Consider the following 240,123-nt stretch of genomic DNA (forward strand, 5'->3'; position numbering starts at 1 on the left):
TTCTTTCTCTGGTTCCTTTAGGTGTAAGGTTAGATTGTTTATTTGAGATTTTTCTTGTTTCTTGAGGTAGGACTGTATGGCTATAAACTTCCCTCTTAGAACTCCTTTTGCTGCGTCCCATAGGTTTTGGATCGTCGTGTTTTCATTGTCATTTGTCTCTAGGTATTTTTTGATTTCCTCTTTGATTTCTTCAGTGATCTCTTGGTTATTTAGTAATGTATTGTTTAACCTCCATGTGTTTGTGTTTGTTGTGTTTTTTCCCCTGTAATTGATTTCTAATCTCGTAACGTGTGGTCAGAAAAGATGGTTGATATGATTTCAATTTTCTTAAATTTACTGAGGCTTGATTTGTGACCCAAGATGTGATCTATCCTGGAGAATGTTCCATGTGTACTTGAGAAGAAAGTGTAATCTACTGTTTTGGGATGGAATGTCCTATAAATATCAATTAAATCTGTCTGGTCTATTGTGTCATTTAAAGCTTGTGTTTCCTTATTTATTTTCTGTCTGGATCATCTGTCCATTGGTGTAAGTGAGGTGTTAAAGTCCCCCACTATTATTGTGTTACTGTCGATTTCCTCCTCTAGAGCTGTTAGCAGTTGCCTTATGTATTGAGGTGCTCCCATGTTGGGTGCATATATGTTTATAATTGTTATATCTTCCTTTTGGATTGATCCCTTGATCATTATGTAGTGTCCTTCCTTGTCTCTTGTAACATTCTTTATTTTAAAGTCTATTTTATCTGATATGAGTATTGCTACTCCAGCTTTCTTTTGATTTCCATTTGCATGGAACATCTTTTTCCTTCCCCTCACTTTTAGTCTGTATGCGTCCCTAGGTCTGAAGTGCGTCTTCTGTAGACAGCATATATACGGGTCTTGTTTTCGTATCCATTCAGCCAGTCTGTGTCTTCTGGTTGGAGCATTTAATCCATTCTCGTTTAAGGTAATTATAGATATGTATGTTCCTATTACCATTTTCTTAATTGTTTTTGGTTTGTTTTTGTAGGTCCTTTTCTTCTCTTGTGTTTCCCACTTAGAGAAGTTCCTTTAGCATATGTTGTAGAGCTGGTTTGGTGGTGCTGAATTATCTTAGCTTTTGCTTCTCTGTAAAGCTTTTGATTTCTCCGTCAAATCTGAATTGCATCCTTGCCGGGTAGAGTAATCTTGGTTGTAGGCTCTTCCCTTTCATCACTTTAAATATATCATGCCACTCCCTTCTGGCTTGTAGAGTTTCTGCTGAGAAATCAGCTTTTAACCTTATGGGAGTTCCCTTGTATGTTATTTGTCATTTTCCCCTCGTTGCTTTCAATGACTTCTTTGTCTTTGATTTTTGTCAATATGATTACTTTGTGTCTCAGCGTGTTTCTCCTTCGGTTTATCGTTCCTGGGACTCTCTGTGCTTCCTGGACTTGGGTGGCTATTTCCTTTCCCATGTTAGGGAAGTTTTTGACTATAATCTCTTCTGATATTTTCTCGAGTCCTTTCTCTCTCTTCTCCTTCTGGGACCCCTATCATGCGAATGTTGTTGTGTTTAATATTGTCCCAGAGGTCTCTTAGGCTGTCTTCATTTCTTTTCATTCTTTTTTCTTTATTCTGTTCGGCAGCAGTGAATTCCACCATTCTGTCTTCCAGGTCACTTATCCGTTCTTCTGCCTCAGTTATTCTGCTATTGATTCCTTCTAGTGGATTTTTCATTTCAGTTATTTTACTGTTCATCTCTATTTGTTCTTTAATTCTTCTAGGTCTTTGTTAAACATTTCTTGCATCTTCTCCATCTTTGCCTCCATTCTTTTTCTGAGGTCCTGGATCATCTTCACTATCATTATTCTGAATTCTTTTTCTGGAAGGTTGCCTATCTCCACTTCATTTAGTTGTTTTTCTGGGGTTTTATCTTGTTCCTTCATCTGGTACATAGCCCTCTGCCTTTTCATCTTGTCTATCTTTCTGTGAAGGTGGTTTTTGTTCCACAGGCTGCAGGATTGTAGTTCTTCTTGCTTCTGCTGTCTGCCCTCTGGTGGATGAGGCTATCTAAGAGGCTTGTACACGTTTCCTGATGGGAGGGACTGGTGGTGCGTAGAGCTGTTTGTTGCTCTGGTGGGCAGAGCTCAGTATAACTTTAATCCACTTGTCTGGTGATAGGTGGGATGGGGTTCCCTCCTTGTAAGTTGTTTGGCCTGAGGCAACCCAACACTGGATCCTACCTGGCTCTTTGGTGGGGCTAATGGCGGACTCTGGGAGGGCTCAAGCCAAGGGGCATTTCTCAGAACTTCTGCTGCCAGTGTCCTTGTCCCCACGGTGAGCCACAGCCACCCCCCGCCTCTGCAGAAGACCCTCCAACACTAGCAGATAGGTCTGGTTCAGTCTCCTGTAGGGTGACTGCTTCTTCCCCTGGGTCCCGATGTGCATATTACTTTGTGTGTGCTCTCGAAGAGTGGAGTGTCTGTTTCCCCCAGTCCTGTCAAAGTCCTGCAATCAAATCCCACTAGCCTTCAGCGTCTGGTTCTCTAGGAATTCCTCCTTCCATTGGCAGACCCCCAGGTTGGGAAGCCTGACGTGGGGCTCAGAACCTTCACTCCAGTGGGTGGACTTATGTATACATAAGTGTTCTCCAGTTTGTGAGTCACCCACTCAGCAGTTATGGGATTTGAGTGTATTGTGATTGCGCCCCTCTTACTGTCTCATTGTGGCTTCTCCTTTGTCTTTGGATGTGGGGTATCTTTTTTGGTGAGTTCCAGCGTCTTGCTGTCGATGATTGTTGAGCAGTTAGTTGTGATTCGAGTGCTCTCGCAAGAGGGAGTGAGCGCACGTCCTTCTACTCTGCCATCTTCCCTCCTGCCCTCTGTCTGGGGCAGTGATTCTTGTGCTTTTCTCTGATTCTCAACCCACAATACCTACAATTTTGTATGTGAGGGTGCTGGTAGGCCCTAGAGAGGGACGTGTAAAAAGGGCCTCTGGAGTCTAAGACCTGCCTTACAAAACTGGCTCACCACCAACTCTCTGATCTGGCCATTCCCCTTTCTGTATCCTAGTTTCCTCATCTGTAAAATAAGTGTAATAATATTACCTGCTTTGACATAGGTTGTTGAGAGGATCAAATTCATGTACAGTGCTGAGCATCACCCTAGCTTTGTCCCTTGCATAACCGTCCTCCCAGAGTTGTTTTAACAACAGGCCCTGAGCTTTCATCAAAGCTTGTGATAAGAAATCACCATGTGAAACTCAGTCTCCTTTTGCTGCCAAATTTATGGAGAATCTTATCAACATATGACTCTAGTTGAGAAATTTCTCCAGCATGACAAATTACTAGAATTTTTGTCCTGAAAACTGGGAGATGCCCTTTACTCTGATATCAAATGTTCTGAGACTGATTCATCATATTTCCTTTCCATTTTTCGCCTTAGCTTCCAGGAAGCTCAAAGCTAAATCTAATGCTTAATGACAGCAACTCCATTAAATCAGATGGGCTTAACTTTATATTTGTGTTTTATGAAACTTATGAGACACACCCTCAGTTATAAGTTTTCTCAAGTTCTTTTGAAAAAGAAAGAGGAGAAGAAGGGAAGAGAAGGAAACAGGTATAGTTTGAAAAGAGGGCTTGGCATGCCAGCTACTCACTGTATCAACTAGAATATAGGTTTGGTTTCTCTAAGAGACACCCAAAATAATTGTGACTTAAATAAAATAGAAGTATATAACCATCTGGCCACAGCAGTCTCAGGCTGGTACGATTACTACGAGGGAACCTAGCTTCTTATCTTGTTGCTCAGCTGTTCCTATGGTGTCTTTGACCACATGTTTCAAGATGGGTGGCCACCATGCCTCATCCCAGCCAGGGGAAGCGGGGGACATGGAGGGCACACGCACTGGCACTCAAGACCTCATAGTGGGGCTTCCTTGGTGGCGCAGTGGTTGGGAGTCCACCTGCTGATGCAGGGGACATGGGTTCGTGCCCCGGTCCGGGAAGATCCCACATGCCGCGGAGCGGCTGGGCCCGTGAGCCATGGCCGCTGAGCCTGCGTGTCCGGAGCCTGTGCTCCACAATGGGAGAGGCCACAGCAGTGAGATGCCCACGTACCGCAAAAAAAAAAAAGACCTCATAGTGACACACATCTCTTCCACTCACATCCTGTCAGCCAAAACTCGGTTACGTGATCACACCTAACTGCACAGGAGGCTGGGATATTTAGTCTTTCAGAGAAACATGTCCAGCTAAAAATCAGGAGTTCTGTTACTATAGAAGAAAGGGAGAACAGATTTGGAAGGACATCTACCAGTTTCTGCCACATCCGCCATCTCAGATGTATTTCTTTCTTTTATTTATTTATTTACTAACTTACTTATTTATGGCTGTGTTGGGTCTTTGTAGCTGTGCAGTCTTTCTCTAGCTGCGGCGAGTAGGGGCTACTCTTCATTGCAGTGCGCGGTCTTATTGCGGTGGCTTCTCTTGTTGCAGAGCATGCGCTCTAGGCACATGGGCTTCAGCAGTTGTGGCACGCAGGCTCAGTAGTTGTGGCTCATGGGCTCTAGAGCGCAGGCTCAGTAGTTGTGCTGGGTGGGCTTAGTTGCTCCGTGACATGTGGGATCTTCCCGGACCAGGGCTTGAACCCGTGTCCCCTGCATTGGCAGGCGGATTCTTAACCACTGCGCCACCAGGGAAGCCCTATCTCAGATGTATTTCTTTCTTCTTTTGTTTTTTAAAGACACTTTTTAAAAACTATTTATTTATTTACTTATCAGCTGTGTTGGGCCTTGGTTGCTGCACGTGGGCTTTTCTCTAGTTGCAGTTAGCGGGGGCTACTCTTCGTTGCGGTGCGCGGGCTTCTCATTGCAGTGGCTTCTCTTGTTGTGGAGCACAGGCTCTAGGCGCGCGGGCTTCAGTAGTTGTGGCACACGGGCTTAGTTGCTCCGAGGCATGTGGGATCTTCCTGGACCAGGGCTCGGACCTGTGTCCCCTGCATTGGCAGGTGGATTCTTAACCACTGTGCCACCAGGGAAGTCCCTGAGATGTATTACTTTGCACATGATTGCACTCTCGTCTGCCCCAATTGCAGCCTCACCCCCTCTATTCAGTATAGCTTCCATGCTGCTATCAGAGTACTTTCCACTTCAGAGTGTTATTATGGCACTGCCCTGGTCACAAACCAACCCTGGCTCTATACTACCTAGGAAAGTGATGCCCAAACTGTACAATGCGTTAGGAATCAGCCGGAGGGCGTGCTAAAACAGAGCCAGCTGGGCCCCGCCTGCAGCCCTACTGACTGGGTAGGTCTGGGCCCTGAGAATTTGCATCTTTATTAAGTTCTCAGGTGATGCTGATGTTGCTGGTTCAGGAACCACACTTTGAGAACCCTTGACCTCAAGAATAAAACCAGTGCTCCTTAACCTGCCATCCAAAGGCTATTCCAGCCTGGTCTCAACCTACTTTCCGCCTCATCTCTCATCTTTCCCTCCCCCTCCACACACCCAGGGCTCCAGTCACACTGAAGTTCTCACGTCTCTCTAAGCAGGCAAGCTGTTCGCACCTTTGTGCCTTGCTGTTCCTTTTGTCTGGAGTATCTTCTGATCGGCAACCTCCTTTCCACATCCTCCCCGAAGGCTTTCCTGACCCTCTAAGCTGTTGTTAAACCATTCTCTGTCCCAGGTCCCTACACATTTTGTACATTCTTCTATTATTGCTTTTATTGCCTTGTGTGTTGGTTTTCTGCCCAGCTGCCTTCCCTTCTCTGAAGCCTTAGTCACCTACATAGCTCTTAGCCACGGTAACAGGGTCACTGAGTAAGGAAACAAAAGTATGAATGAGGAAAAGGAGGCAGGTAGATGGAGTGAATAAATCAATGAGGTGAGTGAAGAGAAGAAATGATGAGTGAGTTAATACACGAACAAGTGAGTTATGATCCATTTGTGCTTAGTTCTCTCCTTTGAGTCCTCAGTCACAGATCAGGAAAGGAATTTACCCTCTGACCATTTTTCCACAAAGTTCCAGCCATTCCTTTTTTTTTTTTTTTTTTTTCGGCTGTGCCCTGTGGCCTTTAGGATCTCAGTTCACCCACCAGGGATTGAACCCAGGCCACGGCAGTGAAAGCCCAGAATCCTAACCACTAGGCCACCAGGTTCTCATTGCGGTGACTTCTCTTGTTGAGGAGTGTGGGCTCTAGGCACGTGGGCTTCAGTAGTTGTGGCATATGAGCTCAGTAGTTGTGGCTCGTGGGCTTAGTTGCTCCACGGCATGTGGGATCTTCCTGGACCAGGGCTTGAACCCGTGTCCCCTGCATTGGCAGGCAGATTCTTAACCACTGTGCCACCAGGGAAGTCTCCCATTGCTTCCTTCTTACCAGAAGTCACCTGGGACCCAGCATTTAACAGTCAGTTCCCCAGAACTGGCCTGGGGACCCATGCTGCGTCATGTTCCCTATGCCAGGGCTTAATCTCTACCCAATCCTGTTCTCACTCTCCCTGGTGTTTCTGAAAGTCAGTTGTAAGGCATTTGGGACTCTGGTAAACAATGCTGGTGGATGATTTTCAGGGCCAAGACACAAAAGACTTTTTCACCAAACTGGTGATAAAGTGTCAATATTGTTTCAAATTAAAATTGGAGCCTAGGGAATTCCCTGGAGGTCCAGTCGTTAGGACTCCACACTTCCACTGCTGGGGCCAGTTTCAATCCCTGGTCAGGGAACTAAGATCCTGCAAGCCGTGGAGTCGGCCAAAAAATAAAATAATAAACAAATAAAATTGGAACCTTGAGGTGCTGGAACTAATCTCCCCCTCATCACAGGGAACCCAGCTTTCTCCAAACCCCATAAAGGAAGCCTTCTTTGGCTCCAGCGGACATGGGTATGGCCATAAGAAGGGACTCCCTGTCCTGCTGCGGTTGTCAACTCTGCCAGGGATGGTGCTATCACGGTGGTAACTGTTCCTGCACCAAGGCTGTGTAGCCTCAGAAGGCAGTGAACCTTTTTTAGCCTTGATGTCCTCCTCTGCAGGGTAGGGATGTTACTACTCACCTTGCAGATGTGTGGTGAGCATCAAATAAGACGTGGGAGTAAAGGGCCCAGCACAGTAGTAGGCAGATAGTAGGTGTACAATAGAGAATAACTAGAATAACTAGAATTCTCACAACTGATAAGAAAGTTAAGTTTTTCCCCTAATGAATCAGGCCCAGTCACTCTTCTAGGGTTTTTCCTTCTATTTATGATATCTACCTTCCTCTCTCACAATTCTACCTAATTTTGGGACCTAAGCTGCCATCCTACCTCCTCCACAAATCTGTCTCTGTTCCTGGAACACTCTATTAACAACGCCTACCATACTTATGGTCTGGTCTAATGGACATGGAAATGAGTAGTGAATTAAGAACAGGGGGTCTGTAGGCAGGGCTGCCATGTATGGTTGCACAGGTTGTGCACTGCCTGAGCCTGGAAGTACCATTCACAGACTATAAGGAAGTGGGGCCCTGATGCACTGTGTAATAAAGAGGCTCTGTGCGCAAGTCAGATGAACTGAGCTTGAAACCTGGCTCGACCACTAATCAATTGTTTGAGCAAGCAACACATGTAAACTCCTGACTTAGCTTCCTTATCTGTGAATGGGATGTTATTAGTTCCTACCATGAGGGATAGTTGAGAAGATTCAGTAGCTTAACGAGTTGAACAGTGCCTTGTAAAGGACTGAATTTACTGAGCACTTAATTTCAGAAATTAAGTGTGGGTGTTTTTTCTGAGAAGACTGTACACAAGCTAGGGTCAGTGGGTCACTGAAAATCTGCAGCCGTGCCCCCCGACCCTCACCCCTCCCCCACCGCCACGTAGCAGGAGGCAGATCCTCACGCTGTCATTTCTTGAAGGACCCTACTCCACCCTTCTTTTTGCCAAAATCCGCTTTTATTAGGTCTTCTTCAGTTGACAGATAACACCTCCAAAGTAAACTAGCTTAAGCCAAAAGAAGCATTTGTGGGTGGATATAGCTGAACTCTAATGGAGGATCCAGGGCTCCAGGTACATCATGAGTGCTCTGTCTTCTCCATCTCCTGGCTCTGCTCCTCTGTATTGGCTTTATTCTCAGGCAGACTCTTCCATGTGGCAGGAAAATGGGTTACTGGGTGGTTCAAGCTTGTATTTTATAGTTTTTCATATAAAGGAAGAGAAATCCTCCTTTCTTTCCACATCCATAGAGCAATCTTATGGAAGGCCTCTGATTGGCCCAGCTTGGGTCACATGCCCACTCTTTGGGTCAATCACTGTGGCTAGAGGGATGGTGGACTGAGATTGGCCAAGCTAGGGCCATGTATCCACGAGTTTGACAGCCCCACAGAGCTACATGGAGTGGGGAGGGGACAGTTCTCCAATAGGAGAGGTGCTGGGCACACAAGAATGTTGGCCGTCCTGGCCATCCTTCTCTACGGTTCAGTTCATAGGTCAGTTCCTCAGGGAAGCTTCCCCTCCCCTCCTCCACGTGGACCTCAACCTTCCCACAGTAAATTGCAAATTATTCTCCGACTCTCTGACACCATAGTTTGGGAACAACTGGAGGCAGGGACGAGAGTGTATTTATTCATCTGTGACTCCCAGGCCTAGCTTCCTAACCGGGGCTGTGGAAGGCACGCTCTTGGTGGCCTATCCAGCATCCATTTCCCCTTCCTCTTCAGATCTTTGTCGGGTTCCACCTTGTCTCCCCACTGCCTTAGGCTTAGTGGGGAAGCTGATTCCATTTTCACGGAGAGTCGTTTAAACCCATTAGAGTCATCCCTTGCCAGTGACTGGTTCAAAAATGGGTACGTAGGACCTAGTTTGGGCTGGTGAGACACAAGGGTGTCTGCAAAAGGCTTCTTGCTCTTTTGGGTGGGCATGGAAGCCAGCTGGCGCCTTCCTGCCCTCTCTCGTGCTGGACAGAAATGAGGAAGCATTTGGCGTCCATCAACTGCTACTGGCTGCCACTGCACAGTTGGAAGGGAACCTACTTTAGGCAAAAGCTGACACCGTGGGAGTGTGGAGACACCTGGACCCTTGATGGCCTTGTTGAGTTGCTGGAGATTGGCTAACCCTGGGTGCCACGCTGCCCCAGGACCACCAAACCCCTAGCTAACACACTTCCTTGTTAAACCACCTTGAGCTGGGGTGTTCTGTTACCTGTGGCCACAAGTATCTTCAGAACGTTCTCCCTGAACGAATGACCTAGGCGAGTGGCCACAGGCTGAGAGCCCTCAAGCATGCCCTCCTAAACTATGCCACCCACACAAGTTCCTTTCTACCCCACAATAACAGACAAAGATTCTGGATGCTTTTTAAAAAAAACCACACCAGTCACTTTATTCTTAAGTTGGTACTTTACAAAACCACAAGGGAGAAGTCCTTGAGGGTGAAAGGGGTAGGGGAGTGGGAGATGGTGAAGAGGGGGACGAGGACAACCCAGAAATGAAGCCCCCCCATCTTGGGGGACCAAGCAGAGACTGGGCCCCAGGCCAGCCCAGCAGGGCCTCTCGTGTCCTGGCTGTACAGAGCTGGGCCAAAAGACCTCAGAGAAGGGTCACAGCTTCTAGAGACTGTCGCCATTAGACAGGCAGCCACAGGCTGAGGCTTCTGGCAGCCCAAAGAAGGAAGTGGGCCTCCCCCTCCCAAGCCAGGGGGAGGCAGCCTGAGGCAGGGGTGAGAGCTACCCGTCCAGCAGCTTTAGGATGCTCTCACGCTCCTTCAGAGTCTTCCAGGCCTGGTCCTTCTCCTTCTTGGTGGGCGTCCGCTTCTTCTGCCGGGCAGCCATGATCTTGCGGAATGCGTCCATGACCTCATTGTCTGCCATGCGGACCCGCTGCCTCAGCTCCTGCCGACTCACCTCCTCCTTTGCCAGCCTGTGGGGACCAGCCGGCCAGGTGCCATGGGAAGCCCACCAGAATAGGGCTCCTCCCTGTTCCAGACTGAGCCCACCCCACTACCCAGGGCTGCCACTCCTGTGGACCATTTCATACCAAATAGCAAAGTTATTGAGCCACGCTTACATGGTGCCCTGTGCCAGGTACTACCTCTTCAAAAATATCAGCTCAGTTAATCCTAACAACCTTGTGAGGTAGGTACTATTATTCCTATGTTACCAGTGAGGAAACTGAGGCTCAAGGAGGATAAGAAATGCCCCAAGATCCCACAACTAGTGAGGAGGAGATCTGAATCAAGGCAGGCTTCCTCCAAACAATATTCTTTAAAAGGTGTTCTGGGGGCTTCCCTGGTGGCGCAGTGGTTAAGAATCCACCTGCCAATGCAGGGGACACGGGTTCGAGCCCTGGTCCGCGAAGATCCCACATGCTGTGGAGCAACTAAGCCCGTGCACCACAACTACTGAGCCTGAGCTCTAGAGCCCGTGCTCTGCAACAAGAGAAGCCACCGCAATGAAGAGTAGCCCCAGCTCTCTGCAACTAGAGAAAGCCCGTGCACAGCAACGAAGACCCAATGCAGCCAAAAATAAATAAATGAAATAAATTAATTTAAAAAAAAAAGTGTTCTGGTGCCAGCAGAAGACCTGCTTTTACTTCAGCAACCAAATTCCAGAGCAACCTAAGGGTCTAGACAGCCTGAGGTCTACAGGAGGTGAGTGAGATACCAAACTGACCCCTCCGAATGGAACCTGACCTATAAATTCAATTCATGGTGGAGCTGGAAGGTCACTTAGAGATCTATCTAGTCCAACCTGTTTTCAGAAGGGGAAGCTGCTGCTCAGGGCAGGAGATGCCTTGCTTAAGGCCCTGCAGCTACCCATGCAGGGCTGAGGGCTGCACGCTGGCCTTCTGATAGCCAAGCTAGTTCCTTCACTGCCCATTACTTCTGTAGCTGCACATCCCCACCTCTCTCTCTCTCCCGTCCCCCTCCCTTCCTCAGTACTCCTTCATCTGTATTTTCCTCTTCTAGCCCTTGAAAGGGAACTAGAAAGAGGCTCTGGATTCAGTCTTGGGCTTCAGTCACAGCTTAGCTGTTTATTGGCTGTGTGACCTTCAGCAGAGCACTCATTTCACTGGGCCTTTATTTCCTTATTTGGTAAACAGGGAACACTACCACCTACTCCCTGGGCTATAGCAGAGATTAAGTAAGAGGGTGTACATAAAGCCCCTGGTACACGGTAGGCACTCAGTATACCCTCATCCTTAAATACCCTAGCAGCTTGCCAGCAACTTCTCCTTCTAATGATGCACGTCTTTACCAGCCACTCACGTGGTGACTGCAAGCCCTTTGCCCTGCCTCTCTTCCTAACCCAGCACAACGTCTAAGAGACAGGCAGAGGTGGCCAAGTGAACGAGCGTGCTCTGGTCTGCTGGGGCTCTGTGAGGCGGAGACACAGCACCTGCCTACGAGGAGCAAGGGGACTTAGTTGGGCTGCTTCTCTATCTTCCCAAGAAAAGGGTAGCCACTACCATGATCTCCCCACAGATACCACCTGCACCCTTGTTGTGAGGAGTGCAGGGCAAGATGGATGGGAATGAATAGAAAATGAATGACATCGCACGAAAACACTGGTCAGTTCCTGGTAAGGGGCTGGTAGTAATCACAGATGCTCAAGAAAATGTTAACAGTTGATAAACTGAGGTGGAGAGTATACTGGTGTTTACTGTACTACTCTGTCAGAGTTTCTGTGTGTATGAAATTTTTCACAATAAAACTCTGGGGGAGAAAGAAAGTTAAGCATGGAAAGACTTAAAAGTAAACCACACAACAATGCGAATACAGTTAACACCACTGAACCGTACACTTGAAAATGGTTTAGAGGGTAAATTTTGTGTTATTTGTTGTTACCACAATTAGAAGTGAATAAACAAGTCACAGATGCCTGAGCTGTAGTCTGTGGAATAAGAATCTGTTTGAGACAAAACCAGTGGGGTGGTGCCCGGCACTGACATTTTTTTCAAAGCCCTCCGGGTGATTTAGAGGCCCTGCTGGGTTTGGAAAGCCTGTCGTAAAGCTCCCGGAAGGCCACCAGCATGGCCAAGGCCTCGCTGGCCACGCCCTGGCCCGGGCATCCTGTCCACACTCACCTCAGCAGGTCGTGCTTCTTGGTGCGGTTGTGGGCACTGAGCGCTTTCAGCTCGGCCTGCCGTTTGCGCAGCTCCGCCAGAACTTCGTCCTCAGAGTCCTCTGCAGGGCGGTCCTCAGATTCCAGCAGGCCCTGGGCGATCAGCTCCTCCTTGATGCGGCTCTCCAGGGACTTGGTATGCGGCACACTGCAGGCAAAGGCAGTGCTCAGCTCAAGGGCCAGCCTGCAAGGGGGACCGCTCTGAGGTGCCCAAGGTTAGTGAACACCTTCCTTTCTCTTTGAGCACTGTCTCTCTATCTATCTACACATAAAAATATAGAGACAGACACATCTGGTCTTGTTGTAAACATACGCAACATATATCGATACGCTATGTAATATAAAATACAGAAAAACCTACAATGCTAACGACCCAAAGAGAATCACTATTTTGTTACCTGTTACTATTATATATGTTACCATCTTCTTACCACATTACGTTATATACATAAAAATATGTATTTTATGTTCTTATATAAATACTATACATATTCCAGATTGTGTTACATATTATTCCCACTTTTTTAATGTATTATTTTAGCTTTTCCCCGCCATGTACCAACATTTAAATATATCTTAAGTAAAAATAGGATCATATTGTCTGTATTGTGCTACAACTGACAGTTTCCACTTATCACTCTATTGTTTACATCTTTGCGTGTCAGTTATATTTCTCTAGTGTGATTAATAGTTGCAAGTTATTTCATCAGATGGAGTTACGACAATTTAGCCAACCAGTCTCCTCCAGGTGGACATTTAGGTTGTTTACAGTAAGAACAGGGCCATGATGAAAACCCTGTACTAAGCCTGTGCATGTGGAAATCCTGGCCCAGCACGCACATCTGACTTCTATTGGTCTTTATCAAAATGTCCTCAGTCTCTCTATTAATGAAGACCACCCATGCTGGGATGGACAAAAGTCAACAGAAGCAGAGGCCAGACTGTGAGGCATGGACAGGATGTCACTCACCTGAAGGGTTTATTCTGATTGCGGGGAGAGGTGCTTGCCCCATCAGCCCCTGATTCTTTTCCAGACATGTCCGGAATAGGAGAGTCCTCCATGGGGGAAATAATATTTTCCTAGAAGAGCACAGAAATGCATGCAGGGAGAAAGAGCTACAGTATTACCATTTTCCTGCCCCCCTCTGTCCTACACGGACAGTCTTCACATACCAGAAATATCTTTTTATTTTTCTCATCCCACCCGCTGTGGGAAGTCTTCCCAAACCGACTCTAAAAAACTTTGATCATTTTAAAAATTCTTTATTTTGTACTGATACCAAAAGAAGGGAGCACAGAAGAGTGACGGTAACACTCAACAATGGTAATGAGAGAGCTAAGGTATATTAACCGTTTGCAATGCACCAGGCGCTGCGCTAAGCATGCTGCAGCAGAGGCTGCCAGCTGTCCAAAAGCCATTCTTGCCTTTCTTCCACAGTAGCTGGGCTTATGGCTGCCCAGATACACCACACTTCCCAGCCTCCTCTGCAGTCAGGGGTGGTCATCTGACAAACTCTCTCCAGTGGAAAGTGATTAGAAGAGATAAGAGCCACAGCTGGCCATGGCCTTCACACACTCCTCTTTGCTCTTTTTCTGTGGGCTTGGAGTGGCAATCACACTTGGAGTGACCTTGTGCAGAGTGCATGTTTAAGACAGCAAAGCCAGCATACGTGGGGTCCCCGTCTGATGGTGTGGAACGGAGATGTCCCCCTGCCCCCACCTCAGCCAACCTGGAACGTGTGCCCAGAAAGACGCTATCGTGTTTGAGACAGCCAGGAAACTGAGGCTCAAGAGATGAAGAGATATGCCTAAGGGCAGCCAGCAGGCATAAAGAAAGGGACCCTGAACCTGGGGTTTGAGTCCTGCTTCTGTGTATTAGCTGTATGACCTCAAGCAAACAGTTCCCTTTTTTGAGCCTCGACCTTGTTGGGTGTAACATGGGGTTAACCACTGTCTTTGCCTCTAACGAGAGGATGTGTAGAAAGCCCCTTGCACGGGGCCTTCAGCCAACGCTCAGCAAAAGTAACTGTGGAGTAGCAGCTACCTTGGGGGCAGGTTAAAAACTGGGAGGGGCATGAGAGGGCCTTCAAGAATACTGATGATGTTTTCTTTTGTGGTCCTGGGGCTGTAAGTGTGCTCATTTGTGAAAACTGATCAAGCTGTACATTTATGACCTATGTACCTTTCTAAATGTATCATGTACTTCAATAAACAATAAAAAATTAAACATTGAAACAGAGTGAATACAGTTCTTGTTTTGGGTTGGGGTGCTCACCTCCACCAAGGCCTGCAGGAGTCGCTGCGTCAGGGCACCAAAGGGGCACCCGTCTTCTGGCTGCTCGTGCTGGGCCTCAGACTTCTTCAGCAGGGCATCCACATCTGAATCGGGTAGAGAAGGGATGGACATGTGTGCTGAAGTGCTAGGAACTCAAGTCCTGGCCTGGGGTGGGCAGGGAGGTGAGGGGCCTACCTTTCGTGTCCAGTTCAGTCAGTGGCCCCATGAGGCCTTTCTTCTTGTCAGCCACGGCTGCTGCCCGGGCCCCGTCCTTCTGCTCCTCCAGCAGGTCCTCCTGTGCCCAGCGCTGGGAGTAGTGCTTCCCCAGGGGCGGGATCTGTGGGAGACATCCCATCCGGTCCCAAAGCAGTAAATACAGGCCAGTCGTGCCTGGGGTGTCAGGGGCTCTCTGCGCGCTTGGGACTGCCAACAGGCTCTTCGTTCATCCCTCATTGCTCCATTTACCTGTCTTCCCAAGTACCTAGCCCAGGGCCAAGGCCTGAGCCTGGTACAGGTGAGAAGAGATAAAGGAGATAAAATCTCTACACTCACAGTCTAGTAAGGAAGCCAGGTACGTACGGAACTGAAACACACAGACGGCAATACAGAACAATTTCCAAGATGTAAGGTGCAGAATGGTGCGTGTACATGGACCTTTTCCGTTGACAGCTGTTATCTCTAGAGAGAACTATAGATCCTAGGGTCAGAAGTGAGAGGAAAATATCTTTCGCATTGCTTGAACTTGTTACTGCCTGTATGGATTACCTTTTCAGATAAATTTTTAAAAAATTCAGACAAGTGAAGTGACAGAGGTAGGTCAAGGTGCTGTGGCGCACACAAGACCGACCAACCTTCTGCTGGGGAATCTGTAAAGCCATTTTGGTGGCGGTAACATGCGATCAGGGGCTCGAAGGGTGTTAGTTTGCCAAGGGGAGAAGGGCATGTGCAGAGGCCCAGAGACCAGCAAGGACCCTGGAGTGAGGGCAAGGTGCTTGTGGGGGCTGATAAATACAGCAGTGGAGAGGGAGTGTGGCCAAGGAAACTGGAGAGGGGCACTGGGGCTGTGCCACCAAGGGCTGAGATGCTTGGACTCGATTCTGTAGGTAACGGGAGCCAGGGGAGGCCATGTCATGAGCACATCCGAACATGACAGCTGAGCTATGGGAGAATTTCCCACCAACACTTTTCTGTATTTTCTACATTTTCTTTAATGGAACCTTTTTTATTTTCATCATAAAAAAATAAATTTTCATATACTAAAAAAAAGAGAATCCCCCTAGAGCAGCAGTCCCCAAGCTTTTTGGCACCAGGACCGGTTTCGTGGAAGACAGTTTTTCCATGGATCAGGGTGGGGGGCTGGGGGGGTGGCTCAGGCGGTGACGTCAGCAATGGGGGAGCGGCAGATGAAGCTTCGCTCGCCCGCTGCTCACCTCCTGCTGTGCGGCCCAGTTCCTAACTGGCTGCGGCCCGCTACCGGTCCACGGCCCCGGGGTTGGGGACCCCTGCTCTGGAGGGAAGAAAGTGTTAAGAGGCTGTTAAGGTAAAAGCTGGTGAAGGCTTGAGCCAAAGCAGAGGGGATGGCGATGAGAGAAAAAGGGAGGATCTCACTGAAGAAGGTGTCTTAGGACGTGGTGACCATTTGGATGGGGCAGAAGGGAGGAAGCTGAGAGTTAGAACTTGGGTGTCTGGGTGGGTTAATGGAACAGATGGGAGGCTAGGCAGGGCAGGGAAAGAAGATGATGTACAGCACTGCGATCTCTGATTCTGAGGCACCTCTGAGCCTTCTTGTTCTCCATCACGTCTATCTAGGCCTGGGGTTTCTACCTTGTAATGTTCAGCCTCATCTTCTGGGGGTTTCAGTAGCTCCTCTAGCGTGCGCACCTCCTCACTGGTGATGTCGGCACAGTAGGGCTCCACCGAAGCCCAGAATCTGCAGAGAGAAGCAAAGCCTGACGGGGTGCTCCCTGCCCCACCAGCCTAACCCCCGGACCCTTCCACAGCCTCCAGTACCCAAATCCCAAGGCCCATTTATGTCCCCTGGCCCAGAACCTGTTGGGGGCGTCATTCTTGGGGATACGTGGCACGTCAATTGGGTCATCAGTGAATTCATATTCCTGGATCTTGGGCTGAAGGTTTTTGGATTTGGGTCGCCCAGGGCCAGGGCCCGGCCCATGTCCCGCCTTCCCTTCCAGTTTCTGCTTCTTGGGCTTCCCATGTTTGGGGGGAGCACCAAGCTCATGGTCTCGACCCAGCTTCAGGAATCGTCGGTCACCTTTCTTATCTTGCCAGTCGGTGAGGATCTGAAATTCACAGAGACTGTCACTGAGGGGGAGAAGGGAAGACACAGGACAACTCTGTCTCCCGGTGAAAAATAAGGATCTAGAACTCAAGAAGGCGCCGTCTCTCCCCCTCCCCTTTTTATCCAGCAAATGCCTACTCATACTGCAAAACTCAGCTCCTTTTCTGTGCCCATCTCACAGGATTTTATTCATATATTTCTCATCATTCCATTCACTTGTTTGTCTGTATCGATTCACCTCTGTAGCACCCAAGCTGGTCACACAGCATTCAGCAGTTCAAACAAGTAGATCACATCTCAGTGCACATTAGCCCTAGGAAAATACGCTGGTGGTAACTTTCTGGTGGAAGCAAGCATGCCTCCCAGCAAACCTTTACTTCAAATGTCACCACAACTGGGAAGCCTTTTCTGAATCAGTTATCCAGCTTCTTAGATGCTAAAATACAACTGATTGTGCCACAGCCCTGCTCAAAAAGCTTCAGTGGATTCCCAGGGACCACAAGTTAATTTTATTCATCTTCTGAAGTCCAGTTAAAATGGCATCTTCTTCCTCTATGAGTATCTGGTACTTCGTACCTCCACTGTAGGCCCAATCATGTTGTTTGGTCATAACTAGAATAAACAGAATACTTTGTCTCTTCAAGAAGATTATAAGCTATTGGAGACCAGGAAGTTCATCTTAACCATCTCTGGTCCCCAGGATCTGGCATAGCACCTGGCACCCAGGGCTCAGAGAATATTTATGCCATAAATAGAAATAATGAGAGTCATACGAGTAAATAATGTTTGACATGCTTATTTAGTGTGAGACGTTAGGCTGAGCCTTTGCAAAAAGTCTTTTTAATTCTCACAAAAGCTCTGAGGTAGCTCCTATTATCCAGCCCACTTGGCAGATGGAGAACTGATCCTCAGAGGCAGGAGGTAACTTTTGCAAGCGTTGGAATTTAGCATTGGCAATAGCAACGCTAGCAAGCGCTTAGGTCAGGATTCAAATCCAGGCCTCCCCATTACAGTTCCCCCAGTACTCCTAACCACAACAGCACTTCTCCTGGTACTTGTCTGACCTCCCCTTCCCTTTAGTTGGCAAACTCCCCAAAGACCAGAACTGTCCTAATTACCTCCCTCTAGTGACTAGCACAGGACCCAGAACATTGTGGGGAGCGAGGGTCACTAGTTGCTTAGTGAATCAGAAATCTCGCAGTGTATGAGGATCATGCACATTCTTGCACATTTTCCATGTCACGCAAGCCCAGTTTGGGTCTCTCTCTTCCCCACTAAGCTCCTGTAACCCAGGCCTCAGCAGATGAGGCTAACCCATAACTTGTCACAGTCCATCCCTGGTGATGTACCCTCTGTGGGGTATCACCTGGGTTTCGGCCTCAAGCACCCGCAAGCGTCGGCTGGCAGAAGAAAGCAGGGTCTCAAGCTCCAGCTGCAGAGTGTCCAGCTCCTCGATACCGATGCCATCATCCTCAGAGCGGGCCAACACTGCTGTGTAGCGGGGACAGACCTTCAGGTGGTCCACAGACTTGAAGTCGTGGAACTGCAAGGGGCAGTCCTTCAGCTCACTCATGGCCCAGGATAGGGGACGCTGTGGAGCTGGAGAGGAAAGGACCACTGATGGGGGGTGGGGGGAAGTGGCACAAGAAAAGCCCAAGGGCTCCTTCCACCCAGGAGAAAGTCAGGCTTCAGTAACCTATTGACAAGGTTGATGGCACAGCTCTTACTCGTAGAGCACCTACTGTGTGCCAAGTGAGGTGCAGACACATTACTGGCTTCTCATTGAATTCCTCACCCAACCCCATGAGCAGGGACCATGCTTATCTCCATTTTACAGATGAGGAAACTGAGACTCTGTGTGTGTTCATGTCCAAGCTTACCAACATGCAATTTGAATCCAGATAGTTTTGAGTCTGTGCCCCTAACCGCCATGGTATACTACGCTTGTCTTCCTGATGCGCTTCCCTGCAGTTCCACTCTTCCTGAATTCTGCAAAGCCCCAGAGTTCCAAGCATCGCATACTTATTATCTTAATGTTCTTTGTGCCTCCCAGCCTCTCCTTGTCTCACCCCTCCCCACCTCTGCCCCTTCTCTTTGTCCTGATAGTAAAATATGTGGGCTGGTAAGCCAGATATATCTGGATTCAAGCCCAGGCTTGACCAATTTCTATTTATGTAGCCCTGAACATGTTGATGAACTCTCCTGAGTCTCGGTTTTTCCATCCGTAAAATAGGGCAAAAGAAGCCTGAGTCTGTTTCCCCATAATTAGTCTGAATCTGTAAAATGGGGTAACAATAGTACCTACCTCCCAGGGATGTTCTGAGGATTAAGAGATGATGCCCGTCAAGAGCTCAGTTCAGTGCCTGGCACAGAAAAAGTGGGGCTGGTTAATGGCTGGCCCCACCCATGGATCGCCCCAATGTCCCGCCTTTAGGGTCCCAGTCCTCTAAGAACACCCTACCGCGGCCTCCGCCCCCTCTACCTCCTCCTTGCTGCCTCCCACGGCCCCGCGGCCACGGGAGGGGGCGGGGAGTTCCGGTCGGTGCGAGCAACCGCCCCGGAACTGGCTATGTGCGGTGCCCCAGCAGTTGACGCGGGGGCGGAAAGACGCGAGGGCCAGACCCTGTGTCTTTCGGAGGATGGAGGTTTGCGGGCAGCAAGCGAGCCCGCTGCAGGTGGGGTGGAGAGGGTATGCCTCGCGCGGACCCTAGGGAACAGCCCGGCGCCAGGGGGCGGGGCTCGGCGGCCGGGTTCTCTGCCGGGCTGTTAGTCCCGTCGAGCCCCAAAGGCTGCAGGTAGGAGGGGCCCGGAGAAAGGATGGGGGCGCAGAACCGGAAGGATCGAAGGGCTCCTCCGCCTCGCCGTGTCCTAATATGGTGCCCAACCTGAGGCCGGGCTGCACCATTGCATGGCTATGAGGGAAGAAGGCGGCAAAGACGACAAGACGGCCAGAGTCGCAAGCAAGAGCTCCATGGGTAACGGGAGAAACTTGAGTAGTGACTTTACACTTCAGGAGCCTAAAACTACCAAGACAGTCCTAGGGGGAAAACTTCCGAGGGGCCAAATGTTCTTAGCCTCCTCCTCCCCCGCTCGGAGCGTTGATGGTACAGTCCAGACGTCCGGGCGGAGACTGCGGCTGCGCTTCTCGCGAAAGAGAAGGCGGCGCGGGACTGGCCACTTCCGCACTTCCGCTTTCCGGCCCAGCCAGCGCCCGCGATGGTGAGAGACGGGCCCCGGGTCCGGGGCCCCCGCTGTTCTGTCTCAGGGATCTGGGTCTGGGGGAGATGCGGCTTTGCAGCGGAGAGGCCCTGGGCCGAGGGATGCAGGGGGTGTGGGGGCACCCTGAGGCTGGGAGAAAGAGGGCGGGGCGGGGCCGAGGTGAGGAAGGGGCGAGCGGGGGACGCCCTTGTAAGAAGCAGGCCTTGCGGCTGCATAGTCTGGTCCTTGAAGCAGGTGGGGGATACTGAGGCATGGAGGAAGCCGGAAGTGGGCTCTTCTAGGTTCGTGGTAGCGCCTCGAAGGCACGTAGTAAGCCGCAGCCCGTAGTAGGGCCACCTCCCCACCCAGAGTAGACTTTCACTAAATACACTCCCCTGTTCTCTCTTACCCGCTTAACCCCACAGTTCTCTCAGGGAAACTTCCACACTTGCTTATCCCACTCTTCATGTTGCCCCAGCCTTGCTTCTTTCTCACTGAAGGATCTCTTTTATGCTTCCTCTACGTAGACCTCTTCCTGGTCAGAACTCAACCGTATCAGCCTTACTGTAGAATATAAGCTCTCATACTGCTGACCCCTCCCTTGCAGGAAATTCTGTTGATAACTGTGGGTGTTCCTGGCAACTGAGACTTGGCTCACTACCTTCCCCTCTTTGCACTCTCTCTGGTGATACCTATTTAATGTACAGGTTTTCGTGACCATGTGATTTATGGTGACTCCTAAATCTACCTTCCTAGGTTCACCTGGGAAGGTTCTCGTTCAAGGTTCACCTGGATATCTTGAAGACACCTTGAAATTAGACCTCTGGATCAAAACTCATCTTCTCTCCCTAAACTTGCTCACCCTCTTGTGTTACTTATTCCGCCTTTGTGTCCTCTTATGTCAGCTAGAAAGCTGGGATATTCTTTTTTTTGTTTTAATTTAGGCCATGCCTCTTGATTTTTTAAACATCAAACTTGTTGAGATATTACACGAGAATGTGTCTGTTCTATTTTTGAAAGGGCAGGCACCACAGGGCTGGCCACCTAAAATGCACCTTTTTCAGATTTGCTGTCTGAATTTTGACAGAGATAATCTTGCTTGTCCTGCATTGCTCCAGGCCAAGCCCTCATTACCCTCCTTAAATAATCTTCTCTGCCTGCTCTCTCACTTCCCTCTCCTCCAGTCCATTCTCCACAGAGTTGCCATGCAACTGTAGTCATGTAACTTCCTCCTCAGAAAGCCCCAGCAGTTCCTTGCCACCTTAAAAGAAGAGCTACACTCAGTAGCCTGGCATTTGAGATTCCCCATGAATCTCTAGGCTACTACTGCAGCCTCATCCATAGAATCTAAAATGCTTCCTGGCAACACTGTACTCATTACTACTTCTGGAACTCTTACTGCCCTTTTTTGTTATTCTGATCTTGCTTAAGTTATTTTTTCATTCGTTCACTTATTCTACAGAAACTGAGTAAGACAGAGTATATGTAAGGTGCTGACTGACCTAGGTGCAGGGTATGTAAATTTGAATAAAATAGACATGGTCTGTTGACCATGGAGCTTACAGTTTAGTGAAGGAGAAAATTACTTTATGAACGATATATAAAGGGTGTGTCACTGTAAATTATAGTAAGTGCAATGAAGAGCGAAGTCAGGAAAGGCCTCTCTGAGGAAGGAGGAGGCCTTCCCAGAATAAACCAAGATCTAAAGGATGACTTAGGCAAAGAAGGGGGAGAAAAGCCTGCAGATAGATGGTTTGGCATGTGTGAAGGCCTGAGGTGAGAAAAAACTTGGCTAATACAAGGAACTGAAGACAGGCCAGTGTAGCTAGACACCGTTGCCTCTATTGGGAATGTCATTCTACTTTTTATCATTGTAAAGTCTTCCTAATCTTATTTCCATCTTCAAATCAAAACCAATTTTTTTTGCAAATAAAAATTGTAAATTTCTTTTACATTTTACCCATTATGTCATAGTTACTTTCTCTGTTTTCCTGACCTAGTCGAGCTGTTTTAAGGGTAGAGAAGGTCTTAATCATCTTTGAATTCCCAGGCTGGCACACTGTAGATCTATACATTTGTTGGCTCAAAAGGTAGATTGAAGACAATCATTCACCTGTATGCTTCTAGACCAGAGTTTCTCAACTTCAGCAGTATTTGGGGCTGAATAATTCTTTGTTGTGCATTGTAGGATATTTAGCAGTATGCCTGACTTCTGTCTACTCAACACCAGTAACCCCTACCCCACCCCACGTTGTAAAAATGAAAAATGTCTTGACATTGCCAAATGTCCCCTGGCAGGCAAAATGGTCCCCTGTTGAGAACCACTGTTCTAAACCTAGAATGAAAGGCACCTTGAAGGCCTAGTCTATTGTGTTCACTGTAGTATCTGAGAGTCAGGGACCCTGAGTACTGCCTGGCTCCTGTGTAGCTGGACTAGGGGACCAGTGGGTTTGGTGAGACAGATTCTGATCCTCTGTTGGCCTTTTTCCTACAGACTGCCACTCTCCGTCCCTACCTGAGTGCCGTGCGGGCCACACTGCAGGCTGCCCTCTGCCTGGAGAATTTCTCCTCCCAGGTGGTAGAACGACACAACAAGCCCGAAGTGGAAGTCAGGTAGGGAAGGAAAAGGGGTGGGGTTGATGGGTGCAACACCCAGAGATGACTGTGTGCCATGAGTAACTTCCATCCTGGAGTTGTCAGTACAACTACAGTTCACATTTTTTGTCTTGCTGCCAGATGAACAATGGTTCCCAATTTGAAGTTCAGAAAATAGGGTCAGTGGGTTGGCAGGACAAAACTCAGGGGAGAAGCTGCTCTGGAGCCAAGATTGCTTGACACAAGGTGTGACTTCTCAGCGTAGGGCCATTTGGGAATTACCTCCCATGGAGTTAGTGAGCCCTCTGGCAGTTTAAGGAGTAGACTAAGAATTTAGTTACCTGAGATGCCATCTCTATTCTTTTCTAATTTAAAGATCAAGGATTCCGCCCCCACCACCACCACCCCCCCCCCAAAAAAAAAATGGACTCATCCGTCGTCTACTCCAAATATTCCGTACTTGGGATTATTTTCTCTTATGTAATTTATGTTTTGTAAATAATTATTCTTTTTCCCCTTTAAAATTTAATCTGGGACATATACAACTGAGATAAGCAGTGTTACCACACTAAGTTGATATGATTTGAATTTAAGAAAACTGACAAGATGTTAGGATGTGCCCTTTTATGCTACTTAACATATATGGTTTCCAATAGGTATTTTTAAAGGATAATAGCTCCCAGATAGCACCACCATAGTTAACTACCAACTATCATCACAGGGATTCAGGGACATCAAAATGGGAACTGAGCTGAGAGGGATCTTAATGTTGAACAAGTGAATCCTTCTGGATTGATCATTAAAGGAGGCCAGACTGTTCGATTTTAGCTTGTCCTTCTCTCTAAGGCAGGTTCTCTCCTCATTCCCTAAACAGTGTATGGGTTTGCCTATAGTTATGAAAATAAGAGCTGTCATTTGTAAAGCTCCTACAGTGTGCCAGGCACACTGTTAGACACTTGACCCTTTTTGATCTCTCTCAGTCCTCAGCAGTGAAATAGGAATCAGAGTCATTTTACAAATGAGGAAGTTGAGATTCCAACAGGGTAACTTGCCCAAGGAAAGTAACAGAGGAGGCTGGATTTCAAAACGTTTTCGCCCTGACTCCAGAGCCTGTGCTCTTTCTGCTGGAGAACATGCTTGCTGCCCCCATCTTGGAGCACCCCTGCTTGTGAGTCTCCTATTCCTTGGACTCTGTGGTCCCAGATAGTGATTCTAGGATCTGCTGTGGGGTCTCCTTGACCATTCTGTTCTTTTATAGTACAGAGGCCTCTGTGATTTTGTGTTTTCAGGAGTAGCAAAGAGCTCCTGCTACAGCCTGTGACCATCAGCAGGAATGAGAAGGAAAAGGTTCTGATTGAAGGCTCCATCAACTCTGTCCGGGTCAGCATTGCTGTGAAACAGGTGAGCTCACCACAGATCCCCTGCCTCACTGGGAGGCCAGGGGCCCCCATGTGAGAGATCAGCATGCCAGATTCAGGGTGCAAAGAAACCCAGGTTTTATTACCAGGAAATGATTTGCCAAACTCATCAGCTCGGTAGATAAAGAGAGATCAGCCCCATCTTCTAGGCCTTGCTCTGCATTAGAAGGCAGGAAATGTAGCAGCCAAGGCTACAGGCCAGTTTGGTGTCAGGTCACAAAACTTTTCCTAAGGAATGAAGGATAAGTCCAGTTCAGAAAAATAAGCAGTAACAGTATCAATTTGATAGCCATAAACTCCGAAAGGGAGATTTAGGGTAAAAATATGAAGTGTCATTTTTTTTTTTTAATAAATTTAGTTTATTTATTTTTCACTGCTGGGTCTTCGTTGCCATGCACAGGCTGTCTCTAGTTGCGGCGAGCAGGGGCTACTCTTCCTTGCAGTGTGCGGGCTTCTCATTGTGGTTCCTCTTGTTGCGGAGCACAGGCTCTAGGCACACAGGCTTCAGTAGTTGTGGCGTGTGGGCCCAGTAGTTGTGGCGCATGAACGTAGTAGCTCTGCGGCATGATCTTCCCGGACTAGGGCTCGAACCCATGTCCCCTGCGTTTGCAGGCGGATTCTTAACCACTGCGCCACCAGGGGAGTCTCAGGAAGTGTAATTTCTTATCTTTCCTCTGTGTTTCACAAATGTCTGACACTCCCACTACCACCATAATTTCTGCCATATTTATCGACTACTTGGACACTTCTTTACTTAATAGATTTCTTTCAATTAACTTATTGACTTATTATTTATTTATTTATTTCTTCTTGGCTATGTTGGGTCTTCGCTGCTGCACGTGGGCCTTGTTTAGTTGCCACAAGTGGGGGCTACTCTTCATTGCAGTATTTGGGCTCTAGGCACGTGGGCTTCAGTAGTTGTGGCGCGTGGGCTTCAGTAGTTGTGGCACGTGGGCTTAGTAGTTGTGGCTCATGGGCTCTAGAGTGCAGGCTCAGTAGTTGTGGCACACGGGCTTAGTTCCTCCGTGGCATGTGGGATCTTCCCGGACCAGGGCTCGAACCCGTGTCCCCTGCATTGACAGGCAGATTATTAACCAGTGCGCCACCAGGGAAGCCCAACTTATTTTCTCCTACTTAAATTTGTTTGAAAAAGAAACTTTGTGCCACAAATGGAAAAACAATACCACTTGCCAAATTGAGGACAAGTCTAAAAAACAAGCACGTTGAAAACAACAAGGTTATTAAGTTCAGACTAGACACTTCTGCCTATAGAAAGCTCTAAGCCAAGGGCCTGCTCTGTTTGTTGAAAGGGGAGATTAACAAGTGTTGGGGGCTGTTAAGGGTGTGTCTGCCCTGTGCAGCAAAATTCTTCCTTCAGAAATGTTGAGAGTTCATCAGGGAGAAACTTTGGGGTTTGTTTGATGTTCATTGCTACTAACGTGGAGACCACCTAAGGTTATCTCTGATATTCTTCACAGTATGTATCACAGACTGGAAAATGTAGCACTAGTGAAATAAGAAAGGAAAGGGTAGTTTTGAATATAGATGTGGACTCTGGAAGGAACAGATAAAAGGTTTATCTGTTCCTCTTGTTGCGGAGCACAGGCTCTAGGCACACAGGCTTCAGTAGTTGTGGCGTGTGGGCCCAGTAGTTGTGGCGCATGGACGTAGTAGCTCTGCGGCATGATCTTCCCGGACTAGGGCTCGAACCCATGTCCCCTGCGTTTGCAGGCGGATTCTTAACCACTGCACCACCAGGGGAGTCTCAGGAAGTCTGCAGAAGGAACAGATAAAAGGTTTGAGTTTGCCAGGACTTCCCTTCCAGTGGTTAAGACTCTGCACTTCTACTGCAGGGGGCACAGGTTCTATCCCTGGTCGGGGAACTCTGCATGCCATGCGGCGTGGCCAAAAAATTAAAATTAAAAAAAGATGTGGGCTTGCCAGAATTACTTTTCTAGAATGGGTGAAGGCAAGATCATGATAACGTCCCATTAAGTTGGAGGGCCCTAATGTAGTAGACCCTCTTTTCAGTTGGCAACCAGTTACCCCACGATTCAGAGTTCAGGTGGTGGTGTTCCAATACCCAACCCCACTACCTCCAGCGAACCTGGGAGAAATTGCAGTCAGAAGACCAGGCTCCAGATTTCTGTTGGCCTAGAGTGTCAGCTTTAGGGAAACACGTTTCTCCTTTGCTCTCGCCAGGCTGATGAGATCGAGAAGATTTTATGTCACAAGTTCATGCGCTTCATGATGATGAGAGCAGAGAACTTCTTTATCCTCCGAAGGAAACCAGTGGAGGTGAGACTGTGTGATCCATATGTTTGTAATACCCAGAATTCCACTACCGCATCAACTGTTACTGGCCTGGGATTGTTTCTAGAACTGGGATTGCTGCTCCCCCAGCTGTAGGGCACCCACGGCCTTCGTGGGTGAGAATTGGCCTTCGTTTCGGCTGTTGTGGGAATAAGGGGAATCAGCTTCGGAGGCTGGGTCTGCCTCAACCATGGAAAAGGCAAAAAAGATGAGATGCACTGTGCACCTTCCCAGAGCCTATAGTCTAGCGGCAGAAAGGGCATGATGAATCAGAAATCTAAACTCTGCCACCAACTGAATCAGAGTCTCAAGGCCACAGTTGACATTGGGTCACTTGTTGTCTGACTTTGTACTTGAGTCCTCTCTACAGACTCCCTGCCAGATCAACTCTCTGCCAGTGACTAAGCAACTACCACACAGAGCAGCAAACACCATCGTCAAACACATTAGACATGTTGGCCAAGCTCGTCCTCATCCTGAGCTAAAATTTCTGGTCCTAGATCTAACCTCCAGGGCCACCCAGAATAAATAAAATTGCTCTTCTACACACAGCCCATCTGATAGTTAAAGACCTCAGTCCCATCCTTCTCCCACAGCATCTTCGCTTCTCTCTGGACTAGATGTTCCTTTTGTTTGAAGAGATTCTTCTTTGACAAGATTTCCAGTCCCTTCACTCTCCGTTGACTCATTCTGAATGCAACTGTCTGTGCCACAGATAGTCTGCCAGAGATGTCTGATAGACACAAAATTCTCAACTGGGGTTAGTTGATCCAACTGTTGGTTCCTTGGATCCAACATACACACCCCACCAGAGCAGGTGGGCTGCTGCCTGAAGGGCATGTAGCTTGGGATAGGGTCACAAGCAACTGGAAGCATGTGGCTAAGTGGACGTAGAGGGCACGGCCAGCTCAGCGCCCCCAGGATGCTGATTCTCTCCTGTTTCTTCTCTCCCTGCTCCCCACTGTCTTCCTTCCCTAGGGGTATGACATCAGTTTTCTGATCACCAACTTCCACACAGAGCAGATGTATAAACACAAGTTGGTGGACTTTGTGATCCACTTCATGGAAGAAATCGACAAGGAGATCAGTGAGATGAAGCTGTCGGTCAATGCCCGTGCGCGCATTGTGGCCGAGGAGTTCCTCAAGAATGTAAGTGTAGGGGCCTTCCTGGTTTGTTTCCAGAAGTAGAAAGACCTATGGGTCGTGCTGAGAATTTAGCATCTGGTGGGAAAGTGGTGCCAACAGTGCGTGAATATTTCCTGAGGCCTCTAGGAGCTCTGGTGGGCTGCAGGTCAGCCTGATTCCTTGGGGCGGGAGGGCCCGTGCTTCATGTTGGAGAGCTGCAGGGCATTTTCCATCTCCGGGGGCCTGGGTGATGCCTCTCTTAGTCGCTCATTTCTACATCTCAAAGTGTACACAGTCCTTCCCTGTATCTAGTTCAATCCCCGAGTGAGGCAAGTTAAATCCACATGTGAATTTTCTAGGAGTATAGGGCAGTTAATCAGAGTATAATTCCAGTTTTCAAACAGACTGGAATAGTTTCCTTTGGCATCTGCTTCTCAGGCTTAAAGTCATGATTTCTGCAGCCTGTTTTCCATCGTTTTCACGGCTTAAGTCCTACAGATCCCTCTTTAGTTGTTTGTGGCTTCGTGACGGAAAGGACTACAGCCCTTTGAGGAGGACGAATTGTTTACACTGATGAAGTGATGACACAGTTGTTCTTTTTTAGTCATTCACGACGTGCCTTCTTTTTTTTTTCTTTTTCCAAACAGTCCTTGGTTTGTTGTTATGTTCCCCTCAGAGTCAACTATGATCCCTGGATGGTAGAATTAGTGTTTACTCCTACCAGTGCGTACAGATCCAGCCCCGGAGGAGCTCAGATTCCTGAAAATGGATATTACACCCGCTTCCCCTGGGCTTTAATTATACTGAGGACAGCCAGTGTACAAAGTAGCTGTACTGTGCAACCAGGGGAATACGCTTGTTCAGGTCACACAGGCCGTGGAGTCAGGCCACCTATGTGTGAGTCCGGCTCCACTGCTTCCTCGGGCATGTTACAGAACCTCTCGACTAAGCCTCAGTTTCCTCGGCTGTGAAGTGAGACTGTTAATTAATACGTACCATTCAGTGTGGTTGAGCATTAATGAAGAAATGTGTATAAAGCATATCACCTGGTGCCTAGTAAGCTTTCCCTGTATTGTAGCACAAGGTTATATGGCCAGGGCACTGCGAGGCCTCTGAACTCAACTGAAGAAAAATAGTTCTTGTCCCAATTTAGTATTTGGGTCATTCATTCGACAGTCATTTAGTTGTTACAGTAAGTACATTTCTGTGGTAATACAGCTAAAAATGTACGTTCAAGTATCTCATTTAATACCTAAAACAATCTTTGAATCAGGTGGCATCCCCATTTCATAGATGAGTTATCTGGGCTCTGGAAGTTAAGTCATATGTCCAAGGTGCCTCAGCCAGTAAGTGAAGGAACCAGGAATTGGAGTTTTCAGACTCAAGATCTAAGATAGTATAATGGCATCAGGTGCATGTAAGGGTGGGGCCGGTAATGTACATGAGTGAGGCGGGCCGTGTGGGGATCTGGTGAGCACATGCCTCACCTGAAGAGGATCACCACCGCACAGCTCTGGCCCTCCGTGGCTTCATCAAAAGAATCTCAAAATCTGGATCTTTGTGCAGTGTGCTATATTTTCAAGGTTGGCTAATTCATATTCATATCGACTGATTCATATTCTTTTAACCCGTGGGCCAAACACTGCTCATCTTTGGGCTGAGTTCAGCTCGTGGGCCATTGGTCCACAACCTCTGGTCTATAAAATGTCCAGGGCTGTTCTAGGCACCATGGGAGATATTTGAGGTTAGAAAGCATTTCAAGGGCCTGTCTTACTTGGAGGACCACCCAGAGCTTGACACAGAGTACCAGATCCTGGCTCCCTCTCTGAATCCCCAAGCATTTGCATGTGAGCCCCCATTTCTAAAGAAGGCAGCCTCAGTTCAGTAAGCAAGGCACAGTGACAGGGCTTTCTGGCAGCCCTTGTGGCACGACCAAGGGGAGCTGTGGAAAAACCCACGTCACCCTTAATTTTTCTGCCTTGTCCAGTGCTAGGTTTTAGGGCCAGTGCCCCAAAGGTCACACTGCTGAATGCTGGCTAAATTAGAGTGTGCCCACAGGGTGTCCTGAGACCGAACCCTGCCCTGCAGAGATCTGAGTACAGCTGCAGCTCTCAAATCAGCCCACCTCCCCAGAGCAGGCCTGCGAGGATACAGTAATAACATCATTCACCGCCTCTTGGTTCTCTTGACAGTTCTAAAGCATCTGGCTGGATCTCGTGGCCTTCCCCCTCAGACTCCCCCGTGTCTCTGCGAAGGCGTCCTGGAGTTACTCCCCAGAGCAGCGGTGGCGACGGCGGCAGCAGCAGCGGAGGGGAGCTGGGTGTCGGGGTGGGCATTAGATGTGGGGGGGGGGGTGTGCTTGCTAGCTGGGCAGCAAAGCAGCAGTGGACCTGCCCCAAGGCCACATGTGCCTGGTCAGGCTGGCTTCTGATGTTCAGTCCCCTGGGCCGGGACAGATTTTTTTTTAACGTCTTGAAACTTAAAACTCTGTGCTTGTAGGAGACTGTAACCTTTTTGTCTTTTTTTTTTTTTTTAAACAAACAACCTCCACCTCCAGTGGCTGTGACTGGTCCCAGTGATTGTACCTTATTGGTCGCTGTGGGTCTGGGCGGGCCTGGAGCCAGAAGGCGACTACTGTTCCTCCCTGGAGCCACCACAGGTGGGGAGGGAGGGAGGTTTCAGACTCCAGTTCCTCTCCCTCATTCTCTTATTTCCTTGAGCCAGTAGAAGCGGTGGAGACCCTCTGCCAGCTTCCTGAGCTCTGCCTGAAGATGGCCACCCAGCACTGGTTGGGGACAAGGGCTGAACTGGTGGCCACCAGCCACACCTAGGAGCTGGGGCCTGAAAGCTAGGCAACCTCTGGCCGCAGGGGCCTCTTCGTGCCCTCCCAGCTGAGAGGGGCCGCTGTTTCGCCTTGTCTGTCAGTGCAGTGCCTGTGCTAGAGGTGGAGAGGTGAGTCCTCCAGAGCTTCCCGGCTGGGGCCTCCTGCCTGCTCTGGCTCCTCTGCTCCCACGCTCGCTGTACCTTTTCTTATTCTGGTGGATCCTCCCTCCCCTAATTAAAGTCTCTTTTTGCCCCTCTGGGGGTGCATGAGGTCTGTGCTCTCTGTGTATACCTGAAAAGCTGGGAGGTGAGGCTTTTTCTTCCCTAAGACCATCTGGCTGGCACTTGGGCCTGGGGGTCCCCACCAGAGACAGTTTCGTGATTGGCCCCTGGCGTTAGTCCTGCCGAGGGCCCTAACCCAAGAGACCTCTATTGCAGTCCAGGCTCCACCCATTTCTGAAACTGCTCTCTCTGCCTATATAGAGCTTTGGTTCTTTTCATGTAATGAGCTCATTTGGGCTAGAAGGTAACCTCAGAGAAATAATGATCCCATTTCATGGCTAAGGAAACTGAGGTTCCATGAGATGCAGCAGTCTGCCCCGAATCTCCCAGCTAGTGAGCAAGAGGGTAGAGTTCAAATCCAAGCTTTCTGCCTTTACCTGTGCTGACAGTAATCACTAGCCACGTGTGTCTAATTGTTACAGTTAAAAAAAGTTTAAAATCTACTGTCTCAGTCCTACCAGTGCTCAATAGCTACAAGTTGCTGATGCCTGCCGGGTCACAGGGTATGTAAATAGAACATTTCCATCATTGCAGAAAGTTCTCTTGGACAGCACTAAGCCTTAGTGATACCTTGAAGTTAAAAAAAAAATGTCTTGAGTCCTGATTCTTACTGATGAATTTGAGCGAGTTATTTATAGTCTGTGCTTCAGTTTCTTAAAGTGGAGATAATGTAAATCTGACACAGTACCTGCCGTACAGGTACTGAATAAATAGTAACTGATCCTTCCACCAGCCCAGCATCCAAGCTGTTTGGTAACTTCCATTGTGCTGGATGTGGGGGATGACATCATCCCTGTCTCAGGGAGACTTGGGGGGCCAGTAAAATGCCTGGGTGTGTGAATAGGTGCGTTGAAGCATTTCAGATTCACTACTGGAAGTCTGGGGGCGCCCACAGGGGGTGTTTTTATGGAAGAGGATGTCAGGAAAAGTTTCAGAAGGGTTGGCCTTTGAGCTGAGTTTTCAAGAGTTTCTTCCATGTGGCCAAAAGGGGGTCTCTTGAAACAGGACAAGGTACTGTTAAAGGATGGAGGGGCTGGGGGTGGGGGCAGCTTGGACAGCTGTCATCCCCTTTATGACATTACCTCTGTGACTCTCCCCCTCCTGCCTTGCAGAATTAGGTGTGCCCTTCTCTGGGGCATATGGCTGTATCCTAGCTTTGCAGTGAATGTTGCTTTCAAGAAGGTGCTCACGGTGAAGGTGGATGTCCAATAGAGTATGGTAGCTGCTCACTCAGCCCTCACAAGACAGCATTGCCTGGGTGAGCCAACTAGAACTCTCATTTGTCACAGATCCATCTCTCAGGGTTCAGAGCCCCTAGAACCAAATTTGCTGCTGGTGAGTACAGACCGGACGGTTGCCAATCAGCCGGTCCTCTCCTGACGGCATGCCTTTTGGGAAGCCCAGTCACCAGCCACAGGGTTGGGAAGAGTGATTTCAGTGGTTAGGGTTGGCTGGACAGCTCTGTGGAGGACCCACCGTCACTGTATGAGCAGATCTACCAGTGAATAAAAAAGCTGCGTTCGTGGACTTTGCTTGAGTGGGCATTGCTACAGTTTGCCTCGCAGACTGTCCATTTGGTACTTGCATTACTGGTAGGCAACCCTCTGAGTGATGACATGGACTTGTGTTTAATAGCATTTCTGTGTGTGTGTGGGGGGGGGGGGGTACGCGGGCCTCTCACTGTTGTGGCCTCTCTTGTTGCGGAGCACGGGCTCCGGACGCGCAGGCACAGCGGCCATGGCTCACAGGCCCAGCCACTCCGTGGCATGTGGGATCTTCCCGGACCGGGGCACGAACCCGTGTCCCCTGCATCGGCAGGCGGACTCTCAACCACTGCGCCACCAGGGAAGCCCTAATAGCAATTCTGTTTCAGAGTGGGGCTCTAGAGTCAGATCTGGGTTCCAATGCTGCCTCTGCTGTGCGATTTAAGGCAAATTATTTAACGTCTTGGAGCCTTATTTATCTCACCTGTGACATTTGAGGTTAACACTTTCCTACTACTTCCAAAAAGGTTGCTTACAGTCTTGTCTTGAGGGCTGTTGCATAACTTGTTTTTTTCCCCCGCAGTCGACTCAAACAATGATACTTTATTTCCGAGGGGTTTTTTTTGGGGGGGGGGGCGGGGTGTGTTCTGCACTTCATTATTTTCCCCATAATACTGCCCTGGCTTTCAAATCTACCCCCAAGGACCTTACCCTAGCTCCATCTGCCAGGTCCTGCAGATCTGATCAGGTCTCACCAGGACACTGGCTTCCTTTTAGTTCCCCAGGAAGGTTCTTACTCTCTCAGGGCTGTTGCTGAGAATTTCCTCTCCCTGGAATGCTATCCCTCCCCTGGCAAACTCCTCAACACCTTTGCCTTCTGTAGGCTTCAGCTTAAATGTCATCTCTTAAGAGAGGACATCCTTGATTACCTTATATAAAGTGTGCCCCCTTCCTAGTTTCAGTTCATTGCTTGTTCATTGCCCTTATCATACCTACACCTGTTTTATTCCTGTGTTGCTTGCTTTTTGTTTGTTTCCCCTTCACTTGGCTGTAAGCTCCGTGAAATCAGGGACCATCCCTAGGTGGTTCTTCCGGTCCCCAGCACCTAGCTCACCATGTAGCATGTGGTCCCCTATGAATACTGCGGAATAACTGAAGCCCCAGGAAGCGCTGGATAAAGAATCAGGACTCTGTTAGAAACTGGCGGACCAGTGAGTGCTCTGCGCTTCCAACTCCAGCTCCCTGTTCATTAAGGGTCTGGGGCAGGTGAGGCTCGGAGTTTGGCCTGCTGGAAGTAGTCCCACCGAACCAGCCCCCCGAGGCCTGATTGTGCCGGGTGAATGGTTTCTAAGGCGACAAAAGACAGAGGGCGGGGCCTCAGAACGGAGGGCCCAGCTCGGGCACCGCAGGGCCCTCCTGCAAGACGCGGCTGCGCGCGGACGGGAGGCGGGCTCTGGGGCCCTGGGAACGCGCGCGCGCGGCGAGGGGTGCACGCACGGCCCCGACGCGGCGCTGCTCCTGAGGGCGGAGGAGCTGGGGGCTGTACCTCGCGGCTCCACCGCCTGGTACCGCCAGGACGCGGGTCCCGTGTGCAGCTGGCCGCGAAAGCCGCTGCCGCCCGAGCCCCGCACCAGTCCCCCCGCCCCATGGCCCTGGGCGCGCCACTCCGAGTTCCAGCTTCCAGAGGAGGCTCCGGCAGGCGGCCAACGCTGGGCAGGCAGCCCAGCCTCGGCGCTCCGCCTAGGCTGCGACCTCGAGTCCTCGGCCCACGGCAGCCACGCCCAGGGAGCCGCGGATCCCTGCCCCCCCTGGGCCCTCGCCCACCCCGGCCCAGGAGGACGACCCGCCGCAGGACGGTGAGGCCCTTTGCGGCCCGCCCCTCCTGGCCCGAGGCAGTTGGGGCCAGGACCAGAAGACTGGGGGCGGACGTGGGGATCCGGAGAAGAGCTGTAGAGGATGAGCATCCGGATGAAGAGTGGAGAGAGAGGAGGGGTGCCAACCTCAGCCCCACTGCGCATCTTTCTGCAGGTTCTCTTGTCCTTTGGCGAGGATTCTCCAAGGCGTCTCAACACATGGGCCGGCTCAGAAACGCCAAGATCCACGTGGAGAGAGCTATCAAGGTCGGAGGGAGCTTGGGGGTCTAGAAAGGGCCTGGAGAGTGGCTCATCCTGCCTCCCTGCACTATTTTCTCCCATCCTTAGAAAACATACAAGAAAAAAATCCTTGATCCCTTGATCCACACCCATCTTCAAATACTTCCCCATTTTTCAATACCCCCTTCACAGCCAGACTTCTTGGCAGAATTGTCTACTTCACCTGGGATTCACTCCTCAGCTCCCACCACTCTGGTTCCCTGCCCTTCCCCACTCCCATCGGGAACCACTCTAGTCAAGGTCACTGGTGACCTCCAAGGAGCCAGATCCAGCAGTCAGTCCCTCTTCTGTCCTGACCTTGGTTTGGCACCTTAGGCACCGACCCCCCACACATACCTTCCCTTTTGGCTGTCTGCACACTCCTAGTTCTCCTTTCTCCCTCCCTGGCAGCTACTTTTCAGTTGCCTTTGAAGACTTCTTGGGACACTCCTGGTTCCCTGGATCCCTCTCCACACCTGTCTCCTTGGCCATGAGTCCAGTCAGTGTGCTGTGCCCCCTCCATGCCCTTTCCAGCCCAGCCTGTCCTCTAACTGCACGCTCCAGAGATCCAGCCCCCCACTTGACATCGCCCAGGGAACATCAAAGCATTTCAGACCCATGTCCCAAACCATACTCTTGATTTTCCTGCCCAAACCTGTTCTCCTCCCTACTCTCTGATCTCCTCCATCTCCCAGTTGTTCAAGCCAGAAATCTGATCTTTCTGTTCCCTCACCCACACATCTAATCCCATCAGCAAAACTAGTCTCTATTTCCAAAACGAATCTCACCTCTATTGCCTTGTTCCCATCCATCTCCACTGTAAGAACCTGCAGAAACAACAGCCTTCTGCCTCGTCTCCCTGCTTCCATCCTTGTCCCCTCCATCTGTTTTCCGTACGACAGCAAGCCAGCAAGCCACACTTACAGCCTCCAACTATGTCACTCCCTCCCTTCACTTTATTGCTTCATGCTACTCTTAATATAAAATTCAAGTTCGTTCCAAGGCCTGCAGGACCTTCCACAGTCTACTTCTACTTCTCAGGAGGTCTCCCCCTCATTTTCCACACTCCATTCACCCTGGCTTCCTTCCAGTTCCTCCCAACCTCTCCAGCCTCAAGACCTTTGCACATGCTTTTCCCTCTGCCTGAACTGCCATTTGCCCAGCTCTGCACATTCCTGGCTCCTTCTCAGCCTCCCCTGACTGTTTCTCTGGGTCCCCATTAAGATCCAGTTTCTCGAGCTCGCCAGCCTGGATGTAAATTCTTGCTCTTTCACTTAACCACTGTGTGGCCAAGCTACTCAATCTCTCTATGTCTCTGTTTCATAACCAGTTAAGTGGTGATAATAGTATCTATTAAAAATACATATCATTGTTAGTAATGTATATAAGTGATTAACACATAGAAGGTGCTCAGTAAATATTAGCAAATAAATATAGTTACTCTTGTGATGATTATTATGCAGATTATTTTTCTATTTATTTATAGCCTGTCTCTTCTACTGGAATATAAAAATTTCCTGAAGGCAGAGGCCATAGCTGTCCGGTTCACCGTTATATCCCCTGTGACAGGCACTTAGGCTATACTTGCCGAACAAGCATTCTTCTGTTACCTTGCAGCAGAAGAAGATTTTCATGATCCAAGGCTGCTACCCTGTGATCCGGTGGCTTTTGCGCCAGAGGGGCTGGGTGGAGAAGAAGATGGTCCATCACTTGGGTACCACGCTGCCACCACCACACAAGGATCTGGGTGACAGTGACACCACTGAGGATGGTGAGCAATCCCTCCCTTTCCCCAAACTTCCTGAGTCCCATCCCTTTGGTTCCCGCTGTCCCAGGGTTGAGGCTGTGATATGGGCCTGTGGGGTGGGGACAGGGGCCTTACCAGGCCTGGTCTCTGCATCCACAGAGGACGAAGATGAGGATGAAGCATTCCGGCTACCACAGCTGTTCGATGATTTACTGGAATTTGATGACCTGCATGGGACGCATGCTCTGATGGTGAGGGCCCAGGGGGCTGGACAGGGGTCTGCTTCGTTTGAGGGAGAGCACTAGAGTCCAGCTGGGTGACCCCAGACAAGTCCTTTCCTTCTCTGGGCCTCAGTTTCCCTATCTGTGATAAAAACGGATTGGTTCTCTAAAGCCTAGGTAGGCCAGCGGAGTGGTGAGGGACACAGACAAGGCTGGCCTGGGTTCAGAACTGTTTGTTGCTAGGTTGTTATCAGAAGCTGGCACAACCTGCACGCCTGGTAATTTCCCCCTTCCAAATAAAAACCCCATAGTTCATCTTCCCCCATCCCCAGCAAGGGAAGGCTAGCAGGAAGGGCTTAAAACGTTTTGAAAGAGGCTGGTATGATGTTGTGGAGGGTGTGTGTGCTGAGATGGGGACACTTGGCTTTCAATCTCGGCACCACCACTTACTGAGCTGAACTAGACCAAACTGCCGTTTTCGTCTGTCGGGCGAGGTTGAGGACTGCCACTTCCATATGGCCCAACCTTGTGAGCCCTTGGACAAGTCCCTGTGCCTCAGTTCCCTCATCTGTGAAATGGGGATAATGGTAGCACCTACCTCATAGGGTCGTAGTGAGGATTAAAGGAGTTGACATGGCAAGCTTAGAACAGGGCCTGGCACATGGTGTTACAGGTTATCAATAGTCCTACCTCCCAGAGTTGCAGGAAGGACGGAGAGAGGTGGAGCCCACGAGAGAGCCTTTGTCACATGCAGTGTGCCCACCAGCTTGGAGGCACAGTCATGCCACTGAGCAAGTCACTCATGGCCAAGAGCCAGAACAAGGTGTGGCGTTCAGGTGTGGGGCTTAGTCACTGCCTGGGGGCACCTGGCCAAAGGAGCTGCGAGCTCACCTGCTCTCTGCTCACGCAGTGTGTGCCCCGGAGGAAGAGATGTCTTTTCTTAATGTACACAAAGATGGCATGTGGGCTAGAGGCCCCCTTGATAGCAACCTTTCCTTCCATTCTCCCACCTTGCTCAGCAGGGCGGGGAGAAGCCTCCTCGGGCCTTGTGCTGCCCACATTAGCCTCCCCTGTCTCCTCCCCTCCCCACAGTCGCGCATGGTTCGGAACGAGATCCCCTACTTCATCTGGACCACTCGGCGGAACATGCTGGACTGTCGCTTCCTCTCCAAGGATCAAATGATAAACCACTATGCCCAGGCGGGCTCCTTTACCACAAAGGTGGGTTCTCCAGGGCGCGGGCATGGCAGCTTCTAACCCCCCCACCCTTGGGCCGGCAACCTCACTCCCTGTTCTCCTCGTCAGTAAGAGTTTTCAGGAGATGGGGAGGTATATGACTCAGTGGGATTCGGACACGCCTGGGTTCAAATCTAACCCCTGCAGCATGTCTGCCACATGTAGACATGATGCCTAACATAGATTCCAGGATCCAAATGGGATCTGGAGACAGAACAAACACCAAGTCCGGTGATAGTGAACAGGAGGACCCTTCTCTCCAAGCAGAGCATATCTGGCTGATGGATCTATTATATCTTAGCTGGGTTTATTAACAAGTGACTTTACCTCTCTGAGCCTCAGGTCCCTCATCTTTTTTTCTTTTAATTTATTTATTTTTGGCTGCTTTGGGTCTTCGTTGCTGTGCGGAGGCTTTCTCTAGTTGGGGCGAGTGGGTCCTACTCTTTGTTGTGGTGCGCGGGCTTCTCATTGCGATGGCTTCTCTCATTGCGGAGCACAGGCTCTAGGGGCGCTGGCTTCAGTAGTTGTGGCTCGCGGGCTTAGTTGCTCCACGGCATGTGGGATCTTCCCGGACCAGAGATTGAACCCGTGTCCCCTGCATTGGCAGGCGGATTCTTAAGCACTGCGCCACCAGGGAAGCCCAGGTTCCTCATCTTTAAATGAGAATACCAGTAAGACCTATCATCTAGGGTTATGGCAAGAATGATAGGCTTTATAACTGAGACCTGCTAGTATATTATTAGTGTGGACTGGGAGGATTCCTAGAGAAGGCAGGTATTTAAGGGTGTGAAAGAGTGGATGGGAAGGATGTGGGGCATACTCGGCGGAGGAACCACATGGGCAACACGGGGAGGTGGACATGAGTGGGTCAAGCCTAGCAAGTGGGGCAGAGGCCCTGAGCACGTCCAAGCAGGGTCCCCTTGAGCTGTCTGGGTGTGTGCCAAGTGTGGGGGCCCTTGGAGGCCCTCTGGGCCAGTGCCACCCTGCCCCCTCAGCGGCTAACTCCATAGGTGGGTCTGTGTCTCAATCTCCGGAATTTGCCGTGGTTTGACGAGGCCGATGCCGACTCCTTCTTCCCGCGCTGCTACCGCCTGGGGGCTGAGGATGACAAGAAGGCCTTCATAGGTAAGGAGATGCCAGCCCCATGCCTGGACCCTCAAGCCGAGGGATGAGCGCTAAAGCCCTGGCTGGTGTTGGAGAGCAAAGGGCCCCTCTCCTCATGCCCTCATCTACCCCAGCAGATATCCTTCTCCCTCCCCAATCCTTATCTTTCCCTAATGTACCTCCCTTAATGAGCCTCCTGCCTTGGTCAACCCAGACCTCCAGAAGAGCTGATGTAGCTTAGTTTACTTTCTAGAGCAGGTTCTAAAAGTTGGTCTCTTGGTTGAGTTTGGAATCCAGAATAAGTTCCAACCTTGTGTCAGATTCCACTGGCTAGACTGGGTTCCAAACCTAGAAAAGGCTCTAGACTTCGGGATTCTCAGGCAGAGTAGGGTCCAACTCCAGCACATGCCCTAAAGTCAGGTCAGAATTTGGATCCAGATTAGATGCTAGGTTTAAATTAGTCTCCAAATCTGATATAGATTCTGGGCCAAGGTCTGGTTCTCAGGCTAGATAAGTATCAAAAGTGGATCAGGACATTGTAAATCAACTATACATCAATTAAAAAATAAAATTTAAAAAAAATCACCAAAAGAAAAAAAAAAAGTGGATCAGGAACAGAAGAGAGAAAGCAGACAGCAGATCCAGGCATGATTCTGAAGGTAGAGTATGAGCCAAGTCAGGTGAGGTTCTGGGTCTGGTTCTACGGTTGAAACAGAAGCCAGGTTCTAGTCCAGGTTCTAGAATCAGAAACAGTAGTCAGGTTCCGGATCCAAAATGGGGCAGGTCATGCTCAGGTTCCGGAACCAGAATAGGCCTGGAGCCTAGAGGCTGAGCAGGGTATCCCCTGCCCCGGGAGCAGAGGACTTCTGGCTGACAGCTGCCCGCAACGTTCTCAAGCTGGTGGTAAAGTCAGAATGGAAGTCATACTCTATCCAAGCAGAAGAGGCAGCGGCCCCAGGTAAGCACTGTGGTTACCTCCACCCCCCAGTCGCTTATCCTCCCACCCAGCCACACACCCATCCACCTGTTCATCCACGCATCTGTCTTTGTATTTTTCTCATCCATCTGCCCATCCACCACCCCTTCCTACCAGCCCATCCGTACATTTATCCACCCATCTGTCCACCCTTTGTCCATCCATCTGCCTACCTTCTCACCCACCCGACTCATGCACCTACCCATTCATCCATCCATTCATCTTCCCCCCCACTGTCGTTCTGTTCATTCACCTACTTCTCTCAGCTCCTCTCTCCCTATCCATCTAGCCACTCCACCTTCCTACCTACCTACCTATCTGTCCTTGTCTCCCCATCCATTTACCTCTTTTCCATCCAGCCATCCACCACCTATGTGTCCTCCGGCCCATCCACTCATCATTTTTCTGTCCCAAACACCTACCCAAGTGTCTTCCTATACATTTGTTAATTGACCCACTGCCTCATTCAGCCCTCCTATGGGCCTGGCATGTGGCCAAGCACTCGAGAGAGGACAGACTAAGAGGATGTGGTCCATCCCTGCCCTGTGGGGAGCTCAGGTCTGTGAGGAGAGGAAGCTGTGCAACCATGTAGTTTCACTTGGTCTGAGGACTCCTTGTGCCTTGTGAAGGGGGACACAGAGAGTCCCTCGCTGCCTGCTGGCTCAACCCATTGCTTGCCTTTTCCCTCTCTGGACTTAGCTCCTACCTCACAGCCTCCACCCTGTAACCCAGGGTCTAATCAGTCAGGGATTCGAAGAAGTGAGGGGCAGCTCTACTGGGAGGAGGAAAATCCCTGGCTCTTCCAGTGGCCGACTGCCCAATTGCTGTCTCTTGGGTGTGTCAGGTGCAAAGAAGACGGTCATGTGTCGGGATCAGGGGCACAAAGGCCCCAGGCGTGTCAGAACTCCCAAGCACGGAGAGGCTGCAGGTGTGTGCTGGGGTTATAGGTGCTGAGATGCTTCGGGGACATTTAGGGAGGAGCCTCAAACGAGTGATAGGTCCTGGGACACTGAGGGCCAAGGGTGAGCACTGGGGCCGCAGGTGAATTTAGAACAAAAGCCCCAGGTGAGTGATAGGTCCCAGGGCAGTAGGGTATGCAGGTGTGTGCTGGGCCTCAGGTGTATTTAGGGTGAAGTCTCAGGTAAGTGACAGGCCTTGGGGCAGTGGGGGCCATGGCATATGGGATAGTGACAGCCCCCTCCCTGTCTCTACAGGAGACAAGCAGCCCAAGAAACAAGAGAAAAAGCCGGTGACGGTGTCCCCAGAGTTTGTGGATGAGGCTCTGTGTGCCTGCGAGGAGCACCTTAACAACGTGGCCCACGTGGACATTGACAAGGACATGGAGGCCCCGCTCTACCTGAGCCCTGAGGGCTGGTCCCACTTCCTCCAGCGCTACTATCAAGTGGTCCAGTGAGTACCTCTGCAGCCCTGGCCATGGGGCATGGCAGATGCTCCTTGCTCTCGGGCAGCTTCCGTGTTCTGAGCTGATGCTCAGGGACAGACCCTCTCTGTCGAGTGCTGCCCCCATCTCTCTCCAAACCTCCCCGTTTTGTTCACCCCACTATTCTCCTTCTTCAGAACCCCCAAGAGCTCCCACTGCCTTCATAATAGGGTCCAAACTACTCTTCCCAGACCTTGACATAGCATAGTGACCAAGATCATGGCTGTGCTGTCGGATAGACCTGAGTCTGCCTTTGCCGCTTCCAAGCTCTGTGACCTTGGGAACATCACTAATCCTTATGAGCTTTGCTTTTCTCAAATGTAAAATTGGTTTAAAAATAATGTCTGCCTGAAAGGTAGGATTAGACAGGATAATCTGTATGATGTTCTCAGCACTGACTCTTAGTTTTCACTCACAAAGTAAGACTCTATTAAGTCATTTAGATTTTATCCTGCAGGCCAACGTTTCCCAAAGTGTACTACACAGGAGGCTAGTACTACAGGCTGTAAATAGAGTTTATGAAAAAGGGGCTTTTGTGGTCCATCACATTTGGAAAACATTGGGTTAAACAAAGTTAGTTAAAATAGGTTTCCTTGACGCAGGACTTTTCAGAACCTATGGGTGGTGTAAACCTCCAAGAGAGACAGCGTGTGCAGTATATCCTGTACTTAGGTGACCCCAGTCCCCCGCCCCAAGCATCCTGAGCGGTTGCGTTTGCAGAACACACTCCGGGAAAAGGTTCTTGAGCAGAGCAAAGGAGTATTGAGATGGACCTGGAGCTGTTGTAGAGAGACTCCGTTCAGCAGAGTGTGTGGGAGAGCCTGGACGGAGGAGGACCCTGAAGGCAGGAGCACACTCAGCATTTACCAAGCCCCTCCTGTGTGCCAGGAGTTGTGCCAGGCTCCAGAAATGAAACGAAGTCCCTGCCCTCAGGGGCACACAGCAGTAAGCTTGGCGGGGGGAGTGCCAGGGCCCTCAGCTGGCATGGTGTTAGAATAGAAAGGAACAGACAGATTTAATGATTGATGGAGACTGAAGAACTAATAAATGAACTTTGGACGAATGAATTACCAAGCAAACCCACATCACTGATGAATAATTCATTTGTATCTTTTTTTAAACATTGGGAAACAAAAACTAGGTGACCCCATACTTTCCCCTCACCTGTCAGAAAACATGGAGCCACCCTTCTTAAATTAAGAATGATCAGGACTGAGTTAGAACAGTAGGTGGAAAGAATGTCAGTCCTCTGCATTTCCGGATGTGGGGCAAGTTGGGGGCTGGAGGAACCTCTCAAAAGTCAGGATTACATAAAATATTACATCATATAACATTGCCTTGAATTGTTCAGTACAGATCATTAGCTTTTATTAATTTATTCAGTATTTATCGCTGCTTCTCAACTTTTTAAAAAACAAATCCATGACGCACCAGCCAGGCTTTTTTTTTTTCCCCGCTCCCCCCACCAACCAGGCTCTTATCAAGGTTCACTTTCCACAGAAACACTGTTTATTTTTTTGCTAAATATAAAATCATATTGTCATGTTGAATACACTTTTTCAAGTTGCACGTGCCCCTGCCACCACCACGTGACACTTTCCTGGGCCAAATCACGGATTTGCTCAGCAGATTCTTTATGCCATGGCCACAGAAAAGTTTCCAGCAAACCTTGTGGAAATAGAAGAGCCAGGACTTACGTGTGAGTAAGAGGCCTTGCCAAGCCCCCTCCATCTGACTGTCCCCGTTCCTGGCACTGCCCAGCTGCTGCTGCTGCTCCTGCCTTAGCAACAGAGAGACAAGTTCTCCGTGGCTGGAGACATTCAAGAGGCTAAGATGTTAAACAGACGTTACCATCTAGTGGAGGCTTCCTTCGTATTCATTCAGAAGAAAACAAATGGGAGAGTTTGGATGAGGCTACCATCTGGGGTATTTTGTGACTTGGTTTAGCTGAGGACATTCTGCGTCCTGTAGGGAACAGGTCCCTCTTTGTCCATGAACTCTTATCAGTACAGCCCAGTTGCTGAGGCCAGCTCCCGCCAGAGGACTTACTTATCCAACCAGTCATTCATTCAGTTAACAAACTTTCAGGGAGCGCCTAATAAGTGCTGGGTACTGCTTGGGGTTGGGACTACAGCAGAGAATAACAACTACAAAAAATATTCCTGCCCTCATAAAGCTTACGTTCCAGTGAGCAGAGACAGGCAATAACCAAATGGGTCTGGGTGTCAGGTGGTAAGTGATGGGAAGAGAAATAAATCAAGGAGATGTGTCATACAGATGTGCTAGAAAAGAATTAGACTAAGGGGCTTCCCTGGTGGCACAGTGGTTGAGAGTCCGCCTGCCGATGCAGGGGACACGGGTTCGTGCCCCGCCCCGGTCTGGGAAGATCCCACATGCCGCGGAGCGGCTAGGCCCGTGAGCCATGGCTGCTGAGCCTGCGCGTCCGGAGCCTGTGCTCCACAATGAGAGAGGCCACAACAGTGAGAGGCCTGCGTACCGCAAAAAAAAAAAAAAAAAAAAAAAAAGAATTAGACTAGAAAGGGGCCACCTATCAACCAGTGTTAGGTTCTGATTAGGAGGGGAATGAACCCCCCCAAAGCACCTGTGGATGAAGAATCAGGAAGAGTGGAGTTTGCATCCTGCCACTTAACTCAGTGTGTGGCCTTGGGCAAATCCCTCAACTCTCCAACCTTCAGTTTATACTTCTCTAAAATGGGACCAGTAACATCTCCCTGGAGATGGATTAGTGATAATATAGATAAAGCCCTTGGCACAGCGCCTGGCACATAGTGGTGCCTCATCATTTGATGCTGGTATGATTAAATTCTATCAAAGGCAGTTTTAATGTAATAGAAAGGGAGGTGGCAGAAGGTGGAGTGTTGGAGTGAGGGGGGTGCAGTAGGTAGAATGTCCCCATCCTCTCCCATTCCAGCAGTCTGGGACGGTGCCCTGGGCAGGGTGGATTTGGGGGACAACCTGAGCGTGGGGCTGGAGGTTTGGGAGAGACCTATCTGGATCTCTAGGGGAAGGGCGTGACCAAAGCTGGTTGGACCATGGCCAGGGAGCTTTTGTCTCCCCTTGCCTTGTTCACCAGGATGCCCCCAGGCCCAGCCCTGCCCAAGTCCCATCATCTCCCCACAGCGAGGGGGCAGAACTCAGGTACCTCGACACTCAGGTCCAGCGCTGTGAGGACATCCTGCAGCAGCTGCGGGCCGTGGTGCCCCAGATGGACATGGAAGGAGATCGCAACATCTGGATCGTGAAGCCGGGAGCCAAGTCCCGTGGACGAGGTGGGGGTCAGCCCCTGCTTCCTGTACCAGCACCCTACACCCTCCCCAGCTAGAGGCCAGGGAAGTTAAATAGTACAGGTTCTGTTGGAGCCAAACTACCTAGGTTCGAATCCCAGCTCTGCTACTTACATGCTGTGTGACCTTGAGCAAGTTATATCACTTCTCTGAACCTCAGTTCCCTTATCTGTTGAGGATTAAACAAGGTAGTACATCTACCACTCAGCATGGTGCCTGGCACAGTAGCCACCCCATCAGTGTTGGCTGCTGTGATGATGATGCCAGCACCTCCTCTCCTGCCCTGAGGGTTTAGGTTAATGCTTTAGGCAGGTCTGGTGATACTCACATGCAGTTGCTTGTCATCTAAGGGCTCTCATATTTGACCAGTGCATCCTTGTGAGGGTATAGTACAGGGGTCAAGGGTATGGATGCTGGGAGCGAGACTTCCTGGATTCAAACCCCAGCTCTGCCTCCTAATAGCCATAAGACCTCGGGCAGGTTAGTTAACCTCTTCCGTGCCTCATTTTCATCATTGTTAAAATGAAGCCAATAATGCCTACCTGAGAGGATTACATGAGAATCATATATGGAAAGTGCTTAGATCCTGCACTTTTACAGAGTACCTGCTATGTAATAACAGCTGTTATTATTCTGACTGCTTAGCATGAATGGAATTTGAACAGGGCAGCCAGCAAGCTGGGGTGGTGCATTAGCCCAGCCTTTAAAAGATGGTTAAGGACTTCCAAAATGTAAAAAACAGACTTCTGGCAGCAGATCGCTCCATGTACTGCCTGCCCTTGAGTGAATTTGTTCATGTCCAAGTGAAGCTGTCACAGCTCCACACACTATGGGACACTCCTGTTGGGACGTCTTTTCAAAACCAGCATCATAGTCTTTTCTTTTTCTACCTTGGAAATAGTTTTGTTGGTTTTTTCCAAGTATGAAAATACGTATTTGTTATTTTTTTAAAAAAGATCAGACAGTACAGAAAAGTGGAAGGAAGCAAAGGCACCCTTGATTTCCCTGAGAGAACTACAATTCACCTTGTGATGTGTTTCTTTCTATACTTTCTTCTATGCATCTGGAGAGAGTGTGCATGTTTTATTTTATTTTAAATAAGAGCATACTATTTGGTAGCTTCCTTTTTTCATTTATTATATCTTTCCATATCAGTGAGTATTACTCATTTATTTTTTGCACCTTTCTTTTTTCTTAACAGTAGATCTTGGAGATCACTCCATTTTAGTACATCTAGATCTGCTTTTCTTCCCCGCCTGTTTTTAGCTTATTATTATAGACACTTTTCAAACATACACAAAAGCAGAGAGAATAATACAGTGAATCCCAAAGTATTTCAACATTTTCTCTCCATTTTTAGAAAAACTTAATTGAAATATGTATACAATATACTTCACTGAAAAGGGTATACACTGTGAATATACAACTCAGTGAATTGTCACATAGTGAACACACTCGTGGAAACAGCACCCACATCATGAAATACAGCACCCTAGAGGGCCCCTCCCATGCCATCTCCAGGTCTCTACCTCCCTGCAGTGGGAACCCCTATGCTGACTTACAACACCATAGATTAGTGTTGCCTGTTTTTGAATTTTATATAAAAGTACAGTAGGTGCTTTCTTACCTCATTCTGTTTTACAGCTGCATAGTCTAATCTTGTTTAGATGTACTCTCGTGGTCTTACCTAGTCCTTTTCTGATGGATATTTAGATGGCCACCATTTTTTTTTCCTGTTTATTTGATTATTGATTGATGAATTGCTATTACAAGCAACACTGTGATGAATATCCTGTGCAGATATCTTAGTAGCCTTTCCATTTATTTCCTTAGGATAAATTCCTAAAAGTGAAATTGCTGGGTCCGAGGTCATGAACAGCCTCAATCTTTGGCTATACAAGGCGTCATGTTATTGGGAATCTCAGTGATCATTCTGGCCATTTGAGAAAGGATCTGGCTTGGGAACCTGGCACAAGTTATTCTGTGCCATAGGCGGGCAATCAGACTGTTTGAGGGGCCAAACAATGAAGAAATGAGATTGATTTGTGTGTTTGTTTGCCTTGTGATTCTTACTGTAGACCCTTGAACAACGTGGGTTTGAACTGCATGGGTCCACATATATGCGGATTTCTTTCGCTGTATACATACTTCAGTACTACATGATCTGTTGCTGGTTGAATCCGTGGATGCGGAACCACGGATACAGGGGGCCTACTGTAAAGTTATTTGATAATTTTTGACTGCTCGGAGGGTTGGCGCTCCTAATCCCCGTGTTGTTCAAGGGTCAGCTGTATATATCAGCATTAAAATAACGCCTTTTTAGCATAAGATACTTAACTTCACTCGTTATAAAACATAAAATTAAAATATCATTCTAGCTAACAGAATGGCAAAAATAAATCATCAACAGTGTTGATAGAATGTGGGCAAACACACAATCTCATACACTCTTACTGGGAGTGCAGATTGGTAGAACATCTTTGTTCTATAAAGTGAAAAAATGCACATACCCTTTGAGCCAGCAAATCTATAGCTAGAGATGTTTTCCACAGGTAACTAGTAATAATGATACGAGTTAACATTTACTGAATGCTCACCAAGTGCCAAGCGGTGTTGCAATTCCTTAGCATGTTTAAGTGCATAGAATCCTATGAAACTGAGGCACACACAACTCTTCCATAACCTGGGAGCCTATCCATAGGACCTGGAAGCAGCACTTGGCTGCCTCTGGGGAAGGAGATGTATTTTTTTTCATTGTATACCCTTTTGTACTGCCTACTTTTCACTTCTGTTGTTTTATATTCCATTAGTTATTATGAAAAACTAATCAGAGTCATTTATGCACATGGTTTTTAAAAAAGCCCAGTACTGTTTGAATTGTTATCCGTGCATATATTCCTTTTCATCAAATAAAACTGGTTAATTTTTTTTTAAACTTTAAATCCTTAGCAGATTCTCAGCTTTCCCAAAGGGAACAGGGAGAAGGGGGCAGGCTCACCCATTTGGGCCTATCAGTCCTTTGGGGATGAGAGCTTATGATGAGCTGTCCATCTCCCAGCCCAAGCCTGGCCTGATCCCTGACCACCGTTTCCCCCGAAGGCATCATGTGCATGGACCACCTGGAGGAGATGCTGAAGCTGGTGGATGGCAATCCTATGATGATGAAGGACGGCAAGTGGGTGGTGCAGAAGTATATTGAGCAGCCCCTGCTCATCTTTGGCACCAAGTTTGATCTGAGACAGTGGTTCCTGGTGACCGACTGGAACCCGCTTACTGTGTGGTTCTACCGCGACAGCTACATCCGCTTCTCTACACAGCCCTTCTCCTTGAAGAACCTGGACAAGTGAGCCTCCCCCAGAACCTCACTCCCATGAGCTCCCAGTCTAGCTGGGGAGCTGGCAGGAAGCAGCGATTCCAAGGCAATGCAGGGCTCCAAACACACTCTGCAGGCAGGCAGGCCTCTATCCATCCAACACCTGTGTGTACCCTGTGCCGTTCAGTGTTCTAGGCACGTGGGACACAGCAGTGAACAAAACGAGCCCAGCCCTCAAGAGTTCATATTCCAACAGGGAGAAACAGACAAGCCATGAACATAATCAGTAAAATCATCTAATGGGTTAAAAGTGATATGTGTTATGGAAGAAAGGATGTAGAGCGGGGTAAAGGGGGATCAGGAGAAATGCGAGAGGAGAGAGGCAGGTTGCAGCGTTCATTTCGGGGGAGAGGAAGCCTGTTGAGCCCTCGGTTCAAATTCCGTCTCTGAAGCTTCCAAGCTCTGTGACTTGGGTCAGGTGAAAACCTATCAGTATTTAAGCTTCTGTTGCCACATCTGAAGAATGGAGGCAGTAATATGGAGCTCATAGCTGTCGGCTACTGAGTGCTCTGTATGTGACGATTGCTAAGCACTTCATGTATGTTATCTCAGTCCTCCGTGAAAACCCGGTGAAGTGGTACTGTTACTTACCCCCATTTTACAGATGTTGAAAGGAGCCCATGGGTTAAATGACTTATGTAAGGTCTTACCAGTCAGCGATGAAGATAGAACTTGAACACGTGTCTTAGTGACCATGGGGCCCATACTCTTAACCACCTTCTTATCTTCCAGGCACTGGGAGGGTTAACTGACACTGTCACAAAGCACTTAACACTGTGGCCCCTGTGCCCTCAGAGAGGTCCTGAGTGAAGACTGGTAGTGGCCCTAGAAGAATGTGATGAGGCCTTTGTCACCTCAAGCTGAATGGTCCAGAGTGTGCCGGGCTGGTTCCGGGGTTTGCCTGCCCTCCCCACGTTTGGGTGGGAGGGGCACAGGGAGCCAGCCCTCAGCTTTCTGCTCTCTGTCCCAGCTCCGTGCACCTGTGCAACAACTCCATCCAGAAGCACCTGGAGAATTCGTGCCACCGACACCCACTGCTGCCCTCAGATAACATGTGGTCAAGCCAGAAGTTCCAGGCCCACCTGCAGGAGATGGGGGCCCCGAACGCCTGGTCCACCATCATCGTGCCTGGCATGAAGGCTGCAGTGATCCACGCCCTGCAGACCTCCCAGGACACCGTGCAGTGTCGGAAGGCCAGCTTCGAGCTCTATGGCGCTGACTTTGTGTTCGGTGAGGACTTCCAGCCCTGGCTGATCGAGATCAACGCCAGCCCCACCATGGCACCCTCCACAGCTGTCACCGCCCGGCTCTGTGCCGGCGTACAGGCCGACACCCTGCGCGTGGTCATCGACCAGCGGCTGGACCGCAGCTGTGACACGGGGGCCTTCGAGCTCATCTACAAACAGGTGAGGTGGCCAGGCCCAGGCAGCACCCAGGGAGGCCTTCCCATAGTGGAGCTCAGGGCTTTGCAGTCATATAAACCTGGCTCAAGTCCTGGTCCTGCCACAGTGACTGGGTACAGCCACTTCACCGCCTTGAGCCTCCATTTCCCCATCTGTAAGATGGACATACTATAACCATCTTTCTCCTGGGGTTTGGGAGATGAAATGAGTTAACGTGTGGATAATATTTCTAGAGAGGCCAGTAGCATAGTGTTAAAAGCATAGACTCTGAAACCCCCCTGGGTTCAAATCCTGGCTCAAATTCCTAACCTCTAGGGGTCTCAGTTTCCTTATTTGTAGAGCGGGAATGAAAATGGTACCTACGTCATAAGATTGTGAAAATTAAATGAGCTGATACAGGTAAAGCATTTTAGAGGTGCCTGGCACATAGTAAATGCTACAGAGGTTTTAGCTATTGTTAGTACCTAGTAAGGTTGTTAGGAGTTTTATGATAAATGCCATCACTGTAAAGTGCCTCACATATAGTAAGAGCCAATTTGAGGAGGCTGCTATTATTATTGTTATGTTATTATTGTTGTTGTTATTATTTATTTTACCTCGTTCCAAAAAGAGGTTTGAATCCACTTATTGGAATAAGATTTTTAAAAGTCAGAAAACTGACTTCAAGTGTTTCTGAACGCTGCAAGTAATTTCCTGTGGTTATTAAATTAAGTATCCTAAACCTTCTGATTGGGATTAGGCTTCCATCAAAGTTTGGCCACAGGGAGAGAATGTGCTGATCGTATAACCCAAGTGTCCTGGTCTTTGTCAGTTACTGATTGTATCTTAAATTAATATATTGACATTTTGGCTTCAAAAAATGTAAATGAGGAAACATAAGGGCAGGAAAATAAGATGAAGCAAAGGGGAAGGGAAAGTTTTAACTTAGTGGTTCCCAAATGCTGATCACAGGCCAGAATCTCCTGGAAAGTTTTCCAAAGGTACTGTTGTCAGGAAGCCCCACCCCCAGAGGTTGACCCGAAATGACTGGTTTAGGGACTATGCATCTGTACTTTTCAAATATCCTAGTTATTCCCAAAATCTCTTATAGCCAAGTCTTTTTGTTTTGGTTTTGTAAACCAACATGTAATCAAGATTCACGCTTTGCATTGGTTGTTTTGTCTCTTTCATTTCCTTTTTTTGCTTTTTTTTTTTTTTTTTTTTTAAATAGGTACTCCCACTCAGAAAGGAGAGGCAGGGTGGGAAGTACATAGGAATCATTAGTCCATAGCAATTGTGAAACCCACCCTGGCACTTAATTCTCCTTTTGCTCTTAGGATCCATTATTACTTTCTAGGAGTTCCCTGTGTCTCTTGCTTCCATCCATTGGGAAGTCAGTTCAGCCTTGAGTCATCCTCCCTCTTCTGTGATCATGCTCGGTAGTTCTTAGTCTGTTACCTGCTCAAAGAATTTTGGGGGTACAGAAGCCTCTTCCATTTCATATTGCATCTGTCCCTTTCAGTCCAAGTTGATATTTTTAAAAGCCTTGTGGGTTTCTTGTATATCAATTTATAACCCATTTTATTACACAAAGGCCATGTCCACAGATCTTAGAGATAAACTCTTCTCTCTTCTATGAGGCTGATGTAGGACAACAGCCCTCAAAATTATAGAAGCCCTACTGTTAACAGAGAGGGCCTGCTACCCTGTCTTTTAACTCAAAATGTGTTAAAGACTTAATCATAAGACCTACAGGTATACGCTTGGGATGCTGAAAAGACCTGCAGCTGCTTTAAAGGACCTATTAGGCATGGCTTAGATTTCTCTGAAGTTTTTTTTGTTTTGTTTTGTTTTTAGACATCATTGACGTACAACATGGTTAGCTTCAGATGTACAACATAATATTTGTATATATTGTGAAATGATCACCAGTAAGTCTAGTTAACATCTATCAGCACAGTTACAAATTTTTTTTCCTTGCATTTACTTTCTCAGCAACTTTCAAGTATGCAATACAGCATTATTAACTACAGTCACCATTCTGTACCTTACATGACTTATTTATTTTGTAACTGAAAGTTTGTAACTTTTTATCCCCTTCACCCACTTTGCCCACCCACCAACTATCTTTCTCTGTATCAGTGAGTTCAGTTTGTTTTTGATTTTAGATTCCACATATAATTGAAATTATATGGTGTTTGTCTTTCTCTGTCTGACTTATTTCACTTAGCATAATGCCCTCAAGGTCTATCCACATTGCCACAAATGGCAAGATTTTCTTCTTTTTATTTATTTATTTTTTGGGGCCACGCCATGCTGCATGTGGGATCTTAGTTCCCTGACCAGGGATAGAACCCATGCCCCCTTGCAGTGGTAGCACAGAGCCTTAAACCACTGGACCACCAGGGAACTCCTGAGATTTTCTTCTTTTTAATGGCTGAGTAATAGTCCATTGTATATTTATATATACCACATTTTCGTTGTCTACTCATCCATGAGTGGACGCTTACGTTGCTTCCATGTGTTGGTTATTGTAAATAATGCTGCCATGAACATGGGCTTGCAGATATCTTTTCGAGTTAGTGTTTTCATTTCCTTCAGGTAAACACCCAGAAGTGGAATTGCTGGATCATATGGTAGTTTTATGTTTAACTTTTCAAGAAATCTCCATACTGTTTTCCATAGTGCCTGTAGCGATTTACATTCCCACCAACCATGCACAAGGGTTCCCTTTTCCTTACATCCTCGCCAACACTTGTAATTTTTTGTCTTTCGGATGATAGCCATTCTAATAGGTGTAGGATGATATCTCACTGTGGCTTTGATTTGCATTTCCCTGATGATTAGTGATGTTGAGCACATATTCATGTACCTGTTGGCCATCTGTATGTCTTCTAAAAAATGTCTATATTCAGATCCTCTGCCCATTTTCTAATCAGATTGTCTTCATATATTTTGGGGACTTCCCTTGTGGTCCAGTGGATAAGACTCCGTGCTTCCACTGCAGGGGGCGTGGGTTAGGTGCCTGGTCGGGGAACTAAGAACCCGCATGCCACATAGTGCAGCCCAAAAAAAAAAAAAAAAAAGATTGTGTTTGTATGTTTGGATATAAACCTCTTAAAAATGATTTACAAACATTTTCTCCCATTTGGTAGGTTGTCTTTTTTTTTAATTTTATTTATTTTTTTATACAGCAGATTCTTATTAGTTATCCATTTTATACATATTAGTGTATACATGTCAATCCCAATCTCCCAGTTCATCCCACCACCACCTCCCCCCTGCCACCGCTTCCCCCTCTTGGTGTCCATACGTTTGTTCTCTACATCTCCATCTCAATTTCTGCCCTGCAAACCAGTTCATCTGTACCATTTTTCTAGGTTCCACATGTATGCGTTAATATACGATATTTGTTTTTCTCTTTCTGATTTATCTCACTCTGTATGACAGTCTCTAGATCCATCCACGTCTCTACAAATGACCCAATTTCATTCCTTTTTATGGCTGAGTACTATTCCATTGTATATGTGTACCACATCTTCGACAGACCATTCGTCTGTCGATGGGCATTTAGGTTGCTTCCATGACCTGGCTGTTGTAAATAGTGCTGCAATGAACATTGGGGTGCATGTGTCTTTTTGAATTATGGTTTTCTCTGGGTATATGCACAGTAGTGGGATTGCTGGGTCATATGGTAATTCTATTTTTAGTTTTTTAAGGAACCTCAATACTGTTCTCCATAGGGGCTGTATCAATTTACATTCCCACCAACAGTGCAGGAAGGTTCCCTTTTCTCCACACCCTCTCCAGCGTTTGTTGTTTGTAGATTTTCTGATGATGCCCATTCTAACTGGTGTGAGGTGATAACCTCATTGTAGTTTTGATTTGCATTGCTCTAATAATTAGTGATGTTGAGCACGTTTTCACGTGCTTCTTGGCCATCTGTATGTCTTCCTTAGAGAAATGTCTATTTAGGTCTAATGCCCATTTTTGGATTGGGGTTTTCGTTTTTTGAATATTGAGCTGCAGGAGTTGTTTATATATTTTGGAGATTAATCCTTTGTCCGTTGATTTGTTTGCAAATATTTTCTCCCGTTCTGAGGGTTGTCTTTTCGTCTTGTTTGTAGTTTCCTTTGCTGTGCAAAAGCTTTCAAGTTTCAGTTGGTCCCATTTGTTTAATTGTGCTTTTATTTCCATTACTCTAGGAGGTGGATCAAAAAAGATCTTGCTGTGATTTATGTCAAAGAGTGTTCTTCCTATGTTTTCCTCTAAGAGTTTTATAGTGTCCAGTCTTACACTTAGGTCTCTAATCCATTTTGAGTTTATTTTTGTGTATGGTGTCAGGGAATGTTCTAATTTCATTCTTTTGCATGTAGCTGTCCAGTTTTCTCAGCACCACGTATTGAAGAGAACTGTCTTTTCTCCATTGTATATCCTTGCCTCCTTTGTCATAGATTAGTTGACCATAGGTGCGTGGGTTTATCTCTGGGCTTTCTATCCTGTTCCATTGATCTGTATTTCTGTTTTTGTGCCAGTACCATATTGTCTTGGTTACTGTAGCTATGTAGTACAGTCTGAAGTCAGGGAGTCTGATTCCTCCAGCTCTGTATTTTTCCCTCAAGACTGCTTTGGCTATTTGGGGTCTTTTGTGTCTCCATACAAATTTTAAGAGTTTTTGTTCTAGTTCTGTAAAAAATGCCATTGGTAATTTGATAGAGATTGCATTGAATCTGTAGATTGCTTTGGGTAGCATAGTCATTTTCACAATATTGATTCTTCCAGTCCAAGAACATGGTATATCTCTCCATCTGTTTGTATCATTTTGAATTTCTTTCATCAGTGTCTTATAGTTTTCTGCATACAGGTCTTTTGTCTCCCTAGGTAGGTTTATTCCTAGGTATTTTATTCTTTTTGTTGCAGTGGTAAATGGGAGTGTTTCCTTAATTTCTCTTTCAGATTTTTCATCATTAGTGTATAGGAATGCAAGAGATTTCTGTGCATTAATTTTGTATCCTACAACTTTACCAAATTCATTGATTAGCTCTAGTAGTTTTCTGGTGGCATCTTTAGGATTCTCTATGTATAGTATCATGTTATCTGCAAACAGTGACAGTTTTACTTCTTCTTTTCCAATTTGTATTCCTTTTATTTCTTTTTCTTCTCTGATTGCTGTGTCTAGGACTTCCAAAAGTATGTTGAATAATAGTGGTGAGAGTGGACATCCTTGTCTTGTTTCTGATCTTAGAGGAAATGTTTTCAGTTTTTCACCATTGAGAATGATGTGTGCTGTGGGTTTGTCATATATGACCTTTATTATGTTGATGAAGGTTCCCTCTTTGCCCACTTTCTGGAGAGTTTTTATTATAAATGAGTGTTGAATTTTGTCAAAAGCTTTTTCTGCATCTATTGAGATGACCATATGGTTTTTCTTCTTCAATTTGTTAATATGGTGTATCACACTGATTGATCTGTGTATATTGAAGAATCCTTGCATCCCTGAGATAAATCACACTTGATCATGGTGTATGATCTGCTTAATGTGTTGTTGGATTCTGTTTGCTAGTATTTTGTTGAGGATTTTTGCATCTATATTCATCAGTGATATTGGTCTGTAATTTTCTTTTTTTGTAATATTTTTCTCTAGTTTTGGTATCAGGGTGATGGTGGCCTCATAGAATGAGTTTGGGAGTGTTCCTTCCTCTGCAATTTTTTGGAAGAGTTTGAGCAGGATGGGTGTTAGCTCTTCTCTAAATGTTTGATACAATTCACCTGTAAAGCCATCTGTTCCTGGACTTCTGTTTGTTGGAAGATTTTTTTTTTGCGATACGCGGGCCTCTCACTGTTGTGGCCTCTCCCATTGCGGAGCACAGGCTCCGGACTCGCAGGCTCAGCGGCCATGGCTCATGGGCCCAGCCGCTCCGCGGCATGTGGGATCCCCCCCCGGTCCGGGACACGAACCCGTGTCCCCTGCATCGGCAGGCAGACTCTCAACCACTGCGCCACCAGGGAAGCCCTTGGAAGATTTTTAATCACAGTTTCAATGTACTTACTGTGATTGGTCTGTTCATATTTTCTGTTTCTTCCTGGTTCAGTGTTGGAAGGTTATACCCTTCTAAGAATTTGTCCATTTCTTCCAGGTTGTCCATTTTATTGGCATAGAGTTGCTTGTAGTAGTCTCTTAGGATGCTTTGTATTTCTGTGGTGTCTTTTATAACGTCTCCTTTTTCATTTCTAATTTTATTGATTTGAGTCCTCTCCCTCTTTTTCTTGAAGAGTCTGGCTAATGGTTTATCAATTTTATCTTCTCAAAGAACCAGCTTTTAGTTTTATTGATCTTTGCTATTGTTTTCTTTGTTTCTGCTCTGATCTTTATGATTTCTTTCCTTCTACTAACTTTGGGTTTTGTTTGTTGTTCTTTCTCTAGTTACTTTAAGTGTGAGGTTAGATTGTTTGAGATTTTTCTTGTTAATTGAGGTAGGCTTGTATTGCTATAAACTTCCCTCTTAGAACTGCATTTGCTGCATCCCATAGGTTTTGGATCGTCGTGTTTTCATTGTCATTTGTCTCTAGGTATTGTTTGATTTCCTCTTTGATTTCTTCAATGAACTCTTGGTTATTTAGTAACGTATTGTTTAGCCTCCATGTGTTTGTATTTTTTATGTTTTTTTCCCCTGTAATTGATTTCTAATCTCATAGCGTTGTGGTTGGAAAAGATGCTTGATATGATTTCAATTTTCTTAAATTCACCGAGGCTTGATTTGTGACCCAAGATGTGGTCTATCCTGGAGGATGTTTTGTGTGCACTTGAGAAGAAAGTGTAATCTGCTGTTTTCGGATGGAATGTCCTATAAATATCAATTAAATCTGTCTCGTCTATTGTGTCATTTAAAGCTTGTGTTTCCTTATTAATTTTCTGTTTGGATGATCTGTCCATTGGTGTAAGTGAGGTGTTAAAGTCCCCCACTATTATTGTGTTACTGTCGATTACCTCTTTTATAGCTATTAGCATTTGCCTTATGTATGGAGGTGTTCCTGTGTTGGGTGCATATATATTTAGAATTTTTATATCTTCTTCGTCGATTGATCCCTTGAATATGTAGTGTTCTTCGTTGTCTCTTGTAACATTCTTTATTTTAAACTCTATTTTATCTGATAGGAGTATTGTTACTCCAGCTTTCTTTTGATTTCCATTTGCATGGAATATCTTTTTCCATCCCCTCATTTTCGGTCTGTATATATCCCTAGGTCTGAAGTGGGTCTCTTGTAGACAGCATATATATGGGTCTTGTTTTTGTATCCATTCAGCGAGCCTGTGTCTTTTGGTTGGAGCATTTAATCCATTCTCGTTTAAGGTAATTATAGATATGTATGTTCCTGTGAGCATTTTCTTAATTGTAATGGGTTTGTTTTTGTAGGTCCTTTTCTTCTCTTGTGTTTCCCAGTTAGAGAAGTGCCTTTAGCATTTGCTGTAGAGCTGGTTTGGTGGTGCTGAATTCTCTTAGCTTTTGCTTGTCTGTAAAGCTTTTGGTTTCTCCATCGAATGTGAATGAGATCCTTGCCAGGTAGAGTAATCTTGGTTGTAGGTTCTTCCCTTTCATCACTTTAAATATATCATGCCACTCCCTTCTGGCTTGTAGAGTTTCTGCTGAGAAATCAGCTGTTAACCTTATGGGAGTTCCCTTGTATGTTATTTGTCATTTTCCCCTTGTTGCTTTCAGTGACTTTTCTTTGTCTTTGATTTTTGTCAGTTTGATTACTATGTGTCTCAGCGTGTTTCTCCTTGGGTTTATCCTGCCTGGGACTCTCTGTGCTTCCTGGACTTGGGTGGCTGTTTCTTTTACCATGTTAGGGAAATTTTCAACTATAATCTCTTCAAATAGTTCCTTGGGTCCTTTCTCTCTTTCTCTTCTCCTTCTGGGACCCCTATCATGCGAATGTTGTTGTGTTTAATGTTGTCCCAGAGGTCTCTTAGGCTGTCTTCATTTCTTTTCATTCTTTTTTCTTTATTCTGTTCGGCAGCAGTGAATTCCACCATTCTGTCTTCCAGGTCACTTATCCGTTCTTCTGCCTCAGTTATTCTGCTATTGATTCCTTCTAGTGGATTTTTCATTTCAGTTATTTTACTGTTCATCTCTGTTTTTTTGTTCTTTAATTCTTCTAGGTCTTTGTTAAACATTTCTTGCATCTTCTCCATCTTTGCCTCCATTCTTTTTCTGAGGTCCTGGATCATCTTCACTATCATTATTCTGCAGTCTTTTTCTAGAAGGCTGCCTATCTCCACTTCATTTAGTTGTTTTTCTGGGGTTTTATCTTGTTCCTTCATCTGGGACATAGTCCTCTGCCTTTTCATCTTGTCTGTCTTTCTGTGAATGTGGTTTTTGTTCCACAGGCTGCAGGATTCTTCTTACTTCTGCTGTCTGCCCTCTGGTGGATGAGGCTATCTAAGAGGCTTGTGCAAGTTTCCTGATGGGAGGGAAGAGCTATGGGTAGAGCTGTTTGTTGCTCTGGTGGGCAGAGCTCAGTAAAACTTTAATCTACTTGTCTGCTGATGGGTGGGTTGGGTTCCCTCCCTGTTTGTTGTTTGGCCTGACGCCACCCAGCACTGGATCCTACCTGGCTCTTTGGTGGGGCTAATGGCAGACTCTGGGAGGGCTCACGCCAAGGAGTACTTCCCAGAACTTTTGCTGCCAGTGTCCTTGTCCTCACGGTGAGCCACACCCTCCTGCCCGCCTCTGCAGGAAACCCTTCAGCACTAGCAGGTAGCTCTGGTTCAGTCTCCTGTGGGGTCACTGCTCCTTCCCCTGGGTCCCGATGTGCATGTTACTTTGTGTGTGCCATCCATATTGGAGTCTCTGTTTCCCCCAGTCCTGTCGAAGTCCTGCAGTCAAATCCCACTAGGCTTCAAAGCCTGATTCTCTAGGAATTCCTCCTCTCGTTGCCGGACCCCCAGGTTGGGAAGCCTGACATGGGGCTCAGAACCTTCACTCCAGTCAGTGGACTTTTGTGGTATAAGTGTTCTTCAGTCTGTGAGCCACCCACCCAGCAGTTATGGGATTTGGTTTTATTGTGATTGTGCCCTCCTGCCATCTCATTATGGCTTCTCCTTTGTCTTTGGATGTGGGGTATCTTTTTTGATGAGTTCCAGTGTCTTCCTGTCAATGATTGTTCAGCAGTTAGTTATGATTCCGGTGCTCTCGCAAGAGGGAGTGATCGCATGTCCTTCTACTCCACCATGTTGAACCAATCTGGTAGGTTGTCTTTTGATTTTGTTGATGATTTCCTTCACTGTGCAGAAGCTTTATAGTTTGTTTATTTTTGCTTTTGTTGCCTTTGCTTTTGGTGTCAAATCCAAAAAACTTTGCGAAGACTGATGTGAAGGAACTTCCTGCCTGTTTTCTTCTAGGAGTTTTATGGTTTAAGGTCTTATGTTCAAGTCTTTAATCCATTTGAGTTGATTTTTCTATATGGTGTAAGATAGTGGTCCAGTTTTATTCTTTTGCATGTGGCTGTCCAGTTTTCCTGACACTATTTATTAAAGAGACTGTATATTCTTGTCTCCTTTGTCATGAATTAATTGACCACATAAGTGTGGTTTTACTTCTGGGCTTTTAATTCTGTTCCACTGATCTGCATGTCTGTTTTTATGCCAGTATCATACTATTTTGATCACTATAGCTTTGTAATATGGTTTGAAGTCAGGAAGTGTGTTGCCTCCAGCTTTGTTCTTTCTCAAGATTTCTTTGACTATTTGCGGTCTTATGTGGTTCCATACATATTTGGGGATTGATTTTTCTCTTTTTGTGAAAAATATCATTGGCATTTTGATAGGGATTGCATTGAACCTATAGATTCCTTTGGTGGTATACACATTTTAATAATATTAATTCTTCCAATTCATGAGTGCACAGTATCTTTCCATTTATTTGTGTCATCTTCAGTTTCTTTCTTCAGTGTCTTACAGTTTTCAGTGTACAGGTCTTTCACCTCCTTGGTTAAATTTATTCCTAGGTATTTTATTCTCTTTGATGTTCTTTAATCTCTTATAATCTAGAACAGCCCCACTGCTTTTTCTTCCCATATTTGGATCTTTTGAAGACACCAGGCTGGTTGTTTTACGGAACTGTCCCACATTCTGGATTTATCTGATTGTTTCCTCATGGTGGTATTTAACTTGTTCATCTGTTATCTGAATGTCCTATAAAGTAGAAGTTAGGTCACACAGCTTGATGAAGTTCAGATTACACATTTTTGGCAAGTATACTTGAGAGGTGATGCTGGGTACCTCATACAGCATCACACATTGTCGGAGTATCTCATGATTAGGGGTGCTAAGTCTGACCATGGCTTTAAGGTCTTGGCTCCCAGATCTCTCCATTGAAAGTTGCATCCTCCCCTTGGCAATGATCAGTTTCTTTGTAGGGTGATTCTTTGGCAGTGTGCAGATGACACATTTTCCTGTCATCCTTTTCACCTACTTGTTTTGATATCTAATTTTGATTCTTACCTATGGTATTAGAGTTGCAAAATGGTAAATTGCCAATTCTATCATTCCTTCTACGTTTATTAGCTGAGATTTTTCCATAAGGTTGAGCTTTGCCTCATCGACTGGGCTTTCCTTGAGCTCTGATATCTGTATTTCTTTTTTATTGAAGTATAGTTGATTTACAATGTTGTGTTAACTTCTGCTCTACAGCAAAGTGATTCAGTTATACATATACATACATTCTTTTTCATATTCTTTTCCTTTATGGTTTATTCCAGGTTATTGAATGTAGTTCCCTGTGCTATACAGTAGGACCTTGATATCTGTATTTTTAAGAAGCTCCAAGTGACTGTTTAGATAGATTCTAATCGGGATCTTTTGATGACGCAGAAAACACCTCATACTAGCTCCAGATTAAAAGGAGGGTTCCTAGGAACTTCCCTGGCAGTCCAGCGGTTAAGACTCCGTGCTTCCATGGCAAGGAGCATGGGTTCGCTCCCTGGCCAGGGAACTAAGATCCCACATGCCATGTGGTGTGGCCAAAAAATAATAATAATAAATAAAAAATAAAAGGAGATTCCTGGCAAGACACAGGGGGCTCTCCTGTGTCCAGCTGCATGAAGTACAGCTTGGCTTAATGGGAATTGAAAGTGGTACAGGAGCTCCTTTCTTGGGCTGTTTTCTCTGCCTCCGTCTGCATATTTGCTACTTCATGCCCTCCACAGAATGCCTTCTTTGAGGCTCTGCTTCCCCATGTCTTGGGTTCAGACAAGGATTTAGGCAGGCTCCAGGCCTCTTATCTGTCTGGGTGTCGTAACTCACATGCTCTCAGCAGAGAATCTCGCTCATCTCAGGAAGCTGTCCATCGGCAGCGGCCTGTGGAGGAGAACACACATTCCAGCGGCGGCTGGGCAGTTTAGGAGAGCAAGGGGTTGGAGGGGTGCAGGTGGGGGCATGGCTAAGACTTCCCCGTTCCTCTGGGTCACTCATCTCAGGGGCTCTGTGACCCTCTAGGTACTGATTCAGGCCTCCAGGCCCAGACCCCTTAAGAGACAGAGATGGGCTTTGCATTTCTCAGCCCAGAAATGTCTCCTGACCAGGTGCCCCAGAAGTTAATTCTGTCTACCTGTGCTCCGAGTCCTTCCAGGCCTAGGATTCCAGCAGCACTGTCTGAGCAGGCCTCGTCTCCTCTTCTTCCCCACAGCCTGCCGTGGAGGTGCCCCAGTATGTGGGTATCCGGCTCCTAGTAGAGGGCTCCACCATCAAGAAGCCCCTGGCGATGTGTCACCGGCAAATAGAAGCCCGCCCAGCCCTCCCTCACCTGCTGACCCAGCGAGGCTCTGGGGAAGGCAAGGACTCGGGAACCCTTACCCACAGGTCAGCTTCTAGGAAAGTTGCTGGGGCCAGGAGCCTGGGGCACACTGAGAAGCCAGACTCCGCTGCCACCACCTCGGCCCCTGGAAAGGGGAAGAAAGGCAAGGCGAAAAGTGCCACAGCCCTGGTCCGCCCCAGTCTCCGGAAGTGGGACCCCCCCGCAGCACGATGATGGGCTGCATTTTCACCATGACCTTTGCTAGTGGGGACAGGCATCCCCACCCCTTGAACAGATTGCCATTGAGTCTGAAGAACCCCCGGGCCCTGGGTAAGACCATTCCCCAAAACACCCCAGGGTCTCAAGGCAATTTCTTCCTGCTCTCCAAGCCCCTCCTAACCACCTGGATCTGTCCCCACCCAAGAGCCACCGGTAGTAAGTAAAAGCCACCATTTACAAAGTATTTTTAAAAAACACACAGCCAAATGAGTATTGTCCCCTCCAAAGCAGTCACTCAGCCAGGCAGTTGTGCTCATTTCAAAGATGCCAGGTCTCAGTCCCAGGTTGAGCTCTCTCCAGACCCCAAGCTTTTCCTGCTGCAGTATTCTGTCTTTGCCTCCATGCAAAGTCACCTTGTGGAAAGGAACTAATATTTGTACAGCACTTAACAGTTTACACCGTGTTGATACCTGACCAGCTCTTTTAGTCCTCACAACCTAGCGAGGTAGGTGCTATTATCCCCATTTTCCAGCTGAGGTATCAGGAAGTTTAAGGAAGTTGCCCGAGGTTGCACAGCTCAGAAGGGGCAGAGCTGGGATGCAGACCCCAGGTCTGTTGGACTCCAAACCCTGTGTTCTTCCCACAGCCTCTGGAGAAGGAACCGGGTGGGCCCCATCTGCCCTCACACACCCCAGCCGTCAGCTCCCCCTGCCTCCCCGCCCTCCATGCACACCTGGAGGGGCAGCTGGTCAGCTTGGGGCTCCCCAGGCCCTCGCAGCCCATCACCACTTCCCCACCCTCCACAGCACGGCCCAGCTGCCTTCTCCCCGTGTGCTCCGACCCCAGGGGCGGGGCCTCAGACTACAGCACAGCAGGCTGGTGGGCTCTGAGGCCCTGTCGACCACAGGCAAGGCCTTGATGACTCTACCTACTGCCAAGGTTTTGATTTCCCTCCCACCTAACCCTGAGCTCAAGCTGGCACCCAACGCCCTGAAACCAAGAAAGGTGGGCCTCGAACGGTGACCCATACCCTGGTGGGCAATGCTGAGAACTGGGGTTAGGGCTGGAAGGGCAGAGGTAGAGGGTAGCTCCCAGGCTGGCCTGAGCCCCAAGGGAAGGGCTTGTATCCCTCAGAACCCCCTTCCTGAACAGATTCCTGATCTTCTCTCCTCCTTTCACACCGAGGCTCTTGCTCCCCAGTGCTTTCATGGTCCCCCACTTGGAAGTAACTTGTGGTCTCAACGCTTTGAAGTTGGAAATCTTCCTAGCACCCGTAGGAAGATCAAGGCCAAAGGCAACTTCAAGGCCAGACTCTGCGACAAACCCAAGGCTGAGACACGCCTCATGGCGACACTGAGCCTTCCGGGACCCCTGCCCCTTATCAGTGCACACCAGGGTCTGGGGGGCGTGAGGGACGTGTGGCTACAGAAGTCCTTGCTTCGATCGTCACTGCCCTCATCCTGGACGCAGCACCAAGTAAAAAAGCAAATGAAGTATTTGAGGCTTGGCTCCTTTTCTCTTAGAGGGTGAAGAGAGAGTAGGGTGCGGCTCTGTACCCCAAGGTCCAGAACAAGAGCTAGAGGCCAATCAGCAACTCCTCCACAAAGCAAGGCCCAGAATTCCCATCCAGTGACAGACATGAGGCATCCTGTCCAGGGACTCCCCTGGCATCTCTGATCTCGGGGTGGGAGGATAAGTCTCATGTTACAGATGAGGAAACTGAGTCTGAACGAGGAGACATGGCTTGCCCAAGATCATGTGGCAGTGAGCAGAAGGCTGGGACACATTACCACGACTGCTGAGCCCTGCGGGTCTCCCCAGTCCCCAGGCCCAGAGGAGCTGGGCTGGCAGCAGAATGACATCTAATGGGCACAAGATTTACAGCAGGAGACACAGCAGAAGAGTGGACCCAGCCCTTCTCCAGATGAAGTGGGTCTCTCCCTTCCTCTGCAAGGGGCCAAGGTCACCTAAGAAGGAAATATCCAATAAGCCACACCCATCTGAAAAAGTTTGGTATTTCTTAATTGTAATGGGTTGAACATTGGTATGTCTTCCTGGAACCTGTGAATATGACTTTATTTGGAAAAAAGGGTCTTTGTAGATGTAAGTACATTAAAGATTTTTAGATGAGATCATCCTGGATTATCCAGATGGGGCCTAAATCCAATGACAAGTGTCCTTACAAGAGACAAGAGAAGACAAACGAGGAGAAGGCCATGTGGAGACAGAGGCAGAGGCTGGTGTGATGCAGCCACAAGCCAGGAAGAGGCAAGGAAGGATTCTCACCTAGAACCTTCAGGGAGAGCACAGCCCTGCTGACACCTTGATTTTGGACTTATGGCCTCCAGAACTGGGAGAGAATCCATTTCTGTTGCTTTAGGCCACTCAGGTTGTGGTAATTTGTTGCAGCAGCAGCCCTAGGAAACTAACACACTAGTCAAATGAAGATACATAAATTCTGTATATTTATGAATCCATTCTTGCACAGCTGAACCAGGAGATGCGTACAAGCGGGCTCACAGCAGCACTGTGGTAACAGCTGACGACCTAAGTGTCCATTAACAGTCAGATGGGTAGACTGCAAGCTCTGACATTCCAACTCCGCGCCACACAACGGATGCATTTCACAGGGTAGAGCGAGAACAAGTCTCAAAAGGATATATGCAGCACAATTCCATTCCAACAGAAACTTCAGAAACAGGGCAAAAGGAAATATATTGTTTAAGGATGCATGTGTATGTGGTAAAACTCTAAAAAACAAACAAAGAATTCTCCCAAGTCTGGGCAGTGGTTTCCAACCTTGACTGAGCAACAGTACCCATTCCAGAGCTTTTAAAAAAGATCTGATGCCAGGGTCTCCATTCCAGACTGGTGAAACCAGCATCTTGGGGGTGCAGTCATGGGAGGCATGGGTTTTTTTTTTTAAGCTTTCTGAGTGGGCAGGGTAGGGGGTTCTCATTGTCGGGCCAGGGTTGAGAGCTGCTGTTGTCTAGGATAGGAGAAGGGATGCTTCTGTTTTGTGCCGAGTGGTGGTTATGTGGGTGTCACGTTAGAGTTATTCTTTAAATCACAGAGATGTTTTATGCACTCTGTATGTTTCATATATTTCTCGGTTTTTTAAAGTGAAAGATCTAACATCTTCACTTAAATGAGTAGTCAAATACATAGAGACAGATGACAGAATGGTGGCAACTGGGGCTGGGAGGGGTTGGGGAGGGGGAGTTGGTGTTTAATGGAGAGAGTTTCAGTTTGGGAAGATGAGAAAGTTCTGGAGATGGATGGTAGTGATGGCTGCACGACAGTGTGAATGTCCTTAATGCCACTGAACTGTACACTTAAAAATGGTTAAGATGGTAGATTTTATTAGGTGTATTTTACCACAATTTTTTTTTAAAACCTAACGTTTTCTCTCGGCTAGAATTGGGCCAGAAACAGCCAAATATAAAGACCACATACTGAACTCAGCAGAAACCACGGTCCATGATAAACATTTTCTTTCTCAGCAAATCCTGAAAACGATACTATGAGGGTAGGTACTTTTATTATCTCAGGTCCAGAGAGGTGAAGTCATTTGCCCAACACCACACAGCAAGTGGCCTTAGGATGTGATCTTAAGTTTGTCCAACTACAGAGGATCTTACACTGTGGCCTTTTGCGTGTTGAGCACTGACCTCACTGTCCTCGGGCCTGACTGCAGCCTATCCGCCCTCCAACCCCCACTGCTTTCCAGCGGGAACAGAAGGACTATTGGTAGTGGAGCCCCAGGCAATGCAGGGTCCTGGAGAAATAAGAGGGCAAAGGTGCCAGAAGCTTGATAGGTGGGTCCCTGGGCCTGGCACCTGGGAGGTAGAGACAATGCAGGTGGAGGTGCAGGGGCAGCTGGGCAGCCTGGGAGGGGGTCAGGTGGAGGCGGCGGAGGAGGGCTTCATCCAGGACCTGGGGTGGGAGAGACATGTCAGCATTCAGCCAGGTGAGCTCTAAGCAAAATGGGAGTGAGGCAAGTACTTCCTCCTCCCTCTGCGTCCGTGTTCTGCATGCCTCTCTACACGTACACACGTACACACTCAAACACGCACACTAAGGGCAGAGACCAGCTAGGGGGTCACCGAATCAGTTTCCTGGGCATTCAGCGAAACTACATTCCCCAGCCCCTCCTGCAGGTTGGTGAGGCCGTGTGATTGAGCCCCACTGAATGCCACAGGAGTGTGAGCATGTATCCCGCTTCCAGATCTGGCCCAAGAAAACCTCCCCCGTGAACCTGCCCTGTCTCCTCCTCCGCTGGCTGGATAGCAACAGCCTGGGTCCCTGAGTGACCCATGCTTGGAGCAAGCCCATCTCTACCCTACCGCCATTAATTGGACTTAACATGGAAGGAAGTTATTGTGTTAAGGCCCTGGTACTTGAGGTTATTCTGTTAGAGCAGACAGAGTTACCCAAATAGACACACACAACCTCTTTTACCCCTTATACCAAAAAGAATGGCAGACTTAGAAGGGCCTTTAGAAATCAGCCAGTTCGACTTCCTTATTGAACAGATGGGCAGAAAGAGACCCAAGAGAGGGGGTTTCATTTGCTCAGGGCCATAGAGCAAGACAGGGCTACAGGGAGCTATGGAAGCCCAAGCTGCATAGCTAATGTCTGGAGATGCTCTCCACCCCCACCCCCAGCCCACCCCAAAAGGTAGCCGGCAGGTGGGCTTGGGTACCTGTCTTTGGGGCCTGGTGCTCTCAGCAGGCAGCAGAAAGCGCTGGCCCAGAACAGTGGCCACACGGGCAGAGTACATGTGGTCCCCGAGCAGAGGGCAGAGCTGTAGTGCCATGTGCACCTGTAGCTGGCTGGGAAACGCTAGAAGACAAGAGAGACAGGACAGATGGCAGGCAGCGGCTCTTTCTGTCCACCCGGTATTGCCCCTCCCCTTTCCTCTGGGGAGATGCCACCCCCATTTTCAGATGGTGTGGTTTCAGAGAGGTGAATGCTACCACCCCTGCCAGTGGAGAGGGGCGCATGACCAGGTCGGGACAGTCAGAGCTGTCAGTCCACCGGCCCTGCGGGATTCGTCCATGAAGAGGGGCAACGCTGAATTTACTGGGAAGCTACTGGGAATAAAGAACACTCTTTCCCGCTGGGGGGTGAGCCTGGGGCTGCTGAAGCGCCTGCCATCTCTGCCCCCACGGGGAGAGCCTGTGGGAGGTAGAAGCCAGCGGGCAGGAGGTGAAAAGAAAGTGAGAAACAGCTTCTTGATGATGTCCTCCGAGCCTCCGGATGCAGCCAGGCCTGAACTTTGAGTTACTTGAGCCAATAACTTCCCCTTTTAGATTACACCAATTTGAACTGGTTTTGGGGAAACTTAAATGGTACAAAATTGTTCACATAAGTAAACTTATTAATCCTCCTGACAACCCTATAAGGTGGGTTCTATCATCATTCCCACCTTATAGACAGGAAAACCGAAGCTCAAAAAGAAGTGACTGGCCCACCGTAAGCTGGGATTCAAACCCAGGAGCTGTCCTCTGCTTTCACGTCTGGCAATATGCTGGACTGGATAATCTAAAAATCCACTTCTTATAAACCACTTAGAAACACTGGAAAACTTTAATGATCATCCTTCTAAATACACAGCTGGGCACAGAGGAAAGTAAGGTCCCCCAGACGAAGATGCAAAAGGAAAACAAATCCAGAGCACAGGGAAGCCAACGTTTCACCTATTCCAGGGTACTGCCAATCTTGGGATGCAGGGGGCTTGGGTTTAAGTAGCTACAAGGGGCCAGGGGTGAGGTCTTGGTGCCCAAATGAAATCAGAGAGGCTACATCTTCATTTACAGGATGGACCAGGAGAAAAAGCCAGCCGCCAAGGGAGGGAGACGAGAACCTTAGGTCTGGATGAGGGGAAGAAAAAAGAATTCACAACCATGAACTGCTGCTATGAATTGAGCTGCTCTCACACAGGTTTGGGGCTCTAATACCACGTGCATGAACTGTGAACTTCCAACTGAGACATTAATATTTAGGTCCTGAAGCAGTAACATGGGGCGCTCAGCAGAAGCAAAGGCAGAACCTCTCCTGAAGTCACCACCTCCAATGAGGCAATAAAGGATTTCCACTGATAAAAGCCCAGCTCAACCTGAATTCACAATCCTGAATCACAGAAGAAGAAGGAAACAATCCACCAAGGGGAGAGAGTCTGCAGGAAACACAACAGGGTTAGACCCTCAGAATCTCAGACAATGGAATTATAGAAACACAACATAAATATGTTTTAAATGACTAAAGACAAAAAAGAACAAGTAATATGAGAAAAAACCAGATACCTTATTTTTTGGAAGGCCATTTGTATTTGTAAAAGAACCAACTAAAAAAAAAAACCAACTAGAACTTCTAGAAGTGAAAAATACAATCAATGGGTAGGTTAAACTGGCAGGTTAGATCCAGCGGAAGAGAAAATTACTCAACTGGAAGGTAAATCTAAAGATTACCCAGAAAGCAGCAGAGATAAAGACATGAAAAATGTGAAAGAAAAGTTGAGACACAGCAGTAGAATGAGAAAGTCAAACGTCTATCAGGCATTCAAAAGGAAGGATGCAAGAGGCACATTTGAAAAGGGAACTTTCCAGGATGGATGAAAGAGATTAATCTTCAGACTCAGGAAACACAGTGAATCCCAAGCAAGATAAATAAAACTAAACCCACACACCTGGAATCACCATAGTGAAACTACAGAACATCAAAGGTAAAGAGAAGACGTTGAGATCGATAACTAAGAGAAAAAACAGGTGAGCTGCAGAGGGGTGACCATCAGACTGATAGGAGAAGCACTGCCCCTCCAGGTGGAGCTGGTCACATACATCCTTACAGTCCATCAGATGCTCCCCAGGCTGCCACTAAAACTACCACCACCCTCCCACCTCCTGCCTCCTCCAGCCAAATACCATTTGTCAAGTCTGGCTGGCGCTCCAGACCCACCTGTCAGTGGCTGCAGCTGGACCAGGGCACAGCCAGAGCCCATGGCCACCACACGGAAGTAGCTGAGGGTCCTCTTGACACCTTCCAAGATGTCCTTTCGGGATGGGGACTTCACTGGAACTACCTGTGGTGGCAGCCCCCAAGAATGAACAAGCTTCACACACACCTGGGAACTACCCGCAGACTCTCCTTGCTCCCAACAGACTCAGGACAGGGCCACAGTATAGGCAGTCGTCACTCGCCTGTATTAGGGGTCTGGAGGGCCAGTCACCCCACGTCTATATGCTGTAGGGGTAATATGTCTGGAAGGACCCCTCCTCCTCCCCACCTAGACCCCAACTCACAAGATTGACCCCATCAATGTGTTCCAGCTTCAGAGCTGCTTGGATCTTCCCCTCAGAAGTAGCTGGGATCCCATCAGTGACAGCACTGAGAAAGAGGCAAGAGGAAGTCACGCAGTGGCTTTTGCTGGGACCTGTCCATTGCCCTGGGAGTCTCCCAGCCCCTCTCACCAGTAGGTGACTGTGGGTCTCCTGGCTCTCTGCGAGTGAGTGAAGAACTTCTGGAGGTGGCTTGCTGTCTGGGGACAACTGGAGAGGAGTACAAGCCCAGAGGTTTCCCTAGAGGAAGGAGACAAATCACAAAAGTTAAAATCCCCTGGGCTCACCCACACAAAAAGGAGACCCCGGACTTTCCTGGCGTTCCAGTGGTTAAGACTCTGCACTTCCAGTGCTGGAGGTGCGGGTTCAATACCTGGTTGGGGAACTAAGATCCTGTATGCCGCTTGGCACAGCCAAAAAAAAAAAGAGACCCCTAGAAAGGAACACCTGACCTGCCTAAGACCAAACAGTAACATCAGGACTATGATGCAGACCTCCTCGTGAGAAACAAGTAAGTCTTCCCCGTGTTTGATAAGAGTACATTGCTTAAATGTGTTCCTCATTTTGCTCTGGCTCCCAGGGAGCTCAGAGCCAAACATCATAACAATTACCACCAACTGTTGAGTGTCTACCATGTGCTAGGCACTGTACTAGGAACTTTATATATATTAGCTATTAAATAATTAAATTCCCCACAAGCAAGCCCATGAGTTTGTGGAACTGCAGAAACATTTCATCTCAAGCACCATCTCTAATAGATGGCAATTAGAGGAAAGAATATCACAGATCAGTTGACAATACCTGCCATGAATACGGAATTAGAGAAGTGACTGCACACTGAGCATAGATATTATTCCCTCTATTTTATGATTAAAGAAACTGAGGCTCAGTGATAGCTAAGACCACAGTTTATGCATAAGGATTTGAACCCAGATCTATCCACTTCCTCCTCCCTTTCCTTGTATCCTACCTCTGTGATCCCAAACCAGCCCAAGGAAAATGTCTCAGTTTATTCCCAAGTAGTTATGCCCCCACCGCAGATGGATGCCTGTCCTTCTACCTTCCTCTCACCCCCACCACTTACTTCCCAGATGCTCGGACAACCTGGAGCTCCCGCTCCCCGAGCCCCAGGGACTGGCTCAGCTCCGGGAGCACTGAGAGCAACGTCAGCTCTCCTGGTTTTCCTGGGGGAAATAAAAGGAAGAGTACAAGTTGCTCCCAGAGGCAACTTTATCCCACCTTTCCTTTCTCTTCACTATTTTGTCCCCTCAGAGACATCAAAACCCCTTTCACTGCATCTCTTTCCCCTGCACATACCTGTCACTGGCAGGCCCAGTGGCTTGTTCAATGTCACCAGAGGTCCTGAAACGTATAATACATAAACATCATCAACAGCAAATGCAGTTTACAAAGCACTTTCTCAATTCGTATTATCGTGTGGTCCCAGTACAACTCTCATACATGAGTTATCAGGCTGAACTCTCTGAACCTTGCAGATGCTAAGCTGGCTGCCTGCCACGTCAGGGCCCTTGCGCTTGCTGTTTCCTCTCTCTCAGATTTTCACGTGGCTGCTTCCTTCATATCATCGTGGCTCAAATGTCACCATCACAAAGAGGCCCGAGTCTCCCATCTAATGTCTGCTCCCTTCCTGCAGTTCCTCATCATCGCTGTTTTATTCATAGCACTGATCACTAGTAAGTACCTTTTTCATTTATTTTCTGGTTAATCAATTTCTCCCGCTGAAATGTTGGCTCCCTGAAGGCAGAAACCACATTTATTTTGTTCAGCACTATATAGCCATGTCTAGAACAGTGCCTGGAACATAACCTATGCTCAATAAATAGCTGAGAAAATTTAAAAATCACCGGAGACTGAGGCTCAGAGAAATTATTCTCCTAAAGCCACACAGCAAGCTGATTACAGAGCCTACATATGGCTCCGAAGCCTGTGTTTTGCCCCTCAATAAACCTTTTATTACAGCAATTTCCTTTACAGAGAGCCTACTACTGCAAAGCTCTCTAGTTATTTACACTTTCCCACCCCACAGCCCTATCCCCATGATGCTGAGGCACAGAGAGGTTATGTGTCTGGTCCCACCTCCTATGGCTAGTGGGAGGCAGAACCAGGATTTGATCCCACAGGCTTTAGTAGGGAACCCAGCCAGATGCTCGGAAGGCTCAGGTTAAGACTCCTCCCCTTCTGGGTCTCCCTGCAGCTGTCCCTCCCACCCCTCACCTTTCTGATCCACCACAGCTGCCCTCAGCACATCAACCAGCTCCTCCCTACTGACGTTCTCTGGCCGCAGCAGCCCCGAGAAAGGCTGGTCATCCCGGGGCCCCGACCGTTTGCTGGAGCCTCGACGTTGCTGCTGATGCCTGGAAAAGGTTAGGTAAGCAACAGGAGAATCATTGCCGCCCATTCTTATCTCCACACACCTCTTCCTAAATGCTGCGGCTTCCTACTAATGCTTCAGAAAGCCTAGGTTGAGTTTCCCGAAATGTTAGGTTCGACTGGCCCCACTGTACAGAAGAGAGAACTGAGGCTCAGAGAGGTCTACTGACCAGTTTAGGATCACACAGCAGAGGTGGATTAGAACCCATATCTGCCTAACTCCAGATCCCGCACACACCCTCCCCCGGCCCCAACCTCCCTCCTACACAAAGGAGGGCGGGGGTTTCTAATCACCGGGCCTCGGTGCCAAAGCTTGAGGCTGTGCGCGCTGCGGGGACCCCCGGACCCCGCCGCCAGCCACCCCAGACCTGACCCAAAACACGGCAGCCGCCCATCTCCGGAGCGAGGACAGTGCGCATGTGTCCGGAAGGGGCTCCCCCGGAGATGCCCCACAGCGCGCCGATTGGTCAGATTGACTGTCAATCGGAATAGCGAGGCTCAGATCTGTGTGAAGGCGGAGTTTTGCCTTTGCCCAGGAACGAGGTGAAGAAATTCTCGTCTGTGCTTTTGGGGAAAGCGAGTCACGGAGCAGAGGAGGAATTTACTGGGGGTCAGAGGACCTGTCTTAGGACAAAGCCAGGTTTTCTGATCATCATTGCAATTCTTAGGAGCCTTCTGACTTCAAAAAAAAAAAACCCGCCAGGGCGCAGTGGTTGAGAGTACGCCTGCCGATGCAGGGGACACGGGTTCGTGCCCTGGTTCGGGAAGATCCCACATACCGCGGAGCGGCTGGGCCCCTGAGCCATGACCGCTGAGCCTGCGCGTCCGGAGCCTGTGCTCCGCAACGGGAGAGGCCACAACAGTGAGAGGCCCGCGTACCGCAAAAAACAAAACAAAACAAAACAAAAAAACCGCCATTGCGCACAATTTTGTAAGGCAAATTGGAAAAGAAAAAAAAAAAAATCCACACTCGTTGGCACAGTGAACTTGCTTTGAAGAACACAGACTGGTGCAAAATCCAAAAGGAAAAAAAGGCCAGAGGCAGAAAGACGTTCACTGCACCACTATTTATAACAGCAAACCCAAAACAAATCTCAAAACCGGAAACAAATTGTCCTTTGATTAGATCTATAAAGGAAATAAATCTTATTAATCACCCATTCATCATTTTTTGAATGCTAACTCTACGCAAGGCCTTGGCATCTGTGAACTGCAAACAGATTAACAAGACTCGGCCCCAATCACAAGAAGTTCACCTTTAAGATCACAGCAGCACAACCCACCTCGGCGAAAAGCTGTGGAGATGCTGAGAGAGCGAAGAGTGAGGAGCCCAGGAGCCGGCTGAAATCTGAGAAGGCTCCCCAGCAGGGGTTGTGATTGACAGACTGTGAAGAACTCAGAAATTCACCAGGAGGGAAAGGTGTGGGTGGGAGGAGAGGGCGCGGGCAACAGGAAAAAGAACGTAAGTGCAGAAAAAGCAAAAAGCAAAATGGGCTCTATCTTGTAATTACAACTATGGAAAAGTTACATGCGACCTGTGTATTATTTTGTTTACTAAGAGCACTATAACTTTTAATTCATTGTTTGCATTAGTGAAAGACTGCAGGTAAACCAACATCTGTCAACAGAGGAATGGCTAAATTAATTGTAGCACATACCTATGCAGCCGTTAATTGAAGAATGTGCGGGGGTCTACATGTGGTAATGTGAATCGATCTCCAGAATATATTAAATCGAAAAACAACAAAGTGAAGAACAGTGTGACTAGAATATGCATATACGTGCATGCGTGTGGTTTACATATATTTATTATATTTAAATATTTCTGCATTTCTGAAAGGACATACACAAATGAGATGCTGATTGCTTCCAGAAAAGGAATCAGAAGTGAGAACGTGAATAATTATTTTTACCCTTTAGAACTGCTTAAATTTTTAACCTCATTGATATATCTCTTCTTCAGACACACATGGAGCCCTAGTTTAAAAATATAAGCCAGACCCCCCCCCCCAAAAAAAAGGGACTTCCCTGGTGGTCCAGTGGTTAACTCGTGCTTCTCGGTGGTTTGTGACCGCCTGGAGGGGTGGGATAGGAAGGGTGGGAGGGAGGGAGACGCAAGAGGGAAGAGATATGGGAACATATGGGTATGTATAACTGATTCACTTTGTTATAAAGCAGAAACAAAAAATAAAATAAAATAAATTACTCATCAAAAAAAAAAAAAAAAAGACTTGTGCTTCTACTGCCGGGGGTGTGGGTTCGATCCCTGGTTGGGGAACTAAGATCCTGCATGCTGCATGGTGCGGCCAAAAAAAAAAAACTAAGCCAGATATAAAAGACTATGGTTCATAAAAATTTTTTTAAATAATGAAAATAAGTAGAAATAAAATTTTTAAAAGACTGTGTGATTTTAGTTACATGACATTTTAGAAAAGTCGGTGGTTGACAAGGGCTGGAGTGGTTGAGGGAATGAGAATCGACTAGAAAGGGGAAGAAGGGAAATTTTTGGTGTACTGGAACTAGTGGTTACATATCTGTATAAATTTGCCAAACCTTATTGAGCTATATACCTTAAAAGGGTAGATTTTATTGTATGTAAATTATACCTCAGTAAACTTAATTGGTTTTAATTCAAAGGTTTAAATAGTCAATTTAAAAAGATATATATATATATTTACTTATTTGGTCTTGCTGGGTCTTAGTTGCAGCATGCAGGATTTTTAGTTGCAGCATGTGGGATCCAGTTCCCTGACCAGGGATCTAACCCGGGCCCCCTGCATTGGGAACGTGGAGTCTTAACCTCTGGACCAACCAGGGAAGTCCCAAAAGTCAATTTTTAAATGTGCACACATTCAGACAGGACTGGCAAGAAATTTAGCAAGAATGCAAGTAATTTTATCTTGTTTTGGGCTTGGACATTACTGTGCTGTGTCCTAAGGCCCCACGGTATTTTGGAACCTCTCTTCTGAAAGGTGCGTTCATAATTTGCAGCTTGAGCAAAGATGGAGAGGCGGAGGCCGAGGGGCAGGACACAGCCTACCTTACCGACAGCAGACTTCACCGCTGGCCACGCTTGGCCCCAGGAAGGGCCATTCCCCCACTTGGACTGGCCCCTGGCCCTGCCAAGGCTTGAGCTCCCTTGCTCTTTGGAATTTTCCCTCCACACGCCCCAGCCTCAGCAAAGCCTGCCCTCTCCTGTTCACTGCCCACAGCTGGTGTGACTCCATTAATCTCCAAGCTTCCAGAAGAAAAGGAAGAAACCTAATTATCCCTAGGCTGGGAGGGCTCAGTGCCAAGAGACAGTGATCAGCCACTCAAGACTCACATGTGAAACTCAGACTATCAGGAGGAAGGCAAGTTGGGACAGATTCCAAGTTTCAATCACCCCAGCCCGACTCAGTGTATGACTAACTTCACTAGAAGAGCAGGTAGGCCACAGCCTCAGCAAGAGTTGAATGGGAATAGCTTCTGTGCTGACGTAAACATCATGCCTTCATACCAGAAGGCCTACCCCATGGACCCAGGACAGCACTGAGCCAGGCCTCCAACCATAGCTGCAAGAGCAGGAAAGCCCAGAATGGAAATGTTCCTTGCTAGCTCTGGCAGCTCCTTCCACACATGGCTGTAGGGTATGGGTCAGCTGCCAGAAATAACCCTCCGGACTTTAACTTTGGTAACATAGGCCTTTGTCTTAGTATTTAATAAACCCAAGTAGCCTTTATAATTAGTCAGAAATGACACATATTTGAATCTGAGAGGCACAGACCAAAGTACAGTCTCCTACAAACCTAGCCTTTCATGCTTGTCTTGTTTGAGTTGCTTGATGTTGAAAAACGCCAGCTCACACTGATGAACTAATACTTTGTGGCTACCTAACGGCTCATTTCGAAATCCTAAGATTAAGAGTTCTGAACACGAAAGGAGGGCTGTCTAGCAAGCTAGGGAGGGCTTCGGAGGAGAGTTGCATTACAGCTTGACTAGTACTTTCCCACCTACACACTTAAAAGGTTGTACTAAAATGTGACATTGAGAAACTGGAAGAGTGCCTTAATCCCATAATCCCTATTAAAGCCCTTCTTTTTTTTTTTTTAAATTGAGGTATAGTTGATTTACAGTGTTGTGTTAGTTTCTGGTGTACAGCAAAGTGATTCAGTTATACATATATATATATTCTTTTTCAGATTCTTTTCCATTGTAGGTTATTACAAGATATTGAATATAGTTCCCTGCGCTATACAGTAGGACCTTGTTTACTTTTTTTTTTTTTTTTTTTTACGGTACGCGGGCCTCTCACTGCTGTGGCCTCTCCCGTTGCGGAGCACAGTCTCCGGACGTGCAGGCCCAGCGACCATGGCTCACGGGCCCAGCCGCTCCGCGGCATGTGGGATCCTCCCGTACCGGGGCACGAACCCGTGTCCCCTGCATCGGCAGGCAGACTCTCAACCACTGCGCCACCAGGGAAGCCCCCCCCCCCTATTTTATATATAGTATTGTGTATCTGTTAATCCCAAGCTCCTAATTTGTCCCCCTCTCCGCCTTCCCCTTCAGTAACCATAAGTTTGTTTTCTATGTCTGTGGGTCTGTTTCTGTTTTCTAAATAAGTTCATTTATATCATGTTTTTAGATTCCACATAGAAGTGATATCATATGATATTTGTCTTTCTCTGTCTGACTTGCTTCACTTTTTATGATCATCTCTAGGTCCATCCATGTTGCTGCAAATGGCATTATTTCATTCTTTTTTATGGCTGAGTACTAGTCCATTGTATATATGTACCACATCTTCTTCGCCCATTCATCTGTTGATGGACACTTAAGTTGCTTCCATATCTTGGCTATTGTAAGTAGTGCTGCTATGAGCATTGGGGGGCACATTTCTTTTTGAATTAGAGTTTTTGTCTTTTCCAGATATATGGCCAGAAGTGGGATTGCTGGATCATATAGCAGCTTTATTTTTAGTTTTTTAGGGACCCCCATACTGTTCTCCATAGTGACTGCACAATTTCCATTCCCACCAACAATGTAGGAGGGTTCCTTTTTCTCCACACCCTCTCTAGCATTTATTATTTGTAGACTTTTTGATGCTGGCCATTCTGACTGGTGTGACGTGATACCTCATTGTAGTTTTGATTTGCACTTCTCTAATAATTAGCAATGTTGAGCATCTTTTCATGTGCCTACTGGCCATCTATATGTCTTCTTTGGAGAGATGTCTATTTAGGTCTTCTGCCCATTTTTTGATTGGGTTGTTTGCTTTTTTTGATATTGAGCTATATAAGCTGTTTTTATATTTTGGAAATTAAGCCCTTGTCAGTTGCATCTTTTGCAAATATTTTCTCCCACTCTGGAGGTTGTCTTTTCATTTTGCTTATGGTTTCCTTTGCTGTGCAAAAGCTTTTGAGTTTATTTAGGTTGCATTTGTTTATTTTTGCTTTTATTTCCATTATTCTAGGAGACAGATCCAAAATAAATATTGCTGTGATTTATGTCAAAGAATGTTCTGCCTCTGTTCTCCTCTAGGAGTTTTATAGTATCCAGTCTTACATTTAGGTCTTTAATTCATTTTGAGTTTACTTTCGTATATGGTAGTAGAGAATGTTCTAATTTCATTCTTTTACATGGAGCTGTCCAGTTTTCCCAGCACCACTTATTGAAGAGACTGTCTTTTCTCCATTGTATATTCTTACCCGCTTTGTCGAAGATTAATTGACTGTAGGTATGGGTTTATTTCTGGGCTCTCTATTTCCTTCCATTGATCCATATGTCTATTTCTGTGCCAATACCATGCTGTTTTGATTACTGTAGCTTTGTAGTATTGTCTGAAGTCTGGGAGGGTTATGCCTCCAGCTTTGTTCTTTTTCCTCAGGATTGCTTTGGCAATTCTGGGTCTTTTGTGTTCCCAAAGTCCTTCTGGTAGGCAAACTTATTTTGGAAATTGTCATTTATCATATTCATTACATGATCTGCTCAAGCCTCAGATTAAGCAGACATTAGTTTCAGAATTAATTGTAATTTTTTTTGTTGTTTGTTTTTTTGGTAGAAAAAGTGCTGTTTCCTATAACCCCACATTATGGAGAATGGTTTGACAACAGAGTTCTCTCTTCCCTTAGACCTTACCAACTTTCCAGATAGAACCCCACCCTCACCTCGCAAAGAACAGAAGCAAAGAAAATGTATCAGCATAAATAATTTATTGCGAACTCTCTAGTATCACACACGAGTGGGTTGACAATTCACTCAGAAGCATTTGGGACAGGAGACCAGGAGGTAGGCAGTGTAATGAAAGTGTAGCACGTGAAGACAGGTTGCTGAGGGGCAGCCTTCCTGCCATAGCCTGCTGGTGACCAGTCTTGGCCCGCGAAGCTACCTGGGGCAGGAAGGAGCCGGGCCAGGCCAAGAGCCCTCAGTTCTCCTTTGGCCAGCCCAGCCCAGGTTTCCGGCCCTTCCCCCTGCTTCATCATTCACCTTCCTGTGGGGCTGAGGGAGGTGTTGGGAAGGTAAGAAGCTCTCTAGCTGCCAGGCTTGTGGGTGCTACCAGCTGAGCATGGGGTCCCCGGTCTAGTCCTTGGCTGGGCTTTCATTGCAGTATCTTCAGAAAGGTCGGGATGAGGGATGGGGCTTTGCTCTTGGAGGGCTGCCCTCCCTCTGTGGCATCCAGGAGCTGCTGCAGGTAACAGGAGGTGCTGAGCAGCACGTGGCCTGTGGCCTGCGTGCTGAAGAGGGCCCAGCGGAGAGCTTCTCTGGGTGGGATGAGAAGGCGCTAGGGTCAAAACACAAAGAAAGCCCCTTCCTCCTCCCCCTAAATGCCTGCTCCCCCACGCTGCGTTCATAACTTCATAAACTGTAGAGTGACGTGCAAACAGAACAGATGCTGCTCTCCCTCAGCAAATGGGACAGGGTCTACAGTGTTACCTGCAATCGTACCTTAACTGAGACGTCCACAACCTCCCTCTTCTCGTGCAAAATTCAAGCTCATTTAACAAGGCCTTTTATTTTTCTAATGCTACTTTGGGCCAGCCAGACTGATCTCTGTCACATGACTCTGCCCTTCACAACCTCTGTTCTAAACAGAAGTGTTTCCAAGTCATTTGTAGTCTAGCTAATTTTCAGAGTGCTGGACGTGAAGATCTCCATGTCTGGTGTTGCAGTGTACTGAGGACAGAACTCCAGTCAGACAGGCCTGAGTTCTAATTCAGTTTCATTAGCTGTGGCAACCTTGGCAAACTTCTATAGCTCTGAGCTTCGGCACCCTCATCTGTAAAGTGAGATCATACCATTTTGATCCCACACAGGGTTAGGAGGATGAAATAACATAAATCACTTAACACAGGACCTGATATGTAGAAGAGAAGGGGAAACGTAGGGTCAAGACTAGCTGGTTGAATGCTTGACTACTTTAACCAAATTCTTATCCAGATCTGTTTGAAAGAGATAGGTGAGGGTCACTAGGGGTGTCTAGTCCTAGGAGGGATCAGGGAGAAGAAAACAAAAGGAAAATAAATTCTTTCTGGCTGATATTAAAACTTGTCTTCTATTAACCTTCATTCAGTAAATGAACTTATGTTATGGCTGAGGTGGAGGGGGACAGGAAGACAATTAGAATCATAAACATCTGTATATGAAAATACTTAAAAAATTTAAAGGTGAAACCTGAGAAGTATACCCATTTCTCAAATTAGAGAACTGAGGCTTCAAACCAGCTGTCTGGACATGAATAGGAATGAAATTCTGACACATGCTACAATATGGATGAACTTTGAAAACATTATGCTAAGTAAAATAAACCAGACACAAAAAGGCAAGTATTGTATGATTACGCTTACATGAGTTGCCTAGAATAGGAAAATTAATGGAGACAGGAAGTAGGACAGAGGTTAGCAGGGCTGGGGGAAGGGGGTGTGGAGAGTTAGTGTTTAATGGGTACAGAGTTACAGTTTGGGATGACGAAAAAGTTCTGGAAATAGATTTACAAGTAACTGTTGCACAACACTGTGAATGTACTTAACGTCACTGAATTTTATACTTAAAAAAAAGTGGTTAAAATGGTAAATTTTATGGTATGTGTATTTTACCACCATTAAAGAAAAAACACTTGCTGATGCCACTAAGTCATTCCACTGATTCCAGCTTGCTGTTGTTTTTTGTTTTTCTTTTGGGACCAATATGCCTACTGTGTTTAGGTCTGAGGGTCCCATTTCCCCTAGACGGACTGAGTTTAAAGGCTGAAACTTCTTGCTCTAGATTTTGCAATCTGCAAACTGCTGGCAGCAAGCCCAGATCAAGATGGGTATATGATCTGGTATAAGAGGAAAAGGGAACTTCTTGCCATAGAACGAGGCTCAAGCCTGCCGCTGAGTGTTATCTGTGGTAGGCAGAACCACGCGGCCTCAGGTCCCTCATCTGCAGACTGGGAATGCAGAGAATAAACTCGGAAAGCCAAGAAGGTCTGGTGTGCTCTAGCTACGTACGTTCTGGCAGAACTCTGGAAGGAGTAGAATTTCTCAGAAACCCCTGAGAATGAGGATCATATGTATCTTCATTCCTTGTACAATTATTTGAATTATTGCTACGTACCAGCATTCACCAAGGTATTGGAGGCAACAGCAATTCTTGCCCTCATGGAGCTTGTTCTGACATCTTATTTATCTCTGTGTCTCTAGCTCATAGCGTTGGGCCAGGACACAGAGAGTGCTCAGTAAACACTAAATGAAGCAACTGGGGAGGAGTAGCGTCTGTCAGAAGTAACTGGCAAGAGGCCAGCTCTGTGGTTTTCGACTACTTGGATGTCTCTGCCTCAGTGGCTACATCTGCCTAATGAGGTAAGAGTTCTCTAGAGCACCACTGGAATAGCTGAATTTGGAAACCACTACCATAACAGTACTTGTCTTATGATTAAACATATTCCCATGCTTCCTGTGATAGTTGATTGGACTTTCAAAAGTAAAGTAAAAAGTTTCTTTGAAAGTTCATTAGATGATACAAATGACTATTGTCCACAGACATACAAATTAATTCCGTTCTATGGAAGGACAGTTATTTCATCCCTCCCACCCCCATGGAAAAATCCAATTTTGTATTTATAAATAGCTCAGCATTCTTGTTGGATCTATATATGGGTGGGATTTATGAACTGATTGTAACTTCTTGCTGGTTCTCTTACTAGTTGAGTTCAATAAAATCTTGGACACATGTTCATTTTTCAAAAGATTAGAAGACTACTTAGGAAAACTTACTACTTTAGGTGAAAAATAATTAGTTGTTATAGTGGAAGGTAATTAGAAAAGCTAAATGTATCCAGGTTCCACCAGCAGGAGTATATGTATCCCTTTGGCATATACTACAATAAACTAAAACATGAATTCAGCCATAAAGTCCTAGACAAATGCTAATTGTCATACTTTGTCAGCATCAACACCAGGCCCAGGCTCCGAGAAGCCTGAGGTGCATGGGAGAAGATAGCGCCTCTCCCATTGCAGTGTACCCAGCCTGTCCCCAGCTAACCCCAATTCACTCACTTCATGACGCGCCTGGCGCCGTAGCAGCGCAGATCATAGGAAAGGGAGTATGTGCCATAGAGAGTCGCCTTCACGTTCAGGCAACCAATGAAGTCCTGTGGGTTCACCTTGTACAGGTCGAAGGTTACTTGGGCCACATCAATCTTCTTGGCAGGCTTACGGGAGAGGGAGAGTTGGTACCTAGTGCCCTGCATCAAGACAAGCATGTGGTTGGCACCCCTCAAGGATTTCTTCTAAGCTCCCAGTACTCTCCCTGACAGGTGGGACGTCACCTGCTCTGATGGGGGCTGCCATTTCTGCCCCTTATGGAGGACCATGAGCACGGTGTCATCTGTCAGGGATTGGAAATACTCTTCTGTCTCTACAATTGTGCCATCTTCCTCCAGCACCAGGAAGAAAGGCTTGTCTGCCAGCATCAGGGTATCCTGGACCTGGAGAATAAGGTGAGTGATGCTTCTGCCATCACATGTAGCCACAGAGCTGGTATGGGGAAGACCCACATCACACACCTCAGCTGGCACACCTCAGACACACACGAGTGGGCCGGGACTTACGGGATGGGACTGGAACCCGGGGCCCTTGCTGTGGGATCACCATCCAAAGAACCTATATTATGGTATCCCTTGGTACCTGACTTCATGGTTAATATTCTAGAATAGTGCTGTCCAATAAAAATATAATGGGAGGGACTTCCCTGGTGGTCCAGTGGTAAAGAATCTGTCTTGCAATGCAGGGGAAGCAGGTTCGATCCCTGGTCAGGGAACTAAGATCCCACATGCCGCGGGGCAACTAAGCCGGCATGCCACAACTACTGAGCTTGTGCACCTCAACTAGAGCCCGCGTGCTGCATACTGTAGAGCCCACACACCCTGGAGCCCGCACGCCACAACTAGATAAGAGAAAACCCGCATGCCACAACCAGAGAGAAGCCCACGCGCCATGACGAAAGATCCCTTATGCCTCAACGAAGATCCCATGGGCCACAACTAAGACCCGACACAGCCAAAATAAATAAATAAATAAAAATAAAAAATAAATAAATCTTAAAAAATTATAACAGGAGTCACACATGTAACTTTTAATTGTGATATAATTTGCATGCCATAAAATTCACTCTTTTAAAGTCTACAATCCAGTGGTTTTTAGCATATTCACAAAGTTGTGCAACTACCACCACTGTATAATTTCAAAACATTTTCAACCCCATTTTTACCCCAAAGAGAAACCTAGCCCCATTAGCTGTCACTCCTCATTTCCTAGCCCTTGGCAACCTCTCCTCTTCTGTCCATCTCTGTGGATCTGTCTATGCTGGACATTTCATATAAGTGGAATCATACAATGTGTGGTCTTTTTAGACTGGCTTCTTTCACGAACATGTTTTCAAGGTTCTTCTATGTTGCAGCATGATTCTTTACTTTTTTATGGCTGAATAATATTCTACTAAATAGATATACCACATTTTTAATCCATTCTTCAATTGATGGACATGTGGGTTGTTTCTACTTTTTGAGTATTATGAATAATGCTGCTATGCACATTCATGTACAAATTTTTGTGTGACATGTCTTTTCAATTTTCCTGGCTATATACCTAGGATTGGAATTGCTGAGTCATATAATAACACTATGTTTACTCTTCTTAAGGAAATACCAAACTGTTTTCTGAAGCTGTTGCATGATTTTACATTCCCAACAGCAATTTCTCCACATCCTCACCAACACTTGTTTTAGTCTGTCTTTTATTTTAGCCATTCTAGCGGTATGAAGTGTTTTTGATTTGCATTTCCCTAATGACTAAGGGTGGTGAGCATCTTTTCATGTGTTATCAGCCATTTGTACATCTTCTTTGGAGAAATATCTACTCAGATTCTTTGCCCATTTTCAAAAGGATCATCTTTTTACTGAGTTTTAAGAGTTCTTTATATATTCTTGATACTAGACCCTTATCAGATATGTGATTTGCAAATATTTTCTCCCATTCTGTGGGTTATCTTTTCTTTTTTTTTGATCGTGTCCTTTGATGCACAAAAGTTTTTAATGTTGATAAAGTCCAACTTTTTTCCCTTTGGTTACTTGTGCTTTGGTGCCATATCTAAGAAACCAAGGTTATGAACACTTATACCTATGTTTTCTTCTAAGGGTTTTATAGTTTTAGCTCTACCTTTAGGTCTTTGATCTATTTTGAATTAATTTTGTATGTAATATGAGGGAGGGATCCAACTTCATTCTTTTGCATTTAGATAGCCCATTGTCTCAGGAATATTTGTTGAAAAGACTATTCTTTCTCCATTGAATAGTCTTGGCATCCTGTTAAAAATCAACTGAGCACAGATACGTGGATTTATTTTTGGACTCTCAGTTCTATTCAGTTGATTTGTATGTATTATGGGTTGAATGGTATCCCCCCCAAATTCATATGTTGAAGTCCTAATCCCAGTACCTCAGAGTGTGACTATATTTGGAGATAGAGTCTTTAAAAAAGTAATTACATTAAAATTAGGGCATTAGAGTGGGCCATAATCCACTATGACTTGTAAGAAGGAAAGGTGTCTTTATAAGAAGGAAGGATTAGGACAAGTTACTCCCAATCAAGTGTAGGGGGAGCATGGAAATGGGGAAGGGTGTCATTCTTGCCCAATGTTACTACCACCCACAAGAGCTGCGTGTCCTTGGTTTCCTCTCTGAAAGCTTACCTGATCAATAGTTTTTACTTTTTTTTTTTTTGACCGTGCCGAGGGACATGCGGGACCTTAGTTCCCTAACCAGGGATTGAACCTGTGCCTCCTGCATTGGAGCAGGAAGTCTTAACCACTGGACCACCAGGGAAGTCCCATCTAATCAATAGTTTGAAAAAGTCTTCCACAGCTGTTAACAAAGCTTTGCATGGAAGGCCAATGTAGGTGACAGATTGAAGGAGAATTGCCCTGCATGAAGGTAAGGGAAGGAGATAGGGAAGGGAATCTCTAAAATCTTACTCAATACTCCAACGTCTGGGCAATTCTACAAGTTTAAGTACTACTGGAAAAGGGAACCTAAGGGTCCCTCCAGTAAGAAAAATAGACTCCAAAAATACCACTGACCTATTGTTAGTATCAGATGGTAATGTACTGCCCTCCCCCTGTCAACAGACAGACAGGATTCCAGGTGGGCACTACAAGCCCACTGGAGCTGCCATTAGAAAGGAAATCTTTTCACCATCTAAGCCATGAACTCCATCCCTGCTGAACTCCTAGCTCATGATGCAGAGGCAGCTGTTGGGGCCAGCTCTCTGCCAAAGTCCCCGTGGTGGGCTGTGCAGAGGCAGGCCCATTCCTACCTTGAGGCAGAGGTCCTCAAGGCTGTGTGTCATGATGCCCTTCCGCACACTCCGGTCAGCATTGCTTACTCTGCAGGGCCGGGCCCTGGGGGCCTCCGGGCTGGACTGTGACAGCAGCTTCTGGGTCACCACCGAGGTGCTGACTGCCACGTACCTGGAGGCCATATGGAGCATCAGAATGAGCTGTCTGATGCCTCCCAGCCCTCAACACACAGCAGGGTAACTTACCTGCCAGTCCTCTAGGCTGAGCTCATCATATTTCTCCTCCCCTACCACCCACCAAACCTGTTCTAGAGAGTCTTCCTCAAAAGCCTGCTGGATTGGTGCATCTTTTAAAAAAAAAAAAAAAATTATTTATTTATTTTGGCTGAGCCAGGTCTTAGTTGCAGCACGCGGGATCTTCGTAGTGGCATGCGGGATCTTTAGCTGCAGCATGTGGACTTCTTAGTTTTGGCATGTATGTGGCATCTAGTTCCCCGACCAGGTATCGAACCCGTGCCCCCTGCATTGGGAGTGCGGAGTGTTACTCACTGGGCCACCAGGGGAGTCCCTGGATCAGTGCATCTTAAACTTTAGTGGACACGTCACTCCCCTGGTGATCTTGTTAAAATGCAGGTTCTGATTCAGTAGGTCTGGGTGGGTTCTGAGATTTTATGTATGTAATGAGTTCCCAAGTGATATTGACACTGCTGGGTTTCAGACCATGACAAGTAGCCAGTCATAGAAGACTACCCCACATTTGCCCAATTACCACTTTCCTCTCTTAGCCTCATTCTTCTCACCTGTAATGTGAGATGAAGTGGCAAAGCTGAGGTCAATATAAGACAGTTTTGAACTCAGATACACGATGTAGAACAAAAGGTGTGCAGTGAACCTAGATTTTGGAGTCAGGCAGACCCAAGTTCAAATCCTGACTCCACTACCCATTTGCTAGGTGACTGAGAGAGCCCACCCTGTGCCTTGGTTTCCCCATCTGTTAATTTGGCATAATAATCCCCACTTCCCAAAGTTGTGGTGAGGTTTAAATGAGATCAGTAATGAAAGCATCAAGCAGTATCTACCTCTTTCTACTCAATGTGTGATATGGGGGACTGTGGGGGGAGAGACAGCAGCATTAATATCTCCTGGGGGCTTGTGGGAGGGGCAAATCTTGGGTCCCACTCCAGACCTCCTGAATCAGCACCTGCATTTGAATAAGACACCCAGGTGACTTATGTGCCCATCGAAGTTCAAGAAGGTCTGCCCTACAGCTCACAGTAGCTCCCCTTCCCTTCCATGCTTGGCTCTCCTCACCTGGAGAGGGACCTGGGGTAGAGAAAGCTGAGGGACTTCATGGCGTATTCCATCCTCGTCAGCTGGACAGTGTTGGGCCTGGGAAGGAAGCAGAGAGAGCTCCTGAGGTGGGGATGGGAGGGTTCCCTCTCTCTTGTCTTTTGACACAGAGCAACCCCACCTCCATCCAGCAAGCCTCTCCTCTGGTCTCCCCTAGCAACTCACACACACACCTCCCCCAGCCCTTCCCCATCCCACCCATGTACGCCACCGTGAGCAAGCTGGAGACCCCCTTAGTGCCCAGGCTCAGCCCCCCTCAGCAGCCGCTCCTCCCTCCCCGGCACCACTCACTCCATGTTTCTCTGACCCTGGCTCTGGTCACACTGATCAGGGTTCACAAGTCGGGACTGAAGAGGCCCTGCCTGGTTAGTTCCTGTCCCTGGGGGCAGAGTCCACTTTACGCTGGCAGGAGGCGAGTCACAGCACCTTGCACTGCTGGGGACCTTCCCTCACCTGTTGTTCAGAGACCTCCCAGGCCAGGCAACCCAGTCTAAGCCTGCTCTCTCCAGTGGGTCCTTGAGCAATCCGAACCCCTCCTGAGGGTTCCTGCTGGCCAGAGACTTTCTACCACGATGGAACCGTTCTACATCCGTTCTCTCCAATACTGGAGCTGCTAGCCCCACATGGCGACTGAGCCCTTGAAGTGTGGCCGTACAACTGAGGAGCTGGATTTTTATTTTTATTGAATGTTAACTAACTTAAATGTACACAGCCACTGTGGCTTAAGGCTGCTGGCCGCCATTCTGGGCACTAGCCGACGGCCCTGGGCTGACCTGCCAGCCCTTCTCTCCTGAGCCTGCTCGATCTAGCTCCTGCAGGCTCCAAGCCCTCCTGCAGGCAGTTCCTCCACCTGTAATGCCTCCCTTGGCCCAGGGCTAAACGTTTGCAGCCCTGAAGCCTGAGTTTCACTGTTTTCCACATCTCGGAAAGCCTCCTTAGACGGCTCACAGAATTTCCCCTTCATCCTTGCCCTTCCTTCTTCCTAGCCAAGTGGGCCTCAGTGTCTGCTTCTGCCATAGCAGCCCCACTCCTTGGGTGCCTCGCCCTGAGATGTTCTCCCTTTCCCAGCCCCCCTGCAGACAGGGCCTGCCTCAGAGCCAGGGGCTCAAGGAGTGCATGGAACGCAGCCCCCTCCCCAGTCTTTCCTTCTGACAATGCAGGGGATGCCCCAGGCCAGCCTGTCTGAGAAAGCCCTCTCCCCCACTTAGCACTACCCACATCAGCTTGCTTCAGCCTCCCTCCTCACTCCCAATCACAAAACTCCACCCAGCCCCACCTCACTGGTTCTCTAGGAGCCAGAACCAAACCAAAACAAAAAACCCAGAGTAAGAAACTCCTTACCTCCCACTTCCCAGCCTCCTAACCTTCCAATACTGCCCTTCTCAGCCCAGCCCTCCCTCCATTTTATTTCCAGCTCCCAGGGCAGCCCCTCCCCTGGCCTCCAGCCCCAGCTGGAAAAGAGCACAGGCACTGAGTGTGCAGCTCTCACCCTTGGGATGTCAAGCCAGCCTCACTTCCAGAAAAAGCCAGAAAGGAGGGGTGGAGGCATGTTTCGAAAGATTTGGGGCAGGGTATGGCCCAGGACATGGTATTGGGCACACAGGGCACAGGAAACAGGCAGGTGTGCATGGTGGTCTCAGCTCTACCCATGTTAGCTGTTGGAGTGTAGACAAGTTCCCTTAACCTCCTGAGCCCCAGTTTCGCTCACCTCTTCAACAGAGATAATGATTCCTGTCTTAATGATCCTGACCGGGGTAAGGATTTGTAATAATAAAAGTAAAGGGCTTTGCAACAGAGATACTTAATAGATAGAAACAAATATTGGTGTTATTGATAATATAATTATTTAATAATAGCAGATAATTTAATAATAATAATAAAGACTAGCTGAAATGTGTAGTGGTTAAGAGTGTAAGATCTATGACCCAGAAGTTCTACATATACGTAATATTTGGAGTTATATATATATCTCCAAGGGAAATGAAAATCTATGTCCACACAAAAACTCATACACGAGAAAGTTCATAGTGTTATTCATAACAGGCAAAATGTAGAAACAACCCAAATGTTCGTCAATTGATGAATGGATAAAAAAGAGTGGTATATCCATAAATGGAATATTATTTGTCAATCGAAAGGATATATGCTACTACAGTACATGGACAAACGTTGAAGACATTATGCAAAGTGAAATCACAAGGGACTTATTATGCAAACATTATGCAAAGCCAGTTACAAGAGATCACATACATACTTGTATCATTCCACTTGTATGAAATGTCCGGAATAGACAAAACTATAAAGACAAAAAATTAATTAGTGGTTGTTTAGGGGGGCTGGGGAGTGGAAGGGGAATGGGAACTGCTAGTGGGCATGGGGTTTCTTTCAGGGGAGCCCAAAAAAAGTTCTAATCTAGTAATCTGAACACAATCTACTTTGATGATTGTGCTAAATCTATTTGGAGGTTGTACAACCCTGCAAATATACTCAAACCATCAGATTGTACACCTAAGTGTGTATGGTATATGGATTATATCTCCATAAAGCTGTTTTTAAAAAAAGAGTTCAACCTCACCGTTCTTTTAGAGTTGGGTTTTTCACACTAGTGCATCAGAATCACATGGAAGACTTGTTAAAGATTAGATTGCTGGGCTCCACCACAGAGTTTCTGACTCAGTATGTCTGGGGTGGGGCCTAAGAAAGTGTATTTCTAAGAGTTTCCGAGGTGATGCTGACACTGTGGCTACTTAGGGACCCTATTTTGAAAAACAGCAGTCTAGCACTAGCTGTGTGATGTAACTCATCTAAGCTTCAGTTGGATCTAACAAATGGGGATTAAAAATGGTACCTACCCCACTGGGTTGTCATGAAGATGAAATGAGATAATCGTGAAAAGTACTTGATATAAAGTTTAGTGCACCCTTCAGGCTCAATAAATAGCTATAATCATCATCATCATGATCATCATCATCCTATTACTTATATCTAAATCCTTCCCTATAAAAACTTTCAGGCAACCATCATTCACTCACTCAACAAATACTTATTAGGTACTTACCTTGTGCCAGCCCTCCTAGGGTCTGAGAATACAGCAGGAAACAACACAGCCTTGTCCCACACTTCAAGGAGCTGACATTCCTGGAGGAAGGGGGAACTCAGACCATGAACAAATATGCAAATAAGATAATTTCAGACAATGCTGTTCTGGGAAAAAAACAACACAAGGTGATATGATAACAAATGGCTGGAGAGCTAGATTGGCCTGTAGGCTTAAGAAAGGCCTCAGGGCTTCCCTGGTGGCACAGTGGTTAAGAATCTGCCTGCCAGCAAAGAGGACACGGGTTCAAGCCCTGGTCCGGGAAGATCCCACATGCCGCGGAGCAGCTAAGCCCGCGAGCCACAGCTACTGAAGCCTGCACACCTCGAGCCCATGCTCCGCAACAAGAAAAGCCAGCGCAGTGAGAAGCCTGCGCACCGCAACGAAGACTAGCCCCCGCTCACCGCAACTAGAGAAAGCCCACACGCAGCAACAAAGACCCAATGCAGCCAAAAATAAATAAATAAATAAATAAACTTAAAAAAAGAAAGAAAGGCCTCAGAGGTGAGCTTTCAGCTAAATCCTGACTGGTGAGAAGTCAGTCTTTTCAAGACCTGGAGTGTCTTGGTCTGTTTGGGCTGCTATACAGAATACCATAAACTGGTGGCTAATAAGAAACTTATTTCTCATAGTTCTGGAGGCTGACAAGTCCAAGATCAAGGTGCTGGTAGTTCTGGTCTCTGGTGAAGACCTTCTTCCTGGTTCACAGAGAGCTGCCCTCTCTCTGTGTCCTCACTTGGTAGAAGGAGCAAGGGAGTCTCTTTGATAAGTATACTAATCCCACCACCCCCAAATTCCACCTCCAAATACCATCACATTGGGGATTAGGTTTCAACATACAAATGGAGGCAAGGGTGGGGGACACAAACATGCAGTCTATAGTGTTCCACCCGGGACTGGAATCGTCTTTTGAAGTCCTGGAGGGGGGCTGGGGGCATTCAAGGCAAAGGAAACATCAGTGCAAAGGATTTGAGAAGAGAATGAGCAGGGTGAGGAAACAGGAACACAAATCACTAAACTTCAAGACAGACCAAGAGCCAGAAGAGAAGTACCAATACTTCAGGGAGGAAATTATGGGGAAAGGGTTGGGGCCCCTCCCTTGGACATTCATGCCTCAAATATTTATTGAACATCCAACATGTGCCTAGTGTCTCATGATAAGCCAATGGATGACTCAGAAGCAGTCTGACTCAGAAGCCCTGATGAACATCATGGAAATCACACACAGAAAAGAAAAAGATAAGCACAAGCTAAAGCCAGAGAGTGTCTGTGGGGGATGGAGGAATGCTTAGTGAACCTGAGGATTCTTCACAGTGCTTAAGAGAAGAGGATGGTTTTGGCTCATGCATAATTTATGTATTCAGCAAGCATTTCTTTTTTATTTATTTATTTATGGCTGCGTTGGGTCTTCGTTGCTGTGCACGTGCTTTCTCTAGTTGCGGTGAGCAGGGGCTACTCTTTGTTGCGGTGCACGGACTTCTCGTTGCGGTGGCTTCTCATGTTGCGGAGCACGGGCTCTAGGCACGCGGGCTTAGTAGTTGTGGCTCACGGGCTCTAGAGCGCAGGCTCTGTAGTTGTGGCGCATGGGCTTAGTCGCTCCACAGCATGTGGGGTCTTCCCGGACCAGGGATCGAACCCGTGTCACCTGCAGGCGGATTCTTAACCACTGCGCCACCAGAGAAGTCCTGATGACTCAGTTCTTATCCCTCTCTTTGAGGCGCTCACCTCTAGTCTGGGAGGCAGATGTCAGCGTGGTTCCCAAATGCTGAAATGCATAAAATCATTTGAGCATCTTGGAACAGAGAAGGACTCTAGTTATGAAGCAAAATTGAGAAGCCAAAAAAGAAAAGACTATATATTCAACCTTATGAAAAAACTATTCTGCATGTTAAAATTGTGACACCATGAGTAAAGTCAAAAGACATACAATAAATAGGAAAAATATATGGCAACTAAAATTATAGACAAGAGGTCATCTCTCTCTCTGTCTCTCTCTGCCATCTGTATATAAATTAACAAGGCCAACAATGCAGTAGAAAAATAGACAAAGGATATGAACACAGTTCAGGGAAATGAAATACAAATGACTCAAACATAAAAAGATACTTCAGTTTTTTCAGATAACAATTTTGAAATTCTTATTTTATGTATTTTTTTATTGTGGTAAAGTGTACATAACATAAAATGAACGATTTTTAAGTATACAGTTCAGTGGCATGAAGTATATTCATACAGTTGTGCAACCATCATCACCACGTTCCTTGGCAACCACTACTCTGCTTTCTGCCTCTGCCTAATTTTTTTCTTTCGTGGCCTTGACATTTCTTAAAAGTATAGTCCAGTTATTTTGTAGAATGTCCCTCAATTTGAGTTTATCTGTCACCTCTTCATGATTAGATTCAGGTTAAATATTTTGGGCAAGAATATCACCTCAGTGATGCTGTGTCCTCAATATTAGCAGGAGGCATAAGGAGTCAGTTTGTCTCACTCCTGGGCAAGTTAACTTGATTACTTAGTTAAGGGGGTGAGTGCCAGGTTTCTCCACTGTAAAGTTACCGTTTCTTCTTGCAAAGATTAATCTGTGGGGAGATACTTTGAGACTTTGAGTGTGAAAGATGCACGCTCTTGGGAAAGTCACAGATGCCTTCCAGGCATCAGTTTCTCCGTCTGTGAAGTGGGAACAGAGACGTCTTAAAATCGAATTAAAGAAAGTGTAAGTTCTCGAGAGGCTGGAGTATCAGCTCCCGACCTTGGCAAAAAGAAACACGCGCTGGGGTTTAATTTTCTGCGCGCTCCAAATGCTGGGGAGGGACGGACAGGGCGGGGCCTAGAAGAAAAGCGTGTGCGTATGTGTGCGCGTGCGCAGGGACGTGACTACAGAGTCGGTCCTCCGGAGACAGAGAGGCCGGAAGTTGTCCTCACAGAACCGCTCGGCTGTTGGGTGGGCGGAGCTGAGGCGGCGCGCTTAGGGTTGGCAGGCATGTTAGCGCTCTAGTAGCTGCAGCTGGTCGGCGTGAGGGGCTCCAGGGCTCTGGGCAGGGAAGATGGCGTCTCGGGCAGGCCCGCGAGCGGCCGGCACCGACGGCAGCGACTTTCAGCACCGGGAGCGCGTCGCCACGCACTACCAGATGAGGTATGAAGTGAGGCGAGGAGCTCGCAGGGCCTGGGACGCGACGCCAGCCCGGCCTCAGGGTCTTGCTCCCCAGCCCGCTCTCGCGCACCTGCCAAGTCCCCTCCTCCTGCGACGGCCCGGGGCCGGCCCCCAATCCCGGGAAGCCCCGTAGCTCCTGTGAGTTCCACCCATTGATCCCGCTGTGCCTTGAGGGGTCCGGCCCCGCTTGGGCTCCGGTGTCTCAGCGATGCTGGCCCCGCTCTCTGATCTCGGGAACCTGATTTCTAATCGAGCCTCAGTTTGCTTATCTGGCAAGGGAAAATTAATCTACCTTTTCGGTCTTGGTGATGAATTAGTGAGCCAATAATCGCATAAAGAGCGTAGCATAAGATGTAGCACATAAGTCTGTCCAGTACGCGGTAGCTGTTATATTTTGGGTCGTTTTGGGGATTTGGACCTTGAAGTCCAGACTTACTCTGCCTCAAATGAGTTTTATGAAACCCCCCCACGTAAGGGATATTTCTACATTCGTTTATTCGTTCAACAAATATTTATTGAGCTTCTACCCATCAGGCATTGTGCTAGGCCCTGAGGATAGAATAGCGAAAGCAGCCCTGGTCTTTGTATTCATGTTATACCTTCAATAAAAAAGTCTATTGACAAACAAACAAAATTGGTCCCTGCCTTCATGGAGCTTCAAGGCTACAAGTGACTGATTCCCCTCCCGCCCCACCTTTCTGCACTTTCTATAATGAATATTTTTAAAAATAAAAATTTTTTAGAGATTTTCTTTACTTAAATCCATTGAAGTTTCCCTGAATCTTTTCCACGTCTTTTTCTCCACAGTTTTAAAGAATGACAAGCTCTTTGAAACCTCACTTTATTCTTATCCTTAGACCCTTGTCTAAAGGGCACCTCACAACTCAAGCCAGTGTTTTCATGCCTGTCTAGAGCAGAAACTCTGCTCTATGAAGGCGTGAAGGGATATATTTAGGACCTGAGAGAATTCAAAGAATAAGAGAAAATATCCTTACTTTAGATGAAAAATGTACTCTAGCTGGAGAAGTACGGGCAGCCTGAGTTGGTTTCCTTGCTGCCAATACCTGCTTCCATAGGCTATCCTCCTATGCCACAGTCAGAGTTCTCTTTCATTTTTTTTTTTTGGCCACGCAATGGGGCTTGCAGGACCTTAGTTGCCCGACCGGGGATTGAACCTGTGGCCTTGGCAGTGAAAAGCCAGATTTCTAACCACTGGACCGCCAGGGAATTCCCCAGAGTTCTCTTTGTAAACACAGCCCTGAGTTACTCTTCTGTCTTTAAAGTGACTCAGTGATAGTCTTTGCAACTTCATATCCTGCTACTCCCCTCTCCACCACATTGTAGTCCTTCCATACCCAACCATTTGCTCTCCTGGAACACAAATGCTTATGCCTTTTTGCCTGCATGCTGTTACCTCTGCTTGGAATGTCCATCTCCACCCACGTCTCAGAGCCTAGCTCAGATAACACCCTTGTCCAGGCAGCCTTCTCAGTCAACTCATCTCAATCAGAATTCATTACTCCTTCCTGTGATTCCATATATTTTGCAACATAGATTTACTAGAGTTTTTCCAGTTCGTTTTCTAATTGCTTTTTTCTTCCTGTGTACCTTGTTCCCAGCCTCCAGGCAGGAACTATACCTTATTCACGTCTGTTTCCCAGTGTCCAGTATAGTTGCCTGACATAGAGTTGGTGGTCAGAAAATTTTGAATGAAAGGTACTTCTCCCTCTGCTCTGCCCCACAGTGTGACCCTCAAGTATGAAATCAAGAAGCTGATCTACGTGCATCTGGTCATATGGCTGCTGCTGGTTGCCAAGATGAGCGTGGGGCACCTGAGGCTCTTGTCGCATGATCAGGTGGCCATGCCCTATCAGTGGGAGTACCCCTATTTGCTGAGCATTGTGCCCTCCCTCTTGGGCCTCCTCTCCTTCCCCCGCAACAACATTAGCTACCTGGTGCTCTCCATGATCAGCATGGGGCTCTTTTCCATCGCTCCCCTCATATATGGCAGCATGGAGATGTTCCCTGCTGCACAGCAGCTCTACCGCCATGGCAAGGCCTACCGCTTCCTCTTTGGTTTTTCTGCCGTCTCCGTCATGTATCTGGTGTTGGTGCTGGTGGTCCAAGTGCATGCCTGGCAGTTATACTACAGCAAGAAGCTCCTAGACTCTTGGTTCACCAGCACACAGGAGAAGAAGCGTAAATGAAGCCTGCTTGATGAACTACTGTGTGAGGTGAAGCCTGGGCCTCCCATCCAGTGGAGTGAGAGGGTAGAGGAGCTGTTCTAAAACCTCCTTCGGTGATTTTGGCAGCTGCGATGTTGACAACTAGTGCAAACTAGGTCCAAGTTCTGCAAAGCTCCTTCTGTTGCCATCAGCTGGTAGCAAAACTATGTTTAATTTACTCCTGGTTGGTGGAACTGGGTGATCAGCAGCTGTGAAACAAATTTCAGCTGGTTAAAGTTGAGATCCTTCTGAGTTTTTCATCCTTGCCTCTTTTTGGTCATTCTCTCTGCTTCCATCCATCACCCCTTAGCCACCGAGACTGGAGGAGATAGGGAATAAATCACATTCTGCTTCAATCTATGAGTCATGGGGCAGGAAACATTTGAGAGGCTGCTCCCCTTGCAGGCTGTGGTCTCTACTGTGAAGCGTTTTAATTAAAAAGAACCTCAATAAAGTTACAACTGCCTTGTCCCCCCTGTGCTTTGTGTTCGGCATCTGATAGAGTGTGAAAAGTGTGTTGTTTGAGTGGCCTTAGTCACTAGGAGGTACGTAGAGGCTCCCCGAGAAACCTGGCAGTGGCGGTGGGGAAGTGAACTGGACATAGGGAACTTAAGTCATAGTTGCAACCCTGCAGCTGATTGGCAGGAACTACTGTGGGCCATACATTTAACCTCCACCTCTCAAATGGTCCGTTCTCATTTATCCAGCTTGGGTTATGGGTTCGTCTTTTGGTTGGATATTCATGTTTATCATTCAGTGTTAACAGTGTTAGTTATGTGTCTAATACTGTTTTATGGTATCCAAAAGAATTTTAAAGTATCCTGCATATAAAAAATTTGCAATCTAGGTGAAACGTAATATCCATGTGAAACAACTAATGAACACAGTATGTCTGGTGTGGAGCAGAGAAGTTAAGAATAGAAGTGGGGGGCTTCCCTGGTGGCGCAGTGGTTGAGAGTCCGCCTGCCAATGCAGGGGACACGGGTTCGTGCCCATGTCCGGGAAGATCCCACATGCCGCGGAGTGGCTGGGACCGTGAGCCATGGCCGCTGAGCCTGTGCGTCCGGAGCCTGTGCTCCACTACGGGAGAGGCCACAACAGTGAGAGGCCCACATACCTCAAAAAAAAAAGGAAAGAGATCTGTGAACTAAAGGCCCTTTCACACATAAAAGTCTGACATGGTACATATTTATTGCATGAAAGATGTGTGTTGGGCTTCCCTGGTGGCGCAGTGGTTAAGAATCCGCCTGCCAATGCAGGGGACACGGATTGGAGCCCTGGTCCGAGAAGATCCCACATGCCACGGAGCAACTAAGTGCGTGCGCTACAACTACTGAAGCCTGCGAGCCTAGAGCCCATGCTCCACAACAAGAGAAGCCACCGCAATGAGAAGCCCGCACACCGCAACAAAGAGTAGCCCCCGCTTGCCGCAACTAGAGAAAAGCCCGCGTGCAGCAACGAAGACCCAACACAAACAAAAATAAATAAAAAATAAAAACATTAGGTGTGTACTCAGTCTCTATTAGGTACTGGCAGTACTTCTAGGTACCCAACCTTTAGATGTCCTGATTATCATTTCAAACTCAGTGTGTCCTAAACTTAACTCTTTGCCTTCTACCTCATATTCATTCCTCTTCCTGCATCCCTGTGTGCAAGTGAGTATACCAAGAATACAGCTCTGTATCATCAAGTCCCTACTATGTGCCATATTTTTTTCTTTTCTTTCTTTATTTTTGGCTGCGTTGGGTCTTTGTTGCTGTGCGCGGGCTTTCTCTAGTTGCAGCGAGCGGGGGCTGCTCTTTGTTGTGGTGCGCGGGCTTCTCGTTGCGGTGGCTTCTCTTGTTGCGGAGCACGGGCTGCAGGTGTGCCGGCTTCAGTAGTTGTAGCATGTGGGCTCAGTAGTTGTGGCTTGTGGGCTCTAGAGCACAGGCTCAGTAGTTGTGGTGCATGGGCTTAGTTGCTTCTTGGCATGTGGGATCTTCCCGGACCAGGGCTCAACCCCCTGCTCCCTGCATTGGCAGGCGGATTCTTAACAACTGTGCCACCAGGGAAGCCCGATGTGCCATTATTTTTTGAACAACCAAAATTCCTTAATCCTTTTCAGACATTTCCAAAGTGTGGTTCCAGTGCATCACTCTTGATTTATCTCCTGACACTGTCCGTCACACACTGTCTGTCTCAGTCAGGAAAACCTCTTATGAATCCCAATATTGGTTCCATGTTTTCCCAGTTTCCTTAAAAATTTTCCTTTTCTGCTTTTATACTTCTTTATTACTTATCTTTCAAGACCTAGTTTTATACGGTAATTCTGGAGCCTTCTGGCTACTTCACTTCAAGGAGTGAGGGTTCTTTCTTTGAATTCACATGGCATTTTAATTTTATCTCTTCTACTGACAGAATTACTAGTTTACATGTCTTTTCCTCACCCCTTGCTCTTTACCTAATGTGCATCATGCACTCTGAATTTACTGAATGAAGTAACTTGTGCTATTGTAGCCTAAAGTCAGAGCAAAGAACTAGAGTGAAGGGTAGGATTTGGATAGCAGAGAGGTGCAGATGGAAATGAGTGGGTAATGGAGTTACGTGCACCAGGCACAGATTGCTGATTTTTAAAGAACCGGGATGTAAATAATTATTAAAAAAAGAATTTAAAATTTATTTGATTACTGGAATGGTACTTTACAGTCTTGTAGTGCTTTTCAAGACCCATTATGAAGGGACTTCCCTGATGGTGCAGTGGTTGAGCATCCGCCTGCCAATTCAGGGGACATGCGTTCGATCCCTAGTCCGGGAAGATCCCACATGCCACAGAGCAACTAAGCCCGTGCGCTACAACTACTGAAACCCACGCGCCTAGAGCCCGTGATCTGCAACAAGAGTAGCCACCGCAATGAGAAGCCCGGGCACCACAACGAGGAGTAGTCCCCACTCGCCACAACTAAAGAAAGCCCGCACATAGCAACAAAGACCCAATGCAGCAAAAAATAAATAAAATTAAAAAAAGAAAAGACCCATTCCGAAAATTATTGTCAACACGAAAAGAGAGCCGTTTGGTTCATTTTAGTTTTCTGCTTGTTGGCTTGTTGGGATTCTGCTTTTTGGGCTTTCCAAGCTTTTTTTCCCCCTGCCTCATGGTTGTAGTATTCCCTGAAGTAAACAAGATCCCCTTTGAAAGGGATCTTGATTTAGTGGGAAGAGCACTGTATTTGGATCAGGAGACAAGTTCAAGTACCAAGATCAGCCCTGCCAAATTCACGGGATTGTTTTGAAGATCAAATGAGGTAAAATCTTGAGAAGGTGCTTTAAGAACCCTAACACTATACAAATGTGAGGAATGGTTATTAATCCCTGATGTTTGTATACAGAGCTAGAGGGTGTAGGCCTTGGAAGAACCCTTAGTGAGCATCTAGTCTATGCGAAAGGCAGTGTGGTATAGTGGAAAGAACAGTTTTTGATATTACACTGACTCAGGTTAGAAATCTAGCCAGGCATTTTGCTACCTTTTGCCTTGAGCAAGATATTTGAGCCTCTGTTTTTATCTAACGTATGGGGATCATAGCATCTACCACCCAGGGTTGTTGTGAGGATTAAATAAAATAATGTATATAAACTGTATAGTACATAGTAGGTGCTTAATAAATATCAAAGTCCCTTCCCTTGATGAGCAGTGTTGGTGTTCCCCTCTCAGATTGGGGGTCCCTTCCTCTTCTCTTAAGCATAACTTCTTGCATCGATATTCTAGAGATTGATCCCTTCTGGAAGAGCAGGAATAAGAAAGGAACACTTGTGTACTCTTGGTTTTTGTTGGTCTAATTGGTTGGACCTTCTTGCCCAGGGTGCCCAAACAGTAGACACAGTTGCCGCAACAGACCTTGGGAATCTGGCATTACAGGAAGAGCCTGGAGACGCTGTTGCATTCAGCGTCCATGCATGGGTAAGGCTTTGTCAGGAAGAATGGCTGCCCAAGGACCCCACAGTGTCCTGTCTACCTGAGCACGCGTAGGGGCCTGCCAAAACCTCCTGAGCGCCTGGCTTGCTCCCCACGTAAAGGTTACTGGAGAGTGAAGTCTGGATCAGCTCATTCAGACACAAACCACAGGTGAGATAGGCCTTGGCCACCTTCCAAAAGGACAGGACTTCTGTGCTGCAGGCCTACCGCACACCTTTGTTGCCTTTACTCCAGTTGGCCCCCTCCTGTTCCAGCCACAGAAGCACTCCCCCCTTGCTGACACTTGCCAAACAATCCCTACTCTCCTAGAAATCTGATCACTGATGACTCACTCCCGTAAGACCTACTATCCTTTTTTCTTTCCAACTATTACAGTTTCTCCCCCCCCACGTTGTTAATCCTACCAACTCATCACATTGTTCCGTCTAGTACTTCTTTTTTTTTTAAAGCCCTTCATGACATCTATTTTTTAAAAAAAATATTTGTTTATTTGGTTGCACGGGGTCTTAGTTGCAGCAGGTGGTCTCCTTAGTTGTGGCATGAGAACTCTTAGTTATGGCATGCATGTGGGGATCTAGCTCCCTGACCAGGGATTGAACCCACGCCCCCTGCATTGGGAGCGCAGTCTTATCCACTGCACCACCAGGGAAGTCCCCTCATTCTAGTACTTCTGTGGACTACAGGGCCCAGAAACCACAGATCTCCCCAAGCAGTGTGTTCTGACAGAAAGAGCTAGAAAGACACAGGGGTGAGTCTCAGCTCTCCATTTTCTGTTTGGACAAGTTACTTAATCTTCCCAGTGTTTCCAAGTCTGTAAGATGTTTAGTAAGACTGACCTCAAGGGTTGTAGTACCAATAATATGAGATAATGTGGGCAAAGCACACAGCCCAGAGCCTGATAATAGGAGTTCAGCAAATTGTGATCTGACCCCCTCCCCCTTCCCCAGGGTGTGCTGGAATTTACCCACTGTGCTTTTTACTTTAAATCCTTTTTGGAACAGGCTCCACAATAAACTAGCAAAACAATAAAATACAGACCTCCTTTTCTCTCTCCTTTCCCCCTTTCTACTTTCTTCCTCTGCCTTTTCTATGTGGTCCTTTTCTTCCCTTTCTGTTCTTTATTTCTCGTGTGTATGTGTCTGTTATTTGTTTTCTGCTTCTCCTACCATACCTTAGCCAGGGTCAGGGAGCAGTTAACCAAGTATTTTCACTGTGAGAATCAAATCAGAAGATAAAAGGAGTCAAAAGAGAAAAGTATTCTAGAATGGAGCCAAGTTTCTCACTTCACGCCCCCAGCATTAGAAAACACATTATCGGTATAGATCTAAACCATTGTGGGCTAGGTGAAATTTAGGGGGAAGACTCCCTAACCTGTCTTTAGTATGGCCAGACCACCCTTTTCTCCCTTCACATCTTACTGATTTGTTTGCAGTGATGGACTTCAAGGTCAAAAGACAGAACTGTGTCAGGCAGGCCCTTTTGGGTTCCCAGAAGCAGAGGGGGATGAGGCAGTGGGAGGAGAGGCCATAAGGATGGTAGAAAGAGAAATGAACTGTGAGAGGATGGCAGAATTGGAGCTCCTTGGGCTAGAGACCTTGACCAAATCATTCTCCTTCCTGCTTCCTTATTTCTCTCTTTATGAAATGAATAATTATCACCTGTCTTGTAAGGTGGTCATATTTCATCAAATATGAAAGTGCTTATGAAATGTGAAATAGGTAAACTGCTGCTTAGATGAAACATCATAATTTACATTTATTCAACTACAGAGCACCTATTTCACGACATCCATTGCTAGGCACTGGAAAAACAAAGATAAGAAAGGGTCTTTCTAAGAAACTCAAAAGCTAGAGGGTATTTTTAGGATAATGGGTACAATGGGGTCTTTAGACAGTGGACCTAAAGACTTAAGAACTAGAATTGGCCTAAAGATAGGTATGATCAAGCTACTGAAAGTGCAGAGGGATAATAACAATCTCAAGATACCTTCACCCAGTAGGTGTGCCCCAAACTTTCTACGGTGTGTGTCACCAAGGTGAGGGCTGAAGCAGTTCAAATGCTCCATGAGTAGGAGGAAGCCATGGGACGACGTGGAGGGTCCCCGCAGAGAATGGAGCCTCTTCAGCATCGGAAACCACAGGAAACCAGGTCAATGCGTGGGGCCCACTCCCTCAGCTCCAGGGCTCAGCTATGAGACCTGGGGCTTCCTGAGCAGACTGTACTGATGAGTGGCTCCTTGAAGCTGGAGGCCCTTTGGCAGAAGTGCTGGAACTGGCCAACGGGTAGAGAGAGAAAGCTGGACCCTAGTCCTGAAAGTCAGCCAGGTGGGAGCCAGGATGCACAGGGGGACATGTGAGGTTTACGTGCTTTTTTGTTCTGCCCACCTCTAAGTGGTGCATCAGTCACCTCGGTCTCCAGCACCCACTACAGAGAAGTGCTTCATGGCTCTGTCAGTCTTTTAAGTGAGAGGATGAAGCACGTGTCCAGGGGAGATTCAAGGCCAGGAGCACGCTAAGGGGCGGGTCTGATCTGCAGGGTGTTGCAGGAGTAGGAGGAGTTACGAAGTGGGTGCAGCCGCCATCCATCCCCCTGACCCTGCGCCAGCCTCTTGCCTGTTATTTCTCTTCCAGAGCAGGAGCCCCCTTGCCCTCCAGGTAGGGGAGTAGGGTTTTCTGGGGGGCAAGTGTCCTTCAGTCCCTCCACTTGGAGGAGAAGGAATGTGGCCTGGCCGGCTGGTTGAGCTTGAGGAGGAGCTTTGGGGCAGGGCGGGACAGGGGCAGGCTGAGGCGAGGGCTCCTGCTGGCACTGCACTCCCTGCTGCTGCACGGCAAGGCCCTGCCACCCACCTTCAGGAGGCGCAGCCATGTTCTGGATACCTTGATCCCTCGGAAGCCCATGGGGAGCCCCGGACTGGCAGCCCTGCTCCTGCCTCTTGTCCAGCTGCTCCTTGGCCTGTCTGCCTCTGCTAGTATTGGCTGCCCCTACCTTCCCAGCTGGAGCACCCTCTGTCTGCTGGCCTCCCACATGGTAAGGTGTGCCTGCTGCTGCTGGGTGGGGACATCTGGCTGGCACAGGCCGGTACAGCTCCCCACTCTCCGCCTGTCCTTTCCTGCTACCCAAGTCCCTGAGCTCTGGTGGCAGCCTCAGTGTGTTCTCTACATCGTCTTGAAGGGATGGATAGTCAAGGTCCTGGTGCACTGAGGGCCTGGGCAGGGTGGAGCTGGGAAGAAAAGAGCCAGAGTGGTTGGGCTATTGGCTTCTGCAGACCCCGAAATTAGGTGATGTGAGGCAAAGACCCCAGGGAGAATGCTCCTCGTGGGAATACCTACTAATTATACTTCTGTCCTTTCTTTTCCCTACTGGGCCCTGTGCCTTCAGGATGACAGTTTCACTGGTGAGTCTCATTCCCTGCCCTGCTCCTCTTCCCCATTCTTCCATTCTAATTTTTGGTTCTCAACCTGGGAAGTAGCATAGTATCAAAGAAAAAACACAAGGTGAGCCTGGATTTGCGTTGTAATTCTGCCACATACTCCATGCATGACTTCAGGCCATGCACGGTTTCTGAGGGGTATAGGAGCACGGTAGAAATGATTATACAATGAAAACAGCTGTCCCTGAGCTGTGGGGAGGATTAAATGAGAGCCAGGTAAGTCTCCAGGCACTCTCCCTTAATTGGTCCCACAGCAGTCAGTAATACAACAATGATCCTTCCTGTTTTAGGGTACATTTTATTATACTTCGTAAGGCATTTTCCCACGCATTATGTTACTTGATCTTGACAGCAGCTCCACTTTATGAATGATGAAGCTGAGACTTAGAGGAGTCTGTAACTTGCCCCAGCTCAGTCGGCCAGGATGTAAGTGGCAGAGCTCAGCCTCAAGTCCAACTTTTCTGAGGCAGGAGGGAACTCCTGGGACCTTACCATTTGATTTCCTTTTCATCTTTCACAGGAAGGTCTGCCCAGATTCCTCGCCATACCCTATCGGCCTTTCCCCCCTCCCCAAAGCCTTGGCGTGCTTGGCTCTGCCACTGTCCCTGCTGTTGGTGCCTGCATCTGGTGTCAGATCCTTCGGGTATGAGAAACAGTCCTTTGGGCCATTCTTAGTGGAGATTGGAATTGGGGGAATTTGGGGGGACCCCTAGACTGACACTAGTAAAACTTATCCTACTAGAAGAGATGTTTGTCCTGTTGTCAACCTCAGCAGAGAATTAGGCCCTCCTAAAATGGCACACACCATGATTGATATTTGTGAGTTCAGTTGTATCGTTTTGTGAAGGTGTTTCTCCTTTCAGCTGGTACCAATTCTTGGGATTAAAATGGTTTAGTTCTATGAGTTTACTATTTTTACCTTCTATCTGTAAAGTAAGATCTGTCTTATTCAACTCTACATTTTCATTGCCTAGCTCAGTGCCTGGGGCATACTAAATGCCCACACACTGCTTAAGAATTGACAGTTTTTAATTGTTCACTGTTATAAATAATGCTACCATGAACGTCTTTGTATATACATAGTTTTTCTCTACTTAAGAAGAGAAAAAGCTTTTTTGATTGTATCATAACTTAGGACTAAAGAAGTTTGCGATCATTACCCTCCCTGATCTAAAATGACTGACTGTCCAACACTGGGTCACATCTCCAGGTAGCGGAGGGGCCGTGAAGGGCTGGATAGTAAATGTGTCATTCCCTGTGCAGGTCTTCAGTGGGACTGGCTGCACCTCCTGGTGCAGAAATCCAAAAAGTCTTACAAGTTCCGGTTCTGTAGGAGGCACACGATGCCAGCATCTGCTCAGGTACTCTCCCTGTCAGTTCCAGCCCTTCCCTACACCCCACAGCCCTTCTCTTTCTGGCTTCTCATTCTGTTCTCCAGCCATAAAAGAGAGTTGGAAAGAGTGGACTCAAGAAGACTATTCTGTCCATTACACAGTTAGGGACACTGAGCCTTAAAGGTTGAGCAGCTCGCCTGTGGTGCCCTGGATTCCAGAGACAGGAATAGAAGCCAGAGTTCCTGATTCCTGGCCTGAGGCCAGCCCAGCCTTGCTCTCTGCCTGCAGAGGAAGCTGCTAAGTAGCCGTTGCCTGTCTGAGAAGGGCCATCACATCTCCGTCCCCTCCCCAGACACCTCCCACAAGGGGCTGCGTTCCAAAAGAACCCAACCTGCAGATCCAGAGAAAGGGGAAGTTCTCTCCAAACGTGGCTCACAAAGGCTTGGAGGTAGGCACATCGTGTGACTGGAGATGGTGGAGCCAAGTAGTGGTACCTGTGCTAAGGCCAAAAGACAAGGCCACCAAGTCCCCCTTCTCCCCAGGGCCTGAGTTCTCCTTTGACTTGCTGCCTGAGGCACGGGTTATTCAAGTGACCATTCCTCCAGGCCCTGAGGTCAGTGTGCGTCTTTGCCACCAGTGGGCACTGGAGTGTGAGGAGCTGAGCCGTCCCTTTGATGCCCAGGTATGGAGGGCCATCTGCCTGTAAAAGCCAAATCACACAGGGCTGGAGTGAAAGGACCTACCCATTATACAGATGAGGAGACTGAGTCCCAGAGAGAGGTGGTGATTGTCCAAGACTTCCTTACAAGTCTGAAGTGCCTAACATGAAGACTTCTTTGGTCTAGGCAGAGAACTAGGGGGCCTTGTCTCCTGGCAGGAGAGGAAGGAGAGGGCAGGCAGAGACCTGGGGCAGCCATGAATGCCTAGCAGAGAAATGGATATGGCGCTTACCCCCAGTGAGAGGACCCTCAGTGAGATTCAGGTTGCATTAAGAGGACTTTTCAGTTCCCCCAAGAAGCTGTTCTCCTGAGAAAATAACAAAATGGTCACATCTGTCTTGGTACCCTTCCATCTCCCTCCCTTTTGTCACTGCTCCTCAGAGAATGAGATGTCCCCTATTCTTCCGGCCTAGGCCCTGACACTCCACCTCAACCTCCAGTTGTCACGGATGCCCTTGTATACAGTTGGTACCATTTGAAGGGACTGATGCTGTACCCGAGTCCCTCAGTTCTCCACATTTAAAATGGCGATGATGCCTCCCAAGATCACCATGATGCTAGCATTTGATTAATTGAGTTGGTGCTTCTAGCACCTAGCACCCTCCCTGGCATATAGTAGGGGCTCAATAAATGTGTATTCCTTTCCCCATCTCCTCCCCACTCCCCTCATTCCTTATATTGAGACACCTAGAGCAGATGGTCAGATTACAGGGCAGAGACCCCCTGAGAAGAAATTTCTCAGAGGAAGAAATGTCTCAGATAAGAGGAAAAGTAGGGTATGTGGTGACCAAGGTCCCAGTTTTCTCCTGCCGTTTTCCAGGGTGCCTCTGCTCTTTCTCAGGCCCCTCTTCTTCTCTTCCTTTGCTGCTTTGTCCACAGAAAATTGTGTCTGGGGGCTGCACTGTAGACCTGCCTTATGAATTCCTTCTGCCCTGTCTGTGCATCGAGGTGAGCAGAGGAGAAGGTGTGGGTGGTCCATGGCTTCACTCCTAGGCCACCCAGATAGCACCATTGGTCAAGCATATCTCCACTAAGTCAGGTTTTAAAAGGGCTGGTGTTAACGAGATGCTAGGGAAGACTGGTGCCAGCCTGACAGTGAGCCACACACAGTGCCAGGGATGGAGGTGTCCTGCTGACCATGGCACATTCCTGGGGGTGAGTCCAACCTCAGCCCCACCCAGACCCAGCTTGCCTTTGTCGAGACCCGGCCTCAGCCCACAGAGGCAGGATAGACAGCTGCCTTCACTGGGTGTTCAGAGCTGTCACAGTGGGGGCTCGTGGCCACTGCAAGGCTCCATATGGCCCCAGAAGTCTCATCCCCACTAGCCCTGCGTGGAAGTCCTCCTCCTCTCCTTGTAAGACTGAGGTGCCTAGCATTAAGACTCCTTTGGGCTAGACAGGAAAGGCGGAGGCCTTGTCACCCAGGAGGAGACAAAAGGGAGGGTGCAGGCAGAGACCTGGAGCGGGGAGCACCTGCCAGGGGGATAACATTGGGTGTTGGGCTTTCAGAGGGAGGGGCCCTATGGGACACTCAGCGCCTTAGGAATCGCTGAGAGTGGAGGCCAGGGAAGGCCAAAGTTGAGGAATGTGGACCTCATGATTTGCCTCTTTGTGGGGATATGTTCTCCTCTCCAGGAAAAAAGGACTCAGCCCCTCACCCACTGATCTTGCTCCTATAGTCTGGGGTTCCTCCCTGAGTGCCAAGTGCCACCCACCATTGCCCACACCCCACACTTCTTCTCCTCGGTGCCCTGCCAGCTCAGGCAGCTTGCATCTGGGCAAGGTCAAGCCAGAATGAGTTTCAAGTCTGAGTGATGTAGGGAAAGCCATTCCTCTGACCCTTCTTCCCTGCTCCCCTGTCCCCACAGGTGTCCTACCTGCAAGAAGACACCGTGAGGCACAAAAAGTGTCCCTTCCAGAGCTGGCCTGAAGCCTGTGAGTGCTACTCATGTGACTCTTGCTCACGCACAGCTTCTCTCTGTCTCTCTCTCCCCCGCAAACGTGCACGTACATGCACATACACACGCACTTGCACACCCTCTACACCTGCGTTGGAGAAGGTCCCCAGAAGGCATGCAGGCACTTTCTCTGGAGTCAGTGGGGGCAAGTCATGGGCTACCATGTCTAGCAATCAGCCTGCCAATAAATCAGAGCATTGAACATTGTACTAGCACTGTTCAGAAATATCCACCCCAGGAGGTAATGTCCTAAGAAGGTGGACCAGAGGGCCTGGGCTCCCATCCCAACTCTGCCACTCATTCTTCTCCGAGCCTCAGTTTCCTCATCTGTAAACTAATGATACTTGCCCTGCCTCACTTTCCAACTCCTTATGAGGCTGGAGTTCAATATTATATGCGAAAGTGGTTGGTGACATCTGTGCATACTGTTGAGCCCAGCTTGCAGAGACAGGATTCTCAAACATGACAAATGAACAGCTCAAAGTATCCTATGGTCCAGGGCAGGGTTGTAATTAAGGAATAGGCTGTAAGGCGTGAACTCAGGGGAGGGAGAAGCCCATGACGGCTGTCCATGAGTAGAAAAGGTCTCCTAAAGGGAGTGACATCTGAGCTGGGCTCAGAAAATGCGCAGGATTTAGAAAGGAGAGAAGGGAGGGGAAAGCATTCCTGATTCTGAGAGGAACATAAGCAAAGATATGAAGATTTGGAGTTTGGGGAGCAGCAAGGAGTTGGCCAGAATGGAGGTGCAGGAAGGAGAGGAGACAGCTAAATAGAAGAGGCAACAGGAGGGACAGGAGGAGGCATGCTCGTTTATCAGGCACCTAGGCAGACCAGGGCTGTGCCAGGCTCCCTCACAAATATCATCTCCCGATGCCCTGGGGATGGGGCTCAGGCCTCCTGGGCCTCACTCTCTGCCCCTGCTGCCTGCCCAGATGGCTCGGACTTCTGGGAGTCGGTGAACTTTACTGACCACAGCCAGCACAGTCAGATGGTCATGGCCCTGACACTCCGCTGCCCACTGAAGCTGGACGCCTCCCTCTGCCAGAGGCGGGGCTGGCACACCCTCTGCGAAGACGTCCCCAATGCCACGGCTCGAGAGTCAGAGGGGGTGAGATGGCCTCCCTAGGACCTGGATGGGCAGGGCTGGGGCCCAGGGCCCTGCTCCCTAACTCCCTTCTCCCACCACAGTGGTATGTCTTGGAGAAGGTGGACTTGCACCCCCAGCTCTGCTTCAAGGTACAAGCATGGGCAACACGGGAGGGGGAAGGGTGTGCATGGTGCCTGGAGCTTGCTGACTTGCCATTCTTGGATTTCTCAGTTCTCTTTTGGAAACAGCAGCCACGTTGAATGCCCCCACCAGACATTCGGTGAGCCAATAAGTGACCCTGGCTGGGACCCCTTCCCACCATTTCACCCTCATGCAACTGCGGCAAAGCCAAACTCTATCCCTGCCCTGACTTCTCTGTTAACTGCAGCCTGGCTTCTATCACCTCCCACGAACCATCATCTATTACATGATGCCCTTTCCTACCCCCTGGCAGCCCCATCCTGGAACGTGAGCATGGATACCCAGGCCCAGCAGCTGGTCCTTCACTTCTCCTCAAGGATGCCCGCCACCTTCAGTGCTGCCTGGAGCCACTCAGGCTTGGGGCAGGACAGCATGGTGCCCCCTGTGTACAACGTCAGCCAGGTATGGCCTAGCCAGGGCTTGGCCCCCACTAGAACCTGTTGATTAGAGCACAGCAGGTGGAGGCAAGCAAATCTCTTACAACATCTGGTTATTTATTTACTTGGCCAGCCTTTGTTCAGCTGCCTCCTCTGCCAGTCATTGGGGTCTTCAATGGAGCAGTTTCTAATCCTTTTCTTTTTTTTTTCTTATAAATTTATTTTTATTTATTTATTTTTGGCTGTGTTGGATCTTCGTAGCTGTGCGTGGGTTTTCTCTAGTCGTGGCGAGTGGGCTCAGTAGTTGTGGCTCACGGGCTCAGTAGTTGTGGCTCATGGGCTCAGTAGTTGTGGCTCACGGGCTTAGTTGCTCCGCAGCATGTGGGATCTTCCCAGACCAGAGCTCGAACCCGTGTTCCTTGCATTGGCAGGCGGATTCTTAACCACTGCGCCGCCAGGGAAGTTCCTCTAATCCTTTTTGATTTTGAACCTACAGGGATAAACAGAGACAAGAGACTGGCCCTCCCACTCCCAGCTGTTCTCTGGCCCACTCGAACTCCCACCACATTTTACATTGATGCCTTCTCTTGAACCAGCTGTCCTCTACCACTACTCTCCTGCCTTCCTCCACAAGGCTCCTGGCAGACGTTCTCTATCTTTGGGAGGCAGAGCCCCAGGAAGCTGAAGTGCTCTTCGCAGAATACTGTAAACTACTGACAGATTTAACTCTATCATGTGAACTAACAGCAGTTTGACTAGCAGACTCTCTTCTGTGTATCTGACATAAAAACCACCATCAAATATATCCGCAAAACCACAGCACCAAGCTGACTAAGCATAGCTAGCTTGTTTCAGTTCTTTCTTACTTACATGCAGCTTGTTTATTTGTTTTGTATTCTGTGAGGGCTCCCAAGCCTACAGGTGGTAGGAAATGCTTAAGATTTAAGTCGAAACCATGCTTAAGATTTACGACAAAGTCATGTGGGATAACTTAAAATTGAGAGCTAAATCCATGGACTCATTTATTTTTGTGGGCTGAGAACGTCATTGAGTTTAACCACGATTTGAGAGCCACTGCATCGGCACCTGCTCACAGCTGGCTGGAGAATGGGGTCTGGGGCAGGGCTGGGGTATGGGGTAGGTGGTGGAGGGTGTTCCCAAAGGGTGGAGACTGATCAACTCTCTAACCAGCACCCAGAGCACAGGGTGAAGCCACATCCTTGCCTGTAGACAGATGGCAGTCAGTTCAGCATGCATTTATTGAGTGCCTACTCTGTTCCCACTCTGTATTAGGCCCTGGGAGATACAAGAAAAGTATATAACACAGTCTGCCCCTAAGGAGTCCACAATGTAATAACAGCTGCTACTACTAAATGAATACACATTGCACTGTGTATTTTTTAATATTTATTTATTTATTTATTTTGGCTGTGCCGTGTCTTAGTTGCGGCACATGGGATCTTTTAGTTGCAGCATGCGGACTTCTTAGTTGCGGCCTGCGGACTCTTAGTTGTGGCATGCAGACTTTTAGTTGCCTGCATGCAGGATCTAGTTTCCTGACTAGGGATGGAACCCGGGCCCCCTGCATTGGGAGCGTGGAGTCTTACCCACTGGACCACCAGGGAAGTCCCTGTACTTCGTATTATAAAGAGGGTTCACCTGCATATTCCCATTTGATGCTTTCAGTAACCCAGTAAAACAAGGATTATTATCTATCACACACAAATGAAGAAACTGAGGCTCAAGGAGAAAGGAAGTCTCTCTCCATGCAAAGATCCCACAGCTAGGAACCACAAAGGCAATAGTTAAGCCTGACTTTGTTAGCTGTGGTCTCCTGACTCTACAACTTACGTTCTTTCCAATGGACAAGCTGCCCCTTCAGGTGCGCAGAACAGAGAAGGGAGGCAGCATATAATTAGCCTCCTGGTTTGTGAGCTGCTAGAGGACAGAGACAATGTCCATGCCCGCCTTGTCTCCTCAGGGGCTGGCACAGAGTAGGCACCCAGAGTATGTTTGTTGACGAGTGCCTGATTGCCTGATTAATGTTTATCTGTGCAGCAGTTCAGATCTGGGAATGATCAGCGGGATCTGGGAATGAAGCCTGGGAAGGCTTCTTGTCAGGGGTGGCACTTGGCCCTAAGCCTGGGTAGGGTTTGGGTAGGGGTGGTGGGTAGAAAGGAGGAACACAGCAATGGGCAAAGACTCAGGGGCTGGACAGAGCCAGATCTGCCTCTATGGGGACAGTCATTCTGCTCTTTTTTCCCACAGACTCAGGGCTCAAGCTCAGTGACACTAGACCTCATCGTTCCCTTCCTGAGGCCAGGGGGCTGTGTCCTGGTAAGGAATCCTGCCCTCACTCTGCTGCATATACTCCCCTGTCATCTATACCACAGGTGACACATGGGGCAAATCCAGTCCATAAAAATGTTTGACTTGGCCAGCACGGTGTTCAAAATTGGAATTAGTTGCCACCACTTAAATATTGGGAGATGTCACATTTTAAAAAGTTGATTTCTGGTGTCTCCTGAAAAAAATCAGAAAACCTGGTGCTTTGTTTCCACATTCAGGCATGGTGATCATGGGCTGGAGCTCAGTGGTGTCTGATTACTTCAGTCAGGGCCTGTGCCTTCCACGTCCTCATGGATGCTCTGGTTAACTTTGGGTTTACTTTCTTTCTTTCTTTTTTGATGTGGACCATTTTTTTAAAGTCTTTATTGAATTTGTTACAATATTGCTTCTGTTTTATGTTTTGGTTTTTTGGTCCTGAGGCATGTGGGATCTTAGCTCACTGACCAGGATTGAACCCGCAGCCCCTGCATTGGAAGGCAAAGTCTTAACCACTGGACCGCCAGGGAAGTCCCTGGGTTTACTTTCTGAGTTTGCCACTCTTGACCTTGTTCTGTGCCCAGCCAGAGCTGGACCAGACACAAACCCTGTGCTGGAGGAATTCCCTATCCAGGGGGATTCCCCTTCACTATCCCCATGCCTTATTCAACTTTCCCTGGGAGGAGGGTTTACCCTGGCTTACAGGGATTGGGGGGCTCTGTGCCCTCAGGTGTGGAGGTCAGATGTCCAGTTTGCCTGGAAGCACCTCCTGTGTCCGGATGGTGAGTTCTTGGGAGGGGGAGCGGGAGTGAGAGGGAGGTTGGGCACTGAGGAGCCGGGCTTGGCCTCACCCTTCTTGGCTCAGTCTCTCATAGGCTCCTGGGGCTCTTGATCCTGGTACTGCTGGCCTTCACCACCCTACTGGGTGTTGTTCTGGTGCTCACCTGCCAGCGCCCACTGTCAGGTAAGCTCACTGGGGGTAACCTGGGGATTCAGACTTCCTTGGCTCCTAGGCCAGTTGCCCCCATCCCTCCCCCGCCCAGGCTCCCTTCCGAAAGAGCCTCGTCCCTGCCGCTGCACCCCCCTCTCTGTTACCCAAGGCGGTGAGTCTCATGCCCCCTAGTGGGAAGGAATGGTTAAGGCAGGGCAAAGGTCCTTCTGCAGGTGGTTCACTGCACCAGTCTCTAGGCCAGACGCTAGTGGAGCGGAAATCCAGCCTGCGCTGCACCTGGCGCCCTAGCCCTCTTCTCTTCCTGGGCACCTTTATCTAATTAGCCCAAAGGCGCCCTATAGGCCTGTAGGCTAAAGCTGCCTTGGGTACCCATCCCCAGCGCAGAGGAAGAAAGGGGGGGGTGGTGGAGTTAACCCTATCATGTAGCGCTGAGGCCTGGGAGGAAAGGGCTGGGCTGTCCCTTAGCCCCCCACCCTGTTCATCTGTTGCTCCCACCCCCAGGCCCAGGTCGAGCGCGGCCGGTGCTGCTCCTGCACGTGGCGGACTCCGAGGCGCAGCGGCGCCTGGTGGGAGCGCTGGCTGAACTGCTGCGGGCCGCGCTGGGCGGCGGGCGCGACGTGATCGTGGACCTGTGGGAGGGCACGCGGGTGGCGCGCGTGGGCCCGCTGCCGTGGCTCTGGGCGGCACGGGCGCGCGTGGCGCGGGAGCGGGGCACCGTGCTGCTGCTGTGGAGCTGCGCCAGCCCGAGCCCCGCCGGCGGCCCGGATGCCCGCGCCGCACCCCTGCACACCCTGCTCCGCGCCGCCCCGCGCCCGCTGCCGCTGCTCGCTTACTTCAGTCGCCTCTGCGCCAAAGGCGACATTCCTCCGCCCCTGCGCGCCCTGCCCCGCTACCGCCTGCTTCAAGACCTGCCGCGCCTGCTGCGGGCGCTGGACGCGCGGACTTCTACTCAAGCCACCAGCTGGGGCCGCCTCGCGGCCCGGCCGTGCCTGCGGGGTCGCGTGGAGCTGTGCCGCCAGCTGGAACGCGAGGCCGCCAAACTTGCCGATCAAGGCTGAGCAGAGCTCACCGCAGTCCAGATGTCTGTGGCCGCAGGCCTAGGGGCACTGGCTGGAAGCCCCGAATGAGGCTTCTACCCTGGAATCGTTGGATGCCTCCTAGGGGCCACTGGCCACAAAGCCTTACGCTACCTCCCAGCCCGGGAGCGGGGCATCACACTCACTGTCCCAGCCCGTTCCCCACGTTCCCCCAGGGTCCAGTCTCTTCCTCATGCTTATGCTTGAGGGTTCTCTCCCTCAGAGCCCCCAGGGAGAGTCACTCTTTCCTGAGAACTCCTCTGACCTCAGTGCTGTTGTGAGTGGGGGATCGTCCCACTTCCTCTCTCCGAAATTCCAGAGAATAGTCGTCTGCACGTGCTCCAGTCCAGGCCAGAGAGGTTGGGACAGGGGTTGGGGAGGCAGGAGACATGGCAGCTCTGAGTGGGAGGTGGCTGCAGAGGGGGTGGGGGGACAGAAACCCCTTTGGGAGCCAGGGATCCCCCTTTTCCAGACCGGGGCCCTGCCCAGAGTGGGTGGAAGGGAGGGAGGGAGGGCTCTGGACCCAGGGAAGGAGGCTTTGGCCCTGGGTGATGGGGGCAAAGGTGGGACAGTGGAGACTGAGATAGAGAAAGTTGAATAAAGGTGAACATGATGGATAAACTAAGAAACACAAGGTGCTTTTGAGTGTGCCCGGGGTGCTGAGTTGGGGGAAGGGTCAGCAAGACCCTGCCTGGCGGTTGTTATGCATCATTTTCTGGGCCCAAATCCACATCCATGTCTGTCATATTCTCACAAGCAGTGTCTCCCTGGAAATTTCCTTGATCCTCACTGTGATTCTTCAGAGAGAAGAGAAGAAAACACAGGTTCAGAAAGGTGGTGTGGGGCCACAGTCACGCAGCCAGCCCATGGCAACAGCACAAATAGGACCCTGTCTTCCTGGCTCTGGGTCCTGGGTCCCATCCACCCCTACCCCTCACTTGAGCATAGGCCAGGAAGAGGCGAAAAGCTCATGTTACGGTGCCCCTTGTCCCTGTCTTTAGAGATCGTGTCCCACAGTGAGGCCCAAGGGGAATGTCTGAAGGGACCTGGGGTGGCCAGTAAGAGGGGGCCCGTGGACACCAAGATCCCAGAGTCACGTGGGAAGTGCAAATGCCCCAGGATTGCCTAAGGCCTTGGTTGTCTCAATGGAGCCTTCCTCCTTAGGGACTCCCAGAGTGAGTAAGAGCTCCCTCACTCAGCCATTAGGCCACCACCCTCTCCAGGGGCCCCTCCCAGCCAGGTGTCAGCAGAGAAGGAGGAGAAGGGGAAGAGGAGGAGAGGAAAAGAGGGAGGGAGTGAGGCCACCACTCAGGTCCAGGCTGCTGGCTCCCAGGCCTGGTGTTGGTGGGAGGGGCCGGGCGGGGCGGGAACAGCCGGCTGCCTGCCAGGAGCCAAAACGAAAGCACTCTGGCAGGGACTGGATGGGAGTCACGACTCCTGGGAGAGGGCGTGCGCAAGCGGCCCAGCGCCGGGACCCCGAGACTGGGGAGGGCTTCCGGCCCCTCCTGCCCGCAGGCACGCAGCTGAGTGGGAGAAGAGGTGTGGTGTCAGCCCCCCTTCGGGGGGCGGGCAGGACAGGGCCTCAGGCCTGGGTGCTGCCTGGCACCTGGAAGATGCCTGTGCCCTGGTTCTTTCTGTCCTTGGCACTGGGCCGAAACCCTGTGGTCCTCTCTCTAGAGAGGGTTGCGGGGCCTCAGGACACTGCCCGCTGCTCTCCGGTGAGTCTGGGACTGTAGGAGTGTTGAGGAAGGCTCAGGGCTCGGTCTGCGGCCATTGAGGCCCTAGCCTGGCTCCTGCCGCTGCCATCACCGTCAGAACTGCCCTGGCTGGTCTGTCGGGTGCTGATGGGGTAAGAGAAGAATGGGGAGGGGGCAAGAGCTGGGCCTGAGCTCTTCTGGGAGGGACTTGGAAAAGGGAACCCTAGAAAGAGGTAGGCGGGTGGGGGGGCCTCAGGAAAAGGTGGTTACATTTGGACGCATAAACTCTAACTTGTCTTTACCTCCTTCCCAGGGCCTTTCCTGCCACCTCTGGGGTAAGTAGCCCTATTTTTAGAAAGGAAAGATCTTCCCAGGTGGGCAGAAGGGAGGGGAGCTGTTCAGTCCCATGCCCTCACCACCTACCCTCAGCCCAGGAAGAGCCCAAAGCTCCTTGGCCCTCTGGGGTTGTCAGGTGCAACCAGATTCTGGGTCTGAGAAGCTTCAGCTCCCACCCCACCCTTCACACACAGATGGTGATGTGCTCTGCCTGCCTGGGAGCCTCGTGTCTGCCCCAGGCCCCGTGCTGGTGCCCACAGGCCTGCAGACAGAGCTGGTGCTAAGGTGCTACAAGGATACCGACTGTGACCTCTGTGTGCGTGTGGATGTCCACTTGGCTGTGCATGGTGAGCCTGTCATCCCATGACTGGGCATTGGTGCATGTGAGTGTGTCTGGAGTGGGCACGAAGACCAGGGAGGGTGTCTGTCAGGAAGCATGGGGCATCCTCAGTATTCTCCTGGAGGACACTGGCCAACGGAACCCCCAGGTCACACTGGTCTCCCCGCCCACACCCCCGGCCCCAAGCCTGGCCTCTGCTTCCTAGCACTGAGCTTCCTGGAAGGAACCCAAAACCAGAGCTGGGGCTAGATCTGAGCCTTGCTCTCGGGTCATTCCAGGGTACTGGGAAGAGCCTGAAGATGAAGAGATGTTTGGAATTGCAGAGGACCCAGCGATTGAGGAGCCTAGGAACGGTGAGGAGAAGCCGGCTGGCCCAACTGCCCCTCGCCAGAGCCTTGCCCAGGGCCCCTGAGCCTGACCGACCCCTTGCCCTGTTGCTCACAGCCTCTCTCCAGGCCCACGTCGTGCTCTCCTTCCAGGCCTACCCTACTGCCCGCTGCGTCCTACTGGAGGTGCGAGTGCCTGCTGCCCTCGTGCAGCCTGGTCAGTCTGTGGTATGCGAAATAATAATGAATTTATGAAGGGTTTTCACGTGCATTATCTCTTTAGGTCCTGATTCTAGCAGGGCTGTGAGCAAGTTCTTTCAGTCCTTTATGCCTCAGTTTTCCTGTCCGTAAAGTGGGAAAAAGAACAGTCCTACCTCGGGAGTTCCCTGGTGGTCCAGTGGTTGGAATTCTGCGCTTTCACTGCCGAGGGCCCGGGTTCGATCCTTGGTTGGGGAGCTAAGATCCCACAGGCCACCCAGTGTGGCCAAAAAAAAAAGAATAGTCCTATCTCACATAGCTGTTGTGAGAGTAAAATGAGTTGATATGTATAAAACACCTGGTATAATACCCAACATGGAAGAGTCTCAGAAAGTTTAATTTTTCCTTTCTTTTGTAATCCTCAAAACTACCCCCATGAACTAGACATTATTATTGCCCTCATGCTCCAGATAGAGAAGCTGAGGCTTGCAGACGGGAGGTCTGTGGGCTGAATCCACTTTTCCGGATTCCCTGCCATACTGTCCGTGGCCGCCCCACATGTACCATGTCTGTCCCCCCGCGGAGCTTCTCCCAGCCTCAGGGGGCTGCTCATGGTTGGGACATGTATCTCCACTTGGGCCAAGTCACTCAAACTTTGACTTCCCTCCTGTCCCCAGCCCCCAGTCTATATCGTCTTACCTGGAAAATAATGGGAGATCACCTGCTGGTCCCCCTCACAGGGCAATCATGAGGCCCACTGAGGCACTGGGAGTGAGAACGACTTCTGTGGGGGGGGCCTCCCACATTTGTGCTGGGGTCTGGGGTCTCTGATCACCTTAGCTTTGGCACGTGACCTGGAACAGCAGGGATGAGGCAAGGACTAATAGAGTGGGGGCACTAATCCTGGCCCTGCTGCCACCCCTCCTGAGGCTGTGTGCTTTAGAACTGGAGGCCTTTGAGGACATGTTCGCAGCAGAATTGGGGGCCATACAGTATGAATAGTCATTGGTTGGGAATAGGGCAGAGGGTGAGTGGAGCAGACCATGGAGAGGAGCCTCAATTCTGAGCCCTATACCACCAGCCTTCCGTCACCCTCTCCTCACAGGGCTCTGTAGTATTTGAGTGCTTCGAGGCTGCCCTGGGGGCTGAGGTGCGAATCTGGTCCTACACTCAGCCCCGGTACCAGAAGGAACTCAATCTCACACAGCAGCTGCCTGGTAAGTGGCCCCACAGCCTGAGGGGCCCCGAGTGCTGGCCCCTTAGTCTCTCTCCCCACCGGCCACTGCCCTTCTGCTTTAACCCCCTTCCTCGTCCCGGCCGCTCTCAGGCACTCTCACTCCCAGCTGCCCATAGTCAGTCCCTCATGCCTCCTCTCCCCAGGTGACGTTGCTTCCCAGTGTCTGGGGAAGGTGCTTTGGGCACTGGAATATATATGGGTGGTATTGAGGGGACAGGGAGCCCTTCCCAGGGCTCCCCATGGGTCGGATTGCCCCCATTCTTTCTTTGCCCCCAACCCCACTAGAGGCTTTTCTGTGATCTCTCCCCAGACTGCAGGGGTCTTGAAGTCCGGGACAGCATTCAGAGCTGCTGGGGTAGGAGCTAGGGCCAGCAGGGCTGGGAGGAGGGTGAGGGTGGGTCTGGAGTGTGAGGAACCCTTGGAGTGAACTTCAGGTCTGGCTGCCACATCCCAGAGGCTCACAGAGCTCATTTATTCATTCATTCATTTATCACAAAAGAACTGCGGTAGCTCTTACTCAGTGCCAGGCATTTAGAATATAAAGGTGAATCTCTCACTTCTTAGAACAAATATTTATTAGTACCAGGAACATCTAGTGGCCCAAAACATTGTCAAGATTACGGTGCACCCCGCCCCCATATATTAAAATAAAAATAATATTAAATCATAAAATAAGGGCTAAGAAACTCAAGGTTCTGATGATTTTTCTCATGTACTATTTGGACTTTGTTTTGTTCATATTTTTGTTTTGTATTTTCTTTTTTATCATGGTATAACATACATACAGAAGAGTGTGTAAAGTGCACCAATTTTAATGTCCAGTTCAATTAATTTTTACATATGTATACACTTGCATAACTACCAGCCACATCGAGATAGAAACACTGTGATGCTTTTGAACTCAAAAGATTTCAACTTCATTTTCTATTTGGGTTCTTAAACTTAAGCTTGATGCCTCTTTGGTAATTCATTAAAGACTACTCAGCACCAGAGGTTTGAGGATACAGATACACATCATGGATTTCATGTCTTTATTCATTTGGTAGACACTGATTCACTTATTCAGCAGATATTTATTGAGTCATTACCCTGCTCAAGGAATAGCCCTAGGCACTGGAGACAAACCAATTAAAAAAAAAAAAAAACAACTGACAAAAATCCCTGCCTTCACAGAGCTGATGTTCTAGCTGGGAGTCAGGGTCAGGGTGGGGGTGATGGAGGACACGATAAACACATGGAGATGTGAAATATGCAATAAGTTAGATGGTTATTAGTGCTATGGAGAAATTTCAGGGAAGGGGGATAGAGAGGTTGGGAGTTGGAGTGGTCAGTGAGCAAAAGACCTGAAGGAGGTGAGGGAGGAGCCATGGGGTATCTGAGGGAAGAGGGTTCCATGTGAAGGGAATAGCCAGTGCAAAGGGCCTGACGCAGGAGTGTGTCTAGTGTTTTTAAGTATTAGTAAGGAGGACAGTGTGTCTGCAGCAGGTTAATTAAGGACAAGAGTGCTAGGAAACGAGGTTAGAGTGTTCACAGCAGCCATACTGGGGAGGGACTTGCAAGCCACTGTAATGACTCTGGCTTTTACTCTGGGGTGATGTGGGGGCCATCAGAAGGTTCTGAGCAGAGGAGAATGATTTATTTTACAGTGGTTACAGGTACTTCTGGCTGCAGAGGGAGAAGCAAGAAGAAGAGCCCTCTCCAGACCCCATACTGGGGCCTACATGGGTTCAGTCCTGGGCTGTGGCTGAAGTCTGGTCTGACATGGAGACACAGGCTCTGCCCTCCAGGGGCCTCCTAGTCTAAGGGCTTTGAAGGAAACTCCAAAGGGGCAGTGGGTGGATGTGACCCAGGCTTGGGTGTACAGAAGAGGTGAAGGAAGTCTCTCTCTTTGCTTCCTCCGCAGCCCTGCCCGTGCTCAACGTGACTGCAGATGGCAATGACGTGCACCTGGTGGTGGACATCCCTGAGGATCAGCGCTTTGGCCTCTCCCTGTACTGGAACCAGGTTCCGGGCCCTGCAAAACCCTGGTGGCACAGAAACCTGGTGAGGCCTCTCCCTCCCCAGGTCCATTCCCACTGCAGGCCGATGCTTGTGCTGAAGTTGCAAGTGCATTATCATAGGGCACCTTTGAAAAGGACACAGCCACCCACGCCCAAAGCGAGGAACATTGGTGGGGGAACGGCTGCCTGCCCGGTGTCCTTAACTTCGGCTTCCAGCCTTCCTCTTCCTCATCTTCTTCAACTTCTCTCCTTCTGCTTCTCCCACAGACTGGGCCGCAGACCATTACCTTGAACCACACAGACCTGGTTCCCTGCCTCTGTATTCAGGTAGGAGCAGAGTCCAGCTGGGTGCCCGGGGACAGGGATTAGGGAACTGGTGAGACGGTTGGCCCTCACCTTCCTGGTCTCCCCACCCTCCACACTCCTCTCTGAGATGGAAACTGTGGCTCCCTAGGGGGACTGGCCCTGCCTTGCACTTTGCTGTCCTATGTTTTCTGCTTGTACATGCCCTGAATGCTCTTTGTGATCCTCTATCCCCAGCACTTCTACTTGTGCTTCAAGGCCCCCTTCAGATGTCATCTCCCCCTTGAAGGCTTCCACTACTCCTCCAATTCCTTCTTTGTGCTCCCCTGGAGAGTAGAGCGTGCGCTGTGAAGTCAGACTTATTTGAATCCTGACTTGCCATTTGCTAGCTGTGTGACCTTGGACAAGTCACTTCACCTCTCTGAGCCTGTTTCCTATCAGTAAAATGGGAATAAACAGTACCAGCCTCACAGGGCTGTTATAAGGAAGTGTGCCACTTCCAGCTTATATATGTTATAATAATATATTCTCCTTCTGATTATACATTTAATTGGTCATCAGGTCCCATCTGTTTTACCTCTGACATTAATGTCTCTCATTCCCACTACCTGAAATGCCCTCACTTCTTTTCTATACACCCCAATCCTTCTTTTCCATACACCTCAATCCTTCCAGTCACCTCTTTCCCAAAGCTTTTGCCCAACCTCCTGGCCTCTTCTGTCTCCAAATCTTCTTGCATTTCTGTCTTTTCTTTTCTATTTATCATTTATCACTTGTTTTCTTATTTGGGCACCTGTCTCTTCTTGCATACCACAAATCCTCAATAAATGAGTGATTTATTTATTAATTTGTATACATGTCTTATCCTTACTACAACTGTGAATTTGTAATTTCCTTGAAGGCAAGGAAATGATATCTATTCTAATTTAGTAATTTCTCCAGAGCCTTGCATAATAACTGGTATGTAGTGGGTGCTAATTAAGTTTGTTAAGTGAATGAATGAGTGAATGAGTGAAACTCTACTGCCTAGCACAGTGATAGGACATATAACAGACACTCATGAAATGTTTGCTGTGATATAAATGTCCTCACTGCCAAGCCCAATGCCTGCTACGTAGTAGGTGCTCTTATACATTTGTTGTATAAATTAATTTATTATCCCTAGTGCTTTAGGGCTAAGCCAAGAATGGGTGCACTTAAAAAGTCTATTGGGTACTTCCCTGGTGGCACAGTGGTTAAGAATCCGCCTGCCAATGCAGGGGACACGGGTTCGATCTCTGGTCCGGGAAGATCCCACACGCCATGGAGCAACCAAGCCCGTGTGCCACAACTACTGAGCCTGTGCTCTAGAGCCCGCGAGCCGCAGCTACTGAAGCCTGTGTGCCTAGAGCCCATGCTCGGCAACAAGAGAAGCCACCGCAACGAGAAGCCCGTGCACCACAATGAAGAGTTGCCCCTGTTCACCTCAACTAGAGAAAGCCCGCATGCAACAATGAAGACCCAACGCAACCAAAAAAAAAAAAAAAAAGTCTATTGGAAGAAAAAATGAATAAATGGACGTGTCCTTAACGCTGTGCTGAGAACCTGTGCTAAGTAGGTTCTCACAAAGTGATTGTGGATTTAATTGTTAAAAGTCCCTACGCCTGCCACAGTGCTAAGACACGTAGTAAGTACTCATTAAAAATTTGTCGAGTGAAGATGTTGCCAGATGTTGGCATAGGGCTTGCTGGAAGAATAAATGTGTGCAATTCTAGGCCCTTGTAAAGGGCAAAAAGACTTGGGCATAGGTTGGTGAAATACATCCTCCTTCCATATCCAGTATCCCAGAGGGATTAGTTCCAGGATCTCTGTGGATACCAAAATGTGCAGATGCTCAAGTCCTTTATATAATATAAAATGGTGTAGTGTTTACACATAACCTACTCACATACTCCTGTATACTTGAAATCATTTCTAGATTGCTTATAGTAACTAATACAATGTAAATGCTATGTAAACAGTTTCCTGCAGGCAAATCCAAGTTTTGCTTTTTGCAACTTTCTGGAATTTTTTTTCCCGGAGTATTTTTGATCCGAGGATGCAGAACAGCGAATACGGAGGGCCAAGGAGCACTGACTGTATGGGCTGAGTGAATGCATCCCCAGGGCTTAGCAGAGTGCTGGCTGGGTTGAACTGACCTGTGGAGCCCCGTTTCCTTTCTAGGTGTGGCGTCTAGAGCCCGACTCTGTCAGGACCAGCATCTGCCCCTTTAGGGAGGGTGAGTGGACCGGCTCTGCCAGGGCGGGAGCGGTGCGGGCGGGACCTGGTGGCACGCAGTAACCAGACCCTCTCCCTGCAGACCCCCGTGCACACCGGAACCTTTGGCGTGCCGCCCGGCTGCAGCTGCTGCCCCCGCGGGCCTGGCGGCTTGACGCGCCGTGCTCACTACCCGCTGAGGCCACACTGTGTTGGCAGGCACCGGATGGGGGCCCCTGCCAGCCGCTGGTCCCACCGCTGCCCCGAGAGAATGTCACTGTGAATGTAAGCGAGGCGGCAGGAGGTTCCCGGGGTTGGGGAAGGAAGGGGAACCTAGGGGCCCAAATTTAATGACCCCACCCATTACCCTCTTTCCACAGAAGGCTCTTGAGTTCCCATTGCTGAAAGGCCACCCCAACATCTGTGTCCAGGCAAGAAAGGGGCACCAGAGAGCCAGGCTTGGGGTCAGGACCTCCGCGGACTCCCAGACAGTCACTGTCTTCTGAATCCACTTTATCCTTGGGTCGCTGGAGCAAAGTGGTTACCAGCTTCCTCTTTAGGGGTTCCACTACTTATTTACCGGTGCATGGCGCGGGACCCAGGGCACTTCACCTCTCTGAACATCAGTCTCCTCATCTGTTTAATGGGGATGATAATAGTAACTATTGAATACTTCATAGAGTGGTTATGAAGATTAAACAATGCTTCATCTTAGCAACGGGCACAAACTAAATTCTCAATAAATGGTAACTGCTTTGATTATTGCTATAATTATCCTATTTCGCTACCTGTAGAAATGGGTTGCTTTATAACTTCAAAGGGTAGTTATAAAAATATTAATTCCAGATTTATTGAGCCATTATGTTTCAGGCACTGTTTTAGGCTCTTGGAATAGATATGTCAGTGAATAAAACCAATAAATGTTCCCACCCTTAAAGAGTTCATGTTGTAATGGAAAAAGGCAGACCATAGGCATAATAAGTAAATTATACAGTATGTTAAAATTGTATATAAATACTATAGGAAAAGGTGGGGAAGGATAAAGGAGGGTTGGAGTTGCAATTTCAAGAGAGGCAGTCAGATGAAGCCTCTTTGAGAAGGTAGTTAGGTGAGAAGGGAGTGTATAAAGTGTTCTGTCAGAACTGAAAAGAGTTAAATTACGGCACAGATGACCTCACAAGGCTGAGGCTGAGAAAGATGGAGTGATTCCTAATTACTCAGCCTTGAACCCAGTTCTGCCTAAGGTCAAGTCCAGAGTCCAGACCCCACCCCCCAACCTGACAGGCCTCCCCTTGTCTGTCCCTTCTCTTCCGGTTTTTCTGGCTTCAGCTTTTGCTTTTCCTCGTGCCCCTAACCCTGGCCCCTTCTGAGCAGGTGAGCACCTGGGAGAAGCGGGAGCTACAAGAGTGCTTGTGGGCTGGTGAGTGGGACCTGGGGGAGGCTGGGGCAGGGCCACTGCAATAGGGGTGGACCCTGGAGGTGCCAGCTCCTGGGGGTGAAAGTCAGGCATGGGGCAGGGGAGTGGCAGCCCTCAACCAGGTTGGGTCTCACTCAGAGTGGGCTCTCACCCTTTCCAGACTCCCTGGGGCCCCTCAAGGATGACATGCTGCTCGTGGAGACACGAGGCCCCCAGGACAACAGATCACTCTGCGCCTTGGAACCCAGTGGCTGCACTCCACTGCTTAGCAGGGCGTCCACGGTGAGAGATGGGGGACCCTCCTTCATGTCCCTTTCCAGCTCCACTTCAAACCTGGCCTCAAATTTTCACTATTCAATTTCCCCTCCTCTGTGCCAGGCCCTGTGCTGGTCTCTGGGAATGTAGGGGTAACTCAGACCTGGGCCTTGTTCTCAGTGGCCTCTGAAAAGTCTCCCAGACCCTCCCCCCTACTATTCTGCCCAGCTGTAGCCTGGTGGCCTCCTAGGTGTGGTGCCTCTAGGTGACAGCACCCATCCCTTGGCTTGGCAGAGGGCAGCTCGTCTTGGAGGGCCGTTACTACAAGATGTGCAGTCAGGCCAGTGTCTTCAGGTGAGTAGGTGGCAGGAGGGCCCTCCCCAATGCCCAAAGGCAACAGGCCTCAAACCCTGTCTTCAACCTCTTCTACCTCTTCCTGTGCCTAGCAGGAAAACTGTCACTCTTCAGGGGCAGGGGCCTCCTCATTGCCCCTCTAGCATCCACCCACCATCTGTGTGTGCTTATTTTGTGTCCAGCCCCAGGGAAGCTAAGAGTTGAAGAAGCATAGTTCCTGTCCCCAAGTTGCTCATGGCTGAAGAAACCAGCAAAGAGATAACCATTGGGTTAAGACAGCTAATAACCAATGTGCTAAGTTTTGGGTTCCAGGGAGGGTCTTTTCATGTGGGCCCAATCTGGCACCAGTAGCAAGGTACAGTCCAGGAAATAGGCACAGCATAAGCAAAGGCAGAGCAGCTTGCCGCTGCTGTGTGTGTGTGTGTGAAACATGCAAAGCTGAGGCTGGAAATTTGGGACCACACTTGATGGGTGTTGAATACCAAGCTGGGGGCTCTGGATTTGGTTTTGTTTGTGTCTTACAGCTGTGGGACGATGACCTGGGAGCACTGTGGGCCTGCCCCATGGAAAAGTGTGAGTATTACAAGAACTGCCCTTCTTCTCTGTACCAGGAGCTGGAATCTTGACAGGGACCATTCCTGGGGGGAGCATACACAATGGCCTTAGCCTTTCAATCAGAGGGTCATTGCTTCATTAATTCAAACACCACAAGGGGCGCTTGCAGGGATCCCAGCATCACCAAAGAGACACGTTCTCTGTCTCCATGCCAGCCATAGAAGCTAGAAAGACATTAGCTAAACAATCATTTAGGAAGTGTGGGCTATTGAAGCATTCACTATAAAAGTGTCCAAAGCCCTGAATGCATATAATGGGGACCTGACCTAGTTCAGGGGAAAGGTTGGAGGTGAACTCTGAAGGCTGAGCTAGATGAAGGGGGAAGAGATGCATTTTTGTGAAGACTCTGGGGTGCTTTTTTGAGGAACTCCAAGGTAGCCAATGTGGCTGGAGGGTCTTGAGAGATAGGCCTCTGTCATGAGATTAGGATGCAAGGGCCATGTAGGGCCTTGGGAGCCGATGTAAGCAATTTGGATTTTATGTTAAGAGTAGCAGGAGCTTCCCAAAAGGCTATAATCAAATTTGTATTTTTTTAAATAAATTTATCTATTTTTTATTTATTTATTTTTGGCTGCATTGGGTCTTTGTTGCTGCTGCGTGTGGGCTTTCTCAGCTGTGGCAAGCGGGGGCTACTCTTCATTGAGGTGTGCGGGCTTCTCATTGTGGTGGCTTCTCTTGTTGCAGAGCACAGGCTCGAGGAGCGAGGGCTTCAGTAGTTGTGGCATGCAGGCTCAGTAGTTATGGCTTGTGGACTCTAGAGCACAGGCTCAGTACTTGTGGCGCACGGGCTTAGTTGCCCCGCGGCATGTGGGATCTTCCCGGACCAGGGCTCGAACCCGTGTCCCCTGCATTGGCTGGCGGATTCTTAACCACTGTGCCACCAGGGAAGTCCCCCCAGAGATCTTTTTAAAATACAAATTTGGGGGCTTCCCTGGTGGCACAGTGGTTAAGAATCCGCCAGCCAATGCAGGGGACACGGGTTCGAGCCCTGGTCCGGGAAGATCCCACATGCCGCGGGGCAACTAAGCCCGTGCGCCACAAGTACTGAGCCTGCACAACAACTGAAGTGCACACACGTAGAGCCCATGCTCCGCAACGAGAAGCCACCGCAACGAGAAGCCCGCACACCGCAATGAAGAGTAGCCCCCTGCACGCCGCAACTAGAGAAAGCCTGCATGCAGCAACAAAGGCCCAACGCAGCCAAAAATAAATAAATACATTTATTGAAAAAAAAAAAAGATCTCTGGGGCTGCCATGTTGTAATGAATTAGAGGCATAAAAGAATCAGAAATACCAGTTAGAAGGCTCTTGCAGTCATCCAAGAGAGTGAGGTCAAGGGTCCAGCAACCCTAGGCTTAGGGGGCAATAATCTTTTTTTAAAAAACATTTATTTATTTATGTGTTTGGCTGCGCTGGATCTTAGTCGTGGCACGTGGGATCTTCACTGTGGCATGCGGGATCTTTAGTTGCAGAATGTGAACTCTTAGTTGGGCATGTGGGATCTAGTTTCCTGATCAGGGATCCAAGCCAGGCCCCCTGCATTGGGATCAGGGTGCCTTAGCCACTGGACCACCAGGGAAGTCCCTTAGGAGTCAATAATCTTAGCTGACATTTGAGCACTTAATATGCCCAGCACCCTGTTCAGTGCTTTATGTGTATTAATACATATAGTCCTCATAGCAATCCTGTGAAGTAGATATTATTGTTATCCCAATTTTACAGAGGTGAACTGAGGCAGAAGGGGAAGTCACTTATCCAAGGTCACCCAAGTAAATGGATCTATGTTCATACACTGACCCTGTGAGCTGTGGACGTCAGGCAAATCTCTTCATTTCTCTGAGCCTCGTTTTTCTCCTTCGTGAAGTGGGGGTCTCTAACAAGCCTGCCTTCTCCCCTGGGTCTCCTAGACATCCACCGGCGCTGGGCCCTGGTCTGGATGGCCTGCTTACTCTTGGCCGCTGTGCTTTTCCTTCTCCTCCTCCTCAAAAAGAACCACGTGAAAGGTGAGCGCTTCCCGGCTCCCCATTCCCCAGGGGCAGGACTCCAGTGGACCTGGGAGCTGGCTAGGAGAAGGCGGCGGCTGGGCTCACCGGCTGCCTCCGCTCCTCTCCTCTCACAGGGTGGCTGAGGCTCTTGAAGGAGGACGTCCGCGCGGGGGGTGAGTGTGAGCCAGCGCCGGGCGGGGGGCGGCCCCCAGAGGGCCGGGCCTCGGGCCAGCTCACGTCTCCGCTCCTGCTGTGTTCTTTTGCACAGCGGCCGCCAGGAGCCGCGCGGCTCTGCTCCTCTACTCCGCCGACGACGCTGGCTTCGAGCGCCTGGTGGGCGCCCTGGCTTCGGCGCTGTTCCAGCTGCCGCTGCGCGTGGCCGTGGACCTGTGGAGCCGCCGCGAACTGAGTGCGCAGGGGCCCCTGGCCTGGTTCCACGCGCAGCGGCGCCAGACCCTGCAGGAGGGCGGCGTGGTGGTCCTGCTCTTCTCGCCCGGGGCCGTGGCGCTGTGCCGCGAATGGCTGCAGGACGCGACGTCGGCGCCCGGGGCTCACGGCCCGCACGACGCCTTCGCCGCCTCGCTCAGCTGCTTGCTGCCAGACTTCTTGCAGGGTCGGGCGCCCGGCCGCTACGTCGGGGCCTACTTCGACAGACTGCTGTCCCCGGACGCCGTGCCCGCCCTGTTCCGCAGCGTGCCGGTCTTCTCACTGCCCTCACAGATGCCCGAGTTCCTGGGGACCCTGCAGGGGCCCGCAGCCCCCCACCCCTGGCGGCTCGCGGAGAGAGCGGAGCAGGTATCCCGGGCCCTGCAGCCCGCCCTGGACAGCTGCTTCCGGGCCCCGGGGACGGGACGCGGGATGGGGCCTGAGGCAGAGGACAGGACTTGAATAAAGGCAGACGCTATTTTTCTACCCGTGTCTCCCACGTGTGTCTCAGTGCCCCCGCCGCTGGGCCGAACTGTCCCCGTATCTGGTATCCCCGCGGCCCTTTAACACCCGGACAGGTGCAGGACGGCGACGCCTCTGGTTGGCTGGCGTGGGGTGACGCAATGGCACATGGCCTGCTACCATTGGCTGTGGCGCGGGCTCCGCCCTCCGGACTGCAGAGCCGGCGGAGGGCGCACGTCTTACGCAGCCGGCGGCGGCGGCGGCGGCGGCGGCGGCGGCGGCGTTGAGGAGGCTGAGCCTGTGGCGTCCGCGGGCTCGGTGGGTTGTCTCTTCCTCCTCCGCGGCCTTCGTGGGTCTGGATCCTTCCTTGCCCGCTCGGGGGCCGTGCGTTTGCAGTCTGCAGACCCCGAACCTGACCCCTTCTCTTCGTATCCGGATCCGGGCTCCTCTCCCCCTCCCCAAGACCGGGGTTCCGGACTCCTCCCCCCAAGACCGTCCATCCGACGTCTTCTCCCGCAGTATTTAGAAATCTGATCCATTCTCCTTAATTCCGCTGATCCAGCCCCTAAGAACCATATCCCGACCCTAAAACAATGGGCTGACTCCTACCCCCTTGATGAGGATCCAGGCCACCTCCCCCTGCGGTGACGAGGATAACTTGTTCCCGTCCAGGAATTGCAGAATAGGCTCCTTTCCCCAACTATTTCCCCTCCCTCTGCCTTACCCCAGTCTAGACCTTCTTTTCTTATAACACAGATCTGGGCTCCCAGACCCGCGGCACCTCAGAACCCACGCTTTTCTTTCCCACTTGGCTCCTCCAGCGAACCCTCCCCATGTCCTGTGTCTACAGGTCCCCAGCCTGGGAAAAGATGGCCCCACGGGCCCCGAGGGGCCTAGCCCCAGCTCTGCTCTGGGGCCTGAGCCTCTTCCTTGGTCTCCCAGGCCCGGTCTGGGTCCAGCTTTCTCCGCCTCTCAAGTCTTCTTCCCCCACTGAGCCCCATCCATGTCATACCTGCCGGGGACTGGTCGACAGTTTCAACAAGGTGGGTGCACCAGCAGTGTAAGAGGAGGGGGCTAGCTACTATTAGCACAGGGGTTGAGAGCTGGGAGCTCTGGCATACAAGTCTGCATAGACTCAAGTGTCCCAGCTTGGTTACTTACTGGTCGTATGGCCTTGGGTAGGTGCCTCTCTGTGCCTCAGTTTCCTGGTCAGTGAAATATAAGTGCTAGAATGTGCCAGACACTGTACTTAGCTATGACTAGTTTTCTCCATTTCCAGGGCCTGGAGAGAACCATCCGGGATAACTTTGGAGGTGGAAACACTGCCTGGGAGGAAGAGAAGTTGTCCAAATACAAGGACAGGTGAGGAAGAGGCTGGAGGGGTGGATTTGTATATCTAACATCCCAATCTGTGCTCTGCTGGTGGAAGCCTGGAGACACTTGGGGAGCACTTATTCAACAAATGTCACTGAATATCTATAGGAGAGCACTAAACAAGCCAAGCAGAATTCTTTCTTCAAGGAGCTTCTATTCTAGTAGAGGAAACAGTGAATAAGTAAGTAAATAATGTCTTATCAGGTGAAGAAGAGTAAAGCAGAATGGTGGGAGACATGGCATTCAAGGTATGACATTCGAACAGAGACCTGAGGTGCAGAAGCAAACTGTGCGACAGTCGGGGAAGGGTTTTGGACAGAGCGGGTCTGAGCTTGGTGTATTTGAGAAGTGGCTGGATTTGGAGTGAGCAGAAGGGAGAGTGGTGGAAGGTGAAGGCAGAGAGTCTTGAAGGCCGCAGAAAGGCATTCAGATTTCGTTCTGAGTGTAGCGGGAAGTCATTGGAAGGTTTGGAGCAGGAAAGTGATGTGGTATTATTTGTACCTATAAAAGGTCACTTACACTAACAGACTATAGGGGGCCAAGGTGGAGGAGCAGGAAGACCAGTTGGGAGGCTAGTGCACAGTCTAGGCGTGACGGTAGTGGTGGACCTGGTGAGAAGGGGTCAGATTCTGGGTATATTTTGCAGATAGACTGATAGGACATGATGATGGAATCATTATGGGGTGTGAGAGAAAAAGTAGAATAAAAGGTGCTCACTGGGTTTTGGGCCTGAGCAACTGGGTGAATCGTGGGACTGTCTTCCGAGATGGGAGAAACGGGTCTGGAATCAGACGTTCTCATTGAACATGTTGGGCTGAGATGTCTGTTAAACAGTCAAGTAGAGTTAGATTTAGGAGTCAGGAGTTCAGGGTAGAAGCAGGGCTGGAAACATGAATTTGACAGTTATCAGCATATAGTCAGTGTATAAAGCCAGGGGACAAGATGAGATTTTATTGAGAGGAGAGGCCTGAGTCCTAGGCCCTCTAGCTTTTCAATGTCAAACTGGAATTAGACCAGGTTGTCATTTCTGACCCTTTGTACCTTAGGGTCACCTCTCTGATCCTCAATTTCCTTATCTGTAAAACGGGAGTATTAATGCCAATCCTATTTCATAGGATCGTGGTAAGGATTAAACTATGATACGTCCTAGAAATAAAAGTTTCGTTATTACATAACAGTGGTCATTTTCCTTTCCCTCAGTGGGGCTTAGTTGCCTCATTTGGGAATGAGGGGATTGACCAAAATAACCCTAAGGGCACTTCTAGCTCTATAATGGTTACTGTTTTTTTGTTTTGTTTTAAGTCACCTCCTATATGCCAGGCACTGTGCCAGACCCTTTAAATATATAATATAATACATTTTATGTGTAAATGTATTTTAAAAAAAATTTTTATTGTGGTAGAATGCAATAACATAAAATTTACCATTAGAGATAGTCAGTATATTCAGGTTTTGCAACTAATTGCCATTATCTAGTTCCAGACTGATTTCATCCCCCCCAAAAGAAACTCCATCCCTATTGAGCAGTCACTCTTCATTCTCCCTCCTCCCAGCCCTTAGCAACCACTAATCTGTTTTCCATCTCTATGGATTTGCTGATTCTGTTGGAATCATACAATATGGCCTTTTATGTCCGGCTTCTTTCACTTAGCATAATGTTTTCAAGGTTCGTCCATCATGTAACAAATATCAGTACTTCATTCCTTTTTAAGGCTTAGTAATCTTCCATTGTATGAATAGATCACATTTGTTTGTCCGTTTATCAGCTGATGGACATTTGGGTTGTTTCTACCATTTGGCTACTGTGTATAGTATTGCTATGAACATTTGTGTACAAGTTTGAACACCTGTTTTGCATTTTCTTGGGTATGTATCCAGGAGTGGAATTACTGAGTCATGTCGTGATTCCATGTTTAATTTATGGAGGAACTGCCAAACTGTTTTCTACAGCGGCTGCACCGTTTTTCATTCCCACGTGCAATGTAGGAGGGTTCTAGTTTCTCCACATCCTTGCTAACACTTGTTATATATTTTTAACCACATCTACCCAGCAAGGGTATTATATTCTGTTGTACAGATGCAGGGACTGAGCTATCTTCCAGCCAACCTAGAGGAGAGCCATTGTCCCCATTTTACAGATGAGAAAACACGTTCAGGAGAGGTTAAGTTACTTGCCCAAGGTCACACTACTAGATTGGAACCCAGGTCTCCCCAAACCAGTACCCCTTCCATTGTGGCCTCTGGCCTTTGACATTATCTGGCATGAGGTGGGGAGGGGGGAGATTGTAAAGAGGGTGGTGGGTGGGCTGGAGTGTGTTCCTACCACCCATCCCTGTCTGGTCAGTGAGACCCGCCTGGTAGATGTACTCGAGGGCGTGTGCAGCAAGTCGGACTTCGAGTGCCACCGCCTGCTGGAGCTGAGTGAGGAGCTGGTGGAGAGCTGGTGGTTTCACAAGTGAGTAGCAGGGGCCTTCCTGGGAGGGGCTCAGGCAGGGCTGGCTGGTAAAGCAGAGGGTGGCGAGCTAGGGGCTGTGTCCTCATTCAGCTCCTTCCTCCAAAACCAGGTGTGCTGAGGACTTGCTGGGGGGCCCAAGCTCTCACTCTGAGCTGCAGACTGCCCCTCTGTCAGACGGGGAAAGGGCAGCCTTATGGGTCTTACGCCCAAGACGGGCTGTATCACAGATCCTGTGGGAGGTTGCGGGAGATGGCAGCACCTCTGACACTGTCTCAGCCCCCTCACCATCCCTCCGCCTCAGGCAGCAGGAAGCCCCAGACCTCTTCCAGTGGCTCTGCTCAGATTCCCTGAAGCTCTGCTGCCCCTCAGGCACCTTTGGGCCCTCCTGCCTTCGTGAGTTTTTCAAGTTCCTCTTGGGGGATGGAAGGGGACTGCTGGGGCCAGGGATCCAGTCCTGGCTCGGCCCCTGGCTGGCTGTGTGAGCTCAGGCTGCTCATATCACTTCTCTGGACGTCTGTTCTCGCCTGCCTCACAGGGCTGGTGAGATGCACAAATCCATGGGGAACGGCTCTGAACAAGGATATGGGGTTAGACTGAGTCAGATGCGGCCATGGTTTCTGTCATGTATTTAAGAAATGCCCCCCCTCACCAGGCATTTCCCATGTCTGGACTAAGGTGACCTTCCTAGGGACGGGCAGGTGCTGCTGAAGGCCCTGTTGTCACCACCTTTTTCTACACACAGTCCTGAGGCAGGAGCTGAACTTAACTACCAGCCCCTTTTAGAAAAATCTCTCTCAAAGCTGCAGATACAAAGAGCTAGCAACAAAGAAAAGATTTGTAAATAAGATTTGTAAATAACCTAACTGTTCCACAATGGGGTGTTGGTTAAGTAAATTTCATACAGTTTTATGACAAAATATTATGATGTCGTTAAAATTGTTTCCTCTCCAAAAATGCTTACTAATACGGGGAAAATATTCTGTACGTACAAGGTTGTATTTATGATCCCACCTGGTTTGGTGTCTGCCCACAGCCTGTCCTGGGGGTGCGGAGCGGCCCTGCGGTGGCTACGGGCAGTGTGAAGGGGAAGGAACTCGAGGGGGCAGCGGGCACTGTGACTGCCAAGCCGGCTATGGGGGTGAGGCCTGTGGCCAGTGTGGCCTCGGCTACTTTGAGGCACAGCGCAATGCCAGCCATCTGGTATGTTCGGGTAGGTAGTCAAGAGGCGTGGCCTTGGGCAGGGGCGTGTGGGGTACCTGCCTGCCCACCCTCATACTTCCCCCATTCTACCCAGCTTGTTTTGGCCCCTGTGCCCGCTGCTCAGGACCTGAGGAATCAAACTGTTTACAGTGCAAGAAGGGCTGGGCCCTGCATCACCTCAAGTGTGTAGGTGAGTGGGACCCTGCCCTAGGTCTGGAGGGGTGGGCAAGGTCTTGGGCTTGGTCCCCCATCAACACACACATCTCTGGGCTAGACCAGTCCAGTCCCCATCTTCATAGAGATATCAGCCTGGTTGGGAAGGCAGAAAAGTAACCAGGCGCTTACAGTATAGACTGATCGTTGTACAGTGAGAAATGTCTCTCTTCCAATTCAGTGGTAGTGGGGAATCAGGGAAGCCGCCTTGGAGGAGGTGTCACTTGGGTCAAGTCTCGAAAATTGAAGAAGGGTTAACCCGAAGAATGAGCATACTGAACTTGGGGTCAGGAAACCTGTGTTCGAGACGAGGGTAAAAGCTAAGCTGCTGTAACAGAAAGATCCCCAAAGACTGTGGCTTAATGAATTTAGAGGTTTATTTTCATCTCATATCACAATCTGGAAGCCAGTGGTCCAGACTGGCAGAAAAGCTCTGCTTGTCATAGTCATTAAAGACCTAGATTCATCCTGTCTTACTGGACAGTCATCCCCTTGGGTGTTGAGGCTGGATCACGGTCACCTCTATGTATCATGACCTGGTATCCAGGAAGTGCGAAAGAGAAGAAAGTGCACGGAGGATCCAAGTCTGTTGTATTAAGGCCAAGTGAAAAGTGGAGCACATCACTTCTGTTTACAACACGTTGGCCAGAACTGAATCACAAGGCCACACTTAGCTGCAAGGCAGATTGAAAAACACAGTCTCTAGCTCGACAGCCCTGAGTCCAGCTGCACCTCTGCATCTGTGTTGGTGGACAGCCTGCAGTATCAGCCACACTGTTTAAGCCTGGGCAAGTCCATTCCCAACAACCCTGGCCTCAGCTTCCCTGTTAGTGAAATAGGGATTGAAGTCCCCACCCTACCGGCCTCTTTGCAGACATTGATGAGTGTGGCACAGAGCGAGCCAGCTGTGGAGCCCACCAGTTCTGCGTGAACACGGAGGGCTCCTATGAGTGCCGAGGTAAGTGTCCGCTCCTGCGGGGTAGGGGTGTGGGGAGGGTAGAAGGAACTGCTCCACGCCTTTCCCCCAAAACCGCCGCGTTCCCAGGTGCTGGCACCGCCCCCCACCCCACCCCCTGCCCTAGGCCTCTTCTGGAGCAGGGCTTCCTCCAGGCATACGGGCAGCTCGCACCCTTGTCTGTCCTCTCCCTTCTCCAGACTGTGCCAAGGCCTGCCTGGGCTGCATGGGGGCAGGGCCTGGCCGCTGTAAGAAGTGTAGCCCTGGCTACCAGCAGGTGGGCTCCAAGTGTCTCGGTGAGTGTCCTGCCACCTGGGAGCGTCTCATCCACCACAAATTGACAGGGGCTGAAATGTGGACAGGGCGTGGGAAGGAAGGGTGGAATGTTGCCTGCGTCAGCACAGAGCAGGTGTCAGGATGTGAGTGAGACCAGAGTCAGGGGTGCTGCCTGTGGGACCCTGGCGGTCAGGGCTCTGACCTCTCCTTGGCCTCCGTCAAGACGTGGACGAGTGTGAGATGGCGGTGTGTCCAGGAGAGAACGAGCAGTGCGAGAACACCGAGGGCAGTTACCGCTGTGTCTGTGCTGAGGGCTACAAACAGATCGAGGGCATCTGTGTGAAGGAGCAGATCCCAGGTGAGCCCCAGCTCGGCCCCAGAAACCTGGGGAGGGGAGGTCCTTATCCAGGGGGAGGGCAGGCAAGCCCCTCCTTCAGGCAGCTGCAGGCCCTGGCCCACCTGCACTGCCACCCAGCCCTCATGAGGCTGCACTGGGACCCGAACCCCACCTCTGACCCCCAGGGTGGCTTTTGGTGACCTCACACCTCCCAGGGTAGAAAGGAAATTGGACTTGGTGTCATATCATTCTGTGCCCGCCGAGCCTCTTTCTTCATCTGCCCTTGCCCCGCCCGAGGGCTCTTGTAGGCCGTGGGGGTGATGAGACGAAGGACAGTCACAGTGGTGACGACGGTGACCACTTCCACAGTTCCTGTGTGTCACACGCTGTCCCAGGCATATTGCATGTATTAACTTATTTCACCCCTAAAACAAATCCAGTGCTGTAGCTGTTGTTCTCATCCCCATCTTGCATAGTGGAAGCAGGGACGCAGAGAGATGAAAAAACTTGTCCAGGGCCCCATGGCAAGCAGGTGGCAGAGCTGGGCGTCATATCCAGGCACTCTGGCTCTGCAGTGGGGCTAGTACACATGCTCTGACCCAACTCTCCCACGTGGCCTTGGGCAAACCTCTTCACCTCTCTGCGCCTCAGTTTCCCATCTAGTAAGACAGGGATAATAAATGCCCGTCTTGGAGTTGTTCTCAGCAGTAAATGACACTGTGTGCTGGCGTGCCAGGCAGGCGTGTGGCAGTGATGATCAGGTGTGTGGGAGGCTCCAGGAACAGGGGATGAGTGACGGGCGCTTCTCTTGCCCAGAGTCAGCAGGCTTCTTCTCGGAGATGACAGAGGACGAGCTGGTGGTGCTGCAGCAGATGTTCTTCGGTGTCATCATCTGTGCACTGGCTACGCTGGCCGCCAAGGGTGACTTGGTCTTCACCGCTATCTTCATTGGGGCTGTGGCAGCCATGACCGGCTACTGGTTGTCAGAGCGCAGTGACCGTGTGCTGGAGGGCTTCATCAAGGGCAGATAATCCCTGCCACACCTGCAGCATCTCCTCCTGCCCAGGCTGCCCCCAAGGTCGGGACTCTCCCACCTGGACACTTGAGGCACTTGCTTTATTTTTGAGTGCGGTAAGCACGCCCTACCCACCTTATGGAGCAGCGCAGACACCTGGGCCTGGGCAGCTGAGGCCCTTGGGTGAAAAAGTAGCCCTATAGGTGGGTGCCATGAGATCTGGGCCTTGGGGCACTGGTCAGGCTTCACAGTGCTGTGAATTTTTTTAAAAAGTGTCTCCTCGTTGTGGCTGCTCGTGAGCTTTGGCCCCTGCCCAGGATGTGGGGGGAGGGTGTCCCTTCACAACCCCCTCCTGCCAGCTGCATGCTGTCAGCTCCTGTTCTGTCCTCACCCCCTTGCCCCTCAGCCACTGATTTATTTATTCATCTCAGGAAATAAAGAAAGGTCTTGGAAAATGGAGACGCTTGTCTTACTACCTGCCCCCACCCACCATAGGTTGGCCTAAGCTACTGAGAGCCCCTCCACCCTTGGGGAAGTTTCCTAACACCCTGGGAAACTGAGGGTATCCTGATGGAGGAGCAGTAGAAGGAGGACAAAGGAGAGGGTTGGCCCTGAAGTAGTGTAAAGAGAAGGGAGATGGGATGGAGGAACCAGGCTTAGGAGTGGAACTTTCTCAGTTCAGTACCAGCTATCATTTGCCAAAGGACCCTGACAAATGACTTTCATCTCTGAACTTCACTCTTCTCATCTATAAAATGGGCATGATAACGCTTCTCACTCAGGCTTAATGTGAGAATTAAGGTGATGGATGTGAAAAGCTGAAGACAGCATACAGCAGACAGATGTTCCATGAAATATTGATAGCCATTATTTCTAAAGTCTCCAGGGGTTGAGGGCCCTTTCCTTTGGAAGTCCTCCCCTCCGCAATAAACACAGCACTTGAAATCACTGGGGGTGGGCATATCCTCTAAACAAGATCCTGGCATGGCCGCAGGGAGGCTTGAGCCAAGTCCTAAGGGTTTATTTCTTTGGCACAAAGAGGACAGTCTGGACAGTCGAGCCTCATCTTCACACTGGAGAGTCTGGATGGGATGTTAGGGCACCTGGACCCTGTTCCCCATTCCCAAATACGTGCATGTCCACCCTGTATTCCACATAAGTCATGGCCTCTGTGCAAAATACCCGCTGAAAAATAGAGATATTTTAAAAAACAAAAATCTGGGGGTGGGGGTGGGTTCGTGTCCGGCTGTCTCCGGAGGCTGCAATCAGTTGGGGCCCAGGAATACTCCCGGAATGTTTTTCAAATGCTCAGCATCCCAGAAGGTCATGCCGCGGTAGGGCCATCGAGGGCGGGGCCCTGGTTCTGAGTTTCTGGACCCCCTCAGAGCTCGATGGTGTCACTGGAGGCGCTGCGGGAGTCTCCGGGCTTGCATTGAGGCTGGATCCCATTCTGGGGCTCCCCGGGCCGGGCGGGACCCGGGGCAGGAGCTGGGGCAGACAGTAGCTGCACCGTGCTGGGCAGCTCATCCAGGGGCAGACTGTCCATCGACGACAGCCCGTGGCGCCAGGGGTTCCAGCTGATCTTGAGCGAGCCCCGTGAGAAGCTGTCCACGGAGCTGCCGGAAGCCGCCCCTTCAGGCTCGTCCGCTACATGTGGTGGGACCGGGCCGCGCACGCGCACGTCGCTGAGCGACCGGCTGCGGCCGCGGAGGAGCGAAGAACCTGCGCCGTCTAGCTCGGCGTCGGGGTGGCTGCCCCGGCGCGGCCGCAGCGCGCCCCCGGGCGGCGGGGAGGCCAGGCCACGGAGGCCGCAGCGCCGGAAGATGCTGTCTCGCACCAAGTGCTCTCGGAAGAGCGCGGCGTCGATGCTGCGGCTCAGGTTGATGGGTGATGGCGGCCGCAGGTCCAGCTCGCTCATCGATGGCGCCGGCCCCATGCTGCTGCGGGACAGTCCCGGGCCACCCAGCGGACCGCGGCCCAGCGACGCAGCCGAACCCCAGGCGCCTGAACTGGGCGTGGCTGGAGGCCCACCTTCCGCCGGGTTGCGGATGAGGCTCTTGCTAATGTCCAGGGTACCTGCGCCGACGCTGCTGGGCCCCGCGTAGCAGTTGTTGGGCCTCTCGGGCACCTCGCTCTTGCCGGAGGGCGCAGGGCACGCCAGGCGCAGCAGCTTAGCCCAGCAGGCGTGCTCTGTGGGCGGCCTGGGCCGCGCGGCGGCCAGAGCGGCCAGCGCCAGGGTGAGCGCCCACGTCAGCTCCAGCAGGCGCAGCCAGAAGTGGACGCCCCACCAGGCCCACGAGAAGTGGCCCACCCGGCCGGGGCCCGGGTACAGCCAGAGAGCGGCCGCCAGCTGCAAGCCACTGGCCAGCAGCCCCAGCGCGCCCGCCACGGCCAGCAGCCTCGGGCCCGGACTGGCATCCCAGCCCCTCGGCCCGTCCAGCAGGCGGCGACGGCACAGGCAGAGCGTGCCCAGAGCCACGGACGCGCCCCAGGCGCACGATAAGCCCTGAGCCAGGAGGTTGAAAGCAGGCCTCGCCGACAGCAGGTCTGTGGCGAGCAGCCCCAAGCCGTGCGCCAACGCCAGCGCTCCCAGGAGGAGAGGGTTCTGCAGCTGCTGTGGCAGCCCCGCGCCCAGGCCGAGCAGGGTCAGGGCCGCCAGCGCGGTGAGTAGCAAGGGAAAGGGCAGATTGTAGAGCACCAGGCCGGCGCGTAAACCCAGTCGTGCCTGCGAGCCATAGGGGTCGGTGAGCATGTAGGCGGACCGCAGCCCCGACGCCACCAGCACCAGCACCGCCGCCACCAGTGCCAACCGGGGCCCCGCAGGGGCGGCTGCCAGCGAGGCCAGTGCCAACAACGCAGGCAGCAGGAAGAGCACCCCGACCCCGTAGACGTGCAGCTCCCAGGAAAAGCTCAGCACCCGCCGCAGGGGACCCCAGCGCAGGGGGGGTGAGGTGGCGTTGGCCGGGGGGCTGGAGGCTGGGACTGATGCCACGGAGCTGGCGGAGGGCTCCGGAGGGGGTGGCTGGCCCAGGGCACGCTGCGTGGTGACCCGAATGAGGCCCCGGCGTGACGTCGAGGGGGCCTGGACAGGGGGCGCTGGGGGATGGCTTTGGGGGCGCCCCGGCCACTCCTCAGCTTCATCTGCAACAATAATAATATTAAAATAGCCCTTTGAAAAGTACTTTTGATTTTCCATCATCCTCCGGTGTGGTGAGCAAGTTACTTAACTTTTCTAAGCACATCTGTAAAATGGGGATGGTAACAGCACCCCTCCTCACTGGGTTGTGGTGAGGATTACATGTTTAGCACAGTCCCCAACACCCAATAAGTGTTAAATGGATGTGACCTATCATTTTTATTAACATTCCAGCAGCTCTCAACGGGGACTGCATATTAGAATCACCTGGAGATCAACTCCGTCAGAATTCCTTGTGCTGGGGCCTGGGCATTGGAATTTTTTAAAAGCTCCTCTGGCGAACTGTGGGAGTTGGAGAATCACTGCACTAAATATACCCATGTATACTTAAGAATTTATATTTAAGAATTTTCTAGCCCCCAAAGTGCAAATGACTTCTCCCAGAGTACCCAGTGAGTAGTAGTTTATTATCCTAAGTTGTTTGAAGTTGTTGGCCATTTCCTTTAAGGAGGTGTTTGTCCCCATTCACTCCCCATCCCTTGCATATATACCTCACACAAGTTCTTAGGTATTAGAGTACCCGATCTCCCCAACCCCTGAGCCATGCCCTCACCTGGCTGCAGGGCTCCCACAGGGCTCTCTGTTCCGTTTGTAGTTGGGCCAGGGTCCGAAGGGCCAGGGATGAGGGACTTGGGGGTACCTGGGGCCTCCACTGCTCCTCTCACCCGCTGGGGGGAGATGGGGTCTGCTCCATTCATTGCTGCTATCTCTGAAATAACAAAAGCAGTCATTGCTTTGCCTGACCCTCCAGCGTTCCCCAAAATCTAATCCCCCAGGAGGGAGGCACAACCACCCTCATTTGCCAGAATGAGGAAAGCAGGACCCAGAGGGATCAGAGGTCACACAGAAACTGGGGCATCCAGCTGCCCTAGAACACTGCCCGTCCCAGCCCTGCTCAGCACCCTCACTTTGATACCCACCTGGCTTGGGCTGCCCATGAGGAGTCTCTGAGGCTGGGAGACCTGAGGGCTGGGGTCCTGATGAGCCCCTAACATCAGGGAGGTCAGTCTGTTTGGGTGAGGGACTCGGAATACTGACTTCCCAGGTCTCCCCACCTCCAGCCTTCTTGGGGAGCTCCATGGGCAGCTCCTCAGCAGGAGGAAGGCTTCTGGCTAATGCCAGGTCCGGCTGGGACCCAGGCTCCTGAGAGGATGCCACCTCAGCTGGTGATGCTGAGCCAGCATCAGGGGCTGCTGGCTCCTGCTGAGTGAGGAGGGGGCCTTGAGCTGCCTCCTGGAAGTCCTCCTCACTCCCACCCTGTTCCTTCAGCCCTGGCCTCATGACGGTGCCTGGGCGTGGCGCAAGAGTGTGGGGAGGGCCCTTGTGGTGCCAGGGGGATGTCTCTGAGACCCTGATCTTGGCTTTGGCCACAAGACCCTCATCTCTAGGTGGTCGCTGTCCCACTTGGCTTCCAGGCTGCCCTGGGGTGGGGGGAACTGTGGCTAGCCCGAGTTGGAGTCTGGGAGTTGTGGGGATGAAAGTGAGATGGGGGGTGCCCACTGGATAGGGGGCTGGTGCTTCTTGCTCCATAGACTCCTGTGATTCAGGAGGTCCTGTCCAGCCCTGAAAAATTGGCCCTCGAGCCACCTGGAGGTCATCAGTTACTGGGAGTCCTTCTCTCTGCACCCCATGGGATGCTTTAGGTCCATGCAGGACTGGGCCAAGGGAGTCTGTGGGCCTCGCAGGCACCTCCTCAGCAGGGACCTGGGGGACATTGGAGTTCCAGGGGCTCTCATCTCTGGGCTTCTCCCAGAAGAAGTCAAAGGCCTGGGGCTCTGTGCCAACAGGGCCCTTGGGGTGGGCTCCTGGGATCAAGTGTGGTTCCAAGTCCTCAAGTGGCCTGGGAAGGCCCCGGCCCAGGGCAGAGCCAGCCCCCAGGGACAGCAGCAGCAACAGCAGCAGGAGGCCATACACACAGCCCCAGGGGCTGGGAGCCATGGTCCGCTCTGATGCCTGGGCCTGGAGCCCTCAGCTTCCAGTCTTCACGGGATGAGCCTAAAAAAAGGAGGGGGTTGGCATGAGATGGGTCTCCCATGGCTGCCCCAGGGAAGCTGGTGGGAAAGAAAGGAAGAATCCTCCTCCTCTACCCGCCCCTTCCTCTTCAACCTCTTCATGCTGCCCAGAGTGACCTTTTAAAACTGCATCTCTGGTCATGCCACTTGCCCTAATTCTAAACCGTCAATGGCCCCCATCGCCCTCACGAGAGAATATAAGCTCCTCTCCTGGCCTTCCAAGGCCACACCAGGATGCTCACCTCACCCTCAACACCCACGGAACTGCCTGGCGCCCCGCCTTTGCTCCTGCTCTTCCCTCAGGCTGCAGTGCCCTCTCCCTTCTCCTTCACTTGCTGAAATCCTATTCTTTTTTTTTTTTTTTTTTTTTAAATCCTATGTTTGAGGGCCCAGGTCAAATATCAGAGGTGGAGAGGGAGAGAAATACACCCGTGCCTTTGAGGAGTGACCTGGGTTTCAATCCCAGTTTCACCATTTCCTGAGTGAGTTACTTTTCCCCTCTGCATCATGGTTTTCCCATCAGTAAAATGGGTATAATAGTAGTACCTAACTCAAAGGGGCTCTTATAAGACATAACAAAACACAGGATGGGCCAGGCCCAGAATTGCAGCTTAATAAGCATTAGAGCCCTTTTACTTTTCCTTTTGTCCAGAAAGCTTTCTTTCCCACCAGCCCCCTTAACTATGTCAACAAATAATTGGAGGACATACTATGTGCCAAACCTTGGGGATAAAACAGTGAACAAGATTGACAAGATACCTGCCCTCATGGAGCTGGTGTTCTAGGTAAGAGACAGACAATGAATACTTTTAAATAAGGTGAGCTATGGAGAACATAAAACAGGGTTAAGAGATAGAAGGAGGGGGGGCTACTTTACCCAGGAGTGCTAGAAAGGCCACTCAGGTGATATTTAAGCTAAACGCTGAATGGGAAGAAGGAGTCAGCCATTTGATGATATCCAGAAAAAGCATCTGGAGGAGGGAACAGAAAGTGCAGAGGCCCTTCAGCAGGAATGAGGAGCACAGCAGATTCAGGAGAAAGGAGCAGAGGGAGATGAAATCAGGAAGGTGGGCCTTTCTCAAAAGCCACGAAAAGGCACCTGCATTTTATTCTAAGTGTCCCAGGAAGCCAATGGAGATGTTAAGCATGGGAGTCATGAGATCTGAGAAGTGTTTTAAAAGGGGGAGAGAGGCTAGCGCAGAAATCCAGGTAGGATATGATGGTGGCTTGTTTCAGCTTGAGTATTTATTTCCCTGACACTCCCTCCACCCTTTCCTGTCACACCAGTCCCATAGTATAATAATCTCCTCTCTCCCCCACCCTCCTGGGGCTTCTCAAGGGCTGCATCTGCATCTTTTATTTCTCGTCTCCAGCCACTGCATATGCCTGGCCCAGGTGGATATTCCCTTATGGTGCCGCTTCCTGAGAGTCCCTAATGGAACCGGGAGGCAAGACGGGACCCCACGGCCAGGAAAGGGGGACCAGGAGAGGGGGCCATTGGCTGTGAGAGCCCGTGCCTGGGTGTGTTTAGGGGCAGAGGCCCTGTTCCTTTCCTCTCTGGGAAACAGTTATGCTCAAAGACCCTTGGTGGCTCACAGACACCTTGAGAAGCCGAAGAAAACTCCAGGTGCACTCCCCAGGAAAGTGTCCAGGTTCACCAAAGCTTATGGGTAATTTTAGGGGGAATCAAAGACCCCTTAAATCCATTCCCCAATCTGCCTCATTAGTTCGTTTCTCAAACATTCACCGAGCTCATGCTCTGCTCCTGGCCCAGGCTAGGTGCTGGGGACCCAAAGAGAAGGCTCAGTTCCAGTGTGGGGAGTGGTGGTGAGCTGAGGGGGAAGGACTGGAAGGCCACTAACACAGGCACTGGTTAATAATAGTACTCCTGTTTTGAGCTCTTACCCACTTAGGCTCCTGTGCTAAGCTTAGCTGCTTGTCCTCGATTTTATCCACCCCTCCCCAAACAAGCTGGTGTGGGTATACCCATTTCATAGGGGAAGAAAGCAAGGTTCAGAGAGGTTGAGCAACTCGCCCAAGGTCACACAGGCTGCAAATGGCCATACTAGGGGCTGTGAAACCCGCATTGGCTCATTTTACACAGGGGGTCCGAAAAGCTTTGCAGAGCAGGAGAAGCAGAGTTGGGCCTTCAGCGATAAGCATCTACCATCTACTCACCACCCGCAATCCAAGAGATGTAGTCACCTCCGGATGAGAAGGGGGCTGCACAGTCCTGGTTTCCTGCTGCTGAAGAGATTTTTTTGTGTGTGTGGGGGGGTGTTCTCCCTCCCTCAGGGACTGGGAAGAGGCCGGCCTGGGGGCAGGGCGAGGGCCGCCGCAGGGCAGCCTCCAGGAGCTGGTCCATCTCAGGTTACCTCTCCTTTTCCTCCATCTCCTCTCCCCTGGCTCCGCGCCTTCCCGCAGTGTCCTGGGTGGGGGGTGCACGCTGGTGCAGGCCCTGCCGCTCGCACCTGAGAGGGGGGCTGCAGGCCATGCTCCCTGCCTGGGTCCCGCCATCACCCCCGCCCTAGTCCAGCTCCTCACCTGGGCGCCGAGTTGGCAGCCCCCGCGTTCACCTTGCGCGCGTCCCTGAAGCCGCTTGCCGCGCCGCATCCTCCGAGATGCTCAGACTTGGCTAACAGAGCCCGGCGCTGCCGATGGCGGAGCCCGCCCACAGGAGCGCCATCCCCGCTTAACCCTTTCCCCTTAGGGGTGGATTCTTCTCCCAGTCCTGACCACCCCTCTCTGAGAGATTCTCAGGGCTAAGAAGGGAACTGAGGTCACCTCCGAGGGATGTAGAAATCACTTCCGCAGCATCCCCGAAAACGGGGCAGCCAATCTCTGTTTGCATACCTCCTGGGACGGGGAGCTCACTTCCTTAATGTCTCTAGACCTATATCCTTATAGGGCTACATACATAACACATACGGACCTACAGGTAAATCCTACCTACAGCTTGATGTGTATCCTTCAGCTTTTTCAAGGCACAGCCATATATACTTTTTAAATAGAAAAAAATCATACTGTACATGTCGTTCTGTAACTTGCCTTTTTCCCCTTCACTTTGCAATATATCCTGGCACATTTTCCATGTACATTTCTACAGATCCATCTCATTTCTTGTATTCAGTGTTGAGAACTACAGCATATGATCAGCCTGTCATTTTTATTTATCTGGTTCATGAGGTTGGACATGTAGATTGTTCCTAGCCTTTTGCTAGCAGGAATAATGAGGCAGGGACATGCTCGCATAGACATCTTTGTGCACATGCACTCGTGTACCTATCATAATTTCCTCCCTGAGGCATGGTTAGGTCAGCGGGTCTGCACATCTTCAGGTCTGTCTGTCAGAATGCTCCAGGTCCCTCTTTGGACAGCTCCTGATGTGCTAAATCTCCACCATTAGGTTCAACACATTAAGAGGAATCCACACAAGGAATACATGTGGCCATTAAATACGATGTAGAATCTTTAATGGCATGGAGACATGTCCAGAGTAGATTGTTGTTTATTTAAATTTCAGTCATTTGAATTATAAAAGTAATATGTGCTGATTGTCCCAATTCAAGCAACATAGAAATGTTCAAAGAACACATGAACTGTCTTATCCTTGGTCTCTCCAACTCCGCCCCCCAGATATACCCATTGTTAACACCATTCTGTTTTCTTTGCATCATATAAAATATATATGTGCATGCATTTCTACAAAAATGGGATCATACTATGCCTATTATTCTATAACTTTGTTTTGCCTTAAGCAGATATATGTTGGAAACATTTCGAAGGCAGTACATACTAGCTCCACCCTTTCTTTCAATTAGCTGCACAGTATTGTATGCTGTGGATGTACCGTTAGTTTCGCAAACATTCCCAGTATTCCCCTACTGATAAGTAATCGGGTGGTTGACAGCTTTTTTTTTTTCTCCTAGAAACAATACTGCAGTAAGCATCCTTACATGCTAATATATACATCATTAATGCTGATACTCTAAATTCTCTCAGATAAGTATTTGTATGATCCCATTTTTGTTAACATCTGTCAATCAATCAATCATCTATCCTATCCCTAAATATTAGAAGGTAAATAGTGGGTGATGCGATTTTTATCTAATTTTGCTTTTCTGTTTACCAATGTTTAATACAATCATGTATTTCTTTTGTGATCAGAGATAAGAAGGATAAATATTTTAAAAAGAAAGAAAGATCCTTCCTAGGTTTGAGCTGAAATCTCTCTCCCAGTGTTTTCCTACCTGCGTCTCTCACAGAAGAGCAATACTCAGCCATTAGTTGTGTCTGACATGTTGCAGTTTGAAGGGTGTTCAGTCCCTAGTAGCTGATAAACGGTGGAGACTGAATCCAGCTTTTCTGACTCTGGGAGAGGGTTCAGGCTTTTCCCATTTCACCATATCATCTGACCAGCTTTACTGTTTTTCTTGTGGGAACCCCTTCAGGATTGTAAAGTCATCTCTCATTTCTCTAGAATTTTCTCCTTCCAGGCCAAACGCTCCCAGTTCTTTTAGTCTTTCCTCGAAGGACAGGGTTCTGGGATTTCACCATTGTGACATCTCTCCTCTGTTTCCTTTTTACCAGGTTAATGATGTCCTCTTTAAAGTATAACTCTTGGAACTGAACCCAGTTGAGAATAAAGCTGAACTTTCACCTCCCCTTTCCTAGATTCTACTCCTCTATTAATATGACCTCACCCTAAAGTAATGTTTCTGGCAGCCACATCACTTTATTGCCCAGTATTGACTAGGTCTTCCTCATCTCGTTGTGTGCATTTGGTCTCTTGACCCTCACTGTAGGATGCTACATTTATTTGTTGTTTATTTTATCTTGTTAGATCTAACCAGTTGTTCTGATCTTGTGGGAAGTTATCTAGATCCTGATTCTATATGTAATAGATAATTGGCATTTTTTGGCATTGTCCAAGATCTCTCTTCCTGACAGTATCCTAATTTCCTTTGAGGGACCTCTGTCTTTTCCCCTGTGGGCAGTCTTGGTGGGAGGACAGTTCTAGGGGCGCACTACAGAAGCTGCGGGGTCCAGGTCCCTCTTCTCAGTGCCTCCTGTGAACTCTCTAATAAGTCTCCTTAGAGATGCCGAGATTCCCTCAGCAGGTTTGGAGCCGGCTTGGTTCCCTTCCTCAGTTTCCCCCGAGGAGGGCAGGGTGTGTGTGCGTGGACCACCCATTCATGCCCCTGCAGAGTCTCACTGCCTTGACAGTGCCCAACCCCCAATCCACTCAGGATCCTTTCGCTGCTCCCTGGATACCTCTTTGGAGCCAGGAGCCCCAATCCCATTGTGTTTCCAAACCATGGATTGGTAGGGCTTTTGAGATCACACACAAAGGCAAGGGATATTATGATCCCTTTGCCCAGAGGCCAAGATGAAAGCTGATCCAATGGAAAGAGGAGACTGACGGGGTGTGTGTGTGTGTGTGTGTGTGTGTGTGTATGTGTGTGTGTGGAGGTGAACGTAAGTGGGGAGCATGGGGTGCCAGGTGTAGGTGGGGAGGAGCTCAGAGGAGCTCCTAGCATCATCCTGGAGACTCTGGGACAGCAAGAATGGGCAAGGGATGATTCCAAGCTCATGGGGGATGGTCAGTAGCTCTGTTTACCAAGAGCTTAGTCTGCCAGGAGCTGTGCTACACAGCGTACATGCATTATTCTTTTTAATTCCTGACAGCAACCCTATATATTATTATGCTCTCTATTTTACAGCCAGCAAGTCCAGGCTCAGAGAGGTGAAGTAATTTGTCCAAGGACACACAGCAAATAAGAAGCCAAACCATAAGAGCCAGTGATCTTAAGAGTGATGACACCATCCTGCCCCTCTGGAGGCATCTCAGAGAGAGAAGGGGAGATGAAAAACCCAGGCCTTCCAGGTGGCTCCAACTGTGCTAGGAGTTTGAGTCTGAAAATAGGCCTCCAACTGGGATCTCTTGAAAGGACAGCAAACCACCAGCGTTGGGAGTTGTTGGGAGCTCCTAACCTAGAGTACCTGGGAAGCTCCCAAGGAAAGGGAGAGAGAAGGAAAAGGCAAAGGTGAGTCACAGCAATGATGACGTCTCCTGCTTAGACAGGACAGTTGGCTGGCATTTCTTTTCTGGCTGGTAGCTCTGGCGGGCAGGAGCAGAGGAACAAAAGGCAGCACGGTGGGGGTGGGGGTGGGGGTGGGGTGGGGTGGCGGGTGCGGTGGGGTGTGGGCGAGATGCTGCCGCCTGGAGGACATTCTTTGTGTTCTGCCCGCTGTCCTATCTCTGAGGACAGGAACAATTATACCCTTTCACTCAACTGGCCAAGTTAAGCCTCAAGGGTTCCTGCCGTCTTAACTCATTCCTTCTCAGATTTTAGCCTCCACGGACACCAACTAAACGAACCCAGTCTTTTCAAAAAACATAGTTTTTTGTTGTTAATAAGTCTGATTATCCAGTACACACTTTAAAATCAACTGTTCCTTATTTCATTCCCTCTCACTCCCAATTCCCTTCAACTCTTTCTGGTATTTCTGATTATTCCTTCTGGTTTTTATATTTATTTTCTAAGCGTCAGATTTATGCTGCTAATGTTACATTTTTTTTTTCAGTTTTAGATTCTACCTATTGACTACTACAAAGGAACGTGAAGATTTAGCTCTCATACTGCCTTCCACGTTTTTCTGCGCAGCCTTTGTTTATATCATAAGTCTGCATTTACAAGAACCACGAGACAAATTATTCAGGCTGAGTCAGGAGTGTACCGTGATTATAATTCCTTTGCTAGATGTTCTGTTTTTCCTGGGGTAAGTGTTGCTTGGTTTTTTACTTGCTTAATTTTCTACGCATCTATCACGAATTCACCTATCTATCGTTAATTCCCCTTAATCTTTCCTTGAAGCGAAAAATAATCTAAAGATTTGGTTTCCCATCCAGATAAGAATACTTTCAAAAAGACTCACAGACTTCTGTAACAAATACGTGGTTTCTTCAACAAATAAACAGCTTGAAAAAAAGCAGGGGGAGGGGAAAACGTTATAAAAGAGACTTAAGAGACACAGCAGTCAAATGCCACATGTGGGCCTTGTTGGGATCTTCACCCAAACAAACCAACTGCACAGAGGCGTTTTAAGATACCCGGGGGTGGTCTGAACACTGGTTGGTCCTTAGCAGACTAAAGGATAAACATGTTTGGACTAGGTGAATAACGGCATAGTGGGTCATGTTTTAAAAATTCCTTACCTGTTAGAGCTACTTACTAAAATATTTATGTGTGAAATGATATCGTATCTAAGATTTACTTTTAAAACACTCCAGGCAAAAAAGCGGGTTTGGAAGAGACATGAAATACTGGCAAACTGTTGAGAATTATTCATTATCAGTGGAGGGAGATGGGTACGTCCTTATACTATCATCTCCACTCTTGTGTATGGTTGAAATTTTCCATAATAAGAACTTTTAAATGAAAAAGAAATTCACAAAGAAATGGAAGAAAGGAAAAGATTGCACAGGGTTGGCTGTGCATTTTGTGAGCTGGTTGCTCACAAAAATAAATTTCAATAAAACATTTTAGGTATTGGGTACTAGCCCACTTTGGAGGGGCAGGGATACAGAACTAAGGTTTCTGAAGCCCACTGACCTTCCCAGGCTGCCCCAGAGCCCGGGAGATGGGGAGGTGGGACCAAGGTGAGAGCAGGGTCAGCAGGAGGGGTGGCAGGGCAGGGGGTTAAAGCACAGGAGAGGCTCAGGGACATGCTGGCAGACCCCTGACACCCCTCTGCACCCAGCAGTCGCAGATGTCTCCTCGATGCCCTCCTTCTGCAGCCTGGATAGTCTACAAGAACCTCTCGTAGCCATGACCATGAGAGATCTTGATGTCAGCTGCCAAGGGCTTATGATCCCCCTCTCCCACTTAACAGTGATGTAATTCACATGACATAAAATTCACCTATTTAAGGTGTACTATTCAGTGGGTTTTATTATATTCACGAAGTTGTGCAGCTATCATTACAATTTTATTTTTTATTTCATTTTAAAAATACATTTATTTATTTATTTTTGGCTGTTGGATCTGCGTTGCTGCGCGTGGGTTTTCTCTAGTTGTGGCGAGCGGGGCTACTCTTTGTTGTGGGGCGAGGGCCTCTCACTGCAGTGGCTTCTCTTTGTTGCAGAGCACAGGCTCTAGGTGCGTGGGCTTCATTAGTTGTGGCACACAGGCTCAGCAGTTGTGGCTCACAGACTCTAGAGCGCAGGCTCAGTAGTTGTGGTGCACGGGCTTAGTTGCTCCACGGCATGTGGGATCTTCCCTGACCAGGGCTTCAAGCCGTGTCCCCTGCACTGGCAGGCGGATTCTTAACTACTGCGCCACCAGGGAAGTCCCTATCACCACAACTTTAGAACATTTTCTTCTTTATTATATTTTTTATTATTGAAGTATAATTGATTTACAATGTTGTGTTAGTTTCATGTGTACAGCACAGTGATTCAGATATATACACACACACACACATATATATACACATATATTCTTTTTCAGATTCTTTTCCCTAACAGGTTATTATAAAATACTGAGTATAGTTCCCTGTTCTACACAGTAGTTCCTTGTCAGTTATCTGTTTTGTATATAATAGTGTGTATATGTTAATCCCAAACTCCTAATTTATCCCCCACCCCTTTCCCCTTTGGTAACCATAAGTTTGTTTTCTATGTCTGTAGGTCTATTTCTGTTCTGTGAATAAGTTCATTTGTACCTTTTAAAATTTTTATTTATTCATTTTATTTATTTATTTATTTATGGCTGTGCCAGGCATCATGCGGGATCTTAGTTTCCTGACCAGGGATAGAACCCATGTGCCCTCCATTGGGAGCACGGAATCTTAACCACTGGACCGCCAGGGAAGTCCCTGTACCTTTTTTTTTTTAGATTGCACATACAAGTGATAACATATATTTGTCTTTCTCTATCTGGCTTACTTTACTTAGTACTGTATGATCATCTCTAGGTCCATCCATGTTGCTGCAAATGGCATTATTGCATTTTTTCATGGCTGAGTAATATTCCATTGTATATATAGAACACATCTTTCTTATCCATTCATCTGTCGATGGACATTTAGGTTGCTTCCATGTCTTGGCTATTGTAAATAGTGCTGCAGTGAACATTGGGGTACATGTATTTTTTGTGAATTATAGTTTTTTCCGGGTATATACCCAGGAGTGTGATTGCAGGATCATATGGTGATTCTATTTTTAGTTTTTTAAGGAACCTCCATAATGTTCTCCATAGTGGTTATACCAATTTACATTCCCACCAGAACATTTTCATTACCCCCAAAAGAAACCTGTACCCATTGGCAATCACTCCCCATTTTCCTCCTCGCAAGCCCTGGCAACCACGAATCTATCTTTTGACCCTATGGATTTGCCCATTCTGGACATTTCATAAAAAATAGGATCGTGTATGTGATCTTTTGTGATTGTCTTCATTTAGTTCCACACTTCATCGCATCATCGGTTGTCAGAACTTCATTCTTTTTATTACTGACTGATATTCCATTGTATGGATATACCATATTTTATACATGCATTCATCGGTTGATGGACATCTGGGTGGTTTCCGCTTTTTGGCTATTGTGAATAATGCTGCTGTGAGCGAAGGTGTACAAGTTTTTGTGTGGACATACGTTCTCATTTCTCTTGGGATATCTATCTAGGAGTGGATCATATGGAAACTTTGTTTAAGCTTCTGAGGAACTGCCAGACTGTTTTCCAAAGTGGCTGCAGATCTCCTTTTGGCAGATGGGGAGACTGAGGCCCAGAGAGGGGAAGTGTCTTATGCAAAGCCACACACTGAATCAGAGCAAGAAAGGAGGAGCTAATCATCTAAATGGCCTCAAGTCCACCCCACTATGACCTCACTACCGTCTCACTCTCCACTTCTACCCCATCCACTCCTTTCCCTGCCCAGTAGCAAATCCTTTCCCATCAGTCCCTCCGCAAGGCTCCTGAAGCCACATCAAGATCAAGTTCGTGTCTGAGGGGTGACTTACAGGCTCTCTGCCATCTGGGCTTGCCTTTGCTTCATCACGTCTTTTTTTTTTTAACTGCAGCTTTATAGAGATATAATTCAAATGCCTTACTATTCATTTAAAGTAACCCGGCGCTCATTACATCTTTTTATTCTCTACACTTCAGGGTCACCCAAGTCTTGTTTCGGTTTCGTGAAAACACCACCACCTCAGCTCTTGGGACCTTGCATACGCTGTTCCGTCGCCTGGGATAATCTTCCCTTATATCTTCCCCTGGCTCTGTATCTAATTCCTTGTAATCCTTCACATCTTGAGATGATACTTTGCTGGGCCTCCCAGGTTGGATGACTTGCAGGACATTCCCACAGCCTCCCTCGGATTATCCCTGTCACATGTGACACAGTTTTCTGAGCTCTTAAGGAGTGTGGCTTGCTCGTGTGCACAGTTTTGGGCAGATGGTCAATGCATGTCTTGTTTAGTGAACAAGAAAATCTGAAAATATCTAGCATGGCATGGGGCATGTTGTAGAAATCCAGTAAATATTTGCAGACTTCATGGCCTACTAAGATAGGGCAGTACCTCCTTTGGGAAACATTCCAGGTTATTAAAGGGTAAAACATGATTGTTTTTTCTTTCCTGGTACCCATGCCACCTTCCTCTGGCAGCAACACCCCTATTTTCCTTTAGGGAATCATCCTTATCCCATTTTCATTCCTTATAGTTAGGTAGGGCTAAGCATTTCCTGGAATGTGTACGTGACCCAAATCAAGTAGCTTGACTTTTATTGGAATTTTAAGGGGTGCTTTTCACTGGGGTCACTAAGCTGGTGTCTCCATGAGAAGACAAACTACCTGATTGTAGAAAAAGGCAGACCTGAGAAAGCAACCAAGTCTTGATGATATCAGTGAGGCCCTGGCTACAGTGAAGACACTGACCACTGAACATTTTAGTTACTGAACCAACTTACATTCCTTTAAAAAAAATTGCTTAAGCCAGATTGAGTTCTGTTTCTATCACTTGCAACTGCAGTATTCTTCACAGTTAGTAATCCCCCATGTCTCACATACATCCATGCCCATCACACTCCTTACAGACCAAACAGAGGAACCACACTGACTTTTGCCTCTAAGTGCAGGTTTACCTACTGTCTTCAAATGTAAGTCATCATTATTTTTCTGAGCTGTGTTGTGCAACTGTCAATGTTTAGCCTTCCACGCAAGGTGCCTTCCATACCGCGATCAGTAAGTGGACATTTCAGGTTGTCCTAAATGGTTTCAGGTTCTAAGTCCAGGTTGGTGGAAAAGGTAGAACGCTCATCTAGCAGTCTGACCCAAATTAAACTCCAAGAAGCACACACGATAAGGACTGTTCCTGAACTTGTGAGCTGGTTCTGGGAAGAGCCTGCTAAAACAAACTTGGCTTTTTCCTTTGACTTGCTGGTGCCAAGGAAATGTGCACTTACCACTGTGATGGGTCAGAAAAGTCTCACACATTTTACCCACCTAACTTTGCTACAGGGAAAAGGACAAACTGTGTGTGGATCAAGAGGCAAACTGAAATGCTCTGAGGATGCCTTGTAGGAAAGAGGGTGACATCACTCAATCATCAGTTACTGTTCCCATTCCTGCCCTACCTGGACCTTTTGGTATATACCATACAACTCCCCCCAACTTGTCAGGGAGCAGTGAATTGTAGACATTTTAATCTGAAGGTCTTTGCTGGTTCTGTTCCCTTTGCTTGGGATGCCCTTCTACACTGCAAAACTCTTTCAAGGCCCAGGTCAAAGGTTAGCTCTCCTGGGAACCCTTGCTCCTTTAATATTTTATTTTAGCAGCTCTTTTAAATATTAGCATTTCTTACCTTGGGTCAGTGGGTCACTATGAATAGGCTTTGGAAGGTCTATTAATGCTCCTGGGGTTACCCGAGAGGTCTGTGTGTCTGTGCCCATGTGTGTTACTCAGGAGGGGAGGGTCAGAACTTCCATCAGAGTCTCAAAGAGGTCCTGTGACCCAGTGAACGATTAAGAGCCACCAATTTCTTATGTGTCTCTCTTATGAGTTCCTGAGGGCAAGAGTTACATCTTTTTCCATCTTAGACTCTCCAGCACTGGTCCATGATAGACACTCATAACTGCTAGCAGAAGGCTGTTAGTGACCCACAGAGGCAACATTTTTACAGGCAAAGAAAACAGAATGGTTTAATTTGTAGAATTGAGTTGTTTGTTTTTGATTATAGCGTTCAGCATGTAAATTACATTCACCTCTTGGTACAGAAATGGCCCTCTGCCACTTCCCTGGGACAGTTAATCCAGGCAGAATTATTCCTGGGCAACCCTTACCTATGTGTCTGCCAGCAATCACCCTCTCTTCTTTTTTTTTAATTTTAAAAATTTGTTTTCCTCTCTCCCTTCTTACAACCATATGTAAGCTCTCTCTCATCCAGAATAACTCGGACATGGGGTCTTTCGTTCAACAGAGTAGCCATACACAGTACAGCACCACTGGTTTGTCAACGGATTTGATATATTCTGAACTCCAGATCAAGACCTTGCATTACTTAACCGTTGAAGTCTTTGAGGATCCCAAAGGCACTTGAGAATCTGGCAGTGTCTCAGGGTCACCAATTTTCACTGGACAGTATTAAGACAGAGAGAAGGTTTGCTAAGTCTGTCCTGGCCCTGGGTATTCACTCTGAAAAGAGTTTGTTTGAATAAGGTTTTAACAGATTGGCTCTTCATGTCATTCTGCAGGTGCAAAATGAACAACACAGAGAGTTTCGTTTTGCTTATCTATCGGTCCTAAATTTTCGGTAATGAAAATGTATTATTTGCGTAAGGAAAGTTATAAAAATACTAACAAAAAATTAAAGGTAAAACGCGGGGTGTTTGGATCCCAAGAAAACAGGAGTTTACTATGGTTTAGAAGTCAGAGTGACTGTACATAATAATTAGGTTTAATTGACAACACTTTTTCTGAAATTCCTGAATTTTTGCTAAGTTTTATATATTATCACTAGCTTGAGTTTCCCCCCTCTCTTACTTTTATTACTAGAGTCACCAAAAGGAAAATTTTAAATATTTCAAAACTAGTTGTTTCTGGGCAAGTCATGCAGCACACACTCCTCATGTTTCTTCTGGTTTCAAACATAAAGGGGAACCCAGCTCAGACAAGAACAATCCTTGCTGCACACCCGCCAGCTCACGCATCCCCCTTTTTATTCCGAGAGGCTCCAGCTCAAACAAAAGTTACAAGGTTAAGCGCTACTCCGAGTTCCTGACACAGCTGACCCCCGCTTGGTCTTCAAAAAATAGACGTCTGTAATTCCTTTTTGAACATGCCTTCGAAGTGGAGGTCTTTGGCCATGAGCTCCTCTTCGACATCATCTAGTGCCCACTGGTGATCCGTCAGCTCCAAAGCTTCCCACTCTGTCTGCAGAGGAAGAGAACGTGGGGGCAGGGAGAGAAGGGCTGTTATAAGAGCAGCGCTGACCCGCTTGGGCCAGGAGCTGGGTTCAGCTGTGTACACGTGAAGCTCACTCAATCCTATGAGGTAGTTGCTGCTCTCCCCTCACCCACCCCCCGCCCCCAAGTGACAGACTAGGAGACTAGGCTAAGAAAGAAAGAATTTGTTCAAAGTCATTGGCGCTGGCAACTAATTACACTTCTCAAGTATTCTATTAATGCTGACTACTTTCGCCTTTAGTAGGTTTTTAAAAAATGTTGTGTGAAACTTCATGTGCAATACAAATGTTAGCTCATGGGTGTGGGTTTTTAAATATATAATTTAGGCCGTCAAATTCACCCCTTTAATGTGTGCAATTTAGTGGTTTTTAGTATATTCACAAAGATGTGCAACCATCACCACTACCTAATTCCAGAACACTTTCGTTACTGCAGAAACAACTCCATACCAAACAGCAAACACTCCCCACTATCCCCTCCCTCAAACCCTGGCAACTACTACTTTACTTTCTGTATCTTTTTTTTTTGGCTTTGTTGGGGCTTCGTTGCTGCGCGGGCTTTCTGTAGTTGCAGCGAGCGGGGGCTACTCTTCCTTGCAGTGCGTGGGCTTCTGATTGCGGTTGCTTCTCTTGCTGCGGAGCACGGGCTCTAGGCATGCGGGCTTCAGTAGTTGTGGCTTGAGGGCTCTGGAGCACAGGCTTAGTAGTTGTGGCTCATGGGCTTGGTTGCTCCGCAGCATGTGGGATCTTCCCGGACCAGGGATCAAACCCTTTTCCCCTGCATTGGCAGGCGGATTCTTAACCACGGCACCACCCGGGAAGTCCCTGAACAAGTTTTTGTGTGAATATGTGTTTTCAATTCTCTTGGGTACTTAGCTAAGAGTAGAACTGCTGGGTCATATATGGTAACTATGTTTAACTCTTTGAGGAAAGGCTAAAAACTGTGTTCCGAAGTGGCTGCACAATCACCAGCAGGTATGAGGGTTCCAGTTTCTTTGCATCTTTGTCAACACTCATTATCCATCTTTGTATCTCATTGTGGTTTTTTTTTTTTTTTTTGCGGTACGTGGGCCTCTCACTGTTGTGGCCTCTCACGTTGCAGAGCACAGGCTCCGGAGGCGCAGGCTCAGTGGCCATGGCTCACGGGCCTAGCTGCTCTGCAGCACGTAGGATCTTCCCAGACCAGGGCACGAACCTGTGTCCCCTGCATCGGCAGGTGGACTCTCAACCACTGTGCCACCAGGGAAGCCCACAGTCTTCATTTTGACAAAGTTCCACTTATCTATTTTTCCTTTTGCTGCTAATGCTTTTGATGTCATATCTAAGAAACCATGGCCTAATCCAAGGTCACAAACATTTACACCTATGTTTTCTTTTAAGAGCTTTATAATTTTAGTTCTTTAAGTCTTTGACCCATTTAAAAACTTTTATTCAAAAAAATTTTTTATTGTGTTAAAATATATATACAAAATTTGCCACTTTTAGCCACTGTTAACTATAGAATTTAGTGGCATTTATTAGGTTCACAATGCTGTGCAACCATCACCACTATCTATTTCCAAATTTTTCATCCCCTGAAACAGAAACTCTGTACCCAGTAAGCAATAAGAATCTTTTCTCCCCCACTGAATTGTCTTGGCACCTTTGTCAAAAATCATTTGATCTAAATGTATGGATTTATTTCTGAACTCTCAATTCTATTCTGTTGATCTGGATGTCTGTCCATATGCCAACCCCACACAGTCTTTTTTTTTTTTTTTTTTAAATAAATTTATTTATTTTATTTTTATTTTTGGCTGTGTTGGGTCTTCGTTGCTGCATGCGGGCTTTCTCTAGTTGTGGTGAGCAGGGACTACTCTTCGTTGCGGTGCGTGGGCTTCCCATTGCAGTGGCTTCTCTTGCTGTGGAGCACAGGCTCTAGGTGTACGGGCTTCAGTAGTTGCGGCTCGCAGGCTCTAGAGCACAGGCTCAGTAGTTGTGGCACATGAGCTTAGTTGCTCCGTGGCATGTGGGATCTTCCCGGGCCAGGGCTCAAACCCGTGTCCCCTGCATTGGCAGGCGGGTTCTTAACCACTGTGCCACCAGGGAAGCCCCCCCCACAGTCTTGATTACTGTAGCTCAGAAGTAGGTTTTCAGATCAGGAAGTGTGTGTCTTCCAACTTTGTTATTATTCAACATTGTTTTGCCTGTTCTGGGGCCCTTTCATCTCCATATGAACTTCTCGATCAGACTGCCAATTTCTGCAAGAAAGGTTGGTGGAATTTTGATAGGGATTATGTTGAATCTGTAGATCAACAGATCTAGGGCTATTGCCATCTTGATAATATTAAGTCAAGATAATATGTACATGGATATATTTCCATTTATTTAGGTCTTCTTTAGTTTCTTTCAGCAGTATTTTACAATTATCAGTGTACAAGTCTTGCGTGTTTTAAATTTCTTCTTATTTTATTCTTTTTGATACTATTGTAAGTGGAATTGGGTTTTTAAAATTTTTTTTGATTTGAAGTATAGTTGATTTACAAATGTCATACCAATCTCTGCTATACAGAAAAGTGAATCAGTTATACGCATATAGACATTACTTTTTTACATTCTTTTCCATTATGGTTTGGAATTGTTTTCTTAATTTCAATTTTTCAGATTCTTTATTACCAGTGTGTAGAACAACGACTGCTTTCTGAATATTGATCTTGTATCCTAAAACCTTGCTGAACTTATTATGTGTAATAGTTTTTTTGTGGATTCCTTATGATATCCTATATACGAGACCATGTTATTTGCAAACAAAGATAGTTTTACTTCTTCCTTTCTAATCTAGATGCCTTTTCTTTCTTTTTCTTGCCTAACTGTCCAGGCTAGAACATCTAGTACAATGTTGAATAGAAGTGGTGAGAGTGGACATCCTTGTCTTGTTCCTAACCCTAGGGGAAAAGCTTTCAGTATGAGTATGGATGTTAGCTGTGGGTCTTTCATAGATATCTTGCATCAAGATGAGCAACTTCCCCTCTATTTCTAGTTTTTATCATGAAAAATTAGTGAGAGTTTGCTGTACAAAAATTATATTGGATTTTACAAATTCCAGAATCATTTCATGAAAGGCTGTAAGTAATTTAGATTTTTTTTTTTTTTTTTTTTGGCTGTGCCGTGTGGCCTGTGGGATGTTAGTTCCTTGGCCAGGGACTGAGCCCAGGCCCTCAGCAGTCAGAGCACGGAGTTCTCATCACTGGACCGCCAAGGAATTCCCAATTTAGATTTTACTGCATGAAATTTATATCATGGTCCAAAAAAGTTCAAAATATTCCAAATGTTTAGCTGGTACCTCTGACTGGGCTGTTTTTATAACTTTATTTACAGTGTGGATTAAATAGGGTGAGCATTTAAAAACCAGTAGAAGTACCAAGAATCTCTAATTTACTTAACAGATGATTCTGTCTCTGGAATAAAAGACATGTAAATGGAAATACATTTTTGCTAAATTTAAAGGATGGAACCATACATACTACACTCACTTCAGGAAATTCTTTTTTTTTTTTTTTGCAGTACACAGGCCTCTCACTGTTGTGGTCTCTCCTGTTGCGGAGCACAGGCTCCGGACGCGCAGGCTCAGCGGCCATGGCTCACAGGCCCAGCCGCTCCGCGGCATGTGGGATCTTTCCGGACCGGGGCACAAACCCATGTCCCCTGCATCGGCAGGTGGACTCTCAACCACTGCACCACCAGGGAAGCCCAGGAAATTCATCTTTAAAGGTAACGCTGGTAACACCTTTCCGAGCTTCAGTGAAGCTCGGAGGAGAAGTGAGTGTACCTTAAAAGCTTTGTTGGTGTCTGCAGGCATGGCCATGGCTGCTCCAGTCATCTGTTCCTGCATCATCCGTGATTGGTCAGCAGCTGCAGCGTAAGACACATCCGCATGAGTGCCAGGGCGCAGAAAGCACCCAGGACCCTCGGAGAAGGATGGTCCTTACACAGCACTTACAGATGCTTGGTGGTGGGTTAGAGAACCATATGACAGTTCACTGGCCCTGTCACGCACTATGTGAAAGCACTTTACCTCTTCTGAAAAATGGACATGATAATAGCAGGAGACGGAAGATAACTAAAGGAAGTGCTAAACTTTATTTCAAATTTAAGTAACACTAACAACAGCCATCAGTTACTGAGCAACTCCTACATGCCAGGTACTTCACTAAGTACTTTATGTATCTACCTCATCTACCTAACAACAAACCCAGAAGTCAATTATTAAGATAGGCAAACAGAGGATTGGAGTGGGTAAGTAACTTGCCCAAGGTCCCAGCTATTAAGTAAGAGAGCCAGGATTGATACCAGCAGGAACTCTAGGCAATGAGTAAACTGATCAAACCCGGCCTTCTTTCAGCTTCAGGTTTACAGGCTTGTACTGCTGGTGCTGGATCCCTCACAGGAGGGCATCAGACTCTGGGCAACTAAATACTGTCCCCATGATTACCAAGGAGAATTCAGATCTTCAGTCTGACCCTGGGGTTTTTAAGACTCAGAATACCTCAGAAACTTATGAATACGTTTAAGGAATGAAGCACTGTATTTGACTGTGTTCACAAACAGCATAGCCTACATGATCATTCTGGCCCTGGCATGAATGACTCATCTATTGAAGTATTTGCTTCTTACCATTATCTTGGCCCAAAATCAGAGAGTAAATGCTTCGAAGCCCAAAGACATTGAGGAAATACCAGGATGCAGAACTCACCCTAGGAAGCAAAAGTGAAACAATGTAGGTAAGTTATTTCAGAATTAATGTAGTTCACACACTTTTCTACCAACCAAAGTTGTTCAGAGTATGTAAAGGAATCACCTGGGGCAGGGTGTAGTCATCCAAAGCACAACCAAAGAAGAAACACAAGTTGTGAAGGCCACGTTACAAATAGTTATAGCTCTCGGCATGCGAAAAGCTGAGCACTGGATTTGGACAGACTTTGGGGTCAAATCTCAATTCCTCCACTCACTTCACAGAGCTGCCATGAGGATAGAATAAGGTAATATATGGAGGCAAACTGCTCCTTCCGGCTATGTTATAAATTCTTTGGCATTCAGTAGCAGGAACTGAACTCACAACTGGTGTGCTTCATTTTATCAGGGAATGCAAGCTTTGTTTAATTTAATTTTTCCTTCATACATAATGGGTTTTCAAACCATTTATTATTTGTAATCATAAAAACAACACACACTTGTTATATATAATAAATGTAAACAATACTTAAGTACATAAAATATAAATAGAAAGAGGCCTCCTGTCCTGAATTCCATTCTCTAGAAGGAATCACAAGTGATGGTGGGCTTCATACTGAAGATAGTAGCAACTGGGAAAGCCATTCCAAGTTTTGAACTATTATCATCAAAGCTCTCCTTAGCTTAGGTTTCCCACCTTACCCCAATAAAGTTAATATGCTCACATATAATAAAAACTAAAGAGTATAAGAAATGATACAGAGATGGAAAGAACCCACACTTCATTCCAATACTTGGGTCACACCTATCTGTACATAATGTTGCAGGTTGGTAAGCTAGTTTATATCCGGTTCTAGGCTCCTTTGTCCATGCGAGTATGTCAGATGCTGAGAAAAGACAAGAAAGCTTTTCTCCAGCCCATGAAGTTTTTGTTTAGCCCCCATGAGACTGGAAGGTCAAGGTTTAATAGAGTCATGCTACTCATATTAAGTATAGCTTTTCTCCTCTGGGGTAAGGGTGCATAGCCAAGACTCTCCCAGCACCGGGTCTATCCTGTCCCTCCCCAAAAACCAGAGACCGGGGAGTGAATCAAGATCAGCACTGGTTACCCCTGTTTCCCATTCGCCTCCTCCTCCTACTGTTTGGCTTCCTTTAGATGCTAGTCTTTGGGAAGCCATAGACAAAATAATCTGGAGAGACCACATGAAGAAGCACTGCTGCATTCCAGAGGCCGTAGCAGTGTTCTAAGAGCTCTTCAGATTTTGGGTTTTATTACTCTGGCTACAAAAAACAGAATGGTAAGACACGATGTTGGATTTGGACAGGTTTGTGGTCAAATCTCAGTGTCTCCAATTACTTCATAGGGTTTCCATGTATTATAAAATAATATATGGAAAATCCTTAGAACAGTGACTGGTACCAATGAAAAGGATTAATGTTGTTATTAGCAGTAATGTATTTTGGAAAAAAGAATACCAACATCCACTTCCATAAGCTCCAGGGTATGTATTGCTAAAAAGTCTGCCTTGGCCAGAGTTCCTGGCTTTATCTTTTGAATTTCTTGGGGTGGACACATCTGCTTTTGGACTCCTAAGCCCCACGATGCTAGGGAAAAAGAGGCAGATACAGGGCTTCCCTGGTGGTGCAGTGGTTAAGAATCTGCCTGCCAATGCAGGGGACACGGGTTTGAGCCCTGGTCCAGGAAGATCCCACATGCCGCGGAGCAACGGAGCCCATGCACCACAACTACTGAGCCTGTGCTCTAGAGCCCGCAAGCCACAGCTACTGAGCCCATGTGCCACAACTACGGAAGCCTGCGCACCTAGAGCCCATGCTCCGTAACAAGAGAAGCCATCGCAATGAGAAGGCCGCGCACTGCAATGAAGAGTAGCCCCCGCTCGCCACAACTAGAGAAAGCCCGTGTGCAGCAACGAAGACTCAACGCAGCCAAAAATAAAATTAATTAATTAAAGAGGCTGATACATTCTCTCCTTTTGCAAGACTCATGTAAAAGTTGCCATAATCCACCTGTGGCATTGAGTGGAGTTTCAATGAGAAAAACTCCAAAAACCCATTCCAGTGAAGCAGGCAAACTGGAAATCCTATTCAAGAGATCCCTGTTTTAGATTTTGGTTGGTGTTTTTATTAAATAGAAGAAAGTCCTTACCAGGAGGCATCTAATGTGAGTAGTTCAATTCCTTGCTGTAGCATAGGCTTAAAACGGAGGGTCAGTGGAAATGGGACCTTGGCTGCAGAGAAGAAAGAAAAAATTCAGAATCACTCCCAGCTTCCTTTGTAGAACAGTTTAAGTGTGATGCACATATTCTTTCCCTGAGGAGGTGGGAAATCTGTACCATAAAGTGTTTAGAAAATGATTTCCACAAGGAGATGTGTGTCACCTTCTGAAGAATTAACAGTCAAATGTCACTCTGCTCTAGTTCCTTGAACACCAGCTTCTCTAGTGCTTAAGAAGCAGGGGCTCAAACTGAGCTGTGTCCCAAAATCTGGAAAAGAAACTTGCACTGATCTGTTAAGCCCAAAGTGGAATACATACACACAAAGAACTACATTACTGAGAAACCTAGTTCATTTAAATCAAAGCAGCTTACAAACAAATTGACCAACAACTCACCCCAACACCTAGAAAATGAAGTGAAGACAGAAATAGGCTTCCCTTTCCCTACTCACTAGAATACCAAACTAGTTTCGGATATAAACTAGCAAGCCACTTGTTTGAGTCCCTATTAGTAAAAAAGCAACCACATCATGAACTTATGATCATTTTGGGATAAGAGCCATAAAATCAGATCATATTAAATTTTTTTGTTCAAAGACTTATCAGTTTCCACTAGAGAACATAGGACCCATGATAGTAGTGTCTCAGCAGCCCTTGGATTTCTGAATAGGGTCATGGGAAAGGATCACAGATGAAGTAAACCTTAAGTCTTCTGGGTCTGTAACTTACTTGTGACAAAGCCTGAAAATGTCATGTTGATCCATCCACCAATAAGAATCATAGGGAGGACATTTGTGACATTGCCCTTCATCATGTCTGTGAGCATAGTGGGATCTAAGACAAAAACACAAGAAACCAATACCTGTTACCACTGTTGGCAGGGACTTACTCCTATTTTTGTAAGTTTTAAATTTATTTGATAATTAAAGTAATACAAGCTCATTGTAAAAAATTCAAACGACATAGAAACACAGGATGCAGACAGTTCCTCTGAGCCTACTCTCTGAACATTTTTAGCTGTTTGTTTTATCTCCTTCCATCTTTATATATCTATAAAAACATACATATGCAATTATACATGAATATACACACAATAGTTTCCCTCTCTCTCTCTCTCTCTCTCTCTATATATATATACATATAAAAGGCTACTATGCTTACTATTCTGCTTTTTTTGTTTTGTTTTTTGACCGTGTTGGGTCTTCGTTGCTGCGCGCGGGCTTTCTCTAGTTGTGGCAAGTGGGGGCTACTCTTTGTTGTGGTGCGTGGGCTTCTCATTGCAGTGGCTTCTCTAGTTGTGGAGCATGGGCTCTAGGTGCGCGGGCTTCAGTAGTTGTGGCACATGGGCAGTAGTTGTGGCTCGCGGGCTCTAGAGTGCAGGCTCAGTAGTTGTGGCGCACGGGCTTAGTTGCTCCATGGCACGTGGGATCTTCCCGGACCAGGGCTCGAACCCGTGTCCCCTGCATTGGCAGGCAGATTCTTTTTTTTTTTACTTAATTAATTAATTTATTATTTATTTTTGGCTGCATTGGGTCTTCGTTGCTGCCCTCAGGCTTTCTCTACTTGTGGCGAGCGGGAGCTACTCTTCGTTGCGGTGTGCGTGCTTCTCATTGCAGTGGCTTCTCTTGTTGCAAAGCATGGGCTCTAGGCGCACGGGCTTCAGTAGTTGTGGAACAAGTGCTCAGTAGTTGTGGCTCGTGGGCTCTAAAGCACAGGCTCAGTAGATGCGGCACATGGGCCTAGTTGCTCCACGGCATGTGGGATCTTCCTGGACCAGGGCTCAAACCCGTGTCCCCTGCACTGGCAGGCGGATTCCCAACAAGTGCGCCACCAGGGAAGTCCCTATTCTGCTTCTTAATTTTAAAAAGTTAACATATTGTGAATGATGTTTCCACATTGGTATAATATCTCTCATTATTTTTAATGTCTGCATGGGAGTCCACCGTGTGGTCATTCATCACTTCTGGGTAGGCCTATAGATTGTTTTTTTGTTTGTTTGTTTGGTTTTTTTGGCCAGTAAACAGTGTTACCAACAACTTCCTTGTACATAAATCTGCATGTTTATGTAAGTGTTTCTGTAAGAGAAACTCTTAGAAGAATTTCTGGGCCAAGGGATTTGACCATTTAAATTTAAAACTGACTTTCAACAACAGTGAGAGGGCCTAACTTCCCATGACCTTGACAATAGCAGTTTTGGTCAAGCTCTTCAATCTTTGCCAGTTTAATGGGCTAAAAATGACGTCTTGTTTTAATTTGCATTCCACTGATTTTAGTGATGTCAAGTATCTTTTCATATACTTACTGGTCTTTTTTTTCTTGTAAGTTTTCTAAAAGACTTATTAAAATCAATTCCAGTATCTTTTGTCTAGGTTTTAAATAACTGGTTATCTCACCTAAAGAAATAGGTACTGAAATGAGTGGATAGGCAACACTGAATAATAAGTTATTTTGTTTTACCTTAAAGATGTTGTATTTTTCACATGACTGGGATCAGAGAAAGTAAGAAATCTGTTAGAGGAAAAACTGTAGGACGGGCCAAGCAATCACGTCTGACAAAGAAATGGATGGTCTAGGGAACAGTCAGGCAGAATCTGGAGGTCATCTGTCAGCAGTAGGATCCAGGCACTGGATGGGACCCGGGACTGGAATGCTTTCCAGCTGTGCTTCTCAGAGCCCCGGGTCCTGAGGAACAGCAAAGGGGAGAGACCCAGGGACAATGGCTCTAGTCCCCACCCCCTCAGCTGAGAGCTCTTTTTTTTTTTTTTGTGGTACGCGGGCCTCTCACTGTTGTGGCCTCTCCCGTTGTGGAGCACAGGCTCTGGACGCGCAGGCTCAGCAGCCATGGCTCATGGGCCCAGCCGCTCCGCGACATGTGGGATCTTCCTGGACTGGGGCACGAACCCGTCTCCCCTGCATCGGCAGGCGGACTCTCAACCACTGCGCCACCAGGGAAGCCCTGAGAGCTCTTTTTTTAATCCACTTTATACACTGGGGTTCCCTGAAGATTTATTGGAAAAAGGGAACCCCACTTCTGTAGATTCCTGTATCCGATGATCCCTAAGGTCCCTTAGATTACTGTCTTGTAAAATTTAAATTTCAAATAAAACGACATCCTCCCTGCCCATCCCCCCAATAATGTTAAAAGTCTTCCTTAAAGATGAGAGAAAGGAATAAACATACCAGTCATAGGAGAAGGAGGAACAACCTTCCTTTTAGTTTTTTTGAAAAATCCATCCTCTGGGTTGTTGAAGTAATATTTTCGTGTCAGGAAAGACTAGTAGAAAAAAGAACTTTTTAAGTCTTAAAACTGTGACATAGCACATTGTCAAATTATTCCCCCAAGGTTTAGTCAGAAGGCCATTGGAATATGCTGTTACACTCAGAGCTGGCAGCCTACTTGGCAGCCGACCTGACACTTTAGCTGAGTCACATTTAAAAACAATTTCCCAAGAAGGGCAAGGTCACAATGACGGCAAACACCACCAGGACACAGCTTCATTACTGACTTGCCCGCCTTCAGCTTTCCCCCAAGAGTCCCCTTATAAAACATTCAGATATCCACTGCCCTCAACAGTGAATCGTGGAGCTTTTACTCATTTACGAGTACCTGTTTGGGAATGTATTTTCCGTTTTCCCTGAGGACTCTGCTTCGAATTAGGACTTGACTGAAAAATACAACCAAGACAATGAGATTTTTAAAAGCGAAACACTAGAAGAAAATGAGAGAATAAAGTAGAACACCTATTTAAACACGACAGGGCCTATTTGGCAATAGCTCTGTGCGGAAACTTTTCAAAATACAGTGTCCTTAAAACCAGTAGAACATATTTAACCCAACAATGAGCTTTCCAAAAGAGCATTTTTCAGAAGTGACTGCTCCTGAACAAAGATTTCTGAGGAAGGCACATTTGGGACATTATGCTCAGCTTTTTCTTACTTTATAATGAGCTAAGGAGGAACTTTCTCTGAGTGAAAAGAGTAGCAGTTGGATGCTACTCAGAAGACCTGGGGCCAGGAGGAGGGAGGAAGGGTGAGGATAAACGAAGAAAGTTTTTAAACCCGATAGAGAAGTGAGTACAAGACTTGACAGGGTTGTTACCTCACAGAAAACAAATAGAAATTGTACTCAGGATTCAGGCTGTTAGTAAGCTTTCAATAAATACTTATTGAATTAATAAATGAAATTATCTGATACTTGAACATAATTGATCATTACAGATAACAAAGTGTAATGCCACAAGTAGGCAGTGCTAAGATACAAACATCACACAGAAGAGATAAAAATGCTAATTTTTTCTAGATTTTTCAAAGGTTGTTTTAATGAGGGGAATAAAAAACCTCCTTAAGTTAATGGAAATCCTTCTTGAAAAGTGAAAAAAACTGTATACAGAAATGAACACAAGAAAACTGTTCTTGGTTTTCTGTCTACTCCACAGTGTAGCCCACCTGCCCTAAGCAGTCAGCTGGTACGCTTAGGGTCCCGTTGTCACCTTATGCATATTCTAGCTTCTCCATGTGCTGAGATTGCTCTAGCGCCCCCTCCCTCACCAATTCTACCTCATCATGCCCCAACACCCTTTTCAAATCCCACCTTCTCCATAGAACTTTTTTTTTTTTTTGTGGTACGCGGGCTTCTCACTGTTGTGGCCTCTCCTGTTGCGGAGCACAGGCTCCGGACGCGCAGGCTCAGCGGCCATGGCTCACGGGCCCAGCCGCTCTGCGGCATGTGGGATCTTCCCAGACCAGGGCACAAACCCGTGTCCCCTGCATTGGCAGGCGGACTCTCAACCACTGCGCCACCAGGGAAGCCCTAGAACTCTTTTTTTAATTGAAGTATAGTTGATTTACAATATTGCATTAGTTTCAGGTATACAGCATAGTGATTCAGGTTTTTTTTGCTTATTATTTTCCATTATAGTTTATTACAAGATATTAGATATAATTCCCTGTGTTATACAGCAAATCCTTGTTGCTTATCTATTTTAGGTACAGTAGTTTGTATCTGTTAATCCCATACTCATAATTTGTTCCTCCCTGCCTCCTGGTGCCCTTCGGTAACCATAAGTTTGTTTTCTATGTCTGTGAGTCTGTTTCTGTTTTCTATATAGATTCATTTGTATTATATTTTAGATTTCACATATAAGTGATATAGTGTTTCTCTTCGTCTGGCTTATTTCACTAAGCATAATATTCTCTAGGTCCATCCATGTTGCTGCAAATGGGAACATTTCATTCCTTTTTATGGCTGGGTAATATTCCATGGAACTCTTCTTGATGCCCGGTGGCCTCATGGAATTCTCTCTGGTCCTTCTCCTCTTGACCTCATTATACTGTACAGCTGACTGCTCTATACACAAGCCTACAGAGGTGACAGGTGATATGTTTCGTTCCCTGGGAGCTAGTCTAAAGCTATTCACGGACTTCTCTGGTGGCGCAGTGGTTAAGAATCCGCCTGCCAATGAAGGGGACACGGGTTCAAGCCCTGGTCCGGGAAGATCCGACATGCCGCGGAGCAACTAAGCCCATGTGCCACAACTACTGAGCCTGTGCTCTAGAGGCCATGAGCCACACCTACTGAGCCCACGCATCACAACTACTGAACCCCATGCACCTACAGCCCATGCTTTGCAAGAAAAGAAGCCATCGCAATGAGAAGCCCACGCACTGCAACGAAGAGTAGCCCCCACTCGCCACAAGTAGAGAAAGTCCATGCGCAGCAACGAAGACCTAATGCAGCCAAAAATAAATTTAAAAAATAAATAAAGACATCTTTTAAATAAATACATAAATAAAGCTATTCACAATGTGGCCTGTGTACCAACACTGGTCTGTGACGAGGTAAGAAAAGTCACTGAGAGTGAGGGTTTAGAAACCTTTATAGTAAATTGACATTGTCATAACATCCAAATATGTGATCAAAAAATTTTACAAAAGCACCAGTCTGAGATAAACTGGAAATTGAAAAACCAAAAAAATTGGTCCTTTACCACTGACAGTATAAGCAGCACTGGGTCTCCAATAATGGGTAACAATTTAAGCTTTGATGTTAGACAGATGGGTTGAAGTCTTTGCTCTGCCACTTGTTAATTATGTGATCTTGGGTGAGTCATTTAAATTCCCTATGCCTCCATTCATATTGTGTATAATAACAGATTTATTCTCAATGAAGAAATACTTCTTGAGCTTCTGAGTGCCATGTTAGGTGACATGAACAACAGTGATCAAAAAGCAAGTATCTCCAGAAAATTAAAGTTTAATGGGGGAGAAAAACATTAATCAAATAACCACAGGAATAAATGTGAAATTCATCTGTTATGTCCTAGGAAGGAGAGATGAATGGGGGATGTGACTGAGTCTAGTAAGTCGAGGTCTTGGAGAAAGCTTTGCTGAGGCAGTATGATGACGCTGAAATCTTAAGGATGAGTAGAGATTACCTTGGCCACGTGCTGGAGGGAACAGCTGTGAGGGAGTAGTAAGCACTGTCTCTGAGGACCTGAAAAGGCCATATGGCTGGAAGAAAGAGGACTACAGAAATGTGGTGAGACAAGGCTTGAGAGGTTGGCAAGAGCCAGACTATGCAAGGCCATGTGAGTCTCAATGCTTTTTAAAAAAACTGTGGTGAAAAACATGTCACAAAATTTACCATCTTTACCACATGTAAGCGCACAGTTCAGTAGTGTTAAGTATATTCACATTGTTGTGAAATAGATCTCCAGAACTTTTTCATCCTGCAAACCTGAAACTCTTCCCATTGCACAGTAACTCCCCCATTCTCCCTCTCCCAGCTCCTGGTAACCACCATTCTATCAATATTTTCTGTGAATTTGACTATTTTAGATACTTCACATAAGTGGAATCATACAGATACTGTCTTTTTGGGTCTGGTTTCTTTTACTTAGCTTAATGTCCTTAAGGTTTATCTATGTTGTACCATGTAACATGATTCCTTTCTTTTTAAGGGTTCCACTGTATTTTAGTCTTTATCTTAAAAGCAAAAGGGGGAGGAAAGGAAACCCCTGCTGGTGGGAATGTAAACTGGTACAACCTTTATGGAAAATAGTGTGGCGGTTCCACAAAAAATTAAAAATAGAATAGAATCACATTAAAAAATATATATATATATTTGCATCCCCATGTTCATTGCAGTATGAATCACAATAGCCCAGATATAGAAACAACCTTGAAAGGATAAAGACAACATGATATATATATAGACACACACACACACACACACACACACACACACACACACACACAGAGGAATATTATTCAGCCATGAAAAAGAAGGAAACCCCTCATTTGCAACAACATGGATGAACCATGAACACATTATATTAAATGAAACGAGCCAGACACAAAGGGACAAATACTGTATGATTCCACTTATAGGAAGTACCTAGAGATAGAAAGTAGAACGGTGGGTCCCAGGGGCTGAGGGAGAAGGAAATGAGTCATTATTTAATAGGCTCCGAGTTTCTGTTAGGGATGAGGAAAATATTCTGGAAGTGGACGGTGGTGACAGTTGCACAACAATGTGAATGTACTTAATGCCACTGAATTGTATACTTAAAAACAGTCGAAATGGAAAATTTTGTTATGTGTGTTTTGCCACATTTTTTTTTAAAGAGCAAAAAGGAAATACTGAAGGACTTTAAGCTGAATTCTTCCCATATATTATGTCATTTAAAGTGATTACCACTGTACTGGCATATCCTAAGCACTAAGTTAATGGTATCTCCCATTTTCCTTGTGCATGTTTTATCACTTGGACTGAAACTCCCTGAGAGTAGGATCTTGACCTTGTCATATTTTGTACCCCAGGGCATACAGCACAGTGCAGGGCACATGGTTGGTCATCAAGAAAACCTTGTTCACTATAGATAATTCAGGACTTCCACAGGCTGAATAGAAATTCGGCTAGGTCTCTATACTGCTGAGCAATTTTGCAGAAGTGGGGTTGAGAATCGTGACCTTGAGGCATTTAAACCCTGAAGCAAGGCAAACTTAAATTATCCTATACATTCTAAACACTCAGTTTCTCTAAGGTCTGCAAATTCTACAAGAAATTTTTAATTTTGCATTTTCATTAATATCTAAAAATAAGTCCTTGTACTGGTTATAAAGGAAAAGTTTCTGTTTTGCAGTGGTAATTTGCAACTGAAAAACATTTTCTTAAAATAAAACTCTAGTTTTTGTTTTTTTTCCTTTCCAAAGAGTCAGTGTATTCTTCAATCTTGAGAACCACTTTTTACATACATTCTATTCCCAAATATGGTCTAATATTTTTTTATTTGTGTATTTTTCAGTTTTGGTTTAACACATTTTAGAAAAATTTTAGTAACTTTTGAGGCAGTAAAACTTAATTTATGAAACCAAATGTCCCATTTTGTGATCATTCAGGCTCATGGAAACTTATACTGTATCTAGAGAAATGTTTTACAGACATCACCTAAAATTTAATCCCCACGCCTGCTCTATGAGGCATGACCTGGTATCATCGTCCTTTTGCAGATTAAGAAAGTGAAACACAGGGGTAACTCAGCCAAGGACAGTCAGCTAGCGGGGGCGCGATGTGAACCCGGGCAAACCGACATAACCCCTGCACTTTCTTGCCCAAGGCCCCGAGAGAGTGAGATCGTCGGAGAGGGGAGGGAGCTGACCTGTCGGAGACTTGTTCCTGGGTGAGCTTTTTGTCGCTCTGCAGCAGGATGGACACGTAGTGGCGAATCATGCCCACGAAGAAGGTGATGATAACGATAGGCAGGACCACCCAGAGGCGGATGTTGGAGTCGAGCAGCAGCTCCGGCCCTGCCATCTTCACAACCGGCTCCCGGCCAGCTGTAGCCGGGTCGATCTTCACCGGGGCGCAGGTCTGCTCGTCGAGCTCGCCTCCGGGCCTTCTCACGCCCCTCAGTCAGGCGAGCCCGGAACCCCACCTCAGCCTCTACCCTTGCGCCCTGTCCCCCGTCGGGCCGCGCGGCCGCCGGCTTCCGGCGCGGAAGTTTGACGTCACGGCGAGGCGCGCTTCGGCGGCGTCAGTGTGACGTTGTGCCGCGCGGGAAAGTCGAAAAGGAGGGGCAACAACGGCTTCTCGGCGGGTGAGTGGGGCAGCGGCTGTCTCCTCGAGAGGCCTGGCGCCTCTGCGGCCCGGTCTCTAGGCCCCGGCAGAGCCCGGCCTTTCCTTCTGGGGCTCCGCGCCCCGAACCTCAGCTTCCTCAACTGTCTTGTCGTGGGATGATCCTCCCAGGTACCCCCTTGCGTCGTTAAAATGACGAAGTGAGGAAGGACTTGACCCCTGCCCCCTCCCCGGAGGACCTGGTCCGGGCAAGCCCGTCCGGTCTCCCCGGCTTTCAGGCTTCTCTGGAAGCGGGACCGGTTAGCACGTGTTACGGGCGTGTGCCCTGAAGTCAGGAGGCCCTGACTTGCCTTAGTTTTTCCATCGACAGAATGGCCGGTAATGGTTATAAGTAGTAAACGAGGCAACGGATAAAGAAAACGCTTAACATGACGCTTGGTACATAGTAAATGGTAAATATTATTGGAAGGAACTATTATAATCCAGAGTAAGTGTAGGTGGTAGTTAAGAGGCAGATCCTGGAGCCGGATTGCTAAATTGGAATCCCAGCTCTGCCACTGAATGTGAGAATAATGGTAGCTACCTCAAAAAGTTTCGTGAGGAATAAATGAAGTATCAAATGTAAAGCACTTAAAATAGTTTTTATTAGCTGTTAGTATTTACCTGCCTGCCAGCCATTCTCATTTAGCGAATATTCTCGGAAATTTTTTTTATGCCAGGTACGGTGCTGGGCACTAGGTATACCTGAAATAAAGGACACTGGGTTCATGCTCTCAAGGAGCCCCACAGTCTAGTGCATTGTAAGGGCTCCTACATATACTCTGGAACAGGGAAGCTGGAGTAGTAATCTCCCTTGGGGATAGGAGGAAGATGACATTTGACTGAGTCTTTAAGGAGGAGGAGTAATTTCCAGGCGGATAAGAGCATTTCAGGTGAAAACAACATCTTATGCAAAAGCACTGAAACCAGGAAGGTTCTAGCTTACAAAATAGAACTCACTGTGGTTCAGGCCCTCCTCTACCTCTGGAGGCTCATTTCTCACTCTACATTCTCCCTGTTTCAGTGTTGAGTTTTTCTCTGCCTGGACCACTCTTCTCATACCTCTTCTATTGGCTAACTCTTATTTTAACCCTCAGGTCTCTGCTTAAAAATCACTTTCTCAAAGAGATTATCTCTGAGAAATTGTCCCTGCTTTTCTTCATCACCGCCAACTAGACTAGATTTCCTCATAGCACCCTGCACTTTTTTTTTTTTTTTTTTTGCGGTACGTGGGCCTCTCACTGTTGTGGCCTCTCCCGCTGCAGAGCACAGGCTCCGGACGCGCAGGCTCAGCGGCCATGGCTCACGGGCCCAGGCGCTCCGCGGCATGTGGGCTCTTCCCAGACCGGGGCACGAACTCGTGTCCCCTGCATCGGCAGGCGGACTCCCAACCACTGCACCACCAGGGAAGCCCTGCACTTTTCTTTTATAACTACATCAGGACTACTTGGTACTATATAGTAAACTCCCTGAGGACAGGGATTGTATTTGGTTCACAGTTGTAACCCCAGCACCTAGCACAGTCCCTAGCATATAGTATGGGGTTAATGAGTTAAAGGAGCAGTAGATTGTGGCTAGATGATGAAGGATCTTAAATGTCAGAGAACTGTGGGTTTTATCTTTCAGCAAGAGGGAAACGGTGTGGCTAAAGAGGCAACTAGGTAAACAAGTCTTGAAAACAAGGGAGTTTTGAGCAGATAGAGGAGTTGAAATTTTCTCAGCACCTGGATTTAGATAGCATTTTGCAAAGTCTTTGGTTTTGGATAGTTTTCTTTGAGCTAATAGCTTTAACTTCTCAGAATTTAGCTTCTAACAGGTTATTTCTGTTCTCTGATTTGCAATTTAACTGAAAAAGGCTTTGGTCAAAATGGTTTCCAAAAGAAGACTCCCAACATCTGAGGATAAAGAGAACCTGACAGAAGATGCCTCTAGTAAGTGTCTAGTCATTTGTTGCTTTATTTCCTGTAGCAAATGTGTGAGGCACTAAAAGGTTATAAAGTTCCTGTTTTCAAGTGCTGGAGTCACCAAGGCTTAATGGATGGGGCACACAGAATCTAGCATCAGGAGATTTGGAATGAAATTTCTGCCTCTAATTGCATGTATGACTTTGGGCATGCCCATAGTCTGTGAGTTTCAGTCTCTACATACGTAGGAGGAATCTACATACATAAGAGCTTAACTATTGTACATCCTTTAGGTGCTGGGGCACAAAGATGTGACATAGCCTATACCCTTTATTTTTTATTTTTATTGTTTTTAAAGGATCTCTGGATTGGGTTGTATTTTAAACAAGCTCCCCCACTTCCCACCACTTTTTAAAAAATATTTATTTATTATTATTATTTTTAATTTTTGGCCGCATTGGATCTTAGTTTTGGTACACAGGATCTTCGTTGCAGCATGTGGGATCCTCCTCTGCTGTGTGAGGGCTTCTCTCTAGTTGTGGCACGTGGGCTTCGTAGTTGCAGTGGATGGGCTTAGTTGCCTTTTGGCATGTGGGATCTTAGTTCTCTGACCAGGGATCGAACCCGCGTCTCCTGCATGGGGAGGCAGAATCTTAACCACTGGGCCGCCATGGAAGTCCCTTACCTTTAAAAATCTTATGGTCCTCTTTCCTGCCTTAAAAATGATGATCTAGATAAATGCTATGATGGCGATGTATAAAGGAAAAGTATCATATCAAAGCAAGCACACCAGAGGCAAAGAAAGAGTACAGAAGCTGTCCATGTGAGAATGCAGTTGACAGAAGCCCTAAGAGTTCCAAAGAGAAGAGGTCGATAGTCTTTCATTCATCACACTCATCCACTCTATTAAGGCAATTCTAACGTTGCTTCATTAAGGGAGAAGAGTAGATAATCATACTTAACTTCAGGTACTTTTTGGGTTTTTTTTGTTTTTTTTTTTTATTAAATGTTAAATTCTCTAAAATTGCAAATACTCCTTTTTATTTTTTATTATTATTTTTTTTTGTGGTACGCCGGCCTCTCACTGTTGTGGCCTCTCGCATTGCAGAGCAGAGGCTCCAGACGCGCAGGCTCAGCGGCCATGACTCACGGGCCTAGCCGCTCTGCGGCATGTGGGATCCTCCCAGACCGGGGCACGAACCCGTGTCCCCTGCATCGGCAGGCGGACTCTCAACCACTGCGCCACCAGGGAAGCCCACCTTTTTGTTTTTGTTTGCTTATTTTTTTATTATTTCTTATGGATTGAAAGCCTTGGGATGAAATCAGTCTGGGCTTTGTACTCAAAGATATGATGTAGGAGAACCTGCTGCATTCTTTCTACCTCTATATCCTGATCGTTGGTTCTCAAACTTTGGTGTGCGTCAGGATTTTTACCTGGAGAGCATATTAATAATTCAGATTCCCATGCTCCATCCCTGAAATTTTGATTCTGTAGCTCTGGGACATGACCTAAGAATATGCTTTTAGTAAGCTTCCCAGTGATTCCAACACCGTGGTTTGTAGACCACATGAGACACCCTGACTGCTTTAGAATTTGGCTGGAAAACATTTCTCTGGTCATTCTTGTTAGAAGTGGCACATTTTGAATTCTTCAAATGAAAACTCAGTAAGTGAAAATAATTCAATTTGTTGATTGTTCTATTTGTTTGTTTGCAAGCCATTATTGCTGACACTTGTTAGAGAGAAAATTGCACAGCAGCATCAGTTCCAGTATAGTTCTTCAGGAACCCATCAACTTTCCTCTTAGGGTTATTGTTCTAGGGTTTACGTTTTAACCTTTGCTTTACTATTTGTCACATTCTTGAAAATTTTGTCTACTTTCAGAAGCCAGGAAACAGCCGCTTTCCAAAAAGACAAAGAAATCTCATGTTCATAATGAAGTTGAAGAAAATAACAGTGTCTTTGTAAAGCTTCTTAAGACATCAGGAATTACTCTTAAAACAGGAGAGAATCAGAATCAACTAGGTAATATTTTAATCAAAATCTTTTGTCTGGGTATAGTGAATGGGCTCAGAACTGAATCATGGATTTTCTAGAGAGGCAATGAAGATTAGAAATGGGAACACCATCTGTCTTGAGATAAGGATGAAACTGAAATTGCTTTTTAGAGAATGTTGTTATTCTCTTTGGTACTGATTAATGCATATTAAGTAAGGTATGTCTAATCCTTTTTTTTTTTAAGGAAGAATGTTATGTACTAGTATTACTTTATGTTTTCTTGTGAAAAAATAAATTAATACCTAGAGAGCAATTAAATCTGTGTCAGAATAATTTCAGAAGAAAATTTATAAAGCCATATAAGGCCCTACTTTGCGGGCATAGATTATTCCATCCAGCTAAGGTTTTGGCTTTCTTTATTTTTTAAGAATACTTAGTAGCTATCATTTATAAAAGCTAATTCTGTTTTGCCGTGGGTTTATAAGAGTTGGCTCTGAAATTAGGTTGGAAATATCTTTATTGGTTTCATCAGACAGGAACCTAGGTCTTAGGAAAGTAAAACTCTGGTGGAAGTGTTAAAGACACTGGGGGCCAACGAGTCTTCTTTTCTCATAGCTGTGGATCAAATCATTTTCCAAAGGAAGCTGTTTCAGACTCTGAGGAAACATCCTTCTTATCCCAAAGTATGTATTTTCTCCTTAGTATTTTTGTTTTTGCCAGCAATGCTCTGGAATTGGGAGTTTAAAGACACTAGCATAAAGTTGAATAGGCTTGAATGATTTTAGCTAATCGACAGCAAATGTTAAACTAAAAATCTTACTCTTTTTTTTTTTTTTTTTAATGTCACTAAGATAATAGAAGAATTCGTTAGTGGCTTGGAGTCTTACATTGAGGACCAAAACAGTTTCAGGAACTGCCTTTTGTCTTGTGAACATCTGCAGGATGAGGAAGCCAGGTGTGGAGACGAAGCACTGGACTGTTGCTGAAATTTAGTCTGTTACACTTAACTGGATTGGGAGGTGGGGTTGGGGCAGAATGCGATTTTTTGGAATTTTACTTTTGATTTATAGCTCTCTTTTCCTCAAAGTTTTAACCTAACCTTTAAATTATTAAGTTTATGATAACAAGACTAAGAACCAGAATGTTTTCTAGAATGTGTCTCACCTGTGTTGATACAGTTTCAACTCCACTTGTCTGTGACTTAAAAGCTATCTTCTCATGTTCTGTATTTCTTATCTACCAGGATAGTTTCTCCTTAAAAATTACATAGTTAACCAATTTTACAGAGAAAGGATAATAAAAACATTAAAAGAAAATCAAAATACAAAACCAATCTCTCCTTTTTTTTTTTTTTTTACAGCATGGGCACATCTTACTGTAAGAGCCTCATTAAATTGCTTCTGGGGATTGACATATTACAGGTGAGACTGTACCACTTTTTCTGTGGACATTTAATGGATGTGATTTGTGGTGTATGCCCAAGTGTAAGTGGCTGGAGCACAGGGCAGAGCAGGGTTAATGGGAGAGTTTGGGTTTGCAACAGGTTACCACAGCCCTGTTGCTGACATGAATCTTGTAGGGCAATATCTGTGGCTTTGGACTGAGCTGATAAACCCAATACATCTTGAAGCCTCATTTATCCTGGCGGCCTCTGATTCCTGTTTTGTAAAGCTTCATCCTGTGTGTTCTGAGTACCTTGTATATCTCTGCCATATTCACATCTGCATCATCTCCCATTTAGCTTCGTATTTGCTTATTAACTAGATCTTTCCCTTTTCCTCCTCCTTTCTCTCTTAATTTATTGATTAGACAATCAGTGAGATGTTTTAAACATCTCAAATTATAGAAATGTATATACAATGAAAAGTCTCCCTCCCACCCTGTCCTTCATTTTTCCTCTTTTCTTCTCTTGCACTGTTGATCTTAATTCCTTTTCATTGGAAATCTTGAATATAATTTAGTTAGCTTAAATCTCAGAGCTCTCTTGTTCCTCCAAAGAGAAATCTTTTCTTGCAAACTATTTGATAATCTGTTAAGGCCTGCATTTCATAGGTTAACAATTGTCATCATAATTAATAATGTTTTTGATTATCTGATTATTTTAATGTTGCCTTGATAGTCATTTTGTAATTTTTCAGAGGACAGATTATTGATAAATCTTTGTATTCCAACAGGTTATATTCAAAATATAGGCAGCATTCATGTGGACATACTTTTTTGTTTTTAAATCTTTATTGGAGTATAATTGCTTTACAATGTTGTGTTAGTTTCTGCTGTATAACAAAGTGAATCAGCTATATGTGTATATATATCCCCATATCCCCTCCCTCTTGCGTCTCCCTCCCACCCTCCCTATCCCACCCCTCTAGGTGGTCACAAAGCACTGAGCTGATCTCCCTGTGCTATGCAGCTGCTTCCCACTATTTTATATTTGGTTGTAATATAAGTACATGCCACTCTCTCACTTCATCCCAGCTTACCCTTCCCCCTCCCCGTGTCCTCACATACATTCTCTACCTCTGTGTCTTTATTCCTGTCCTGCCACTAGGTACATTAGAACCATATATATATTTTTTTAGATTCCATATATATGTGTTAGCATACAGTATTTGTTTTTCTGACTGACTTCACTATGAATGACAGACTCTAGGTCCATCCACCTCACTACAAATAACTCAATTTTGTTTCTTTTTATGCCTCATTAATATTCCATTGTATGTATGTGCCGCATCTTCTTTATCCACTCCTCTGTCAGTGGACATTTAGGTTGTTTCCATGTCCTGGCTATTGTAAATACTGCTGCAATGAACATTGTGGTACATGACTCTTTTTGAATTATGGTTTTCTCAGGGTATATGCCCAGTAATGGGATTGCTGGGTCATATGATAGTTCTATTTTTAGTTTTTTAAGGAACCTCCATACTGTTCTCTATATTGGTTGTATCAATTTACATTCCCACCAGGTGGACATTCTTATAATGAGGATTTCAATTAGGCAGGGTTTTTCCTCCAAGAACTCTTGTTGGAGAGAATTACAGCTAATTATACATTTCTGTTGTACATTTCGAGACAATCTCCTAACTCCCTATGTCTTCTTTTTTAGCCTGCCATTATCAACATCTTATTTGAAAAGTTGCCAGAATTTATTTTCAAAAAGTAAGTGGAGTTACTCTGGAATGCTCAAAGTACCCTGGTGTACTTAGGTTTCTCTCTGAAAAGGTTGCTCTGAAGCATCATTGGTATGTCTGAAGATCATATTTATTATGCCTCCAGATTCTTAAATGACTACTGAAGTTTTACTGGGGTGACTTTCTTTGAAATTTCATCTATTTATATGTCCATGTATTCCTAGGATACACACTAAACTGGTAATAGTGGTTGTCTCCCAGGAGTGGAGCCACTTGGCTGGAGTTATATATTCTCTGAATACTGTTCTTTACCTTTTCAATTTTATACTGCATATGAGCTACCATTTTTAAAAATTTACTTTAAGGGAATTTCCTGGCGGTCCAGTGGGTAGGATTCCGGGCTTTCACTCTCTTGGGGCCTGGCTTTGATCCTTGATCGGGGGAACTGAGATCCTGCAAGCTGCGTGCTGTGGCCCCCCCCAAAAAATTCTTTTTTACTTTTCTTTTTTTTATTTCTTTTTTACTTTAAAAAATAACTAAGGGACTTCCCTGGTGGCGCAGTGGCTAAGAATCCGCCTGCCAATGCAGGGGACGTGGGTTCAAGCCCTGGTCCGAGAAGATCCCACATGCCGCAGAGCAACTAAGCCCGTGGGCCACAACTACTGGGCCTGCACTCTAGAGCCCGCCAGCCACAACTACTGAGCCCACGTGCCACAACTACTGAAGCCCGCACACCTAGAGCCCATGCTCCGCAACAAGAGAAGCCACTGCAATGATAAGCCCGCGCACTGCAATGAAGAGTAGCCCCCGCTCACCGTAACTAGAGAAAGCCTGCGTGCAGCAACGAGACCCAATGCAGCCAAAAATAAAAATAAATAAATTTAATTAAAAATAGTAATAATAAAAAAATAAGAGAAAAAAAGAACAGCCTAACAGATAAGTACATAAAGGTCATGAATAGACAATTCATGGAGAAGAAATATGAGAGCATTAAACACTTTTTTTTAATGCTCAAGTTCATTAATAATCAAATACAACAATTTCAAACAATAAATAGAATTTTTTTCCCTCGCAAAGGATCTCCCTTGTTGAGTGCGATGAACAGGCTGCTCATATATCACTGGTAAACATATAAAGCAGTGTAATTACTCTGAAGGGCAGTAGGTTGTGTGTATCAAAACCTAAGATTTTGCATACCCTTTAATGTTCAGCCATGCCTCCAAATTTATCCTAAGGCAATACCTATGAATGAAAACAGTAATGAATAATATTACTGTTTAAAGTAACAAAAATTGTAAACTGAGATATTCAACTATAGGAGATTGGTTAAGTAAATTAGGTATATCCACATAATGCAATATCATGTGGACATTAACAATTATAAAGAGGATTATTTAATACCATGCATTAATTGAAAAAACAGGCTACAAATCAGTATTTACAGTTCCACTCAGTATTTTGTTAAATACATACATACACATTTACATAGATACATATACGCATGTATATCAATGGTGGACCTCTCTGGGAGAGAGGATTTAGGTAATTTTTATTTCCTCCTTTATAATATGTGCTGCTTCTAGGTCTTGTATGTAACAATAGTAAACTTGAAGATTTATCTTTAGAAATTTATGATTTGCCTGAATGGCATGCACTATGCTTTGTGTCCTGGCTAAGTCTTTTTTAGCAGTTAAATTTGTCTATAGTAAACAAAGACTGAGAATGCTGTCAAGAAGAGGAGCTGGAGGTGGTCCAAAAGTTAGATATAGGAGGCTGGGAAGAAGGCAGAGACTGTCATTTTAGGGGAAATAATACTAGAAAGTTATTTATAATAATTTATTATATTAATGATTATTAATAAGTATTGTTATATTAATGATAATACTAATACTGAGCCAACTTCTCTGCATCCATAAATGGTTTTCAGTACTTTGACATAGTCTAAATCTGAAAATCTTCTGTTTCCATAGTGGTAAAAATTACTTGCATTTTTTGGTACTTTATCAAATTGATGTAATTAGTTTTTAACCTCTTATTTTATTTATTTATTTAGTTTTAAACTTTATTTAATTTATTTTTTAATTTATTTTGGCGGCTTTGGGCCTTGTGAGCAGGCGTTCTTTAGTTGCCGCGAGCAGGGGCTACTCTTTGTTGCGGTGCGTGGGCTTCTCATGGCGGTGGCTTCTGTTGCTGCAGAGCACGGGCTCTAGGCGCACACGCTCAGTAGTTGTGGCTCGCGGGCTCTAGAGTGCAGGCTCAGTAGTTGTGGCACACGGGCTTAGTTGCTTTGCGGCATGTGGGACCTTCCCGAGCCAGGGCTCGAACCCGTGTCCCCTGCATTGGCAGGCGGATTCTTAACCACTGCACCACCAGGGAAGTCCCCATTGTTTACCTTTAAAAACAATTTATCTTACTCAATTTGTTAAAGTTTGTTACGTTTATTTTTTTTAATTGTTCATATATTTTAAGAGATACTCTCCAGGCTTTTCTTCCCCTCTCTAAACCCTCCCCAGATATAGCCACTAACAGTTTAGTGCGTCTTCCTCCAGACATCTTTCTCAACATACATAAGCATATGTCTCATGCTTTTTTTGTATTACCTGTGTGTTTAGCACAGTGTGCAACGCATGGTAAGTGTTTAGTAAATGTTAACTGAATGGCTGAAATGTTATATGCAGTATTAATGCTTGCTGCTGTGTAAGTCAGAAAGGCTACTTTCCTGACTTCTCATCCATCCTAACATTCAGCGTGAACAGTGATGGACTCAGCATGCCTCGACTCATCATCAATCAACTGAAGTGGCTTGACAGAGTTGTGGATAGTAAGGTATGTTGGGGACTTTTTCTGTCTCTTGGATTTATAGAGAGTGTGTTTTCCACACTTAACCAAACTTTTGGCATTTGCATGATATTTTTTCCTTTCTAAACAAAGAATTCATATTTTTCTATCCATTATCTTTTTTAGCTTTAATAATTTGAAAACCATGGTTATTTCACCCATTAAATTTCTCTAAAATAAGAAGTGTATCTAATTATGATGACTGGATGTCATTTATTAAATAAATATTTGGAAGGAATTCATTAACTTCTCAAAGTACAGAGATTATTATTATGTTTTATTTCTCAAAAGCAATGAGATCCAAAACCATCCTACTTCACTGCAAATGTGTTACTTTAATTACATATTGAGGAAGATTTCTTTGGGTTTATGTTACTTGTTATTAAGCACCTTGGTAAAGTTGAATCTGTTTTGAGCCTGTTGCTTAAGGCCCATTTCTTTTCAGAGTTCTTAAATCATTCTACTAATTTTTGTCAGACATTCAAAGGCTAAATCTTTATTTGGAAGAACATGAGTTTTGGAATCTCATCTGGGCTGGAATTTTGGGTCTGCCACTTATTAATTGTGTATCTTTGAGCAACACATACCCCCTACATTTTAAAAATGGGAATACAGTTGTGAAGATTAAGTGAAATAAAGACAGTAGAAACGGGAAAAAAAAAAAGCAAAAGAGCCCCCAATTGTTGGACTTCCCTGGTAGTCCAGTGGTTAAGACTCTGCACTCTCCCTGCCAGGGGCCCAGGTTCAATCCCTGGTCGGGGAACTAATGTCTCACAAGCTGCTCGGTGCAGCCAAAAAATTTAAAAAAAAAGAAAGAAAAAAAAGTATTAAATAATATGACATCCAGCTTATTTTTTTTCTATGTACCATCTCATGTGTGAAAATCTCTGGGTCACTTGCCTCTCTGATTTTAGGCTTTGAGCTTGAGTGTGTGTGTAGTTGTCGTACTGTACACAAAATAATTCCAGCTCTACATTTCATGAGTAGGAGGTCTTTCTCTATTCTGGGTAATGTTACAATTCTAATAGTCTCCTCCACTGCAGGATCTCACCACCAAGATCATGCAGCTAATCAGTATTGCTCCAGTGTACCTGCAGCATGACTTTGTCACCAGCCTACCTGAGATCCTAGGGGATTCCCAGCATGCTGATGTGGGGAAAGAACTCAGGTGGGTAAGCACCTCGTTGGCATCTTAAGCAAGACTTCACTTTGGGAGCCTTATCACTGCAGTATAAAAAGAGTAGTAATAATGTGTTTCTTTTTTTTATAAAAGAGGATGATACCCATCTTTCTAGGGTGTGGAATTTGACTTGCTTTTCTAATAATGAGTGGTTTTTTTTGGCTGCATTGTGTTTTTGTTGCTGCGCATGGGCTTTCTCTAGTTGTGGCGAGTGGGGGCTACTCTTCGTTGCGGTGCACGGGCTTCTCATTGCGGTGGCTTCACTTGTTGCTGAGCACAGGCTCTAGGCACGCAGGCTTCAGTAGTTGCAGCACACAGGCTCAGTAGTTGTGGCACATGGGCCCTAGAGTGCACAGGTTTCAGTAGTTGTGGTGCGTGGGCTCAGTAGTTGCAGCATGTGGGCTTAGTGGCTCCACGACGTGGGATCTTCCTGGACCAGTGATCAAACCCGTGTCCTCTGCATTGGCAGGTGGATTCTTAACAACTGCGCCACCAGGGAAGTCCCTGGTTTTTAAATTTTATTTATTTATTTATTTTTGGCTGTGTTGCGTCTTCATTGCAGTGCGTGGGCTTCTCATTGTGGTGGCTTCTCTTCCTGCAGAGTACAGACTCTAGGTGTGCGGGCTTTAGTAGTAGTGGCACGCGGGCTCAGTAGTTGTGGCTTGCGGGCTCTAGAGCGCAGGCTCAGTAGTTGTGGCGTACGGGCTTAGTTGCTCCACGGCATGTGGGATCTTCCCAGACCAGGGCTCGAACCCGTGTCCCCTGCAATGGCAGGCGGATTCTTAACCACTGTGCCACCAGGGAAGCCCCAATGAGTGTATATTTGAGTAGATCCATATACTTTCTTTTCTAATAATGAGTATATATTTGAGTAGACCTGTGTATCTGTCATGAATATGAAGTCTGGCTTAGGATTAGGTGTATAAATTTGGTCTGCAGAGACATAAACATTATTCCTTTGTTTTGTTAACATTTTCTCTATCCAAGGGTGTCCTCCATCTTGACTGCACATCCACATAGTTTGTGGAGATTATTAAACATCAACTTCTTTGGTCCCTAAATGATTCATTCTAATGCACATTGCTGTGTCAGATCTATTGCAGACATCCATTGCTTACTAACGTTTACGTGAAAAATACTAATTGATAGGGCAATAATGAAGAAGAGGAGAACAACATCACTACATAATTTTATTTCTGTTTTAATGCAACCATGTATTTATCCTAGAAGTAGTTAAAAACTTCCAATTTGTTATACCTCCTTTTCTATAGTTGTCTGTAAAGCTGTCTCCAAAAATGTCCAGTGATTTCTTGCTTTTGTGCTTTTGGGCAGGATGCTCCTTCTGTGTATAGCACTGTATATACCCCACTTTGCCTGCTTGTCCTTTTGTATAACCTTTTCTTAGGATCCATCACTGTCCTTCTCTACTGTGTGCTACTGTAGAACCCTACTACTTAACGTCTATCATGTTTATCACACTTCATTGTAATTGTTGTAGGTTTTCTTTTTCCTTTTCTCAGGAAGGATATATACTAAACTCAGTAGTGGTTTCCTCTGAGTAGTGGGGATGATAAGGTAGGGCTTCTTGTTTCTGCTTTGTTTATTGTTTGAATTTTTCAAAATGAGCATTTTTTTTTAAACCAAGAGAATGTTAATGAAACATACTATAAATAGAATTTAATTGGAACTAAGTATATCCTCTCTTCCTATACCTTGAGTGATTTTCCCATCATTATTTGCCCAGCTCTGTTAAAATTTGCACAACTTCTCTCTTTCTCCTATTCACAGTGACCTTCTAACAGAGAATACTTTGCTCACTGTCCCAATCCTGGATGTCCTCTCTAGCCTCCAACTTGAGCCGAAGCTCCTGACTAAGGTAGGGAGGACTCTGCTCTCCAGAAAGAGTGCCAGCTTGCTTGCTTCCCAGAACCAGTGTCAATTAGTCATTGCCTTGGACCAATCGTATATAATGAAAATTTCATTTTGAAACAATGCTGAATGACGTTTGCTCTCTTTTTTCTTTTCAGTGAATTTCATATGCCATACTATGATAGATTAACTGCTCATTTTTAATCAGTGTGTTTTAGTGGAAATCTTCTGTATTGCCTGTATAGTTACCAACTGCTCCCATAAGAATAACAACTTTTTATGCCTTCCTCTAGCCAGTGGAAAATTCAGACTCCAAAATTAAGAGAAGAAGACTTTCATGTTTATCACCTGTCTGTTTTTGAAGAAGCTGTAGCGTTAAAAATTGAAAGCTTGTAATTTGGAAAAAAAAATAAAATGAGACGTTTTTCTTCCAAAATTACAAGTGAGAAAACTGAGTGAGAGAAATAATTTTTCTGATTTTACCTAACGAGTCAGTACTAGATTGAGGCATTAACATGAAAATATGTAAGGTTTTTGTGCTTTTTATGTTTAGGTCCGCCAGTTAGTGATGGGTAAGCTGTCATCTGTCATGTTGGATGATCTACCTATGATCATCAAGTTCATTCTTCATTCCATGAGAGCCACGGATGCACTTGAGGTACCCTACTGTTTCCCAGCACTGTAGGCAGCTAGATCCTAGAGAGTACAGGGGATAGCAGTGGTGCCCTTGTGAAACTCAGAAGTCAAAAAAAGACTAACCTTGAGGAAGATACATCAAGATAAATTATTTAAATTAATCGGTTCAAATTGCTCATCTCTGTCCCGAAACTAATTGATAATGGTGATTAATCCAGCAGGGGAGAGAATGGAGCTACTAGCCAGACTTGTTCTATATAAGCTACTACAGGTTATATTTGCTATTTCAGTGTAATGCCTGAAGGAATTCTGAAATTTTAAAGAGCATGACAGGGACTTCCCTGGTGGTCCAGTGGTTATGAATACACCTTCCAATGCAGGGGACATGGGTTCAATCCCTGTTGGGGAACTAAGATCCCATGTGCCACGGGGCAGCTAAGCCCATGTGCCACAACTGCTGAGCCCACGCACCACAACTAGAAAGCCCATGTGCCACAACTACAGAGCCCGAGTGCCACAACTACAGAGCCCATGCACTCTGGAGCCCGAGCACCACAGCTAGAGAGAAGCCCACACGCCACAACGAAAGATCCTACATGCTGCAACAAAAGATCCTGCATACCACAACTAAGACCTGATGCAACCAAAAATAATAAATTTTTTTTTTTTTTTTTTTTTTTGCGGTACGCGGGCCTCTCACTGTTGTGGCTTCTCCCGTTGCGGAGCACGGGCTCTGGACGCACAGGCTCAGCAGCCATGGCTCACGGGCCCAGCCGCTCTGCGGCATGTGGAATCCTCCCGGACCGGGGCACGAACCCATGTCCCCTGCATCAGCCGGTGGACTCTCAACCACTGCGCCACCAGGGAAGCCCATAAATATTTTAAAAAATAATAAAAAAAGTAAAGAGCATGGCATACTATACTCACATTAGCTATTTTCATCAGCTGCCTTTTTCAAAATGCCTTGTTTAACAATACATTTAATTAAGTAAGTAAAACACTTTATATATTTTTGTCTGTGTCAGGTCTTAGTTGCAGCACATAGGATCTTTCGTTGTGGCACGTGGGCTCTTCTCTTGGGGCACGTGGGCTTCTCTGTGGTTGTGATGCACAGGCTCCAGGGTGTGTGGGCTCAGTAGTTGGGCGCACAGGCTTAGCTGCCCTGTGACATATGGGATCTTACTTCCCTGACCAGAGATCAAACCTGTGTCCCCTGCAATGGAAGGTGGATTCTCAACCACTGGATCACCAGGGAAGTCCTGACATTACATTTAATTTAATAATTCTTCTTCCTCAGTCTTTCAGGAAAATGTTATGGTTTTTCTATTGAAAGAATAGATTGTGCCTATCTGCTGTGAATGAGCAGAACACATAGCTAATATTTATTTGCCGTAGGTAATTTCTGAGCTTCGGGAGAAATTGGATCTGCAGCATTGTATTTTGCCATCGTTGTTGCAGGCTTCTCAAAGCAAGGTGAAAAATAAAGGACAAAAAAGGTATAAACTCATGGAAAGTTATCACTGTTTTTCTCACATAGGCAAGGAAAGTTTTCTGACGTTTATTCTGAATCCCGGACAGAAGATCTTAATACTTAACAACTACAAATAGTGGTAGTAGTATTACAATTGTGTACTACTATACAGTTTTTCAAATCATAATTCTATGTATAAGTATCTGTGTGTGTGTGTGTGTGTGTGTGTGTGTGTGTACGTGTACGTACTCCCTTTGCTCTGCAGATCAATTCCAGATAGACTGCAGTACAGTTTTACTAGTACAGTTTTACTTCAGTGTACACATGAAGTTGTGACTTGTTTTAAGGCACGTGGCTAGTAAGCAGGAACCCAGATCTTACAGGTTCCTCTGTGGTAAGTGGAAGAATGATTTTTTTTTCCCTCTGCTACATGTAGTTCTTCAGGAAATCAAGAAAACAGCGGTCAAGACTGTGTTATTCTTCTCTTTGATGTAATAAAGTCAGCTGTTAGATATGAGAAAATCATTTCAGAAGCCTGGATTAAGGTGAGTGAGATCTTTAAACATTGAGGAAGAAATGGGTGGCAATCAGTGACAGATATGTAAGTAAAGGTAGGTTGAAATAAAAGTCTTAAAAGTCAGTCGAGTAGAAATAATAGATGATGGTTGCCAGATGGGCAGATTGGTTCTCAGATCAGAGAACAGAGCATGCTGAATAAGGCGAAAAATGTTCTTATGTGTTGTAATATTTTTGTAACCCTTGTTTTTGCAGGCAATTGAAAACACCACCTCAGTGTCGGAACACAAGGTACTGTTCATGTACTATGAATTTTAAGTCTTACAGATGTAAAATTAGTGATATTGGCTGGCTTTCCTTCCTGCTGTTTCCTCTGGCTCCTTCCAGTCATCCCTTCTGTGACTTTTGTAGCTGCTCTAATAAACATTAGCTGCCTGAGGAAGATGATCTGAAGGGGTGACTTGCCAGATGGTCTTTATTCTGGCAATAAAATGAAATAAAATATCCATAAGGGGAAATAGTAACATTCCAAGCAGGCATAATGAGTTGCAGTCAAAGAAGCTGAGTCCCCCTCCCATGAGGAGGTGAGAACTAGAGTCGCCTGGGTCATGAGTTAGGTATTCAGGCCCCTCTGTCTGTCTGATTGCCCTTCCTCCCACCACATGGAATTGTCAAGATAGTGGCATTTCATGTTTCACTTTCCTTTACCTGACAGAACTGAATCAAATATTCCATCTACTCTCAGGGCAGTGGTACTGAATCTGTCTTAAATCTGGAGATACTTTCTTCAGTCAAGAAGACAGATGATTGAATTTCTTGTGTACTGATTGGTTCCCTTTAAGGATTTTCTTTAGTTGGAATCTCTTGTTTTGTAGAGTTTTGTTAGTTGGATTATCCAGTTGTTAGATGACTATTTTAAAAGCTGCTGTGATACTGAATGAAACAATGAAAAACTCAATAATTTTTTGTGGTTGCCAGGTTGAGGGTGGGTAGGGAATCAGAACATCTAAGACAACGGTTTTATTATTGCATAACCCTTGACCTCCTGCATAGCTGTTTTTACAGATTTCTGATCATTGTATAAATATAATTTTGTATTCTGATTTTTTTTCTCTTCACATTGTGTCATAAACATTTTGCATGCTTCTGCATTATATTTATTGTCTTTTTTTTTTTTTTCGGCCACGCCATGCCACATGCAGGATCTTCCCCAACCGGGGATTGAACCCATGCCCCCGGATTGGGAGCATGGAGTCTTAACCACTGGACTGCCAGGGCAGTCCTTTCATTGTCATTTTTAATAACTGTATTGTGTTCTGCTATAATCTGTCAGAATTTTGGTGTCTGAGTTGGGCCTTCAGTGAAGGGATGTCTCAAGTAATTTATTGTTTTTGCTTTTATTAATTAGAACATCTAACATTTATTAAAATATCTTTTCTCATTAATTGAGATATAATTGACATTTTATATTAGTTTCAGGTGTACAATGTAATGATCTGTTACTTGTATATATTGCAAAATGATCACCACAATACGTTGTTAATGTCCATCACCATACATAGCTACCATTTTCTTTACTTGTGATGAGAACTTTTAAGGTCTACTCGCTTAGTAACTTTCAGATGTGCAATACAGTATTATTAACTATATTCACCATGCTGTACATTACACCCCCATGACTTATTTATTTTATAACTGAAATGTGTACCTTTTGGCCCCCTTTACCAACTCCCTACCAACTCCCTACCCCTACCTCTGGCAACCACCAATCTGTTCTCTGTATTTGTGAGTTCATTTTTGTTTTAGTTTTTAGATTCCACATATAATTGAAATCATACACTATTTGTCCTTCTCTGTCTGACTTATTTCACTTAGCATAATGCCTTCAGTGTTCATACATGTTGTTGCCAATAGCAAGATTCGTTCTTTTTTATGGTTGAATAATATTCTAGAGAGAGTGTGTGTGTTTATATCACATTTTCTTTATCCATTCCATCAATGGACACTTGGGTTGTTTCCATGTCTTGGCTATTGTAAATAATGTTCTAATGAACATGGGGTGCAGATATCTTTGTGAATTAGTGTTTTTTGTTTTCTTCAGATACGTAGCCAGAAGTGGAATTGCTGGATCTATAGTAGTTCTATTTTTATTTTTTTGAGGAACCACCATACCTTTTTCCGTAGTGGTTGCATCAATTTACATTTCCACCAACAGTGCACAAGGGTTCCCTCTTCTCTACATCCTTGCCAACATATGTTATTTTTTGTCCTTTTGATGATAGCTGTTCTAACAGGTGCAAAGTGATATCTCATTGTGGTTTTGATTTACGTTTCCTTGATGATTAGTTATGTTGAGCATCGTTACATGGAGGTTGGCTATCTGTATGTCTTCTTTGGAAAAATTTCTATTCAGATTCCCTGTCCATCTTTTAATTGGATTGTTTGGTTTTTTCCTTTTGAGTTGTGTGAGTTCCAAGTAATTTGTGTTTTTCTTTTTTGTCTTGCTTGACTTTTTAACTTCTCTGTCTTTCTGTCTCTCTCTCTGTCTCTCTCTCTCTCTCTCTCTCTTTTTTTTTTTTTTTTTGTGGTACGCGGGCCTCTCACTGTTGTGGCCTCTCCTGTCGCGGAGCACAGGCTCCGGACGCGCAGGCTCAGCGGCCATGGCTCACGGGCATGTGGGATCTTCCCGGACCGGGGCACGGCAGGCGGACTCTCAACCACTGCGCCACCAGGGAAGCCCATCTCTCTTTTTTAAAAAATATTTTTCTGTTACTTGACAGCTGTAACTCTTTATTTATTTATTTGGCTATGTCAGGTCTTAGTTGCGGCATGTGGGATCTTTTGTTGCGTTGTGCAGTCTTCTCTCTAGTTTTAGCACACAGGCTCAGTAGTTGCAGCCCTTGGGCTCTCTGGTTGTGGTGTGCAGGCTCAGTAGTTGTGGCGCATGGGCTCTAGAGCGCATTGGGCTCAGTACTTGGCGGCACGCGGGCTTAGTTGCCCTGTGGCATATGGGATCTTAGCTCCCCGACCACAGATCGAACCTGCATCCCCTGCGTTGGACGGCAGATTCTTAACCACTGGACAGCCAGGGAAGTCCCTCTTTTTTTTTTTTAAACATAGGTAATACAAGCTAATTGTGGAGAAAAAAACCCCACAAGTAATCTAAATATGTGTAAAATAAAGTTTACCTCCACTCTCTGTGCCACTCTTCATGGATAATCATTCTTCCAGATTTTTTTCCTATTCATATACAAGTTGTATGTGTGTGCAAGTGCAGGCACACTCACTTTTATACATATTTGTACTTGTATATTGTTTTTACAAAAATAGAATTACTATGATTATTGCAGGTTGCTTTCTTTTGCTTCACAATATGTCGTGAATGTCTGTCAAAAAATATATCTTATCTCATTTTTTAAAATATTTTTTTATTGTTTAATTAAAAAAAATATTTTTGGGGGGCACACCACATGGCATGTAAGATCTGTTTCCTTACCAGGGGTCAAACCCGCGCCCCCTGCATTGGAAGCATGGAGTCTTAACCGCTGGACCACCAGGGAAGTCTCTAGCCTATCTCTCTCTCTCTCTCTTTTTTTTAAATAAATAAATTTATTTATTTATTTATTTATTTTTGCCTGCGATGGGTCTTTGTTGTGGTGCATGGGCTTCTCATTACGGTGGCTTCTCTTGTTGCGGAGCATAGGTTCTATGCGTGAGGGCTTCAGTAGTTGTGGTGCACGGGCTTAGTTGCTCTGCAGCATGTGGGATCTTCCCAGACCAGGGCTCAAACCCGTGTCCCCTGCATTGACAGGCTGATTCTTAACCACTGCGCCACCAGGGAAGTCCCCTATCTCATTTTTAATGGCCATATAATATGCTGAAAATGACCATCATAATTTTTATAATCTTTTTCATATTGACAGACATTTACAGACTCTCCAACTTTTCACAAAGTAATTTTCCTAATAATAATGAAAATTTATAGTGAAGTTGGCAAGTGACTTAATCTTTTTTTCCATAATAAATGTGAAGCTATTCAAAGTTATTTCTGTAATAATACTACTTTTGCTTGTATTCCAATATTTTTTTAAAAGGTACCAGTGGTTAATAGTTGTGGCACTTTATTGCTCTGAAAAATATTTCTGGGTTTTATGAAAACATAGGTACTCCCATGAGAGTATGTTGAGCAAATGAGTATTCTTTGTTTTAATGGGAAAAAGTTGAGAGCTGCTGTTTTGTTGTAGTAAATGTACTGATTTATTAAACTGTTTTCATGTTGTTGCATATTTATTGACAACAGGTTCTTGACCTGGCAATGCTTTTCATCATCTATAGCACCAACACTCAGACAAAGAAGTGCATTGAGAGGGTGCTAAGAAATAAGATTCGATCAGGCTGCTTTCAAGAACAGCTGCTACAGAGTACATTCTATATTCATTACTTGGTAAGTGTCAGAATAAGACAGCATCAGTCTTAAAGTTTTAGAGAGGTCGTTTTAACCTTTCCTACCCAGTGTGGGAATGATGACACCACCAGCTTTGCTGGGTGTAGATGTTTGGCAGGGAGCTCAGTATATTTCAAAACATAGTAGGATTATTACTTACCTTGATTGAGACATTATAATGTTAATCAAATCAAACTAAGATCGGTTTTCATCTTTTTAGCAAAAAAGTCACAAAATTGGTTTATGTTGAACTTACTAGACTCAAACCCCGAATTCTTTTTTTATAGGAAATATTGCAATTCAGGTCTTCTAATGACATATTTATATAACTTTATTTTTAACCTAGAATAGAAAACTTTACAGCTCCCTTATAAAACGTCATCTTAGTTTCAGCCCATTGTTCAAGCCCATTGAGACTTTTGAATCTTAATTTTATGTTAATCATTTTAATTGTCTAGCTGTCTATGATCTGCAACTTTGATAAACTTGCCTTCTGTATCCTTTTTTAAGTAGTTTCTAAAAACCCCTGAGTATAACAGGATCAGAGGAATGCTAATAGAGATGTAATTTTGTATCTATTGAACCATCACTGTTTAGCCATTCAACACTATGACCCTGAGATGATCATTCCTGTTGAAATATAAACCATTTGAATTGGAATTTTATAATCTAGGAATGGTGTTTTCCAGGTGAATATTCAGGATATTAATAGTGTATATAGCTTCTTAGAAAACTGGGTGAACCAGAGGTTTAGGACCTGACTTAGGAACTAATGAGAATATGTAGCTGCGTCTTAAGACTTTATATTTATGGGCTTCCCTGGTGGCACAGTGGTTAAGGATCCACTTGCCAATGCAGGGGACACGGATTCGAGCCCTGGTCCAGGAAGATCCCACATGCCACGGAGCAACTAAGCCCGTGCGCCACAACTATGGAGCTTGTGCTCTAGAACCAGCAAGCCACAGCTACTGAAGCCCTCGTGCCTAAAGCCCGAGCTCCACAGCAAGAGAAGCCACCACAATGAGAAGCCTGTACACCACAACAAAGAGTAGCCTCCGCCCGCTGCAACTAGAGAAAGCCTGTGCGCAGCAACAAAGACCCAATGCAGCCATAGATACGTACATACATACATCATACATACATACATAAATAGACTTTATATTTAGGAATGGATTTAAAGTTTGTATTATTTTATCTTACAGTTCTTTCTGTGCTTATTTCTGCTATGATACATGTTTTGGGCTATAATTTTGCATAGGGCAGAAACCATATATAATTTTTATTGCATTTTCCTCAGTAAAGCATTATACCCATTTCAGTGCTTAATTTAAGATTTTGTTTTAATTGTGATGATATCAGTAAAGAAACTGGACATAACAACTCATTATTTATTCTGGTTCCATTAATGTCCACCTATACTACCTTCTTGGTAGGACATGATCAGTTCTCCTCTTGATGTTCTTTAAAAGAAATCAGTTTAATTAGCATTGAACCTTATAGACTGATTTCAAATCATAACCAAGGCAGAGGAGACCTGCTATATCCCCAGGGAGGCAGTATGATTAAGTGAGGAAATTGGGATTTAGAAGATATGGATTCTAGTTCCAAACTGGGCAGATAGGAGCAGATTACCAGCTATTAGGCTTGTGGTTTAACTTCCTTGAGCTTACAGGTCAATTCTTACCCGTACGTTGAATCTCACTGATCCTGAGAGAAACTCAGAATGGTGAAGGATTATTCTGAGTAAAACAAAGATTAAAGTTCCTTAAGTTAAAATGAGAATTGGGGAGAACTCTGACATCTTAATAGGGTTAGCAATAGCAACTGTAGATGCTGTGATAACTAAGTTTCTCCCACAGCTTCATTTCTCTCTACTCTTCCCTCCTCAAGGTTCTTAAGGATATTTGTCCATCCATTTTGTCACTGGCGCAGAGTTTGTTGCACTCCCTAGACCAGAGCATAATTTTGTTTGGCAGTCTCCTATACAAATATGCATTTAACTTTTTTGACACTTACTGCCAGCAGGTATGTTGAAATGTTTATTTTGGGAAGGAGGGAACAGGGAAAAGGAAAGAAATGCAATTCCAGGTGACTTGCATGTGATCTTATGTTTTTATTTCTTCTTGTTTGGAAGACATTGAAGGAGAAAGAACTCTGAACTGGGAGTTGGGAAAACTTAATTCTAGTCCTAGTGTCAAAATGAGATTGGACTTGAGGATCTAACTCTGTGTTTTGAGCTTTAAAATTCTCTGAGTCTAAAATAAGGTCCAGCTCCAGTCAACTTCAAACAAACATTGGCTTAAAGGGCTGGGGTTATCGTGCAATTTTCAGAGTACAGTAATGGCAGTTTTAAACTTAGCTCTAAATAATCAACTGCCAATTGATCCTGGAGTTGTTCTCTAGAAAAAAGTGTGGTGGAAAAGAAATGAAGGAGAAATGCCTGAGGGCCTAACCCTGTTCCCATGAACACGGGACGCCAAATTTAGTAGCACATATCCAGTCAGGGAGGGCTGTACTTATGGAAAGTGATTATGAAAACAAAGTGTCTTATTTTATATTGTTTATGTATGCTGTACCTTTATTAACAACATTAAAGCACATTTGAATGGAACTTTTAAAAATGAAGACAAAATTTTTTAAATTTAAAACAGAACTATAGACTCAGCTGGCATGAGATAGCTACTGCACTCGAGAAAACCATGTGACTCAGTGTGGAGCAGCAGTATAAAGGAAAGGGAGAATGACATCTAAAACTTTTGGGGGGAATCATCTTAATGTCGTAGAGACAACATCATTACCCATGTTTACTTGAAACATACAAGTCTAACTTATAAAAACCTTTAGCTCCTTGAGTGCTACCTTTTCAGTAAATTTCAATAGATTAAGTACAACCACAACTTAATGGGTAATATTTAACCCATATGAGAAAAAGAAAAAGACTACGCCAGGGAGCAAAATCAGGAGGGTTTAGACAGTGCTCACTGGTAAATTATGGGAAATAAGTGAAGACTGGATGGTAGTGTTGTTAGAGTGACATAATCCTAAACCTCCTGAATCTAACATTAATGAAAACTAGTTAATAGAATTAGATGATGGGATTGGGTGGGTTGGGATTTTAACCAAGTTGAGATTGGAATGGCCTCTGGCATGAACCTCTTTAGATGACCATACCATATTTTAGCTTCACACTGTCCTGTTGACTCTTCTCTGTATAGGAAGTGATTGGTGCCCTGGTGACCCATATCTGCAGTGGGAACGAAGCTGAAGTTGATACTGCATTGGATGTCCTCCTAGATTTGGTAGTTCTAAACCCATCTGCTATGAGGCTGAATGCTGTCTTTGTGAAGGTATTTAGTCCTACCATTGACATACTGAATCATTTTTTTTTCTTGCATATATTTGAGAGGTACCTGATATCTATGTTAGTTAACAGCAATTTATTTTGTACTCTAGATATTGAGCACTGTAATTGGTAGAAGCAGGTGATAATGGAGGTGAGGGTGATGGGGCAAATAATAGAAAAAATAACTCATCTATCTTTGTATTAATTCATTCAGTGAATACTTGTTTTTACCTAACCATGTGCCAGGCTCTATTCTGGGTGCTGTGGATATAAAAGTTAGTCTTTGCCTTTGATGATAGAAAGTAAGACACATAAGTAAGTCACTATAAATACATGATGAATTCTCTAATAACGTGCTGTAGATATACCAGAGCAGGAATAATTAACTGGAGAAGTCTTTAAAGAAGAAATAACATTGGAGTGATTCTTGAAGGATAGAGATTTGACAAGAAAAAGTAAGGGAAGTACATCTAGGCAGAGAACAGTTTGAACAGAAGCAAATTGGCACCACCCACGTCCATGGTGTGCCTGAGGGATGACAGGTAGATTAGCATGGTTGGCGGATAGGATAAGGTGAGCGCTGGTGGGAGATGAGGACATAGGACAGGGCCAGATTATGAAGGATCTTAAATACTATGCTAAAGAGTTGCAACTGTATTTTATGGACAAGAGGGAGCTTGTTACAAGTTATTGTGTTTTTTTTTTAATTCATTTATTTATTTTTAGTGCGTTGGGTCTTCGTTGCTGCACGTGGGCTTTCTCTACTCTTCATTGCTGTGTGTGGGCTTCTCATTGTGGTGGCTTCTCTTGTTGCGGAGCACGGGCTCTAGGCGTGCGGACTTCAGTAGTTGTGGGTCGTGGACTCTAGAGCGCAGGCTCAGTAGCTGTGGCGCACAGGCTTAGTTGCTCTGTGGCATGTGGGATCTTCCCGGACCAGGGATCGAACCCGTGTCCCCTGCATTGGCAGGCGAATTCTTAACCACTGCCCCACCAGGGAAGTCCCTTGTTACAGGTTTATAATGAGGGTTTGACATAATCAAGTCTGGGCTTTGAAAGATAACTATGTAGGCCCTGTTATCCCCATTTTACAGATGAGAAAACTGAGGCTTTGCCCAAGGTCAAAAAGTAAGTAGTTCCCCTGTGACTCTTTCCGTATCTGTAGAGGATGAATAAGTAATTCATGGAGTAGAAGCTGAGAAATAAGGTCAGAGACATAACTTTTGGCAGAATATTGTTTTCACTAAGAAAAAGAGAAGTGTGGAGAAAAAGAATAGGGGGAGGGGCTTCCCTGGTGGTGCAGTGGTTGAGAGTCCACCTGCCGATGCAGGGGACACGGGTTCGTGCCCCGGTCCGGGAAGATCCCACATGCCTCTGAGCGGCTGGGTCCGTGAGCCATGGCCGCTGAGCCTGCGCGTCCGGAGCCTGTGCTCCACAACGGGAGAGGCCACAACAGTGAGAGGCCTGTGTACTGCAAAAAAAAAAAAAAAAAAAAGAAAAAAGAAAAGGGGAACTAGGAGGATGTATGTTAGCATGACTAAGCAGAACATCAACCCTTTGGGCTCTGAGCATGGTTTTAGAGAACGGGAGCTTTTGTGAAACAGATGCTTGGCTATCTGTGTGTGCCTCTTATGAGGATTTTAATTTTTTTATTTAAAGGAAAAAAATGTTACTTGCTAATCTCATCATTGGCATTTTGTCCCAGGGCATACTAGACTATCTGGATAATATGTCACCCCAGCAAATACGAAAACTCTTCTATATTCTCAGCACACTGGCATTTAGCAAACAGCATGAAGCCAGCAGTCACATCCAGGTAAGAGGCAGTGTGTTGAGAAAGAATCTTTTAAACCTCTTCAATTGAAATTTGCTGAACAAAATTACTGCAGCCTGTGTAGTGGTAGGAATAGAGTACATAGCTGTAGTCCTAGCATTTGTTTATTCTTTTCTTACTACAAACATTAGGTGTCTACTGTGTGCCAAGCACTGAGATGATAGGTATATATTAGACCTCCTGCCCTCAAGGAGCTTAGTCTGTTAGGGTGAAAATGAGTCTGTAATCAGCTAATTATGAAACTGAGTAAGAAAAGCCACTCAGGTACTGTACTGAGTGCCACGGGGACACAGGGAATTCCCTTGTTCCCTAAGGAACATCTCCATCTAATGTGAACTCCATCTGGGCCTGCTCTCATTTGTGGGCATCATTCATTGAAAAAGCCAGGCAAAAGAACTAAAGATTAGGTTGGAATCATAACTCATAGCTCTTGTATATCTTTAGTGCCACCTTGTGGCAGTAATCCATACTGGCCTGTGACTTTGAACAACCAATACTTTTTTTTTTAACTAAAATTAATTGGCTGGGTAATATACACTCATGGTACAAAATTCAGAAGGTATAGAAAGGTAGTGAAAGATGTCTCCTCGCTCTCAGTCCTCTAGGCATCTGGTTCTCTAAAGGCAATCGCTGTTATTAGCTTATGGCTTTCTAAGATGTTCTGAGAATTAACAAATTTGTATTTACTTGTATACCTATATTCCACACCTTACCCTCTTGTTCTGTGTCTTGCTTGTTTCATTTAGCAGTACAGTTTGACGATTTCTTCATGTCAGTAATAATAGAATTACATCATTATTTTATTTTAGTTTAATTAATTTATTTATTTATGGCTGCGTTGGGTCTTCGTTGCTGCGTGCAGGCTTTCTCTAGTTGTGGCAAGCGGGGGCTACTCTTCGTTGCAGTGCACGGGCTTCTCAGGGCAGTGGCTTCTCTTGTTGTGGAGCACGGGCTCTAGGCGCACGGGCTTCAGTAGTTGTGGCACATGGGCTTAGTAGTTGTGGTGCACGGGCTTAGTTGCTCCACGGCATGTGGGATCTTCCTGGACCAGGGCTCAAACCTGTGTCCCCTGCCTTGGCAGGTGGTTTCTTAACCACTGTGCCACCAGGGAAGCCCTATTTTATTTTTTAATTGTGGTAAAATGTACGTAAGATAAGTTTTACTATTTTAACCAATGTTAAGTGTACAACTCAGTGACATTAAGTACATTGACAGTGTTGTGCAACCACCAGCATTATCCATCTCCAGAACTTTTTCATCATCCCGAACAGAAACTCTGTCCCCATTAAGCAATAACTCCCCATTCCCTTTCTCTACACCCTGGTAACCTCTAATATACTTCTATGAATTTGCATCATCTAGGTACTTCATTTAAATAGAGTCGTACAATATTTATCCTTTTGTGTCTGGCTTTTTTCACTTAGCATAATGTGTTCACGGTTCCTCCACGTTGTAGGATATCTCAGGACTTTATTCCTTTTTATGGCTGATAGTGTTCCATTGTATGTATAGACTGCAAGTAGTTTATCCATTCACCCATTGATGGATATTGGCTTTTTTTCCATCTTTTGGCTATTTTGAATAATGCTGCTATGAACATTGATGTACAGGTATCTCTTTGAGTCCCTGTTTTCACTTCTCTTGGGTACATACCTAGAAGTGGAATTTCTGAGTCATGTAATGATTCTGTGTTTAACATTTTGAGGAACCACTAAACTGTTTTCCACAGTGGGTGCACCATTTTACATTCCCATGAACAGTAGAGGGTTCCAATTTTTCCACATCCTCACCAACACTTATTTTCTATTTTTTATGTTTAACTATCCTACCGTTTGAAAAGTGGTATCTCATTGTGGTTTTGATTTCCATTTCCCAGATGACTAATGATGTTGAGCATCTTGTTGTGTGCTTATTGGTCCTTGTATATCTTCTTTGGAAAAAGTCTATTCAAGTCCTTTGCTCACTTTTTTTTTTTCCTCACTTTTTTTTTTTTTTTTTTTTTTTTTTTTGCGATAAGTGGGCCTTTCACTGTTCTGGCCTCTCCTGTTGCGGAGCACAGGCTCCGGACGCGCAGGCTCAACGGTGGCTCATGAGCCTAGCCACTCCGCGGCATGTGGGACCTTCCCGGATTGGGGCATGAACCCGTGTCCCCTGCATCAGCAGGCAGACTCTCAACCACTGCGCCACCAGAGAAGCCCCTCACTTTTTAAATGGATTATTTTTTGTTGTTGTTGACGTATAGGAGTTCTTTATATACTCTGGATATTAATCCCTAATCAGATATATGATTTGCAGATTTTTTCCTCCCGTTCTGTGGATTGTCTTTTAATCTTGATAGTGTTCTTTAACGTAGTTTTGATGAAGTCCAACCAATCTGTTTTTTTTCTTTTGTTAGTGGTACTTTTGGTGTCATACTTTAAAAAAATTGCCAAATTTGAAGTCATGAAAAATCTCCCCTGTGATTTCTTCTCAGAGTTTTAGTTTTAGCTCTTAAATTTAAATCACTGATTCACTTTGAGTTAATTTTTAAATATGGTGTAAGATAAGGGTTCAACTTCATTTTTTTTAAACAAGCTAGTTTTTATTTTATTTATTTATTTATTTTGGTTGTGCCGGGTCTTAGTTGTGGCACACGGGATCCTCATCGCAGCGTGCGGGATCCTTAGTTGTGGCATGTGGACTTCTTAGTTGCAGCATGAGGACTTCTCAGTTGCAGCATGAGGACTCTTAGTTTTGGCATACGAACTACTAGTTGCGGCATGCATACGGGATCCAGTTCCCTGACCAGGGATCGAACCTGGGCCCCCTGCATTGGGAACGCAGAGTCTTACCCACCGGTCCACCAGGGAAGTCCCTCAACTTCATTTTTGTGTGTGTGGGTATCCAGTTTTTTCTAGTACCTTTTGTTGAAAAGACTCTTTTTCCATTGAGTGGTCTGGGCACCTTTGTGGACAATCAATTGGCCGTATGTGTGAGGGTTTATTTCTAGGATCTATTCTATCTGTTGGCCTAAATGTGTGTCCTTATGCCGGTAGCACACTTTTGATTACTGTAACTTTGTAGTACTTTTGAAATTGGGAAGTGTGAGCCCTCCAAATTTGTTCTTTTTCAACATTGTTTTTTTTTTTTTTAATTCTAGTTTTTGTATTTATTTTTTGGCTGCATTGGGTCTTTATTGCTGCGTGAGAGCTTTCTCTAGTTGCAGCGAGTGGGGGCTACTCTTTGTTGTGGTGTGTGGGCTTCTCATTGCGGTGGCTTCTCTTACTGTGGCTCTAGGTGTGTGGGCTTCAGTAGTTGTGGCTTGAAGGCTCTGGAGCGCAGGCTCAGTAGTTGTGGTGCATGGGCTTAGTTGCTCCACGGCATGTGGGATCTTCCCAGGCGAGGGATCAAACCCATGTCCCCTGCACTGGCAGGTGGATTCTTAACCACTGCACCACCAGGGAAGTCCCTCGAGATAGTTTTGGCTATTAGGGGTCTCTTGAAATTCCATATGAATTTTAGTATGGGTTTTTCTATTTCTGTAAAAAATGCCGTTGGTATTTTAATAAGGATTACATTGAATGAGCATATTATCATCTTAACAATGTTCAGTCTTCCATTCCATGAACATGGGATATCTTTCCATTTATTTAGGTCTTCTTTAATTTCTTTCAGCAATGTTATGCATTTGGTTTTTTTTTTGCGGTATGCGGGCCTCTCACTGTTGTGACCTCTGCCGTTGCGGAGCACAGGCTACGGATGCGCAGGCTCAGCGGCCACGACTCACGGGCCCAGCCGCTCCGCGGCATGTGGGATCTTCCCGGACTGGGGCACGAACCTGTGTCCCCTGCATCGGCAGGCGGACTCTCAACCACCGCGCCACCAGGGAAGCCCTGTTATGCAGTTTTTAATGTATAAGTCTTTTGCCTCCTTGGTTATATTTATTCCTAAGTACTTTTTTCTGTTTGATTACTTCTACCTGATCAGCCAACAACATTATGATAATTTACATTATCTATATCAAGCAACTATCACAACGGTAACAATAATAGCTGTTATTATTGAATGTCTACCATATGTTGGGCCCTGTTCTTGGAATTTTTCGTAATTTGTCTCTGATCCTTGAAAAACCTTTCCCATTTTATAGATGAAAAAAATTGAGACTCAGAAAGATTAAATGACTCACCAAAGACCACACAGTTAGTAAATGATAGAACCCTTGCTATTCTAGGGTTTTTGGCTCTAATATTCGTAGGCTCTTTTGCTGTACCATTCCAACATCTTCATCTTTATCATTGTTTCCTTGTAGGATGACATGCACCTGGTGATACGAAAACAGCTCTCTAGCACCATGTTCAAGTACAAGCTCACTGGTATTATTGGTGCTGTCACTATGGCTGGCATCATAGCAGCAGACAGGTATGCATGGAAATTCTGATTTCTGTGGCTCATGGTCAATTAATCAAGTTGCTGTCTTAAAAAATAAATTGTTACATTGTGTAGACATCATTGTAACAGAAGACATTAAAACCATAATAAGAGAAGTGAACAAATGTTTGTTGCCACTTTTCCATGTTGCAGCATGTGGGATCTTTCGTTGCAGCGTGTGGAATCTTTCATTGCGGTGTGTGAACTCTTCGTTGTGGCGCGTGGGCCTCTCTCTAGTTGTGGTGCGTGGGCTACGGAGTGTGTGGGCTCTCTAGTTGTGGTGCACAGGCTCCAGAGTGTGCGTGCTCAGTAGTTGCAGCATGTGGGCTCTCTGGTTGTGGCGCATGGGCTCTAGAGCGCACGGGCTTAGTTGCCCTGCGGCATTTGGGATGCTAGTTCCCCAACCAGGAATCGAACCCCGTCCCCTGCATTGGAAGACAGATTCTTAATCACTGGACCACCAGGGAAGTCCCCTATGTTCCTTCTAATCTTGACTGTATATACTACATATAATTTTTACAGAATTGCAATAACAGTCATTACATTCTGATGGTTTAAAACTAGGGATTGCTAAGAAATTAAGTTCTAGAAGTGTTTCTAAAAAAGGGAAACCCTGATCTCCCTGGGATGCATTCTTCTGCATCTGCTCCAATCCTGGGCACTAGACAATACAGGTTTCTCCACTGCTGTGTTATTCCTGTCTGGAACACCATGTTTGATATAAATAAAGTCTTCCTGTGGCTTTTTCCCCCTTTGCACTTTGATGCCACAATTGTAACACCTAAAAGAAGCTTGGGGCTTGATAAGTTGTTACCATTGCAAAATGAGATTGGAATTTAGTTCATGCTTCTTGGAAATGATTTGTCATGAATTTCTGGCACCTCAGGAAACATCCTTAGAGTCATCATTAGTAATCCGTAGAGGCTGCATAGTATACTGGTTAAAAGTTCATTCTCTGGAGCCATACTGCTTGCCTGGGGTGAAATACTGGTTCCGTTATTTATTAGTTGAATGATCTTGGGTAAGTTACTTTACCTCTCTGTACCTTTGTATTCTCACATCTGTGAAATAAAGATATTAATAGTATTTACTTCATAGAGTTGTTGAGAGCATTAAATAGAACAATGCCGAGTGCTTGCCCCTATGATTTTTACTAATTTAATGTATCCTTAAAAAAATCTAAGATAACCATTGTTTGCTCTAATCCACATTTTGTATGGTCTAAATAAATACTTGGGGACTGGCTTGGTGGTCCAGTGGTTAAGACTCCATGCTCCCAATGTAGGGGGCCTGGGTTCCATCCCTGGTCAGGGAACCAGATCCCGCATGCTGCATCAAAGACCCAGTGCAGCTAAATAAATAAATATTTTAAAAACAAACAAACTTGTCTGTGCTTTCGTGCACTTTTATCTCCACCCCAATCCCAAGGAAGGCACATTTCTTAAATTTATTGCCAGTTGTTACAAAATATTACAAAAATGGGTCTAAAATAATGTTTTTAGAAGTAGATCTTCCAGTTTGACCCCAGGGAGAGGAGACCTCAGCAGTGAACAGTGTACACAGGTAAGTTCTTGTCGTGTAGTTGGATATGTTTATGAGTAACTGAGGAATTGCTTCTGGTCACTGTCACCTTGCCAGGAAGAAGGCTTTTTTTTTCAAAATATGTTTTCCTGAACTCATAGCTTTTGTAATTTGTACCACTCTTTTGTCCTTTAGAATCCACTGGCTTGGGTTGTATTTTAGTTCTGTATCTGTCTAATCTTCCTAATTAAATTGTAAATTCCTAGAGAGCAAAAAAGGTGGGTCATGTTTGAGAGTAGCAGATTGACTGGAGCATAGGGACAAGTAAGTGTGTAATTGGAGAGTTGGAGCTAAAGCTAGTTTGGAGATAGAAAACAGAGAGCTCTGAATGTGAATCAAGACATTTTGATTTAATTTTTCCACAGAGGTAGTCCGTAAGGGTTTCTTAGCATAGAAATGGCATAATCCAAGCTTCGCTTTAGAGAAATTAATCAGTTTCATGTGTATGATGGATTGGAAAAGAGATGCGATTCAAAAGAGATGGATTGGTCAGGAGGCTTAGGAAAAACCTCAGGTGAGAGGTGGTGATAAGAGCTTTGCCAGTGAAATCGGAAAGGGAAAAACTTACTACTGAATGGGGTGAATGGTGTTTAATTAGGAAGCACTGGCATCCCAAGGGCTGGACCGTTCTTTCTCTTCGACTGCTCCAGGTAACCTCCTTGCTACAGTTGGTTCATTCCTGCAGTGAGCAGTCTCCTCAGGCCTCTGCACTTTATTATGATGAATTTGCCAACCTGATCCAAGGCAGAAAGCTGGCTCCACAAGTGCTGGTATGTCCAAGTATCTTTTCTTAAAGCAGTGAAGCATGAGGGCTGCTTTACTACACATTCTTCAAACCCTTCCCTCTGTTGTGCTGCAAAAATAAAAAGATCTTCCTGTGAGCTCTCCCATATTCTAATTGGGAAGGCTGTTCTGACTCACTCGGCCCCAGGCCTCTCCTCTGAGGCCTCCTTCATATAATAAAAATAAGGGATGAGGATGATGAACATGTGGTTAATGATGTTGTTGAAAGCCACCATCTATTCTGTGCCAAGCACTGTGTTAAGCATTTTTCATGTATTATGTCTATTCCACATCAGAATGATGAGGTATGTATTATTGTTATTTTCTTTTCAGAAATGAGGAAACTGAAGCTTTAGAAAGGTTAATAGTTTATTTAGGGCTTTATAGCACATATACCCTGGTCTACCCAGCCTTTTTTGTTTGTTTCCTAAAGGAATGGGCTGGGCAGACCATCTTTAATGATTTCCAGGATGCCTTTGTGGTGGACATCTGTGTTGTTCCAGAAGGGTAAGTACCGTTTACCCACTGACATGGTTGTACTGGTCAATTATGTCAGTTATGTCAATTGCTGGTGCAAACCTCAGAATGTCTTGACCTCAGCCAAGTCTAGCCCACTCCCACAACTTCCCTCCTCCCAACCCCAGTACCCCGGCACCCCCAGCTCCAGGATTGCTAAAAGATTCCCCACTTGTTCTTTCTCCTCTTTCTCACTTCTCCTCATAACAGAGGAGATTAGTTTGTTCTAGTGGTTTCTCCCATAGACTTGCCATACCCTTGAATTGCGGTATCAGATTCTGGGTTCTTTCCACAGTGACTATCCATTTCCTGTGAAAGCTCTCTACGGACTAGAAGACTATGATAGTTGTGATGGGATTGCCATCAACCTCCTGCCACTGTTGTACTCTCGGGACTTTGTGAAAGATGGGGGTAGACTGACTTCGCAGGAATCAGACCAAAAGTCAGTACACTTTTTCTTCTCTAAAACCTCTGTTGGTATTTTGAATGTTCACGGGGAATGCCGCAGTTCATGCAGTCTCTTGAGAACTTGATTGAAAAGGATTTCTCCCAAGACAGGTGGTATATGGATGGGCTCCTAAGAATGGGGCAGACTCCTTGTTTTCTCCCAGACCCTGGGTTTGGGATTTGCATTGAGTCATGACAGCCAACAGATATTCTGTGAGGCTGCTTTTGTTTCTGTTCCTTTTTCCCACCCATGAACGTGTTTGTCTATCTCTGCCACTCTTAACACCCTCCTTCCGTCTTATCTCCACTTCCTCCTAACACATGGGCATTCAGTCTACTTACCTCTGTCTTCCTCCAATTCAGTTCATTATTTATTTGGTGAGCATCCATTACATTCCTTGTTATATGTTCTTAAAAGTAGACATTTATTTTGGGCAAACCTCCTTAATTATAAGGTTGGGCTCCCTATAAACATGGACTAATGTGTCTATAAACCGTGGTCTAAAAATGGATTTTTCCTTCCCAGATTGGTTTCTCCGTTGTGCCTGGCTCCCTACTTCAGGTTACTGAGACTTTGTGTGGACAGACAACATAATGGAAACTTGGAGGAGATTGATGGTTTATTAGGTATAGGATGAAGTTATCAGATCCTTTCTTCTTTGTAACCTTTCTTTGGTAAACTTAGGGAAGGGGCAGACTGGTACATGTGTGTGGAGGAAGGAATTTTTTAACTTCACAGAGACTTTTAGATTATATTTATTGACTGCTGCATGATATGGAAGTATTTTTGAGACTAATCAAAGCTTGACCTTCAAATACTAGTTAAAGGGGAAAGTAAGTAGAAGGAGAGCTAGCTCTAGGGGCAGCATCCATGTTCTGTTGACTTGAACTAAAGGGGATTAGAAATGTTTGTCCTTCTCTTTCAGACTGTCCTATATTCCTCACTGACCTGGAGCCTGGAGAGAGACTGGAGTCCATGTCTGTTAAAGAGCGTTCATTCATATGTTCACTTATATTTCTTACTCTCAACTGGTTCCGAGAGGTGAGCAGAGTTACTAGGACAATTCACTTACTGTCTGTAGTTTCTCTTGAAAGGAAACAGTTTCCTTGGTTCCACGAGGCTCCTTAAAAATTCTTCACCAACCACTAACCCCTGTGTGTTTCTGCAGAGGTTGTATCCTACCCTTCCCTAATCATATGCGCCTCCTGATGCAGCGAAATCAAAATACTTAGAATTCACTTACTGTTGCCCATGCTTTACTACCTCCAAGCCTTTTCATGGTAATCTACTTCTGCCTGGAATAACTTCACCTTCACCACTGTGAAAATACTGTTCCTCCTTACATCACTATGCACGTAATGTTTCGATTTAGTGAGATCAAGTGAATGATAGTTTTCACTTTCCTTTACAGTATGTTTGTGCTTAATGAAATGCACAATCATAATGAAATATAATGAAAATGAAATGCAGAAAATGATGGTAACATCTTACATCTATATCACACTTCCTTTCTCATGCATATTATTTCTGAGAATGTTTATTCACTTGAAATATCTCTTCTTATCCTGACAACTATATTATGATGTAGGCGGGATGGATATTATTATCCTCGTTTTACACATATGGAATTGCAGGTACAGAGAGTTCAAAGTCATTAAAATTTATCAAACACATGTGCCAAATGCTGGGCTAGTTTCTTTATTCACACTTAATCCATATGACTGCATTCCAGTTTTATAGCTGAAGAAATAAAAGCTCAGAAAGGTTAAAGACTTGGCCAAGGTCACACAACTAGTAAGTAGCAGACTAGGATCTGTTTCACTGAAGTGTATACTTTCTAGCTATTGTGTTGTTCCACCTTATTACTTAACTAGAAATAAGTAGAACCAGGATTAGAAGTTAGATCTCCTCTATTGGCCCAGAGCTTTTTCTTTACAGCCCCTTGCTGAGAACACTTTGACATTTCTCACTAGACTCACAGATGCTGTCACCAAACAACTCTTTTAGCTCTCGCTGAATAACGCAAACAAGGTTAAAATCTGAATAGTTCACAGTGTGAGAATATAATTTTTACTTCCACAGGTTGTAAATGCCTTCTGTCGGCAAACATTACCCGAGATGAAAGTGAAGGTGCTCACCCGGTTAAAGCACATTGTAGAGCTGCAGCAACTCCTGGAAAAGCACTTGGCAGGTGAGGGAAGGGTCCTGTATTGCAGCCCTGCTGGGCAGTGGTGAGGAGATAGCAGAGTTAGCTTTTAAGCCAGACTCAACGATAGCTGCCCCCGACTCGTGGGACAAGAAAATGGTTGCTCAACAAAAATTTTAAAAAATGAGTACATCAGACTTCCCTGGTGGTGCAGTGGTTAAGAATCCGCCTGCCAACGCAGGGGACACGGGTTCGAGCCCTGGTCCGGGAAGATCCCACATGCCGCGGAACAGCTAAGCCCGTGTGCCACAACTACTGAGCCTGTGCTCTAGAGCCCGCGAGCCACAACTGCTGAGCCTGCATGCCACACCTACTGAAGCCCATGCCTAGAGCCCATGCTCCGCAACAAGAGAAGCCACCACAATGAGAAGCCCATGCACCGCAACGAAAAGTAGCCCCCGCTCACCGCAACTAGAGAAAGCCCGCGTGCAGCAACAAAGACCCGACACAGCCAAAAATAAAGAAAGAAAGAAAGAAAATTAAAAAAAAAAAAAGAATACATCCATTTTCCTCCCATTGTTATCTCCAGGAAACCTTGGTGTTTAATACAAGATATAAAACATTGGTTGGGCTTTTTGTACATTACATTGCTTCTTTGGATGTCAAACTTCCAGTGCCCTTTGCCTTCTTGAACATCATTATGAACCAGGAATACAGCTGAGAGGCCTCTTAATACCTTCTGGCCATTAAGAAAACTTGTCATTTTAGAGTGCTAGCTTTGGGACTTCCCTGGTGGTCCAGTGGGTAAGACTCCCTGCTCCCAATGCAGGGGGCCCAGATTTGACCCCTGGTCGGGGAACTAGATCCTACATGCATACTGCAACTAAGAAGCCCACATGACACAACTAGGAGGTCCGCTTGCTGCAGCGAAGATCCAGTGTGCTGCAGCTAAGACTCGGCACAGCCAAATTTATTTATTAATTAATAAATAAATAAAAATAAAGTGCTAGCTTGATTCTCTGGGGAAAACATGGAGCCTCCCTCAGGCTCTCATCTAAATAATTGTGTGTAAAACAAACTGCTATGTGACCAGATATTGCTAATATCTTTAGATTTTAAATGTAAGTTAATTTATTTTTAGTTCTTATCTGCTTGGATGTTTTATATTGGTATAATGGTTTTATGTTGATTGATCATAATCAATTAATATGATATTCCTGTAAGTTATCTTTGGCTATTTTACTATGCCAAAATGATTAACGTCAGATGACCTGAATGCATCTTACAGGCAGTCAGCCATGCTTGGCAGTTCTGGAAACTAGTTTTTAGCTAATCGGGTGATTAGAATTCAAGTCAAATAGTGGTATATGGTTGGTATTCATTGAGCTTCCTGCTGTTTGTTTCAGTCACTCCAGACTATGTTCCTCCCCTTGCAAACTTTGACTTGGAAACTTCAGAAGTAACACCTCATACCAGTACTGCTGTTTCAGCAAAAATCAGAATACAAGGAAATTTAGGTGAGTATGCTCTTTTCTTCTTGTTCTGTGTCTCCCTATGTGCCATGCTGAATTTACTTAGAGGTTATGCGCATCAAGGCATCAGTAATTGGAGAGATTATATAATTGAACCCTTCTTTGGCATGGTTATCAATGAACTATAATTTAGGGTTATAAAATTACCTCCTGTCTCTAGGTAGTCTTCAGCAGGTTGTTTCTTGAAGGCAGTGATATTTAGTAAACATGATTATTGATTATTTGAGTCACTTTTCTTTTCTTGAAATACAAGGAGGAAGGAAGCGAAAAGCAGATGGCAACAAAACATCCTCCCCTGACCCACTTTCAAAGGAGGATAATTCAGAATGCGACCCTGCACCATCTGATAGGAGCCAGCTGGAAAAGGTATTGGAATGACTGGTATCTATGAAGGTGTGTGACAGCCCGGTGAGATTAACAAAGGGCCAGCATTATCCTATGCATTTTACAGAGAGAAGGATTAGGGAAAAGAGAGGCGAACAAACTCTCCTAGGCCTTGGAGTGACCCTCTCAGTAGCAGAGTTTCGGTTAGACTCCAAACATTTATCACTACCACACACTGTTTTTCTAATTATTTTCTTGATTGTATTACTCCCTTTTTTGCATCCCAGGAGTACTTTGAATTCTCACTTGTAGCAATTAGCAAATTCTTTGTATGTAGTACAAGATATACTTCTTTTAGCCTCTTTCCTCTTCGGATCCCAGATTATCTCTTTCTCAATGAATTTAGATAACATGAAATGCTTAGTACAGTTTCTTTTTTTTTTTTTGCGGTACGCGGGCCTCTCACTGTTGTGGCCTCTCCTGTTGCGGAGCACAGGCTCTGGACGCACAGGCTCTGGACACTCAGGCTCAGCGGCCATGGCTCATGGGCGCAGCCGCTTTGCGGCATGTGGGATCTTCCCGGACCAGGGCACGAACCCGTTTTCCCTGCATCGGCAGGCAGACTCTCAACCACTGCGCCACCAGGGAAGCCCATTAGTACAGTTTCTTAATACAGATACTTAATAAACAGTAGGTCCTTTTCCTGTAATTGTACCACCCACAGGGTAGGTTTGTGAAATTGCCTAAACCACATGGATCCCAATTATTTCTGTTTTTTAGGTACTGTTTATTGAGAATTTATGTGTAACTCCTCTAATCTTCCTAAAAACTCAAGCTTAGTATTGATATTTACATTTAATAGACGAGGAAACTAAGATCCAGAGAGGATAGGTGACTTGTGTAAAGTTACACAGTTAATAAGTGCTTGAGCAAGGATTTGAAGCCAAATCTTTCTGGCCCCTAAGCTCATAGTTTTCTGTACCACACCATAGTGCCTTGATTTGTCTATATTCATCCCTAAGTGGAAACCAACTGAGTATCGATGTGTGACCTATATCCCAATATTACAATACGTGATCTGTTTCAGGAATATTTAGGGACTTTGGTAAAAGGAAGTTGGTAAAAGGATGTGATGAACTGTAACTTTTTACATAAAATAAATGCACAATTGCATTTTGAAATCTTCATTTAAAGTTAGATTAATATAGAAGCCTTATTCTATTGGTTTCTGGTACTTTCCTCCCAGGAGTTCAGAGGGAAAGAAGAAAAGACATCAGTATCATTACAGAATTACCACGCTTTTTTCCGAGAACTGGACCTTGAGGTCTTCTCTATTCTGCATTGTGGGCTCGTGACCAAGTTCATCCTAGATACTGAAATGCACACTGAAGTAAGTGACAGAGCTGAGATCCCAGAACTTAATCTTATTTCAGAAAGTTCCTCAGCTCTATTCCTTTTTCCAAAAGAAAGCCATGACCCTGGGAGAAGTTGGACTCTGCCTCCAAAGCCTTTATATGTGCAAGTGTGGATGAATAATCATCCTCATCATCTTGATGTTTATAAGTCTAAGTTTTTTTTATAGTGCATTAGGTATTACAAAAGATCATGCTAATGATGTGATCCTTACACTACGTTACTAATAATAACCTATTTAGATTACTTTTGTGGAGCAACACTGTTGTGATTTATAGTTACACAATGCTCTTTTCACTTTTTTGTGACATTTGTTCAGTGTCCATGAGTGTTTGTTGAGGCCTTTTTTGTTTTTGATGCAAATCTAGATATTGGCAATTCAGTATTACGTAAGCATGATGCTTGCCTTCAGCTAGCTTATAATCTAATAAAGGAAGGAGACAACTAGCAGTACATTGTGTATTGATGGTCTGAACCAAGTACCAGTGAAACTGAGGAGAGAATGGTATTTATAATGAAGTTGGAAGTAGAAGACATTTACACAGAGAAGGTACCTTTTGGTATGGGATTTCACCAGAGAGTAGAGTTTTTCCAGGTTAAAAAAATTTTTTTGAGAAAATGCATGGATTTTTACCATAGATTTTTCAAGAATGTAAGCTCCTTCAAAATGGAGTGTTTTTTTTTTTTTTTTCAGTCTTTCTGCGTCAGCCTGTACTTGGAGATTCTCCATAGCTGTATGTTGAGTGAAAAGTTTGAAGTGAGACTGCTTGACCCATTCTACTTATGGTAGTGTAATATGGTTATAAGGATCCTGCCCAGAATTAATAGTAGCAAAACATTAGGTGGAAGAAAATATGAAAGAATTACTTAATGAACAGAGAAAAGCAAAATTCCCTTTAATTAGTCATTTTTTTTATCCCAAGTTACTTAGGAAATGCATCACGGGTCCATAGGTGGAAGGATACACCAGAGGCATTTATTTCTAGAGCAAAAGTGTGTCTTCTAAAACTATACTGCCTCATTCCCATTTAATAATTTTAAATTTTGTTTTACTTAAGAAGTGCATGACTTTTTGATTTGTTGACAGAGTACTACAGCCATTTATATGAGGTGGGGCAGAATTTCCCCCTTTTTTGGTAATGGTCAGATTCTTCACCCATTGTAAAGAGTAAACATGAAATGTGTCCCCCAGAAAGATGGCTAGGACATGCTGGGAATTACTCTTTCCTTCCTCTTTGTGATAGGCTACAGAAGTTGTGCAGCTTCAGCCCCCTGAGCTGCTTTTCTTGCTGGAAGATCTTGCCCAGAAGCTGGAGAACATGCTAACACCTTCTGTGACCAGGAGAGTCCCCTTCCTCAAGGTTAGTACAGGCAGGAGCACAGGCCCTGGCCTCTGGATTTGGAAACAAGGAGGTCTTAGTAGTGAGTAAGTTGTCACTTTCTCTGGTATTGTTTTTGGGTAGCATGGTGGTAGCCCCATTGCCAGCCCACGTTCATTTTGCTTTAGAAAGGAACTCTGAAACAGAGAAAACAGAAAAGCCACCCAAAACAGAAAATGTATTTCTAAATGCTCTGAGCATTCCCGAATCCTGTTCTTTGCTTGGGTTTTGGTTTTAACACCCTCCCGAACTAAGCCCTTGCCCAAGCCTCAGCATAGTAGTCAGCTGTCTAGAGAAGTCCAGAATCTCGAGTGTGTATGTAATGGACCAATGCATGTAGCCTCTGGGGAAGCAGTGCGATGACACAAACGACAAAATGTGTAAGTTTTAGGTGTAAACATTTAAAATTAGTATATCTAGTTACTTGATCCTTTCTTCTTATACTTAGTATTTGCTGTACATTCTTATCAGCCTAAATGATTTCTATTTTCGTGTGAGTTTTATCTCATTAGTAATTTGGGGTCTATACTTCTCAAACACTGTCTGTACTCTCTAAAAGCCAATCTCTTGGTTATTTGAAGATTGAGTGAGTTCCATTGTCAAAATATATCCCTAATTTCTTCTGTCCATTCTACCCGGTAGCACAAGGTTTGATTAATCTCTATAATAAACTCTTAGTTTCAGAGAAGCTATCCAACAGTTCCTTCCCTCGTAACTCTGAATTTATTATAGAGCAAAGGAAACCGGAATATTGGATTCTCACATCTCCACCAGAGATCTGCCTCAGAAATCGCTCATAGTGTTGTTCAACTGCTGAGCCCCATGTGTAACCATCTGGAGAACATTCACAACTATTTTCAGGTCAGAAGCCTATCTTATCATTATAGAGACTTAGAAATCGCTTAATGAACAAGAGATTTCATTTTTGGCTGAGAAATATTGAGGGAGAATGAGGGCAATTGCTGAAGCAACAGTCTTAAAAGCATTTTTCCCTTGTAGTGCTTAACTGCTAAGAATCATGATGTAGTTGATGGACCAGGAATTAAAGGTCAGGAGTACGACATAATGTCTTCCTGCTATCAGAGGCTACTGCAGATTTTACATGGACTTTTTGCTTGGTGAGTATGTGGCAAGTACAGTAGGTAGAGATAATCAAGTATGTCCTTGCTTCTGCTTGACAGTCACCAAGGCACTGAGGTATAGAAAAGAAGGAAAGGGCTCCAAAATTTTATGTAAATATGATGCTTATTCTTTCTGTAGTGGTTTTGTCTGCATCATTTCATTTGGTCTTGCACGCTCTGTGTCTTACGGAGTCACTATTATTAACTCATCTGAAAATCAGATGACTTGCTTTTGGCTAACCTGTAACAAATCTGGCCGTCTGATTCTTAGTGAGTTTGCTGTGGCAACCTTTCCCTAATAGCACCAGAGAGACTGTCAGTTAAGAAGTTGTTATTAAACAAGTTATAGATGAATTCCAGATTATGAGGTAAAGAGCTGAAGGCTGTGTAAGCTGGGGTGTTTAGGGGTGCCTTCATGAAATCATGGGACTTCACGGGGCCCTTGGAGGGTAGATGGCTTTTTGGGAGGTAAAGGAAGAAACTGGAAAGCATGGCATGGACAAAAGTAGAAACGAGGGAGGTGTGTCCTTTAAATGGTTTTGTTCCTCAGGGCTGGGTCCTGGCCTCTCTGTTCTCATTATACAGGTTTCCTGGGCAGTCTCACCCAAGCTTAAATTCGTGCTAAAATTTAACTTCTGAGCTGCAGGCATTTATCTCCAACTGCCTACTCAGCACCCCGTTATAGATATGTCATTGACACCTCAGACTCATCACATCCAAAACAAGTGTTTCTTCCTTCCCACATCTCCTTCGGCTTTCCCTGGCCAGATAGATGGCACCACCAGTTGTTGAGCCAGAAACCAGGAGTTATTCTTTGTTCCTTCCTCTACTGTCTACCCTTTCTCTCTCCCACATCTGATCACAGAATCCTGCTGAGTTTGTCTTCTAGATAACACCTAAATGACCACCTGTTCTCTCCTCCTCCACTGCTTCCAGACTTCTGTCGTCTGTCACCAGGACTGGATTAGTTTCACAGTTGGTCTGTCTGCCTCCAGCTGTCCTCTTTCGGTCCCTTCTTCACGCAGCAGTTAAAGCGATCTTCCCAACACAAACCCGATCTTATCCTAGCGCAACTTTGGCTTCTGATTGCCGTTAGATTTCTCTTGAGTTCAAACTCTTTTACCCAGCTTCTAAGGCCTTTTATTATCTGACTCCTGCTATTCTACTCACTGTCTTGCACTCTGCCCTCCAGCTGTACTGAATTAATTTCAGCACCCTGTATAGCTTTTACCTGGAAGGCTCCACACATACCCATCCTTCTACCAGGATCCTCACCCTCCTTGATCCCCAGTCTTTTCTAAATCATCCCTGAGATCTGGATTTAAACTGTACTTCCTCAGGGGCATCTTCCTTGACCCCCTAGGCCAGGTAAGTCTCCTTTCTGCCTCTCTTATCCCCACTTCTTTGCTAATACTCTTACGATAAAACTGATCACATTTTATTATAATTACTTGTTGATCTGTCTTCCCTGCTGGACTGTGAGCTCCATGAAGGCAGAGACCAGCCATTGTCATATCCTCAGTACTTAAAAACAGTGCCTGACAAAGGATTTGAACAGATGCTGAAACAAGGAGATAAATGGATGGCAAATAAACACATGCGAAGATATTCAGCAGTATTAGTTGTTAAGGAAATGCAAGTAAAAATCACAGAATGGCTAAATTAAAAAGGTTTACCTCGCCAAGCGTTGGCGAGGATGTAGAGTAACTGGAGCTCTCACATGCTGCTGGTGCAGCTGTACAATGGTGCACCCACTTTTGAAAACTGTTTGGCAGTTCCTTAAAAAGTTAGATATACACCTACCATACAACCCAGCCATTTCATTCCTAGTATTTATCCGAGAGAAATGAAAACATGTGTCTACACAAAGGCTTGTGAATGAATGTTTATTACAGCTTTATTTGTAATAGCCCCAAATTGGAAACAATTCAAATGTCCATCGAATAGTTAACAGATAAACAAATTGTGGTATGTTGATGTGGTAGAATACTACATTGCAACAACATGGATGAAAAAAGAATTATAGTGAAGAAAAACCAAGACCGTAAGAGTATGTAGTATTTGATTCTATTTATATAAAATTCTAGAAGAAGCATATAATTTTTTAGTGACAGAAAACAGTTCAGTGGTTGCCTCGCATTGGGCGGGAGGATGGAAGGAGGGATGGATTACAAAGGAATACGAGGAAACTTTTGGGGGTAATAGATATGTTTATTATTTTCAGTGCCATGGTGGTTTCATGGGTTTATATATAAGTCAGCTGATCAAATTCAGCATTTTAAATACATGCATTTTATTGTATGTCAATTATACTTTAATAAAGCCATCCCCACCCCCTACCTCCCCCCCTGAAAAACCTGCAGCCCATAAGAGGCCCTCAGAATTCATTTGTGGAAAGGAAAAGAGGCTACCACTGGTGATGTGGAAATGTTTCTAGAGGAGTGAAAGATCGAGGGGGTCAGATTGTGCTGGGCCTTGAAGGTCAGGCAGAAGAATTTGAATGTTGTCCAGGGAAGCAATTTTGGAGTTTTATGATCACAGCCATGATATAGTGAAAGCAGTGTTTTACGAAAATCCTTTTGGCAGCAGCATGCAGGACAAAGGGATTGGAAAGGCAATCAAAAAGACCAGTCAAAAGATGTTGACATGGGCTTCCCTGGTGGCGCAGTGGTTGGGGGTCCGCCTGCCGATGCAGGGGGCGCGGGTTCGTGCCCCGGTCCGGGAGGATCCCGTGTGCCGCGGAGCAGCTGGGCCCGTGAGCCGTGGCCACTGGGCCTGCGCGTCCGGAGCCTGTGCTCCGCGACGGGAGGGGCCGCGGCGGTGGGAGGCCCGCATACCACCAAAAAAAAAAAAAAAAAAAAAAGTTGACGTGATCTGTGCATGGGATGATGATAAGGGCCTGGCCTAGAGTGATGGCCTAGGCTTGGAAAGGAAGGGACAATAGGAAAGATAATCTGAAGATAGAATTGTCAAGACTTGACTTAATACAGAAGAAGGAATAAGTTCTTTGCTGAACATCTACTATGGATTAGACATGGATTTAAGCAATTTCACAAAGTTATTCCTGTTTTTTTAGAGAAGACTGATAGTTATCTCTAAAATGTAAAGAATGAAGGAGAGCTTTGTTTGCCTTGAAAATAATCCTAGGAGGACTGTTAGGTCCTTAAGGAAAGACGTTTTCAGATACGCTTCAGCTTCTAGTCTGATACAGCAGTGACTGAATTTAGCACTTGAGTACTTTCAGTACTTCAGTTCTCCTTTTTCTTCTGTTTTATCGATGGTACAGACTGGAGGCCAGGATCCTCAACTGCTGTCCACGTAATCTTCCTGAAACTGAGCTAAACTACCTTTCCTTGACTTTCCCTTAGGAACGGATTTTTTCAACCTGAAAATATTAATTTACTATACTCAGCCCTTGAGGTCCTTGCTAACCGACTGAAGCCAGGAGAGCCTGACCAAGCTTTGGAGGAGCTGCTTAGGTGGGTCAGACCACATATCCCTGAGTGTTGTCCCAAGAAACTCCTAGGAATAAGATTGGCAAGATTTCTTGGAGATAACTTGGTATTTTCAGTGACTTTTCCTCATTTTTGTGAGCTTTCTCGTGTGTATTCAGATATATCCTGAAGCATTAGAAACTGTTGAATTAATCAAACTAAATCTTTATGCACCCTTCATCCTGTAAAGTTCGCCTTTTCAGGTAATGTTGATGAAAGCACTGGCCATCTGTAGTCAGCTCTTGATTATCCAGGGACCTACTCTGTCTCCTAGTAGGGTTGGGTAATTAGGTAGCAGTTAGTTACCACTGATTACCTGTCCATTTCCCTCATCTTGGAAGAAAAGGAGCCTAGGCCGAGGGCACAGGAGGTGAGAAGGAGCTCTAAGGGGCACAGCTTCCAGCCTCTACCCCAGCTTCAACCAGAGCACCTTGGTCTTTCCCTTACCTCCCCTGATAGCCTAGGCCATCACTGGGTCCACAGTCAATGCTTGTCATTCCTGCCTATAGAGCCTTATTTCATTTTCAATACAGTACTTTTAAATTTGTTTGAATTCCTTTCCACCAATCAATCAGGAGTTGACTCTAGTTTTATTTCACCTACAGTTTTGGATTAATTGTGACTCACATCTGCCATTACTTCAGAGCATTGAAAGCTAGCCATTTATGGTACATTTATTAGAAGCTCTGCTTTCTCTGCCTTATCATTTCCTTTCACTTTGTCCCTATGAACCCAGAACTTAAACATTATTCTCAGTGTGTTGCATAATGCCTTAAAGAGCAAGTAATTTATTCTACACTGAGAATAATATAGTCAGCATGGCCTATGCTAGCATTTGGGTATCTTGGCATATATGACCTCTTCAAGGCCATCATTCCATCCGCTGAGCTCTGGCCTCCATGCCCTAACTTTCTTTATACAAAGTTATAGTCTCTGTAAGGTCTTGAAAGAAGGTTCTACTAAAGCCCCTGCAAATGAGGAGGATTCTGATTAGACCATCAAGCATTTAAGCGGACTTGGATAACTCATGGATTTAGACATATCTGTAATACTTGTGGTGTTGTTTTTTATTTTTTTTCTTGTCTCCTTACAGCCAGAGCTTCCATTACTTGCAGAATTTCCATCTCAGCATTCCCAGTTTCCAGTGTGCTCTTTATCTCATCAGACTTTTGATGGTCATTTTGGAGAAATCTACAGCTCCTACTCAGAACAAAGGAAAAATTGGTGATGGGCCATATCCTCTTTTTTCTTTCATGAATAGACTTGTAAACTTAGGGCTTCCTAGGACCTTGTAAATTTTATAAGCAAATCTGTCCATAACTCTGGATGTGCTCTCTTGCTATACCAAGAAGGACATTTTTCCAGAAGGAGCTATGTCTGATGTCTGCTGACATTGACTGGACTGAGTGTGGTTAGTTCAGTTGGCTAGATTTTGTTTGGCTTTTGTTTGTGTCCTTCTTTTTTTTTTTTTTTCCCCTTAAGTATCTGAGACATTTGACTGAAAGACATAAACCGTGAAGTTAATAAAATGGGAGAGAGAGGAGAAATCAGAATTAAGTGTAAAGAAAGGTTTGGCCCCATCCCTGATCTTTTTCTTTCTTTCTTTCCTTCTTTTATTTTTTTTTATTTATTTATTTTTTTTTTTGCGGCACACGAGCCTCTCACTGTTGTGGCCTCTCCCGTTGCGGAGCACAGGCTCCGGACGCGCAGGCTCAGCGGCCATGGCTCACGGGCCCACCTGCTCCGCGGCATGTGGGATCTTCCCGGACCGGGGCACGAACCCATGTCCCCTGCATTGGCAGGCAGACTCTCAACCACTGCGCCACCAGGGAAGCCCCCTTCTTTTATTTTTTTAAAATTTTTATTTATTTATTTTTGGCTGCGTCGGGTCTTAGTTGTGGCACGCAGGATCTTTCGTTGCAGCGCACGGGCTTCTCTCTAGTTGTGGCGCGAGGGCTTTTCTCTAGTTGTGGTGTGCGGGCTTAGTTGCCCCGTGGCATGTGGGATCTTAGTTCCCCGACCAGGGATCGAACCGGCGTCCTCTGCATTGCAAGACGGATTCTTAATCGCTGGACCACCAGGGAAGTCCCCCTGATCTTTTTCTTTAACTATCTTTTGACATAGCTCTTGGAATGCATCTCACTGATACAACTTAATTGGCAGCACAGACAGAAAGCAAGGAGAACATGCAAAACAAACCTTTATTATTCCCTGTTGTTTAAAAAGGGAGGGTTTGGTATGAATCTAGGAAGCAGCCACTGCTTGTTGGCCTGCCAAGGAGGAGCTGAGATGGACTTCCCACTGCCCAGCAGCATTCCTTTTCTCTGTGTGTCTGTGTGGTTCACGTTTGTGTCAAGACAGGGTAAGAGGGTGCGACATGTTGAGTCTTAGAGAAATGGGTTTATTTCTGGTAGAAGAACCAGTAGAGCAGGAATTCATGACAGCTTTTTTTCAAATTGTCTGTTAGCCCAGGAACGTCATAGTAAATATAAAGGAATAATCCCTTTGGTCAGTAATCATCCCCAAAAGCCTGCAAAACAAGAGTGAAGTTCATTTTCCATGAATGAGATATCTTTGCCTTGTTTCTCCAACAGCTTCCCTGGCCAGACAGTTCCTTTTCCGGGTGTGGCCAAGTGGGGAGAAAGAGAAGAGCGGCATTCCTAATGACCAGCTCCAGGCTTTGCTTAGGTGAGAGGCTCAGTTTCTGTCCACAAGCCAAATAGCCTTCCATTTTGCCACTGTTCAGATCCCTTGTCTGGTCAAAAACTGAGAAATTACCTTGGTTAGGGGTAACTTGGAAGCAGTGAAGTAGGTTTGAAATTAACATAATTTGGAATATGTGGATTGTCAGATCTTCTTGTTCTGTTTTATACTGTCAGCTAGTTCTTTATTAAATCAAATCATAGAGGAAGTGGGGGAGTCTGCTGTTGTATCCTGCCTTGTTAACCAGTGAGTCAGATATTTATTATTGCCTACCATATCCAAGACACAGCCATCACTTTCAAGGTGTCTAACTGTATTTCCAACTGAGACATCATTTCCTTTACCTCCTGACAAGTATTTGGAATCCTTATTAAAAATAAGTATTGGGAGTTCCCTGGCGGTCCAGTGGTTAAGACTTGGCGCTTTCACTGCTATGGCCCCAGGTTCAGTCCCTGGTTGGGGAACTAAGATCCCACAAGCCACGTGGTGCAGCCAAAAAATAAAAAAAAATAAAGTAAAATAAATGCTAATAGTTGTTTTAAAGCTTAGTACCTGGTAATGTCTCAAGAAAGAAATCTTGATTTAGGAATTCTGTAACATGCATTCATACTCCTATGGCTGTCAATGCAGCATCTACCTGGAGCACACAGACAGTGTTCTGAAGGCCATAGAGGAGATCGCTGGTGTTGGTGTCCCGGAGCTGATCAGCTCTCCTAAAGAGGCATCTTCCTCCACATTCCCTACACTGACCAGGTAAGGGAGTACTCTCCTCTTGTTCTCTCCCTAAGTTAGAATCACACTGTCTAATGTATGTAGTTTCCAAATAACTACCTTACTCTTCATCTAGTTCTGATACAGAGGGTAGGTACAATCATTCATTCAACACACACAGTGTCTACTGTGCATTCTCTCCAAGCAGCTCTTAGCCAGCCCATGTGAAAGGACCTTACTGAGGAATGAATTTTCAGTAGTTACAGTCTTCAGCGGCATTGGATATTTAATCACCAGACTTCTATCAGTGCTTTCATCCTTTAAATGTGAAATTACTTTTCCAGTATTTTAGCCATCTTTAGAAGGATACAGTGATTGTTGTATCTAACCATATATGTCTCACTTAATGGGTTTTGTGTCTCATAATATCAGTGGTTATCTGACACTCGTATGGTCTTCACAGTTTATAACACACTCTTACATCGTTTATCTCACTTGATCCTTTTGATGAATCTGTGAGGTAGGTATCATTACCCCTGTTTCACTGATGAGAAAAATGAGTGTTAGGGGGCTTGCTCAGTTGATACAGGCAATAAAGTAAATATGGAACTAGGAACTTAAACTCAGATCTTCTCACCACTACTTTCCTGCTGTTTACCACTACACTCACCCTTCATGAACTTAATCCTCTGATTTTACAGGTCATCTTCTCGGCTCATTTCTAAATCCTTCCCACTCTCACGTCCTCTTAGGGTGGACCCTAGTGAAAGGACATTCAGAGAGGTGGGGAGGGAAATAACTTTTGGTTCCCTGGCTTCTTCCCAGGACTTTGTTTCTGAGCAGTGCATCATTGTGTGGGCATCATCCTTTTCTCTTCTAGGCACACGTTTGTCATTTTCTTCCATGTGATGATGGCTGAACTAGAGAAGACAGTGAAAGGTCTTCAGGCTGGAACAGCAGCAGACTCGGAGCAGGTAAGTCAGATATTCCCACCCCAAGAAGTAGACTCTGGATTACTTGGAAGCTGCTGATTCTTCTACGCCTTGGGTCCAGAATTTTCTCCTAAGCTATTTCCTTCGAGTTACTAAGATCCAGGATTTTTTTTTCAAAGAGCTTCTGGTTTAATTTCCTTTCCCTCTGGTTGGAAGTGAGGATTGGGCTCTGTTTTCCCTGGCTACTTTCCAGGGGACTTGGGACTCCATAGACCTAGTCTGGAAAAAAATATCTTTGGTTGCAGCCTCATATACCGGGCTGCAACTTGTGATCTGGCATGAGGTGAGCAAGCCTGTTTGAGATGCTGTGGTAGCCTGGGCCTTGGTAGCCTGCTAACCAGAACCGAGCTAGCCTGCTGGGAGATAGGGCTTGCCTAGGGAATCAGAGAAGCCACAGGGAGCTGATGGCCCAGAGGTATGTTGCAGAGGCTTTTTCCTACTTGGAAATTATTGAAGAGAGGTCCTCTTATTAGAAAGTCTCTATAAGATACCCTAATGTTACCATATACATGCAGGCCTCAGAACCATCTTGTGGGTGCACTGGTTGCCACATCTCTGTAGGAGGATAATTGGCTTAAATCTCTGTATAACTGTGTAGTTCAAGAACCATATATTAGTAGGAGTACAGTAAGAGAAGTATTTGGCTGTGATTCAGAGGTGTGTGTATATTTGGCTGCCTCTAGATTCATGAAGAGAAGCTCCTCTACTGGAACATGGCTGTTCGAGACTTCAGTATCCTCATCAACCTGATAAAGGTGAGCATGGAAGCTCCTTATCTCATCTCACTGGCTAATTGCAGGAACCACCAAGGGGCCTGGCTTCCAAACTGGACTCTCCCCAGCCTCCCTTGGGGATCTGCTTCCCACATCTTCTTCCCTATGCCCCACCCACCCTGGATAACCCCTTCCCCTCTTCCTGAGCAGTGTCTTTTCCTTCTCTGCCTTCCTCCTTCCCATCTGTGCCACAGCACTTACTATTTAATGGGTCCTTCCCCGTGTCATCGCCACCACCACCCCGCCGTGGGTCTGAGCACATTCCCCACTGTGTCCCTCTTCCCACCTGAGTGCCTTCTTTATCCCTCACACATACTCTGTGCTCTCCCCCACTCCATGATTTTGCTCAGACTGTTTCTCCAGCTTAGAATGTTGCTCTCTCTCCTTTCTGCCTCATCTACTCTTTCTTCAGGCTTCAGATCAAGGTTTGGGGCCTCTGCAATGCCATCTTCTTAACATTCCCAGTTGGAATCAATTCCTTGTTCCTCTCAGCTCCCCTCTTCCTTTTCTTGAACTTCAGTTACAGGGATTCCTTCGTTCTGCTTTGTAATTGACTTGTTGACATATTGGCCTGCCTTCTTCATTTTAGACGTCTCTGCAACACTCAGAGCTGTGCTTTGCATGGTGGGGAGGAGGCTGGGGTGCTCAGAGGAGCAGCCTTCAGCTTTGGTTTCTTGTCCTTCATCTCTACAGGTGTTTGACAGCCGTCCTGTTCTGCATGTATGTTTGAAGGTGAGACCGGCCCTCTTTAGTGTTTATCCTTCCTGTGAGTTAACTGAGTGGAATTGCTTAATACCTTGACCAAAAGCCAGTCTCCAGAATCTGTGCTATCAGGTAGTCTAGAAAAGACCATGGATATGTTTTCCCATACTAGTTGGATGACAAGAGAAACCAATTTTACTATGAGTTTGAAAACTTAGTCTTAGAAATAGGATTAGTGGCTTCAGGAGCAGTAGTCACTCCCTGCCATTCCTTCCCAGGCAATAGAAAGGAAGGAGGAGTGGGTGATTGCTCTTTTTAAAGCCCATGTATGGCCTTATCAATGTGGGAGCTGGTGTTCTGGTATCTGCTGAACTCCTCTGCCGGGGGATATCCCAGATTAGCCATAGATTTGATGGTAAACCCATCAAATCTTTGATAGCTTAAGAGCTAAAGAACACTATAGGGAGAATGCTTCTAGGCCCACTCTTGACAGTTCCTTCTTGTGGATGGTGCCCCATTCTCATTATCTCCTGGCTTCTCTCTTCCTCTTTACTCACTCCACCCTGGTGCCATTATGGGAGATGGGTGAGAAGGGGGAGTCATTTACCTGATTGGTAAATTGGGCAAGTGGTCATGTGCTTTCTCAGCTCTACGCAGTTCTTTCCTCTTGAGAGTAAGGTGTCCTCAGGGAGCTGGGGTTCCCCTCTGTTCCTCTGTGCCCTCATTCTCAAGCTGAGCAACACCCCTGTGCATTGACTGTGTCTGGGGTAGGTAAGTCTGCCTAATTCTGGGGCTTAGTTAGCAGGCCCATTTAGCTTTTGCATTAAGCTACATTCTCCAAATTAACCTTTTGGACCCTTTCCAATTTATTTTTTATATATAAAAATAAGAAAATAAACCCCCTGGTCTGGGAAATGTTATGCTGCCTGAGGCAGGGGCCTTTCAGGTAAAAGACCTCAGCTAGAGGTCATCACCAGTGTGTCTCTTCTCTTCTTCAGTATGGGCGTCTCTTTGTGGAAGCATTTCTGAAGCAGTGTATGCCTCTCCTAGACTTCAGTTTTAGAAAACATCGGGTAAGAACTGAGAACAGAGAGCAAAAATATGCCCTGTACAGTTGTTCAGAAGATATGTCCACGGCGATTCCTGGGCTGGCATGGGGGTGGTCCCCTTGCCCAGGTTCTGGGCCACAGATCTGCTTAGGTACTTCTGGTCACTTCACCTATCCCCAGAGATGCCCATGTAGGACTGAATGTTCCATAGTACGTCCGCCTTCCTACTTCTCCTACAGACTTGAGGATGGTTGTTCTTTTTAGCTTGATTTTATTGTGCTACTGCAGTCCCAAGACCTCACATATTAGTGTGTCATTTGCTTATTCCTGTGTGCTTCTCTAAGTCTGGTCTTGGGAATTTAAAAACAAAACAAACGAACGAAAAAAACCTCATTTGTGTCTTAAACTCTTGTTATAACGGAGTCTTGAGAGTTTTTTACCCAAGTGGGATCCAAGACTAGAGTAGTGAAATAAGAATAGAAACAGGGGCTCCCCTGGCAGTCCAGTGGTGAAGACTTCACGCTTCCACTGTAGGGGGTGCGGGTTCCATCCCTGGTCGGGGAACTAAGGTCCCGCGTGCCCCACAGTGCAGCCAAAAATTTTAATTTAAAAATAAAAAGAACAGAAACAGAGATGATTACTTCTTACACATACTTAGCAAGTTGAACTTTGCAAAACACTCTCACAATATTTGGTTGGTCCCTCATAACTCAGAAAGATAAAGGGGAGGATAGCCAGTGATCACTCCTCCTCCTATTTGAGGGCCAAATTAAGATAATTGTCTAGCATAATCTTGAAAAATTGTGAATCACTATGTTGTACACCTGAAACATATTGTAAATCAACTATACCTCAATTTTAAAAAAAGAAGAGATGATTATCCATATACAGCTGGAACCCGCAGGCTTGATCCTCTTTGGAACCCTTGGTTGCAAGAATATCTTGCATATAAAATGAAATGAGAACGTTTCATATGGCACTTACAAATGTTGTTGGTTATAGGAAGATGTTCTGAGTTTACTGGAAACCTTCCAGTTGAATACAAGGCTGCTTCATCACCTGTGTGGGCATTCCAAGGTAAGATGGAAAGCAGGTCACACCACCAACCCACCTGTTGGTTTAATCTGTGGTTGTGATTTTGGAGATCCGTGGGCTCCAGTGCCTTCTTCCTTTTTTACCCCTCTTGAGCCTTTATTTCTGGGACTATGTCTGTCCAAAGGCAGTTTATTCAGAGTGGTCAAATCCTCAGTTGCTGGCAGAGATTGGGTAATCATCTAGAGGGGAATTTCTGCATCTGAAATTTGACTCAAACTCCATAGCCCTGTTTCCTCCAGGAGCGCTTCTTTGGTGAGAGAATGTTGGTGAATGTGTAACTGCTACAAAGTACTCTGGGCAGGAGGAATATTATGTAAGTGATGACTCTGCTGGAGACAAGAGGTAGTTCTAAAAGCAGCTGTTTTTAGAGCTTTTCAGCTGTACTACTTACTTGTCAAGGAACACATCTGTCTCTTGTGAGAACATTTTAGCATTAAAGGACTTTTCCACTTGAAGCCTGGAGTTGAGCCAGTCATTTTTTGTGTGAAGGAACACAGAACCATGGAGTGCTGCAGTCACTGGCAAGCCCAGTTCCTGTTGTTCATTTCCTCCCCTGGTTCTAACTTTTTAAGGTGCTGAACAGTGGAATTTTATAAGGACTCCCTCAGCTAAACAGGGATACTCTCTGTTGTTTAATATCAGTAGAATATACATTCAAGAATATTTTACGTAAATTCATTGATAATTGATCAATAAGAGGTTATGAAGAGGAACCGTGAAGTGTTGGTGGTATGTCTTCTAGGCTCTTTTAGCTTGAAGGACAGCTGCCATTCTCTTCGGAATACTCTGCCGGACTACTGCTCTTTGATGGAACATGTCTCTGGCCTGTACTGGCAGGGCATATGGTCTTGTTCAGTGTTCAAGGTGTCAGGAATTCAAAAGTTTCTGTATAGGAAATGTGAAAGCATGATGATAAACCCAGATGAGTTGGATGCATTTGTTTCCATTCAGATTCACCAGGACACGAAACTCACCAAGCATGTGCCTTTGCTCAAAAAGACCCTGGAGCTGTTAGTTTGCAGAGTGAAAGCCATGCTCATCCTCAACAATTGCCGAGAGGCTTTTTGGCTGGGCAATCTCAAAAACCGGGACTTGCAGGTAAGCCTGGGAGCCCGCCAGTAGCAATCTCCTACTTCCTTTCTTTGTGAGAGCATTGGAAAGTATCTAAGGAAGGTCACCTAAGCCCCACTCTCAATACTCAAAACTGCTTTTCTCAAATCTGTGACTGTTTAGCTCTTAACGTTAGGGTACATTGCCTTTGGGCCCTGGTTGCAGGTTGCACTCCTCATCCCAGGCAGCGAAGGCACCAAAACATACCATTGATATCAACAAGGCCTCAGACATAGAGGAGCAGATCAGGAAAACCTCCTTCTCATAGCTAGAGGGATACCTTTAAGCCCTAATGTGGGTAGATTTAGAATATTTTTGTATATAAAACTTTGTTTGTTTAGTTATTTTGGGTTTTTTCCCCTAAAACCAGTCTGTCTTGTTCCTGAAATTATTCTCTGGCTAATTTTAACAAATGAGCATTTCTTAGTTCTTTCAATTGTCTGACTGACTGGCTGAAATCTTGTTTTGCTTATACTACTACTTTGGAGTTATAGCATTTTTCAAATACAGTGCAAGCCCTCCTCATTCATGCTTACAACATCTGAGTCTTAAAATCTTATATACGACAAAAAAAAAAAAAAAAAAATCTGGGCTTCCCTGGTGGCACAGTGGTTGAGAGTCTGCCTGCCGATGCAGGGGACACGGGTTCGTGCCCCGGTCCAGGCGGATCCCACATGCCGTGGAGCCATGGCCGCTGAGCCTGCACATCCAGAGCCTGTGCTCCGCAGCGGGAGAGGCCACAACGGTGAGAGGCCCGCGTACCGCAAAAAAAAAAAAGAAAAGAAAAGAAAAAATCTTATGTATGAAAAGAATAGCTCCCCAGAGAATTAGCTTCCTTTCTTCACTTCAATCTCTTGCTTCCATGAGAAAATTGAAGCTCAGCAAAGTTAAGTAAACTTATCATTCAGCCATAAGTGAGTGGAGCAAGGGTTTGAGTCCAAACAGTCCTGATCCAGATTTGATGTTCTTAAACCATTTTAGTGTACCATCCTTTAGCCTCTACATGGCCATTTGTGATTGGTGTGTTGGTGTTCATGCTCACATACCTTAAGGTATTTGGGAAACTTTAGAACCATATTCAGCATTACCTGAAAGAGTCACCAATACAGTCTGGTCTTGTAAAACTAGTATGATATTAGAATACAAAGATGAACCTTTAAAACTACATATTGTATCAGAGCCACAAGCATCTTAGAAATCTTGGGTTGATTATCACTTCTCTAGATGCTGGATCACAGGTTGGTGTCCGTGTTTGACCATATTTGAATGACTGAATATCTTTCTTTGCTTTGTCTATAAACTAAGCCTTTCTCCCCTTGAGACCCCATATGTGATCATTTATAACCCACTGTTTGTCCTGGCCCATTCACATTCAGGGTGAAGAGATTATATCCCAGAATTCCCAGGAGAGCACAGCAGATGAGAGTGAGGATGATACGTCATCCCAGGTCTCCAAGAGCAAAGGAACAGAGGTATGTCTGTAAAAGGCACCAGAGTGGCATTGATGGTAGAGAGTGCAGAATTTTCCCTGCTTGATTTTATAATCAGATACTTCTATGCCCATCTCCATTCCCTCCAAAAAAGCTTCTGTGCTGATGTGAATTCTGTGGGGGCCAGAAAAAAACCCACACGATATTATAATCACTCAATATTTTAATCACAACTTGAGTATCTGGAGTTGTTTGTAGCATATGTTATAGAGTTGAAAGTTCCCTTCCATTATAGCCTCCTGAATTCATATCTGAAACCATTTTAGAGGGGAGATAAGAAGAGGTCAAAGTGTTCTCTAAGTGTTGAGAAGAATGAGTTAAACCATTTGAACATGTTGTTTGAGTATCTAAAATAGAAATGTGAAAGCTAAAGCACAGAATCAAAAGCTGCTACCACTGAGGACTAAAGTAAGAGTAGGAGTCCTTATGCTCTTTTGGGCTACTACCAATGCTTTTGAGACTTTAAAGAAAGCTAAAGAAAAATGTATATATTTATTAAAGTTTGTTACAATTCAGGTGGGTTATAGATACAGAGAAGCTGAGATTTAAGAACCCCTGCTGTGGATACAGTTTGTAATGCAATTTGAGGCTGATGCGTAAGGACTATTTAGTATGAAAAATTCTTTTATTACATGGTCCTCTGTTTTATTTGTATAGAATATCTCCACCTTGTTCTGATAAAAAAGTTTTATGGCTTTCTTTTTTTCCCTATAAATTTATTTATTTATTTATTTTTGGCTGCGTTGGGTCTTTGTTGCTGCATGCGGGCTTTCGCTAGTTGCGGCGAGCGGGGCCTACTCTTCGTTGTGGTGCACGGGCTTCTCATTGCAGTGGCTTCTGTTTGTTGCAGAGCACGGGCTTCAGTAGTTGTGGCACGCGGGCTTAGTTGCTCCGCAGCATGTGGGATCTTCCCAGACTAGGGCTCGAACCCGTCTCCCCTGCATTGGCAGGTGGATTCTTAATCACTGCGCCACCAGGGAAGTCCCCATCAAATAGTTTTGAGGCAGACAGTATCCTATTAGTTTGGTGCTTTGTCATAAGCAAGCCTCCCAGATTAGATTTTACAAACCAGAGAGAATTTTACTCTGGATTCCTATTGGATTTTGAATTTAACAAACATTTCATTCTATATTGAATGCCCATTTTGTTCCTATGTCACACACATGCAGTGGAGCTGGAGGGCCGTGGCTTATTTACAAATCATGCATATTTGGTTGGGTTGCAGAATGGCATAAGTCAGTATCAAAATGGCTCCCTCCATCGTCTTGGCTTAGAGGCCATGATACAAGAATGGGGGAGCCTCTGATTCATTCTCAAAAGAATGGTTTAAAACCTATCACTGTTTTTAACAACGATACAATACAGTCATATATGCTGTGGGAGCAGTGTTGCAAGTCATGGCGTCGCCCGGATGACCTAAAATACTTAATTATCCTTTGCCTCTTAGGACGGTGAAGAAGATGAAGCAAGTGATGGAGAAAAGGAGCAAGAGAGTGATGATGACTCTGATTAGACCACAGAATGATACTCCCTCCCCATCTCTGCCAGCTACTTACCATTTTGTGTTCAGGGTTTCAAATCTGCTGTCTGCCTTTCTAACAGGAAGCATCCTATTTTGTCCTTAAAGAAGGGGCTTTATTGAATCAACTTAATTGTGGATTTCACAGGTTGTCTACTAACATCAAAGACCGTGGCTCAGAATTCGAATGTAGTGTTACTTACCAATTTAGGCAAACACGGCAGTGCTGTGCTAGCCTCCTGAATTCAGGGCAGTGCTGTGACTCTGAGCTTCAGGAGCTAGTTTTGAAACTCTGGATTTATTCTAGAATTTAGGCTTGTACCAGTCTTACAAATAAATTCTGTTTTAAGTTCTGCCTCAGCTACCTCATTCCTATTTTCGAATTTCCTTCATAGATGGAACTGAATTGGTGTTTGTGCAGAGAAATAATGGAGACTGGTACAACACATCAGTTCTACCAATTACAATCATATGTTCCCTATTACAAGGACCCTATTATTTGAGATGAGAAGATATTTTGTGATCTTTTTTGGAGGAGTGACGAATTTCTTTTAATGCCCAAAGAAAGTCGAATGTTTGGCTGCTTTTTAAATTTTTGGTGGTCATGTAGATATGATAAAGGAGAAAAAGGCAGCATCAAATTCATGTTAACTTTGCATATATAATTTTTATTTTATTTCCACATTATTCTGAGTTATACCTATAATCTAGTTAGAACAATGCTACAAAATTACTTATAGTTTATTAAAAATAGAACATTAGGAGTACATTTCAGCTAAAATGGAGAACTCTCATGTCTTCTGCCAGAAAGCCCAGTTTCAGTGCTGCTACCAAGTTCTTTTTTGCCAGGCTGTAAATATTAATATTTGTTATATTTGTACCCACTTTTGTACTCTCTGGTAGTATTAGGGTGTGGCTGGTTAGGTTTTTTTGTTCGTTTTATGGTGGGGGAGGTTATTTGTTTTTGTTTTTTTAAATTAATCGTTGACCCACATACAGATTTTTGACCCCTTCATCCTCATGTACATAGAAATCCATAATCTCCTTCCTTGACACTCTTTGTTTCCCCAACTCATTGTGGTCTTCAGTGTTGAAAAGAGTTCACGGTAGGCTCATTGGTTTATATGGTTTGTTTAATGGTTCTTTATTACATGTACATGTCAATGCTAGTTTGACTCTAAATGGTTGTTCAGCTTTACAATAGAAATGTTCTCCCTTGCTCTGTCACTGGCCTATTTTTGGACAGGAAGAGAGGAGGGGGGCTCCTGAATTGTCACTGTTTGACTGAAAAGCAAGATGGCTGGGGCAAACACAGTTTCCTTTACACAGAAAGGTCTATGTAAGCTTCAGGCACATAGCAAAAGGCGTGGTGTGAGGAATGGGGATCAGATGGGGACACTTTACTTGGAGTGTTGCAAGGCAAAGGTGCACTTATTGTATGTCGCATACAGCAAGAGGATGGAGCACAGCATCTATTTGCACATGGTCACTGTCATCTGAATCTGAGGCTTCCTTAAGTCCAGTGGGCCCCTGGTGCTCCCGGCTGATGATTTTGCAAACGGCTGACTTGTCTGAAACTCTGAAGGTCCCAGTCCACTTTGGCGGCTGAGCCGTGATGACCCTGCCAAAGACAGAATCCACTCCATTGAGGCAGACAGGCTGAAGCTTCCTGACCAGCCCTTTCTTGTTGTTCATGGTTCGGAGCTCTGACGTGTGGCAGGGCAACTTGGGACTCACCCCAGGCTCCAGGAATGGACTGTCTAGAACTAGAGAGACCTCTTGAAAGCACAGCTGCACTTCAAGATTAGAAGGGGTGTGGGGGAAACAGGGGGAAGCCCTAAAGGGGTGCTTGGAAGGTGTAGGTGTTGTATGCTGCAGCCATTGGAAGCCCTCATCCGGTGGGGTCCATGGTGACCAGAGCTGGTATCCTGCCATTGACAGTCCTAGAGGAGAGGAATCAGAACATGGAATTTTCCTAGCATGCTTTTGGCAAGGGCATGGCTGTTTAAATTCACATCTCTGTCTCATTATTGACTTTAACTTACTCTGTAGTTCTCATGAAAAGATTCCAATAGATGTTAGGATATTAGTAATTCTATAAAGGGCAGTAGAGGATAGTGACAAGTATTGAATCTGGCAACTGCTATGTGTACTTTATTAAACCTTATCACAAGCCTCTGAAGGTAGGTTTGTACCCATTTTACAGATGAGGAAATAGATGTGTCCAAAATGGAGTGTCCCTGTTCAGCATTAGGATCTGTGCTGTGTTGATAACTGCTGAAGTCAGAATCTATGCCTCTCAGGTGGCAGAAGCTGCTGGCATTTCATGATGAGACATTATTTGTGGATGGATGCTCAGAAAGGTGTGTCTTGCCAAATATTTGTGACTCTAAATCCCATGTATTTATACCGTTGGTTCTCAAAGTATGATTCTTTTTTTTCTTTCATAACTGAGATTTTATTGGTTGTTTTGAGGATCAGTACACAGACATTTCAACTTGTACACAATTCTCAACATACGTACCAAAAACCTAAAAAATCATGTAGTTGTGATTCTTTTCTGAACAGTTATTCCAGTGACTTTCCAGCTTAAAATTTGGGGGCAAATTTTCCTTCACAGGATATCAAGTACCAATATCTTCAAATATTGATATGCTGTTACATCGTAAGTCCCACTAATTCACAATTTAATAATCACATACACTACATACTCAAATTGTCGGTCGTTCACAGCACATTAACAGTTACTAGAAGAACTGGACTACCACAACCAAAGATGTTACAGAGTGCACAAAATTCTGCCCAGGAGAGCCAAGATCAAGGGGTGAGTGGTTTGCTTTAGGAAACAATTCTACCAAAAACAACGTGGGAAGAGAAGTAATTTAAAGTGTTTAAGACATTAAATGCACAACTGACTCCAAACTGCCATTTAGTATGCTTTGTATTATAGGATATAAAAGCTACACCCAAGAGAATCAAAGCCTCCCATATTCAATATCCCACTATTTTCTGGTTGTACCAAAAAATAAACAACCAGCAAATGATTTCACCTCTTAAAAAAAAGCATTTACACTTAAAAAATGGGATGAGGTGGGATTCCTTCCTTTTTAAAAATGTTTCTAGAGCTACTAAAAAACTTGCATTTACAAAATAGTTGATAAAAATATTCCTCTGGATTGTACAAGAAGGGAAACAGGGACCACTGATAGGACCAGGTGTGTGATATTAATCAGACTTGGCTTCTTTCTCTCCTGCTTCATCAGAAGCTGGGCTCTCCTCATTTTTAGTTTCTCCATTTTCTGCAGGTAACTCTTTAGTCTCTTGGTTGGCCACTTCAGTCTGTTTTCCCTTTGCTCCCCTTTTGCCTTTTGTTTGCACTTTTTTTGTCGGAAGATTTATCCTTTCCTGCCGCCTTTTTTGGCTTCGTTTCCACTTTTGCAGGAGCCGGATTAGCTGACAACCTCACCGATCTCCTCTTGGGCTCCTCCTTCGCCGCCCCCTCGGCCGAGCTGACCTTCCTCTTGGGCATCGTGGCGGCGGGGCGGGCGGGCCGCGGCGTGCCGAGAGCCTTCGCGAAGCTGGTCTGCCTGGCCGCTGCCGCTCCTCCTGCCGCCCGAGCTGCTGGGACCCGCGGTGGGGGCGGCCTCAAAGTATGATTCAGGGACTAGAACCATGACAGTCATCTGGGAATGTGGCAGAAATGCAGATTCTTGGGCCCCACCTGAGACCTATAGAATCAGAAACTCTGGGGGGAAGGACCCTGCATTCTGCATTTAAACAAACCCTCCAGGGGAGTCTGATGTACCTTGTAGTTTGAGAACTTCTTATGCTGTTCCTTTAAGGAACTTCAGCTTTTACTATTCTTAATTATGGAGACAGTCTGCTCTTGGCCCTAAAAACCTCTTTTCTGACACAAGGGAGCAGCTCTCTCAGGGCCCTGAGCTACTTATATACCACCTCAGAGGAATTACACCAGGCTGGGAGGGAAAAGAATTCCAAAGGCCAGTCTTTTAAAGTTTATAAAAGATTTTTCTGGTTCTTCTATGTGTGTTTTGTTTTTGTTTTTTTCTTATCTATGAAAGACCCACTGGTTAAGAACTTGATTCCCACCCCGCCCTTTGGAGATAAAGGAAAGGGCTGGGAGGATGTTGCTAATGCAAAATTTATCCAAGTAGAATTTGGACTTGCCATTTTTCTACTTTAAAATTGTCAACTACTAACATTTTTTGAGCACCTACCTATTATGTTAAGGGGCATAGCATATCCCTTTTCTTTCCAGTCAAGTGTATTTCTCTGCCCCTTCTCTAGTCTCCCTCAAAGGTAGCAGCAGATCTGATCCCATCCCATCCAGTAATTGCCCAGGAAATACTGTTAAAAGTTTGACACCTCCACCATAGTTTGTGACACGGTAAGTTTCGTTTTTTAAAGGGAATTGTTAGTGACCTTTCAAACCAGAAGACCTGCCCGCTGACAGTGGTTAGTAGAAAGGAGATTTGTTGATTTCCTCCAACTGGTATGTTTCTCCTGATCTATGCAGGCCCTTATGCATACTGCTCAAATATCTGGGCTGCCTTCGGATGAGAAATTGACACCCAGGGGATAGTTATCTATTCCAAACAGGCTGTGGAAGGCTTCTGGTGCTTGATATTATGACCCTAGGAGCATACATCCAGGATCAGGGCTGCTCTGGTACACCACCAAGGCAAGGTGCAGGTGGAGGGCGTTAACGCCTCTGAGCATATGACCAAAAAAAGAAAAATCCCAGGAGCCTTTCCTCACTTGTCTCCTAAGAGGAAATAGGGCCAGAGGGAAAAGGCTTTATCAAATGTCCAGCCTAAATATTGGGCAGAACCGGGCTTCCCTGGTGGCGCAGCAGTTGAGAGTCCGCCTGCCAACGCAGGGGACACGGGTTTGTGCCCCGGTCCGGGAAGATCCCACGTGCCGCGGAGCGGCTGGGCCCGTGAGCCATGGCTGCTGAGCCTGCGCGTCCGGAGCCTGTGCTCCGCAACAGGAGAGGCCACAACAGTGAGAGGCCCGCGTAACGCAAAAAATATATATATATATTTATTTTGGCTGCACCGGGTCTTAGTTGCGGCACTTGGGATCTTCATTGCTGCATGCAGACTCTTAGTTGCGCCATGCATGTGTGATCTAGTTCCCTCACCAGGGATTGAACCCGGGCCCCCTGCATTGGGAGCGTGGAGTCCTACCCAATGGACCACCGGGGAAGTCCCCTGAGATGATTTTGAATTGCAACTTTTTTTTACCCAGTAAGTTTATTTTTATTTTCCTCTTGAATAAAAGAGATACTTGTTATTTAAAAAGCAAACAAAACAGGAGTTTTTATCGCACAGTTGTGTTTTTTATTTTTTTTGCGGGGGGTTGGTACGCGGGCGCCTCACTGTTGTGGCCTCTCCCGTTGCGGAGCACAGGCTCCGGACGCGCAGGCGCAGCGGCCATGGCTCATGGGCCCAGCTGCTCCGCGGCATGTGGGATCTTCCCAGACCGGGGCACGAACCCGTGTCCCCTGCATCGGCAGGCGGACTCTCAACCACTGCGCCACCAGCGAAGCCCACTTGTGTTTTTTAAATGAAAGTCCCCCAAAGCAGAATTGTATGATTAAGAATTGTTGGATAGAGAAGGCTTCATGCTGTTATGACAATCTGCACCACAGTCCTCTGTCTAATCTGCCCAACATTAAGGGATGTATTCCTGGAGGTACCTTTGCCATCACCTCCAAGTCTGATACTCCACCTCCACGGCCACCATACATGTATAGAAAGCCAGAATCTCCCATACTTCATATTATTGATGATCTACAACATCAGTTTGGTCTGTATCATGCAACACAACATTCTGGTTGCACCATCCAGGGATTCTCGTGACAACAGCCGCATTTGCTCTGCTGAGAGCCCATATAATGTTTTTACAGTAGCCAGCAACATTGCCACACTGCACACACTATACCTATAGGCATGCAAATAATGGTCCAAGTACACATGATTGCAAAGGCAACTCAAATGACCACACAATACAATCAAAACATTTCTTCACGAATTTGATTTCGCGCTGATTGTTATACCTGGAGTCAGTGACAAGATCCCCAAGTTCTGTGAAGTGTGTGACAGACTCAAGGATAGGGATCTGTCTCCCTTATGCTGAGGCAGTCTATCACCCGGAAGCACTCCTTGCTGCACCAAGAGCATTCCTGAAGCTTGCCTGTGAAGCCCTGCATCACGCGTTGGGAACAATTCCTACAATGAAGAAGTACCACATTGGCAAACCCATAACTGGAGGACTGAATGGCAGAGAGCCTTCTGGATGCCTGCGTTTGATATTTAGGATCGATATTTATTATTATTTCAGAAACCATTTACATGAAAATGTGGGAGAGCTCAGATGGACTTTAACCTGTTCTCAGAGTGGTACAATGAAAAGATAATGGAGTCTGGAATCAGCTGGTGAAGGTCCACCACTTAATTGGCTCTGTGACCCTGGACTTCAGTTTTCTCATCTGTAAAATTGGAAACCTCTTCCTCACTTCCTTCCACAGGGTTTGTGAGGATCCAGTGAGGTAACAGCTATTAAAGCATCATTATAGGGGCTTCCCTGGTGGAGCAGTGGTTGAGAATCTGCCTGCCAGGGTAGGGGACTATGGGTTCAAGCCCTGGTCCGGGAAGATCCCACATGCAGCGGAGCAACTAAGCCCGTGCGCCACAACTACTGAGCCTGTACTCTAGAGCCTGTGAGCCACAACTACTGAGCCCGCGTGCTGCAACTACTGAAGCCTGCATGCCTAGAGCCCATGCTCTGCAATGAAAGAAGCCACCGCAATGAGAAGCCCACGCACCGCAACGAAGAGTAGCCCCCACTCGCCACAACTAGAGAAAGCCTGCGTGAAGCAACGAAGACCCAACACAGCCAAAAATAAATAAATTAAATAAATAAATTTATATTTTAAAAAAGCAGCATTATAGCTTATAAGATCTTCTACCAGAGTACAGGACTGCTAGTAATGTTTTCTTCCCAGCTACTGCTAGAAGAAATCTGACTGTTCATCACTTTTTAAAAACTAAAAGGCAGGGCTTCCCTGGTGGCACAGTGGTTGAGAGTCCGCCTGCCGATGCAGGGGACACGGGTTCGTGCCCCGGTCCGGGAAGATCCCACATGCTGCAGAGCGGCTGGGCCCGTGAGCCATGGCCGCGGAGCCTGCGCCTCCGGGGCCTGTGCTCCACAACGGGAGAGGCCACAGCAGTGAGAGGCTCGCGTACGGCAAAAACAAAACAAAACAAAACAAAAAAAAAAACTAAAAGGCATTTACCATACAAACCAGATTGTAAATATTCCCTGAAACAAATAAAATTGCACATAATTCCACTACCTTAACAAACTAGGTATTGACATTTTTTTGGTATATCCTTCTTGTCCTCAAGCAGATATAATTTTTGCATAGTTGCAATTTAAAAAACAACAACACATGCATTTTGTTTTCCCTTTCATTTATCATCTCCATTATGTTGCCACAGTTTTTCATAATTAGCATTTATATGACTGCATAATATTGCTCTAAGTGGCCATACCAATGTTTAGCCATTCCCCAACTGTTGAGATTTATTTTTAAAAAACACATAATGCCTCAAAGAACACCTTTGTGCATAAAGTGTTTTTTCTTTTTCAATACTTTTGTTAATACCTAGGTTAAAAAGTTTGAAAATTTTTACAGCTCTTGCTAACAATTTACAAATTTCCTTCCGAAGGGTTTGTGCCAGTTTACAGTGTGACCAGCTATTTACGAGTTTACCAATTTCCCCTCAGCCTCTTCAACACTGAGTATTATCGTTAAAAAAAAAAATAACGTTTGTTCATTTGATAATTGTAAGGTGGGACATCATGTTGTGTTGTTAAAAGGCATTTTAAAAATGATTTGTATTTAATGTGGTTTAATTGGCTATGCCCAGCTTATTGTGGACACAGACCGCAAGCTTAGTCTGGAGCACCCGAGGGAAGGGATGATGCGGGCCCACGCTCCCCCGCCAAGGACCGTAACCTCCAGAGACAGAGATGGTGGTAGCGGTGGCGCGGGGGGTGGGGTGGGGGTGGGGGGGACTTTGGCCCGTGCGCACTCCATTCTTCTCCACGACCTGGAGGCGACGGTCTTCAGGGGCGTGGGAGCAGCGCGAAAAGGCCAGTGAAGACGTGACAATGCGCAGGCGCACCACAAGGCCCATGGATTCGTGGGTGCCCCAGGACCGCTGTGGACCGGCGGCGCAGGCGCACTGGCGGCCTGGAGGGTCGAGGCGCCTGCGCAATCGCGCTTCCTTAGGCTGCAGCCATGGCGGGGCAAGAGGATCCGGTGCAGCGGGAGATTCACCAGGACTGGGCGAACCGGGAGTACATTGAGGTCATCACCAGCAGCATCAAGAAAATCGCAGACTTTCTCAACTCGTTTGGTCAGCGGGCGAGCCGGGGGAGGCTGGGAGGAGGGAGGCCTGCTGAGGGAGGGCGCTGAGAAGCTTTGAAGGGGACTCGGGGAGCCTCGGGCTCCTGCTGGTTTTCGCTTCCTCCTTCAGGCCGCACCTTCCCCCTCTCGCCCTGACCCCCGGCCTCCACTGGGCAGTCCCTGTGGGGTGTTCCTGCCCCACGCTGAGCTCATCGGCTTCCTTACCTTCACCCCGGATCCATTAACAAGTCTTTCCTTTTCCCGGATACGTCAGGCAGCCCCATCCATCGTCTGCTTCTTTTCTACTCTTCAGTCGCCTCCCTTCTTCTTCTGTGCTTCGCTTCCAGTCCCCGCTTGGCTCTCGGAACGCAGCATGGCTGTGTTACTGCCTTGTAAAGACTCTAGACGGTTGCCCATCTCCCTCCGGATCGAGTCGAAGCCCTTGAGCTCCGAGCCTCTTAGTCGCTCCTCCGGCCCCTCCTGTGGGTTCCTTTCTGTCTCCGCGCGCGCTGTGCTGAGTGGCAGCAGATGAGGGCAGAGTAAGGTCCACATCGCGTCAGGCCATGGACATCTCTGCATTGCTAGTCTCTAGCCGACAGTGGGTGTTCTGTCTGCTTCTAGCAAAATCTTTCCTAGGCCTGCTCGTGACAGTTTTAAATTCTCTTCGCATTGTTCCACATCCTTCTGGACGGCAGGCGCCTAGCAGAGACCCCCTACCTCATGTTCTCCAAGTGTTTCTTTGAGAGAACTGAACACTGGGTAGACTTTCTATGGCATTACAAGGTGTGGGGATGACGTCTAGTGATCTTTTTCTAACTGCTGTGCTTCTGGTCCACTCTTTCAGCAACATTAAGCGATTAAGATTAAGGAGGGGACACCGATGTATTAAAAAAGATTTCAAAAGGAATTATTTTCTAGCTAGAGAACTGACAAGTCCTAAGGAGTGTAAAGGTGACAGGGCAAGAGTCTTGTCAGAAAGCATCAGCAAGAGAAACTAGATCTGAGTACAAGGCTCTCTCTCAGGTTCTGTGGGGGACACAGAAGCCTTGAAGATGAAATAAGGACAACTTCAGAGCAAAGCAGAACATTGCTTTTGTCTTAATATATTCACATACAATGTGACTTGGTGTGATGGATTTCCTCACACAGGGAATGAGGGTGAAGGTAGTATTAATGAGAGATGAGAATAGTATAAATTGTATGTCAGTGATACAAATTCACACACATAACTTAGTATAGAGGTTGTAGTAGGGAATGGTAGTCAAGAAGTCATAGAACTCATGTATCCTGAAATTATTTTTTAAGTTCTGTGCAAACTATTTTGATGTTAGTTTTCCTAATTGTCTCTCCTTCCTTAGCTAAACTATTATTGGGGGTTTTTTAGGGCATTCTTTACTCATAACGTTCCCTCAGAGGCAGAGCCAGGTAAGAGAAAACAAAATGTTCCGTGCCCCGGGAGGGATGGAGTGATGACAGGGTCACAGCTTTGACACTTTGGCTTAGTCTGGAGAGGCAGTGGAAAGTAGTTGGACAGATAACTGACGTGGAGAGTTTTTACTTTTAAAACCAGAAGCAGGGCTTCCCTGGTGGCGCAGTGGTTGAGAGTCCGCCTGCCGATGCAGGGGACACGGGTTCGTGCCCCGGTCCGGGAAGACCCCACATGCCGCGGAGCGGCTGGGTCCGTGAGCCATGGCCGCTGAGCCTGCGCGTCCGGAGCCTGTGCTCCACAATGGGAGAGGCCACAACAGTGAGAGGCCCGCGTACCGCAAAAAAAACCCCCCCAAAAAACCCCAAAGCAAAAGGCTTCATTTATCTGGTAGGAGTTAGTATCTGATATGTAGACACAGAATATCCAAACAGAGTATTAAGAATGTCAGTTCAGTAAATAAAGCATCTAAAATAACAAGTTAAACTGGTGCTGTTGTTCAAAATTTAAAAGTGAGCTAGCATCTCACTTCCCCCAGTTTGGATCTAGGTAATGTAATAACTTCGTTTCTGAGCACGGAATCATATTAATAAGCATATAATAAACATACATTTATCTCTGGCATAAAACTTCTTGACATTTTACTGAAGTTTTAGTGGGTGAGTCTTGGAACGAACCGAAAATTGAAGAGTTTGAGCTTAGGATTGCAGAGGAGAAGTGTCTCTTTTCTTGCTTTATAAGCAAGGAAATACCTGTTGTGAGATTTTAGCAACTGCGTGTGAGTCCCATTTTATGATCAGATAGAGAATAAAGACTTTTTTTTTTTTCTTCAAAATTTCCAGCAAGTCCTAGACCAAGGAAGTAGATGCATAGGATTCCGTTCTTCAGGAGCTGGGAGAAATGGCTTCCCTTGGCTTAGGCCATTATTCTCCTTTAAGGTGAGGATAATGGCCTGATGTTTGGAGTAATTACTAGGTGGTTTTTGAAGATTTTAGAAAGTGTATTTAGTCCTTTTAAAGAAAAGAACAATTAATTACAAGTAAGAACAATTAGGAAGCACGATTAAAAGTTAAAGCAATTTGTCTTAGCAGTTAGGTATACCTGAGGCAAGTTCCTGAAGATTGACGATATCATGATACAAGAGTTTAGACAAAGACCACCAGGCTGAGAAACTGGGTAAATCGTAAGGATAGACTTCAGTGTGTTGTCTTGGCATTGGATGACTCAGGATGAGTGAGTGTGGGATGTATTTTCCCTGTCTAAGCCCTTAGCATGACTCCTCAATTCTGACATGTATCTGGGGGGGCTTTGTATTGTGTTTATAATGTGATTTGGTGGTGCAGAGATTTAGCAGGCGTTTACTTTGAGGGGGCATCTATAGCTTTTTGAAAATGGCAGCAGACCTATAATTCTCACCCTGACCACAGAGAGGTTGTGTAGGGCATGTGCTTTGGGGAGGGAACTGTTTTTCCGGGATACCTAATGATTCTGAACAGCTTCTACCCTGTGATTCCAGCTAGTGTGAGTAGAATTTTGATCTCTTTGTGGTTTACCCTTTAAGCATTGGAGGACCACCTGAACCTGAGGACACACAGATCGTGATGGAGCACTAACATCCTAACACTGGACCTATTCTGTACTTTGAATTGATGATGTTTCTAAAAATAGATTGTTACAGATGATAGCTTTTTATTTTTACACCTTTTTTTCTGACTCTAAAGCTAATATGTTCAGAGAAATGTAACAAAAAAAAATAGAGAATGAGGCTGGTTTTTGTTTGTTTGTTTGTTTGTTTTTTGCAGTACGTGGGCCTCTCACTGTTGTGGCCTCTCCTGTTGTGGAGCACAGCCTCCGGACGCGCAGGCTCAGCGGCCATGGCTCACAGGCCCAGCCGCTCCGCGGCATGTGGGGTCTTCCCGGACCGGGGCACAAACTCGTGTCCCCTGCATCGGCAGGCGGACTCTCAACCACTGCGCCACCAGGGAAGCCTGAGAATGAGGCTGTTTTTAAATCTCAATTCTTATACTTGGCAAACAAATACAGCCTCTTGTAACTCCAGCTGTGCGTCAGATGCTGTGAGAAAGGGATAAATAAGAATAAATGGACATAGCCACTCTTAGGAAGTTTATAATTTTGTTGGAGAAATAAGACCTTAAGAGAAAGACAGTGCTGATTTTTGTAGGTTAAGGTTACCTGCAGTAAGAGTTCAGAGAAGTTGTCTGGTAACTGGCATTTGTTAGCGGTGGTAACGTATGCACACCATCAAGCACCCTGATGAGGACAACTTGCTTTTTCCATTACAGTCTGGTGATAATGTACATACAAATGCATTGTGGTTTCAAATTTGTCCGGCTGCCGCATGGTTTCCCAGCATTTTGTTTGAATTGGTATGTATTTAATGGGATCTGAAATATGACTGAAGTTTCTAGAGTTCAACATTTTACATTTTCAACAGTGCTTATCCATGCAGGCCAGTAACATAGTGCTGTTCTTGGATTCTGATTCATCACCAGATTGACAGAGCTAGAACAGAACAGCCATCCAGGAAGGAAACCTCCCTCTCACCACCCTGCGCCTTCATTTTGGCAGACGTTTTTATGGGAAAAGACAGGTTGTCGGTGATAACATTCACGCTCTTACTGAAAAGCATACGCGATGTGCCTCTGAGCTTCTAAAAACCAGGCTGAAAAGAGTTTAGGTCCTGTTGGGCAGTCCTAGCAGTGGCGGTGTATCCGGGAAAAGGAGGGTGCTGAGGTGCTTCTGCTCAAGCTGGGCCTGGGAATTAGAAGAAGCAGCCCTAGCAGATTAAAAAAAAACACAAAAAAACAAGATGAAAAAGAAGAGTGAACAATGTCCAGAATAGGCAAATCCTTACAGAAGAGGGAGAAGTATATCCACTCAGCAAAGACCTCTCAGAGGTCCACTTTGAACTGACTTGAAGGAGAATGTTTAAAAGGGCAAGATGAGTAAGATTTGGACTTGATGAAATGAAAGTCAAGGCAAGATCAGGGTGCGCAAGATTTGTTAAATTGGGTGCTGAAGTGCTTTTGCATAGCATCCGGGGAAGAGATGAAAAGGAGGGATGTGAGCTAAGTATGAGATCACTGGGTGGGAGAGTGTCTCGGAGAGCAGATATTTTAAACTTCAGAAGTGAGGATTATTGAGAGATGACTGAAGAACAGTTTGGGGAGGCGTATGGGAGTAATTAGCATGCCTGGAAACCTTTTTCTCCCGGATGTTGAGAACAGTTGGAGGAAGAGTCGCCAAGTGATTGGTGTCAGAGAAGTTTGCAGGGGGAAAGGTATTTTAGGGCAAGTCTAGGTTTCCTTTTGGGTGAGGTGTTAAAGAGATTGGAAAGGATAGGGGAAGAAAAGGAATTTTTTGCAGATGAAAGGTGGGATCCACAGGGTAGTTGATGTTCTCCAAGTTTTCTCTTGTTCTGAAAGGCCTGTGCAGGTGCTGATGGGACATCAAGCACCCTTAGAGCAGCAGCAGTGAGCTGGCTTCCATGAGCTCAGAAACACCACACCTTCCCTCCTCCTCAGGGTCTGCTGCTTCCTTGGCCTCTGCTTTTCTTCCCTATTGAGATTATTTTCATCCTCTTGTCATTTCCCCTCTCTTGAAACTCTTGGTTTGCCTATTAGCAAATGGCCATCTGTACAGCCTTGCTGTATTAGTTTTCTCTTTTCTATTGCTGCCATAACAGATTACTACAAATATAGCGGCTTAAACCACATGCATTTACTATCATACAGTTGTGTAGGTCAGAAGTCCAACACTGGTTCACTGGGCTGAAATCACAGTGTCAGCAGGGCTGGAGGCTCTAGAAGAGGAGCTGCTTCCTGCCCGTAGGTTGTTGGCAGAATTCTGTTTCTTGCAGCTGTCAGACTAAGGTCCCTGTTTCCTTGCTGGCTGGCAGCTAAGGACCACGCCCAGCTTCTAAAGGTCACTTGCATCCCTTGGTTTATGGCCACCTCCCTCCATCTGCAAAGCCAACAGTGGCAGGTTGAGTCCCTCTCACACTTTGAATCTCTTCTTCCACTTTTCTTCTGCCTTTCTCTTCCATTTATGGATTTGTGATTAGATGGGGCCCATCTGGATAATCCAAGATCTCAAGGTCCTTAACTTTAATCACATGTGCAAAGTCCCTTTGCCTGTAGGGTACATATTCACAGGTTCTGGGGATTAGAGCGTAGACATCTTGCGGGGGGTGGTGGTGCGGGGCGGCATTATTCTCTGCCTGCCACGTTTGGTAGGAAGTTAGGCAGAGCCTCTCCAAGCAGCTGTGCTCCTAAGATACTTCTCACCTTATCCTCCCACTGCCTTGTTTTGCCCACTCGTTCTTCTTATCTGTGCTCTGCATGATATATCATTCCTCCTCTTCATCTTAGGGGCTGTGTGTGTGTTTGTGTCTGGAATGGCATTAATCCTGAACGTCAGTCTTCTTTTACCAGATATGTCTTGTCGTTCAAGACTCGCAACACTAAACGAGAAATTGACAGCTCTTGAGCGGAGAATAGAGTACATTGAAGCAAGGGTGAGTATGATGGGCAAGGGCCTTCCTCATGAGGCAGGCATGGCTGTACAAGAGAGAATGCACATTTCCACTTGTTGCTGAAAAAACCTGGAAGCAGAAACAGGCTTAGAGAAGTTAACTACCTTGCCTGAATTTAAACCAGCTTTCTGGGACTCTGAAGCTGTCATCTTTTCTACCACTCCCAACTACCTAGGATAGAAAATAAGAGTTTTTTTTTTTAGACCCCTCTAATGCTTTTGAATTTATCTGATTGTCAATTTTCCTTTGACAGGTGACAAAAGGTGAGACCCTCACCTAGAACTGTGCCATGCTGCTGCTGGGAAGTTGCTTTTACAGAACGCAGACCCTCGTGGGAAAGGCCCCAGCAGCCTTCAGCTCCTTCCTCTCTCCTTAAAGAGCAACAGGGCTTATTCTTGTTTTCCTTTTTTTCAAAAATGTGGCCTTTGGGCTCTGCCATGTACACCCAGCAGTGTGATGTGGCATGTGGGGAGGAGCCAGGGGAACTCTCAGAAACAACATTAGGCATTTTACTTCTTCAGTGACACTTTGTAGAACTACTTGTCAACATATTTGAGGCGCTAAGAGCCAGAAGGTGGGGACTCTGTCAAGGTCCTCCCCACCTCTCTCTCTCTCTCTATCTCTCTCAGCCTTTCCTTGCAGATCTCATTGCCTCTGCATTGATTCTATAAACGGTCTTTGCCTCCTCCCCACCTTTGGCCGGGGGTCAGAAGCAGTCCTGGCTGTGGTGCCCTGGCAAGGTGGCTGCCAGAGAATGTTGTTGCTAACCCACCAGTTTCTTGTCCTTTTGGGGAGGTCAAGCCCAGGCCCCCACTTGGCTTGAAAAGGGACATTTTCAGAGTTTTCTTTCTCTCACTTGGGGTGTCTTTATCTCTCATATTTCCCTAATAAACTCCTCAACTTTATCTGACTGCTGTGATTGTGGTGGGGAGAGGAGCTAGAGATGGGGCTCACGTATTCCACAGAAATCTGATGTGTGGGATTCTTACTCTAACAGCAAACTTTCAGATGTAGCTGTTTGATCAAACCCTAGGTGGCTTGCCAGCTGGAGCCCCCATATTTGGACTTTGCGCTAGTCCATCCTGAGAATCGTTTGGTCGTTCAGTGGACATTTACCGAGTACTTAGTATGTAGGCACTTTATGCTCCAATAAAATATGCAGTGTTGAATCAGGCGTGATGCTTGCCGTCTGTTGAAATACCAGCATCTACACGATTTAACTGCAATCCAGGGAAGACTATTAGTTTTATAAAGTACAAGCTAAACGTCTACTTCTTTTTGAAAAGCAAATCATTTAAGCAGAAGAGTCTAAAACTTTTCATTCTAGCATCAAAGCCTGCTATAAACTTGTGCCAACCCACTCCTAACGGCTTAGCCGCCATGTAGATTTTCATTTTAGTCATGTAGAAGTCATTTCTCCCTATTCAAATCTTACTTGCCACTCAAGGTCTAGCTTAAGCCGAACCTCCTCCATAAAGTTTTCCTAACGTTACTTTTCATTCAGTGCTGCCCTGTTCCTTTTCTCAGTCCCTCCCATCCTGCCATGCTGATACTGCGCTTCAGCCCTGGGTTTGATCTTGTTCTCTGCCTCGGTGTCTGCATCGTACAGTATACATCAGTGCCTTTGCCTGTGTTGCTCAGCTGGGTACCTTGCAAAAGGCAGGTAGTCAGTAAATAGCAATTGAAGTGACTTGGCAGAGCTCAAGCTGCTTTGCATTGTCACATCTGAGCTTAGATCCGTGCTTAGACCTTTGGAAGACCATTTTAAGTAGTACCTTCACTTAAAAATGTGGTATTACAATGGAGGCAATACTGACCTCCTTTACTTTGGTAAGTGCTGTTTTTCAACATTATTGAGCTCATCTGAGGTGATCTAACAATCGCTTGAGTTCATTATTCATAATATCTTCTGTATCCTTTCTGAGATAAATAAGTACTTGTAAAGTTC

General features: G+C 46.3%; 15 protein-coding genes, 1 long non-coding RNA gene and 1 pseudogene across 32 annotated transcripts; 10 read left to right on the forward strand and 7 right to left on the reverse strand.

The window, feature by feature from the left end:
• Positions 1–7,545: 7,545 nt before the first annotated feature.
• Positions 7,546–19,587, reverse strand: TADA3 (transcriptional adaptor 3). 2 transcript variants are annotated; one of them, XM_079933482.1, is made up of 9 exons: positions 18,927–19,587; positions 17,988–18,220; positions 16,372–16,622; positions 16,147–16,252; positions 14,518–14,659; positions 14,323–14,426; positions 13,018–13,127; positions 12,010–12,231; positions 7,546–9,843 (listed from the first exon to the last, which is right to left on the reverse strand). In XM_079933482.1, exons 2-9 carry the CDS (start codon positions 18,192–18,194, stop codon positions 9,651–9,653), a joined length of 1,335 nt encoding a protein of 444 aa, XP_079789608.1. In that variant the 5' UTR covers positions 18,195–18,220; positions 18,927–19,587; the 3' UTR covers positions 7,546–9,650. The 2 variants fall into 2 exon arrangements, with proteins under 2 accessions (XP_079789608.1, XP_079789609.1); XM_079933483.1 differs by having other exon boundaries at positions 7,548–9,843; positions 12,010–12,195.
• Positions 19,588–19,707: 120 nt separating this feature from the next.
• Positions 19,708–30,363, forward strand: ARPC4 (actin related protein 2/3 complex subunit 4). The gene is given in 7 exon segments (XM_079933491.1): positions 19,708–19,767; positions 19,769–19,840; positions 22,314–22,432; positions 23,704–23,815; positions 26,035–26,130; positions 27,124–27,294; positions 29,463–30,363. Coding segments are annotated over 7 exon segments (621 nt in total). The 5' UTR covers positions 19,708–19,722; the 3' UTR covers positions 29,469–30,363.
• A 3,315-nt stretch (positions 30,364–33,678) lies between these two features.
• On the forward strand, positions 33,679–61,391 carry TTLL3 (tubulin tyrosine ligase like 3). Its single transcript, XM_079933492.1, is given in 14 exon segments — positions 33,679–33,715; positions 33,888–33,979; positions 35,609–35,762; positions 35,898–35,989; positions 37,052–37,180; positions 38,206–38,320; positions 39,159–39,257; positions 40,490–40,685; positions 43,858–44,006; positions 47,121–47,364; positions 48,365–48,800; positions 60,464–60,793; positions 60,796–60,910; positions 60,913–61,391. Coding segments are annotated over 13 exon segments (2,202 nt in total). The 5' UTR covers positions 33,679–33,715; positions 33,888–33,931; the 3' UTR covers positions 61,008–61,391.
• On the forward strand, positions 61,115–61,963 carry LOC307192976 (tubulin monoglycylase TTLL3-like; the record flags this gene model as incomplete). Its single annotated transcript, XM_079934351.1, has 2 exons — positions 61,115–61,121; positions 61,323–61,963. The coding sequence occupies 2 exons, from the start codon at positions 61,115–61,117 to the stop codon at positions 61,811–61,813; spliced, it is 498 nt and encodes a 165-aa protein (XP_079790477.1). The 3' UTR covers positions 61,814–61,963.
• Positions 61,964–64,070: 2,107 nt separating this feature from the next.
• RPUSD3 (RNA pseudouridine synthase D3) lies at positions 64,071–71,609 on the reverse strand. The gene is made up of 9 exons (XM_079935185.1): positions 70,816–71,609; positions 70,366–70,505; positions 69,448–69,492; positions 69,215–69,314; positions 68,263–68,370; positions 68,095–68,179; positions 67,751–67,874; positions 65,496–65,635; positions 64,071–64,726 (listed from the first exon to the last, which is right to left on the reverse strand). The coding sequence occupies exons 1-9, from the start codon at positions 70,938–70,940 to the stop codon at positions 64,535–64,537; spliced, it is 1,059 nt and encodes a 352-aa protein (XP_079791311.1). The 5' UTR covers positions 70,941–71,609; the 3' UTR covers positions 64,071–64,534.
• A 5,489-nt stretch (positions 71,610–77,098) lies between these two features.
• CIDEC (cell death inducing DFFA like effector c) lies at positions 77,099–87,795 on the reverse strand (the record flags this gene model as incomplete). The annotated part of the gene is made up of 7 exons (XM_079934176.1): positions 87,742–87,795; positions 86,938–86,979; positions 84,645–84,722; positions 83,352–83,505; positions 80,309–80,467; positions 80,037–80,224; positions 77,099–77,261 (listed from the first exon to the last, which is right to left on the reverse strand). The coding sequence occupies exons 3-7, from the start codon at positions 84,695–84,697 to the stop codon at positions 77,099–77,101; spliced, it is 717 nt and encodes a 238-aa protein (XP_079790302.1). The 5' UTR covers positions 84,698–84,722; positions 86,938–86,979; positions 87,742–87,795.
• A 2,936-nt stretch (positions 87,796–90,731) lies between these two features.
• On the forward strand, positions 90,732–94,034 carry JAGN1 (jagunal homolog 1). 2 transcript variants are annotated; one of them, XM_079934609.1, is made up of 2 exons: positions 90,732–90,913; positions 92,676–94,033. In XM_079934609.1, the coding sequence occupies exons 1-2, from the start codon at positions 90,825–90,827 to the stop codon at positions 93,136–93,138; spliced, it is 552 nt and encodes a 183-aa protein (XP_079790735.1). In that variant the 5' UTR covers positions 90,732–90,824; the 3' UTR covers positions 93,139–94,033. The 2 variants fall into 2 exon arrangements, with proteins under 2 accessions (XP_079790735.1, XP_079790736.1); XM_079934610.1 differs by lacking the exon at positions 90,732–90,913 and adding an exon at positions 90,950–91,069 and having other exon boundaries at positions 92,676–94,034.
• A 5,951-nt stretch (positions 94,035–99,985) lies between these two features.
• On the forward strand, positions 99,986–110,929 carry IL17RE (interleukin 17 receptor E). Of its 2 annotated transcripts, XM_079932885.1 has the most exons (16): positions 99,986–100,132; positions 100,484–100,499; positions 101,056–101,178; positions 101,799–101,896; positions 102,158–102,317; positions 102,412–102,551; positions 103,468–103,536; positions 104,457–104,523; positions 105,479–105,654; positions 105,735–105,782; positions 105,865–105,913; positions 106,088–106,236; positions 108,480–108,548; positions 109,267–109,318; positions 109,402–109,500; positions 109,990–110,929. In XM_079932885.1, the coding sequence occupies exons 1-16, from the start codon at positions 100,001–100,003 to the stop codon at positions 110,544–110,546; spliced, it is 2,004 nt and encodes a 667-aa protein (XP_079789011.1). In that variant the 5' UTR covers positions 99,986–100,000; the 3' UTR covers positions 110,547–110,929. The 2 variants fall into 2 exon arrangements, with proteins under 2 accessions (XP_079789011.1, XP_079789010.1); XM_079932884.1 differs by lacking the exons at positions 99,986–100,132; positions 100,484–100,499; positions 103,468–103,536 and having other exon boundaries at positions 100,998–101,178.
• Positions 110,930–111,946: 1,017 nt separating this feature from the next.
• On the forward strand, positions 111,947–125,015 carry IL17RC (interleukin 17 receptor C; the record flags this gene model as incomplete). 3 transcript variants are annotated; one of them, XM_079932840.1, is made up of 19 exons in its annotated part: positions 111,947–112,282; positions 112,575–112,596; positions 112,792–112,944; positions 113,216–113,290; positions 113,382–113,491; positions 114,567–114,678; positions 115,009–115,053; positions 116,602–116,741; positions 116,966–117,025; positions 119,204–119,258; positions 119,340–119,521; positions 119,617–119,700; positions 120,611–120,656; positions 120,814–120,935; positions 121,203–121,262; positions 121,787–121,835; positions 123,785–123,880; positions 123,997–124,035; positions 124,131–125,015. In XM_079932840.1, 19 exons carry the CDS (start codon positions 111,986–111,988, stop codon positions 124,748–124,750), a joined length of 2,367 nt encoding a protein of 788 aa, XP_079788966.1. In that variant the 3' UTR covers positions 124,751–125,015. The 3 variants fall into 3 exon arrangements, with proteins under 3 accessions (XP_079788966.1, XP_079788968.1, XP_079788967.1); XM_079932842.1 differs by lacking the exon at positions 115,009–115,053 and having other exon boundaries at positions 111,970–112,282; positions 119,617–119,667; XM_079932841.1 differs by lacking the exon at positions 111,947–112,282 and having other exon boundaries at positions 112,425–112,596; positions 119,617–119,667.
• On the forward strand, positions 125,014–133,016 carry CRELD1 (cysteine rich with EGF like domains 1; the record flags this gene model as incomplete). 2 transcript variants are annotated; one of them, XM_079932839.1, is made up of 11 exons in its annotated part: positions 125,014–125,068; positions 125,601–125,793; positions 126,030–126,112; positions 128,469–128,579; positions 128,881–128,972; positions 129,613–129,789; positions 129,874–129,969; positions 130,867–130,950; positions 131,148–131,243; positions 131,447–131,581; positions 132,377–133,016. In XM_079932839.1, the coding sequence occupies 10 exons, from the start codon at positions 125,620–125,622 to the stop codon at positions 132,589–132,591; spliced, it is 1,263 nt and encodes a 420-aa protein (XP_079788965.1). In that variant the 3' UTR covers positions 132,592–133,016. The 2 variants fall into 2 exon arrangements, with proteins under 2 accessions (XP_079788965.1, XP_079788964.1); XM_079932838.1 differs by lacking the exon at positions 125,014–125,068 and having other exon boundaries at positions 125,584–125,793.
• A 556-nt stretch (positions 133,017–133,572) lies between these two features.
• Positions 133,573–138,017, reverse strand: PRRT3 (proline rich transmembrane protein 3). The gene is made up of 3 exons (XM_079935826.1): positions 136,692–138,017; positions 136,325–136,480; positions 133,573–135,716 (listed from the first exon to the last, which is right to left on the reverse strand). Exons 1-3 carry the CDS (start codon positions 137,707–137,709, stop codon positions 133,957–133,959), a joined length of 2,934 nt encoding a protein of 977 aa, XP_079791952.1. The 5' UTR covers positions 137,710–138,017; the 3' UTR covers positions 133,573–133,956.
• On the forward strand, positions 135,136–144,550 carry LOC307193601. The gene is made up of 3 exons (XR_013830363.1): positions 135,136–135,238; positions 143,507–143,830; positions 144,372–144,550. It is a non-coding gene; the product is annotated as an uncharacterized lncRNA (long non-coding RNA).
• A 4,821-nt stretch (positions 144,551–149,371) lies between these two features.
• EMC3 (ER membrane protein complex subunit 3) lies at positions 149,372–167,166 on the reverse strand. Its single transcript, XM_079935827.1, has 8 exons — positions 166,854–167,166; positions 161,801–161,858; positions 161,374–161,467; positions 158,923–159,027; positions 158,125–158,206; positions 155,901–155,980; positions 155,056–155,138; positions 149,372–151,216 (listed from the first exon to the last, which is right to left on the reverse strand). Exons 1-8 carry the CDS (start codon positions 167,006–167,008, stop codon positions 151,088–151,090), a joined length of 786 nt encoding a protein of 261 aa, XP_079791953.1. The 5' UTR covers positions 167,009–167,166; the 3' UTR covers positions 149,372–151,087.
• Positions 167,167–167,223: 57 nt separating this feature from the next.
• FANCD2 (FA complementation group D2) lies at positions 167,224–224,015 on the forward strand. Of its 10 annotated transcripts, none has more exons than XM_079935819.1 (44): positions 167,224–167,291; positions 169,164–169,239; positions 171,097–171,237; positions 171,826–171,893; positions 172,062–172,165; positions 172,571–172,631; positions 174,314–174,366; positions 177,086–177,164; positions 178,220–178,344; positions 180,145–180,232; positions 180,779–180,883; positions 182,257–182,357; positions 182,769–182,877; positions 183,104–183,139; positions 187,149–187,292; positions 189,183–189,317; positions 190,508–190,639; positions 192,338–192,448; positions 196,755–196,864; positions 198,376–198,436; positions 199,105–199,224; positions 199,671–199,744; positions 200,049–200,195; positions 200,727–200,827; positions 201,127–201,242; positions 202,284–202,392; positions 203,754–203,864; positions 204,133–204,245; positions 205,450–205,593; positions 206,861–206,977; positions 207,728–207,856; positions 207,995–208,113; positions 211,485–211,595; positions 212,704–212,834; positions 214,205–214,298; positions 214,944–215,066; positions 215,905–215,998; positions 216,700–216,771; positions 217,483–217,521; positions 218,490–218,564; positions 219,543–219,617; positions 220,587–220,733; positions 222,122–222,217; positions 223,683–224,015. In XM_079935819.1, exons 2-44 carry the CDS (start codon positions 169,176–169,178, stop codon positions 223,746–223,748), a joined length of 4,350 nt encoding a protein of 1,449 aa, XP_079791945.1. In that variant the 5' UTR covers positions 167,224–167,291; positions 169,164–169,175; the 3' UTR covers positions 223,749–224,015. The 10 variants fall into 10 exon arrangements, 8 of the variants coding, with proteins under 8 accessions (XP_079791945.1, XP_079791944.1, XP_079791946.1 ...); XM_079935818.1 differs by lacking the exon at positions 167,224–167,291 and adding an exon at positions 167,304–167,440; XM_079935820.1 differs by lacking the exon at positions 167,224–167,291 and adding an exon at positions 167,304–167,440 and having other exon boundaries at positions 171,100–171,237.
• A 1,139-nt stretch (positions 224,016–225,154) lies between these two features.
• On the reverse strand, positions 225,155–225,692 carry FANCD2OS (FANCD2 opposite strand; the record flags this gene model as incomplete). Its single annotated transcript, XM_079935186.1, is given in 3 exon segments — positions 225,155–225,226; positions 225,230–225,262; positions 225,264–225,692. Coding segments are annotated over 3 exon segments (531 nt in total). The 5' UTR covers positions 225,690–225,692.
• A 1,047-nt stretch (positions 225,693–226,739) lies between these two features.
• On the reverse strand, positions 226,740–227,285 carry LOC307192798 (non-histone chromosomal protein HMG-14-like; annotated as a pseudogene). Its single transcript has one exon. The product of its transcript is annotated as a non-histone chromosomal protein HMG-14-like (transcript).
• Positions 227,286–231,885: 4,600 nt separating this feature from the next.
• On the forward strand, positions 231,886–239,080 carry BRK1 (BRICK1 subunit of SCAR/WAVE actin nucleating complex). Its single transcript, XM_079935828.1, has 3 exons — positions 231,886–232,204; positions 238,075–238,157; positions 238,429–239,080. Exons 1-3 carry the CDS (start codon positions 232,087–232,089, stop codon positions 238,453–238,455), a joined length of 228 nt encoding a protein of 75 aa, XP_079791954.1. The 5' UTR covers positions 231,886–232,086; the 3' UTR covers positions 238,456–239,080.
• The last annotated feature ends 1,043 nt before the right edge of the window (positions 239,081–240,123 follow it).

Source organism: Stenella coeruleoalba (genome assembly GCF_951394435.1).
Source record: "Stenella coeruleoalba genome assembly, chromosome: 10".
Lineage (NCBI taxonomy): Eukaryota > Metazoa > Chordata > Mammalia > Artiodactyla > Delphinidae > Stenella > Stenella coeruleoalba.

Excerpts from the sequence above, each read along its gene's own strand:
- TADA3 (XM_079933482.1), bottom strand. The coding sequence starts at position 18,194 with ATGAGTGAGCTGAAGGACTGCCCCTTGCAGTTCCACGACTTCAAGTCT. Across the intron at positions 16,253-16,371 it reads AAGAATGACGCCCCCAACAG|ATTCTGGGCTTCGGTGGAGC; the intron begins GTTCTGGGCCAG and ends TTCTCTCTGCAG. Across the intron at positions 14,660-16,146 it reads ATGAGGCTGAACATTACAAG|ATCCCGCCCCTGGGGAAGCA; the intron begins GTAGAAACCCCA and ends TGTCTCCCACAG.
- PRRT3 (XM_079935826.1), bottom strand. The coding sequence starts at position 137,709 with ATGGCTCCCAGCCCCTGGGGCTGTGTGTATGGCCTCCTGCTGCTGTTG. Across the intron at positions 136,481-136,691 it reads TCATGGGCAGCCCAAGCCAG|AGATAGCAGCAATGAATGGA; the intron begins GTGGGTATCAAA and ends TTGTTATTTCAG. Across the intron at positions 135,717-136,324 it reads TGTGGGAGCCCTGCAGCCAG|ATGAAGCTGAGGAGTGGCCG; the intron begins GTGAGGGCATGG and ends TTATTGTTGCAG.
- FANCD2 (XM_079935819.1), top strand. The coding sequence starts at position 169,176 with ATGGTTTCCAAAAGAAGACTCCCAACATCTGAGGATAAAGAGAACCTG. Across the intron at positions 177,165-178,219 it reads ACAGAGTTGTGGATAGTAAG|GATCTCACCACCAAGATCAT; the intron begins GTATGTTGGGGA and ends CCTCCACTGCAG. Across the intron at positions 182,878-183,103 it reads TTTCAGAAGCCTGGATTAAG|GCAATTGAAAACACCACCTC; the intron begins GTGAGTGAGATC and ends TTGTTTTTGCAG.
- BRK1 (XM_079935828.1), top strand. The coding sequence starts at position 232,087 with ATGGCGGGGCAAGAGGATCCGGTGCAGCGGGAGATTCACCAGGACTGG. Across the intron at positions 232,205-238,074 it reads AGACTTTCTCAACTCGTTTG|ATATGTCTTGTCGTTCAAGA; the intron begins GTCAGCGGGCGA and ends TTCTTTTACCAG. Across the intron at positions 238,158-238,428 it reads TAGAGTACATTGAAGCAAGG|GTGACAAAAGGTGAGACCCT; the intron begins GTGAGTATGATG and ends TTCCTTTGACAG.
- EMC3 (XM_079935827.1), bottom strand. The coding sequence starts at position 167,008 with ATGGCAGGGCCGGAGCTGCTGCTCGACTCCAACATCCGCCTCTGGGTG. Across the intron at positions 161,468-161,800 it reads GAAAATACATTCCCAAACAG|TCTTTCCTGACACGAAAATA; the intron begins GTACTCGTAAAT and ends TTTTTCTACTAG. Across the intron at positions 155,981-158,124 it reads CTCACATTAGATGCCTCCTG|GGTGAGTTCTGCATCCTGGT; the intron begins GTAAGGACTTTC and ends TTTGCTTCCTAG.
- RPUSD3 (XM_079935185.1), bottom strand. The coding sequence starts at position 70,940 with ATGCGCACTGTCCTCGCTCCGGAGATGGGCGGCTGCCGTGTTTTGGGT. Across the intron at positions 70,506-70,815 it reads AGCTTTGGCACCGAGGCCCG|GCATCAGCAGCAACGTCGAG; the intron begins GTGATTAGAAAC and ends AACCTTTTCCAG. Across the intron at positions 68,371-69,214 it reads GTTGTCCGAGCATCTGGGAA|GGAAACCTCTGGGCTTGTAC; the intron begins GTAAGTGGTGGG and ends TCCTTCCTCTAG.
- JAGN1 (XM_079934609.1), top strand. The coding sequence starts at position 90,825 with ATGGCGTCTCGGGCAGGCCCGCGAGCGGCCGGCACCGACGGCAGCGAC. Across the intron at positions 90,914-92,675 it reads GCCACGCACTACCAGATGAG|TGTGACCCTCAAGTATGAAA; the intron begins GTATGAAGTGAG and ends TCTGCCCCACAG.
- IL17RE (XM_079932885.1), top strand. The coding sequence starts at position 100,001 with ATGGGGAGCCCCGGACTGGCAGCCCTGCTCCTGCCTCTTGTCCAGCTG. Across the intron at positions 101,179-101,798 it reads TCTGGTGTCAGATCCTTCGG|GTCTTCAGTGGGACTGGCTG; the intron begins GTATGAGAAACA and ends TTCCCTGTGCAG. Across the intron at positions 105,783-105,864 it reads ACCCCCAGCTCTGCTTCAAG|TTCTCTTTTGGAAACAGCAG; the intron begins GTACAAGCATGG and ends TGGATTTCTCAG.